The 282,773-nt window shown below is 41.2% G+C and overlaps 2 protein-coding genes, 2 long non-coding RNA genes, 1 other non-coding gene and 1 pseudogene across 7 annotated transcripts; 3 read left to right on the top strand and 3 right to left on the bottom strand.

Moving 5' to 3' along the window:
• Nucleotides 1-15,938: 15,938 nt before the first annotated feature.
• Nucleotides 15,939-18,761, bottom strand: LOC138443270 (uncharacterized). Its single transcript, XR_011258052.1, has 2 exons — nt 17,923-18,761; nt 15,939-17,533 (listed from the first exon to the last, which is right to left on the bottom strand). It is a non-coding gene; the product is annotated as an uncharacterized lncRNA (long non-coding RNA).
• A 27,191-nt stretch (nt 18,762-45,952) lies between these two features.
• Nucleotides 45,953-47,628, bottom strand: LOC138443269 (uncharacterized). The gene is made up of 2 exons (XR_011258051.1): nt 46,948-47,628; nt 45,953-46,413 (listed from the first exon to the last, which is right to left on the bottom strand). It is a non-coding gene; the product is annotated as an uncharacterized lncRNA (long non-coding RNA).
• A 128-nt stretch (nt 47,629-47,756) lies between these two features.
• ANKRD31 (ankyrin repeat domain 31) lies at nt 47,757-181,938 on the top strand. Its single transcript, XM_069595327.1, has 26 exons — nt 47,757-48,110; nt 61,442-61,500; nt 63,321-63,430; nt 71,042-71,082; nt 74,383-74,453; nt 76,525-76,568; nt 79,447-80,073; nt 82,567-82,835; nt 85,303-85,403; nt 101,640-101,795; nt 105,709-105,851; nt 113,416-113,560; nt 117,032-117,084; nt 118,058-119,564; nt 120,082-120,243; nt 122,386-122,523; nt 131,315-131,451; nt 138,359-138,521; nt 140,879-140,994; nt 144,856-144,943; nt 150,977-151,073; nt 152,088-153,087; nt 155,858-155,998; nt 164,198-164,300; nt 178,301-178,363; nt 180,034-181,938. Exons 1-26 carry the CDS (start codon nt 47,956-47,958, stop codon nt 180,177-180,179), a joined length of 5,835 nt encoding a protein of 1,944 aa, XP_069451428.1. The 5' UTR covers nt 47,757-47,955; the 3' UTR covers nt 180,180-181,938.
• On the bottom strand, nt 77,247-77,339 carry LOC138444469 (small nucleolar RNA SNORA31). The gene has a single exon (XR_011258494.1). It is a non-coding gene; the product is annotated as a small nucleolar RNA SNORA31 (small nucleolar RNA).
• Nucleotides 181,939-190,329: 8,391 nt separating the features above from the next.
• On the top strand, nt 190,330-220,010 carry GCNT4 (glucosaminyl (N-acetyl) transferase 4). 3 transcript variants are annotated; one of them, XM_069595330.1, is made up of 2 exons: nt 190,330-190,478; nt 215,709-220,010. In XM_069595330.1, exon 2 carries the CDS (start codon nt 215,710-215,712, stop codon nt 217,072-217,074), a length of 1,365 nt encoding a protein of 454 aa, XP_069451431.1. In that variant the 5' UTR covers nt 190,330-190,478; nt 215,709; the 3' UTR covers nt 217,075-220,010. The 3 variants fall into 3 exon arrangements, with proteins under 3 accessions (XP_069451431.1, XP_069451430.1, XP_069451429.1); XM_069595329.1 differs by lacking the exon at nt 190,330-190,478 and adding an exon at nt 190,596-190,694; XM_069595328.1 differs by lacking the exon at nt 190,330-190,478 and adding an exon at nt 190,596-191,353.
• Nucleotides 220,011-257,136: 37,126 nt separating this feature from the next.
• Nucleotides 257,137-257,233, top strand: LOC138444449 (U6 spliceosomal RNA; annotated as a pseudogene).
• The last annotated feature ends 25,540 nt before the right edge of the window (nt 257,234-282,773 follow it).

Here is a 282,773-nt window from a genome sequence, read left to right as displayed (position 1 = left end):
GTAGCTGAAGTTTCTCTATTCTTTGGGGGTATTGTTTATCTTCATTTTACTACTGTATCTTTTCAAATCCCCATTAATCTGCACTTAACTAACATCTTGGTTTTGAAATTGCTATTGTTTAAACTTGTGCAGCTAAAAGGAAATCTTGAGTTACCCAACCATCTGTTATCAGTTGAGTAATAAAAGCTATCAAACGGAGTCTTGCTTACAAGCCTGGGCACACAGTGTTCCCTCTCTTCTGTTATGAAAACTATACATATTGATATTTAATATAAAATAAACAGCTTCATCCGTTGCTCAACAGTATAGAATCTGCCTGCCAATGCAGGAGATGAAAGAGATGCAAGTTCAACCCCTGAGTCTGGAAGATCCACTGGAGGAGGAATGGCAACCCACACGTAGCAGTATTGACGGGAAAGTCCCATGGACAGAGGGGCCTCACTGGCTGCCGTCCATGCGGTTGCAAAAAGTCAAACACAACTATCTGAGTACTCACTCAAACAAAGATGGGACACACAGCAGTTCTCCTCTTGGTCTGAGTTCCCAGGTCTTTGTCCCTGTCTGAGTTGGGCAACAGACAAGTGAAACAATTATTGCAATGCAGTGTGTTCACCGGGAGGCATTTAACTCAGACCGGTTAACTCACCTCTGGGGCATGAGGTGGCAACTATTAAGAAATACTTTCATATTTATGGTTTGGAATAGATTAGATAAATAAATGACATCAAAATCTTAAACAACTAATATTTTTTTCTCAATATCTAACCCTTGCTCCCCAATTGTTCCTCGAATAATCCATTTCTTCCCAATTAAATTATATAAAATAGCTGTTATATTATGATGTTTATACAAATCTATGGGAATTTCCTTTTCTGTTTCATTCAGTTTTGTATTCTTTTGCTGTATCTAAACCTTTACTTATTGTGGCTTTATAGTGTTTTGATAGCTGGGGAGCCTAGTCCTCCTAAATGTTCTTCTCTGTAAAATTTTCCTGCCGTTCTTACAAGTTCTTTCACGTGAATTTTAAGATTAGTTCCTCAAGCGCTCTTCTCCCTCAACAATTCCTGGTGGCAATTTGATAAATCCACAGATTAATGTGGGCTGAACTGACACGTTCATACTCTTCGGTCCTCTCCTACCAAGGACATCGACAGGATGTGTCTACAAGGAACAAAAATTTATACACATTTTCTTACAAAATTAGGAGTTTATCATGAGAAAAAATAATGAAGACCTTTATTTGCATTTATATATTTCTGAGGTTTGCTATTTTTCTCTTCATGGCGTATTTCTTTTTTTTTTTTTTTAGCTTGCCTATGATAGTTTAGGTATTTTGTTTGCCACCATGAACAGATTACTTTTCCCTTCTATTTACTTATAAAGGAAAGCTATTTTTAAAAATGTTTTATTATATTCAACCACTTTACCAAGTCCTGCTATTTTTAACAGTTTTTCTGTAGATTCTCTTAGGACATCTATGTAAACAAATCATTTTCAGGCAATGAGTATTTAGGCTCCTTTCATAAACTTGCTTATTAAACCAATCACTTGGAGGTAGAATGAAAAATGAGAGAGTGGAACTGAAGATCTGGAAATTGGATGAGAAATTATGGTGTTTAAGAACCAAAGCAGAGTAATAAGGGTTGAATGACAAGGACGTGTTAAGAGACAATTCAAAAGCTAGAAGAATGTGAAGGACTCAGTGATTTGGGAAAAGGGATTAGGAGAAAGAAAGGATGATTTATTTTTAATTAATTAATTTTTTATTAAAGTATAGTTGATTTACAATGTTGTGTTAGGGTTAGATTCTGGTGTATAGCAAAGTACATTTCTATATTAATATACATATATTCTCTTTTTCACATTCTTTTTCCATTATAGTTTATTGCAAGATACTGAATATCTTGTGCTATACAGTAGGACTTTATTTTTTAATCTCTTTTATATGTAGTAGTTTGTATCTGCTAATCTTGATCTCCTAGTTTATCCCCTCTGCCACCCCCTTTTACCTGTAAGTTTGTTTTCTGTGTTTGCGAGTCTGTTTCTGTTTTGTAGGTGAGTCCCTTTGTATAGGATGACATTTAAACATAGCTTCACTTGTTTACTTCCTGCTGTGGGTCTTCATGCTGTGGGCTCCAGTGGCCTCTCGTTGCAGGGCTCTAGAGCAGCCGGGTTTCCGTAGCTGCGGCTTGTCGGTCCAGCAGCTGCAGCTCCCCGGCTCTAGAGCGCAAGCTCAATACTTGTGGCTCAGGGTCTTAGCTGTTCCTCAGCATGTGGGACCTTCCCAGATCTCTTGCACTGGCAGGCAGATTCTTTACCACTGAGCCACCAGGGAAGTGCAGGATGACTTTTAGGCTTTAGTTTTGGGTGACTTTGTAGAAAGAGAATTCAGTAGACAATATTTCTGATAAAGAATAGAGTTATTCAGTTTACGGTTAAGAGATACACAGTTTGTGTGTTCATGAGTAAAAATAAGGGTTTTTCTTCCTTTTTTTTTTTTTTAAACTGATTCTTTGGGACTTTCTAGTATAAGATCATATTATGAGCAAGCAATGACAATTTTATTTCTTCCTTTCTGTTTTGGGTGCCTTTTACTTCTTTATCTTGCCTAATTGTTCTGGCTAGGACTTCCAGTACTGCAGTGAATGGGAGTGGTGAGAGTGGGTATCCTCTCGTTGTTTCTGATCTTAGAGCAAACACTGAAAATTTCTGTCCATTGAGTGTCATGTTGGCTATGAGTTTGTCCTGCTGCTGCTGCTGCTGCTAAGTCACTTCAGTCGTGTCCGACTCTGTGCGACCCCATAGACGGCAGCCCACCAGGCTCCACAGTCCCTGGGATTCTCCAGGCAAGAACGCTGGACTGGGTTGCCATTTCCTTCTCCAATGCATGAAAGTGAAAAGTGAAAGTGAAGTTGCTCAGTCGTGTCTGACTCTTGACGACCCCATGGACTGCAGCCCACCAGGCTCCTCTGTCCATGGGATTTTCCAGGCAAGAGTACTGGAGTGGGGTGCCATTGCCTTCTCCGTGAGTTTGTCCTACACACCTTTTATTACACTGAGGTATATTCCTGCTATACCCAGTCTGTTAAGTGTTTCTACCATGAAAAGATGTTATATTTTGTCAAATACTTTTTCTGTGTCTATTGAAATGATTATGTGATTTTTATTTTTCATTTTATTGATATGATGATGGTGGTGGTGGTGCTGGTTTAGTTGCTTCAGTCATGTCCGACTCTTTCCAACACTATAGACTGTAGCCCGCCAGGCTCCTCCATCCTTGGGATTCTCCAGGCAAGAATACTGGTGTAGGCTGCCATGCCCTCCTCCAAGGAATCTTCCCAATCTGATGGAATCCAAGTCTCTTATATCTCCTGCATTAGCAGGCGAATTCTTTACCACTAGTGCCACCTGGAAAGCCCATTGCTGTGATATGTTATACTTATTGATTTGCATATATTGAATCATCCTTACGTCATCCCAGGGATAAATTCCACTTGGTCATGGTGTATAATCCTCATGTGTTCTTAAATTCAGGTTGCTAATATTTTGTTGAGAATTTTGGCATCTATATTAATCAAGGGTATTAGTCTACAGTTTTCTTTTCTTGTGATGCCCTTATCTGATTTGGGTATCAAAGTAATGCTAACTTTGTTCAGGATGAATTTCTAAGAGTTCCCTCCCTCTCAATATTTTGGAAGAGTTTGAGGAAATGGCAACCCACTCCAGTACTCTTGCCTGGAAAATCCCACAGACAGACCAGAGGAGCCTGGTAGGCTACAGTCCATGGGGTCGCAAAGAGTCGGACATGACTGAGCAACTCCACTGAGGAAGATTGGTGTTAATCCTTTAAACGTTTGATAGGATTCTCTGGTGAAGTCATCTAGCTTTGGAGATTTCTGGAGATTTTGAGGGTGTTTTGATTGCTGATTCAATCTCTGTTTTTACTGTTATGTTCAGATTTTCTGTTTCTTCCTTATTCTGTCTTCCTGGATTGTGTGTTTCTACAAATGTATCCTTTCGTTCTGTATAATTTGTTTTCATATGACTATTCATAGTAGTCTCTTACGATTCTCTGTATTTCTGTAATATCTTTTCTATTTTTATTTAGTTGAATCTTCTCTCCTTTTGTCTTAGTTTAGCTGAAAGTTTGTCAATTTTTAAAAAATCTTTTTGAAGAACCAGCTTTTAGTTTTATCGACCTTTTCTATTGTTTTTCTGGTCTCCATTTCAATTCTTTCTGTTCTGGTTCTTATTATTTCCTTTCTTTTGCTAACTTGAGGCTGAGTGTGTTCTTTGTCTAGTTCCTTGTATAAAGTAAGGTTGTTTATTTGAGACCTTTCTGATTTCTTAACATGAGCATTTATTACTAGGTTGGTGCAAAAGTAATTATAGTTTCAGACCCTGAATTTTAAATCATAACTAGGCTCAGGCACATCTTTATTAATGAAAATAGGGACCATTACAATCAACACATTTTTGCCAATGATAAATAAGTTTGTTTATTCCTGTAGCATAAATATTCCTGCTTTGGGATTGGATGAACTCTTGGAAAGCATTTTCTGCCTCCTGCTGGCTGTGGAAGCATTCCTGCAAAAAGTTGTCAAAATGCTTGAAGAAGTGGCTGTCAGTCAGCAAGAGGTCAGGGGGATATGGCGGATGAGGTAAAACCTTGTAGCCCAATTTGTTCAACTTTTGAAGCTTTGGTTGTGCGATGCACAGTCAGGCATTGCCTGGGAGAAGAATCGGGCCCTTTCTGTTGACCAGTGCTGGCTGCAGGCATGGCAGTTTTCGGTGCATTGTATCAATTTCCTGAGCACACTTCTCGATGCAGTGGTTTCACTGGGATTCAGAAAGCTGTGGTGGATCAGACAGCCAGCAGACCATCCAGTAGTGACCGTGACCTTTATAGGTGCAAGTTAGCTTTTGGGAAGTGCTTTGGAACTTCTTCTCGTCCAGCCACTGAGTTGGTCTTTGCCGGTTGGCTTATAATATCCATTTTTCGTCTCACATCACAATCCAGTTGAGCAATGGTTCCTTGTTGCTGTGTAGAATAAGAGAAGATAACACTTCAAAATGACGATTTTTTTGATCTGCGGTCAGCTCATGAGGCAGCCACTTACTGAGCTTTTTCACCTTTCCAATTTGCTTCAAATGCCAAGTGACTGCAGAATGGTTGACATTGAGTTCTTGGGCAGCTTCTTGTAAGAGGATCGGCTTCGATGACGCTCTCAGTTGGTCATTGTCAACTTCCACTGGTGGGCCACTGCACTCCTCATCTTCAAGGTTCTAGTACTGAAGTTTCACACAATTATTGTATTGTTGTCTATTTGTCCCTTAATATCTGTTATTAATTGCTGAATATATTGCACTGCTTCACACACACAATTGTTATATCTGCTAAGAAATCTGCTGATAGCCTAATGGGGGTGACTTTATAGGCTACTGTCTTTTTCCCTGGCTGCCTTTAAAATCCGTTCTTTATGGCTGTCTCTTGACAGTTTTGATACAGTATGTCTTGGAGAAGGTCTTTTTGGTTGAGATAATAAGGTGTTCTATTAGCGTTGTGGACTCAAATTTCTAGTTCCTTCTCCAGGTTTGAGAAGTTCTCAACTGTTATTTCTTTAAGTACACTCTTCTCCTTCTCACTCTGCAGCTGCTGGGACAGTCATTACACTCATTATTCTTATGTTGGCTTTTTTTTTTTGGCCATACCACTTGGCTTGGATCTTAGTTCCCTGACCAGGGATCGAACCTTAGCCCCAGGATTGAAAGCATGGAGTCCTAACCACTGGCCCACCAGGGAATTCCTTTCTGTTGGCTCTTCTAATGGAGTCAGGTTTTCTTCACTTTCTAAAAATCTTAGTGCTCTCTCCTTTTCCACCCCAATCATTTCTACATTCCTACCTTCAAGCTCACTCACTCTCTCTTCCACAAGAGCTGTTCTATTTCCATTGCATTGTCATTCACTCTTCATCTTATCTATTGGGTTCTTCACCTGCAGAATTTGTATTTGCTTATTTTTTTAGAATTTCCATCTCTTTGGTAAAGTACTCCTGTTCCCTAATTTTATTTTGGGATTCATTGAATTGCCTTTCTGAGCTTTCTTGTATCTCATGGATTTTCTTCGAAACAGCTATTTAAATTCTTTATGATTTACATCTCAATATTCCATGTCTTTGGGTTTGGCTGTTGAAGAACTGTCATTTTACTTTTATGATACCATATCACCGTGACTTTTTATGATGTTTGATGAAAACTGCCTCTGCTGCTGCATTGGAAATAATGCACGCCCTTTTTTTCAGGCAAGGCTTTGTTTACCTAACAGGTGGGTAGTTAGGAACTTTCCTTTTGTTTCCAGAAAGTGGTGCTACAGCACAAGTTTTAGGGTTCTTGCTCTGGGCCTGACCCATAGTGCATTTAAAAAAAAAAGCAAACGTGGTGGCAGCAGAAGCACCTATTTCAGGAAGTAGGGAACGTGTGTGCTCAGCACTTGAATATGCCTATGGCCCAGTAGAGGGGCTTCCCTAGTGGCTCAAAGAATCTGCCTGCAGTGGAAGAGACCTGGGTTCAATCCCTGGGTTGGGAAGATCCCCTGGAGAAGGGAATGGCTACCCACTCCAGTATTCTTGCCTGGAGAAGTCCATAGACAGAGGAGCCTGGCAGGCTATAATCTATGGGGTCGCAAAGAGTCAGACACGACTGAGCGACTCACACACAGCGCAGTAGGGGGATCCTCAAGCCTGGGGTGGTGTCAGAGGTCCATGAGCCATCTCCTTGCCTCCCAAGACAGGCAGCAAGAGATGTGAAAGCGTCTCTTTCCTTTCTGTCCCTGCTAGTCACTGTGGGCTCTCCTTAGAGAGAGCAACTGTCCCTGCAGCTGCCGCGTGCGTGGCTTTCACCCCCGCTTCCCGCCCTCACCCTCCACCTCCTCGAGCTGGCTTGCTGCTGGACCAGCCACGGCCCTGGGTGCCTTTGGCTGTACCACCACGTCTCTCACTCTGCCGTCTTCTCTGTGGTCCAGTCCACCCAGTTTCCTATGCATAGACGGATAGATCTTTCAGCTGTCCTGGTGTGCTCTGCAGAGGCACTTTTTTTGTTGTTGTTTGTTTGTTTTAATTATGAATGTTCACTTAACTGAAATCAAAGGGGAGAGAAAAGTAATGACTTACACCACTATAATGCAGACATCCAGCATCCTGTCTCTAGATTTACCCTTATCAGATTGTTCCTTTAAGATGGATGCTTTTCACTATATTTACATTTGTCTCAATAACAAAAATTTTGGTTTTGAAAAATTGATTTCAAAAGTTTGGTAAAGCTGAGTTCTTTTTAATGAAAATGAAGACATATTAAATCCTTCCTCAAGGGGTTGAAAAAAATATATGCTGAATACTAGGAAAATTAGCATATAAGCAGAAGAAAATGCAGTCTAAAAAAGGAAGCCAGAAGACAGAGTTATAATAATAAAAGGAAAGCTTAAAATTTGGGGGTAGTGTATCCATTTTTATCAGAGAATCCTTTTAAGATAGAGGATATATATATATATATATATATATATATATATGTGGCGAGAAAGACAAAATGTATTAAACTATAAAAATAAGACATGATCTCTTCCCTCAAGGCACTTACATAGTAATAAATGTACCTGTCTTTGAAGTTCCTGCTTCAAAACATGTTTACATATGTATTCTCATATATTGGCTACCCTGGTGGCTCAGACAGTAAAGAATCTGCCTGCAATGCAGGAGACCTGGGTTAGGCCCCTGAGTTGGGAAAATCCCTGGAGAAGGGAGTGGCTACCCACTCTTGCTTGGAGAACCCCATGGACAGAGGAGCCTGGTGGGGTCCTAAAGGGGTCATAACGAGTTGGACATGACTGAGTGACTAACACTTCTCATGTATTGAGACCATTATTTTAGCTAAGAAAGTATTTTCATTTTCACATTTTACTCAAGAAATACTAAGGCAAAATCTAAAATATGATGCTACTTCATAAATGAAACACTATGACCTTAGCCTCTGACTTGATGTGACCTTCAGCTGATAATGTGATCCTTTGAAATAACGGACCTTGACATATGTCAAAAAGAAAAATACCAACAACCCAGAAAAAATGGGCAAAAGATATGAGTAAAGAGATCATGGGAAAGGAAATGCAAATGGTTCTTAACTATCCTAAAAGAGTCTCAATATCACTCACAGCAAGATAATGCATATTAAAACTATCAATTAGACACCATCTCACCCATCAGCCTGGCAAAGGTAAACACATTTTGATAATGTTCTGTCTTGTGGCTGGCACATGAAGACATAGGCCTGACATGTTGCTGCCAGTTGGAGTACAAATCGGTACCACTGGCGTGAAAATAATTCGGGGAGGATTTATCAAAATTAGAAATGCATATACAGGTACTTCCTTAGTGTCCCAGTGGTTAAGAATTCACCTGGCAATGCAGAGGATGTGGGTTCAATCCTGGTTGGGAAACTAAGGTCCCACATGCCACGCAACTAAGCCCTTGAGCCATAGCTAGAGAGTTCATGCACTGCAAGGAAAGATCTCACCTGATGCAACAAAGATCCGAACCAGCCCAATAATAATTTTTTTTTTTATGTGTATACAGAGATTCCCATTTTTGGCCAAAAAGGAGTAACTCATACCAAATTTACCTTCATATTAATATTTAACAACTGTAAATTAATACCAAATATATGAAATCATGACTTTCAAAATATTGGCCACCAGGCAGTCAAGAAGAGTGATCGGAGAGAGTGGGGACACAAGCAAGGTGAATGCTTTCAGTGTCCAAGATCACTGCCTGCAGAGAGGTTCCAAGCTGGACAAGGCAAGGCAGGCTCAGGGGGCCTCTGGTGTGGGGAATAGAGTTTAGACCAGGGGGAGGCCAGGGCTTGTGATGGAAGTAAAGTCCATTGCTGTAAAGAGCAGTATTGCATAGGAACCTGGAATGTCAGGTCCATGAATCAAGGTAAATTGGAAGTAGTCAAACAGGAGATGGCAAGAGTGAACATCGACATTTTAGGAATCAGTGAACTAAAATGGATCGGAATGGGTGACTTTAACTCAGATGACCATTATATCTACTGCTGTGGGCAAGATCCCTTAGAAGAAATGGAGTAAACATCATAGTCAACAAAAGAGGCTGAAATGCAGTTCTTGGGTGCAATCTCAAAAATGACAGAATGATCTCTGTTCATTTCCAAGGAAAACCATTCAATATCACAGTAATCCAAGTCTATACCCCAACCAGTAATGCTGAAGAAGCTGAAGTTGAACGGTTTTATGAAGACCAACAAGACTTTATAGAGCTAACACTCCCAAAAGTTGTCCTTTTCATAATAGGGGCCTGGAATGCAAAAGTAGGAAGTCAAGAGATACCTGGAGTAACAGGTAAATTTGGCCTTGGAGTACAAACTGAAGCAGGGCAAAGGCTAACAGAGTTTTGCCAAGAGAACGCACTGGTCATAGCAAACACCCTCCTCCAACAACACAGGAGAAGAGTCTATGCATGGACTTCACCAGATGGTCAACACCGAAATCAGATTGATTATATTCTTTTCAGCCAAAGATGGAGAAGCTGTATACAGTCAGCAAAAACAAGACTGGGAGCTGACTATGGCTCAGATCATGAACTCCTTATTGCCAAATTCAGACTTAAATTGAAGAAAGTAGGGAAAACCACTAGACCATTCAGGTTTGACCTAAATCAAATCCCTTACAATTATACAGTGGAAGTGAGAAATAGATTCAAGGGATTAGATCTGATAGACAGAGTGCCTGATGAACTATGGATGGAGGTTCATGACATTGTACAGGAGACAGGGATCAAGACCATCCCCAAGAAAAAGAAATGCAAAAAGGCAAAATGGTTGCCTGAGGAGGCCTTACAAATAGCTATGAAAGAAGAGAAGCAAAAGGCAAAGGAGAAAAGGAAGAATATACCCATCTGGATGCAGAGTTCCAAAGAATAGCAAGGAGAGATAAAAAAAAGCCTTCCTCAGCAATCAGTGCAAAGAAATAGAGGAAAACAATAGAATGGGAAAGTCTAGAGGTCTCTTCAAGAAAATTAGAGATACCAAGGGAACATTTCATGCAAAGATGGGCTCAATAAAGGACAGAAATGGTATGGACCTAATAGAAGCAGAAGATATTAAGAAGAGGTGGCAAGAATACACAGAAGAAGTATACAAAAAAGATCTTCATGACCCAGATAACCATGATGGTGTGATCACTCACCTAGAGCCAGACATCTGGAATGCAAAGTCAAGTAGGCTTTAGGAAGCATCACTACAAACAAAGATAGTGGAGGTGGTGGAATTCCAGTTGAGCTCTTTCAAATCCCGGAAGATGATGCTGTGAAAGTGCTGCACTCCATATGCCAGCAAATTTGGAAAACTCAACAGTGGCCACAGGACTGGAAAAGGTCAGTTTTCATTCCAATCCTAATGAAGGGCAATGCCAAAGAATGTTCAAACTATTGCACAATTGCACTCATCTCACATCCTAGCAAAGTAATGCTGAAAATTCTCCAAACCAGGCTTCAACAGTACATGAACTGTGAACTCCCTGATGCTCAAGCTGAATTTAGAAAAGGCAGAGGAACCAGAGATCAAATTGCCAACATCTGTTGGATCATAGAAAAAGAAAGAGAGTTTCAGAATAACATCTACTGCTGCTTCATTGACTACGCCAAAGCCTTTGACTGTGTGGATCATAAAAACTGCGGAAAGTTCTTCAAGAGGTGGGAATACCAGACCATCTGACCTGCCTCCTGAGATATCTGTATATAGGTCAAGAACCGACAGTTAGAATTGGACATGGAACAACGGACTGGTTCCAATTTGGGAAAGGAGTATGTCATGTCTGTATATTGTCACCCTGCTTCTTTAACTTATATGCAGAGTACATCATGTGAAATGCCAGGCTGGATAAAGCACAAGCTGGAATCAAGATTGCTGGCTGAAATATCAATAACCTCAGATACGTAGATGACACCACCCTTATGGCAGAAAGCGAAGAAGAACTAAAGAACCTCTTGTTGAAAGTGAAAGGGAGTCAAAAAATTGGCTTAAAACTCAACATTCAGAAAAGTAAGATCATGGAATCCAGTCCCATCATTTAATGGGAAATAGATTAGGGAACAATGGAAACAGTGACAGACTTTCTTTTCTTGGGCTCCAAATTCACAGTGAAATTAAACGATGCTTGCTCTTTGGAAGAAAAGCTATGAACAACCTAGACAGTATATTCAAAAGCAGAGACATTACTGTGCCAACAAAGGTCTGTCTAGTCAAAGCTATGGTTTTTCCAGTAGCCATGTATGGATGTGAGAGTTGGACTATGAAGAAAGCTGAGCACTGAAGAATTGATGCTTTTGAACTGTGGTGTTAGAGAAGACTCTTGAGAGTCCCTTGGACTGCAAGGAGATCCAACCAGTCCATCCTAAAGGAAATCAGTCATGAATATTCATTGGAAGGACTGATGCTGAAGCTGAAACTCCAATACTTTGGCCACCTGGTGCGAAGAACTGATTCATTGGAAAAGACCCTGGTGCTGGGAAAGATTGAAGGCAGGAGGAGAAGGGGACGACAGAGGATGAGATAGTTGGATGACATCACTGACTTGATGGACATGAGCCGGCTCCAGGAGTTGGTGATGGACAGAGAAGCCTGGCGTGCTGCAGTCCATGGGGTTGCAAAGAGTTGGACACGAGTGAGCGACTGAACTGAACTGAGGCCAGGGCGGATGGCATTTATGAATAGAGCTTCAGAGAGGAGCACGCACAGGGAGGGTGCCCAGAGATCTGCAGACACGTAAGGAATCCACGGAACTGGGGAAAGAACCACTGGATACCTCTGGGCTACTTTGAGAAAATGACTCTCCCGATACAGACATCCTGGGGCGTGCGATATGGTCGTACAAGTTGTTACTGCTTGAATGCCTTTGGCCAAAGGGCTGAAATTCAGTCTATTTTCTTTTCTAGTTGTGCACGCTGGCCCTGGAGCAGGGATGAGAAAAGCCTAGAGAAAGAAGTCTTTTTCAAATTAACACAGAGATGCTATCTACTCACCAAGCAAGGAGAATGCAGAATTGGCTCTGCTTAGATAGAGCGCCTTTTTCTTCTGAATTTCACAAAGGCAAATATAACTGATGTTTCTATAATCCCACCACATACCTCAGCCAGCTTGCTGTGGACAGTTTTATGGTTTCTCAGACTCATCTCAGCTGACAGTAAGTAACCTTTAGTGAGCTTCTCGTAGGGGAAATACGGCTTGGCCCTGAGGGAGAACTAACGCAAGCTTTGTCTAGTAGGCCATGGGAGGCTTCGGATAAATGCTCCAGCCTTTTGTCTCCATGTAAACAATTCTGGGATGCTCTGTACATGTCTCGGGGGTCCTGGCAACTTCTAAGACACACTTTAATATTGGCATTTCCTTCACTTACTTTCTTTCCTCCCCCTCACCTCCCTCTCCCTACTCCCTTTCTGCCATTTCCTGGAATTACATTTCAATAAACTAACTGCACCAGAGCCCTTTTCTCAGCCTCTGTGGAGTGGAGAGTGAGGTGGGGATTGACTGAGAAAGCAGTCGTGGAGAGCAGGGGCTATGTTCTCATGGGCAAAACGATACGCTGTAGCATCATTCACGGTAGTAAAAGATGTCTATCACCTTCTAATTAATTAAATAAATTTGGTGCATCTGTACAATGGAATGCCATGCAACTTGAAAAAAATGCATAGGCTATGTATGTGCTAGTAGAAAAAAAAATCCAAGATATATGTGAAAAAAGAAAATTGCAGGAAGCTCTGTATAGTCCACTATATTTTGTGTGAAAAGAACCCAACAGGCACCCGGCACCCTTCGGCACCCTGGAGCCCGTCGTCCGTCTCCACCGTCAGCCTCATCTTTCGCCGCCTGAACACTGTCAACAGTGTGCCGCAGTCCCACTGTTTTGTTCCTTCTTCCGCTCTTCCTTATCTTCAAATATTCGATTATTTTCACCTAAAACAGTGTTCCCACACCTCCTAGCCCCACCATCTCTTTATCATATGGCAAAGTCTAACATCCTTCAATTCAGATCAGTTCAGTTGCTCAGTCGTATCCGACTCTTTGCGACCCCGTGAACTACAGCACGCCAGGCCTCCCTGTCCCTCACCAACTCCTGGAGTCTACCTAAACTCATGTCCAGTGAGTCGGTGATGCCATCCAACCATCTCATCCTCTGTCGTCCCCTTCTCCTCCTACCCTCAGTCTTTCCCAGCATCAGGGTTTTTTCGAAGAAGTCACTTCTTTGAATTAGGTGGCCAAAGTACTAGAGTTTCAGCTTCAACATCAGTCCTTCCAATGATCTCCTTTAGGATCGACTGGTTGGATCTCCTTGCAGTCCAAGGGACTCTCAAGAGTCTTCTCCAACACCACAGTTCAAAAGCATCAATTCTTCAGCGCTCAGCTTTCTTCACAGTCCAACTCTCACATCCATGCACGACTACTGGAAAAACCACAGCTTTGACTAGACGGACCTTTGTTGACAAAGTAACGTCTCTGCTTTTTAATATGCTGTCTAGGTTGGCCGTAACTTTCCTTCCAAGGAATGTCTTTTAATTTCATGGCTGCAATCACCATCTGCAGTGATTTTGGAACCCACCAAAATAAAGGAAGCCACTGTTTCCACTGTTCCCCCATCTATTTCCCATGAAGTGATGGGACCAGATGCCATGATCTTAGTTTTCTGAATGTTGAGATTTACGCCAACTTTTTCACTCTCCTCTTTCACTTTCATCAAGAGTCTCTTTAGTTCCTCTTCACTCTCTGCCATAAGGGTGGTGTCATCTGCATATCTGAGGTTATTGATATTTCTCCTGGCAATCTTGATTCCAGCTTGTGCTTCCTCCAGCCCAGTGTTTCTCATGATGTACTCTGCATAGAAGTTAAATAAGCAGGGTGACAATATACAGCCTTGGCGTACTCCTTTTCCTATTTGGAACCAGTCTGTTGTTCCATGTCCAGTTCTAACTGTTGCTTCCTGACCTGCAAACATCCTTCAGATGTCTATTTTTTTAATAGACATTTTAAAAAAATTAACCATTTTATTTGTTTACTTATTTATTTTTTGACTGCATCACATGGCTCCTGGGACCTTAGTTCCCTGACCACGGATTGAACCTGGGCCTTTGGCAATAAGAGTGTGGAGTCCTCACCACTACACCACCAGGGAATTCCCCAGATGTCCATTTAGATGTCTCCTCTTCTGGGTTTCCTTCCTTCCCCTGAATTAACTCCTGTATCCTTGGACCTCCTTTGTTATAGCTTTTCACACAGTAGCACAATTGCTTGTCTGATTTCCTGCTACTAAAGTCCACATTCCTTGAGGAAAGAGACCTCATCTGCTCTGTCTACCATTCACATTCCTCTTCACTCCAGAAGACTTAGTAGTTTTCCCCACAGTCTAAGATTTCCAAAACCGTGTGTTGGATGAATGAGTGAGCCAAGCATATCTCACTCTAGAATTTCCCAAAGATTTTGGTAAAGTCAGATAGGTGATACAGAGTACTGAACAGCTCATAAAGTGGTACCTCCACAGAGGCCCAGAGACAGTCTTATGGCCTTGAGACATGTCCTCTCATTCTTATGATTTCTCATTTAAGAAGAATTTCACTAGACATAAAATCCCATGGTATAGCTGACAAATGTGGTGGAAGACCCCATGATGTCTAAGATCTCCTGATGTCAATTTGTCCTTTTACTGTCTCCTGAGGAGGAAATGGATCAACACTGTCTGTTGTTCTTTAGCAAAACATGTCAAAGCCTATGTTGATTTTCACGAGTAATAATGCCCACAAATCCCCTGCTCTAACCCGCTTTGTTGAAAAGTCATACCTTGCGCTTTCTTTCTTGCTATAGAGATTAGGGAGGTTGACTCTCAGGGTCCTGAATAATGTAAAAGAGAATGGCATTTGGGTGTCACCTGGGCCCACAGTTTAGGCCCAGAGTGAAATTTTGTAAATGGGTATTTGTTGCATGGGGTTACCTGATTATGCTCACAAAATGGCATCACCACTAGCTTTGAGGCCTAGGGTCAAAAGTAAAGGAATTATGCCTTCAGTCAAACGCAAGAACAATTTAATATCTGGATATTGCTTAGCACTGTACTTGGTTGGGCTAGAAGAATGAAACCCTATTACAGATGTCTGTTTTTTGGTTGTATAATTTCTGTTTCATTGTGATCAAAGGACTCGGAATATGACTTTGCCCACAGACGAGAGGCATGCTCTGTTTGGGTGGGTTCTAAAGCAGATGCCATGAGAAAGCACCGAGCAAGAGAGGATCACAGGCATGGGCACACAGATGCTCTGATTCTAATGTAACTTAGACTCCCTGGCATTGGGTTTGGCAGGGGAAAGCTACTATGATACTCGTGCACGTGCTCATTTGCTCAGTCATGTCCAACTGTTTGTGACCCCGTGGACTGTAGCCTGCCAGGCTCCTCTGTCTCTGGCTTTATCCAGGCAAGAATACTGAAATGGGGGTACTGTTTCCTTCTTCAGAGGATCTTCCTGACCCAGGGATCGAACTCACATCTCTGGCATTCTTACATTGGCAGGCAGATTTTTACCACGGAATCACCCAAGAAGCCCTGCTATGATACTCACTGATTGCCAAGTCAGCACATCATAGGCTGCTGGGGTCCAGCCCCGGTGGATCCAGGGTGATCCGAAGGTGGGGGGACGGAGTCGGCGTCTTTGGAAAAATACATATTTAATCTCAGATATAGAGAGATTAGAAACGGATAGTGTAGTAGGAAGATTAGTGGAGAAAAAGAGGCTGAATAACTTGGATTACGTGGAATAGCATCCATGCTCCAGATGGGAATTCAGCCAGAAAAATGGGAGCAAGAAAGAAGCGACATGGGGGAATCAGTCTTTCCAGAAACTGATCCGATTTCTTTATTTTGGGGTTTGCTTATATACCTTTTGTTACACATAGGGATGAATACAGTGTCACGCGGGGGTCAGCAGTCCTGACCTTTATCAAAATCAGGTGCTTCACATAAATGTATAAAAAAGGTACATCATCTTCTGGCCATGAGTGAGACCTGCTGACATTTTATGATCCTTTCTTTCTGATAACCAAAAAACTTATTTCTTCCAAGGGTGTTTTTTCTTAAACCAGGCACCACCCTCCAAATAAAGTTACATTCCTATAGGGTGAGGGTGTAGTGAGTTACAATCAAGAAAGGAATTTATTTAACCCCAGGTTAACATGATTAATCTTAAAGGTTAATACTTATTTCTCCTATATGCTTACACAGTGATTTATAACAAAGTACAGTGATCTATTATGAAAGAGAAAATCCATTAACTCAAAAAGTCTAGTACTGCTAACATCAAAAACTACTGTATTTATTAATATATTCCCAGGTGCCTAAGGATATGGAGGCCTGGTGGCAATCATTGACTCAACAAGAAGAAAAAGCCCTATGCTAATTAAGACTCTCAAAATACCCCAAAACTCTCTGTGCTGTTTATGGTTGAGAGGTAGTAAACAATCATGTGGCAGGTGTATGGATAATCCTGTCACACAAGCTAGTCTGTCAGCAGAGAGGTTTGACCTGAGACACCCTTGTCCCACCCAGAGCAGGGAATTAGCAGCAATTATTGACACAACAAATGAAAAACCCTTCACCAATATAATTCCTAACCAACCCACTATACTAATAATTTCTAACTCCCCAAAAGAATTTGCCTTTAGTAAGTCTAAAACATCTCGTGCCTCTCAGATTTGGAGGCTGTAAACAATCACATGTGGCCGGACGAACCTATACAGGTGGGCTAGATAACCTTCAGAGGAGTCTGTAAGCTGAAACACTCTTGTCACGCCCAGGAATTTTTATTGCCTTGGAGCTGCACGTTTACTCCTTCTCCGAGAGAATTGGTTATGGGGGAGAGCCCCCCGTAAAGTCAGAGGTGTACGTGAGAGCATAAAACAGACTGGTTTTGGGGTTAGATGCTTGGGAACAGGGGGTTTCCTGAGGCTTGATCACGCCTTTGTGTATGCTAAGCCTCTTTCCTCATGACCTTTGCCATGGGCGGAGTTCCTCACGCTGGCTCCCAGCAGTAGGTAAGTGTTATACCTCAAGGGTGGGGATGTAGCTATCAAATCCTACAGACATTTAATGCAGTATCCATTCTGTGTGAGGCATTCTGCAGGGTGGTGTGGGGATATCAAGAAACAGTGACTTCATGTTAGTTAATTTACCATTTAGTGGGAAGACTAGGCATAGATTAGATCAAGATAAGTCCCATAATTGAAGTTATTGTTCTTTAGTCAATCAGTTGTGTCTGACTCTTTTGCAACCCCATGGAGTGTAGCCTCCCAGGCCCCTCTGTCTATGGGATTTTCCAGACAAAATTCCTGTACTGGGTTGCCATTTCCTCCTCCAGGGGATCTTCCCGACCCAGGAATCAAGCTCATGTCATTGCAGGCAGATTCTTGATCGCTGAGCCCCTGGGGGACCCTGCAATAATAACAACAACCAGTGCTATAATTGAAGTCTTGTGTGTTTATTACTGAAGCCAATAGAGTGTGCTGGCTAATTCAAATGACATGGGTTCATGTTGGCTCTACTGCCTCCCACCTGTCCGTCTTTAGACAAGTTACTTAACTTCAGATTAATATTGTTTGAAAAAGAGATGATAATAAATTGCTTCCAAATCTTAAAGGTATCTGCTCTAAATTGCCTATTGGTGCTTACAGAAGTCTCTAGATAGACGTGCACCAGATCTGCGGTTCCCAACCTTTTTGCCACCAGAGACCTATTTTGTGAAAGACAGATTTTCCATGGATGGGGAGACGGGATGTTTCAGGGGGTAATGCAAGTGATGGGGAGACTCAGAGGAAGCTCACCTCCTGCCATGCACTGGGTTCCTACTGCTCCTGGCATGGGGCAGTACTGGTCCACGGCCTGGGGGTTGGGAGCCCCTGCCCTAGACCCTTTGAGTATTATTGGTTATTGGTATTTCGGTCATAGGGCTTCAGAGCAGCTTGTACTGCAGCCTGAACTTTCTATCCACTCAGAATTGTAAGCTAAAGTTAAAAAAAAAAAAAAGAAAAACTAGATGAGCTTGGGAACACAAGAGTAGAGGCTACACATGCCTTGCTTTTCATGTCTGTTTCTACAAGAGATCGCATCCAGTTGAAACTAGGAAAGCTTGAGTTAGGAAGATTTATGTTTTCTACTTTCAGTGGAACTGGGGGCTTGAGAGTGAAGTCAATCTAAGTTCCAGAGAAATAAAGAAAAAAAAAAGTCTGGAAATCTGTCCAGTTACTCAGTGACTAGCTCTGTATCATGACTCCAGTGCGGTGCACGTTCCCCCCAGGCATTCTGCCTTTTTTAAAGGTAGGCCATCTAGGGGCAGTAACTTGCGCTTCACCTTTGAGGAAATACCTTGGCATGGTCCAGACCATCGGATGCCCAGAAGCTTTACTGAGGTGACAGGCCCCTAAATATTCATGGGGTTCAAATAGCCCTTATTCCCAGGAAGTGCTAGTGGTAAAGAACCTGCCTGCCAAAGCAGAAGACAAGAGATGCGGGCTCAATCCCTGGGTCAGGAAGATCCCCTGGAGTAGGAAATGGAAACCCACTCCAGTATTCTTGCGTGGAGAATCCCATGGACAGAGGAGCCTGGCAGGCTACAGTCCATGGGGTCACAAAGAGTCAGATACGACTGAAGTGACTTAGCATAGCACAGCAGGAGGAATCTAAAAAACCTGCAAATTTCTTGCTCATTAGGCCAATAGGCGTAATTAGTAACGGACCAGTGTGATGCTTAATAGAATCGAAGACAGTCAAGATCTCTGCTAATTTTGGCAGACAGCAGGTAAATTGACATATCCCTCGGGCAAGACTGTGACAGTGGGCGGCAGGCCCTGCTGGATAAAAACAAAGGTGCACCACTGCTAACTCGTTAAATCCAGAATCACCGGCAAGCACACCCGCAGCAATAACGTTTGATCCATCAAGAGTTACATGTTGTCCTCCTTGGCCAAACCCGTGCATTCACATATTCACCAGCTTTCTGCCAATAGAAAGTAGCACAATTTTGCCATTATTTTAGAGAGTAAGCTATTTCCTTCCGTGTCAGACTTTGTACTTATCTCCCCGAAGCAATGTGCAGTCTCACCCTGGTTATGGATCTTGTGACAGGATAGAGTGCAGGGGCAAATCTCAAGGAGCATGAAAGTGAAGTGAAAGTTGCTCAGTCGTGTCCAGCTCTTGGCAACCCCATGGACTGAATTCTCCAGGCCAGAATACTGGAGTGGGCAGCCTTTCCATTCTCCAGGGGATCTTCCCAACCCAGGTCTCCCGCATTCTTTACCAGCTGAGCCACAAAGTCATCCTCTTATGGGCACCCACTTCAGGTACAATCATTACAGTTTTTTCCAGCAAGTTAAGGCTTGCCGACTCAAACCAAAAGAGTGTAAGCTCCCCACACTGAAAGCAAGGGGTGTCTCGAGAATCAAGAATCTCAGCTTCACTTAATCCAAACAGAGGGACTCATTCTAAGTTTCAGGCTCCCACTTCTTCCCAATCAATGCCCTAACTTTCATAGGAGAAATTTAATGGCCACAAAACATTGAAAACCTTAGGGCTGCCATAGAAACCCTCGGGTTCTATGATGATGACTTAAGCTGAGAGTTTGAAAGCCTGAGTTCCTTTTCTTCTGTAACTGCTACAATGTACTCAGGAAAATCTGTTCATCACCACATCCTTACAGTCATCATTATTGTGGTAACAGTACCAACCATAGGTGATAATGCATGAACTGTCTGTAGTGCCATTGCACACCACGTGTGGTAGACACACTGTAAGGCAATCCCTGCCTCCCATGGGTTACACCATTGTATAATCTCTTGCCCCGTGTAAGAGTGACACCTGCTGTTTGCTTTTAACCAGTAGAATGTGCCAAAAATGAGGCGATGTTATCGCCGTGATTATGTTACATTAAACTGTTGTAGCAAACTAGAGAAAGGGATTCTCTCACTAGCTTTTGTGTGTGTGGTTTCATTTTCATTTTTTCTAAAATAATTTTTATTGGCGTATAGTTGATTTACAACGTTGTTAGCTAACTAACATTGTTAGTTTCAGGAAAGTGATTCAGTTCTTTTCCATCTGATTTATCACAGGACATTGAATATAGTTCCCTGTGGTATAGAGTAGGGCCTTGTTGTTTACCCGTTATGTGTAACAGTTTGCATCTACTACTCCCAGACTCCCAATTCATCCCTACCCCCCACCCTTCTCCTTAGAAACCAATCTGCTCTCTGTGAGCCTGTTTCTGTTTTGAACGCAAGTTCCGTTGTGCCATATTTTAGATTCTACGTATAAGTGATACCATACGATACTCGTCTTTCTCTTTCTGACTTACTTCGCTTAGCGTGATAATCTCCAGGTCCATCCATGGTGCTGCAAATGGCATGATTCCATTCTTTTTATGGCTGAGTGATATTCCGTTGTATATATATATACCACGTCTTTATCCATTAGTGTGTCAGTGAACATTTAGACTGTTTTCATGTCTTGGCTATTGTGGACAATGCTGCTCTGGACATAAGGGTGCATGTATCTTTTTGAGTTACAGTTTGTCTGGATTTGTGCCCAGAAGTGGGATTGCTAGATCATATGGCAACTCTCCTTTTAGTTTTTAAAGGAACCTTCATACTTTTTTTCCACAGTGGTTGCATCAACTTCTATTTCCTACCAACAGTGTAGGAGGGTTCACTTTGTCCCAGCATTTGCTAGAGACATGAAGTACTACATTTAAAGTGCGGCTTTTGAATACAAGTGTAAAGCGTGTTTGTGGTGTGACAAGATCTGTTTCTTGGGAAAGTGAAGGCAATTTCTTTTTTCATATTTCTGAAATGCCCTTCCATATGGAGATGGCTTTACTTGTATGATGTCCCTCATTCTTTCTGTCCTTTTTTCATTTTTTTTTTTTTGCATTTCCCCAGAAAAGAGATGACATAATAGATTGGTAGGGTTGGAAGTGTAAACTAGCCATGTTCAGCTCAGTAACACTGTCTTCCTCTTGGAAGCAAGCTACCCAGCAGAATCATAAATTCTCCCCTTTCCCTACATTCCAGGTGTTTACTGGGAAGGGAGGAAGGAGGTGGTGAGGGGCACTTGAGTATTCCCATGCTGGGTGAGTAAGTCCTTTTAATTCTTCAGTTCTATATTTGGAATTCTATGTCCTTACAGATATAAGCCATTTTTCAAATTAGCTTTATCACTAAGAAAAGTGGTATTATAGTTCTCCATCTGAGATATCCTTTTGTCTTACTCCTCAATTATTCAGAACATGACTATGGAAAACAGGAATGCCTTTAATTGGACCTTCTCAATGCCAACATTGAGTTTATCTCTTTTCAAGTCTCACAATCATTGTGTGAGGTAGTTAGAGATGCATTTAATGCTCAGTTTATAGATGAAGAAACTGAGACCCAAAGATGTAAAGCCTGTGGTCTAGTGGAATACTTTTCCCCTTAGAACCAGTGGAAGCTGGTAGTCAGGCAGGCAAGTACAGGCCTAAATAGCAGAGAACCTCACTCTGGAGACCGAGGACAGGAAGTGTCCTATTTGACAGCACAATGAGTTGCGCTACACTTTCTCTGTTCATCTTGTGTATTGCTTACTCTCCCGATTAAAACAGTGGAAAGAAGGCAACAGGAAAACACCAGGACTGAACAGATTCCTGAAGCGACTTTTGGTCCTACCAAATCAGTCCATCTTGCAGGCTTTGATGCCATGCTGTACCACTCAGTATCTCTCAGGTCTGAAAACAAGGTCATGATTGGGGAAAATTGAGGGGAGGCTCGGGAATGAAGTATCAGAGCTTTATTTACCGCAAAAACAGCCTTACCAAGGGGAGCTTTCAAAATAATAGGTGGGCTGAGCAGAAGTAAACAGTGAGTTGTGCTCTCACCCGCTGCCAGATGCCATTTCCAGCAGGGACAAAGGCTCAGGCGGCCCTACATTCTTCTAAGCGTTTGCCTCTGGGTCTTCTCAGGGTCCCCTCTGGTTTCAGGTGGGAGATAATTGACCTCAAAAACTCTGTTAGCCCTTTGTGTCTCATAATCGTGTTGATCTGAGTTTGGGGCAAAGGAGTGGCTAATTGAATTTTAGCAATTTCAACTGCATGCTTTTTTGGGTTATGACTTTCTTTTGCTTCTTGTTGTTTTTCTTTAATTAGAACAAAAAGATTCAAGCCCAGGTCTTGACATATTCTCCTCTTTTCTGAGACATTTCAGCCAAATGCATGATTTTTCCTCCCAAGACTGTGCCGTTGCTGAGGTTTCCTGCCTCCTTGCTAACCCTGTTGCCTTGTGTTGGTCAATCTGGAGGAAATAGGATGGCCTAGACCTTTGCCTCCTTCCCTTGATTGTACTGTCAGCCACAAGCACCCAGACCCCTGCGTCCGCTCCGCTGACATTTATCCTAATCATTTAAACTCCATTAGCCATATTATTATGGTTTCAGTGTGTCCGCCCTCTGATGTCCTTTTGCAACACCTACCGTCTTACTTGGGTTTCTCTTACCTTGGACGTGGGGTATCTCTTCACGGCTGCTCCAGCAAAGCGCAGCCGCTGCTCCTTACCTTGGATGAGGGGTATCTCCTCACCACCGCCCCTCCTGACCTTGAATGTGGAATAGCTCCTCTAGGCCCTCCTGACCATTCAGGTATGACCTAGATCAAATCCATGATTACACAGTGGAAGTGAGAAATAGATTTAAGGGACTAGATCTGATAGAGTGCTGATGAATTATGGATGGAGGTTCGTGATATTGTCAAGGAGACAGGGAGCAACACCATTGCCATGGAAAACAAATGCAAGAAAGCAAAATGGCTGTCTGAGGAGGCCTTACAAATAGCTGTGAAAAGAAGACAAGTGAAAAGCAAAGGAGAAAAGGAAAGATATAAGCATCTGAATGCAGAGTTCCAAAGAATAAGCAAGGAGAGACAAGAAAACCTTCCTCAGCGATCAATGCAAAGAAATAGAAGCAAACAACAGAATGAGAAAGACTAGAGATCTCTTCAAGAAAATTAGAGATACCATGGGAACATTTCATGCAAAGATGGGCACAATAAAGGACAGAAATGGTATGGACCTAACAGAAGCAGAAGAGATTAAGAAGAGGTGGCAGGAATACACAAAAGAAATGTAGAAAAAAGATCTTCATGACCAAGATGATCACGATGGTGTGATCACTCACCTAGAGCCAGACATCTTGGAATGTGAAGTCAAGTGGGCCTTAGAAAGCATCACTACGAACAAAGCTAGTGGAGGTGATGGAATTCCAGTTGAGCTCTTTCAAATCCTGAAAGATGATGCTGTGAAAGTGCTGCACTCAATATGCCAGCAAGTTTGGAAAACTCAGCAGTGGCCACAGGACTAGAAAATGTCAGTTTTCATTCCAGTCCCAAAGAAAGGCAATCAATGCCAAAGAATGCTTAAACTACCGCACAACTGCACTCATCTCACATGCTAGTAAAGTAATGTTCAAAATTCTCCAAGCCAGGCTTTAGCAATATTTGAACTGTGAACTTCCAGATGATCAAGCTGGTTTTAGAAAAGGCAGAGGAACCAGAGATCAAGTCGCCAACATCCGCTGGTTCATGGAAAAAGCGAGAGTTCCAGAAAAACATATACTTCTGCTTTATTGCCTATGCCAAAGCCTTTGACTGTGTGGATCACAATATACTGTGGAAAATTCTGAAAGAGATGGGCATACCAGACCACCTGACCTGCCTCTTGAGAAACCTACATGCAGGTCAGGAAGCAACAGTTAGAACTGAACATAGAACAACAGACTGGTTCCAAATAGGAAAAGAAGTATGTCAAGGCTGTATATTGTCACCCTGCTTATTTAACTTCTATGCAGAGTACATCATGAGAAATGCTGGGCTGAAAGAAGCACAAGCTGGAATCAAGATTGCCGGGAGAAATATCAATAACCTCACATATGCAGATGACACCACCCTTATGGCAGAAAGTGAAGAGGAACTAAAAAGCCTCTTGATGAAAGTGAAAGAGGAGAGTGAAAAAGTTGGCTTAAAGCTCAACATTCAGAAAACAAAGATCATGGCACCTGGTCCCATCACTTCATGGGAAATAGATGGGGAAACAGAGGAAACAGTGTCAGACTTTATTTTTTGGGCTCCAAAATCACTGCAGATGGTGACTGCAGCCATGAAATTAAAAGACGCTTACTCCTTGGAAGAAAACTTATAACCAACCTAGATAGTATATTCAAAAGCAGAGATATTACTTTGCTGACTAAGGTCCATCTAGTCACGGCTATGGTTTTTCCTGTGGTCATGTATGGATGTGAGAGTTGGACTGTGAAGAAGGCTGAGCACTGAAGAATTGATGCTTTTGAACTGTGGTGTTGGCGAAGACTCTTGAGAGTCCCTTGGACTGCAAGGAGATCCAACCAGTCCATTCTGAAGGAGATCAGCCCTGGGATTTCTTTGGAAGGCCTGATGCTAAAGCTGAAGCTCCAGTACTTTGGCCACCTCATGCAAAGAGTTGACTCATTGGAAAAGACTCTGATGCTGGGAGAGATTTGTGGGCAGGAGGAGAAGGCGACGACAGAGGATGAGATGGCTGGATGGCATCACAGACTCGATGGACGTGAGTCTGAGTGAACTCTGGGAGTTGGTGATGGACAGGGAGGCCTGGAGTGCTGTGATTTATGGGGTCGCAAAGAGTCGGACATGACTGAGCGACTGATCTAAACTGAACTGTGTACACATGGAAGGAGAGGGAAGGAAAGAATATCTTTTATCTCTTTTTGTCCCAGGATGGGATTGTTCACTGTTGTCCACATCTTTTCTTGGCCAACATATTGAAAAAGTAGTTGGCATTTCTGCATCGGTCCCATAAACCGCTATTCATCCCAGTTCTGGGGCTCTCGATTGTCATAGGTGTTGGTGGTGGTGTTTAGTCACTCAGTCGTGTCCGACTCTTTTGCCACCTCATGGACTGTAGCCCACCAGGCTCCTCTGTCTTTGGGATTTCCAGGCAAGAATACTGGAGTGGGTTGCCATTTCCCCCTCTGAGGGATCTTCCTGACCCCAGGGATCAAACTCTAGTCTCCTGCATTGACAAGTGGGTCCTTCACTGATCCACCAGGGAAGGCCTTCTGACAGAGACCAGTAGTAAAAAGTACCCTTTCCATCATAGTATGCATACATACAAAAATGGAAACAGTACACTTTCCAAAACAGTATTTTTTCATTAGGAGACACATATTCCATCTCTACTCTTTTCAAGCCTATTTTCAGCACTTGCTCCTCAGTATGGGATTTTTAACTTGAAAGGCAGCTTTGCCTGGTTGTCTTTACAAGTTTGTGCATTCCAGTCTGCTTGTGGCCTTTTAGACTTTACTCTGAAAGTGGAGGACCCTTGTACTCACCCTCTGTTGCACTGGACAAATACCCTTGTCAGTTTCAGCAGCTGTTCTGAAATGAGTGAATCGTGCTTTCCAGAGACTGTCTCCTGGCTATTTGGGGCTTTCTTGTTCTCAGGCTGTCAGACACGGCCCTGTTCCCCTCTGGTTCCCCCTGCACAGCCCCCGGTACCATAGACCTCTTGGGGCCATGCGTGGTTAAACCCGTTTGTATTTTCAGGTTCATGGAGAGACTTTGGCAAATGGTTGTGTTAAAAATGTTGCCCGCAAATTTTTGGTTTTACCATCTAGTTTCTCTGTGTGTATCTGGGAATTTGAGGAGATTCAAAAACTGTACTACAGAAAACCACAAAATTCTGTAAAGCATCCATCCTTCAATTAAAAAAAAAATAAGTTAATAGCTAAACTGGAAAAAAAAACAAAAAACCTGTGCTACTGTCACTGCCACGTTCAGCTTGAGTTTCTTTATAATGTTACACAATCTGTGTATGTTTAAGCAGTATATTTTGAACAGTTTTGCTTTTTCCTTTGAAAATTATGTGAATATGTATGTTTTTTCATACCTTCCTTTTGGCCAGACTATATGTTTTTGAGTCATTCATGTTGACGCTTGTAACTATATTCATTCAGATTTGCTGCTGTATTTATCATATTACGTGAATATATGTCTCACTCTTTTATGACCCCATGAACTGTAGGCTGCCAGGCTCCTTCTGTCCACAGGATTTCTCTAGAATACTAGAGTAGATTGCCATTTCCTCCTCCATGGGATCTTCCCAACCCAGGGACTGAACCTGTGTTTCCTACATTGGCAGGCAGACTCTTTACCACTGAGCCACCAGGGAAGCCCATGAATATATATCACAGTTTATTAATCCATTTGCCTTAATATTTTTTCCAGATTTTGCTAATAATTAACAAGGCGTTAGTGAAGATTCTGTGCTTGTATTCTAATGCACATTTGTAAGACCTTCTAAGAAAATATATCTAGGTAAATGTGAAATGGTACTACTTTTAATTTCAGTTTGCATTTCCCTGATTTTACAAACAAAGTTGAGCATCTTATCATGTGTTCAAGTTTCCTCTTAAATGAAATGCTTGTTCATGACTTTTGAACATTTTTCTATGGGATTGTTTGATATTTTTCTTATTGATTTAGAAAAGTTTTTTTTAATATACTCTGGATACTAATAATTTCCTGGTTATATGTTCTACAAATATGTTCCCATGGTTTCTGTTTTGTGACCCCATGGACCGAAGCGCACCAGGCTTCCCTGTCCATCACCAACCCCTGGAGCTTGCTCAAACTCATGTCCATGGAGTCAGTGATGCCATCCAACCATCTCATCCTCTGTCGTCTCCTTCTCCTCCTGCCCTCAATCTTTCCCAGCATCAGGGTCTTTTCCAGTGAATCAATTCTTCTTCTTGGGTGGCCAAAGTATCGGAGCTTTAGCTTCAGCATCAGTCCTTCCAATGAATATTCAGGACCGATTTCCTTTTCATTCATAGAGCTTTTAAAATACATTTTACTATCTGATAGGGCAAGGCTTCCATTTCCCCAACATTGTACTTTTTGCCTCCCCACCATACTACTTCAAGAATTCCTCATAATGCTTCTATTTCCCTTTCCAATAAGCCAAATTAGGGGAAAAAGTGGTCCCAGTTTGCAGGAGATTTCCTAACTCATGTGGAACTTGGCCCAGCCCCACATGTTGACATCCAGGAGTAGGTATTTGCTTCTTAGTTGTGTACAGGAGTGCTAACATTACCATCTAAACTTTATGGATTTTTCCTAACAGTAAAAGCATTTTCAGAAAGAATAGTTGATGATCATGGAGAAATGTCTATGAAAAGAAACAGGGACCAAATTAATCTCTAATTTGCAGCTAGAGCAGGTAAGGCACAGAAAGATCAAAGAGTTTCTAAGGTAACTTTCCCCCCATGCCTTATCAGCTACCCCCTATCACCTACCAAGGTCCTCAGCTTTTAGTGAAAGGATGATGGGAGAGGCAATGCATCAAGTCAGAGGGAAATATGGCAAAGATCTTCAGGGGACTGTGTACCTAACACAGGCTCAGGGCTAAGAGACACCGACCTTTTGGTTGACAACAGTGACGGGACTGCAGTTTTGTTAGGGTAAATGTGAATTCTGTAAACTTGCCAGTTACTTTGATTCTGCTTCAGTTTGCTCTTCTTCCTTGGCTTCCTCCCTATGCCTTCCCTCCTGCTGCCTTCTCTCTTACTCTGTGCTTTTATACCTCGGCACTTCTGTTCCTTATACGTGCATTCTATGCAAGCTCTTCCTTTTTGCTTCTGAAGGATTTTACATTGCTCTGGTGCTCTTGCTTAGGGACCTCTCATATGGTTCTACATGGTAATGCCCATTATATAATATAGTAACAAATGTTGTTTAAATTCCAGCAGGTTAGATGAGGAAACGTCAGCTACATTTTATCTTAAATGTTTACCTACACACCCATATGTGTAAAGTTATTTAATCACAGGAGAGATTCCATTTGTCTTGAGGATTTAAGACTTTTTTTTTTTTTTTTGCTAAGTCACATTTGCTATCAAAACAGTTGCTCTTTAAATTATGTGGGAAACTGTCTTGTCCTGTTTTTAAATACCCACTAGATGTTGCTAAAGGGCTGTGGGAAAAGCAGTCTTCAGGTTTATCCAAAGCTTCTGAATTATTGAAGGAAATAGCTATGGGAAATAGAAAGGATAAAAGCCTAAACATAGAACCAGGAAGCATATCTTCAAAAGACAGGAAGAAAGTAAAACTAAGGGCTGAATATTTAAAGACAGTATTGGCGTAGTTGAAACGTGTTCATTAGCATTTTGACATCTGTCAGCTAAACACAATGTTAAATCTTTAGAGATTATCCCTCCTAGGGCATGTGAAAAGAAATTTGACTGAAGTTTCTAATCTGGTTTCAAAAAACAGTACAAATGTTCTGGACATTCTAAAAATTATATTGTAAAAATTGCCATTTTCTGATTATAAAAGTTTTACACTACTATTTAAGCAATTGGGAAAGTAATAGAAAACTATAGTGGAGAAAATAAATACCCAGAACTCAGAGATAATCACTCAGGGTGATAATCACTTTAGCACATTTCTTCCCTTCCGGGTTTTTTTCCTGTACTTTTTAAACTATAAAATATTGTATAGATATTCTATATGTGTACACATATGCTTTTTGTTTAATTATATATGTTGTATATGTAGACTTTACCGACTAAGGTCCATCTAGTCAAGGCTATCGTTTTTCCTGTGGTCATGTATGGATGTGAGAGTTGGACTGTGAAGAAAGCTGAGTGCCGAAGAATTGATGCTTTTGAACTGTGGTGTTGGAGAAGACTCTTGAGAGTCCCTTGGACTGCAAGGAGATCCAATCAGTCCATCCTAAAGGAGATCAGTCCTGGGTGTTCATTGTAAGGACTGATGCTGAAGCTGAAACTCCAATACTCTGGCCTCCTGAGGCAGAGAGCTGACTCATTTGAAAAGACCCTGACGCTGGGAAAGATTGAGGGAAAGAAGAGAAGGGGACGACAGAGGATGAGATGGCAGGATGGCATCACTGACTCAATGGACATGAGTTTAGGTAGACTCCGGGAGTTGGTGATGGACAGGGAGGCCTGGCGTGCTGCGATTCATGGGGTCGCAAAGAATTGGACATGACTGAGCAACTGAATTGAACTGAACTGAATATGTAGACATACATATAAACTTTTTTATTTGATGATAAAGTATTCACATATATGGTACATGATGTGTGTATACATACATACAATATACACACATACATGTGTGTATGTATTCATGTGGAAGCTATGACACATAATAACAAAATAGATACTGTGATGAAATGCGCATGTCAAGACATAGGATGTTGCCAGTTGTTTTCAGTTATGAACTCTTTCCCGTGCTGCCCATCTCCCTCTCCCAGAGAGGTGGTCATTACCCTGAATTTTTTTTGGAACTATCCCTTTATTTTGAGTTTCACCGCATATGAATGGACCCTAACATACTGTTTAGTTTTGCTTGTTTCTAAACTTTGTAAGAATGGTTTCTAAAGGTCATCCGCGCTGCTAAGGTCATTCCTTGTCTCAACCATAAGATAGCCCATCTTACGGTATACCGTGATTTGTCCATTCTCCTCCTCGTGAGCATTTAGCTCTGTTCTCCTGAGAAGGGTAAGTGGGCTGGTTATATTTTGAGGCTGTTATGAGTAACGTCGTATGTGTGTCGGATGGGTGAAGATTTCTCCAGGGATAGGATTACTGGATTACAGGATGCTTGTCCCATGATTGACCTCAAATTATTTCCTGTGTATGTATTGAGACAAAGGACAAGGTTTACTTTTTTTCCATATGGTTGTCCAGTTGTGCCAGCAGCACCTTGTGTTAAAAGTTAACCTTTCTTCATTTTATGACTCGGCACCTCCACTTACTTTTATCACAACCATGATATGTTCCCTGATATCTGATGACTGCCAGAGTTAAATATTGATAAAGTATGCATGCGTAGTTGCTCAGTCGTGTCCAGTTCTTTGTGACCCCATGGACTATGGCCTGCCAGGGTCTTCTGTCCACGGAATTTTCCAGGCAAGAATACTGGAGTGGGTTGCCATTTCCTACTCCAGGGGATTTTGCTGACCCAAGAATCAAACCCAGGTCTCCTGTGTCTCCTGCATTGCAGGCTGATTCTTTACCCACTGAGCCACCAGGAAAACCCTGATAAAGTATAATGAGACTATAAGGTAGGTGTTGGTCTCTTCTCCCATCATATATAGTATGAAAAAAAGTAAATATGTTTGCTTTAGTTTAAAATATCACACTGAGAACTTCCCTGGAAGTCCAGTGGTTGACTCCATGCTTCCAATGCAGGGAGCGCGGGTTCGATCCCCTGTTGGGGAAATGAAATCCTGCATGTTACGTGGTGCAGCCAAAAATAATAAAATAAAACAAAATATCACACTGTGGACAATGATTATGAAAGAGGTGGCTCAGCAGAGGAAAGCATTTACTGAGATGAAGAAGGGTTGAAAGAAGAACAGTTCTCCAGAGAAAGACTGGTATCTGATTCACACCCAGGGAAACTAATGAGTAGGAATCTCTTTGGCTCTGATGGTAGAGCAAAGGGGGTAATCCACGTGCACAACCAGAATCTGCTTCTCTGAGCTAGATAGGGGACATGCTCATTATATCCTGCCCAAAGGGTAGTCTAGAGGGAGAACAGTTCTCTGCAGAAAAGATGGAGATGGACTTCTGTATTCCATATCCAAGGCTGGAATAAGGGATCATTAAAACAGGGAAATACTCCCAGATCAAGATAACTGAAGTGGCGGGTCAGGTCTCCAAAAATATTACAAAGTCCCTTAGGACAGAGTTGTGCTTTACTAAGTCTCACGACTGTACTTCAGTTGTGTCTGACTCTTGGCGACTCTGCACTCTGCCAGGCTCCTCTGTCCTTGGGATTCTCTAGGCAAGAATACTAGAGTGGGTTGCCATGCCTTCCTCCAGGGGATCTTCCTGACCCAGTCATCAAACCCATGTCTTGCATTGGCAGGTGGGTTCTTTACCACTAGAGCTACCTGGAAGCCCAAGAGTTGGCCTGATACAAATCTCAGACCCAGAGAGTACAAAACTACCTTAGAAAAATATCACTAGCACTGTGCTGGCAAATGTTTAATAGCTAGCCCTATGATATGTGGGAGCAGGGTAGGTAGAGGGGAGAAGGGGATTCTGTAGAATTTATAGATTTCTGTGGTATAAATACTGCAAAACTTATTCTATACATTATTAGTTCTTCTTTCTTGGTTCTCTTCCTCTGCTCAACAAAGCGCAAAATTTGTCCCCATAGTAAAATATAACAGAAGAATTGGGAAGTGATGAGTTTTGGGGATTTATTGCCTTTATTTTTAATATAATTTGTTCAATCATGCTCATATACTTTAATTTTTAACAGTGACTATATTTCCCATGTTTCCTGTGTAGCTCAGTCAGGAAAGCGTCTGCCGACAATGCAGGAGACCTGGGTTCAATTCCTGGGTTGGGAAGTTCCCTGGAGAAGGAAATGGCAACCCACTTATTCTTGCCTGGAGAACCCCATGTAGCCTGGAAGGCTACAGTTCATGGGATTGCAAGAGTCAGACATGACTTAGTGCTATCTTTCCTTTTCCTTAGAGACTATATTTAATAACTGACTTGCAAATTCCTGAAAATTTAACAATCAGATCTCACAAACTAGTTGAAGCTGGATCCAACTCACCTTTGACACCACTCTAGAAAGGACTTCCCTGCCTCCCTCCCCTATCGCTCTGTCTTCCCCATAGTCCAGTCCTGAAAGGATCAGCTTTTGAATTTAGTTAAGGGGAGGAAGAGAAACAAAAAAGAAAAAGCAATAATAGTGTAGAATAAGTTTGGGAAGTCTCAATTCTCTGAATCCTACTTGGCGGGGAAAGTGAGTTAATTCTTCAACAGTATAGACATTATAGTAGGAAAACCAAGTACGAGGTGGAAGACTAGAGGTGGACAGTAAAGAGGAAAATCAGTGAACCAGTGAAGTTGCTCAGTCGTGTCCGACTCTGCGATCCCATGGACTGTAGCCTACCAGTCTCCTCCATCCATGGAATTTTCCAGGCAAGAGTAGTGGGGTGGGTTGCCATTTCCTTCCCCAGGGAATCTTCCTGACTCTTTGTGACCCTGTGGACTACACAGTCCATGGAATTCTCCAGGACACAATACTGGAGTGGGTAGCCTTTCCCTTCTCTAAGGGATCTTTCCAACCCAGGGATTGAACCCAGGTCTCCCGCATTGCAGGTGGATTCTTTACCAGCTGAGCCGCCAAGGAAGCCCAAAGAAAGAAAAGCAAAAGGTAAAATGATTGTTGAAGGAGAATGGTGACAGAAAGAAATAACGACCGCTCGCCTGGGGCTGGTTAGCTGTGGTCCCTTTGCCTGTATATAATCTTCCTCAACTGAGGCTCACCAACAGCGACTATTTCTTTCAGTATATGGCTTGTAAAATGATTAACTGGAACTCAACTTTGAACTGCCACAAAGAAATCATGTTATAAAGAGCCAGTTCTAGATGTAGGGCCTTCTGCCCCTGAGTCATGAGGTTTGGTCTTTCTACCTGGAATGTCCTTTCTTCCTTCTGTGTCTGGAAAACAGTTCAACCTCCCATCATCTCATTTAATGCTTTCCTCTACCGAACCTCTCCTTTCATAATCATTGCCCACAATGTGAAAATTTAAGCTAAAGGACACACAATCATATTTTTTTTTTCACTATACGGATGATGCAAGAAGAAACCAATATTCACCTATGGTCTAATTATGCTTTATCAATATTTAACTCTGGTAATTATCATATAGGAAAGATGTCATAACTGTAATAAAAATAAGTGGAAGTGCCAAGCCATAAAATGAAAAAAGGCTAACCTTATAACACAAGGTGCTGGAACAACAGGACATGCATATGGAAAAAAAAAAAAAAGAATCTTGTCCCCAACCTCAATACATACACAAAAAATAATCTGAGATAAAACACAGAATGAAATGTAGGGTTAGAACCATACTGTTTCCAGAAGAAAACAAGGGAAAATATCTTCTTGACTTTGGCTTACGCCAAGATTTTTAGCATAAGACAAAAAGAGCACTGTATTGGGCTGTTTAGTATCCTCTCCCACAAACTCATATCCTTCTAGGAACCTCAGAATGTGACCTTATCAGGAAATAGGGTTGTTTTGTTGTAATTATATAACTTAAGCTGAGGTCCAGTGGAATAGGGTAGGCTCTACTCTGACTACTGTTCTTACAAGAAGAGGAGAAGAAACACAGAGAATTTCCAACCCAGGGATTGGGAGAACACCAATGGATAATGGAGTAGAGATTGTACAGGGAGAACACCAATGGATGATGGAGTAGAGATTGGAATCAAGGCAATGAATGACCAGAACTGTCAGGAAAAGCAGAAGCTAAGAGAAAGACATGGAACAGATTCTCACCTGGAAGCTTTGGAGAGAACCTGTCCTGGCCAACACCTTGATTTTAGACTTCTGGCTTCAGAATTGTGAGATAATGAATTTCTGTTATTTTAAGCCATACTGTATGTGGTAATTTATTATGGCAGCCTTAGGAAACTAATGCAAGCATTAACCATATCAAAAAAAATGTATACACCAGACATCATCCAAATTCAAACCTCTTGCCTGATAAAAAGACATTAGTAATAAAATGAATAGGCAAGCCAAAGACACATTAAAAAGTATTTATTATACATGTATCTGACAAAGGCCTCACCTTCAGAATGAGTGAAGGACTCCTACAAACAAACAATTAAAATACGCATAGCCCAACTGGCAAGTGGGCAAAAAGTTTGAACAGACACTTCAAAAAAATTACAGCCAAAAAGCATACAGAAGGTGCTTAGTATCCTTAGCCATGAGGGAAATGCAAATTAAAACCACAGTGAGGACTTCCCTCGTGGTGCAGCAGGTTAAGCATTCGTCTGCCAATACAGGGGACACATGAGTTTGATCCCTGGTCTGGAAAGATCCCACATGCTGCAGAGCAACTAAGCCTGTGCACCACAGCTACTGAGCCCATTTCTGGAGCCTGTGGCTGCAACTGCCAAGTCCATGAAGTAGTCCACAAGCAATCACTTCAGCCTGTGCATCAGCAGCCCGTGCTCTGCAACAAGCAAAACCATACCACGAGAAGACTGCGCATTGCAACATAGAGTAGCCACCACCTTCCATAACAGAGAAAGCCTGCACAAAGCACTGAAGACCCAGCGCGGCCAAAAATAAATACATAAATACAATTGTTTTTTAAAAAGCACAATAAGATACTGTTTCATGCCCACCAGAATGGGTAATACATGAAGACTGACAATATCAACTGTTGGTGAAGAAACGGAGCAAACGGAGCTTTCATACATGGCTGGTAGGAGTACAGAAAGGCAATTGCTTATGAACATATATCCACCATATGCCTCAGCAGTTGTACTCTAGGTATTTACCTAAGAGAAATGAAAACATACATCCACAAAAAGACTTCAATGAGAGTACGACTAGCAGTCTATCTATAATAGCCTCCAAAGTGGAAATAAATATTTGTTCACAATGAAAGGACTAAATAAATTTGGTATATTCATACAATGTAGTAGTACTCAGCAAAAAAAGGAATTAATATAAACCACATCAGTGAATCTTAAAAGCATCAAACTTACTAAAAGAAGCCAATTAAAAAAAGATACATATTATATGATTCCATTTGTATGAAAGACTACTCTGTGGTGATAGAGAAACTACTTTACATGATGGAAATCAGAAAATCTTTGTCTGGGGATAGGTATCAAGGAAAGGACAGAAGCAATGGAAATATTCTTTATCCTGTTTTAAGCAGTGATTTCCTGAGTGTAAATATATTGTCAAAATTATTGAATTGCATCATTAACTACATCAAAATTCTGGTTAACCTTTTGTGGCTAGGATTTTTGTCTTTCAAAAAAGCTGCCTTAAAACTCAACTTTCAAAAAACTAAGATCATGGCACCCAGTCCCATTACTTCATGGCAAATAGATGGGGAAACAAAACTTTATTTTCTTGGTTTCCAAAATCACTGCAGATGGTGACTGCAGCCATGAAATTAAAAGACACTTGCTCTTTGGAAGAAAAGCTATGACAAACCTAGACAGCATATCAAAAAAGCAGAGACATTACTTTGCCAACAAAGGTCCATCTAGTCAAAGCTATGGTTTTTCCAGTGATCATGTATAGGTGTGAGAGTTGGACTATAAAGAAAGTTGAGTGCTGAAGAATTGATGCTTTAGAACTGTGGTGTTGGAGAAGACTCTTGAGAGTCCCTTGACCTGCAAGGAGATCAAGCTAGTCAATCCTAGAGGAAATCAGTCCTGAATATTCAACAGAAGGACTGATGCTGAAGCTGAAGCTCCAATACTTTGGCCACCTGATGTGAAGAACTGACTCATTGGAAAAGACCCTGATGCTGGGAGGGATTGGGGGCAGGAGGAGAAGGGGACGACAGAGGATGAGATGGTTGGATGGCATCACTGGCTCGATGGACATGAATTTGAGCAAGCTCTGGGAGATGGTGATGGACAGAGAAGCCTGGTGTGCTGCAGTCCATGGGGTCAAAAAAAGGCAGACATAACTGAGCAACTGAACTGAAACTTGTTTACGTGACTGTTTCAATTATACACAAAAAAGACCCATTACCATGTGTAAATTTGCAATTTCATGAGTCCAAAAATCAATTAAAATCTGTATTTTTATTATGTATCAACTATGTAAATTATACTTTTAGGATTTGCATTATTACCATTTTTATACCTACCACTCCCATTTTCCTCCTATAGGTTGTGTATGCTTTTTAAGAAATATAGAAATTTACAATAGTTCCACCACATACTGAGCTGAACTCTAAGTTATGTAATGTCATTATATGTAAATTATCCCTTAATGAAGGAAAGATATTAAAAAAATTATACAGTTCTTCAGTAGCAAGGTCAGGCGGTGGCTTGATATAATTGATACCCTCTTATTTCCTCAGTCCCCCTCAGTTCAGTTCAGTACCTCAGCCATGTCCAACTCTTTGTGACCCCATGAACCACAGCATGCCAGGCTTCCCTGTCTATCAACAACTCCCGGAGCTTGCTCAAACTCATGTCCATCGAGTCGGTGATGCCATCCAACCATCTCATCCTCTGTCATTCCCTTCTCCTCCTGCCCTCAATCTTTCCCAGCATCAGGGTCTTTCCTAATGAGCCGGTTCTTCACATCAGGTGGCTAAAGTATTGCAGCTTCAGCTTCAGCATCAGTCATCCCGTTGAATATTCATGACTGATTTCCTTTAGGATGGACTGGTTGGATCTCCTTGCAGTCCAAGGGACTCTCAAGAGTCTTCTCCAACACCACAGTTCAAAAGCATCAATTCTTTGGCGCTCAGCTTTCTTTATGGTCCCACTCTCAGATCTGTACATGATTACTGGAAAACCATAGCTTTGACTAGACAAACCTTTGTTGGCAAAGTAATGTCTCTGCTTTTTTCTAAGTTTGTCTGGGTTTGTAAGCTAGGGCTGCCCAGGTAACACTAGTGGTAAAGAACCTTCCTGCAAATGCATGAGATGTAAGAGATGTGGGTTTGATACCTGGGTTAGGACGATCCCCTGGAGGAGGAAATGGCAACCCACTCCAGTATTCTTGCCTGGAAAATCCTATGGACAGAGGAGCCTGGCAGGCTGCAGTCCGTGGGATCAAAAAGAATGAGTGACTAACACTACTACTATGAGGAGGTTTGTTATAGCTTTTCTTCCAAGGAGCAAGCATCTTTTAATTTCATGGCTGCAATCACCATCTGCAGTGATTTTAGAGCCTAAGAAAATAAAGTCTGTCACTGTTTCCATTGTTCCCCCATCTATTTGCCATGAAGTGGTGGGACCAGATGCCACGATCTTCGTTTTTTGAAAGCTAAGTTTTAAGCCAGGTTTTCACTCTCCTGTTTCACTTTCATCAAAAGGCTCTTTAGTTCCTCTTTGCTTTCTGTCATAAGGATGGTGTCATCTGCATATCTGAGGTTATTGATATTTCTCCTGGCAATCTTGATTCTAGCTTGTGCTTCTTCCAGCCCAGCGTTTCTCATGATGTACTCTGCATATAACTTAAATAAGCAGGGTGACAATATACAGCCTTGACGTACTCCTTTTCCTATTTGGAACCAGTCTGTTGTTCCATGTCCAGTTCTAACTGTTGCTTCCTGACCTGCATACAGATTTCTCAGGAAGCAGGTAAGGTGGTCTGGTATTCCCATCTGCCAAGAGACAGCACGGGAGATCCCACCCATGGCAAAAGTCATGAGGAAGAGACCTGATGGGCAAAGGTGAGATCAGGCCTCAAGGGACCCCCATGAACCCTCTTGAGCATCTACCCCAAAACCAGAATCTGTTTTACTATATCATGCTTCTCACCAACACCTCTGATGTTAACGGGGGGCTATCCCTGACCACCTTTCTCTAAAGCTTGTGAACAATGTCCTTTGATTTAACCACATTAGACCTTGAAATAATAAATTCCTCCCATGCTATAGCCCACTTCACCTTTACCCTATAGGAATGCAACCTTATCTAGTGCTTTCGGAGGGTGGTGCCTGACTTTAGAAAAATCACCTTTGGAGAAAATGAGTTTTCTGGCTGACTAATCATTATCAGAAAGGGTCATGTTAGCAGGCCCTCTGGCCAGAAGATGATGTAAATCACCCAAGATCTTTGTATATCAGAAGGAATGCAGGGAGAACGCCTGGTCCCGATAAGGGTCAGGACTGCTGACCCTGCATGACTATGCGTCTTCCATTATTTTCAATGTACAACTCAAGGTATATAAGCTTCCCTGGAAAATAAAGTTTGGGCCTCACTTACTGAAGCTTGGTCTCCCCGTGTCTTTCTTTGTTTCTTTCTTTATCTTCTTTTCAGGCTGACTCCTTGGGGCGTAGAGGCCCTCTGAGTTCACTTTCCTGCCCGGGCTTCTAAGATCCATGCAAGAGGGAGCCCAAGTTGGGGCACCCTCTGCTATTCAAGTGGGCACCTGTGGCCTACGTGAACAGAGCAAGTCTCTTGTCTGAGACTTTATTGGCTTTCTGTGTAAACCAAGGAGTATCAGTCTCTTTCTCTCCTATATTTTCCTAACTGCTATATTCCTTTTTTATCTCTTTCTATATCTCTAAATAATTCATCTAGGTCGCTGATGCCATCCTCCTGAGGATACTCTGAATCCAACCAGGGCTGGACCCTGGTACCCATCTCTTGAAGAATTATCCACAGTTTGTTGTGATCCACATAGTCAAAGACTTTGGCGTAGTCAATGAAGCAGAAGTAGATGTTTTTCTGGAACTCTCTCACTTTTTCGATGATCCAATGTATGTTGGCGATTTGACTTATGGTTCCTCTGTCTTTTCTAAAACCAGCTCGAACACCTGGAAGTTCTTGTTTCATGGACTCTTGAAGCGTGGCTTGGAGAATTTTGAGCATTACTTTGCTAGTGTGTGTGATGAGTGCAATTGTGCAGGAGTTTGAGCATTCTTTGGCATTGTCTTTCTTTGAGATTGGAATGAAAACTGACCTTTCTCGGTCCTCTGGAAAAGGAGTTTTCCAAATTCACTGGCATACTGAGTGCAGCACTTTCACAGCATCATGTTTTAGGATTTGAAGTAGCTCAACTGGAATTCCATCACCTCCACTAGCTTTGTTTGTAGTGATGCTTCCTAAGGCCCACTTGACTTCACACTTCAGGATGTCTGGCTCTAGATGAGTGGTCACACCATTGTGATTATCTGGGTCGTGAAGCTCTTTTTTGTACAGCTCTTCTGTGTACTCTTGCCACCTCTTCTTAATATCTTCTGCTTCTGTTAGGTCCAGACCATTTCTGTCCTTTATCAAGCCCATCTTGGCATGAAATGTTCCCTTGGTATCTATAATTTTCTTGAAGAGATCTCTAGTCTTTCCCATTCTGTTGTTTTCCTCTATTTCTTTGCACTGATCACTGAGGAAGGCTTTCTTATCTCTCCTTGCTCTTCTTTGGAACTCTGCATTCAGATGCTTATATCTTTCCTTTTCTCCTTTGCTTTTCACTTCTATTCTTTTCACAGCTATTTGTAAGGCCTCCCCAGACAGTCATTTTGCTTTTTTGCATTTCTTTTCCACGGGGATGGTCTTGATCCCTGTCTTCTGTACAATGTCATGAACTTCTGTCCATAGTCCATCAGGCACTCTGTCTATCAGATCTAGTCCCTTAAATCTATTTCTCACTTCCACTGTATAATCATAAGGGATTTGATTTAGGTCATACCTGAATGGTCTAGTGGTTTTACCTACTTTCTTTAAGTCTGAATTTGGCAATAAGGAGTTCATGATGTGAGCCACAGGCAGCTCCCAGTCTTGCTTTTGCTGACTGTATAGAGCTTCTCTATCTTTGGCTGCAAAGAATATAATCAATCTGATTTTGGTATTGACCATATGATGATTATATTATAGGGGAAAAATAATCTTAAGAATCCTTACAAAACCTTCATAATCATGTTACAGTAATGTTGCTTTTTCATGTCATCATAAATGATAAAATGTTGTAGTTCTCTTTCTGAAACAGATGATCAGTGTATCACTGTTGCCCCTAACTGGGACATTTTGCATTTTCCCTTCTAAAAAAAATGTATTATTCATGGTCCAGTAGAGCTAAACAATGAATAACTATAATGGTAAAGATCACACACAATAGCAACACCTTGCAGGCATCCTGGGGCAGTGGGTCAAGGAGGGTTGTTATAATTTACTACTAGGCATGTCTAACCCTCTGTTTCTCATTTTTGAAATGCTGGATGTTTTTGCAGTCATCTTTTGCTGATTTTATGGACTTCCTTCTATTTTTTTTGTCTGTTATCAGAATAACGGATTCTATTAGTTATTTTTCAGATTTTTAAAAAATGAAATATTAATTGCATCTTAGCCTACTATCTTAATGACTTCCCAGGTGGTGCTAGTGGTAAAGAGCCTGCTTGCCAATGCAGGAGACGTAAGAAATGCAGGTTCGATCCCTGGGTTGGGAAGATCTCCTGGGGAAGGAAACGGCAACTCACTCCAGTATTCTTGCCTAGAACATCCCATGGATGGAGGAGCATGGCAGGCTACAATCTGTATGGTGGCAAAGAGTCAGAAAGGATTGATTTACTTAGCATGCACACGTGCAGGCTACTATCTTAAATTTCATAGTGCTTTTAACTTTCTGAAGTATTTTCATATCTATTCTATGTATGCTATTTTAAAGTAAAGTTGAACTTCTGTATTAAATTCTGTGCTAAGAAGGACATAGCCTGTAGGAGTTGTGCTTGGCGAAGTTCTACAGTGAATCAGCTATAATGTGACTGCAGAACAAATTTAGGTACTGAACCAACATCTAATCCTGTGCAAACTAGTCTCTTTGTTTTCCCACATTTTGCAGCTTTTGAGAAAGGGTTTCACGTATCCCAATTTTTCTGATTGCATAGTATTCTCATTCAATTTTCAGTTCACAAAACAGTTCTGATTTGTGCTAAACACCATATGAATTGTTTGGGTTGATGAACAACAACATTCTTTTTTTTAATCCAAATCATTGAGAAAATGAATGTTCTTTTAGGAAAGTGTATTTTAAAATATTTACCATGAAGTAGTCAGTGAAATACTTTATCTATCTTTATTGTGGGAGGTGGTAAATAAAGTAATAAAGTGAAATGTGGGTTTACTCTCTTAGATATTCAAGTTGTATTCTATTTATTATTAATCAAACCTTCCATAAAAGACTCAAATCTTATAGTTCTGGGATCCAAAGTAACCAGGATAGTTAGGGAGTTTGGGATGGACATGTGCACCCTGCCATATTTAAAATGGATGACTAACGTGACCTACTGTATAACTTACAGAACTCTGATCAATATTATGTGGCAGCCTGGATGGGGGAGGAGTTTTGGGGGAGAATGGATACATGTAAATATATGGTTGGGTCTCTTCACTGTTCACCTGAAACTATCACAACATTGTTAATCAGCTATACCTCAGTACAAAATAAAAGGTTAAAAAAAATGAAAAGTACCCTGGATAGAATGGAGACGATATGAAGCTATAGGCAGGAAAGAATTTTCATTATAAATCACGTATATTGTGTAGCTATAAATCCTGAGACTTCTTTTTCAAAATCCATACTTCCAAGCAATTCTCGTTACATTACAGATTGTACATACTGCACTTCCTGCTTAGTGCCTGAGCATTGTTCCACATTGCTCTCCCCTGACTCCACAGCTCCAGGCGCAGAAGCCTCCTGGGATGTCTCAGAGTCTTTGCACTTGTGTTCATGTTGTAGGTCTTAGGTCAAATGTCACCTCCTCAGAGAGGTGGTCTCTGATCACGGTGTCTAATCAGCACCCTCTTTCAGGCACAGATCACTCTCTGAGTTATCTGATTTATTCATGTACTTGTTTATGGTCTGCCTCATCCATTAAGACGAGAGGGCAGTAAAGGAAGGGCCCTAATTCCCAATCTTCCTCCAGGGCATTGATCCTCATGAACATTTGTGGCATAGCATATAAGCTATTAGTCAGCTGCTGGTGGCTCAGACAGTAAAGCATCTGCCTGCAATGCAGGAAACCGGGGTTCGATCCCTGGGTCAGGAAGATCCCCTGGAGAAGGAAATGGTGACTTGCCTGGAAAATTCCATGGATGGAGGAGCCTGGTGGGCTACAGTCCATGGGGTCGCAAAGAGTCGGATATGACTGAGCGACTTCACTTTCACTTTCATATATGCTATTGGATATTCAAAACAAATTTAGGTCCTGAAATTTGAAATTATCAGTGCCTAATGGAAATCTGAGGTGGCCAAGCTGGCACTCTACTTTTAATTCACCTTAGAGGTCAAGGCGATGGCAGAGAGGTGCCCACGCCTGAGGTCAAGGGAGGCGGCCGAGACGAGCTATCCCACGTGTAAGGAGCAGTGGCTGCTCAGGTGCAGGAGGGACGAGAGGGGCTACTCCACATTCAAGGTCAGGAGGGGCGGTGATGAGGAGATACTCCTCCTCCAAGGTAAGGAGCAGCAGCTGTGTTTTGCCGGAGCAGCCGTGAAGAGATACCCCATGACCAAGGTAAGAGAAACCCAAATAAGACAGTGGGTGTTGCGAGAGAGCATCAGAGGGCAGACACACTGAAACCATAATCACAGAAAACTAGCCAATCTGATCACATGGACCACAGCCTTGTTTAACTCAATGAAACTAAGCCATGCCCTGAGGGGCCACCCAAGATGGACAGGTCATGGTGGAGAGGTCTGACAGAATGTGGTCCACTGGAGAAGGGAATGGCAAACCACTTCAGTATTCTTGCCTTGAGAACCCCATGAACAGTATGGAAAGGCAAAATGATAGGATACTGAAAGAGGAACTCTCCAGGTTGGTAGGTGCCCAATATGCTATTGGAGATCAGTGGAGAGATAGCTCCAGGAAGAATGAAGGGATGGAGCCAAAGCAAAAACAATACCTAGTTTTGGATGTGACTGGTGATAGAAGCAAGGTCTGATGCTGTAAAGAGCAATATTGTATAGGAACCTGGAATGTTATGTCCATGAATCAAGGCAAATTGGAAGTGGTCAAACAGGAGATGGCAAGAGTGAATGTTGACATTCTAGGAATCAGCAAACTAAAATGGACTGGAATGGGTGAATTTAACTCAGATGACCATTATATCTACTACTGTGGGCAGGAATCCCATAGAAGAAATGGAGTAGCCATCGTGGTCAACAAGAGAGTCTGAAATGCAGTACTTGGATGCAGTCTCAAAAAAGACAGAATGATCTCTGTTCGTCTCCAAGGCAAACCATTCAATATCATGGTGATCCAAGCCTATGCCCCAACCAGTAACACTGAAGAAGCTGAAATAGAATGGTTCTATGAAGACCTACAAGACCTTTTAGAACTAACACCCAAAAAAGATGTCCTTCTTATTATAGGGGACTGGAATGCAAAAGTAAGAAGTCAAGAAACACCTGGAGTAACAGGCAAATTTGGCCTTGGAGTATGGAATGAAGCAGGGCAAAGGCTAATAGAGTTTTGCCAAGAGAACGCACTGGTCATAGCAAACACCCTCTTCCAACAACACAAGAGAAGACTCTACACATGAACATCACCAGATGGTCAACACTGAAATCAGATTGATTATATTCTTTGCAGCCAAAGATGGAGAAACTCTATACAGTCAGCAAAAGCAAGACTGGGAGCTGCCTGTGGCTCACATCATGAACTCCTTATTGCCAAATTCAGACTTAAAGAAAGTAGGTAAAACCACTAGACCATTCAGGTATGACCTAAATCAAATCCCTTATGATTATACAGTGGAAGTGAGAGATAGATTTAAGGGACTAGATCTGATAGACAGAGTGCCTGATGAACTATGGACAGAGGTTCATGACATTGTACAGAAGACAGGGATCAAGACCATCCCTGTGGAAAAGAAATGCAAAAAGCAAAATGGCTGTCTGGGGAGGCCTTACAAATAGCTGTGAAAAGAATAGAAGTGAAAAGCAAAGGAGAAAAGGAACGATATAAGCATCTGAATGCAGAGTTCCAAAGAAGAGCAAGGAGAGATGAGAAAGCCTTCCTCAGTGATCAATGCAAAGAAATAGAGGAAAACAACAGAATGGGAAAGACTAGAGATCTCTTCAAGAAAATTAGAGATACCAAGGGAACATTTCATGCCAAGATGGGCTTGATAAAGGACAGAAATGGTCTGGACCTAACAGAAGCAGAAGATATTAAGAAGAGGTGGCAAGAATACACAGAAGAACTGTACAGAAAAGAGCTTCATGACCCAGATAATCACAATGGTGTGACCATTCACCTAGAGCCAGACATCCTGGAATGTGAAGTCAAGTGGGCCTTAGGAAGTATCACTTTGAACAAAGCTGGTGGAGGTGATGGAATTCCAGTTGAGCTATTTCAAATCCTAAAAGATGATGCTGTGAAAGTGCTGCACTCAATATGCCAGCAAACTTGGAAAACTCAGCAGTGGCCACAGGACTGGAAAAGGTCAGTTTTCATTCCAATCCCAAAGAAAGGCAATGCCAAAGAATGCTCAAACTACTGCACAATCGCACTCATCTCACATGCTAGTAAAGTAATGCTTAAAATTCTCCAAGCCAGGCTTCAGCAATATGCGAACCATGTACTTCCAGATGTTCAAGTTGGTTTTAGAAAAGGCAGAGGAACCAGAGATCAAATACCAACATCCGCTGGATCATTGAAAAAGCAAGAGAGTTCCAGAAAAATATCTATTTCTGCTTTATTGCCTATGCCAAAGCCTTTGACTGTGTGGATCACAGTAAACTGTGGAAAATTCTGAAAGAGATAGGAATACCAGACCACCTTACCTGCCTCGTAGGAAGCAACAGTTAGAACTGGAAATGTAACAACAGACTGGAAAAGGAGTACGTCAAGGCTGTACATTGTCACCCTGCTTATTTAACTTCTATGCAGAGTACATCATGAAAAACGCTGGACTGGAAGAAACACAAGTTGGAATCAAGATTGCTGGGAGAAACATCAATAACCTCAGATATGCAGATGATACCACCCTTATGGCAGAAAGTGAAGAGGAACTGAAAAGCCTCTTGATGAAAGTGAAAGAGGAGAGTGAAAAAGTTGGCTTAAAGCTCAACATTCAGAAAACGAAGATCATGGTATTTGGTCTCATATCTTCATGTGAAATAGATGGGGAAACAGAGGAAACAGTGTCAGACCTTATTTTCTGGGGCTCTAAAATCACTGCAGATGGTGACTGCAGCCATGAAATTAAAAAACACTGACTCCTTGGAAGGAAAGTTATGACCAACCTAGATAGCATATTCAAAAGCAGAGATATTACTTCGCCAACAAAGGTCTATCTAGTCAAGACTATGGTTTTTCCAGTGGTCGTGTATGGATGTGAGTTGGACTGTGAAGAAAGCTGAGTGCCAAAGAATTGATGCGTTTGAACTGTGGTGTTGGAGAAGACTCTTGAGAGTCCTTTGGACTGCAAGGAGATCCAACCAGTCCATTCTAAAGGAGATCAGTCCTGGGTGTTTATTGGAAGGACTGATGCTGAGGCTGAAACTCGAATCCTTTGGCCACCTCATGCGAAGGGTTGACTCATTGGAAAAGTCTCTGATGCTGGGAGGGATTGGGGGCAGGAGGAGAAGGGGACGACAGAGGATGAGATGGCTGGATGGCATCACTGACTCAATGCACATGAGTTTGGCTGAAGTCTGGGAGTTGGTGATGAACAGGGAGGCCTGGCGTGCTGCGATTCATGGGGTCGCAAAGAGTTGAACACAACTGAGCGACTGAACTGAACTGAACAATGGAGGATGTAGGTGAAGAGGTGTTAAAAACACAAAGAAGTCTAGTTCTTTGCATATTTATTACTATTCTGCCTGGCTTATGGGGTTGAGGTGAGGAATATTCAAGTAAGTTTTTTTTTGTATATTAACTGTAGGTAATTTTGTTTTTATTGAAGTACAGTTGATGTTGATTTACAATATTGTATTTCAGGTGTACAGCAAAGTAATTCAGATCTTAGATTCCTTTCCATTATAGGTTTTTGTAAGATATTGAATATAGTTCCTTGTGCTATACAATAAATCTTTGTTGCTTTTTATATATCAGTATCTGTTAATCTCATACTCTTAACTTATCCCTCCCCACCTCCCACTTTCCCCTCTAGTAACCATAAGTTTGTTTGTATGTCTGTGAGTCTGTCTCTGCTTTGTAAATAAATTAATTTGCATTATTTCCCCACATATAAGTGATATCATATTTCTCTTTCTCTGCTTTACTTCACTTAGTATTTTTTTATGCCCTTCCATGTTGCTGCAAATGACAATATTTCATTCTTTAAGACTGAGTAATGTTCCAGTGTGTGTGTGTTTGTGCGTGTGTGTGTATGTCTTTCTTATCCATTCATCTCTCTGTGCACATCTGGGTTGCTTCCATGTCTTGGCTACTGTAAATAGTGCTGCTTTTAACATTGGGGTCAATGTATCTTTTTGAATTAGAGTTTTTGTCTTTTCCAGATATATGCCTACAAGCCTGATTACTAGCTTTAGTTTTTTAAGGAATCTCTATACTGTGTAGGTGGAGAAGGCAATGGCAACCCACGCCAGTACTCTTACCTGGAAAATCCCATGGACGAAGGAGCCTGGAGGGCTGCAGTCCATGGGGTTGCTGAGTCGGCCACGACTGAGCGACTTCACTTTCACTTTTCACTTTCATGCATTGGAGAAGGAAATGGCAACCCAGTCCAGTGTTCTTGCCTGGAGAATCCCAGGGACAGAGGAGCCTAGTGGGCTGCTGTCTATGGGGTCGCAGAGAGTTGGACACGACTGAAGCGACTTAGCAGCGGCAGCAGACTGCATATGATTCCCCTTTCTCCACACTTTCTCCAGCATCAAATAAGTTTAAAAGACAACCACTGTTTTAGATAGCAGTGGCTGAAATAAGATCTAAACAGTAAAATAACAGTATGACAAAGCCACTCCATCTACTGAAAAGCGAAGTACATTGAGGAGTCAGAAAATCCTATTTCCTGACATTTACATGATAAACCTTTCAAGACCCAATATGTGCCTAGACTCTGAAGATTCCAGGGTGGGTACTAAACGCTTGCTGTGCAGAAGCAGCCTGTCATATTGGAGTCTTCCTCTCACTTGGCAGGTGGAGCTCACTTGGCCTTGTTTTAAATGAGTTTGAATTTAAAACTTTTTAACAGGCTGAAATCAAATTATAAAAATCTAGCCACTTCATTTAAAAATAATAATTGGTAATTTTTGGATGTTGCTAGGCACCCATATTTGGAGAAGGAAATGGCAACCCACTCTAGTATTCTTACCTGAAGAATTCCATGGACAGAGGAGCCTGGTGGGCTGCAGTCAGTCCACAGGGTCGCAGTCGGACACGGCTAAGCAATTATCACTGACTCACTCACTCAGGCACCCATATTATTACAAAAATTAATAAAGGGGAAAAAAAATAAAGCATTTAGCCTGCTTTTCCTACACAATCTGTATTCCAGGGTAACCAAAGAGTTGATGAGGGGGTAAAAAAGAAATACAAGATACATCAGTTATTAATAAATCAGCTGATGATTTAAAAACTCTTGATTAATATTTTTGTTTTTGCCTACTTAAGGCGACTTTGGGGGAAAGGGGGTGTGAAAAAGGCAGCAGTTGGTGGACTCAAAAGCACTCTTCGGGGCTAAGATCACATTCTGGCTTCAGAAAAGTCTGTCAGAGGCGACAGTTCCTTCCGGGGTCTGCGTCTCACAAGCCCGGAGATGGCGCTGCACGGGGACCCGACCCAGCTCTCGCTCTCTGCCGGCAGCGTTGGGCGGGCTCGGCCTGCGGTCTGTCTGCGGCAACGCTTCCTGTCTGATACCGGAGGCCGCAGCTCCAGTCCCTTGACCGCCCGGCCCCAAAGCAAAGGTGCGGAAAGCGGGTGCGGTAGCAAGCCACGCCCTAGCTCATCGAGAAACCCCGGGCCCTCTCGCGCTAGCTCGGCTCCTTCCGCCACTGCCGGGGCGAGGCGGGGCCGGAGGGGCGGGGCCGACGTGCGGCGCGCGGCTCCCCCTGTAGGCGGCGCGCGGCTCCCCCTGCAGGCGGCGCGCGGCTCCCCTGCCGGCCGCGTGAGGCTCCCCCTGCCGGCCGCGTGCGATCACAGCGCGGCGCTGGCCCGCTTCCCTCACAACGCACTCGCGGCCTAGGGCGCTGCACGCGCAGAACAGGCCGGTCTCGCGCCAAGAATGTTCTTATTAACTCATAATTTCTCCTGGCCCTCAGAGCAATCTTTGTTTTGTGATTTTTACTTTTTTTAATTAACATTTTTGTTTTGTTTTGCGGAAATGGAGGAGTTGGAGAAGGAGCATAAGAAAGACTCCGAGTGCGACGTGGAGATGGAAGAAGGCTCCCAGGCCGCAGACTGGGACAGCGATGAAACGGTGGTAGAGGGGTCCGTGACGGAGAGCGACCCCGAGGAAGAGGCGCTGCCCTGGAGAAGGTGACCGCCCTTGGGCTGGGGCCCTGGCGGCGGGTGGCCCTCGGAGATCTGAGGGGGAGGTGTGCCCAGCCAGACTGCGTGCAGGCGGGAGTAGGGCCTGTGGGGCGCCCAGGCCTGAGCTAAGAACTTTGTAGGTAAAGACCCCAAAACCCTCCCCATACCCCCTCACCTAGGACCGAATGAGCTTTATAGTTAAGTGGCACTGGAAGAAAAGAAAAGAAAGTGAAGTCACTCAGTCGTGTCTCTTTGCGACCCCGTGGACTGTAGCCTACCAGGTACCTTTGTCCATGGGATTCTCCAGGCAAGAGTACTGGAGTGGGTTACCATTTCCTTCTCCAGGGGATCTTCCCAACCCAGGGATCGAACCCGGATCTCCTGCTTTGGAGGCAGACGCTTTAACCTCTGAGCCACCATTATAACATTTTTAAAAAGCCCGCTTTCTTAGCCTGGGGCTTTTTTGCACAGGTACAAAAGTATTGGGTCTAAACCCTTCATGCCTTACGCTTCAAGCGACTCCTAACTCAGGTGTAAGGGGCAGTTCCTATACTTTCCAGAAACGATCGTGTGATGGGGGAACTGGTTACTGCCAAACTGGAGACGGATAGCTTTACAAGAATCAAGAGAAGATGGTAGTTCTTTCAACAAAACATAGCTAGTTCTCTGTGCTGGGCACGGGGAGAAGATAAGAGAGAAGAGGCCACTGCCTTTGAGAAACCTACAGGCCAGGAAAGCCATAAACAGATCATTTCAATATTGTGTGGCAAGTTCAGGGTTGGAGGTAGGTGCAGGCTGGTTTAGGAGCTCAGAGGGGGTTGACTTCTGTAATTTATTTATTTATGTTTGGTTCCCTTGAGTTGCTGCACATATGCTTTCTCCAGTTGCAGTCACTGGGGAGCTACTGTTGTTGGGGTGCACGGGCTTCCTCATCGTGGTGGCTTCTCTTGTTGAGCATAGGCAGTTGGCACACTGGCACCGGCTCAGTAGTTGTGGCAGGGGGCTAGCTGGCCCTTGGCATGTGAAATCTTCTTAGACCAGGGATCAAACCCGTGTCTCCTGCACTGACAGGGGGATTCCCATCTGCTATACAGGGTTGGCTTCTGAATAGAGGCGTGAAGGTGGATAGGAGTTAAGTCAGATGGAGAGGTTTTCAGGCCAAGGGAACTGCCTGGCTAAAGGTGTCGTGGTGGGACATAGCAATGTGTTATGTGTGCTGGAACGTGCAAACAGTTAAGTATTACTGACGTGTTAAATGTTGTGATAGGTGTGGTGAAAGATGAGGTTGGAGAGAAAGGCAGGATAAGGTCATGTAAGGCTTCTTATAGCTTGTATGTGTCTGTGAGATCTTAAGTGGAGGAGTAGCATAATCAGATTTTCATTCACTCATGCATGCCCTGGATTGGGGCTTTGTAAATTCCAACGAAAAGTCTTTTATTTCTTTAAATCACTTCAGAATCCTGTTAAAAGGTGGATTCCAATTTCAGGAGTTCTATGGGGTTTGAGATTCTGCATTTCTCACAAGTGTCTGGGTTAAAGTTGGTACTGTTAGAGCATGGGTTACCTTTTGCAAAGCGCGGCTATTCAGGTTAGCTTTTAGGATCAAAGTGGTAACAGACTGGGATGATGAGAACTCGGCTAGGCAGAAACAGTGGGAACAGAGGGAAAAGGACAAATCTGAGAAATCTTTAGAAAGTAAATTTGGTAGGAAATGGTGATTGACGTGATATGGAGGATGAGAGCTGGGCAGCAGTATAGGAGGGTATTCAGATTTCTGGTTCTTTTATATATACAGACAGTAACATTTGCTCTTAATGGTATGTGGGGACCATTTTGACTAGTACATGACGTCATAATAATTACTACACTCAAGATCCAGAACAGTTCTGTTACTTAAAAAAAAACCAAATCCTCCTTTGTGCTCCCTGTCCCTTGTAGTCAAGCACCTCCTTCCCCATTTAAATCACATTTTCCATCTGTGTAATAAATCATCTTTTAAAATCTGTCTGCTTCCATTCCTTCCATCTTTGGTTTTTAGCAGTTTGATTATGACATGTCTGGTAATGATTTTCTCTGTGTTCTTCCTGTTTGGGGTTCACTGAGTTTCTTGAATCTGTAAACTTATATCTTTCACCAAACTTGGGAAGTTTTCTGTCATGATTTCTTCACATATTTTTTATGTACCAGTCTTTTTCTTCTCTCTTTCTGGGATTTAAATGATGTGGATGCTAGACCTTCTGATAGTTTCCCAGATCCTTGAGGCTGTATTAACTTTTTTCATTTTTTTTCTCTCAGTTTTTCAGACTATATAATTTCTATTGCTTTGTGTTCAGATTCACTTAGCCTTTCCTATGTCATATCCATTCTGTTGTTGAGACCATCCAGTGAATTTTTAATTTCAGGTATTATATAATCAGTTCGGTTCAGTCGCTCAGTTGTGTCTGACTCTGCGACCCCATGGACCACAGCCAGCTGGGCTTCCCTGTCTGTCACCAGCTCCCGGAGCCTGCTCAAACTCATGTCCATTGAGTTGGTGATGCCATCCAACCATCTCATCCTCTGTTGACCCCTTTTCCTCCTACTTTCAGTCTTTCTCAGCATCAGGGTCTTTTCCAATGAGTCAGTTCTTTGCATCAGGTGGCCAAAGTATTGGAACTTCAGCTTCAGCATTGGTCCTTCCAGTGAATATTTAGGATTGACTGGTTGGATCTCCTTGCAGTCCAAGGGACTGTCAAGAGTCTTCCCCAACACTGCAGTTCAAAAGCATCAATTCTTTGGCACTCAGCTTTCTTCATCATCCAGCTCTCACTTTCATATATGACTACTGGGAAAACCATAGCTTTGATTAGATGGACCTTTGTCAGCAATTATATCTCCTAAAATTTCCATTGGATTCTCTTTTATAGTTTTTATTTCTATGCTGAGAACTTTATTGTCATCCATTGGATAAATGTTTACCTTTATCTCTTAGAGAATTATTTAAATAGCTGTTTTAAAATCTTTGTCTTATAATTCCAGCATCTGGACTGGACAGGCTGGGACATTCAAATCTGTTATCTTTTCTTTTTTTTAATTACAAAAGGAAATTTATTTCAAAAGCATAGGGGAACATTCACATTTGAACAAAGTGATAAACAGGTGTCTTGCAAAAGAAAAAAATCCATGGCATGAAGTTTTTCGTTCAAATTTTTTAAGCAAAAATAATCTAAGTTGTACACTATTGCTTTAAGAAAGGGAAGGGGAACAATGAGGCGGTAAGGGAAGGAACACAGTCAACTTAATATCAAACTTTAGAAAGTGAAGTCACTGTTCTTTCAAGAATTAGTCAGATTTTCCTTTTCTTTGCAAGTTGAGTAATTCTGCATAATATTCTGTATATTTTGAATGTTATATTTTGTACTCTTGTTCCTGTTAAAATCTGCTAGAGGGTGTTGATTTTTGTTTGTTGTAAGAGACAGTCTGATTAGATCTGACTGCCCATTCTGTTGCCTTCTGTGGGTGGTGGTTACATCAGTTCAATTTTCAAAGCCTTTATTATGCTGTTTGAGTCTGTCTGACTCATGTACCATTCAGGGGTTAATCTGGAATTTGGGAAGTAGTTAATATCATAGTTCAATTCTCTAAGCCTTTATTATGCTTTTTTAAATCTGTTCTGCATGTGGACAGCTCAGAGTTGAGCCTAAGACTTGTTCAGTCGCTAAGTCATGTCTTGACTCTTTGAAGCCCTATGGACTGTAGCATACCAGGCTCCAAACTATCTTCCAGAGTTTGCTCAACTTCATGTCCATTAAGTCAGTGATGCCATCTAGCCATCTCATCCTCTTTTGTCCCCTTCTCCTTCCCTCAATCTTTCCCAGCATCAGGGTCTTTTCTAATGAGTCGGCTCTTCGCATCAGGTAGCCAAACTGTTTGAGCTTCAGTTTCAGCATCAGTCCTTCTGATGGATATTCATAGTTGATTTCCTTTAGGACTGACTGGTTTGATCTCCTTGCAGTCTAAGGGAATCTTCTCCAGCACCACAATTCAAAAGCATTAATTCTTCAGCATTCAGCCATCTTTAGGGTCTAACTCTCACATCTGTGCATGACTATTGGAAAAATCATAGCTTTGAATATATGGACCTTTGTTGGCAAAGTGATATTTCTGCTTTTTAATATACTGTCTAGGTGTGTCTTAGCTTTCCTTCCAGGAGCAAGTATCTTTTAGTTTCATGGTTGCAGTCACCATCTGCAATGATTTTAGAGCCCAAGAAAATAAAATCTGTCACTGCTTCTACTTTTCCCCTTCTATTTGCCATAAAATGATAGGCCTGGATGCCATGATCTTCATTTTCTTAATGTTGAGGTTCAAGCCAGCTTTTTCATGCTCCTTTTTCACCCTCTTCAAGAGGCTGTTTAGTCCCTCTTCGCTTTCTGCCATTAGAGTGGAATCTTTTGCCTATCTAGGGCTGTTGGTATTTCTCCTGGCCATCTTGATTCCAGCTTGTGCTTCATCCAGCCTGGCATTTCTTATGATGTACTCTGCATATAAGATAAATAAGCAGGGTGGCAATATACAGCCTTATTGTACTCCTTTCCCAATTTTGAACCAGCCCACTGTTCCATGTAAACTTTAACTTTTGCTGCTTGATCCTCATACAGATTTCTCTTGAGAAAAGTAAGGTACCATGGTCTGGTACTCCCATCTCTTTATGGATTTTCCACAGTTTATTGAGATCCACAGAGTCAAAGCCTAAGCGTAGTCAATGAAGCAGAAGTAGATATTTTTCTTGACTTCCCTTGCTTTCTCTGTGATCCAGTGAATGATGACGATTTGATCTCTGGTTCCTCTGCCTTTTCTAAACCCAGCTTGTACATCTGGAAGTTCTTGGTTCATGTATTGTTGAAGCCTGCCTTGAAGGATTTTGAGAATTATCTTGCTAGCATGTGAAATGAGCGCAGTTGTTTGGTAGTTTGAACATTCTTTGGCGTTGCCCATCTTTGGGATAGGAATGAAAACTGACCCTTTCCAGTCCTTTGGCCACTGCTGAGTTTTCCAAATTTGCTGGCATATTGAGTACAGTACTTTTAACAGCAGCGTCATCTTTTAGGATTTTAAATAACTCAGCTGGAATTCCGTCATTCCACTAGCTTTGTTCATAATAATGCTTCCTGAGGCCTACTTGACGTCACATGCCAGAGTGTCCAGCTCTAGGTGCGTGACCACACCTTCATGATAACCCAGATCTTTAAGGCCTTTCTTTTATCATTCTGTGTATTCTTGCCACCTCTTCTTAATCTCTGCTGCTTCTGTTAGGTTCTTACCATTTTTGTACATTATTGTGCCCATTTTTGTATGAAATGTTCCCTTGATATCTTCAATTGTCTTGAAGAGATCTCTAGTCTTTCCCATTGTATTGTTTTCCTCTATCTCTTTGCCTCGTTCCTTTAAGAACGCCTCAGACTTACGTAGGATCACATACAGAATTAGATGGTCCCCCTCCCTGCTCTCTTTTCTCCAGGATTTTCATGCACCCTCTCCTCCCTCTACCCCCACATGTGGGTTTATATGACCAGAAAGATGGATTTCTTTCAGTGTCAGCCTTTCATTGTAGTTTCCTGCAGCTGGGGCCATCTTCAGGGCAAAGTGTTAAAAAAAAACAAGAGAGAAGAAAATAAAAGAGATTCTTTTCATACTCTTGGGATTATGGTTCCTCTAGGAGGAGAGAAACAGGTTTTCTCTTGAGTTTTAAGTGTCCAAGCTACCATAGTTGGTAGCAGTATAGCTCTGTAGCTAAAAAGAGAAAACAGCAAAACTCAAGGATTTCCCCCACACCTTCTGGTGTTCAGGGGGCCCTTTCTCTAATTTTCTCGATAAAGCTAGGAAGGATTTCTCCTGAAGTTTTTGGTATCTGTGCCCACTGTGCAGTTCTAGGTTTAGGCTTAGGGTCAAAGCTGGAAACAAAAATAAGAGCAAAAAACTGAACCAAAAAACCCAAGCAAACCAGGAGACTCACTTCCTACAAGGTTGTTATTTAGATTTTAGTTTCAGTCCCCAGTTTACCTGCTATTGTTTACTTTTCAGATTACTCAGGTAGCTTTAAAAAATATTCTACTAGAGTTTTTAGTTGTAGTCACTGGAGAACTAGGCTATAGATGGCTCACTGTGTCATGGCTAACCAATCTTTTTTTCCCCCTCTAATTCATTTTGAAATGATTCTCTGCAGTGCCATATAAACATCATTCTTTCAGACCTCATAGCTCAGGGTTAAAAATTAGTGTTCTTTTTATTGGTATGGAAATACAGTAAAGTCTAAGCATTGCTGGAGCTGAATGCCACTGCATTTTTTCCTCCTGCATCTTCTTTGCTTACTTGTATGCAGTTTATTCTGTTTTTCACGCCCAAGCTTCCAACTTTGACCGACAAGAGAAAAATAGGTCTCAGAAGACCTGAGAAGAGGCAAAACATACAGTTTCACATAGTTAAATAATCCTTAAATGTTGCAGCGATTAAGGTGCTTTTGCTAAAATCTGAGAAAGGATTTGACGACCAGTGGAATTATATAAAGCAAGGCCTGCAAAGAATGAGGGTGCCATAACTGTGTCTGAAAAGTACTCTGAGAGCCTGGACTTGGTCCTAACTTTATGAAACTGGAAAATGCATCCAGTTTCTTTTATGGCTTGGAAGGTGTTGCTACTAATCTGTAAGAATTTAAATTGCTGACTAAAAAGATTTTGTTTGCTTGTGTTTTATTTACCAAGAGGCAGGATTCATTCTCTATCTCGTCCTCTGTTCTCTGTTCTTGACAGAGGATGAGATGGTTGGAGGGGATCACTGATTCAATGGACGAGGATTTGAGCAAGCTCTGGGAGATGGTGAAGGACAGGGATGCCTGGCGTGCTGCTCCAGGGGGTTGCAAAGAGTTGGACACGACTGAGTGACTGAACAACAACAAGGATTCATTTTTCTTATATGTGCCCTGAGAACCCTTTATCAATCCTTAATTTCTGTCTCACCCTCTGGTAAATATTTACTGCTCAACAACATTTAAAGAATACATCTCAAACTAATCCTGTTCAATAAATTTAAACAGAACCACTTTCTAAGCTAGTTCATTATTGCATAGATTTAGGTATATGTTCAGGTCAAATCATATTCTCTGAACATTATAAGTGCATTTAAAGGCTAATTGAATAAAATACCCTGCAAAGTGAGTGTTCATTTTTTCCTTTAAGATAGACTAGCACTGTCCTCATGAATTGTCTAGATAGGAAATACCTGTTATAAAGGATACAATTGCAGAAGGGAAAAATATAAAGCAAGATACAGTGAGACAAAATAACTGGACTAAAATAGCTAAAGAAAGCAACATTTTGGGTCAGGATCTATATCCAAATAATGACTCCTCCAATGATTAAAACAGAATGGTGCCGAGTACCATTCTGAAAGCTGTTTACTCTGAGAGAAGAGATGGAGCAAGATTAGCTGCGGTAGTGGGCATCAGTCCCACATGGCCAGCAGTCACTCTTCAGCTGATGCCCGGTCAATGGCCTGCACACTCCCCTCTGGTGCCACCGGTCGAAGGACTTCATCCTCTCTCCACAGAGGACACATAGAGCAGTGGACACACACTTTTCACCAGAACAGAGGAGTACACCCTCAGGCCAAACAGGGAAGTGTATTCCCACACAAGGTGGTAAGTCCAGTACAGGCTGGGAGGACTCTGTCTTTTAGTGGGAAAGTGTTCCAGACCCAAGGCCTAGGAGGAGTGAAAGATGGTATGCGCATGACTGCCTTTCTCAACACATTCTTTGCTATCTCCTGTAGAAAGTACACATATTGCCTCCTCAGTTGAATCAGATCAAACTTCTCGATCTAATAACTGGTTTACAGGAAATACACAGGACAGAGGAACACGTGAAATGACATGCAGTCTTCAAACCCCAAATGTGGGAAACTATATGGGAAAAACAACCCAGTTTCTTCAACAAATAAATTGTAAGGGGCAGGGAAAGATATAACTTACAGATTTTAAAAGAGACTTAAGAGACATACAACCAAATGCAATGTGTATATCTTGTTTGGATCCCGATATGAACAAAACCATTGTAAAAAGAGGGAAATCTGACCGCAATCTGTTAGTTTACATTGCTGTATGACAGCTTACTCCAAAACGTATTAACTTCTTAAAGCAGTAAACATATTGTGTAGTTTCTGTGGTTCAGGAGTCGAGGAGTGGCTTAACTAATGATCAGGCTCAGGGACTCAGAAGGCTGCATTTGCCTCACGGTTTCATGAGAAGGAGCCACTAGCCGAACGGAGGTTGTGAGATTCAGCTCCTTCTCTGGCTGTTGACTTCAGTCCTTGGCTCCTCTCTGTTGACGGGGGCCTCCCGTTAGTTTCCTGCTGTGTAGGCTTCTGCAAAGGGCATTGCAACATGGCAGGCTGGCTTCCACAAGAGGGAAGCAGCAAGAGAATGAGGATAGGACGGAAGCCAGTGAGGTCACATCCCAACCTATTTGCTGTGTTTTGTTTATGAGAAGAGTTGCCGGATCCAGTCCATACTCAAGGATAAATACCATATACAAGGGTATAAATACTGAGAGCCATTAAAGAGGTTGCTTGCTATAGACTATATAGTAGTGAAGTCGCTCAGTCGTGTCCAGCTCTTTGTGACCCCATGGACTGTAGCCTACCGGGCTCGTCCGTCCATGGGATTTTCCAGGCAAGAGTACTGGAGTGGGTTGCCATTTCCTTTTCCAGAGGAACTTCCTGACCCAGGGCTCGAATTCGGGTCTCCTGCAGTGTAGACAGACGCTTTACCGTCTGAGCCATGACGTTTATTAATGTTAAGTAATCATTAGCTTTTTTAAGTATGTAGTTTTGGCTGTTTTTAAAGGTGTGATTATTATGGTTATGTTAAAAGAGTCCTTATCCTTTAGAGTTGAATACTGAAATATTTCCAGATGAAATGGAATAAGATGTTCAGGATTTGCTGTAAAAATAATCTAGTAAGAGACTCACACTGGGTGCAGAGGATGGCAAGGGTTATAGAAGAAGCAATAATGGCTGGGTACTGATAATTATTGCACTCGGATGGTGAGTGTACTATTGTCTTTTATTTGTTGTTATTTGTAATTTTCCATAAAAAGGTTAAATGAGTAAAAAAAAACCCCAATCATTCCAAATCATATATTTATGCCTTAGTACATTGTTACATTCTTGGATTCTGGGAAGATTTTAAAACTTTTTTTTAAAATTGTGGTTATATATATATATATGTACATATATATATAATATATAATAGCATTTTAACCATTTTCAAGTGTATAATTCAGTGACATTAAATACATTCATGTTGTACAGCCATCACTACTAGTTATCTCTAGAATTTTTTCATCTTCTCAAATTGACACTCTGTATAACTTCCCATTCTTCCCTGCCTTCAGCCCTTGGCAACCACCATTCTACTTTCTGTTTCTATGAGTCTGATTACTCTGTACGTCATGTAAGTGGAGTTATACCATTTTTGTTCTTTTATGTCTGACTTTTTTCACTTAATATGATGTCTTTAAGGTCTGTCCATGATGTAGCATGTATTAGTATTTCCTTCCTTTTTAAGGCTGAAAAATATTCCACTGTATGTAGGTTCCACATTGTTTATCTACTCATCTGTCAGTGGACACTTGTCAATGTCCACCCTTTAGCTGTTGTGAATAGTGTTTCTGTGAACATAAGTGTACAAATTCAGATCTCTGCTTTCAGTTGCTTTGTGTACATACATAGAAATGGAATTATTAGATCAAATTGTAAATCAGATCAAATTCTAAGTAGCATACTTAGAATGTTCTTTTTGAGGATGCACCATACTGTTTTCCACAGTGGCTGTATCAGTTCACATTCCCACTAGCAATGTATAAGAGTTCCAGTTTCTCCATATACTTGCCACACTTGTTATTTTTATTTTTTGTTTGTTTGTTTGTTTTTGGTTGGTGTGAAGTGGTATCTCATTATGGTTTCCCTAATGCTTAGTATTGTTGAGCATTTTTCATGTTGCCAAGAGAAATATCAGTAACCTCAGATAGGCAGATGACACCACCCTTATGGCAGAAAGCAAAGAGGAACTAAGGAGCCTCTTGATAAAAGTGAAAGAGGAAAGTGAAAAAGCTGGCTTAAAACTCAACATTCAGAAAACGAAGATCATGGCATCCAGTCCCATCACTTCATGACAAATAGATGGGGAAACAGTGGGAATAGTGATAGACTTTCTTTTCTTGGGCTCCAAAATCACTGCAGATGGTGACTGCAGCCATGAAATTAAAAGACGCTTGCTCCTTGGAAGAAAAACTATGACAGACTTAGGCAGCATATTAAAAAGCAGACACATTACTTTGCCAACAAAGTTCCGTCTAGTCAAAGTTATGGTTTTTCCAGTAGTCAAGTGTGGATGTGAGAGTTGGATCATAAAGCTGAGTGCCGAAGAATTGATACTTTTAAACTGTGTTTTTGAGAAGACTCTTGAGTCCTCTTGACTGCAAGGAGAGCAAACAAGTCAATCCTAAAGGAAATCAGTCCTGAATGCTCATTGGAAGGCCTGACGCTGAAGCTGCAGCTCCAATACTCTGGCCACCTGTTGCAAAGGGGTGAGTCATTGGAAAAGACCCTGATGCTGGGAAAGATTGAAGGCAGGAGGAGAAGGGGACAACAGAGGGTGAGATGGTTGGATGGTATCGCTGACTTGATGGACATGAGTTTGAGCAAGCTCTGGGAGTTGGTGATGCACAGGGAAGCCTGGTATGCTTCAGTTCAGGGGGTTGCAAAGAGTCGTACATGACTGAGTGACTGAACTGAACTGATTTGTATATCCTCTTTGGAGAACTGTCTATTCAAATCCTTTGCCCATTTTTTTTCATTCTTTAAAGATTTTTTAAACAGGAGAAATTCTTAGTAGCATACTTAGAATGATATATAGTAGCATACTTAGAATGCTCTGCTTAGTCGCATACTTGCCATGATATATCTTTGCTGTTTTTATCCCTCACCGGATCTGAAGCTTCTTGAGAACAAGGACTATCTTTTCTCTTTACCTTGGTGCTGCCTAGAACATAGTAAGATGTGAATCCAAAACTTAAATTTCTATAATTTATGTTCTGAAAATATACACTTGAATTTAACCCTGGGATCTTAAATTCTCTGTGATGTAGAGAAAGGTGAATGAAAAAAACCCACCAGCACTGGTTCCTTCACATCATCTCCTCATTTCACTTCTGTTCAAAAACTATATTGATGTTTGCCCCTTACTCCAAAATATCCAAAAATAGCAGAGTATTTATTTAAAAAGAACAGAGCACATGAATAAGTCTTAATTTTCATCTTAGGTAAGTTTTTTAAATTTATTTTTTAATTGAAGGATAATTGCTTTACAGAATTTTGTTGTTTCCTGTCAAACATCAACAAGAATCAGCCATAGGTACACCCATGTCCCCTCCCTCCCAAAGCTTCCTCCCGTCTCCCTTCCCATCCCACCTGTCTAGACTGTCACAGAGCCCCTGTTTGAGTTCCCCGAGTCAAACAGCAAATTCTTGTGGGCTGTCTGTTTTACATATGGTAATGTAAGTTTCCATGTTACTCTCTCCATACATCTCACTCTCTCCCTCCTCACATCCCCCATGCCCATCTGTTCTCTATGTCCGTTTCTCCATTGCTGCCCTGCAAGTAAATTCATCAGTGCCATCTTTCTAGATTCCATATATATATGCATTAGTATATGATATTTATATTTCTCCTTCTGATTTATTTCACTCTGTATAATAGCCTCATTAGAAACTGACTCAAATTCCCTCCTTTCTATGGCTGAGTAATATTCCATTGTGTATATGTACCACAGCTTCTTTATCCACTCATCTGTTGATGGGCATCGAGGTTGCTTCCATGTTCTAGCTGTTGTAAATAGTGCAGCAGTGAACAATGGGATACATGTGTCTTTTTCAGTTTTGGTTTCCTCAGGGTATACACCTAGGATTGGGATTGCTGGGTCATATAATGGTTTTATTCCTAGCTTTTTACGGAATCACCATACTGTCTTCCATAGTGGCTGTATCAGTTTACATTCCAACTGGCAAGATGGTTCCCTTTGCTCCACACCCTCTCCAGCATTTATTGTTTGTAGAATTTTTGATGATGGCCATTCTGACTGGTGTGAAATGGTGGTATCTCGTTGTAGTTTTGATTTACATTTCTTTAATAATGAGCAATGTTGAGCCTCTTCATGTGTTTTGTTAGTCATCTGTATGTCTTCTTTGGAGAAATGTCTGTTTAGGTCTTTTTCCCAGTTTTTGATTGGGTTTTTAGTTTTTCTGATATTGAGTTGTATGAGCTGCTTGTATATTTTGGAAATTAATTCTTTGTCAGTTGTTTCCTTTGCTATTATTTTCTCTCATTCTGAGGGTTGTCTTTTCACCTTGTTTATAGTTTCCTTTGCTGTGCAAAAGCTTTTAAGTTTCATTAGGTCCCACTTATTTATTTTTTGCTTTTATTTCCATTACTCTAGGAGGTGGGTCATAGAGAATCTTGCTTTGATTTATATCATGAAGTGTTCTGCCTATATTTTCCTCTAAGAGTTTTATAGTTTCTGGTCTTACATTTAGGTCTTTAATTCATTTTGAGTTTATCTTTGTGTGGCATTAGGAGGGCTTGCATGGTGGCTCAGATGGTGAAGAATCCGTCTGCAGTGTGGAAGACCTGGGTTCGATCCCTGGGTTGGGAAGATCCCCTGGAGGAAGAAATGGCAACCCACTGCAGTATTCTTGCCTGGAGAATTCCCATGGACAGAGGAGCCTGGCGGGCTACAGTCCAGGTGGTCGCAGAGTCAGACACGACTGAGTGACTGAGCACATGGCGTTAGGAAGTGGTCTGATTTCACTCTTTCACACGTAGCTGCCAGTTTTCCCAGCACCACTTATTGAAGAGGCTGTCTTTGCCCCAATGTATACTCCTGCCTCCTTTGTCAAAAATAAGGTACCCATAGGTGCATGAGTCATCTTGGATAAGTTTTAATTTAAAGACTATACTTCTGAAAAAATGCACTGATATAGAATATTAATAGTGGTATAACTAAGAATTTTAGCAAATTTAGTTATAATTTTATGAGTAGTTTACATTGAACTATATTAAAAGTTTATTCACTTAATCATTTTGCAATGCATGCTGTGTATCATCACATTGTATAACTTAAACTTATACAATATTATATGTCAGTTACATCTCAGTAAAACTGGAAAAAAAACTTAAATGCCAGCTGAATTGTTAGTCTTTAAGAAACATCATAACATCTATACCATCTTTTTTGTTTCTGAAAGGTTGCTTTTTAATCAAGACACGTCTCTTAGATCTGAGTTCAGTCTCCATCCCAGTAAAGGTGAGAAATAATTCTTTTCACTAAGTAGTCCCTTTAATTTTCCAAGTATTATTATTCTATTAACTTCTTTTGTATTTAGTCTTATTCTTTAACTTTACACAGAATAAATTTCTTACAGGCATCTGTGACAGATCTTAAGATCTGTTGTTATAAGGATAGCAGTGGGGTTTGTAACTTCTAGAAGGTGTTTATGACTCCTAAAGAGGGCTACTGATAATGTGGAAGGAGCGCTGGGATAGCAGTTCTCCCCTCAGAGATCTCCCACGTAACCCTCGAACTTTCCTATTTGCAAAGTGAATAATACTTTTTAGTAATCAGTCTGATTCTGTCAGACTAAAATTGAGGTACAAGTATCCTTGGCACATATTTTTTAAAAAGAGCCTTTCGCTTACAGATTCTCCAAGCCTCCTGAGTCCACTTCTTGGTCAATATCCACACTTCCAGAAAAGTCTGTCACTGATTGTTGCAGTCCAGAAGGATCAGTTTTGCAGAAAGCCATTCAGATAGGGGGCTATTTCCTTTTATGATTCTTCTTGTGAGCCACTTTTTATTGGAGAATACCTGGAAATAGGTGTAGGATGGAAGGAGAATGTCCTAACCATCGTGGAGCTCTTGCGTGTATGCACTTGTGCCTAGGTTTCCATGGGGGACTGTTTGTAGGAGCCCCTGTACACACCGAAATCCCCAAGTCCCATAGTGGGCCCTCCACATCTGTGTACTGCACATTCACAGACTCCACCAGCTGTGAACTGTAAACACAGTACACGGTTTCATGTAGCGTTGGTGGAATCTGTGGATGCCAAACTCACAGATCTGGAGGGCCGAGTGTATGTCCATTAAAAAACATCCTTGTTTAAGTGGACCGTGTTTAAGGTAGTCCAAACCCCCTGTTACTCAAGGGTCAACTGTAGTTCACAAAGTCCTCGCTGTACATCATCTCACCTGATACCCCAATGGCAAATTACAGTTTGATCTTGGAACAGTTTTTCCTACATGTAATTGGAAAGGATTTTGTGTAATATTGGCCTCCAAAATGTATTCTTAGGATGTATAAAATGCCACTAGGAAGAAGTTAGATTTCTGTTTTCAATATTCCAACAGTTTTTTCCCTTTGCTTCCCCTTCCCTTTTCTTCCCTTCCCTTTTCCAAATGGTGGATAGACCTTAATTATTTTGCTAATTATTAAAAGTATAACATTTTTAAAGTGTAATATTATATAATGTAGAAAGTGAAAGATCCCATCGCGTAATTTTCTCTGTTAATTTAGTGCCTAACATTTGCCAGTGTTTAGTATTTGTGTTTTTTTCTAGACATTTGTGTACCAATATAAATATGTTTTTTAATAATTAGTATTGTCCTACATATATTTTTTCTTTGTTATATTGATCTACCTCAGCCTGTTAAATTGCTGCCTTTATTCCATTATATGAATGTACCTTTACATAATGATTTGATAGTGTTTGATGTTTCTCAGTGTGTTTGCCTACCTTTCTGATTATTTCCTTAGAATAAGCAGTTAAAATTAATTTCATTTTAAAGGATGAACACATGTCAGATTTTGACATATATTGCCTCCTATAAAAGATGACTTTTTCTCTCTAGATCCAACACAGGATATATGCAATCTTTGCCAAACTGGTAAGTAAAATGTATCTGTTTATTTTAATTTGCATTTTTGAAGAGTACCAAAGTTAGGCATATTTTAATATTAACCATTTACAGTTTTGTGTATGTGTATGTGTGAGTGAATTGCCTTAGGTCATTGTTAAAGCAGAGCAATAACACTATTGCAAATGACCTGTGATTGTATTTCATTTTAGGTGCATCTTCTCCAGAGATTCAGGTTAGATTCAGATTCAGAGAGGATCCACAGGAGCAAATGAGTATAAATCAAACGATGCTTATTCTTATTGAGGATACAGTCTTACAGGTATGTAGCATACTGATTAAATGCATGCTTTTTAAAAATTAGTAATGCTATTTGAAATAGGGGCAAATTACTCATGATTAATTCTTTTTGCTACTGTTTTGCTTTTCTTTCTTACTCAGTTTTTTCCCATTTCTTAGCCAGTCACACTGTTTCTTACGTAAAAGTCAAATGTTTTAGGCTCTTTTTCCTTTATTTATTTCTCTTTCTGATAGAAATGTGGGATTGAGAAAGTTAAAATAGGCTAAAATAAGATATAATAATTAATAGTTTTCATCTCCACTGTATTTTAGTTCAGTTCAGTTCAGTTCAATTCAGTCGCTCTGTCGTGTCTGACTCTTTGCGATCCCATGAATTGCAGCACCCTAGGCCTCCCTGTCCATCACCGTCTCCCACAGTTTACTCAGACTCACGTCCATTGAGTCGGTGATGCCATCCAGACAGAGGTCACCTTAAATTTGTGAATAAGATACTAATCTGTGTGGTGTAATTTGAGATACAGGCCACTGAAAGGCCCCTCTATTGTCGTGTGTGTGTGTGTGTGTGTGTGTGTGTGTGTGAAAGAGTACATGTGTGCAGGCATACACTTATATACACAAATTTTCACTTGTTTCTTTTTAATGCAGTCACCATGGGGAAAAGTAAGGGATGATTCATTTAGCACCTTGCCACAAATAAGTTAGCTAACCAAAGATAACTACAGAGTTTAAGGAATGGAAGAGAGAATACTTGTATTTTAATAGCAGAAATTGACAACAGTTTCAAAGAGTGATTGTGAAAGTCTGTGATATTGTACCTAGGAAGGTGTATAACTTGTATAACTAGTCAAAAGAAAAAAATACAACACCAAATATTTTTTTAAAAGCTGGAGATGCCTATATTTAGTTTCTAACAGTTTGCTTAAATATCAGTTTTATAACTTCTGAATTAAGAAGAAAAAAACTTTCCCCCCTTTAGCTTTAGTAACTGTGAAATGGGAAATAAAAATTAAATTTTTTCTCTTTATCTCAGAAACATTTATTATGTGAATATTGTACTTGGCTCTAGATTGTACCTCAGAATGGTAATTTTGAAAGCTTGATTACCAAACCTTTCTGGTAATCAAAGCTATTTAAAAATATAGACTCAAACTCATATTTGAGTAGAACCTAGGACTCTCCATTTTTCAAAAGCCTCCCAAGAAATTTCTAATTATAAGCTAGATTGAAACAGTTGCCTTAGAGGACTGACTATCTTTCAAAGATTCTTTCATCAGATTGTAAATCAGCTATCTGCTGGCCATGGGCTTCTTCAGATAAGAAGGTTGAATGAAGTATTTGGTATTTGTCCTTCTCTTTTTGCCTTCATTGAATTTCATTGGTAGTAAAATAGATACCTCCTCTAACTTTCCCCTGCCTCTCCCTCATTTTTTTAAACAGTAAGTTAGGCCATGTTATCAAAGTGTTAAACATCTGTAGCAAATTTTAATTAATGTTTTTTTTTTAATTGACAGATACTGCTGCTTTCACAGTTTAAAATTTTTTTTAATTTTATTTTTTAATTTTATTCTTTGAAAATAAACCTTTAGAAATTTAACTATGTGAGAGATACTGATTTTATCAAATAAATAGACCAGGAAAGGCACTGGTCTCTTTAAATAACTTCCCAAAGTTAATTTAAATAAAAAACATAATGTATTGTTCCACAGCTTGAATATGTATTGCTTCAAAATCTGATGTTAAGTAAATTCTAAATAATTCAGTTGCTAAACAGATTTCTGAACGAAATTTTTGTTAAAACTCAGATATAATAACGACATTTCAACTTCAAAACAATTTTAGAAATGATGAGAGTGGGAACGACATATACACACCACTATGTATAAAGTAGATAACTAATGAGAACCTGCTGTCTAGCACAGGGAACTCTATTCAGTGATCTGTGGTGACCTAAAAGGAAAGCACATCTAAAAAAGAGGGGATACATGTATACATATAAGTGATTCACTTTACTGTACAGCAGAGACTAACACAGCATTAAAGTTATAGTAAACATATAGTAAGGCAACTATACTCCAATAAAAATTTTTTAAAAAAGAAATAGTGGAACATTTTAAGTAAGGGCAAACTATGAAGATGATAATGAGGATCTTTGGTTTGACAAGTACCATGCTAATTTTTAAAAACGTAAGAAGTGTTTTAAAATATCTCATACTCATCATTTTTGGGTCTTGCAGTACCTTTTCTTGTTCTTTATAGGTGCTATATGGCAAGCAGTTTTTAAATTTTACATAGAAATTTTTAAATTAAATTTTATTTATTTTTTTACTTTAGAAGATTTTAAAATTTTGTTTAGAGAGCCTAGTATGTCTGGAGAGATAATTAGAGACATTATTATCAAAATTAGAAAGTATAATAGTTAATTTTACATGTTGACTGGGCCATTGGGTACCCAAATAGTTAGTCAGACATTCTGGGAGTTTCTTTGAGGATGTTTTTGAATGAGATTAACATTTAAGTCAGTGGATTTGGGTAAATCAGATTGCCCTCAGTAATCGAATGGGCCCATTATGGATGAAGGTGGGCTTCATCCATCCAGTTGAAGGCCTGTATAGAAGAAAAAAACCAGCCCCCCTGAGCAAGAGAGAATTCTCCAGCAGAGAGCCTTTGGACTGTATCTCTGCTGTCAGCTTTCTTGGGTCTTGAGCCTGACAGTCCACATTGCAGATCTGGGCTTGCCAGTTTCCATAATTACATGAGCCAGTTAGGACACATCTCTCACTCTGTATATGCATATCCTATTAGTCCTGCCTCTCTGGAGAAGCCTGACTAATACAGTAGGCACCATTGTCCTCACTGTTAATGTAATTAGCTTTTGATCATCTGGAAGATGCTTATTTGACAGGGAATAATGATTAATCCTGTGATTATCACCGTCAGGCTGCCTCTTCCATCTTCTGCTCTCCGAAACGCTGTCTAAGAGTTCTGAATCAGGTTGAATTTCACTTTTCCTTTCCATTATGCAGTTCCCACTTTCCACCCATATCCATATGTAAAAGTGAAATCAGTTCAAACAAACATTAGAGAGAACCTTTAAAGAGAAATGAACAACCAAAGGCTTGTTTGACAGTTGTGTAATGGAAGAAGGACCATTGTTGGTAAAGCCAGAGGGTACAGAGATTATGTGTATATTGATAGGTACTGTAAGGGCTTTTAAAAAATTTTATTAAAGTGTAGTTGATTTACAATGTTGTTAATTTCTGCTGTATAACAAAGTGATTCAGTTATGCATATATATACATTTTCTTTTTCATATTCATGGTTTATCACAGGATATTGAATATAGTTCCCTGTGCTATATAGTAAGACTTTGTTGTTTATTCTGTGTATAGTAGGTTGCATCCTGCAGGGTCTTTTTAAGCCCCAGGAGAAGGTAGCATTCTCTCTTACTAGCTACCTCTCTTGAGGTATGAATAGCTGGACCAGTCAAATTCAAGGTGACTGAGCAAAACTTAGGAAACTCCTTGACTCTACTGTGCTGATTATTAATGTCTCTGGTATCTTTTTCCTGACTCTAACCCATCCTGACCTTCTTTAATTCTTAGGGTCCTAGAATTGCTGTCTCTGCCCAGAGTTGCAATTGCTTAGGATTATTTTGGAAAGAAATAGGATGAAACCAGGGCCTTGGCTCCTAACTCAGCCAGAGTAAAGACAATTGTCATTCAGTGTTTAAATTACTTTGTGTTTAAGTTGTATTTAGATACTACTCAGTGGAGTTTAGAGCTTCCCAGGTGGCGCTAGTGGTAAAGAACGTGCCTGTGCAGGAGACAGAAGAGATGCGGGTTCTGTCCCTGGGTCAGGAAGATCCCCTGGAGGAGGGCATGGCAACCCGCTCCAGTATTCTTGCCTGGAGAATCCCATGGACAGAGGAGCCTGGCGGGCTGTAATCCATGGGGTCGCAAAGAGTCTGATACAACTGAAGTGACTTAGCGTGCACACATAGTGCAGTTTAAAATGACCATTCTGTCATTTTATAACTCAGAAGCAATGTAAAGATGGTACCCAAAATCCCGATCAAGCCGTCTAAAAGACAGTCATGCGGGTATTTTAAAATAATAAAAAAATCTGTATAGATAACCAAATTTCACTGCCTCAGTGTGAGAGAAAAGTATTTTAAGCAAATGTTATCAGTAACTCATCAAGATCTCTGAAGCACTGCAGAAATGTGTATTCCGTTCTGTGGAATGTGAGGCCAGTGTGAGGACAGACATCCCATGCCTTATGGAGCCAGGGTTGATCCAGCTGACCTGGTCGGCCAGGCTCCCATTTCTCTCCCAGTAATCCATTATTCAGGTGTAGAAGAGCTCAGATAGTAGAATATGGTTTTTTGGTTAAGGATATATAAACAGACTTCTTCCTTTTTCAAGTACTCTTAGTTAATACAAATTAAACCTTCTTTGACCTCTCATACCCAACCCCCAACAGGTTTTTTTTTTTTTTTTTTTTAAATGTCTGCACTTGAATTACCTGGAAGGGGCAGGGGGAAAATGTCACATGTATCAACAGCACAGATAGCAATTTGTACCCCTTAAGAAAGAGTGGATTGAGTGTATCCTTATATTTTGATAATCAAAAATGAACAGCTCCAGCACCCATTATATTCTGAGGCATTATCTCTTGAGGAGTATTTCTGCCTATGGAAGAGGGGAAAAATCAGCAGTCAGGAGTAAACTTCCTTCTTACTTGCTCTCTTATCTTTTGCATTTTCCTTATGTGGGTAGGAGCAAAGGAATAATTAGGCCTCAATAGGAAAATTCACTGGTCCTCTAGTAAGATAAGTGGGTGTTTTAGATACTTGAATGAATTGCTTTGTGAAGACTCAGAAATTACCTAGTGAATGTGTGTGTGTGTGTGTGTCTGTGTGTGCACATGTGCCTACTCAGTCTTGTCTGACTCTTTGTGATCCCATGGACTATAGCCCACCAGGCTCCTCTGTTCATGGGATTCTTTAGGCAAGAATACTGGAATGAGTTGCCATTTCCTCCTCCAGGGAATCTTCCCAAACCAGGGATCAAACCCATGTCTCCTGCATTGGTAGGTAGTTTTTTTTACCAGTGAGCCACCTAGGAAGCCAAGGTTTAATTACCCTGTTTAATTAGACCCTGTTTAATGAAACCCTGGTGCTGGGAAAGATTGACGGCAGGAGAAGGGGATGACAGAGGATGAGATGGTTAGATGTCATCACTGACTCAACGGACGTGAGTTTGAACAAGCTCTGGGATTTGGTGATGGACAGGGAAACCTGGCATGCTGCAGTCCATGGGGTCACAAAGAGTTAGACATGACTGAGTGACTGAACTGAACTGTTTAATTACTCCTTGGGACTTTCTAAGTTTACTTCTTAAAATTCCTTCTTCACTGTGGGTCTCTGAGCTTTTTGTAAAGTCTGCTTAGGAAGTATGTATGTGTGGAACCAATGTAATAACCTTGAGCAGTGTAAAGATGCACTATCAATAAATAACAGTGAACAGTGAGTTGGAGATGGTTTCCCTGGTAGCTCAGCTGGTAAAGAATCTGCCTGCAATGCAGGAGAACCCGGTTTGATCTCCCTTTGGAGAAGGGAAAGGCCACTCACCCCAGTATTCTGGCCTGGAGAATTCCATGGACTGTATGGTCCAGGGGGTCACAAAGAGTCAGACACGACTGAGTAACTTTCACATTGACTGACTGGAGAACATTGAAGTTCTCACATTACTTTGTGTTTTCTTGTTATTATGACTGTCAGTGATCAAAAATATTTTGGAAGTTCAGGCTAATGGTTTTATTTTCAGAAAGCTTTATTATTGATCATAGAAACAAATGTAGAGGGCCCCCCAAAGAGAGATCTTTTTCTAAAGATTTTCTTTGATTCTAATAAGATATTTAAGGTAAGGATTTCTTTTAAAGCGATGAAAGCCAGTGTGCTGTGAAATCTTAAAATGGAAGCATTTTATTCAGAGCATTTTAGCTTTTTTGAAAGGGACACAACAACTTCAGCTTTTGGGGCCTGACCTGAGGGTTGAGTAGAATTCATTAAGCGTTTAACACTGTGACGCAGAGACTGTATGATTTTTGGCCCTCAGGAGAAATATAGAACTCAGAACCTGACAAGAATGTCTCATCAGAACCGTTATGGATTAATGAACTAAGGAGAAAACTAGGCATTAAAAAGAAGGAACACTCCCTTTCTCTTTACCTAAGCTCCACAAATTCTTTTATAAAAAGAAATTAAGACAAAAACTAAACATAAGGGCCAAACCCGTAAAACTCTTAGAAGAAAACACAGGGAGAAAGTATCACGACATTCTCTTTGGCAGTGATTTCATGCATATGAAAGCATAAGCAACCAAATAAAAAATAGGTAAGCTAGGCTTCATGAAAATTAAAAACCTATCTGCATCAAATGGCACTGTGAACAGAGTGAAAAAGTAACTTGAAGAAAGGGAGAACATGTTGATATCTGTGAATCATAAATCTGATTAGAGATCGATGCACAGAATATATGGAAACTCATAGCAGCAACTAACTACCTGACTAAAAATATGGGCAACGGACATAAATAGACATTTCAGTAAAGAAGATAAAGGGAATTCCCTGGTGGTCTAGTGGTTACAGCTTGGGGCTCTCATTGCTGGGCTTGCATTCTACCCTTGGTCTGGGAACTAAGGTTCCACAAGCTGTGTAGTGCAGCTTAAAAAGAGAGAGAGAGAGATGTACAAATGGCTTATAAACACATGAGAAGATATTAAATATCTTTAACCATTAGGGAAATGCAGATCAAAACCATGATGAGATTCCATCTCTCATGCTATTTAAATAACAAGTATTGATGAGAATGTGGAAAAATTGGAATTCTTGCCCCTTGCTGGTGGGAAATGTAGAATGGTGCAGCAGCTATGAAATATGGTATGGTGATTCCTCAAAAAATTAAACATGGAATTACCATATGATTTAAAAACTCCTCTTCTGGGTATATACCCAAAATAAGTGAAAGCAGGGACATGAAAATATATTTGTCCATCCACACTCATAGAAGCATTGCTCACAGTAGCCAAAACATGGAAGCAACCCAAGTGTCCACTGATAGATGAGTAGATAAATAGAATGTGGTCCATACGAACAATGGAGTATTATTTGGCCTGAGAAAGGAACAAAATACTGATACTTGCTACAACATGGATAAACCTTGAAGACTAATAATATGACTTATTATGAGCCAGTCACAAGAGGCCAGGTATTACATGATTCCTTTCATATGAGGCACTTAGTCACATTCATAAAGACAGAAAGTAGAAGCATGGATGCCAGGGGTTGGGAGAAGGGTAAACGGAAAATTATTTAGGTATGGAGTTCCAGTTGGGGAAGATCAAAAAGTTCTTGAAATGGAGGTGATGATTATGCATCAGTGGGGATGTACGTAATGTCAAAGGACTGTACCTTTTTAAATGGTCGAAATGGTAAACCTCATGTATATTTTGCTACAATAAAAAAGAACCTAACAAATAATGACATAAGAATTATATTAAATGTTAAGTTTTTTAGTTGTTGCATTAGCTTAGCATTCCTCAGTTGAAAATAAACATTTTTTTCTTTCTAGCAACCTCAGAATGAAATGGAACAAAATGGAGCTTTGTTACAGTAAGTATAATGATTTTTGGATTATTGTAGATTTTTAAAAATCATTTTAAAATAAGTCTTTTTCTTAAGAATTTTAGGGTTCTTGTATGTTCTTGAATGATTGTCCCTGTAGCAGCATGCTGCTGCTGCTAAGTCGCTTCAGTCGTGTCTGACTCTGTGTGACCCCATAGACGGCAGCCCACCAGGCTCCCCCGTCCCTGGTGGAGTGGGTTGCCATTTCCTTCTCCAATGCATGAAAGTGAAAAGTGAAAGTGAAGTCGCTCAGTCGTGTCCTACCCTCAGCGACCCCATGGACTGCAGCCTTCCAGGCTCTTCCATCCGTGGGATTTTCCAGGCAAGCGTGCTGGAGTGGGGTGCCATTGCCTTCTCCACTGTAGCAGCATAAATATGTTATTTTATGAACATTCTAGATAAGTTTTATTTCATGAGCAAAATTGAATCAGGTTAAGTTGATTCTCTGACTTAAGATTATTTAAAAAGCAAATTTGTAGCATAGCATGAAGGAAGAATTTTTAGAGCTTATTAAAATTAGATTTCATAGAACTGTTATATTTAAAGAGACCTTGTCCTTTAAATTTTTTTGAAAAAACCAGGCATGGCCTGTGGACCCCCGGGAGTCCCTATACTTCCCAGAGAGTCTGTGAGGTCAAAACTATTTTCATAATAATGCCAGCACACCATCTGCTTATGTCACGGTACTGACATTCGCACTTACGGTGCTGAAGCAAATGGTGGGTAAAATGATGGCGCCTTAGTAGGAATCAGGGCAGGGGCACCAAATAGTGCTAGTAGTCCTGTGTTTTTCCCAGCCATGTACTTGCAGTTAAAAAAGAAAGAAAGAAAGAAAGAAAAAAAGGCCAGTTTTACTTAGTGCATTTGATGAAGCAGAAACGTTAGTTTTATTAAATTTCTACCTTGAATATGTATCTTTTTATACTTCTGTTTAAAGTGTGATAGTTAAGAGCACTTGTTTGAGTTACAAGATTTGTTAAAAAAAAACCAAAAAGCATGGTTTGCTTTTTTTAACTTGAAAGAATGACAAACTGACTATTTACGCAAGTAGATGGCAGATATTTTCTTGAACTTTCTGGTAAGATTGGTGGAAATATTTATGAAGGTGACCTTTTTGAAATTTTTATGATAAAATATATCAATATAGGGAAGATCTGCATAACTTAACACACGAGTATTTTCTGAAAGACCAACGCATGATATTACAACAGCATCCACAGACAAGTGAAAGATCCGGTCAAAGTGCAAGACAGACCAATGCAAAAGTTGATTGGTTTTGCTTCAGTTTTCGCATTTCCAGTAACCTTTAAGGAAATGATTGCTTCTGGAGTCTTGGTATGTTATCTAAAAAGAATATGCACAGTTATCCTAAAAGTCTACTAAAGTACTCCTTCCTCTTCCAACTGCATGTCTGTGTGAGGCCAGACTTTGTAATATACTTCAAATAAAAAAATACATGGCAAAAGATTGAATGTGTTGTAGCAGTTCAGATGGCAGCTGTCTTCCATTAAGCCGAATATTAAAGAGATTTTTTAAAGTGTGAAACTTTCTCACTAACTTTTTTTCATTTTGGAAAATACAATAATTTTAATAAAATATTAATTTATTAGATTATTGTTTCTAAGTTAATGATTAGTTAACATTTTTTCTCCATCTTAATTTTTAACATGTAAATACAAGTAAATATAAGCCACATAAATAAAAACTCCTTGAGTTCATCACTAACTTTTAAGATTATAAAGGAGTCCAAGGGCCAAAAGTTTGAGAATCACCCTTTTACTGACTGTATCAGCAATGAAAGTTCATCTTCAGAATTGGAAAAAGACAAGACTGATACAACATCTATAATCTCACTGCCTGGAGAGAACCATTGTTAACATTTTGGAACATTTTATTTCAGGCTTTCTATATATTTTAGTTTTGTTTGTATTTTCAACCAAGTTGAGATTTGTCTGCAGAGTTTTGTTTCCTGTTTTTCTTTCTTTCTTTCTTTGGCCTCACCATGCAGCTTGCGGAGTCTTAGTTCCCAAACCAGATATCGAGCCCCTGCCCCCTGCAGTGGAAGCCTGGATTCCTGATCACTGGGCCATCAGGGAATTCCTCTTGTTTTAAAGTTTTTAAGTAGTAGTTTCTCATAATTACTATTTCACATCTTTAATATTTTTAAAAAACATGCATTAATGACCTCATATTATTTCATTGTATAACTTATTATACTATAATTCATATAATCATTTTTCTCTTATTGGACATGTGTGTTTGCAGTCTTATCTAATATAAATAACTGTCTAATATAAATAAGTTTTTTAATAACTTAGGTGAAAGTTTGCTGTAATTTCAAAATTCTCTTTTATAATTAAAAAAAATCCTGGTGTTGATTCAGACTATGATTTTGTTTTATTTTAGATCAGCTTGTACTCATATTTTAGGAAAATATTGGCATTTTTTCTGTTTGCCTCATGGAAATTATTCTGTATGAGCAGTTTCATTTTCAAGATAGCTTATATTGACTGCTTCTATTTTTTAGGCAGGAGAGAATGTTCAATTTATTATTCTTGCTTAGGATTCCAATAGTTATGCCTGGTGCATGAAAACTGTTCTTAAAACAATTGGAACAAGCAATTTTTTTTTTTAAGGAAGATATCTTGATTGCATTTGTATAGTAAATTAGATTGAGAAAAAATTAGTTTACTGATTGCTTTTCTTCAATCAACTTTTAATTATCCCAGGGTAGATGATCAAAATTGTAGATTAAGCATGACCTTTATTTTGCTTGTAATCTCTTCCCTTCAGCATTTCCTACCCTTTTTCCCTTGCTGTGAAATACTAGTAAGGTGAATAATGTCTGAGAATTTTCTCATTACTGATTTTCACTTACATCTTAAACTCTAATGACAAACTTTAAGTGTATTTGAGGATTTAAATAGCCATGCTACATGAATTAAGACAAATTTTTCTCTCTCACCCCACCCCTGTATTTGGTAGACAGTCATCTCAAAGGTACTTTGAGATCTAAGTGTACTTTAGCTTGTTTACACTACTGAAGTTCATTCCTTAATATTCTGGCTCTCTCCAGTTTTGAAGCCATTTGAGATTTATATGTTAATAAATTGGTAGTAATTGTAAAAGGTTAACTAGAATGATGGAGCAAAGACAAAGCCTATTTGAAACTCCTTTAAATTAAAAAGAAATTTAAATTTATCTGAATGAGAAATAGTAGAGGTTTTTTCTACTTAAAATTTTGTATTTATTTATTAATTGATTGATTTTTTTTTTCCTGGGGTTTAGAAAAAGTCATCCAGTGTTCACGGTATCATTTCCCCAGGCTGAACTTTCACTGAACCACCGAAGTAGTCTAGGTATGCTCTTACGGGTAGAGTCATATAAAATGAATTTGTCTTTGCCTAAAAATAAAAGCCTTAGTTAGGTATGGATTTATTTACAACTAGGCTGGTCTACTGTAATTGCTGCCATACACTTTCACCTATGAAATCAGTGTTGCTGTTGACCTTGGATCATGCTGCTTGAAGCTGTTCCTGTGAGAAGCAGCTCAGGTGCAGTTAGTACTTGCTCCCCATATGTCTGCTCTTTTACTTGCAACTCTGGGGCTCAAATTTAAAACCAGTGTTTGTTTTCTCTGTTCATAGCAGGCCGTTTGCTTGATTTCAGCTGTATTAGAGGATGGCTGTCTTTCTCTTTGGAGTGTCTCCTAAGTGTGCTGTATGACAGTGTAGTAAATATTCTTAATGGTCATTGAAACCTTGTATTATAAGAAAAGGTACAAGGACAGGATAGTTGAAATTGAAAAGTTAAGTTTTAAAAGTTCTTCCCTCTCTTGTTTTGTTGCCACTATAACAATAGAATTACCACTTAAGCCCAGCACCAAGCTCTCAACTAGGTACCCCTAGTGCCTGGATTTTGGTCTGTAATATTATTTATTCATTATTTTAACAAATATGTATTGAGCCTGCTGAGTGCCGGGCATATGGATGCTGCTGCTGCTACTGCTGCTAAGTTGCTTCAGTCATGTCTGACTCTGTGCGACCCCATAGACGGCAGCCCACCAGACTTCCCCACCCCTGGGATTCTCCAGCAAGAACACTGGGGTGGGTTGCCATTTCCTTCTCCAATGCATGAAAGTGAAAAGTGAAAGTGAAGTCTCTCAGTTGTGCCCAACTCTTAGCGACCCCATGGACTGCATCCTACCAGACTCCTCTGTCCATGGATTTCCCAGGCAAGAGTACTGGAGTGGGGTGCCATTGCCTTCTCCGGTATGGATGCTATCGGTGTACAAATGCCAAGTAAACCAGGGATCCTAAAAGGATAGCTGATCTGGAGCTTGAAGATAGGATGGATCTGAACCATCTTACCATTGGTAGCAAACAAAAATGTTTTTAAGGGTGACTGGGGCCAGTGCTAAAAGGATAAAGAGCTAGATCAGTTGTGCTCCCACTGTCCAACCTGTGGCAAATTAGTTGAGGAGAGAAACAAACAATGATTTTGGTTTATGGAAATAAGTTTTTGAAAAAAACCATGAGTTCACGTACTCAAAAAATGTTAGCAGTATAGTCTCTCTCTCAGTATATATAAAAACTATAGCAAAATGTGTAAAAAATTTTAATAACTTTAAGAAGTAAAGATTTTTAATACATATACATTTAGGACATTTCCTGATTCATTTTGGCCCTTACACAAATGTTCCTTTTATGCTCAACGACATTAATTCATTTAAATTCTATTACACGTAATGGAGAAGATGATGACACTGAGAAAGCAGATAAGATTTTTCCTCATGTAGCTGCAGATACTGAGAAGGACTCAGCCAGAGTAGAGAGGTTTTTGTTTTTTTGCTGTTTTTAGGAATTTTATTTATTTCTGTTTCTGGCTGCCCTAGGTCTTTGGAGCTGTACGTGGGCTTTTTGTGGTTGCTTGGGGGCTACTTGTTGACGTGCTTGGGCTTCTCATTGCAGTGGCTTCTCTTTTACTGAGGAAGGTGGCCTCTAGGGCTTGCAGGCTTCAGTAGCTGTGGCATATGGGCTCAGTAGTTGTGGCACGGGGACTTAGTTGCTCCACCGCACATGGGCTCTTCCCGAACCAGGGATCAAACCCGTATCTCATGCATGGGCAGGCAGTCTTTATCACTGAGCCACCAGGGAAGCCAGAGAGGTTGGTTTTTAATTTGACTAATTCCAAAAAATTATCATTTTACCTTGCTTTATGTGAAATATTTCTTAAGGAATGGAAGAATTTCACAACTTTATTGCTAACATGATACTTTTAATAAATTGGTATAACATTTATAAAATATTAGATATATCTCATGCATGTCTGAGGAAATTTCAAGTTATGTGATTAAGAAATTCTGAGTGAGACAGTATGTTTTATTGCTTTAAGGAAACTGGAATGAAAACGTATAATGTTATCTTCTAGGACCTGAGGCTGAAAATCCTGAAGTGTTAACACACCCAGAAAAGGTTTGTCTGTATAATGGAAATTAGCTATTCAGATCTTGGGTTTAGATTTTTTAAAATTATATTAATAAGTATCAAGCCCATTTAAGTTTTCCCCTAAAAGCAGAAATATGACTAGACCATTTCAATAGAATTGTGTAACAACCCATTTCAGTGTCGTTGTCTTTTTTTAAGGGGAATCATTTTCCAATATTTTTCATGAAAACTCATATAAATCCTTCTTTGGAATAAGCCAGGCTTTTACCATTCACAAGGTTTTTTGTGAATTGCAAACATTTTTATCCCCTACATTCCCCATTCAATCTGGGCTGCCTCAGACAGAAAGCATGAGAACACTTTTCTTACATCTGTAGTGAAACCCATTTCAGTATTTATTCTTGTTTCTAATTAAATAGAATTTTCTTGATCTGTGCTTCTTTTCTGGCATTCTGAGTCTTTTATTCATTATCTAGAGGAGGAGAATATAATATCAGATTAATTGCTGAGGTAATGTAGCAAAAATGCATTCTGTTGCTTTGTCTATTACCCTGAAAAGAATGTGTCTAACAACCATTTCAGTCTTTTTGTTAAAGGGGAATAGTTTTCCAATACTTTCCTTATAAACTCTTATAAATCCTTCTTTGGAATAAAGCAGGCTTTTACTGTTCACAAGGTTTTTTGTGAATTGCAAATATTTTTTCCCTCTGCATTCCCCCATTCAATCTGGGCTGCCAAAGACAGACAGAAAGCATGAGGACACTTTTCTTACATCTATTACACTCTTTCTTTTGATATTTCCTATTGGATACTGCTTTCTCATCTTCCAGTTGCTAATTGATAAACACGTACTGAGTGCTTGTTTTGGCTTTGCTTTCTGCTTGGTGCTATGGGAAATCAGAGGACAATAAGACTGGCTCCATCCATAACAGACTCCAACAGCCAAGGACCTCCCCAGGCCAACCCTATCATAGCTGTACCTTCATCTCAGGTATACCTTAGCATTCCCACCTCTATGCCTTTGTTCAAGTCAGGAGCCAGAAAGCAAGAGAAGGCATAACATTTGGAACTACATAGGTTGCATTCCAAGGGAAGTATGTCGTTTACATGTGTGATATATGGAAAATGATACTCACTTCATAGACTTACAATGAGGGCTGTGAGCAACGATAGCTAATGATGTTTGGTACTAGTTGGTACTTAAGAAATGTATGTTTCTCTTCTTTTATTCCTTCACAAATCATTAATTTCTGGCTTAAGTACCATCTCGTTGGATCTGTCTCAGACGACTTTAGTGATCTTGACCAAAGTAACTGCTCCCTCTTTATCTAGCATTCATTATTTACTATGTCAGTATTTACCTATCACTTGCCTCCTATGACATTAATATATTTGAGAAAAAGGATTTTTTGAGCAAAGAAGTTGAGAGAGCACTGTATGCCAAACTCTCCTCAGAGATTGGTAATGCGCGTTCTGAAAAGTCTTGAGGTAAAGAAACCTATTTAACCAATTTTAGGCTATCTTGAAAACTCTTCACTGCCTCCTCTTTTTTCTGCTCCAGAAAACTTATTCTTGTAACACTAGGGCTATGGTTTACACTATTAATTTGAGTAATTTGAGTTAGTGCAGTTTTTGATGTTGTCTCTAGTTTATTTAATGTCATGTGTTAATGCCTTCAATTTTAATTTCGGAGTTAAGTTCCTTTAGGGCAGAGTTCAATTCAATATATATGTAAGTTTTATTTGATTTAGGGCCTTGAGTTTAGTAGATATAAGGACTTCAGATAGGAAGGAAAGCTTGAACATATTTAAATAATGGGTAGGGTCCAGTTCTTCAGTTCCTTCTAAATTTCTTTTATCTTTTGGAGCAACTTATAGGTTGAGTTGCTAACAAGTATATCTTCTTAAGCTCTGCATGCTATGTACAGAGAATATAAATGGTGGCAGGTGGAAAAGGAGGAGAGGGAGAATAAAATGTTCTTCACTTCTCTTACTCAAGTCAAATCAGAGTATTAGAGGACTTACAAATTACAGTGTAGTGGTGTGTCAGTGAAGGTGGACTCGATTTTTAGAAACAGGCAAAAGTCACTGAAACCCATTCTGTTATTTAAGGTTATGCAAATTAACAATCTGAAATGTTGAAAAATAGCTTAGTGCCTTTAAGCTATTGAAACTGATTTTCTTGAATGGCTTATAAATGATTTTAAAAGCACTTTCAACAGAGGTCTAATAATATTTTGATCACTGGAAATACTTTGAGAACAAATCTGTTCTCAAAATAGTTTTGTAGTTTCGTGCTTTTTGTCTAAAATAACCACAGGTCAGAACCATTGACTTATAGCAGAGCTTATAATATTTACATAGATCTGTGTTTTCATTTCTCCTTTTCTCCCCACTGACCTCCTGTCCTTTGGCCTTTTTACTTCACATTTACATATTCATACAGAGGTGGGGAACAAAAAGAAGGTGAAACTACACCAATTTTGTTCCTGGTTAATAGTTTTAATAAAATTCAATAGGGATTTTTAGCAAGGGGGAATTTTTCATCCATTAAGTGCAGTGAAGTTTTTAGGTTATCTGTTAGTTTAACTATCCATGTTATCTCTGCCTCTTCCCTTAGCCCAGATAATTTAAACTTAAATGAGTAGATAATTTGTCATCTGTAATTATGGTCCAGCCAGTTTTACCCTTGATCCACTATTAAATGTTTAACCATGGGTTCACTGTCATTAGTAATTTGGTATAAGGAAGTAATAAAGAATATGTATATTTATGGAAGGGAGGAAAGTTGATAAAGCTCTTTAGTGGAACTTAGCAACATGGTGAACTAGAAAACTGTAACATTTTCATTTTAACCACTTTTGGGTATATGTACTAATAATGTAACTTCTATTTGGAATATATAGGAACTTAGTAGAGACAGAGACTCTCCTGAAATAAGCCTTCTCTCGAATACTTCTATTAAAGAATTTGATACGTTTCCTGTAAAGGAGAAGTCATTAATAGAGCCAGAGAAGGAGCCTTGTGAGGAAGGCGCGTTGACCATGACTTCGGAAGAAAACAAAGATGAAGAAAGCTCTCTTGAAACTTTTGTGTCTGCCTTAGAAAGGATACTCACATCACCAGAAATCAGCCAGGAGGAAAGACTGCTTAGAATAATGAATGATTTTGAACCTAGAGAGCTGGTGAACCCATTGAGCAACTCTTCAGGCTCCATATCAATACCTTTGACATGTCACAGAGATTTTCTAGAAGACCCAAAGGATGATGCATTGCCAGTTGAGGTATCAACAGCCTTAGACACATTGTCAGAGGCCAAGGTGGAACCCATGTGTCACAGGACAGAGGGAGGCATCAGGCTCAGTGCTGGAAATGAATGTTCAGGAGTGGAGCCCAGTGTGTCTCAGACTGGTGAAGACTGTACGCAGATAGCAGAGGTGGATTTTGAGACTCTTTGTTCTACTCCACCATTTGAACAAGATTCCAAGTTAGCTGAGCTGCAGGACAAGCATCTTCCAGTGCAGCAAATAAGTGTAAGTATGAACCGACAATTTTACCTTTTATAGTGATGAGTCTTCATTACCCATACACTTTATTTTAAATTCAAACCTTTTACCTAAACAACAACACTCAGAAGATACTTTTTGGCTTTGAAGCATATAGTGATCCTTTTGAAAGTTCCCAGGGTAGAGTTTTCAAGGAGTTGAAAGTTAAAATAGTCAAGTTTCTCCTCTGAAAACCTGAGAAGATATATCATTATCACATTGCTTATATAGACGAAAGAAAAGAATTCTTCCTCCGACTGTTTCCCTGTTAGCTCAGAAAATCACTGTGTCTACCTGAGTGCAAAGTAGAGGTAAGACACCCCATGGTAATTTCTAGTTGAACATAAACGCAATCGGTCTTCCAGGAGAGGGAAATGTAGCTGGTCTGCCTGGCTTCAGTACAGCTTTGCTTTTCGTGGCTGAGGATACTGTCCGGTGACACAGTTTGGTTTAGAGTTCCTGGACTTTTGTGCTGGGAGACCCTCCAGTGCCTATCACTTAACCAACTTACCAACTTTTCATGTTGGCAATTTTTTCCTGATTATAATAGTAATACAACCTCATTATTTAAAAAAAAAAAACCATCAAACATTACAGTAAGAGGAAGTCTCCGATCCACTTACCAGAGATAATTGTTAACCATTTACTGTATGTCTCCATTTTTTCTATGCACAGTCTCTGTGAGTTTATTTTATATAAATAGGATTATATTATACATAATGCTTTGTAACTTATTTTTAAATTTTAATAATACATCTTGGTTATCTTTCTACGTGAATGAACGTAGCACTACTTGTTGTTGTTGTTTAGTCACTAAGTCGTGTCAGACTCTTTGTGACCCTATGGACTGTGTAGCCCTCCAGGTTCCTCTGTCCAAGGGATTTTCCAAGCAAGAATGCTGGAGTGGATTGCCATTTCCGTCTCCAGGTAGCACTACTTAAATCTTATTATTTGTTGGGTGGTATTCCACTCTGTGGCCATATATATATATTGTGTGTATAAAATAGTATATATAATTTATTTAACCAGTTCACTAGGTCATTTGGATTTTTTTCTTTTTTCCTTCTGGCTCTTACCAAAATGCTCTTTTGAACATTTCTTGAAAGGTTTAAATAATGTGATGCTAAGCTCATGTTATTCACATAACATACGTATTCTGATCAAAAAATTTCAATGCAGACATTTTTTAATGATATTTTTTAAAATCCAGAAAAAGAGAAACTAATCATGGGGATAGGACATGAGGATTAAATTAACATTCCAAGATTCTCATCTAAAAAGAGGTGGTATTAGTAAAGTGTAGGAAATTATGACTGATATTGATAGAGTAAGCTTTAACTTCAGTTCAGTTCAGTTGCTCAGTCGTGTCCGACTCTTTGCAACCCCATGAATTGCAGCACGCCAGGCCTCCCTGTCCATCACCAACTCCTGGAGTTCACTCACACTCATGTCCATCGAGTCGGTGATGCCATCTAGCCATCTCATCCTCTGTCGTCGGAAATTATGACTGATATTGATAGAGTAAGCTTTAAGCTTTAACTTAGGCAGTCTTAAAAAAAAAGTCTACATTAAAGTAGAAAGGAGATTGATTTAGAACAGATCAAATTAAATCCTCTTTTACTTAGCTGTAATGAAAATATGAAAGTTGTTACCTTGTGAAGCTTCACATGCTGGATATATAAATAAGCTCAAGAAAGGTTTACATGGTATGTATAAAAACATATATCCCTGTGAAAGTTAAATCCATAATGGATTATTAAGGGGACATTAGAGCCATTCATGATATACTGGCTAACCTTTTAAATCAGTATAATGGAAGTTATATGCTAATACTATCTTGTCCCACAAATACCACTTACCATTGCTGTCAAATAGCAAAATTCTAGACTGTATAGAACATTGATCTGGCCTGGCATGATATTTCCGCTGTTTTTATGTGCTGATAATCATTTTGTACTACTCATTTCCTGTAAAATGAAAGCACGAGAGTGACCTTAGGTTTGACCTTGAGGGTTTTTTTTTTTTTAGATTTTTGTTTTTTTTTAATGTGGATCATTTTTTAAAAGTCTTTATTGAATTTGCTACAGTATTGTTTCTGTTCTATGTTTTGCTTATTTTGACCTTGAGACATGTGAAATCTTAGCTCCCCAACCAGGGATCAAACACACACCCCCTGAATTGGAAGGCAATTTTAACCACTGGACTGCCAGGGAATTCCCTACCTTTGAGTTTTAAGGATGAATATTACTTATGTGATACAAGTAATATATTTTTGTGTTAAGCTTTTAAATCTATATTGTCATTTATTATATTAATATGAAATTTTCATTCTGTTCACATATGTCATGGATTTTTATATTTTCATCTTATGAAGCATTTTTGTGTAATCAAAGGACAAAATAAAACTTAATTTCTTCTAATTTTATTTTAATTTTTTGAATTGTTATAATCATTTTTATGTGTATTTACATCTTATTACAGAGTCTAGAAGACCCAAATCCATTTGAATTGCAAATTTTGGTTCATCAACATGTCACTTCTTGTGATCCAATAAATAATAAGAGAAACTCATATCTGGAAAATAACTCTGACCAGGACCCTCCACATGTGTTAAGGAGATCGTCCAGACTAAAAGTAGTCAGAGAGGTAAAGCCCACAGATGACATGAATAAGATGCCAGAGAAAATTTTACCCAAAATACTTGGCTGTGAGGATCAAACAAATAATAGCTCTTCAACTGAGAATTTCAGGTATGCTATAGACTTATGCTTGGGACATTAGAGTAAGTTTACAGTTCAGTTCAGTTCAGTCACTCAGTCATGTCTGACTCTTTGTGACCCCATGGACTGCAGCATGCCAGGCCTCCTTGTCCATCACCAACTCCTGGAGTTTACTCAGATTCAGTGTCCATTGAGTCAGTGATACCGTCCAATCATCTCATCCTCTTTTGTCCCCTTCTTCTCTTGTCTTCAATCTTTCCCAGCATCAGGGTGTTTTCCAATGAGTCAGCTCTTCGCATCAGGTGGCAAAAGAATTGGAGTTTCAGCTTCAACATCAGTCCTTCCAGTGAACACCCAGGACTGATCTCCTTTAGGATGGACTGGTTGGATCTCCTTGTAGTCCAAGGGACTCTCAAGAGTCTTCTCCAACACCACAGTTCAAAGCATCAGTTCTTCGGTGCTCAGCTTTCTTTATAGTCTAACTCTCACATCCATACATGACTACTGGAAAAACCACAGCTTTGACTAGATGGACCTTGTTGGCAAAGTAATGTCTCTGCTTTTTTACAGTTATGTCTAAGTAAAGAACTTTATTTTTCAGTGTTGTTACATTTATTTTGCAATTAAAAAAAACCCAGAAAACACCTTTACTTTCTCTTTTTAGGCTAAAGTAATGGGAAATTGTATTTTAGCTTAATGCTAATTTTCTTTCTTTGTTTAAAATCCATCACCACACATAGTTACAAATTTTTGGGGGGGGGGGTGGATGAGAACTTTTAAGGTTTACTCTCTTAGCAGCTTTTCAAACATGTAATATGGTATTATTCACTATAGCCACCATGCTATACGTTACTACCTTTTGACCACCTTTACTCTTTTCACTTACCCACCCTGTCTCTAACCTACAGAACCAGTCTATGCTCTGTATCCATTAGTTTGTTTTTTAGATTCCACATATAAGTGAGGTCATACATTGTTTGTCTTTCTCTGTCTGGCTTACTTCTTTTAGCATAATGCCCTCAAGGCCCATTTGTATTGTCACAGGTGGCAGGATTTTCTTCTTTTCTATGGTTAAACGCTTTTCCATTGTGTGTGTGTGTGTGTGACATTTTCTTTATCCATTCATCCGTTGATGGATACTTAGGTTACTTCCATGTCTTGACTGTTATAAATAAAGCTGTAGTGAAAATGGGACTGCAGATATTGTTTTGAGACAGTGATTTTGTTTCCTTTGAGTAGATACCCAGTAGTGGAGTTGCTGGATCCTATGGTAGTCCTGTTTTTAACTTTTTGAGGAATCGCTATGCTGTTTTCTATGGTGGTGGCACTAATTTACATTCCTAGCAACAGTGCGTGAAGGCTCCCTTTTCTCTGCACCCTCTCCAGCATTTATTATTTGTAGACTGTTTGATAATGACTGTTCTGACTGGTATGGGCTGATATGTTATTGTGGTTTTAATCTGCATTTCCCTGATGACTAGTGATACTGAGCACCTTTTCATGTACCATTTGGATGGTGGGCCATTTGGATGCTTTCTTTGGAAATGTCTCGTTAGCGCCTCTCACATTTTTTAATCGGATTTATTTTCTGTTTTGTTGTTATGTTGTATGAGTTATTTATATGTTTTGGATACTAGCTCCTTTTCAGATATATGATTTGCAAATATTTTCTCCCTTTGGTAGTTTTTTAAAAATTTTTTTTCATTTTGTTGATAGTTTCATTGTCTATACAAAAACTTTTTAGTTTGATGTAGTTTCACTTGTTTATTTTTGCTTTTGGTGTGAAATCCAAAAAATCATTTCCATGACTGATGTCAAGGTACTTACTTACATTTCTTCCTAGGAGTTTTATGGTTTCATGTCTTGTGTTTAAGTCTTTACTCCATTTTGAGTTGATTTTTGTATGTGGTTTAAGATTGTTGTCCAGTTTTTTTCTTTTACATATGACTGTCCAATTTTCCTAACACCATTTATTGTAGAGACTATCCTTTCCCCATGGTATATTCTTGGCTCCTTTGTCATAGATTAATTGACCATATATAAGTAGGTTTATTTTGGAGTTCTCTATTGTGTTTCATGGATCTATATGTCTGTTCTTATCTCAGTTTTTTAAAGTTTTTGATCAGTGCCATACTACATGGCAAGCCCTTTCTTTCTTGCAGAGAGCCTGCCTCTTTTCCCCTAGAAGTTGGAAATAGAGTAGATAGTGGCATGCCTAGGTGGGGAGTGAAGGACAAGAGACTCAAAATACTCACACTTGTGACTGACTGTCCCTAAAGGAGAGATACGATAGATGAGAAAAAGATAAGCCTAGAAACCATAATAACTGGCATATGTGTCACTGAATTATCTGCAGCTTACTCAGGAGCAATCTCCTTGTATAAAACTGCCATCATGCCTTTGAGTTTTGAAAAGTATTAGTCAAAAATTTGGTATGATTCTCTGTGAATGTTTGTAGAGAACACGATAGTAATTTTAAAAACGTTTGATTTTCAAGAATGCAGAATCCTGCTTTAAAGATTGAAGGTAAAGGGAAGACTGTTCCTTCATCCAGGCTCAAGAATGGAGAACAGATCAAGAAAAACAGAAAACCTGCAGGTAGGCCTGTTTTCTTTATTTCTTTAATAAGTCACTTACGGAAACAGAATTCTGGTACTAAAAAGGATTTAGAGATTATTGTGTCTCAACTTCCTCATTTTACTGATGAGGAAGTTCAGAAAGGATTTTCCCCAGCGCCGTGCAGCTCATCAGCAGTGTAACTAGGACTTGATCCTTAACTTCTACCTCCTAAGCTTCCCTGGTGGCTCAGTCAGTGTCCTAACTTCTACCTCACAGGGTCATGTATTTCCTAAACTTGTACTTTTAAGACAGTAATTTCAGAACCCTTTTTGGATTCAGATGTCTGACCTCTTTGTGGTGTGGCTAGCCAACATAGGCTTTGGGAAATTAAACCCAGAAGAATAAATAGAGGAAAGAAGGCAAACGTATTATGTTTGTAGATGTTATTTCTTTGTTCCTATATGTAAAACCTCAAAGAATGAACTTAAAACTGTCAGAAATAATAAGAACCTAGAAAGACGGGTTACAAAAAATAGATGGTGAGACAGTTGGTAGAATTGAGATATGGATTGTAGATTAAAGAATAATATTTTATCAGTGTTGAATTTTCTTAATTTAATCACTATGTAAGGTAGTGTCCTTGTTTTTAGAGAATATATCCTTAAATATTAGTGAGTAAAGGAGCATGGTATATACAAATTATTATTTCTGTGTATATACATGTCTGTGTGCATGTATATATAAAGAGAGAGAGAGAATGATTTAAGTGGTGGCAAAATGTTAACAATAGGTGGAGCCTTTGTTTTATTTTTACAACTGTTTTATAAATCTGAAATTATTTCCAGCTAAAAAGCTTTAAAAACATGTAACCTTTGTTTTGTAATAAAACAAAAGATGACAAATATCTTTCATATATATATTACACATTTTCAAAATATAAAAGAAGAACCCATTTACAATAGTTACAAAAGTGAGAAAATACCTACTTACGTGCTGCTGCTGCTGCTAAGTCACTTCAGTCGTGTCCGACTCTGTGCGACCCCATAGATGGCAGCCCACCAGGCTCCCCTATCCCTGGGATTCTCCAGGCAAGAACACTGGAGTGGGTTGCCATTTCCTTCTCCAATGTATGAAAGTGAAAACTGAAAGTGAAGTCGCTCAGTCATGTCCAACCCTTAGCGCCCCATGGACTGCAGCCCACCAGGCTCCTCTGTCTATGGGATTTTCCAGGCAAGAGTACTGGAGTGGGTTGTCATTGTACCATGCCTTCATGAAGACAGTGTAAAAATTATGCTGAAGAATATAAAAAAGATGAATAAATGGAAAGAAGAACTGTATTCTTGACAATAAAGATTCAGTATTGTAAGAAACTTCTCCCTAAATTATTCTGTAAATGCATGGCAGTGCAGTCAGAAACAGATTTCGTGTATTTGTTAATTGTGTTTTTTTTGTTCTTTGTTTTTTTGCTTTATAGGACTGGAGGCTAGCTTGAGAATAATATAAAATTTCAATTGGAAAAGTAAATATAAAAACTAGCCAAGAAAATTCTGAAAAAAAATAAAAGCAAAGGAAGAATAGAGAGGAACAAACCAGCTCTACATAATATGAAAGCAATTAGAAAAGCAGTAAAAATTAAAATAATTTGATACTGGCACAAGAATCGACAGATAAATCAATGAAGCAGAATAAAGTGTTTAGATGTAGAAGCCAGATACAATGGGAATATGGGGTCAGGTCTGTGATAAATATGGCATCTAAAATTGGTGGCAGAGAGAACTAAGCAATAAGTCATGAAAAACACAAAACTGGATCCCTATATTATTCCTTATACCAAATTTAATTCCTGTTTGGCCAAAAAGTTAAAAAAAAATGCCCTAGAAGAAAAGACAAGTGAATCTTTTTCCAACCTTGGAAAAACCTTTGTGTAGAACAACTCAAACCCAGAAGCCAAGAGGGAAAAGGATGATAAAATGACTACATTCATTAAAAAAAAATTGTATGGAAAAATATCCTAAAGAAAATCAGTCATCAAACACAGAAGAAATATTAATAACAATGACAAGGAGTTAATTATAATTGTATGCAAAAACCTCTTACAAACAGTTAACTATAAAGAACATAGGTAAGGGATATGAACAAGGAATTCACAGAAAAAAAATACATAAATACTTGAAAAGATTAGCATCTCATTCACATTTAACGAAATGCAAATTAAGAGGTGTAATTTTCACCTAAGAGAATGCCAGTAAACATTTGAGAATTCTCAGTGACAGGACTGCAGCAAAATATGGTTTTGATAATAGTGTGTGTTCAGTCTTTTTACAGGGTTGTTTACTTATCCTCATCAGAAGTTTAAATCACAATTCTTTTGGATCAGCAATTCTACTTAGAGGGATTTATTCTATGGTTATGTTTACTCAAATACGTAGGTATATTTTATAAGGATGTTCATCGCAGCATTGTTTACTATAATAGAATGACTTAGAAACAACCTAAATTGAATAGTTAACAAACTACAATATAACCAATTAAATAATACTCAGTCATTTATGAAATCAGAAGACTATAAATATGTGGATAAGGAAAAAAAGCTATTTTTTTTTCATGTAATAAGACTCGCTCAAATTTCTTGTTGGAAACAATGCAAGCAGCAGTTTTAAAGTACTAAAAAAAAATTCTGTACCTAGAATTCTATACCTAGAACCTAGAATTCCATACCCAACATAATATCTTTCAGAAATGAAGGTGAAATAGTTTTAGACACACAAAAGCTAAAAGGACTCATCATCAGCAGACCCGTATTATAGGAAATTTTAAAGGACATTCTTCAGGCAGTAGAAAGATGACACTCAATGGAAATCTACATTTACACCTTGAAGATCGTTGGACTTGTTAACTATATGTATAAAAATTATTCCATCAAACTGTGGAGAATTCTTAAAGAGATGGGGATACCAGACCACCTTGCCTGTCTCCTGAGAAACCTGTGTGCAGCTCAAGAGGCAGTAGTTAGAACTGGAACAACAGACTCTTTCAAAATTGGGAAAGGAGTACATCAAGGCTGTATATTGTCACCCTGCTTATTTAAGTTCTGTGCAGAGTACATCATGTGGAATGAGGCACAAGCTGAAATCGAGATTGCAGGGAGAAATATCAATAACCTCATATCTGCAGATGACACCACCCTTATGGCAGAAAGCGAAGAGGTACTAAGGAGCCTCTTGATGAAAGTGAAACAGGAAAGAGAAAAGGCTGGCTTAAAACTCAACATTCAGAAAACTAAGATCATGGTATCCCGGCCTATCGCTTCATGGCAAATAGATGCGAAACAATGGAAACAGTGACAGACTTTCTTTTTCTGGGCTTCAAAGTCACTGCAGATGGTGACTGCAGCCATGAAATTAAAAGACGCTTGCTCCTTGGAAGAAAAGCTGTGACCAACCTAGACAGCATATTAAAAAGCAGAGAGATTACTTTGCCAACAAAGGTCTGTCTAGTCAAGGCAATGTTTTTTCCAGTAGTCATGTATGGATGTGAGAATTGGGCTATAAAGAAAGCTGAGCACCAAATAATTGATGCTTTTAAACTGTGGTGTTTGTGAAGACTCTTGAGAGTCCCTTGGACTGCAAGGAGATCCAACCAGTCCATCCTAAAGGAAATCAGTCCTAAGTATTCATTGGAAGGACTGATGTTGAAGCTGAAACTCCAATACTTTGGCCACCTGGTGTGAAGAACTGACTCACTGGAAAAGACTGTGATGCTGGGAAAGATTGAAGGCAGGAGGACAAGGGGATGACAGAGGATGAAATGGTTGGATGGCATCACTGACTCAATGGACATGAGTTTGCTCAAGCTCTAGGAGTTGGTGATGGACAGGGAAGCCTGGTGTGCTGCAGTCTGTGGGGTTGCAAAGAGTCGGACATGACTGAGCGACTAAACTGATGGATAAAAATGCAGATTTTTTTCTTATTAATCAATTTTAAAGAATAATTGACCATTTAAACAAAAATAACAATTGATTATGAGATTTTAAATGTACATAAAAGTAAAATGCCTGGTAATAATAACATAAAAAGACTTTTAGGGGAGAAATGGAAGTATACCACTGTAAAATTTATGTAAGGAGATATCATTTGGAGGTAGACTGTGATAAGTTGATGAAGAAGGGAATGGCAACCCACTCCAGTATTCTTGCCTGGAGAATCCCATGGACAGAGGAGAGCCTGGTGGGCTGCAGTCCATGGCATCGCAGAGAATCGGACACAACTAAGTGACTTTCCCTTACTCGCTCACTCATGATAAGTTGAAGATACACTATAAACCCTGAAAAAAACATTTTAACAAATAACTAATCACAGTGAAAAGTCAACACAGATGATATAATGGATTAACAAAAATATTCATTTTTAATCCAAAAGGAGGTAGAAGAGGGAAAAGAAAATAAAGAACGGATGAGAAAAACTGAAAAAAAATAATAAGATGATACTCTCAAACCCAACCATATGTTAACAATCACACTGAATATAAATGATTAAGACACTCTCAGTTAAAAGGCAGAGTTGTTATATTGGGTAAAAAGCAAGATTAAACTATATGCTTCCTTTCAGAAACATATTTGAAATATAAATGCATAAATAGGTTAAAATGAAAAGAATAGAGGGAAAATATACTTTGCTAGCATCAGTTGTATTAGTTTCCTGTGGTGATAACAATTTACAACAAAGTTTGTGACTTAACACAAATTCATTCTCTTACAGTCCTGAAGTCAGAAGTCCAAATGAGTGCTGGGAGTTAAAACCAAGGTCTCAGCAGGGCTGGTTCCTTCTCTGTGCTCAGCGAAAAATGTGTTCCTTTCCCTTCCAGCTGCTGGAGGCTATGGTATTCCTTTGCTGCTGGCTGCTGCTGCTGTTGCTGCTGGCTACATCTGTCCAATCTGTGCTTCTCTTGTCACTTTGCCTTCCCCTCTTTTAATCTTTTTGCTTTCCTCTGTGTTTAATTTTAATACAAAATTTAAAGGTTATACTCCATCTGCAGTTATTACAAAATGCTGGCTATATTCCCCATATTGTACAGCATATCCTTGTAACCTGTCATACACCCAATAGTTTGTACTTCCCACTCCCCCGCTCCTATATTGCCCCTCCCCACCCCACTGATAACTAGTTTGTTCTCTGTATCTGTGAGTCTTTTTGTTATAGTCATTAGTTTTTTGTACTTTTTAGACTTCACCTAAGAAGGATACCATGCAGTATTTATCTTTCTCTTTCTGACTTATTTCACTTAGCATAATGGTCTCTAAGTCCATCCATATTCCTGCAAATGGTAAAATTTAGTTCCTTTTAATGGCTGAGTTCCCAGTGGCTCAGGGGTAAAGAATCCACCTGCAATGTAGGAGAAGTAGGTTTGATCCATCTCCTTGAGAAGGAAATGGTAACCTACTTCAGTATTCTTGCCTGGGAAGTCCCATGGACAGAGAAGCCTGGTGGGCTACACTCCATGGGATCGCAAAGAGTCTCATACAACTGAGCAACTAAACAACAATGGCTGAGTAATATTCCATTGTATATGCATACCACATGTCCTTTATCCATTCATCTGCTGATGGACACTTAGGTGGCTGCCATATCTTGGCAATTATAAATAATGCTACTATGATCATTGGGGTGCATGTATCTTTTTAAATATTGTTGTTTTTTCATGTGTATACCCAGGGTTGGAGTTACTGGGTCATGTGGTAGTTCTATTTTTATTTTTCTGAGAAACCTCCATACTCTTTTGTGCAGTGGCCACACCAGTTTACATTCCCACCAACCCTTTCATCTTTAAAGAATTCTTGTGATTGTGTAGATACCCAGATAATCCATGGTAAGATTCTCTTCCCTAGATCCTTAATCACATCTGCAAAGTCTCTTTTGCTATCTATAAGAGAACATTCTCAGGGTTTGGGGGATTAAGATATGAAGGAAGCTGTAAGCAAAACAACAGATTGGGAGGAAATATTTGCAAATGATGTGGCCAACAAGGGATTAGTCTCCAGAATTTGCAGATAGCTCATGTGGCATAATATCATCGAAACAAACCAACCAACCAAAAAGTGGGCTGAAGCGCTAAATAGACATTTCTCCAAAGGAGGCATACAGATGGCCAAGAGGCACATGAAAAAATGTTCAACATCACTAACTATTAAGAGAAATGCAAATCAAAACTACAGTGAGATATCATTTCACACCAGTCAAAATGGCTATCTTCCAAAAATCTACAAACAGTAAGTGCTAGAGGGAGTGTGTAGAGAAGAGAACCCTCCAACACTATTGGTGGAAATGCAAATTGGTATAGCCACTATGGCAGAAAGCGAAGAAGAACTAAAGAGCCTCTTGATGAAAGTGAAAGAGAAGAGTGAAAAAGTTGACTTAAAACACAACATTCAGAAAACTAAGATCATGGCATCCGGTCCCATCACTTCATGGCAAATAGATGGGGAAACAGTTGAAACAGTGACAGACTTTATTTTGGGGACCTCCAGAATCACTGCAGCCATGGAATTAAAAGATGCTCGCTCCTTGGAAGAAAAGCTCTGACTAACCTAGACAGCATATTAAAAAGCAGAGACATTACTTTGCCGATGAAGGTTCGTCTAGTCAAAGCTATGGTTTTTCCAGTGGTCATGTATGTATGTAAGAGTTGGACTATAAAGAAAGCTGAGCACCAAATAATTGATGCTTTTGAACTGTGGTGTTTGTGAAGACTCTTGAGAGTCTCTTGGACTGCAAGGAGATCCAACCAGTCCATCCTAAAGGAAATCAGTCCTAAGTATTCATTGGAAGGACTGATGTTGAAGCTGAAACTCCAATACTTTGGCCACCTGGTGTGAAGAACTGACTCACTGGAAAAGACCATGATGCTGGGAAAGATTGAAGGTGGGAGGGGAAGGGGATGACAGAGGATGAGATGGTTGGATATCATCACTGACTCAGTGGACATGAGTTTGAGCAAGCTCCAGGAGTTGGTGATGGACAGGGAAGCCTGGTGTTCTGCAGTCCATGAGGTTGCAAAGAGTTGTACATGACTGAGATACCAAAGTGAACTGAACTATGGAGAACAGTATGGAGGTTGCTTTCAAAACTAAAAACAGAGCTACCATATGACCCTGCAATCCTACTCCTGGACGCACATTGGGGGAAAAACATGGTCTGAAAGGATTCATGCACCCCAGTGTTCATTGCAGCACTGTTTACAATAGCTAAGCCATGGAAACAACTTAATACTCATTAACAAAAGAATGGATAAGGACGACATGGTACATATATACAATGGAATATTACTTAACCATTAAAACAAATGAAGTAATGCCATTTGCAGCAACATGGATAGACCTAGAAATTGTCACCCTGAGTGAAGTAAGTCAGAGAAAGAGAAATATTGTATGATATCTCATATATGGAATCTAAAAAAGAAATGATAAAAATGAACTCATTTATAAAACAGAAACAGACTCACAGACTTAGAGAACAAACCTAAAGTTACCAGGGAAAAGAGTGGGGGGATGGGGTAGTTAGGGAGTTTGGGATGGAACTGTACACATTAGTATATTTAAAATGGATAACCAACAAAGTCCCACTGTATAGCACAGGGAACTTTGCTAAACATAATATACCAACCTAAATGGGAAAAGAATTTGAAAAAGAATAGATACATGTTTATATAAAATAAAATATTGCAACTCTCAAAAAAAAGATATGGACATCTTTGGAGGACCATTATTTATCTTACCGCACAAATTAGAAGATGACTGAAGTCACTATATACTGTTATATAGAACAGCATATATTATGAACTGTATACATTATATAATACATCATTAGTACCAGACAGAGTAGATTTTAGAACAAAGAATCTTAGCAGGGATAAAGTTATTTCATAATGATGCAGGGGTTATTTCTCTAAGTGTGTGTGTGTGTGTGTGTGTGTGTGTGTGTGTGTGTGTGTGTGAGTCACTCTTCTGCTGCTAAGTCGCTTCAGTCGTGTCTGACTCTGTGCGACCCTAGAGACGGCAGCCCACCAGGTTCGCCCATCCCTGGGATTCTCCAGGCAAGAATGCTGGAGTGGGCTGCCATTTCCTTCTCCAATGCATGGGAGTGAAAAGTGAAAGTGAAGTCACTCAGTCGTGTCTGACTCTGTGACCCCATGGACTGCAGCCTACCAGGCTCATCCGTCCATGGGATTTTCCAGGCAAGAGTGCTGGAGTGGGTTGCCATTCCCTTTTCCAGGGGATCTTCCTGACCCAGGGATCAAACCCTGATCTCCTGCATCACAGGTAGAGTTTTTACCGTTTGAGCTACAGGGAGAACTCTTCCCCAAGTGTACGTAATAATTCTAAATAATTTTTCTCTCTTTTTCTTCCAGTTTTGTTGAGATATAATTGACATACAGCTTGGTATAAATTTAAGGTGTACAACATAATGATTTGACATTATGTATATCATGAAATGATTACCACAGTAAGTTTAGTGGACATCCATCATCTTATATAGATACAAAATTAAAGAAATAGAAAAAATTTTTTTTCTTGTGTTGAGAAGTCTTAGGATTTACTCTTAACCACTTTCACACATAATATGCAGCAGTGTTAATTATATTTATCATAGTGTACATTATATCCGTAGTACTTACTTATAACGGGGAGTTTGTACCTTTTGACTTCCTTGATGCAATTCCCCCAACCCCTTCCCCTTACTCCCAGTAACCACAAATGTGGTCTCTTTTCTAATGAGTTTGTTTATTTGCTTATTTTTGAAGTGTAATGACCTCAACTTTGCATTGGCTTCATAGTGATTCAGTGGTTCTATACTTTTTAAATTGATCATTATGGTAAGTCTAGATACCATCTTTTACCATACAAAGATATTACATATTATTGTATTCTCACACTGTACACTTATACTTGCTGCTGCTAAGTCACCTCAGTCATGTCTGACTCTGTGCGACCCCAGAGACGGCAGCCCACCAGGCTCCTCCGTCCCTGGGATTCTCCAGCAAGAACGCTGGAGCGGGTTGCCATTTCCTTCTCCCATGCATGAAAGTGAAAAGTGAAAATGAAGTCGCTCAGTCGCGTCTGACTCCCAGCGACCCCATGGACTGCAGCCCACCAGGCTCCTCCGTCCCTGGGATTTCCCAGGCAGGAGTGCTGGAGTGGGTGCTGTTGCCTTCTCCAACATACCTGGGCCTCCTTTATTTTGCAGCTCAAGTTTTGTACCTCTTAGGACCCCTTACCTGTGTCTCTCATCCCCTCACTCCCTGCACTCTGGCAACCACCTGTTGGTTTTCTGAATCTGTGACTCTGTTTCTGTTTTGTTACGTTTGTTCATTTGTTTTGTCTTTTAGATTCCATATATAAGGGAAATTGTGCAGTGTTTGTCTTTCTCTGTCTGACTTATTTCACTTAATACCCTTTATGTCCACCCATGTTGTTGCATATGGGAAGATTTCACTTTTCATGGCTGAGTAATACTCCATTTTTGCCTTTTCATATTGTTCATGGGGTTCTCAAGGCAAGAATGCTGAAGTGGTTTGTCATTCCCTTCTCCAATGGACCATGTTTTGTCAGAACTCTCCCCCATGACCTTTCCATCTTGGGTGGCCCTACATGACATAGCTCATAGTTTCATTGAGGTACACAAGGCTGTGATCCATGTGATCATAAAAAGCAGAGACATCACTTTGCCGACAAAGGTCCGTATGGTCAAAGCTACGGTTTTTCCAGTAGTCATGTGTGGATATGAGAGTTGGACCATAAAGAAGACTGAGTGCTGAAGAACTGATGCTTTTGAACTGTGGTGCTAGAGAAGACTCTAGAGAGTCCCTTGGACAGCAAGGAGATCAAACCAGTCAGTCCTAAAGGAAATAAACCCTGAGTGTTCATCAGAGGGACTGATGCTGAAGCTGAAGCTCCAATACTTTGGCCACTTGATGTGAAGAACCGTCTCACTGGAAAAGACCCTGAGCCTGGGAAAGATTGAGGGCAGGAGGAGAAGGAGGTGACAGAGGGTGAGATGGTTGGATGGCATCATTGACTCAATGGACATGAGTTTGAGCAAACTGTGGGAGATAGAGGACAGGGAAGCCTGGTATGTTGCAGTCCATGGGGTCGCAAAGAGTAGGACATGATTGAGCAGCGAGCAACAGCAATATTCCATCGTATACACATGTCACAGCTTTACCCATTTTTCTACTAATGGACAGTTAGGTTGCTTCTATATCTCTAAAGATGCTGCAGTGAACGTAAGGGTGCATACATCTTTTCTAGTTAGTGTTTTCACAGAGGATCTGAATAGACGTTATTCCAGAGAAGACATAGATGGCCACAGACACATGGAAAGGTGCTCCACGTCACAAATCATCAGGGAAGTGCAAGTCAAAACCGCAATGAGATATCATCTCACACCTGTTAAAATGGCTGTTATCAAAAAGACAGTAAATGACAAGTGGTAGGGAGGTTGTTGAGAAAAGGAAACACTGCACTGTTGGGAAATTTAATTGGTACAGTCACTATGGAAAACAGTATGGAGAGTCCTCAAAAAGTTAGAGCTACAGTATCATCCAGCAATTCCACTCCTGGTTATCTATCTGAAGTAAACAATTATTCTGTTAATAACAGAGTTTCAAAATGCATGAAGTGGAAACTGATAAAAGTGCAAGAAGAAATAGACAAATCCACAATTATAGTCAGTGATTTTAATGCCAGTCTTCAGTGATCATTAACTCATTATAGTGACCCAAGTGGACAGTAAGGATAGAGGGGATTCAAACAGTGCTGTCAGACAGCTTGGTCTGTTTAACATCTGTGTAACTTTCCACTCAAGGTCAGAAGATAACACATTCTTTTCAAGTGCATGCAGAATATTTATCAAGATAGTTTATATGCTGAACCATAAAAGAAGTATCAATAAATATAAAAGGATTAATATCATAAAGTTTTTTATGATTGCAAATAGAATTAACAGAAGATGAGTAACAGAAAGATCTCTATAAAATCTTGAGATATTTGGAAAGTAAGTAGCACACTTTAAAATAACCCATGGGTCAAAGAAATTTAAAGGAAATTTGAGAATATGTTTAACTAAAATAGAGTGAAAATACAATGTAGCACACACAAAAAAGTCACTGCAGGAAGGCACTGTCTGAAAGCCAGGAAGAGGTCTCAGCAGAAACAGAATTTTGTAGCACCTTAATGTGGACTTTCAGCCTCTAGAACTATGAGAAAGTAAGTTTCTGTTTAAGCCACCCAGTTTGTGGTACTCAGTTATGTTAGCCTTAGTCAACTAATACTAATAGTCAATAATAGTCAGCTAATTTCATGAAGATGTCATGAAAAGAGTGATGGGGGAATTGTAGTACTAAATGCCTATGTTAGAAATAAAGAACCCTCTCAAATCAGTGATACCAGCTTCTAACTTAAGGAACTAGGGAAAAAAAAAAAGAGTGAATGAAATCCAGAGTAAACAGAGGAAAGGAAATAGTAAAGGAGAAAACAATGGTAAAGCAAAAATCAATGAAATTGAAAACAGAATAATAATAAGGAAAATCAATAAAACTAATCTTGGAGAAGATCAGTAAAATTGATAAACCTTTCTCAAACTGACCAGGAAAAAAAATAGAAGCACAGATTACCAACGTCAGAAGTAAGAGAGGTGACATCATGACCTAGTCTACAGATATGCAAAAGGATAATAAGGGAATATTATGAACAACTTTTTGCCAATGCATCAGATGAAATGGACAAATTCCTTGACAGACATAAGTATTATAAACCAATGGGCAACCTGAGTAATAACAAATCTACTAAGTAAATTGCATCTTTATTTCAAAACTTCCCCACCAAAAAGCAAATCAACAAACAACAACAAACCAAAAAAACTTCTAGGCCAAGATGCCTCCTGTTCAGTTCAGTTCAGTCACTCAGTCGTGTCTGACTCTTTGCGACCCCAAGAATCGCAGCACGCCAGGCCTCCCCGTCCATCACCATCTCCTGGAGTTCACTCAAACTCACATCCATCGAGCTGGTGATGCCATCCAGCCATCTCATCCTCTGTTGTCCCCTTTTCCTCCTGCCCCCAATCCCTCCCAGCATCAGTCTTTTCCAATGAGTCAACTCTTGGCATGAAGTGGCGAAGAACTGGAGTTTCAGCTTTAGCATCATTCCTTGCAAAGAACACCCAGGGTTGATCTCCTTTAGAATGAACTGGTTGGATCTCCTTGCAGTCCAAGGGTCTCTCAAGAGTTCTCCAAAACCACGGTTCAAAAGCATCAATTCTTTGGCGCTCAGCTTTCTTCACAGTCCAACTCTTGTGTCCATACATGACCACTGGAAAAACCATAGCCTTGACTAGACGGACCTTTGTTGGCAAAGTAATGTCTCTGCTTTTCAATATGCTGTCTAGGTTGGTCATAACTTTTCTTCCAAGGAGTAAGCATCTTTTAATTTCATGGCTGCAGTCACCATCTGTGGTGATTTTGGAGCCCAAAATGATAAAGTCTGACACTGTTTCCCCATCTATTTCCCATGAAGTGATGGGACCAGATGCTATGATCTTAGTTTTCTGAATGTTGAGCTTTAAGCCAACTTTTCTCTCCCCTCTTTCACTTTCATCAAGAGGCTTTAGTTGACTAAGGCTAACATAGCTGAGTACTACGAACTGGGTGGCTTAAACAACAGAAACTTATTTTCAAATAGTTCTAGAGGCTGAAAATCCACAATTAAGGTGCTACAATATTCTGTTTCTGCTGAGACCTCTCTTCCTGGCTTTCAGACAGTGCCTTCCTGCAGTGACTTTTTTGTGTGTGCAGAGAGCGTTAGTGTGTCTTCCATTTTTATAAAGATGCCAACCCTATTATATTAGGGCTTCAACACATGAATTTTGTGAGAATATACTTCAATCCATTATACCTTCAATAGTGAATTCTGCCAAACAACTAAGGAAGAAATAATACCAGTTCTTCACAAAATGAGTGAAATGAAATTGCTCAGTTGTGTCTGACTCTTTGTGACCCTGTGGACTGTAGCCTACCAGGCTCCTCCATCCATGGGATTCTCTAGGCAAGAACACTGGAGTGGGTTGCCATTTTCTTCTCCAGGGGGTCTTCCCCACCCAGGGTTCAAACCCGGGTCTCCCGCATTGGAGGCAGATGCTTTACCCTCTGAGCCACCAGGGAAGCCAGGAAAGAGTTCTTCACAAACTCTCCCAAAAACCTGACGATGAGGAACTGTTTCCAGCTCCTCTTATGAGGTCACCATTAAACTGATAGAAAAATCAGACATTGCAAGAACAGAAAACTGCAGTTCAGTATCCTTCATAAGCAGAGGTGTAAAAATCTAAACAATTTTAGCAAATCATATGCAACATATGTGCATATGTACATTGTAACCAAGTGAGATTTATCATAGGAATGTTGGGTTGACTTTACATTCGAAAGTCAAACACTATAATTTGTTATATTAATATATTAATTTGTTATATTCTATTAATATATTAATTATAATATATAAGTTAAAAGAGAAAAATCGTATGATCACCTCAGTAGATGATGCGGAGAAAGATTTTGGTAATACCTAATATCCATTACTGGTTAAAAACTCAGCAAATTTATAATAGAGGGGAACTGGGTCAGCCTGATAAAGGGCATCTACAAGAAGATACACAGCTCTCATACATAATGGTGAAAGACTTAGTGCTTTCCCCCAAGATCAGAAATGAGATAGGAAAGTCTGTTCTCACTACTACTTTTGCTCATTGAAAGAAAACAGTCTTTAGTTACAAGTCACATGATCGTCTGTAGAAAATCTGATGGAAACTACAATAAAAGCTATAATAAAAGCTAGTAAACTCACTATAAGTGAGTTTAGCAAAGTTGCAACATAAAAGATCAATATACTAATATTAATTACACTTCTTTATTCTAGCAACAAACAATTAGAAAGTTAAATTTGAAAGCCAAACAATTAGGAAGTGAGATTTATGCGGAAATTTCAAAAAATGTGAAATACAGATAAAATTTAACAAATGATGTAAAAGGTACGCTGAAATCTAGAAGATGTTACACACAGCAAAATTTGATGGAGAGAAATGGAAACATACCTTGTTCATTGAGTCAGAAGACTCGATATGGTTAAGATTTTTTTCTGCTGAGATACATTTATGGAATCTATATAATCTTAATCAAAATCCCTGTAGGATTTTTTTTTTTTGTAGAAATTCAAAAGCTGGTTCTAAAATTCATATGGAATGCAAAGGATTTAAATAGACAACTCTGATAAAGAACAAAGTTTTGAGAGTTAACACTGCCTTATTTCAAGAGTTATTATTGTTATTTTGTGGCTGTGGTGATCAAAACAGCATGGTACTGTCATCAAGATAGGGAGATATTAGTAGATCAGCGGAAGAGAGGGGAGTTCAGAAGCAAACCCTGAGTTTTGACAAAGGCACAGGCCTTTATAGCTGAGAACAGTTGAAAATCTGTATGCTGCAGAATATTATTGAGTGTTTTTCTCTGTATTTTAAGAGTGTTTATTTTTGTTTTGGCCAACAAGTTACTTAAAGATCAGCTTGGTCCTTTCAATACATTTAAAAAATCCTGGTTAAGTAGGTCTAGTGTAGGCCTTACTCTGTCCCTAAGATATGACCCACTAAAGGTCTCTCTAAATGCCCCAGTTGCTCAACAAAGTCTCTCTCCCCAGATGGGCAGGACTGTAAATGTTCCCCAGCCTGCATGATCTCCGATGGTGGTTATTAATAATTTATAGTTCCTGGGTACTTCTTGCCCAGTCTCGTATGACTATTTACCCGTGAATGGTTTAGTATTCGGATAATGACTCAAAGAGCCCCTTTCATAGATTTCTGGTGCCTTTTCTCTACACCCTCATCTCCGGTGCCCTGCCCTGTAAATTTTTTTACCCCAGCCTCCCCAGACACTGACCTGTCTCCTCCGCCCAGCAAGAGCACCTCATAGGCTGGTGTTATCCTCGGGAAACCCCAGACAAGAAGCTGGGGTGACCTCAGGTCTCACTGCATCGTGTGCCTTCACTCAGGGAGCCATAGATCTAACTACCCGGTTTTCTAATTTCTGGATAAAGCGTCCCCCCCACCCCGTATATTTTATTTAGTTTTCTAGTTGTTTACAACGGGACACTAAGTCGTAGCAGTTATTTAGTCCTGATTGGAAGTGAATATCTTTCACAACTTAGTTTTCATTGAAAATTTTTATTTTCTTAATTTGTTTTTAATAAATTTCATATTTATAATAGCAAGTACAACTGGCAAAGACAGATATGGAATAAAGACTATTGGTCTTTACATATAGCTTGTCTGGTGGGAGCAGAATGCTTTGCAGTCTGGGGTAGGGGAAGGTAGGCTCAAGTGTTCAGCAGTTGGTTTGTTTTAGTTCACAGTGGGACTGAATGGAGAGAATCACATAAAAACAAAGCAGTTGAATTGTGATCCATTGAGAAACTCTGCTGCAGTACTCAGTTACCTTTTAGGATGGAGCAGGGTATTTACATGAGAACTAGAAAAGCTGTCATCAAAGCTTTTCTGAAATTTGGGGAAACCAAAAGAGTATTATCTGTAGAAGTGGACAGGATTTGGGTTATCTAAATGAAGACTTTCAGTATTTTGGGAGGCACCGTGGAGAAATGATACTTGGTATGCAAACCTGGAAAACTATTTCAACTGTGTATCTCCTGGCTTAGGAAGTCAGAACTATTATACAGCTCAAGATCATGGTCCTTTATTTAATTTCATGGCAATTATTTTTAGCAAAGAAAGAAAATTTAGTAACATTCTTTTTTCTGGTTTTCCTGGAGGTGATTTTTTGTATCTTTCTGATACAGTTCTGAGATTTTCTCTTCATCGTTTTATAAGACATTTCAGTATTGTAACATTTTGTTAGGTGTAATAACATCTAAATAGTCTGTTTCATTAGAACTTCTAAGAAAATAATCAATTAGTCTTACATATGCAGCTTTCCTAGAGTTTCAATCAACATAAATGCTTACATGATCTATAGTTTACTCAAATATTTCAAACTAATGACATTCGCCTCTTTCACCTTTTTGCATGTAGATACTGTTATAGTTGGGTCAATGAATGAAATACTCCATAATATGATATATTTCTATTCTAGAATGTTAACTGAAATCATTCTGTTACTGATGTTCTTCTTGATTTTCAAATAAGAATTATTCATGTTTTTGGTTTTCTTTTGTTCATGCCTTCATTTCAGAAAAAATGAAGATGAATAAAGTAACTCGTGCTAACATTAACCGGAGAAACATTTTTGGAGAGAACTTACTGTATAAAGCTGCTGTGCACAATGATACCGGTCTTGTTCATCATTATATCAAAAAAGGTGGAAATGTTAATCAGCCAAGTTATGCCGGTAGGTTGTGGTTATCACCTACAGTTATCTTGAGAGTGCTTTTTGTTTCAGCTGAATTACTGCTATGAAATTATGGCAAAGTAGGCTTAAGGCAAGCCTCAAACAGAAAGCTTCCAAGTATTTTTCATTCTTAGGTGATGCTTCACCGTCCTCTCCAGGAAGTGGTAAGATAAGTGGAGAGGCATTTCCCCCTCAAAGGCTGTGCCTGCCTGGCCACGTGCAATGGCTGCCACAGGGGGACGGGGCTCCTGGGGCCAGCTTGCTGGCTTTGTGTGAGCATTGTTGCTGTGAGACTCCGCTTTTGATGGAAGAGGAATGAGGTTCAGAGCTGAAAGAAGCTGGTGATACATTGAGCTTCTGGGAAAATTAATGGTAGAGGGACAGCAAAACAGTTGCCAGGGAAATGAAGAGAACAGACTGAGTTGGAGAGGGTGGAGCAGGAAGCTCAGAAAGAGCAATCTTTCTGCCAGGTTGGATTTCTGGTACAGTCTTCCTGTGGGGAGAACCTGGCACGTTCTCTTGGAGAGGAATGATTCCTCAATGGCGTTTACGTACTTAAAGCACTGAGCAGCACTGGGCCAGCACCTTTTATGTGTCCTCGCTTTTACTGTTGTTTCTAGACTCTCTTGATGTATGAAACAGTGTGCAAAGTCTTTTGATACACAGAGATCAGCAGCACAATCCTCAGATAAGCAGGTGATACAAGTGCTCCCTCAGAACTTACTTTAGCAGGACCTGGGTTATACTGTAATCAATCAGAGCTTTAAAGACTGTTATTCTAAGTCTCGTAACCAGTTCATCTATCATGGTCTTATAACCCTAAACCAGGGATCCTTACTTGCTAGCCAGAGCTCTTGCTTCTTTGATTTTGAGAAATCCATGGTTCTTTCTGTTAAGTCTCTGTGTGCTTCTTAGGTTCAGGAGTAGTTCTGCATGCCTCTAACTGGAATTTGTGGATTTCCCAAACATCAGTCTTAACAGGTTTCTGTTCATTAACCTTTTTAAAATTCTTTCCTGTGCCATTATTAGCATCCTTGGTTGCTATTCCCTACCTGTCTTTTGCTTGGCAGCATACACCTTCTCCTCACTGCCCCATGTACTTCTGTGACTTTCATGAATTCTTTACCTGTCCGTATTTTCCAGACTTTTGCACTCCCTTGTTTTCTGCTTTTTCTTCTCAGTTGGCATCTTACTCTGACCCTACTACTTCTGACTACCATATCTTACAGAATTGCAGAGGGCAGTGTTTGCAAAAGGTTGTCCATAAGCCATTTTCCTGTCACCTACAATATTTGTTTAAAATGTAACCTTTACTGAAGCACACACACAAAATCACTGAAAATCACAGTCAAAGTCTTTAGGTTAAAATCTAGAGATCGAGCTTCCCTAGATGGTTTTAAAAATATCCATTCATTTATTTGGATGCACAGGGTTTTTGTTGTGGCCCATGGGGTCTTTGATCTTCATTGTGGCATGAGGATCTTCAGTTGCACATGCAGCGTCTTCAGTTGCAATGTGCGGGATCTAGTTCCCTGACCAGGCTCAAACCCAGAACCCCTGTGTCGGGAGTGCAGAGTCTTAGCCACTACACCACCAGGGAAGTCCCTCCCTAGGTGATTTTTATTCCCATTAAAGTTCAAGAACTACTGACAAGAGGTGTGTGGCCTCCTTATAACATATTGGTTCAATGTAGTGAGCTTTTACTATATGCCTCCTCTGCGCCAAATACTGTGGAAACAAAAAAGTAAACAATATCTACTAGAAAGGTTAAAATATATTTATTTTTTGATACAATCCAATAAAGACTTCAGTTCAGTTCAGTCGCTCAGTCGTGTCTGACTCTTTGCGACCCCATGAACTGCAGCACGCCAGGCCTCCCTGTCCATCACCAACTCCCGGAGTTCACTCAGACTCACGTCCATCGAGTCCATGATGCCATCCAGCCATCTCATCCTCGGTCGTCCCCTTCTCCTCCTGCCCCCAATCCCTCCCAGCATCAGAGTCTTTTCCAATGAGTCAACTCTTCACATGAGGTGGCCAAAGTACTGGAGTTTCAGCTTTAGCATCATTCCTTCCAAAGAAATCCCAGGGCTGATCTCCTTCAGAATGGACTGGTTGGATCTCCTTGCAGTCCAAGGGACTCTCAAGAGTCTTCTCCAACATCACAGTTCAAAAGCATCAATTCTTCGGTGCTCTGGCTTCTTCACAGTCCAACTCTCACATCCATACATGACCACTGGAAAAACCATAGCCTTGACTAGACGGACCTTAGTCAGGAAAGTAATGTCTCTGCTTTTGAATATGCTATCTAGGTTGGTCATAACTTTTCTTCCAAGGAGTAAGCGTCTTTTAATTTCATGGCTACAGTCACCATCTGCAGCGATTTTGGAGCCCAAAAAAACAAAGTCTGACACTGTTTCCACTGTTTCCCCATCTATTTCCCATGGAGTGATGGGACCGGATGCCATGATCTTCGTTTGTACACAAAATGTAATATACCCAATTATTTTTTCATAGGTAACATTTGCATTTTATAAGTCCTCATTTATATTTTGTGATATCTTTGTCTTTGATTTAAAAAAAACTATCTCAATAATTCTTTACGTATCAAAACCAATGGTGACAACCATGAAATAGCCTGAAAATAAGCTCTGAATACCCAGAATAGATCTAATAAAGCTTCTTTGCTAAAACCCTGTCAGATCAATGAATTGAGGATTATTTTACACAGATTCCTAAGCTTATGACACATTAGAACTGAAAAGAAAGATTGGCTCAGGCCAGGATGTTGATAATAGCAAGAAGTTTAAGCCAACAACAAGGTAAGAGACACATGAAAACATTAAAAGTGAGGAGCAAAATTGTTGAGGACCGTAATACGGAAGAAGGTACACTGCACATCTCTGTGGGTGTTATCAGTTGCTGCGTTAGATCATGCAGCTAGTATCATTATGATGTTGAATTTTTTTAAACAGTGGGTTCAATTGTATTGCCTTTATAGGAAACCTATCTTCTCAGAAAGCTTTGAGGAAATTTCCTCCAAGACAGTTACATTTTTAAAAAGGAAAAAAAGATTTTGCTTGAGGATCTCCCAACTTGCAGTTTGGGGAGATAATAAAAGATTTGTTATTTTGGAGTTTAATAGATATCTTTGACTTATATCATTGTGTCTGACTAACAAAAAGATTTATCTGGCTGACTGGTATCCTTGGAGCACTTTGTAGTATGTTAATTGAATTATTGTAACTAACTTTTTGCAAATTGGGAGAAAAAATTATACAGTTGACCCTTGAATAGCATGGGAGTTAGGGTCCTGACTCTCACTGTGGTCAAAAATCTGAGTATAAATTATAGTTAGCTTTCCCTATCCATGGTTTCTCCTTCAATGACCTCAGATTGTGTGATACCATAGTATTTACTGTTGGAAAGAAATCTGTGTATAAGATAGACCTGCGAAGTTCAAACCCACGTTGGTCAAGAATCAACTTTTAAACTGACTTCTGTGAGGTCCTGCTGGCTGGTTACTTTAACAAAAGTAACTTGAGCTACGAATAAGGCTTTTTTCCCTCTTCTCTGCAGAAAAGTAACCTGCAACCAGCAGTCTCTATGAGCTAATAATGACCCCCTCTCCTTGCAGCCTTTTTATTTGAGGGGGGCAGGAGTGTTTTCAAATTTTTTACTATTTTCATATTTTTCCATATTAATACCAATACCAATTAAGGGTAGGAGTTTTAATAAAAATTTGAATTGAATCCGCAGATAATACAGATTGCCTCATGGTGAGATTACCTTGTTTCATAGCCAAAGTATTTTTATAGCAGCAACTTAGAATTAGAGTTCTTATTTTAAGGGCAAGCACAGACATTATTAAGATGCCAAATATAACAAACACCATTACTTTTTTGTGTCATAGGTTGGACAGCACTTCATGAAGCTAGTTTAGGAGGGTTTTATCAGACAGTAAGTGAACTGTTAAAAGGTGGAGCAGATGTGAATATCAGCGGAATGTACCAGATCACTCCCCTACATGATGCTGTGATTAATGGACATTATCAGGTACTGTAATTATTTCGTTTGCAGAGCAAACACTACACTCTTCAACTATTAAAAACTTCTGTGACCAACAGTAGAAAAACAGATAGGGATTCAGTTTCAGTTCATTCTGCTAATCAGTACTCAGAATTTATAAAAAAATATTACTGTGATGGATTGGTTGTGCCTAATATGGCAGACCCCGTTTTATATGTTACTTTTAATGACTACATGATGTGTATTTTGGTTGTACATAGTATTTTTTCAACTTCCTTAGGACTTTTTTTGTATAGTACTTTATAGGCTCTGTGTGCATGTGCTGAGTCGCTTTAGCCGTGTCCAGCTCTTTGCGACCCGGTGGACTATAGCCCTTCAGGCTCCTTTGTCCATGGGGTTCTCCAGGCAAGAACACTGGAGTGGGTTGCCATTTCCTCCTCCAGGGGATCTTCCCCACCCAGGGATCAAACCCAGGTCTCCTTCACCACAGGCAGATTCTTTACCGCTTGAGTCATGAGGGACACCCTTACAGGCTCTAGGAGAACACTTCCTTCTTAGTAGGTTATGCAATGATAGGGTCGCAGCAGGCTCACAGCTTTTTGTAGTCTAGTGTTACTTTCAGAATCAGACTAAGTAAGACATGAGACCCTCTCAGGCTTAATGACCAACCAGTACACACCAGCACAGAGGTACCAATGGTTATAATACCAAATGCTATAATTCCATATATGTTGGTTAATAGTAACTAAAGTAATGGTATGTGAATGCTAGGTTGCTTCAGTTATGTCTTGACTCTGCAACCCTATGGACTGTAGTCCACCAGGCTCCTCTGCCCATAGGATTCTCTAGGCAAGAAAACTGGAGTGGGTTGCCATGCCCTCCTCTAGGGATTTTCCCAACCCAGGGATCAAAGCCAGGTCTCTTACGTCCCCTGCATTGGCAGCTGGGTTCTTTACCACTAGTGCCACCTGGGAAGCCCACAATTATGAAACTGTTAATTAAGACTGGCACAGTGCTTTATCATGTGTACTCTGAGCTTCCTAGACATTTTTTTCTGGTCCAGGGACTGCATCGGGCTGAGGCATTTCCTGAAAATAGTTTATTGTTTATTTAAAGTGGTGGAAGTTGCTTCTGGGCTTAAAACCTCTAGAGTAGGAAAGAGGGCTAAGGAAGATCTGTTCTGTTTCTCCAGAAGAAATACCTGCCACAGGTAGAGCTGGGGAAGGCTATAGGCAAGAATCTCTTAGAAAGGATGCAGTTGAGCTCATTTCATGTGCTAGGAAGGTTATACTCAAAATCCTATAAGCTAGGCTTCAGTAGTATGTGAACTGAGAACTTCCGAGTGTATAGGCTGTGTTTTCAAAGAGGCAGAGGAACCAGAGATCAAATTGTCAACAGTTGTTGGGTCATGGGGAAAGCAAGGGAATTCCAGAAAAACATCTGCTTCATTGACTACACTGAATGAAGCCTTTGACTGTGTGGATCACAGCGAACTGGAAAATTCTTAAAGAGATGGAAATACCAGAGCACCTTACCGTCTACTGAGAAAACTGTATGCAGGTCAAGAAGCAACAGTTAAAACCAGACGTGGAACAACTGACTGGTTCAAAATTGGGAAAGGGATACATCAAGGCTGCATATTGTCACCCCGTTTATTCAACTTCTATGCAGAGTACATCATGTGAAATACTGAGCTGGATAAATCACAAGCTAGATCACGATTGCTGGGAGAAATGTCAACAACTTCAGATATGCAGATGATACCACTCTAATGGCAGAAAGTGAAGAGGAACTAAAGAGCCTCTTAATGAGGGTGAAAGAGGAGAGTGAAAAAGCTGGCTTAAAACTCAACATTCAAAAAACTAAGATCATGGCGTCCAGTCCCATCAGTTCATGGCAAATAGATGGGGGGAAAAGTAGAATCAGTGACAGATTTTTTTTTTTCCTTCGGCTCTGAAATCACTGTGGACTGTGACTACAGCCATGAAGTTAAATGCTTGTCCTTGGAAGGAAAGCTGTGACAGACCTAGATAGCATATTAAAAAAGCAGAAAGATCCCTTTGCCGACAAAGGTCCATAGAGTCAAAGCTATGGTTTTCCCAGTAATCAAGTACCATAAAGAAGGCTGAGCTTCAAAGAATTGATGTTTTTGAATTCTGATGCTGGAGAAGACTCTTGAGAGTCCCTTGGACTGCAAGGAGATCAAACCAGTCAATCCTAAAGGAAATCAACCTGATTATTCATTGGACTGATGCTGAAGCTCCAATACTGGCGCCTGATTCAAAGAGCTGACCCATCGGAAAAGACCCTGATGTTGGGAAGGAGTGAAGGCAAAAGAAGGGGGCAGCAGAGGATGAGATGGTTAGATCGCATCACCAACTCAGTGGACATGAATCTGAGCAAACTTCAGAAGACAGTGGAGGACAGAGGAGCCTGGCATGCTGCAGTCCATGAGGTTGCAAAGAATTGGGCATGACTTACTAACTAGACAACAACAACAACACTTAAATACATTCTTTCAAGTGTGGAGAAAGTAGAATTTGTGAATTTCAGATGATCAGCTCACTGTGGTTGCTTAGAAAATTCTGGGACAAATTATTAAACATACAGTGGGAGACATTTAGGCAGGCATAATGATCTTTGAGCATAAGCAGACATCGCTAAGAACACATCATGTCAGACTGACCTTGATCCTCCTTTATTAGGGTTAATTTGTGAAGGAAATGGCATGGCAAGTTGATATAAGTTATCTCAGTTTTAGCAAGCTTTTCTCCAGTGTTCTTGCCTGGGGAATCCCAGGGACAGAGGAGCCTGGTGGGCTGCCACCTATGGGGTCTCACAGAGTCGGACATGACTGACACAACTTAGCAGCAACACAGCAGCAAGCTTTAATTTGATGGAGCATGCTTGTGATATGTGAGTATTTGAGATGTTGGATTAGAAGTTCATTGACTATGTTATTGGGATTCACAGATACTAAAAAGATATCCCCAGACATGTTGATTATCCATTCCATTTGTGTCTGGAGTGAGCTGTCTTATAAAGTTTGATTGTCTATTCTATTGCACTATAAAAAGTCATACTGCATAGTAGGCGGGACCATGGATAGTGTTTTGTCATTGTTGGGAGTATTTTTTTTTAAATTCCAGACATCATACCATTTTACCGATAAATACTTGTACCTGCATCTCTAATAGATAAGGACTTTTTTCTCACACCCACATTTTTTTAATCATCTTACCTAATAAAACTTATTTGTTAATACCATTTAATAATACCCAGTCCATATTCAAGTTTTCCCAAATTATCTAAAAGTGGTTTCTATTAAAAATTTTGTTTGAATGAGGACCTGTGAGGGTCTATGTACTACATGTGTTTTTTATGTCTCTTAAGTATGTTTTGATCTATAATGTTTCTTCCTGTGTTTTCTCTCTTCTGGAGCCTGGGTAATTTGTTGGTTGGGGTTTCCGAAATTCTGGATTTGACTGATTTTTATGGTTTCTTTTCGTATTTTCTGTAAGTGGCTGTTTTAATGGAAAATCTATTTAGAGACCATAGTTTGGGTGTGAGGTGTGCTCATTGCTATTGGACGTCATTGTTTTTAGGCATTTTCCGTGAAATCATACTTTTAGAAAGAAAAATCATGAGTTCTTACTGATATTTCCATTTCAAACTTAATATTATAGATTCATAATAACTTTACTTTTTACTTGTGTCTCTTTTCCTTTTATGCTAAGCATTTGTGTCTTAATACATTAACTTATTTCTTTATTGTACATTTTATTTACAGTATTACTATTAGTGATATTTCTGTTATTAACAATAGTAATAACAATGGAACTACTAATGAATTGCTTTTTGTTTGTTTATACCCATTAGGAATGTATAGTCAAAATATTGGCTTTTCAAGTCTTGAAAGAATTTTATTCTCTGTCTTATTGGCTTCTTACACAAGGGATTTATTGGAAGGAAGAGATTTGAAATAATATCCTCCAAACTGAGAAGGAACTTTGAGTCTGTAAAACAAAGCTCTATTAACAAAGCAGCTGCATACAGTGCAGTCATGACGCTTATTGTGGATAGCTTATATACTGGCGAGATTGGGCAGCGAGCAATCCAGAGGCATGCACAGCTGCGCTCCACACCACAGAAAGGAGTCCAGGGGGATTTAAGGGGGCCAGAGCTAAAATTAGAATCTGACCACCAAGTGAGAAGCACATCCACACTGACTGGAGCGGGGGAGCTTTCCTCCTCCTGGGGTCTCATGACCATTAACCATCTGCGTCAGCAAAAGGCATTCTTTCAGCTTTCACATCTGATGAAGGCAAAGTTGGTAGTGAATTTATCTGCCTTGAGCACATTCCTTATGAGTAGGCTGAAGTGCAGTCATGCAGAAAGGAGAGGGGAAGGACTGGAGTAGAGCTGACAAGGTGGAGTCAGAGTGGTTCAGCAGCACAGAAGTCAGCTGATTCTAGAAGGAGGAAAAAAAGCACTAGAGTCAATAATGTTGTTGAAGGTGAAAAGCTACGGGCAAGCTCTCAGTAGAAGTATTTCCTTCAGGGGTCTACTGTTTGATGAACTAAACAAGTGGAGATTGTGAGGCCAGCCACTTACTGAAATGGCTCTGCTTGTTCCAGTTAAGAATACGTGGTGGCCTTAAAATAGCCACAGATTCTTTAACACTCTTCTGTCCGAAAGGTGGAACCTGAGTCTTCTCCTCAGGAGTGTGGGCTGCAGTTTCAGTGAGTTGCTTCTAACAAATAGGATGTGGCAGAAGCAACACATTATATGACTTCTGAGACCTGGTTGAAAGCTATCGTGGCTTCTTCCTTGTTCTGTCCGTCACTCGTTCAACAACTGAAGGAAGCCAGATGTCATATCGAGCAGCCACTCAAGCAGCTCCATGGAGAGGTGCACTGGCAGTGCACTGAGCCTTTTCCTGCCCACAGCCACGTGAGTGAGCCATCTTAGAAACGGGTCCTCCAGGTGCTGTCGAGCTTCGAGATGATTGTATCTCCAGCCAGCCTCTTGACTACAACCTCCTGAGAGGCCCCGAGGCAAAACTAACCACCTCCACCACTCCCAAATTCCTGACCCACAGAACTATGAGATTGTAAATATTTATTATTAAGCTACTGAGTTTTGCGGTAACTTGTCAGGTAGCAACAGATAACTAATACAGAATCAAATACAGGTTTAAAATACAGGGTTAAAAACTCCATGGAAATAAATTATTTACTGCCATTTGATGAGAAGAGAGAGTTTTTTAAGTTAAAGAGTGTATAATATAAGTAGGCTTCAGAAGTCCTGATAGCAGGCTATAGAGGAAATTGGTGAATGTGGATAGTTGGTGTCGATAGAGTATATGGATAGAGAGTATCCACTGGACAGTGGATAAGACAGAGACTGCCAGAGTAATGTATTCCCTCCCTTAGCGTAACCATCCCGGATTTCCAGAGAAGTGAGGCTCTCTTCCCTTCCTCCTGTCTTCTTTTTCATGTTCCTTGATCCTCAGATACTCTCATACGGCATGCTTCATTATTTGACATAAAACCTCCAGAGATAAACAAACTTATGGAATTACTTTTCCTGAAAGAAAGCAATATGCTTTCCATTTGTATTGCTGAACAGTATGTGAAGATCCAGGCATATGAATTATAGATTTAATTATACCTACTATTACTTTCAATCCTCTTACCTAGCTTTAAACTCCCATAATAAAGTCATTTGAAAAGCAGAATCATCAAGTTTCTGAATCTTAATTTTTAAAGGATTTAGCTTATATTATCCCTGTGTGTGATGGGGCACTTCTCTCTCATAGAATGCTTTTTCTGTAAAAGGGAATATATATATGTAAAAGGAAATATATATTAAATATATATAGATATAAATATATATGTATATAATTTTTAGATGCTTAAAATTTATAGAAATTCTGACCTTTTCTCTCATTCCAGACATTTACATGGAAATCTAGGCTTCTTTTAGTATAACGTTCTTGAAAGCCTGTTTCACACATCCTCCTAGACCAACATTCATTCTTTTATTAAACATACAGTCTGTGCCAGATACTGAAATAGACACTGGGAATATAAAGATGATTAAGACATATATCTGTTGCGAAAACTTGGAAGCAACTTAAATATCCGTTAGTAGGGTTGTTTTTCAGTTGCTTAGTCATGTCTGACTCCTTTTCACCCCATGAACTGTAGCACGCCAGGCTCCCCTGTCCTCCACCATCTCCCAGACTTTGCTCAAACTCATGTCCATTGAGAGTCAGTGATGCCATCCAACCATCTCGTCCTCTGTCATCCACTTCTCCTCCTGCATCCAGTCTTTCCCAGCATCAGGATCTTTTCCAGTGAGTCAGCTCTTCGTATCAGGTGGCCAAAGCTTTGGAGCTTCAGCTTCAGCATCAGTCCCTCCAGTGAATATTGAGGACTGATTTCCTTTAGGATTTACTGGTTTGAGATCCTTGCTGTCCAAGGGACTCTCAAGAGTCTTCTAAATTGTAGCATTAATACATTCATATAGGTATATTAAAAAGTAAATTATTACTCAGCTGCTAGAAAGAATGAGGAAGTTCAATCTATCTGATTTGAAACAGTTTTCAGAGTCTGATGCAGGGTAGGGTAGGGTAAGCAGGAAAGAAGCTAAAGCACAGAAAAATGTATATATTATAGGCCGACTTGTGTAAGAAACAACATATATACACATTTATGATATACACATATATACCTGTTGGACTAGACCTATTGGGAAAATTCAGGGGAAACTGTAACTAGGGCTAACTTAGGAGAAATAATTAGATGACTGAAGTACAAGGGTAGAGAAGGGAAACTTAGTTTTCATTGTCTGTTTCTCTGAGCCTTCTGTATTCTGAGCCATATTTATTGATTTCCTATCCAAAAATATTAATTTTAAAAGATAATCAGAGTCCCATCCTCAAAAAACTTGAAATATAGGGGAGAGATAGGTATAAGAGCTGAGTATAATATAACATAGCATATATTGGACATAAAATATGTACATAAAAGAAGGAAGAGGTCATTTTTCTCTAGGGCATCAGTGGGTGAGGAGGTCGGGGAGCGCTTCATAGAGGAGGCTACTTGAGGAGTAGTAACAGATTAAGAGTTTACTGGTTTCTCTCTGACGCTGAGGAGGAGGAGCAGCAGCAAAGGAATACGGAGAAGACACTATCTCCTGGAACCTGTTAAAATCGCATTTACTAGTGCAGAATGTAATTCAAGTTCCCCATATGTATGCTAGCTCCATTTCATCATCAGTTAAACCACAGACATTCTGTCCTCCCTCCCTCCCTCCCCGCTTTCTTCCCTCTTCCTTGCTTCCTCTCTCTTTTTTTGGTAAGAGAAGTCATATGTACATCAACAGATTATGATTCAGTAGCAGTTACATTGAATTTTGTTGTTGGGCAATGATGTTACAGGTAAACCCAAACTCTGTATGGTTGGTAAATTCCAAATATTTGGAAAGAAATATTTGATGTTGCTTAGAGTTGTATGCTAGCATACGTTTATAATAATAATATACTTTTTGTCTGGGCTCCTCACATAAAACAATCTTCCTCTAGGTGGCAGAGTTACTTCTTTTGAATGGAGCCGATCCTTTATTTAGAAATGACAATGGAAAGTGTGCTTTAGATGAGGCCAAAGACTCACGTATGATGCGTCTCCTTGAGAGATTTGTTCCTAAACATCAAAACCATCTTACATCAGGTAAACTTAAACTGCTATGTTACATCTGTTCATCATGTCAGCAGTTGCAGTTGAGTCGCTCAGTCGTGTGCGGCTCCTTGTGACCCCATGAACTGCAGCACACCAGGCTGACCTGTCACTGGCTCCTGGAATTTGCTCAGACTCAGGTCCATTGAATCAGTGATGTCATCCAACCATGTCATCCTTAGTAGAGAGTCTTAGTAGAGAGTTATAGAAATCAAGCTTAGAATTATAGAAATTAAATTGATTTTCCTCAAAAATTTTGAGAAAACCCATCCAGTGACGTTCTGGCTTCATTTGCAAATGCACCAAATGGAAGAACTCTAAAGGAACTAAGATAATACTAAATGTCCTTTTCCCCAGGATATGCATTGCAAACAGGAAACTTTTATACAGTTCTGGGTTTTCCCTCCATAATCCATTGACTGAACAACACGAGTTATAAATTGTAACTTATGTTTGGCTGCATCTTTTTCAATGAATATGGTCAGGATTGTTTACTTTCATTCCTGAAGAATATTTTCTTACGGCTATACTTTTGCCTTGTCATTCATCATTACACTGTTAAGTTAAACAGCAAAGGAGCAATTAAACTTCAGTTTCAAAGAGATTATATAAGAATCGTTTATATTTTATTGAAGTATAATTGATTTACAATGTTATGTTAGTTTCTGGTATACAATGTAGTGATTCAGTATTTTTATATGTTATACTCCATTTAAAGTTATTGCAAAGTAATGGCTATATCCCTGTGCTTATTCATTTTATACACAGTATTTTGTATCTCTCAATTCCCAAACCTTTTTTTGCCCCTCTCTCTTCCCTTTCCCCACTGGTAACTATTACTTTGTTTTCTGTATCTGTGAGTCTGTTTCTGTTTATACATTGATTTGTTTTATTTTTTTACATTCCACATATAAGTGGTAATATAGAGTATTTTTCCTTCTCTTATTTCACCAAGAATAGTACCTTCTGGGTTGTTGCAAATGGCAGAATTTCATTCTTTTTTATGGTTGAGTAGTATCCCATTGCATGAATATATACTCCATCTTCTTTATCCATTCATCTGCTATGGACAGTTAGGTTGTTTCCATATCTTTGGTATTATATATAATGCTACTATGAACATGGGGGTGCTAGTATCTTTTTGAATTCATGTTTTTGTTTTCTTTGGGTGTATATCCAGCAGTTTAATTGCTGGATCATATCATGGTTTCTTTTTTTTAATTAATTAATTTTACTTCTGGCTGCGGCGGGTCTTCATCTGCCTTCTGTGCGGGCTTTCTCTAGCTGTGGAGAGCAGGGGCTGCTCTTCCTTGCGGTGCACGAGCTTCTCGTTGTGGTGGAGTCTCCGGTTGCGGAGTGCTGGCTTTCGGTGCTCGGGCCTCAGCGGTTGCAGCACGCTGGCCCAGTAGCTGTAGCGCGTGGGCTCTCGGGCGTGTGGGCTTCACCCGTTGTGGTACACAGACTCAGTAGTTGCAGCTCACAGTCCCCAGAGCATGGACGCAGTCGTTGCGGCCCTCGGGCTTAGCTGTTCCACAGCATGTGGAATCGTCCCAGACCAGGGATCGAACCTGTGTCCCTTGCATTGGCAGGTGGATTCTTATCCACTGTGCCACCAAGGAAGTGCAGTCATATCTTAGCCCTACTTTTCTTTTTAGGAGCAGTCTCCATATCTCCATACTGTTTTCCATTGTTGCTGTTGTTGTTCAGTCATTAAGTCATGTCCGACTAGTTCTTTGCGACCCCGTTAACTACAGCACGCCAGGCTTCTCTGTCCTTCACTGTTTCCCAGTTCAAACTCGTGTCCACTGAGTCGGCGCACAGTGGCTGCAGTTTACATTCCCACCGACAGTGTACAAGGGATCCCTTTTCTACAAATCCTTAACAGCTTTTGTTGTTTGTAGACTTTTTGATGACATATTTTGACAGGTGTGAGGTAACATCTCACCACGGTTTTGATTTGTATTTCTCTGGTGATTATTAGTGTTGAACATGTTTTCATGTGCCTGTTAGCTATCTGTATATCTTCTTTGGAAAAATGTCTATTCACGTCTTCTGTCCATTTTTTTAGTTTTTTTTTTTATATTGCATTGTATGAATTGCTTATGTATTTTGGACATTAACCTCTATTGGCCATATCATTTTCAAATATTTTCTTTCATTTAGTAGGTCATCTTTTTGTCTTGTCAGTGATTTCCTTTGCTATGCAAAGCTTTTCAGTTTCATTAGGTCCCATTTGTTTATCTTTTATTTCATTTCCTTTGTTTCCTTAGGAAACAGATATAATAATGTAACAAAATAATATTAAATATTACAATGATTTATTTCAAAGAACATCCTGCCCATGTTCTCTGTTGGAAGTTTTGTGGTTTCTGTTCTTACGATTATGTCTTTAATCCATTTTGAGTTTATTTTTGTATGTGGTGTGAGAAAATGTTCTAATTTCATTCTTTTACACATAGCTGTCCAGTTTCACTGCTTATCATAGGTACCATTTATTGAAGAGACTTTCTTTTATCCATTGTATTTTCCCTCCTCTGTCACAAGTTTGTTGAAAATAACTGCATTGGTTTATTTCTGAACTTTCTAGTCTGTCCCATCAGTCTGTGTCTGGTTTTGTGCCATCACCATAGTTTTGTGTAGTCTGAAGTCAGGGAGCATGATTCCTCCAGCTCTGTTCATCTTTCTCTAGATTGCTTTGGCAGTTCAGGGTCTTTTGTGGTCTTGCATAAATTATAGGATTACTTGTAGTTCTGTGAAAAATGCTGTGACTGTTTTGATAGGGATTGCATTAGATCTGTGGATTACTTTGGGTAGCGTGGAAATTTTGATAGTATTCTTTCAGTCCAAGAACACAGTATATCTTCTCTTTTCCATGTATCATCTTCAGTTTCCTTCACTGATGTTTATAGTTTTCAAAGTATAAGTTGGTTAAGATTATTCCTTGGTATTTTATTCTTTTTGGTGAGATTGTAAATGTAGGTAATTGTTTTTTTCTTACTTTCTCTTTCTGATAGTTCCCTATTAGTACATAGAAAAGCAGTGGATTTCTGTATATTAATCATGTATCCTTCAACTTTAGTAAGCAGATGTATTAGGAAGTGATAATGATACAATTCATTATGAAAGACTTTTTGCCTTATAAAAGCTTGTACACTTGCATATCTGAGTATAACTGTTGGGAATATAAAAATACCGAGTTCAGTGCCCATCTTCAGCATTATGTTGTTGGGTCTGTTTTGCTTTTCCTACAGAAGTGTTTTCAGCTCTCTCAAGATAGTATTTGGTTTATAATAAATATGGAAATCATAAATTATGTAATGTTATATGTGCCAATTTTAACAAAATGTGTTTTTGTAATTTTATTTTTTCCACTTGGTTTGCTCATGGCAAGGGCCTTGTGGTTTTAGAAGCCTAGAGTCTGACCTCTGGAGGCTGTTTTCTTTGATTTTCTCTTTTTGTTTACAGCTCAGAAGAATAGCCTTGACCCTTCAGATGGAGAGGAGGCACACCAGCACAAGGTAGCTCTCTGTTCAGCAGTGAACATGTTTATGGAGCATACCTGTGGGTTATTTTATTGATCATTGGAGGGGAAAGACTGTTAAACATTCATCAGGAACAGTGACTTCGCCTTTGCTTTTTAGACACTTTGGAATAATTACATGAGACTAGAAGGTTCTGGGCTGTTAGTGTGGGAAGCAGTTGAGTAAATGTAGTGTATGTGGGCACACTAATGTATTGGTAACCATTTCTACTTCTTTCTCCTCTTTATAAAGCCATGAGGTTTATCAGCCATGTTGACTTTCCTCTGGCCTGAGCACAGTATGAGAGTCAAAGGTGCTAATCCAGCCCGTTGAACTTTACGTGGTGGGCAGTTATTTCCCATCTGATGCTTCCGTTGTGATGTGTGAGAGGAAGCCCTGTTCCTGTCTCAGTCTTGTCAGCCCACAGTAATCTTTCCATACACGCCTACTTGGCTGCATTATGTCTTTTTGTTTTTAAATCCCTTCTTCCACTACCCTATGTGGAAGCATACTATGATGCTCACAGATACCAGAGGAAGAAACTCTTAATTCTATCTCTGTAACAAATGGGAGAGGAGAGTGGTTTTAAAGCATATTTACAAAGATTCCTTATGAAGGAATTATCTGATTGTTTTAAAAGCCTATACAGATTAGCTTGATTAAAATTTTTTATTATGTTTGGTAATAAGATTGATAGTGCTAAAATACTGGCAAGTACAAAGTAAAATGTACAGGAAAAAATAACAATTAGCGCATATATGGAATTTGAATCTATTACATTTGTCTTTCTGCTTTTCGTCTATTTTTTTCTGAAATATACATCAGGTTGTATATATCCTAGCAGGCCCTGTGGTTAGATCAAATTATAAGGTTGAATGGAATAATAGTTTTCTTTTTCTCCAGTCCAGAATGAATTGAATGCAGAATTACAGCTGACAGTTAAAGCTAACTATGTATTTTGTTTCTATAGAAACCAAAATTCAGTTCTAAAAATCACAGTGGGTTTGTTTGTGATGAAAATTCCAACAGACAGAAGCCAGAACATGTAGAAGTCAATAAAGAAAGCAGAAAGAGTTTATTTATAAATACAGATATATATGAACGTTATCAAAAAGATTCCCCAAACATGAGAATTGGTAAATCCAAGCAGAAACAATCAGTTCTCAACCAGGCACACTCTATAGGATTCAGAAAGGACAATCTCCATAGTGCTGAGGATCCCAGCACAAGTGTGTCTAAAGATAAAGGAAGAAGAAATGCACAGCATAAAAGGACTCAAGTGGATGATACAAGCCAAGAAAGCAGTCCAAGAAAGACAGTGGCTGTCTCTTCTTCTAGAAGGAGAAGCAGATCAGTTACTCGTCAGCAACAAGCTCTCCAAATCCTTGATGACCTTCCAGAAAAGTCTTGTAAACCTTTCAGCCAAGCTCTATCAGGCCTGAAAAATGGTTTGTGTAATGATGTTGAAACTTGTTCAATTCTCAGAGAGACACATACTCAAAGCCTGGATTTATCAGACAGTCAAGAAATACAATGTATGGAAGTAGAATCCACTGACCAAGCTGAAGCTGTTTCTCTCTTAGGACTTTCTCTACACGAAAAAACCAAGTTACTACCTGTTACTACAGATCAGCAGCCTCATACTCTCCACGACCAGGAGCACGTCAGCCCGTATAAATCTCATGAAAACAGTAACTCAAGTCAAAAAGATGAGAGCCTCAAGTGGGAAAACATTTCCCCATCCTTTATAAAGGAAAACTTTAATAATGATGATCATGGTGATTCCTGTGCCTCTGAGGAGACTGTAATATCTAAAAAGGTGATAAGTTCTTCAGGTGGCAAAAACCATGATAATTATAAAGAAAATAAAACAAATAGAGAAGAAATGGATTTTCAACAATTTTTACCTTCTCAAGACCATTTTCCACAGGAAAATGAGTTAAAAGCAGATAGCCTAACGATACTTCCACAACAGGAAGCTGTTCGTTTTTCTAATTCAGATGATATAATAGTTTCTGAACATGTTCCAGATTATGAGCAATGTTTATATGGAACTTCTTTTGATCACTCACATGGCAGTCCTGAACATACTCCTCTGGCTTGTATAGGAACACTCTCGACACAGGAAGCTTCAGAGTTGACCAGTCATGAGAAGCTGATCAAGAATCCTCAGGATTATAGCCCCAGCACACTAACTCCTTTAATGAATCAAACAGATAGACATATTGTGGAAAAGGTGAATAGGGAAGGAGACACTAAAAGGAATTATACTGACACAGGCCGAGAAACAAGTCCTTCAAATAGGCCTTCATCCAGAGGTGTTCCTTCTCAAGTAATGGAAACAACTGAAGTTGAAAAAAGGAGACAAGAGAGCAAAGCCATACAAAATACAGGTTTTCATTCTACTGACAATGAAGAATTGACCAACATCTCACAACTTAGTCAAAGAGAAGAGAGGGAGATTTCTCACAAACCAGGTATTACTAGTATTGTTCAATTTGTACACATTTCCTATAGATTTAGTTATTTCATAGAAATTTCCAACTGAATTTTACTTAACCTCTGCCCAAACTGATCAGAATGAGGACGTGTGGATCACAATTTGGAGATACTATTAGTTAGTTAAGTAATGGTATTTTCTTTGAAAGAAGGTACTAAATTAATATTGACAGAAGTTAAAAAAGTATTTCTATGAGTTTTTAGCTTTCTTTTTAATATAGCACCTACTTGATGTCAAGAAACCTAACAACATTTTCATAGCAGGAAAATGTTAGCTCCATTGATTTTAGTGATTCACTGTTGAAATTGCATCCAGGAAACTAATTTACGTTTGTTGTATGAAAACATTTTTAAAGGCTTCCATTCCTTTAAATAAAAAAGCAGTCTAGAAAGGAACAGAAACGTGGAACAATTATATGACTAGACTCTTGCTTAGTCCTATAACCAGTAAGGAGAAAGACAACACTGATACTTCAAAAAAAATTTTTTTTTCAGGTGAGGAATTTGTCAATGGAGATGAAAATGGTATAAGAAATTGTAAAGAGAAAAAAGAAAAACCAGATTCAGAAATTCATATGCCTACTAATATCCAATCACACAAAAAAATTCAGAATTTCAGAAAAAGAAAAACTGTCTCCAAAGCTACCTGCAGCCAAGGTTTGTATTTCTGTACTATATAAGGACAAGGTTTTTGCATGACCACTCCTAGCAATCCACTCTCCTTCAAAGAATTATATACACTTTCATATTTACTGTTTTATTTTTTTAGTCATTCACTAATTTATAAGATTATTTCGGCTATATTTGTTAGGTGGTTTTACTACAATACACCACTTGAGAATCTCTTAGTCTTCCAATATACTGCCATATTTCTGTCTGCTTGTTATGTTAGAGGGGATACGATGAACAGTAGAGACAGCAAGGAGGTTGAGTCGGGGCAGCAGGTCTGGGTTGTGTCAGATCCCTGAGAACTTTCACTGAGCCCTTTTAGCATAAGGGGAATTAAAGAAGCATGGCCACTAGTTTCTCTGTCAGATACATGAACTCTGTGTGTTTGACAATGTGGATAAATGGCTATTCTTTGGTAATTCTTGGAGCTAGTTCTGTGGTGAACCATAGGCTGGACTACTTCAGGTCAAGTGTTAAGCCCTGCTAAGTTGATTAGTAAGAAAAAGTTGATAGAGTAAGAGGTAGGAATACTAGGCATCCTTTTGGAACTTTTCCCCATTGTCTCCCTCTCATGTAAACTAACGCGCTTCTTATACATACCTCCAAGGGAATGGCAACCTACTCCAGCATTCTTGCCTAGAGAATGCCATGGACAGAGGAGCCTGGTGGGCTACAGTCCATGGGGTCACAAAGAGTCGGGTATGACTTTGCCTATGTGTACTGAACTGTAACTTCCTCCAATTTTAAAGGAAAACTGGAGAAGAAAATGGCAACCCACTCCAGTGTTCTTGCCTGGAGAATCCCAGGGACGGGGGAGCCTGGTGGGCTGCCGTCTATGGGGTCGCACAGAGTTGGACACGACTGACGCGACTTAGCACCAGTAGTAGTAGTATAGTGGATTGAATAGTGGCCCCCCAAAAACCCATGTCCATGTCCTAATCCCTGGAATCTATGATACTGTTGCATTTAAAGAGTGAATATTACCTTATTTACAAGAAGAATCTTTGCAGATATAGTTAAGGACCTTGAAATGAGGAAATTGTATTGGATTTTCCAAATGGGACCCAAATCTAACAACAAGTATCCTTTTAAAAGAAAAATGGAGACAGCTTTGAGGCACGCAAGGAAAGAGAAGATAATGTGAAGAGCCAGGCAAAAGAACAATGTGGCCAAAAGCTAAAGAAGCTAAGTTGGAGGAAGCAAGGAAGGATTCTTCCTTATAGCTTCCAGAGAAATTGTAGCCCTGCTGACACCTTGGTGTTGGATTTCTGGTCTCTAGAACCACAAGAAACTAATATGTTTCTCTCGTAGCACTTAATCAGATTTTCATGTAGTTTTTTACATGTCTCTCATTCCCCAAGGCTGCAGGCCACTCAAAAGAAGAGATAGTGTCATCTGTTTTCTTTATATAATGTTAGCATAGTTTAGGGAAAAATTTTATTGTTTTTAGTATTTCTAATTTGTGATGTAAGGAAAAGAAATAAAAATATTTAGATAATAATATTGTACTGAATTTTCTGTGAAAGAAAAATGAAATGCTCAATAGGCCATAGTTTGGTTCTTGACATCTTTTGTCATCAGAGACACACTCGTTGAGATATGAGAATAAATGTAGAAAGCGGATTATGAACTACTGAGTGAAATGAGCATAGAAATGAAGCAAGTCTTATTTGTCTCAGTCAAGCTTAGGACAGAGTGAACAACAGTTAGAATGCGTTAACGTGCTCAGATGCTCTACCGTTTCTTCACGAATTGTGTTTTAAAATAGCAACAGCAATTATAATATTAATTGAGGTATGTTTCTGTGTGGGACTTCCCTGGTGGCTCAGATGGTAAAGAATCTGCGTGCAATGCAGGAGACCTGGATTCGATGCCTCGCTTGGGAAGATCCCCTGGAGAAGGGATTGGCACCCCACTCCAGTATTCTGGCCTGGAGAATTCCATGGATAGAGGAGCCTGGCAGGCTACAGTCCATGGGTTGCAAACAGCTGGACATGACGGAACGACTTTCACTTTGTGTATAGTGCATGCTTTTTAGGATGTTTTTAGGAGGTTGCTTTGTGTTTTCTAAGATCCTTCATAATAATCAGCACTTGGCAGAAAACTCAGTTTTGCTTGGCAAATTTACAGAAAGGAAGACATCTGGAATCGATGAGAGGAATGCCACAGGGGAAAGCCGGCTTCATTTGGCTGCCAGAAGAGGACATTTGTCTCTGGTGAAAGCTTTGATAGAATCTGGAGCAGACGTGAATCTAAAAGATAATGCAGGTTTGGATTTTTAAATTGTAAATGTCTTTATAATTTGAACTCACTGATATATATATTTCACCCACCCTCCCCCATTTTGATCCTGACTGTTATATAGAAGCTCACTTTGAAAATTCTTTTATAATATTTTATGGTTTATCTTAGTTCCCACCAATTGCAAAAATAACCATGGAAACAGCTTTTAATATATCTTTGGGAGCATTCATTTATTTTCATTCATTTTTCAATAAAGAAGCTTTATTAAGGCATTTTCCTTGGAGGCTTTAATATCATTGCTTAACGTTATAGGGAATGCCAAATTTTCCTCTTTCCTTGTCCCTTCTTTTCTTATTTCTTGATAATATTCCTTTTTTTCTTCCAGGTCATGTTTTTATCTTAAAGCTCCATTTTTAAATTGATCTTCTAACATTTTTCTCAAGCACACACACACACAAAACTTGTGTAAGAAATGCCAGAGGGAAAAAACTCAGATTGATTATTCACATGTCTTTCCAAAGAGAAATGTGACAATACAAGATATAAATAGGAAGGTCAGATGATCTTCAGTTCAGTTCAGTTACTCAGTCATGTCCAACTCTTTGCGACCCCATGAATCGCAGCACGCCAGGCCTCCCTGTCCATCACCAACTCTCAGAGTTCACTCAGATTGACATCCATCGAGGCAGTGATGCCATCCAGCCATCTTATCATCGGTCGTCCCCTTCTCCTCGTGCCCCCAATCCCTCCCAGCATCAGGGTCTTTTCCAATGAGTCAACTCTTCGCATGAGGTAGCCAAAGTACCGGAGCTTCAGCTTTAGCATCATTCCTTCCAAAGAAATCCCAGGGCTGATCTCCTTCAGAATGGACTGGTTGGATCTCCTTGCAGTCCAAGGGACTCTCAAGAGTCTTCTCCAACACCACAGTTCAAAAGCATCAGTTCTTCAGTGCTCAGCCTTCTTCACAGTCCAACTCTCACATCCATACATGACCACAGGAAGAACCATAGCCTTGACTAGACGGACCTTAGTCGGCAAAGTAATGTCTCTGCTTTTGAATATGCTATCTAGGTTGGTCATAACTTTCCTTCCAAGGAGTAAGCGTCTTTTAATTTCATGGCTGCAATCACCATCTGCAGCGATTTTGGAGCCCCCCAAAATAAAGTCTGACACTGTTTCCACTGTTTCCCCATCTATTTCCCATGAAGTGATGGGACTGGATGCCATGATCTTCGTTTTCTGAATGTTGAGCTTTAAGCCAACTTTTTCCCTCTCCTCTTTCACTTTCATCAAGAGGCTTTTCAGTTCCTCTTCACTTTCTGCCATAAGGGTGATGTCATCTGCATATCTGAGGTCATTGATATTTCTCCTGGCAATCTTGATTCCAGCTTGTGTTTCATCCACTCCAGCGTTTCTCATGATGTACTCTGCATATAAGTTAAATAAGCAGGGTGACAATATACAGCCTTGACGTACTCCTTTTCCTATTTGGAACCAGTCTGTTGTTCCATGTCCAGTTCTAACTGTTGCTTCCTGACCTGCATACAGATATCTCAAGAGGCAGGTCAAGTGGTCTGGTATTCCCATCTCTCTCTGAATTTTCCACAGTTTATTGTGATCCACACAGTCAAAGGCTTTGGCGTAGTCAATAAAGCAGAAATAGATGTTTTTCTGGAACTCTCTTGCTTTTTCCATGATCCAGCAGATGTTGGCAATTTGATCTCTGGTTCCTCTGCCTTTTCTAAAACCAGCTTGAACATCTGGAAGTTCACTTTACTAGTATGTGAGATGAGTGCAATTGTGCGGTAGTTTGACCATTCTTTGGCATTGTCTTTCTTTGGGATTGAAATGAAAACAGACCTTTTCCAATACTGTGGCCACTGCTGAGTTTTCTAAATTTGCTGGCACATTGAGTGCAGCACTTTCACAGCATCATCTTTCAGGATTTGAAATAGCTCAACTGGAATTTCATCACCTTCACTAGCTTTGTTCATAGTGATGCTTCCTAAGGCCCACTTGACTTCACATTCCAGGATGTCTGGCTCTAGGTGAGTGATCACACCATCGTAGTTATCTGGGTCATTAAGATCTTTTTTGTGTAGTTCTTCTGTGTATTCTTGCCACCTCTTCTTAATATCTTCTTCTTCTGTTAGGTCCATACCATTTCTGTCCTTTATCGAGCCATTTTTGCATGAAATGTTCCCATGATTTTAGTCTAATTTAATATCTGACTTGAAACAATTTGGCATGATTGGTGCTTACTTGGTCCCATGATAGCTTGTGTTCTGTTAGTCATTTGTCACGTGTATCAATAAGTATTTTGATGAGATTAATTTGTTTTAAAAAATGAAGATTATGTTTTTATTGAGATATACTTGATTTATAATATATTAGTTTCGAGTATACAACATAGTGATTCAAAATTGATAGACTATATTCCACTTAGTTATTATAAAATATTGACTGTATTCCCTGTACTGTACAGTATATCCTTGCGCTTATTTATTTTATATATAGTAGTTTATACCTTTTAATTCCTTACCCTATCTTGCCCCTCTCTTCATCCCTTTGGCTGCTGGTAACCACTAGTTAATTGTCTGTATCCAGGAATCTGTTTTTGTTTTGTTGTGTTTACTTGTTTCTTTTATTTTTTAGATTCTACGTATAAGTGATAACAGAGTATTTATCTTTCTCTGTCTGACTTATTTCACTAAGCATGATACCCTCCAGGTTCATCCATGTTTTTGCAGAAGGCAAAATTTCATTCTTTTTATGGCCAAGTAGTACTCATTCGGAGAAGGCAATGGCACCCCACTCCAGTACTCTTGCCTGGAAAATCCCATGGATGGAGGAGCCTGGTGGGCTGCAGTCCATGGGGTCGCTAAGAGTCGGACACAACTGAGCGACTTCACTTTCACTTTTCACTTTCATGCATTGGAGAAGGAAATGGCAACCCGCTCCAGTGTTCTTGCCTGGAGAATCCCAGGGACGGGGGAGCCTGGTGGGCTGCCGTCTATGGGGTTGCACAGAGTCAGACACGATTGAAGTGACTTAGCAGCAGCAGCAGCAGCAGCAGTACTCATTTGCTTATTGTAAATAATGTTGCTGTGAACATGGGGGTGCGTGTATCTTTTTGAATTAGTGTTTTTGTTTTCTTCAGATATATACCCAACAGTAGAACTGCTGAATCATGTGGAGTTCTTTTTTTTTAAGAAAATTCCATACTGTTTTTCTGCAGTGGCTGCACCAATTTGCACGCCCACCAACAGAGTGTAAGGGCTCTCTTTCTTACGTATCCTCACCAACATTTGTTATTTGTTGATATTCTTTTTGTGAACACTATTTGTGTTCTTTTTGATGATAGTCATTCTGACCTAAGTGGGATAATATCTCATTGTGGCTTTGACTTGCATTGTTTTGATGATTATGAGTGTTGAGCATCTTTTCATGTGCCTGTTGTCCATCTGTATATCTTCTTTGGAAAAACATCTGTGCAGGTCTTTTGCCCACTTTTTGATTGGCCTGTTTGTTTTTTGATGTTGAGTTGTATAAGCTGTTTATCTATTTTGGATATTAACCCCTTACCAGTCATATCATTTGCAGATATTTTCTGCCATTCAGTAGATTTTCTTTTCTTTTTGTTAATGATTTCCTTTGCTGTGAAAAAGCTTTTAAGTTCAACTAGATTCCATTTTTTAATTTTTTAATTTTGTTTCCTTTGTCTTAGGAGACAGATCCAAAACAGTGTTGCTATAATTTACTTAAAAAGCATTTGTCTATGTTTTCTTCTATGACTTTTATGGTTTCCAGTCATACATTGGGTTCTTTGGTTCATTTTGAGTTTATGTTTATATATAGTGTGAGAACTATTCTGATTTCATTTTTTTAAACATATAACTGTTCAGTTTTTCCCGGTACCACTATTGAAGAAACCATCTTCTCTCCATTGTTTATTCTTGCCTCCTTTGTCATAGATTAACTGACATAAGTGTATGGATTTATTTCTGGGCTGTCTGTTCGGTTTCATTGATCTGTGTCTCTTTTTCTGCCCATATGAGACTGTTTCAATTACTGTAGCTTTGTAGTCTAATCTGAAGTCAAGGAATGTGACTCCTCCAGTCTGTTCCTTTTTCTCAAGTTTATTTTGCCTAGTTAAGATCTTCTGTGCTATCATACAAGTTTTAAAATTACTCTATCTCTGTGAAAAATTCCTTGGTATTTTGATAGGACTTACACTGAATCTTAGATCACCATGGATAGTATAGTCATTTTAACTATTAACTTTTCTAATACAGTATATCTTATCTTTTCAACTGTTTGTATCATCTTCAGTTTTTTCATCACTATTTTATAATTTCCTGAGTATAGGTTTTTTACCTTGTTAGGTAGGTTTACTCCAAGGTATTTATTCTTTTTGTTGCAGTTGAAGATGAGAAAGTTCCTTAATTTTGCTTTCTGATCATTTGCTGTTAGTGTGTAGAAATGCAACAGATTTCTGTATATTAATCTTGTATCCTGCGGCTTAACTGAATTTATTGACAAGCCCTAGTAGTTTTTCGGTGGTATCTTTAGGGTCTTTCTAGTGTAGTATCGTGTCATCTGCAGAGTGCCAGCGTTACTTCTTCCTTTGTAGTTTGGATTCCTTTATTTCTTTTTCTTCTCTCATTGCTGTGGCTAGACCTTCTAATAATAGGTTGAATAAACGTGAGAGTGGGCATCCTTGTCTTGTTCCTAATCTTAGAGGAAATGCTTTTAGCTTTTCACTGTTGAGTAGGATGTTAGCTGTAGTTTGTCATATATGGCCTTTATTATTTTGTTAAGATACGTTCCCCCTATGCCCACTTTTTGGAGAGTTGATCATAAATGGGTGTCGAATTTTATCACAAGCTTTTTCTGCATCTGTGTGGTCATACGATTTTTATTCTTCATTTTGTTAATGTGGTATGTCACATTAATTGATCTGCAGACATTGAAAACTCCTTGCATTCCTAGGATAATCCCACTTGATCATGGTGTATGATACTTTTAATGTATTGTTGGATTCGATTTGCTAAAATTTTTGCAAATTTTATTTTTGCACCTATGTTCATCAGTGACATTGACCTGTAATTTTCCTTTGTGTGTGTGATATCTTTTTCTGATTGTGGTGTCAAGGAGATGCTGAGCATGTACAGTGAATTTGGAAGTGTTTCTTCCTCTGCAGTTTTTGGGAATAATTTGAGAAGGACAGGTATTAATTCTTCCCTAAATGTTTGGTAGAATTCATCTGTGAAGCCATATGGACTTTGTTGGGAGTTTTAATTACTGATTCAATTTAATTACTGGTAACTGATCTGTTTATATTTTGTATTTCTTCCTGGTTAGGTCTTAGGAGATTGCATATTTTTAGGAATTTTTCCTTTTCTTGTAGGTTGTTCTTTTTATTGGCATGTAGTTGTTTGTAGTAATCTGTTATGATCCTTTGCATTTCTGTGCTGTTAATTGTAACATTTTTATTTATATTTTATTTTATTTTATTTTATTTGGGCCTTTTCTTTTTTCTTTGGTATATCTGGCCACAGTGTATTCAATTTTGTCTTTTCAAAGAATCAGCTCTTAGTTTCACTGATTTTTTTTCTGTTTATTTGGCCTCTGTTTAATTTATTTTTGCTCTGAACTTTATGATTTCTTTCCTTCTCCTTTCACATTTTTTGTTGTTCTTTCTCCTGTTCCTTTAGGGATAAGTTTAGGTTTATTTGAGACTTTTCTTCTGTAGAGGTTTAGAACTTGCTCTTGCTGTATCCCATAGATTTTGGATCATTATGTCCTCATTTTCATTTGTCTCTACGTGTTTGTTGTTTTTTTCTTTGATTTCTTCAGTGATCCATTGATTGTTGAGTAGTATATTGTTTAGCTGCCATATGTTTGTGTTTTTTTTAGTTTTATTTCTGTAGTTGATCTCTAGTCTCATAGTGATTTCAATATGAATGAAAAGATACTCAATATGGTTTCAGTGTTCTTATATTTACCGATACTTGTTTAGTCGCCTAGCATGTGACCTCTCCTGGAGAATGTTCCATGTGCACTTGAAAAGAATGTGTATTCTGCTGCTTTGGGATGGAATGTTCTATATATATCAGTTTAAGCCCATCTAATATAATGTGTCATTTATGAGTTTTTCCTTATTGGTTTTCTTTCTGGATGATCTATCCATTGATGAAAGTGGGGTGTCAGAATCCCCTACTAGTATTGTGTTACTGTCGATTTTTCCCTTTATGTCTGTTAATATTTGCTTTATATATTTAGGTGATCCTGTATTGGATACAGATATATTTTAAATTGTTATACCTTCTTGGATTGATTCCTTGGTCATTATGTGATGTGCTTATTTGTTTCTTATAACAATTTTTGTTTTAAAGTATTTTATCTGATACAGATATTGCTACTCCAGGTTGCTTTTTGTTTCCATTTGTGTGGAATACCTTTTCCTATTCCCTACCTTTCAATCTGTGTGTGTCTTTAGATCTGAAGTGAGTCTCTTGTAGGCAGTATATATATATATATGGGTCTTGTTCTTGTATCCATTCAGTCACTCTTTGTCTTTTGATTGGAGCATTTAGTCCATTTACTTTTAAAGTAATTGTTGATATATGTGATCTTCTTTCCATTGTGTTCATGGTTTGGGAGTTATTTTTGTAATTCTCTTTTTATTCATGTTTTTCTTTTGTTTTCTTGTTATTTTATGATTATCTTTAATGTTATATTTAGTTTCCATTTTCTTTTTTGCATATCTATCTATTGTAGATTTTTCACTTATACACACATTCATGGTAACCATGAGTGAAAAATCTGTAAACTTAAAATCTTTAAATTTCCGATTAATTTTGTACCCAGTTGACTTACTATCTTTACTGTATATTTGCCTTTACCAATTAACTTTTTCTTTTCATAATAATATTCATGTTTCTAGTTGTGGCCTTTTCTTTTTTGCTTAGAGGAGTCCCTTTCACATTTCTCATAAAGCTGGTTTGGTGGTGCTGAGTTCTTTTAGCTCTTCCTTGTCTATACAGCTTTTGATATCTTCATCATATTTGATAAAAACCTTGCTGGGTACAATATTTTTGGTTGTACATTTTTCCCTTTCATCACTTTAAATATATGGTACCACTGCTTTCTGACCTGCAGAGTTCTGTTGTAAAGTTAGCCAGGAGTCTTATGGAAGTTCCCTAGTATGTTATTTGTTGCTTTTCTCTTGCTGCTTTTTATATTCTCTGTCTTTAAATTTTTACATTTAAATCACAATGTGTCTTAATGTGGTCCTCTTTAAGTTGATCCTGTTTGGGACTGTCTTGATCTTGTTTCCTGGGCCTGGATGTCTCTTTCTTTTCCCAGGCTAGGGGACCTTTCAGCTATTATGTTTTCAAATATGTTTTCAGTCCCTTTCTTTCTTTTCTTCATCTGGGACTCCTATAATGAAAATATTGGCACACTTGATACTGTTCCAGAGAGCTCTTAAACTGTCCCTACTTTTTGAATTCCACTCCTGTGTCATCCAGCTTGCTGATACATTCTTATATATCATTTAGTGTCTAATTTCTCTGTTTATCCATTCTTCTCCCAAGTTCTTTGTCTGTCCTTATAGTCATTACCTTGAACTCTTTCTTAGATAGTTTTCCTATCTCCACTTCACTTAGTTCTTCTCCTGGGGCTTTATCTTGTTTCTTTCTTTTAAACTCTGTTGCCTCATTTTGCCTAACTAACTAGTTTATTTCTGTGTATCTGATAGGTTTGCTATGTTTCCCAACCTTGGAGAAGTAGCCTCTTATAGGAAATGTCTTATGCTTCTAGGAGCTCACTTCCCTCTGATTACCAGCGCTGTATGTTCTAGGTGTCCCCACTATGTGGGCTACACGCATCCTTCTTTTGTGTCAGTCTGACTGCTGTGGGTGGTCTGGTAGGCTTGGCTTGTCCCCAGTTGGGTTGGTTGCCCTGCTTTGTGTGGAGGCTGCTGGCCTGGTTGGTGGAGCTATGTCACAAGGCAGTTGGCTGTTGAACCCCAGGAGACCCCAGGACTAGTGCTTGTTTACTGATTGGCAGAGACTGGATATAGGAGATCCCAAGGCTGTTTCCTGCCTTCCAGTGGATGAAGCTAGTTCTTGGGACTACTGCCAGCCCACTGGTGAGCAGAGCCAGGTCTTGGGGACTGGAGGCAGGGCCCACAGGTTCTAGAGCTCGTGTTGGACTGCTGATGAGTGGGACCAGTTCTTGATACAGGTGGCTGTGGGGTTCAGTGGACCTAAAGTTTATGTTGGCCTACTGCTGAGCAGAACTTGGGCCCAGCTGGTCCTAGGGCTGGTGCTGGCCTGCTTGTTGGTAGACTGCCTTCTGTCACAGCAGGCTGTGGAGCTGTAGTCCAGGGGCTGGTGTCCACCTGCTAGTGGCTGAGTCTATTCCCAAGGCTAGAGCAGGCTTGCTGATGGACAAGGCTTAGGCCCAGGGATTTCTGGGGCTGGTCCCCACCCATTGGTGGGTAGAACTGGGCTCCAGGGTCTCTGGCTGCAGGGCCCTGGGTGTCCTGGGTCTACTGTGTGTGCACTGTGGGAAGAGCTGGGTCCTGGGCCTTCTGGTGGACAGGGCCATGTTCAAGGGCAGCTGTGGACTCAGAGAATGTTAAAATAGCCTGTTTTCAATATTATTTCCTGTCCAGTACTTAGTATATACATTTGAATCACTATATATATTCATTCCATTAGTGCAAATGAACTTAATAATGAGGATACTACTTGAGTATTGATTTGTAAGTAGCTTCTTTGTTTTCTCTTTTTTCCTTTTTTAGGTTGGACACCACTTCATAAGGCAGCTAGTAACGAATGGAGTGATGTAGAGTTGTTAAAAGCTAGTGCTAATGTTAATTGTGAAAATGTAGATGGAATTCTACCCTTACATGATGCTGTTGCAAACAACCATTTAAAGGTATAGTGCATCATATTAGGTTCCTATTTATTTTTCTTTAAAAAGTGAATGAAGACAGTGAAGGTATTTTAAATTGCTAATTAAGGTGATTCCTTAAGACAAAGAATTTTTAAAACTTCTTAGAGGCACGAGTGTATATGATATTACATATAGTTTAGAAAAGCAATATATTTCCTAATGAATCCTGTTTCCATTGTCTCTTCATTGTGTAATTCATGTAAATCAGAATAAAATGAAATGGCTAAGAGTAAACACAGCCTATCAGTATAATACACTATAATTTTAATTGTCTTAAATGATTTGCTTTGTACATAAAAGAGTATATATAGTGATGATATATTTGATAACCAGACAACTTTAAACTCAGAAATTTCTTAGTGAGTTTGAAGTTTCAAAGAAATGAGTAAAAGCTTAAGTTGCTTGTTTCTTTGGGGGTTGTTGTATTTTTTTTCTCATTTTTTTAATAAACTACTATGGTGAAAATAACAGGGGAAACTTACTAGGTTAATTATTAGAGTAACACTAAATTTCAAATCTAGATGTTAAAATTCTTCAGATTTTTAAACTTATCTTTTTTTTTGACAAACCTTAGGAGAAAATTTGTCTGTAGATAGTATAGATTTCAGGAATAATTTTTCGCTTTGAAAAGTCGTTAAGGAAATTACCAGCAACAACAACAGTATAAAACCAAGATTCATGTAAAAAAATATTTTGGATCTCTCACTAATACCACTTTATCTGTCTCTAGGTATTTTTTAATAGTCTGGTAGTTGTTATTTAATTTTGTGAAAATGTATCTCTACTGTTTTCAGCCTGAACATAGTCATGTGAAAGAAAAATATTGAATTTGTGACTCGCAGAAATAAAAGGTATAAACTAATAATAAAAGAATAGTACCAGGTGGGTAGGCTAATGTCCAGGGAGGCTTCTTTTGATCAAAGAAGCTCTTTGATTTTAAAGATGTTTAAATTAAAAAGGAATTGACAAAACCTTGAGGTTATGTGATCGTGCTGTGGAAGAAAACAAACAGGAAGAGTCACTGAAGTGATGAACCTGCTGGTTATTTGCACAGGAAAAAGGTCATTTAAAGTGAAAGCACTTAAATAAGGGCAAAAAATTCATAGTAGGAAAATTAGGATTTTAGACTATCCTGAAAAATGCAATATAGAATATTGCATATATGTTATATAGAATATAAGGACCCCACCCCCAACATCACCCCTATACCTAGAAATTTGTTAGAAGGTGTTACAGAGCTCCAAGTATGGTATTCATGGGTAAGATTTATTCCAGCAATATAGTAAGGATACATGGTTGGATTATCAGAGGGAAAGGTGGAGTCTGGAGATATCCGTGCGCAGTCTCTACTACGTACTCTTCTTCACGAGAGGCCACGTATGGTTTGCTTTTCCCTCAGCAGTGAAAGTGTAGTGACATAAGTACAAAGCTTTTGTCCGGGAAAGCTGATTAGAAACTTAATGCTCATGATTTATATTGAGGGCTGGTCATGTGGGCACCCTCTACCTAGCACTTACCAAGATTCCAGACTCCCAGAAGCAGACACCACATTGTGTGTGCCGACAGTTTAAGCACAGAGAGTCACAGCAATTAGGGAAAGGTTTATATCAGCGCTGGACACTGACTGCCAGCCCGGTTCTCACATGCCAGCTGCAGGCCAACCACATAAGCGGCCTCTCTAGAGAGCAGTCTTAGGCCCGCTGTGTTAACTCCTCCAAGTAGTATTGTATTTAGTTTCTAACTGAAGTATATACTGATTGATTTCTGGTTCAGCAGAGACACAATAAAGTATGTTTTCTTGGCCTAGCTTTTCTGGCAAAAGAGTGTGACAGCACATAGGACATCCTTTATCTCACGGTTGACTTTTTGCCTCATGGTCTCAGGGAAGTTCTTTTTTTCAAAAATTTTGAAAGGTGCCACAGTTTCGGCCCTAGGTCCTGTATTAATACACTTATATTAAAATCCTGATTTTTCTTTTTTTATGTTTATTGCTATCAGCTTGTCACTCCTTCTAGGCCCTTTCAGAGGGTAAAGACAGAGAAATATGTGAGTATACTAATACATGTACACTCATTTCTATATCTATGAATTAATCTATCTGTATATATTAAAATAAACATGAATTAAAACTGTCTTCTCAGACTGTAATCCAGCTTCACAGAGTTCATTCTAGCTTTTATCCATCTTGTTTCTTTATAACTTCTTTTTCTGACAATGATAAACCTGGTTGTTTTTATCCACAATTTATTTACTTATTTGTCCAACTCTCATATAAATGTAAAGCATTTTCAGAATTGTTAATCCATATCACTGTGTAAAACACATTTCTCTTCTAGAGCAAGGGCTGGCAAACAGCTCCCAGGGCAGTTCTGGCCCTTTGCCTGTTTTGGAGCAGCTGATAGCTGAAAGTAGTTTTTATAGTCTTAAGTGACTAGGTGGGGGAAGACAGAATATTTCATGAAAATTTCATGGAATTCACATTTTCGTGCACATGGATGAAGCTTTTCTGGAACACAGTCACGCTCATTTGTTTGCCTGTTGTCTGTGACTGCTTTTGTGCTCTCTCAGTAGAGCTGAGTAGTTGTGACAGGGAAACCACGGCATACACACACAAAATCATTACTATCTGGCTCTTTCCAGAAAGCTTGGTGATTTATAAGTAAGAATATAGTGATCATGTAGTTCTTCTTGGCTTTAGCTCTACAGTATCCAGCTGAAAACACCATATTCCAAAGGAATTTAGATAAGCTAATTTAAAGACAAGTCTTGTATTTTTAATACTGCTAGTTCATTATAATCTACATTAAATCTTCAAAAGAGTCAACATCACACTTTAAATTTTTATATAATAAATTTAACTCTTTCTAATTGTAGCTCAGTTGGTAGAGAATCTGCCTGCAATGCAGGAGACCCAGGTTCAATTCCTGGGTTGGGAAGATCCCCTGGAGAAGGAAATGGCAACCCACTCCAGCATTCTTGCCTGGAGAATCCTATGGACAGAGAAGCCTGGCAGGCTACAGTCCATGGGGTTGCAAGAATCAGACATAACTTAGCGACTAAACCACCACCACCACCATATTAAAATCCTGATTTTTCTTTTTTTTAGGTTAACAGTTTTACCTTTTAGTTTATCCCTTATCAGTTTTGCTTCACAGGTGCTTTAAGCATTTCTACGTTATTTTAATATATGACTTCAGGAAATCCTGGGCTTCCCTGATAGCTCAGTTGGTAAGGAATCCGCCTGCAATGCAGGAGACCCTGATTCGATTCCTGGGTCAGGAAGATCCCCTGGAGAAGGTATAGGCCCCCCACTCCAGTATTCTTGGGCTTCCCTTGTGGCTTAGCTGGTAAAGAATCCACTTGCAATGTAGGAGACCTGGTTTCGATCCCTGGGTTGGGAAGATCCCCTGGAGAAGGGAACAGCTACCCACTCTGGTATTCTGGCCGGGAGAATTCCATGGACTATATAGTCTGTGGGGTCACAAAGAATCGGGCATGACTGAGTAACTTTCACCTTCTTTTTAGGCAATCCTACATCTTTACATTTTGACTTTGTTATAAATTTGTAGCATATTTTCCTGGCCAGTATTTCTGGCCAGTATTCTGGCCTGGATAATTCCATGGACAGAGGAGCCAGCAGGCTACATTCCATGGGGTTGCAAAGATTCGGACATGACTGAGTGACTTTCTCTTCATAAGTGAGAATTTTCCTGTTTTGAAGACTCTAGCTTCTCTCATAGCAATTTGGTAACTTCAAGGGGTAGAGAAGATGATTACTCAGACGTTGAGGGTCTTCTGTAAAGATAATTGTCAAGAACTGAAAATTAACCACAGGAAACAGCAGAAAGGAACTTGGTTTAGCAGACAAGACACAGAACTGGAGAACTTGAAGTCTAGGCCTAGTTCTGCTGCTTGAAAAAGATAAAGATAACTTTACCCTTGAAATAAGGAGTTTGATCTAGAGCTGCACTGTCTGTACTATAGCCACTAACCACATAATGACTATTTAAATTTAAATTACCTAAAATCAATTAAATTTAAAAATTCAGTTCTTCAGTTGCATTAGCCACATTTGAAGTACTCAGTAGCTACATGTGGCAAGTGGCTTCCGTAGTAGACAATGCAGATTCGAACATTTCCATCATCACAGAGACCTCTGTTGGACAGCTCTGGTCTAGAGCAAGGATTGGTAAATATTTCCTGCAAAGGGCTAGATAATCAGTAGTTTGGGTTTTCTGGGCCACACGGACTCTATTGCAACCACTCACCTGCTATTCTGTTATAAAAGCAACCTTAGACAGTTTGTAAATGAGCGGGTTTTGACTGTGCGCCACTAAAACTTCATTTACAAAATCAGGCAGCAGACAGGATTTGGCCCATGGACCATAGTGTGCCATTATTGCTTGTTCTAGAGAATCACTGATGTTCTTGATACCTAGGTGGTGATACAGGTAAAGTTTGCTTTTGGATTAACCTTCCATGTCTCTATTGCCTTCACTTTAAAGAGAAATATTCTATTTGAAATGGAGGTAGTGTTTTTAATGATATTTTAATTACTTTGACACTTATATTGGCCAGCATCTTTCCTTATATCTTCATTAACTTTCCCTCCATGCAACAGTTTGTCATTTGTTCTTTTTATTTCTGATTCACTTTCTCCCTTTTGTCCCTTTTTTTTTTTTTTTTTGAGGTAGGATATTGATAGATAATCTAGAAAGATAAGTTAGGGAGCAAGATATATAAATATATGGTATTGTAGACCTGTGTGTGTGCTAAGTCATTTCAGTCGTGTCCAACTCTTTGTGACCCTATGGACTGTAGCCTGTCCTGCTCCCCTGTCCATGGGGTTCTCCAGACAAGAATACTGGAGTGGGTTGCCATTTCCTTCTCCAGGGGATCTTCTCGTCCCAGGTCTCCTACATTGCAGGCAAATTCTTTACCACTTGTGCCACCTGGGAAGCCCAATTGTAGAACTAATAAGTATCAATTCTATAATATCCTGTGATTTTTCTCTCTTGCATGACTATAGACAAAGTTGAGTTCATCATCTTATTTTCTTTTTCAACTTGCATATTTAAAAAAAAATCTTAGTTTCTGTTGTAAATTATCTTCCAAGGTGGTTTTGTATTCTACCTTATAAACTGTGGAGTATTAAAAGATAAGGAAAAGGAGGATGAGAGGAAAAGATTTGTTTTTTAAAGCTAAAATATGGATGGGAATGGATACTCACTTTTGTGCAAGATAGGGTAACGGGGATGAGATATCCCCTCCCACCTTAAAAGCTAGAAAAGTGAGCAAAATATGTAAAATAAACAGTTTTGAGATATCAGACAACGTGCAGGAGAGAACAGAAGCAAACGGGATGAGCCTTGTGGATTGCCCCACCTTCTGGGCAGAGGAGTTTCCAGGCAGTCGTGTAGGGAGGAGGAAAGCAAATAGCCTTATGATCTCAGAGAGCTGAGAAGACAGAATTTGGAGTTTCAAAGGCTCCAACAGCTGAAATTCTGAGAGCAAGATACCAGACAGAATGTATCTGCGTAGAGAGACCTCTCCAGCGATGTAAAGGGGGAGCTTCCTCAGTTCTTTGGCGGATCTACAAATGTGTGTAAGGAAAGCACGTAAATGCTGCACGGAGGACTGGCAGAACCGTTGCTGGGGCTTACACACAGCTGATTAGGCGACTGTTTTCCCTTAAGCCCCACCATGTGCCAAATACTTTAGACATGGGTTCACATTTAAGCCTCATGGGTGAGAAGAATGAGATTCAAATGGTAAGTAACTTGCCTGAGGACATAGCTAGTAAGTAGCAGGAGTGAGTTTTGTATGCTTGACCTTAAAACAAATACATTTTCCTTCATGCTGGGCTAATTCTCAGCTGCCAGAGCAAATAAGGAACTGTCATAATTTCTGCTGGTGCATTTGCTTCTAAATTTTTATGCTTCTCCATACCTGAACACAAGTGGAAAGAGAAAAGCTACTAGAACATAGCATATCTTTAACAAAATACTGACCATCTTTTCCTGATCAAAAGGTTTTTTAGTGATTTGAGTTGCTTGTATTATGCAGATGGAATCATTGACTGTTTTTTACTATCTTGACTTTTACTATCAATAATAAGTGACAGTCTTTAACTTTGATGAGTCACAAATTTAATTCTAATACCCAAGTTTGAGTTATTCAGGAAAGCATGATTTATATCAGAAACTTTTGCCCCCAGAATGTCACAACATTTATCTTTGACCTCAGTTTTCTCCTCTGTGAAGATGGGGTTGGGGTAGATTATTTCTGTTTCTTTTTATCTTGTTAAGATTTTGTGAATACAGGTCATCTATTTAGGAAACATATTTGCATAGAGAGTATTAGAATGGACATTAGGTTCCCAAGCTAACTTATTAAAACTCCTAAACAAGTAACATATCTGAAGTATTATAGTTCAAGTAAAACTTTATTCAGCTTTGTCTAATGGTGGTTTATAATACAGGGTATTGTATAGTATAGTATAATATAATACAATATAATATAATCCTGAAATGATCTTTCCTCCCTTCTGTGCCCCATCTTCCAGCAGCTTAGGGGAGGGCAAAAGGCTGTGTAACAGAGAGAGAGTAAATCCTTTTGCACATCAGTCTATCTAAGTCTGCTCTTAGACAGTGAAAGCAGCATATCTGGTACTTTCCTACCACTGTATTTGATTCTCCTGTGAAGACAGATCAGGCCAAACAGTGAATCAGTTTAAAATTGTCATATCAAATTTAATCGAAATTTTCTTGGTCAGAGTTTGAGTAATTTTTTGATAACTTTTAATATTTGATAGTGTTATCCTATAATGAAAGCAGAAATGATTGATTTTAGGTGTCTGTAGAGATAACTTTGGAAAAATGCCTTCTAGGCAGCTGAGATGCTACTACAACATGGAGCAAACCCTAATCAAAAGGATGAAAAGCAGAAGACTGCTTTGGATGAAGCAGATGATGAAAATATGAAAGAGCTGCTGAAATCTTATGGTGCCGTTGAGACTGACAGCAGAGATGAGAGTGATGCTGTAGTCACTGGTATGAATAGCAATGTTTTTTGCTATTTTATACAGGTGTATAACTCTGCTTAGAAAAACAAAGTCTTCAGATTTGTGTAAATTGTTTCGTAACTAGGGATAACTTTTTGTCTGTTTATTAAACTCTTGAAAAGCATAATTTATTTTTAGAAACAGCATTTTAAAACTTGGTTTAATTTATAGATTATATGGTTCTATTGTATTAGAATTATATGTTGAAACAAAACACGTTCATTAAACAAACATTCATCTCTCATAACACTGGATCAGTGTTACTGAAACTATGCAGATTAGTTTACTTTATAGTGGGGCTGGAAAAGAATGACATTATACTAAAGTCTTTGCGACTAAGATTCCATTACTTCAAAATTTATAATGATTCATGCAGAAGTTGGACTCATGCCAACTTTTCAAGACTGATATTCTAATGCTAGAATATGGATTTGTTAAGCAAATATACTATACTTATATATGTGTGTGAGTATATGTGTAATATATATTAAAGTGGAAAGAATATTTCAAGGAAATATATAGTCAGGGAAATTTTTATGAACCATTTTTAGCAGTACTTTGCACTTAACTAATATAATGAGTTGTCTATAAGAAATAAGCATTTAGTCCTGCCATTTGTAGCAACGTAGGTGAACCTAGAGAATGTCACGTTAAATGAAGTAAGCACAGAAAGATACAGAAAGGCAAACTCTTTGTGGTGTCACTTATATGTGGAACCTTAAAAAGTCAAGCTGAAAGAACCAGATAGATGGTTGAGTGGTGGTTGCCAAGGGCTTGGGGGAGGAAGTGGTGGAGGAGATGGAGAAATGTTGATCAAATGTTCGCTTAAAAGATGAATTGGTTCCATGGGTCTTCTAATGTATAAGACAATGATTATAGTTGTTAATAATAAATTATATACTTGCAGTTTGCCAAGAAGTAACTTTCAAATGTTCTCACCAACACACACACACACAAACACACAAGGTAACAATGTGAGGTGACGGGTGTGTTTGTGTTTTTTTAAAGAAGCATTTAGTGAGCACTGACTTAGAAAACGTACATTTGTTGAGCACATGCTATACAGATCAGCCCTGGAGGAGCTTCCGGGCTTTGGAGAGATGAACCAGAAAACAGGCAGTTAAGGACAATTTCGGAAGTGTTGAGGAGAGGGACTTGATCTTCTTTTTCCTTCATGTGTGAGCCTTGACTCATGGAAGAAGAAAGCCAGGAGCTTATCTGTGTTGTCTATGAGGGAGATTATTGGGAAGAGAACCCCTGTGACGTGCCTTTCCACTGGCCTGCCACTCCCCTTACCAACTGATAGGATTGGTGAGAGGCAAGGACAGTCATTGTGTCCTGTTTTACTGGTGCGCGAGATCACATGTAGGTCACAGTCAGGGGACTGATGCACAGATCCTCATTTCTTCGTCTGCTCCCATCTGCTAAGCCCATAAGGTGTGAGGCTTTTCTTACAGCCCCAGGCATGACTTTCTCTCTCTTCACAGCCATGTTTGGAGCTATTGCGCACTCTGTTATAAAGTCCTAGATCTCGATCATTGGAGAAGGCAGTGGCACCCCACTCCAGCACTCTTGCCTGGAGAATCCCAGGGACGGGGGAGCCTGGTGGGCTGCAGTCCATGGGGTCACAAGGAGGCGGACACGACTGAGCGACTTCACTTTCACTTTTCACTTGCATGCATTGGAGAAGGAAATGGCACCCCACTCCAGTGTTCTTGCCTGGAGAATCCCAGGGACGGGGGAGCCTGGTGGACTGCCATCTCTGGGGTCGCACAGAGTTAGACACGACTGAAGCGACTCAGCAGCAGCAGCAGATCTATTCCCACTCTTCTGTTGTTCCTTGTATATACCTTTCCTTTCAGGTAACCCGATAGAATGAGGGACATAGGGTAACCGTATGTGGAGAAAGGGAATCCAGAATGGGAGAAGGTTCAGAGAGAATCTTATAGAGACGGTGAATTACGGTCATAGTAGAGCTTGGACTGGAAGTCAGATCTGGTTTCAGTACTAGCTGTGCAACACATCAGGCAACTTCTTGAATGCCTCTAGGCTTCATGTTCCTCTTCTGTAAAATAGATGTGATTAACTACCTACCCCTCAGGGCTCGTATGAAGATTAAATAAGATGATTCACGGAAAGAGTTGGATATCCAGCATGTGATACGTATTCAGTGGATTTGCTAAAATTAGTCAATTGATAATAAATAATGAGGTGCTAATCAACATTAAGATGTCATGGTAATTATAGACTTAATTTATCCTTCCTATTCTTGTCACCATTACAATTGATAAAAATAGGCAAATTTTTGCACATTCTTAATATATTTTCTGATTCTATGTTTTAAAGTAAGAATTCCTGACGTCCGGGCAAGAAGACGTAAACAGTGCATTTGTGATGATTCCAAAACTGTTGATAGACCTTCTATCTCACACCAAGACAAAACAGAAGAAAACCTTTCCATGGTGAGTGAAGTTGAAATGCTTTTGTTCTTTAGCCTAGAAAATGCCATTCTTTGCGCCAGCTAGCCGTTGGCTAGTGGCAGCATTCTTTCCATTTTTAAGGACATGCAGGTTAAAAAAAATTTTTTTTTTTGTCATAAGATAATAATACAGCATAATTGACCAGAATGAATGTTTTGCCAAAAGTTTTACTTCTGTTTTAGGTTTGAAGGACTCGTCAGCCAAAGAAACCACTCGTTACACACATAGACAGTTTCAGTCTTTTATAGAAGATTATTTGACTTAATTTCAATATACAAGCATTAAAAGAAAAGAAATAGAAGCAATAGTATAGTATAGTGAAGTCGCTCAGTCGTGTCCGACTTTTTGTGACCCCATGGACTGTAGCCTACCAGGCTTGGTCCATGGGATTCTCCAGGCAAGAATACTGGAGTGGGTTACCATTTCCTTCTCCAGGGGATCTTCCCGACCCAGGTCTCCCGCATTGGAGGCAGACGCTTTAACCTCTGAGCCACCAGGGAAAGAGAGAGATAACAGCATGTGTCTGCATCACAGATTGGGCCAGCCTACATCCAGCCTTGAACAGCACTGGGAAGTCCCTCATTAACAGCAATTTGGAGTCGCAATCGGGACAGGTTCTGGGCAGTGCATCTGCCCTGTGGGCGACTTCAGATCCTAGTTTCAGGGACTCCTGCTTATAATCCAGGCCACAAACTAACGTGAACATCAGTGTGCATGCAGAAATGCAGCACTGGTTTTACTTTATACCTTCTTCCAGTGCTGTTTCACCTTAGATCCTAGGGTTGATGAGACCTCCAGGGGCCCAAGAATTCCAAAACCCACTCCCTTTCTTATGTAAAGTGACTCCTGACTTGCTGTGCTTGAGGGCAGGCACCGAATTCAGAATCTAGGCAGTGCCCAGACAGGTGGTCAGAGAGGCCTGCTGTCCTGTTTCTGAATCCAGAATAAGACTTCTATTTTAATTTCCCTAACAAGGAACCAAGAAACTGCCTGCACTGAACAGAGAATTAGAGTTTAGCTGCTATCCTTTACTCCTGGATTGGATTCTTTGGCGCTTACCTATCCCACAAACAGTGTTCTAGTGTGTCTGCATCCATCCAACTTCCAAAAAGTATCTCGGATACGTAGTAGGAAGAAAGACCTTGGAACCTAGACGGAGAAGAGGAAAGCAGCCTGGTTTAACCAACCCGGACCCTGTGTGGTTTATAGTGGTAGTTTGCTCTATGTGAAATCCCTTATGTGAAGGTATATTTTTAAAGAAAATAACTTAGTTGCCCATATATTAATTTATGAGATGGATATTCTGATATCCATCTAGTTTGATTAAAACTAGTTTGATTAAAACACATAGCATCCTAGACACTAACTTCTTAAGCAAAGTAGACCCCTCAAAGAAATATTTTGAATAAGACTGTGTGTCTGGATTAGACTTCCCTTACATACTTTTTGTTAGTGTAGAGAGGAAAATACTATTCATTAAACATAAACTATGATTGATCAACTATTTTATACCTAAAATATTTTAAATGCTGTTTAAAATGAATTGTGTTTGCCTCAACATTTCAAAAATATTTTACATTGTTCCTGGTATCTCTTGTAATGAATGAAAAGTTAATTGTCTTTCTAATATATCTTTCAGGCTTACAATTTTAAAGATTTTTTTTTGTTCATATTCTGCTGTTTCACTAGGTTATGTCTAAATGTAGGTGTGTTTTTAATTCATTTTACTCTAAAAGGACTAGACATGTTCGTTTAGTCTGAAGACAGATTTCTCCTTGTATGCTGGGAACTGTGAGCCCTTAGATTGTTGACTATTACCCGTCTCCCATTGGCAGTATTCTCCTTTTATGAAACTCGTATTTTTTGAGATGGTTGTTAGACCAGTCTCCCTGTATCTTTTTTGTATTTTCCATCTCTTTAATTCTCTACACTATATTCTGGGTGATAGATACCCTTTGACCTCTGATTTTCTACCGAAAGGCTGAGTGGGTGACAAGTAGAGTTTTTCCTAATCCTTATTTAAGCTAAAGGACACCCACTCATGGTCACTAGTTTTATGTTGGGCTCCATTCTAACTCCAACTCAATGGACATGAGTTTTAGTAAACTCTGGGAGTTGGTGATAGACAGGGAGGCCTGGCATGCTGCAATCCATGGGGTCGCAAAGAGTCAGATACAACTGAACCAAACTGACTGATTCTAACCCCTTCCTTATGTAGCCCTGAGGCCTTATCTCCTGTTCCTTTGTAGGTATTAAAAACCCAGACCCTGATTCCTAATAACCTATGTTTGCTCCACATCCCTCATGGGTTGCTACCAGCTTCATTTCCTTTCCCTTTATTTTTCCAATTTTAGCTGGGTGTGGGTGGTTAAAATTTATTGTATTTTGTCTAGTGTATTTTTCCAGGTGTTTGGAGTAGACAGAGGTCCTTTTGTATCAGCTCAGCTCACTGTATTGACCATTAGTATCTTTAAGGTATCTTTTCATGTAAAGATTCAAACATTATGGAAAAATCATCCTAACCCTATGGTTATTAACTGTATGAGTATTTGTTTCAGGAATAATGTGTATCACTTTAGATGCCAAGCCTCAGGGAAATAAAATGAAGATATAAAAGTTGAATGAAAACCAACTTTAAGAAAAAACTTAAAATATGCAGACTTTAAAGTCATTAAAGGTTTATCCTTTGTAAATGTAAATTTGTTTTTGAGTGCTGAAAATTTCAAACCAAATTGAGGATGGGGGGTGACTTTATGGCCAGATGCAAAGGAAATGAGATGATTTTAGTTTGATGCTACCTTCTAACACCTTTAGATCACAGCATCTAGGCAGCCTCCTTCTCTCCCTCCATATAGAGTGAGTACAAAAGTGATTATCATAATGATAATAGCTGGCATTCACAGAGTGTTTATGCCATGGTGAGCTCTCCTCTAAGTGCTTTATGTTAATCGATTTAGCCTCCATAATAATGAAAGTAGTTTCTGTTAATATCATTACCTTCCTCATTACAGCTAAGGAAGCTGAAGTAGGAAAGGGTAGGTAACAATCCAAAATTACATTTCTATTACATAGCAGTGGCCGAATTAAAATCCAGGTAATCTGACTCCAGAGCCTCTGCTCTCAACCAGTATGTTTTAATATACAAATTTATGAAAGATGTGTCAGAAGCAAAAATGATCCTAAGACGTTATGGAAAAACCCAAACGAATTTGTTGGCCAAACCAATATGTTGAAGGCATTTCAGTATTAATATTCCTCTATTTTAATTCCTCTAACGATGAACCAAGAAACTATCTGCATTGAATTGTTTAATATTAATATTAAGCTATTAATATTAATAGTTTAATTAATATGATTAATTAATACTGACAAGTATATAAAGAGGTTGTTTTAAATCCTCTTTGTGGGTTTTTGAGAGTGTTTTGTATTTCTAAGACTGTATGTGAAATCTTAATAGTGTACAATGGTAATCATAAAGCCTTAAAGTGAACTTCTTGCATATAGGTAATCTTTCAATATTATTTGCTGAGTTCTTTTTTTTCCTCCTACACCTATAAAAGGAGTCATTGAGAAATTGTGATTGGTTGCCACTCAACATTCTGTTTTCCAGGAGCAGATCTGCTACATAAATCAAGATGTCTTTAAGTTTAGTTTTTTCCCAAATACATATATATATATATATGTAGTTAAGTTTAAATGAGGCCTGAATACATGTGGAACATAAAGGGAGATCACATTTTCTGTGGTGCTTTATGTAGCACTTTTACTATGCATTTGTCAGTTGCCTGTTAGAGAAAAACATCTACCTTCTTGTAATGAAGTTTTTAATATTTTACCTGATAGCATCAGACCATCAGCGCCATTCTACAAGACATAGAAGAAAAACAAGAAAATTTATTAGAGTTTGAGATAAGAACCCCTGAAGATGCAGGTAAATATGCACTCATGTTTAAGTCTGACTATTTCAGTCATCCAAGGCATTGCTGCCTCATTTTCTTTTGGGGATGGGGTGGGTATAGTATGATTCCATTTTTAAAAAGTTCAAGAACAGGCAAAACTAAATTTTTGATAGAATTCAAAATAGGAGTGCTGTGAGGTTGAAGGTGTCCTCCCCACAAAAAATGTCCACATTATAAGCCCTGATGAATGATAAAGATGTGGTCCGTACATACAGTAGAATATTACTCAGCCATCGAAAAGAACGAAGTAATGTCATTTGCAGCAACGTGGGTGGACCTAGAGATTGTCATACTGAGGGAAGTAAGTCAGAGAAAGGTAAGGATCATATGATATCACTTATATGTGGAATCTAAGTAAATGGTACAAATGAGCTTATTTACAAGACAGAAACAGAGTCATAGATGTAGACAGTAAACGTATAGTTACCAAGGGAGAAGGGGTGTAGGAGGGACAAATCGGGAGATTAGGATTGACACACACATGCTGCTATTTAGAAAACAGACAACTGACAAGGACCTGCTGCAGAGTACAGGGAACTCTACTCAGTGCTCCAGAATGACCTCTCTGGGAAAATAATCTAACAAAAGTGGGTATTTGTAGATGTGTAACTGATTCACTTCGCTGTAAAGCAGAAACTAATGTGACATTGTGAATAAACTGTACTCTAATAAAAATCAATTTAAAAATCAAAATCGTACCTCATCAGTCTTTTTTGTAGCAGGATATGACTGTTAATTAGTCTGTTAGCTTAATTTCATGTTGTGGTGGTGATTTAGACACTAAGTTGTGTCTGACTCTTGCGGCCCCATGGAGGCCAGGCTCCTCTGTCCTCTGTCCATGGGATTCTCCAGGCAAGAATACTGGAGTGGGTTGCCATTTCCTTCTCCAGGGAATCTTCCCGACCCAGGAATCAAACCCAGGTCGCCTGCATTGCAGGCAGGTTCTTTACCCACTTAGCTATGAGGGAAGCCCTAATTCATGTTGTATACCTTTTAAAAAAATTACTTCTTTTTAAACTATACCCATTCTACTTTTCATCCTGGCCTAACACATGATACAGGTGGTATTTTGAGGAAAATAATCCAAATGAGTTTATATCCCCAAACAGTATGTATAGTTCATATATTTTATTTAGTATTTATAGTACCTTATACATCTAAGATGAATTTTACAAGAATATACTTTTTTCATTATAAAAGGTATATAGATACACTTCAAAAACAATAATGAGGAAAAACATGCTAAAAATCACCTGCTGCTCTACTGTAATATTTTGGTGTTTAGTTTTCCTTTTTTTCTAAGAGAATGCTTATGCAATTATACCTCAATAAAATTGTGAAAAAGTGTAGATGGGATCGTGTGAGATGTGCCGTGTTTTCTTTTTGTCACGGTCATCATTCTTAGTGGTTACATCGTATCCTGTTCAATAAATGTCCCATGATTTACTTAATTTTTCCTTTTTTGTTGAGCATGTATATTTTTCCATTTTTTTTGCTATTATACCACCATACATAGTTTTTTCTGGATTTAGGATTATCCTCTTAGGAAAAATTAACATAATTGAAATTATTGGGTCAAAATATATAAACATTGTAAAATCTATTGGTTCATATTGATAAGTTGATTTCCTATAGTGTTACATAATAATTTGTACTTCCACCAACACACATTTGTGTTTGCTTTTACACTGCTAATAGCGTCAGTATTTTCATTTAAAATAATTTTACTGAAAAAATTTTTACTATTTTAGTAAAAAATATGTATATTACTTTCACTTATTGCTTATTAATGGTACTTTTCCACTAATTTTATCTTCTTTTTCATAAATTGACTATTCCTGTTTGTTAGGAAATTGAAGCCATTTTGTATAATCAAGTTATTGACCCCTTTTCTCCCATAACTGCTGCAAATACTTTTTTTGTCCCTTAACGGTGTTTTTATTTATAACATATTAGTGTGTGTTAAATACAGAGATTCTCAAATTCTGTATAGTAGAATGTATCAGCCTCTTTGCTGTTGCTTTTAATGCTTCTAAGATTAGAAACTCTTTTCCCCTCCCCACTCCCAGGCTTTGTAACTTAATTTTATTCTGTTGTGATCATGTTATCACTGGGATTATTCTAATCATGATCCTTTTTTTGAGTCTCTTTGCCCGTTTAGGGAAGGAGAGGTAACGCAGTAGAACACTAGAGTTCTTGGCTCGTGATCAGTTCCTGACTGCTGTTGGTTGGTGACATTGTACAGGAGACAGAGATCAAGACCATCCCCATGGAAAATAAATGTGGAAAAGCAAAATGTCTGTCTGGGGAGATCTTACAAATAGCTGTGAAAAGAAGAGAAGCAAAAAGCAACAGAGAAAAGGAAAGATATAAGCATCTGAATGCAGAGTTCCAAAGAAGAGCAAGAAGAGATAAGAAAGCCTTCTTCAGCAATCAATGCAAAGAAATAGAGGAAAACAACAGAATGGGAAAGACTAGAGATCTCTTCAAGAAAATTAGAGATACCAAGGGAACATTTCATGCAAAGATGGGCTCGATAAAGGACAGAAATGGTATGGACCTAATAGAAGCAGAAGATATTAAGAAGAGGTGGCAAGAATACAAAAAAGAACTGTACAAAAAAGATCTTCACGACCTGGATAATCACAATGGTGTGATCACTCACCTAGAGCCAGACATCCTGGAATGTGAAGTCAAGTGGACCTTAGAAAGCATCACTACGAACAAAGCTAGTGGAGGTGATGGAATTCCACTTGAACTGTTTCAAATCCTGAAAGATGATGCTGTGAAAGTGCTGCACTCAGTGTGCCAGCAAATTTGGAAAACTCAGCAGTGGCCACAGAACTGGAAAAGGTCAGGTTTTACTCCAGTCCCAAAGAAAAGCAATGCCAAAGAATGCTCGAACTGCCACACAGTTGCACTCATCTCACACGCTAGTAAAGTAATGCTCAAAATTCTCCAAGCCAGACTTCATTAATATGTGAACTGTGAACTTCCTGATGTTCAAGCTGGTTTTAGAAAAGGCAGAGGAACCAGAGATCAAATTGCCAACATCCACTGGATCACGGAAAAAGCAAGAGAGTTCCAGAAAAACATCTATTTCTGCTTTATTGATTATGCCAAAGCCTTTGACTGTGTGGATCACAATAAACTGGAAAATTCAGAGAGAGATGGGAATACCAGACCACTTGACCTGCCTCTTGAGAAATCTGTATGCAGGTCAGGAAGCAACAGTTAGAACTGGACGTGGAACAACAGACTGGTTCCAAATAGGAAAAGGAGTACGTCAAGACTGTATATTGTCACCCTGCTTATTTAACTTCTATGCAGAGTACATCATGAGAAACGCTGGGCTGGAAGAAGCACAAGGTAGAATCACGATTCCCGGGAGGAATATCCATAACCTCAGATATGCAGATGACACCACCCTTATGCCAGAAAGTGAAGAGGAACTAAAAAGCTTCTTGATGAAAGTAAAAGAGGAGAGTGAAAAAGTTGGCTTAAAGCTCATCATTCAGAAAACGAAGATCATGGCATCTGGTCCCACCACTTTATGGGAAATAGATGGGGAAACAGTGGAAACAGTGTCAGACTGTATATTTGGGGGCTCCAAAATCACTGCAGATGGTGACTGCAGCCATGAAATTAAAAGACGCTTATTCCTTGGAAGAAAAGTTATGACCAACCTAGATAGCATATTCAAAAGCAGAGACATTACTTTGCCAACAAAGGTCCGTTTAGTCAAGGGTATGGTTTTTCCTGTGGTCATGTATGGATGTGAGAGTTGGACTGTGAAGAAAGCTGAGCGCCCAAGAATTGATGCTTTTGAACTGTGGTGTTGGAGAAGACTCTTGAGAGTCCCTTGGACTGCAAGGAGATCCAAACATTCCTGTATGTGAGACAGCAAAAGAGACACAGATGTAAACAGTCTTTTGGACTCTGTGGGAGAGGGCGAGTGTGGGATGATTTGAGAGAATGGCATTGAAACATGTATATTATCATATGTGAAACGAATCGCCAGTCTAGGTTCGATGCAGGATACAGGATGCTTGGGGCTGGTGCCCTGGGATGACCCAGAGGGACGGTATGGGGAGGGAGGTAGGATGGGGGTTCAGGATTGGGAACGCAAGTACACCCATGGCGGATTCATGTTGATGTATGGCAAAACCAATACAATATTGTAAAGTAATTAGCCTCCAATTAAAATAAATAAATTTAAATTAAAAAAAAAAAAACAAAAAAAATTAAGGAGATCAGCCCTGGATGCTCTTTGGAAGGAATGATGCTAAAGCTGAAACTCCAGTACTTCGCCACACCTCATGGGAAGAGTTGACTCATTGGAAAAGACCCTGATGCTGGGAGGGATTGGGGGCAGGAGAAGGGGACAACAGAGGATGAGATGGCTGGATGGCATCACCGACTCGATGGACGTGATTTTGAGTGAACTCCAGGAGTTGGTGATGGACAGGGAGGCCTGGGGTGCTGCGATTCATGGGGTCGCAAAGAGTCAGACACGACTGAGCGACTGAACTGAACTAAACTGATGGCTTTCTTGGTAGCTCAGCTGGTAAAGAATCCACCTGCAATGCAGGACACCCTGGTTTGATTCCTGGGTTGGGAAGTTCCTCTGAAGAAGGGATAGGCTACCCACTCCAGTATTCTTGGGCTTCCCTGGTGACTCAGCTGGTAAAGAATCCACCTGCAGTGGGGGAGACCTGGGTTCAATCCCTGAGTTGGGAAGATCCCCTGGGGAAGGGAACAGCTATCCACTTTAGTATTCTGGCCTAGGGAATTCCATGAACAGAGGAGCCTGGTAGGCTACAGTCCATGGGGTCACAAAGAGTCAGATATGACTGAGCGACCTTCACTTCACTTCATAAGTGACTTTATATATCATATAATCCTAAATGTTAAGTGTAAAGAACAAGAGGAGAGGGCAATGGCACCCCACTCTAATACTCTTGCCTTGAAAATCCCATGGATGGAGGAGCCTGGTAGGCTGCAGTCCATGGGGTTGCGAAGAGTCGGACATGACTGAGCGACTTCACTTTCACTTTTCACTTTCATGCATTGGAGAGGGAAATGGCAACCCACTCCAGCGTTCTTGCCTGGAGAATCCCAGGGACGGTGGAGCCTGGTGGGCTGCCGTCTATGGGGTCACGACTGAAGCGACTTAGCAGCAAAGAACAAGAACTGATAGCATGATTCTTATTTTTAAGTACATATAATAAATAGTTATATATAGTATAAATATGTAGGCTATATATAAAGTAAACATGTTTTAAACACACACACACTTACCGAAGTATTAAAATCAGTCTCTTTCATGGAGTGAAATATTGAGAAGGAGTGGGTGAGTGGGAATACCCTGACTTCTCTCCCCTGTTGTGTTCAAGTCGTGTCCAGCTCTTTGCAGCCCCATGGACTGCAGCGCGCCAGGCTTCCCTGACCCACGCAACCTCCCTGAGTTTGCTCAGGTTCATTTCCATTGAATTGATGATGCCATCCAAGCGTCTTATCCTCTATCACCCTCTTCTCCTCCTGCCTTTGATCTTTCTGAGCATTCTTCTCTGTAAACATTCATATTATTTCAAAATTTCCTTTACATTGACAGTGTCTTCCTTTTGTATTTTAAAAAGTAAATAATTGTAACAGACAAAATTATCTTACTATTTATCTTCTTTTAGTACCCTAATGTCACAGTTAAGGCAGCAACCAGAGAGGTCAATGACTTGTCCAGGATCACCAAGCTTAGTCAGTGGGATAACAGGGTTAGAACTCAGGCTTGCCTGCTCCTTCTTTGGTGTGGTCTCACACACCTCAGGATACTTCTCTAGAGTGACATAAGTCCATTAGCTTTGATATCTGGACCATTGATATGGTGGAAGAGGGTAGGAAAATAATGACTTTTTAAATTTAACAATAAGGCTAAGTCCTTTGTGACCAAATTTAACATTTGCTATCTCTCAGTTAACCGACTTTTTATTTTATTACCTTGCTTCTAGAACAATATGCTGGTGAGATGTTAGAGATAAAGGAAGTTATGGACAACGTGCTTGCTAAACAGAAGGCAGAAAGGGATGATCTAGCTAAAAAATACAGGTGAGTTAAAAAAAGGTAAGAATGCTTTGGAGTTTTCAGAATTCATCTATTAGTAATCTATAATAGGTCTAGAATTTCTTTTTTAACTTTATTTATTTTTGACTATGCTGGGTCTTCATTTCTGCACACCGGCTCTCTCTAGCTGCAGCAAGCAGGGGCTACTCTCTAGTTGCAACGCATGGGCCCTCATTGCAGTGGCAGAGCACGTTTCTTGTTGCAGAGCACAGACGCTAGAGCATGGGCTTCAGTAGCTGTGGTGCACGATTTAGTTGCCCCTGTGGCATGTAGAATCTTCCCAGGCCAGGGATCAAATCTGTGACCCTGCACTGGCCGGCAGACTCTAAATCCCTGGACCACCAGGGAAATCCTGGCCTCAAATTTCTTGTGATTACAGATGTTTTATGGAACTGGAAAAGGACTTTATGAGGTCATCTAATCTATTATGTCCATGAGGAATTATATTTACTTCCTAAGTCCATGAGGAATTATATTTACTTCCTAAGTCACTGCTAAGTCGCTTCAGTCGTGTCCGACTCTGTGCGACCCCATAGACGGCAGCCTACCAGGTTCCTCTGTCCCTGGGATTCTCTAGGCAAGAACACTGGAGTGGGTTGCCATGTCCTTCTCCAACGCATGAAAGTGAAGAGTGAAAGTGAAGTCGCTCAGTCATGTCCGACTCTTACTGACCCCATGGACTGCAGCCTACCAGGCTCCTCTACCCGTGGGATTTTCCAGGCAAGAGTACTGGAGTGGGTCGCCATTGCCTTCTCCGGGATAAGCACACTGTCGCGTCCTAAAAGCACACTGTCAGCTCCTAAAAAAGGCATACTTATTTGCCTCATGTAGCGCAACAGTTTGCTCTTGAAGAATACACAGGGCAAAGATAGACTCTTGTGTACTTTGAGCTGATTAAATTTAAATTGACACAGAGTATCTATAAAATCTAAATGACTGCTTAAAAAAAAATGTTTTCCACTGTTTTTGTATTTTTCCCTTTTCTGTTTCTTTCTACAGGGTGTCCATAGAGTCATTTAAGCATGGAGTCCTGAGGGAGCAATTGGCTAACTTGGCGGCAAGGCAGAAGAGCCTCCTACTCGTAGCAAAAAAACAGAAAAAAATAAGCCAGAAATTTCACACCTATAAGAATGCTACATCTTTGTCTGGTCTTAGTTTTAGGAAGCTGCCATCAAGCTCAGAAACCTCTAATGAAAAGGACAGGCAAGAGTGTATCAGTATGGAAAATTCCATGCAGCCCCAGTCAGGTTCACTTTCTCCTGTCAGCCTTGTGTGCAAAGGCACGCAGGAAACACAGCTGTCTCAGGAAGTCTGGCACGACAACCAAAGAACGCACACTTGTCTAAATTCAAAGACAGTGAGAAGGGAAGAATTTTCTGGAAGTGAATTGAATTCTAAGCAAAATACCAATGACTGTACCTTAGATAGATTATCAAATTCCAGACATTCAGATGGCACTAATCAGATTAAATTACAATCCCAATCTGTTACTTTTATTGCTGAAGCAGAGTATTCACCAAAAGAGAATGATCTTACAGGTAGTACAGCCGAGGGGCACGTGTCCTTTAGTCCTTCAGCAGTAACTGGCACATTAAAGATTTCAGCAACCACGAGTGTGTCTGCCCACCATGATGCCCATCCATCAAGTGTTATTTGTGATCAGGGTCCTTCTGATTGTGATCCAAAAGAAGGAAACAGGAAAACAGCTCCCCACCGAGCACCCGGGGGAACATCAGAATCCCTGGCACAGCAAGGGGTTGATGTCTTTGGCAGTGACATGGGGCAACAGCTGAAACCTTACTTGAAAAAATCAGCTCTCACTGTTCCTCATGCAAATGATACTCAGAGCTCCTCCTCCTCTGGGTCTGGCTACCAACATACTGTGAAAAAACCTTCAAACTACAACACAACTGCCAAAAAGAAATGTTTGCAGATAAAGGATCTGATATTGCTAGGAAGACTTAATCCAGGAAATAACATTCTGGAATTCAAAACACAGGTATCCTATTGTTTTTTTTTTTCTCTCTAAAATTATGTAAAATTTATAAATAAGTGACCAAAATGCTGCTGTCACATAGTGTCAGTGTATAGCTCTTTTAGAGGGAAAGGGTTTGGTTGGGCTGTTTAAATGGAGAAACCTGACCATTATATTCTTAGCAAGTGAAAGTGAAAGTCATTCAGTCATGTCCAACTCTTTGCGACCCCATGGACTATACAGTCCACAGAGTTCTCCAGGCCAGAATACTGGAGTGGGCTGCCTTTCCCTTCTCCAGGGTGTCTTCCCAACCCAGGGATCAAACCCAGGTCTCCTATATCGCAGGTGGATTCTTCACCAGCTGAGCTTAGAGGAAAGCCCAAGAATACTGCAGTGGGTAGACTATTCCTTCTCCAGCGGATCTTGCCAACCCAGGAATCAAACTGGGGTCTCCTGCATTGCAGGAAGATTCTTCACCAGCTGAGCTACCAGGGTAGCCTAAAATTGCCCTATTCCTTTTAGTCACGAGCACCTTTGGGCTCTCAGACCAGAATTAGTTATACTCAGCAGGAAGGGTTTTGTGTGTGCTAAGTCGCTCAGTTGTGCCCAGCTCTGCAACCCCGTGAACTGTAGCATGCCAGGCTCCTCTGTCCTCCACTGTCTCCTGGAGTTTGCTTACATTCATGTCCATTGAGTTGGTGATGCTTCTAACCATCTCATCCTCCGCCATTTCCTTTTCCTTTTGCCTTCAGTCTTTCCCAGCATCAGGGTCTTTTCCCAAGTTGACTCTTCACATCAGGTGGCCAAAATATTGGAGCTTCAGCTTCGCATCAGTCCTTCCGATGAATATTTAGGGTTGATTTCCTTTAGGATTGACTGGTTTGATCTCCTTGTAGTCCAAAGAATTCTCAAGTCTTCAGCACCATGATTCAAAACCGTCAGTTCTTTGGCGCTCAGCCTTCCTTATGGTCCAACTCTCACATCCATACACGACTAGAAAAACCACAGGTTTGAGTACACAGATCTTTGTCAGCAAAGTGATGTCTTTGCTTTTTAATACGTTGTCTAGGTTTGTCATAGCTTTCCTTGTAAGGAGCAAGCGTCTTTTACTTGGATGGCTGCAGTCATTGTCCACAGTGATTTTGGAGTCCAAGAAAATAAAATCTGTCACTGCGTCCACTTTTTCCCCTTCTGTTTGCCATGAAGTGATGGGGCTGGATGCCATGATCTTAGTTTTGAGTGTTGAGTTTTAAGCCAGCTTTTTCACTCTGCTCTTTTACCCTCATCAAGAGGCCCTTTAGTTCCTCTTCGCTTTCTGCATAAGGGTGGTGTCATCTGCACATCTGAGGTAGTTGACATTTCTCTCAGCAGTCTTGATTTCAGCTTGTGCTTCATCCACCCCAGCATTTCACATGATGTGCTCTACATATAAGTTAAATAAGCAGGGTGACAGTATACAGCCTTCTACTTCTTTCCATGTTTGAACCAGTTAGTTGTTCAGTGTAAGGTTCTAACTGTTGCTTCTTGACCTGCATACAGGTTTCTCAGGAGACAAGTAAGATGGTCTGGTATTCCATCTCTTTAAGAATTTTCCACAGTTTGTTGTAATCCCCACAGTCAAAGGCTTTAGCATAATCAATGACGCAGAAGTAGATGTTTTTCTGGAATTCCCTTGCTTTCTCTGTGATCCAGAACTTGAAAGTGAAAGTCGCTGCTCAGTCGCGTCAAACTCTTTGTGACCCATGGACTATACAGTTCATGGAGTTCTCCAGGCCAGAATACTGGAGTGGGTAGCCTATCCCTTCTCCAGTGGATCTTCCCAAACCAGGAATCGAACCAGGATCTCCTGAATTGCAGGTGGATTCTTTACCAGCTGAGCTACCAGGAAAGCCCCCAGAAAATGTTGGCCATTGATCTCTGTGTTCCTCTGCCTTTTCTAAACCCAGCTTGTACATCTGAAGTTCTTGGTTTATGTTCTGCTGAAGCTTAACTTGAATGATTTTGCGCATAGCCTTACTAGCTTGTGAAATGAGAGTGATTGTATGATAGTTTGAACATTCTTAGGCCCTGCCCTTCTTTGGGATTGGAATGAAAACTGATTTTTTCCAGTCCTTTTGGGTCTTCCTTTTACAGTTTGTTAGGATTGGAGCAGTGTTCAGTCTAAGGCTAATTATATCCCACTGCAAAGGCAAGACTTCTGTGTATCTACCAATGCCCCATCAGTTTGTTTTTCTAATCTTACTATTGGGAACAGGTGTTGTTTCTGCCTTTTGAGAATGCCAGAGAATGCTATTACATCTAATTCTTTCAGATGGTTCTTTTCCCAGGCTTGGCTAATTTCCTCTTACACATGGCCAATCACAACTCAGCAGAATACTTAAAGAGGACCCTCTGAAGCTCTGTAGAGTTCTCTGTGTATTTCTTCTTCAGTACTCTGTCCTGCAAACTCTAGCCATCATGCCTCCCTGGAGCCTACTCTGTCTACTCAATTGAGAGAATCCACAGGTTTTGTCTGGATTTCCTATCCCTGTACGAAGACCTGGAAGCTCTCTCAGGGCAGTGAGCTGGGACAGTTGTAGGGCTCACCTCAGTAGTTCCTCAGTTCTCAGTAAAACTAATCATTTCCCCCTGATGTCTGGTATCTTGGAAACCATTGTTTCATATATTTAGTTTGTCTTTTTTTTGCTTGTGTCAGATGTTAACATAATTCTGGTCCCCATTTACTTTATCATGGACAGAAGCAGAAGTTCAGGTATTTTCTCAATCCTAATTTTTGTTTTATTTTCCACTTCAGGAGGCTACCCACAAAGCCAGTGTTTTATTGAGTGGCAAAATTAAGGTAGAAAATGGTCAGATTTATCAAAACCCAGTCACCTGGCTCAAGGATCTTCTAGGAGGTGACAGTTACGTGACCTGGAATTATGCTTGGAGTAAGGTGGGTCATTCCTAAATTAATCTTTAACTTCATATTCGGTTGGAGATAACATCATATTTTTTTGCTGATAAAACTGTTTCCTTTATTAAAAAGGATGCTGAAAGTTCTCCAGACTAGTTCTGTGCCCGTGTGTCCCTGCTGCAGCACGCCACGAGCTCTCCCACAGTCCGCATTTGCCAGAACGCCGCGCAGCAGGGCCGCACAGCTGACCGAGCCTCTCCTTCCTCGTGCCTTACCTGTCTCAGAAAACTGAATGCCCCGATCTTCCTCTCTCGTTCCTGCCACCCCACCCCCACAGTGATATCAGGTCCTTGTGATTCCTCGTGGAAGATGCGGGACCACTGATGTATGGAATTCAGTTAATAATATGTTACTAGTTCTGATAGGATAAAGCAGAATCTTCCCCCAAAGGTGAAAGGCATGATGAAGGAGCCTGAGATTCGCATGTTTGAACATAGTCTTACCCACGAACTGCTAGCCTCCCAGAAGGAAAAATTTCTGAATTTTTATTCAGACTTCCCAGACTTACTAGTCTCCCCCTTCAGCTCTGTCTTCTGATTTACAAGCCCAGTTTAACGACCTGTATGAAGAGTATGATGACTAACACCCTTGAGGTCCGATGATCAGCCATCTCCAGATGTCCATGGCACCATTTCAGGGAACAGTGTTGCAATGTTTTACCCAGGAAAGTGTGAATCATCAGACAGTCACCATTACTGTTTTAAAGAGCTGCAAATACCTTCAGCCTCCACTAGCCATTATAGGAAGCCTTAGTGCACCAGGAGTAGAAGGCGCTTTCCTCTCCCCGTTTTTGTCCAGCTTGGCGCTGCACACCCTCTTTGCTGGCTTCTGTCTCAGTTTTTGTCCCTAAACTATGAACTCTGGTCTCCCGGACCTCTGCTGCAGGTGTTTCCACAACAGTTTTCAGTTCCTTCACTTACATGAGCACATTTAAAATTTTCTCTACTCTATATTCTCTCTGTCTTCCTCTTTTCCTGTAATTTTTTTTTCTTTTGACCTGCTTTCAATTCAGCCTGCTTCAATGGCTTTCCTTGGTTTCATCAATTATATTTGCGTGTTGGTAATTAACATTCTACCCATGGAAATCCCTTTTTATTGCAAAGCTTCTTAGAGTTATGATGGATGACACTGTTTTGCTGAAACTGAATCTCTGCTCACGGAGCGAACGTGGTGCTAGTTGCTGTAGCGAGGTTCTTTGGAGTCTGACATGCCTGTGCCTAGTGATGGCTCAGTCTTCCCACTCTCTCTCTCTGTTGGAGTTACCGCATTTTCTGGTTTTGCACATCTGGGTGTGATATCATTTGGCCCTCACTCTGTACGTATATGCCTCGTTTACATATCACATTGCCTCTGGTCTTCCCTTATTAGCCATGTAAATTAGAGTCATACTGTTTCACATCTACGTGATGGTGAAGCCAAATACAAATGTGGGCACTAAAATTAGGGCAATTCTTGGATATGAGACATTCATACAGGTTATCTAAGCAAGCTTAGATCTTTAAAATTATCCTAGAAATAGAAATAGTTTCAAAAATTACGAGAGGGCACTCATGTACTTCTCATAAATAACACAGGCTGAGAAACTGAGTTTGTTTACAATTTTTTTTAAAGCCTCCTTCAAAATTTACCACAGTAACCTTTACCTCTTCTTGTCTTGGGGTAACTCCTGAATTCACAGTCACTTCTTGATGAGGACAGGTTTCTACTGTCTTGGTAAATGGGGACATTTTCACTGACTAGGTGGTGTGGGGATGTAGAGCCAGGTTGTCAGGCGAGAAACGCCAGAAAACTAGGTCTCGACCTACGTCTACATTCACGTCGACAGAATGACAGAGTCATGAGCCCCAGAACTGACTCGGGCCTACCCAGGCAGCTGAGCTGATGCACGGCCTCGCCCGGGGAGTCCTCCTGCTCACCCCGCCAGGGAGCACACGCTCCTCTCGCTGCTGCAGTCTCCTGGAGTGACCTAGTGCTGGTTCCGTCTGAGGCCTGTTCCTTGTTATCTCTGTCCATTAAATCACTCCTGCCTTTTAACTCAATGTATTTTCTTAAAAGCTGTGTTCTTTGAATGTGTGAATTATCCCTAGTGATATGTCTGGGGCTTACAGGGGACTCAGGACCCCTAAGTCTACCCACCACTAACTGATTAAAAATATACTTTAAATTTTGAGATACAGGTGAAAACATACTGAGCCTACACGTTGATAAGGGCATAGCGTGTGTTGGATATCATCAGGACGATAATGTGAACGAACCCCAGTCCTTCTTCTTTTTACATACTTGGCAGATAAACATTGATATTTTTGAGGCATAGTCAGTTGCAGCGGCACAACATAGCGGTTCACCGTGTTTATGTTATACTTAATGCAGATTTATTGTGGAATATTTGCTGTGTTCCCTGCGCTGCAGAATGTATCCCCAGAGCTTATTTATCTCATATGTGGTCACCTGTACCTCTTAGTCTCCTGCCCCTCTCTTGCCCCTCTGGTCTTCCCTCTCCACGCTGGTTGCCACTAGTCTGTTCTCTTTATCTATGTCTGTTTCTATTTTGTTATATTCATTTATTTTATTTTTTGATTCCCCATGTAATAACAGAATATTTGTCTTTTTCTGTGTTTTTTATTTCACATACCATAAACCCTCCAGGTCCATCCATGTTGTTGCAAATGGCAAGATTTCATACATTTTTATGGCTGAGTAGTATTCCATTGTACATTTACACCACATCTTCTATATCTGTTCATTTATTGATGGACACTTAAAGTGAAAGTGAACATTGCTCAGTCATGTCCGACTCTTTATGACCCCAAGGACTATACAGTCCATGGAATTCTCGAGGCCAGAATACTGGAGTGGGTAACCTTTCCTTTCTCCAGGGGATCTTCCCAACCCAGGGATCGAACCCAGGTCTCCTGCATTGCAGGTGGATTCTTTACCAGCTGAGGCACAAAGGAAGCCCAAGAATACTGGAGTGGGTAGCCTATCCCTTCTCCAGCGGATCTTCCCGTCCCAGGAATCGAACTGGGGTCTCTTGCACTGCAGGCGGACTCTTCACCAGCTGAGCCACCAGGGAATCCCTGATGAACACTTAGGTTGTTTCTATGCCTTGGCAACTGTGAACAGTGTTTCTTTGATCACTGAAGTGCACGTTCACCTTTTTTGAATTAGTGTTTTTGTTTTTGGATGTATACCCAGGAGCAGAATTGCTGGATCATATGGTAGTTTTAAGTTTTTGAGAAACCTCCATACTGTTTTCCATTGTGGTTACACCAGTTTTTGTTCCCACCAACAGTGTAGAAAAGTTCCCCTTTCTCCACAGCCTTGGCAACATTTGTTATTTGTGTTCTTTTTGATGATGGCCATTCTGACATCATCAGGTGTGAGGTAATACCTCAGTGTGGCTTTGATTTGCATTTTTCTTATGATTAGCAGTGTTGAGCATCTTTTCATATGACTGTTGGCCATCTGTATGTCTCTTTTTTGGGAAATTTTCTATTCAGGTCTTCTGCCCATTTTTTGACCAGGCTGTTTTTTGATACTGAGTTGTATGAGCTATTTATACATTTTGTATATTAACCCCTTATGGGTCATATCATTTGCAAGTATTTTCTCCCCTTCAGTGTTTTCATTTTGTCAGTGGTTTCCTTTGCTGTATAAAAGCTTTTAAGTTTAATTAGATCCTGTTTATTTTTTATTTTGTTTCCTTTGCCTTAGGAAACAGATCCAAAACAATATTGCTCTAATTTATGTCAGAGAGTGTTCTGCCTGTGTTTTCTTCTGGGAATTTTGATTTCCAGTCTTACATTAGGTCTTTAATTCATTTAGAGTGTACTTTTTGTATATGGTGTGAGAAATGCTGTAATTTCATTTTTTTTACATGTTGCTGTCCAGTTTTCCCAGCACCACTTAGTAAAGAGACTGTCTTTTCTTCATTGTATATTCTTGGCTCCTTTGTCAGAGATTAACTGACTGTAAGTGCATGGGTTTACTGCTGGGCTCTGTATTCTGTTCTGTTGATATGTGTGTCTGTTTCTGTGCCTGTTCAAGACTGTTTTGATTACAGCAGCTTTGTAGTACAATCTGAAGTCAGAGAGTATGATTCCTTGAGCTCTATTCTTCTTTCTCAGTTCAGTTCAGTTCAGTTCAGTCGCTCAGTCGTGTCTGACTCTTTGCGACCCCATGAATCGCAGCACGCCAGGCCTCCCTGTCCATCACCAACTCCCGGAGTTCACTCAGACTCAGGCCATCGAGTCCGTGATGCCATCCAACCATCTCATCCTCGGTCGTCCCCTTCTCCTCCTGCCCCAATCCCTCCCAGCATCAGAGTCTTTTCTCAAGATTGCTGTAACTATTCAGGGTTTTTTGTGTTTCCATACACATTTTAAAACTATTTATTCTAGTTCCATGCCATTGGTATCTTGATAGGGACTGCAGTGAATCTGTAGATTGCCTTGGCTAGTGTAGTATTTTACCAATATTAATTATCCCAGCCCGAGAACACAGTATATCTCTCTATTTATTTGTGTCGTTTTCAGTTTCTTTTCAATCAGTGTCTTACGGTTTTCCATGTACAGGACTTTTGCCTCCTTAGGTAGATTTATTCCTAGGTATTTTATTCTTTCTGATGCAGTGGTAAACAGGATTATTTCCTTAGCTCTCTCTGATAGTTCATTGTTAACATACAAAAATACAACAGGTTTCTGTATATTAATTTTGTATCCAGCAACTTTTCTGAATTCACTGATGAGCTCTGGTAGTTTTCTGGTGGTATTTTTAGTGTTTTCTATATATAGTATCATGTCTTCTGTGAACAGTGGCAGTTTTACTTATATCTCTACAATTGGGATGCCCTTTATTTCTTTTTCTTGCCTGATTATTGTGGCTAGAAATTCCAATACTACGTGAATAAAAGTGGCAAGAGTGGTCATCCTTGTCTTGTTTGTGATCTTAGAGGAAATGCTTTCAGCTTTTCACCATGACTGTGATGTTAACTATAGGTTTGTCATAAATGGCCTTTGTTATGTTGAGGCATATTCTCTCTTTGCCCCCTTTCTGGAGTATTTTTTTTTAATCATAAATGGATATTGAATTTTGTCAAAATCTTTGTCTCATCTATTGAGATGACTGTATGATTTTTATTCTTCAGTTTGTTAATGTGGTGTATCACAGTGATCAGTTTGCAGACACTGAAATATCCTTGCAACTCCAGGATAAATCCCACTTGATCATGATTTATGATCCTCTTAATATGTTGCTGGATCCTGTTTGCTAATGTTTTGTTTAGGATCTGTGTGTCTGTGTTCATCAGTGATACTGGCCTGTAATTTATGGGACTTTTTTTGTGATATCCTGTCTGGTTTTGGTATCAGGGTGATGCTGGCCTTCTAGAATGAGTTCGAAAGTGTTCCTTCCTCTGCAGTTTTTTGGAATAGTTGGAGAAGGATAGGGGCTCACTCTTCTCTAAATGTTTGGTAAGATTCACCTGCAAAGCTCTCTGGTTCTGTACTTCTGTTTGTTGGGAGTTTGTTTGTTTGTTGTTTTAACATTTACATATTTGGCTGCACCAGGGCTTAGTTATGACTCGCAGGATCTTTGCCCTTTAGCTGCTGCCTGTGGGGTCTTTAGTTGTGGCCTGTGAATTCTTAGTTGTGGCATGTAGGATCTAGTGTCCAGGCTAGTTGATATTAACATGGGCCCCCTGCATTGGGAGCATGGACCCTTACCCACTAGACCACCAGGGAAATCCTTGTTGGGAGTTTCGTGGGGTTTTTAAATGTTTGTTTACTTATTTGCCCACGTCGGGTCTTAATTGTGGCACGCAGTGCCTTACTCGTGGCACGTGGACTCCAGTTCCCCGGCCCGGGATCACGCCCAAGCCCGCTGCATTGGGAGCATGGAGTCCCAGCCACTGGACAACCGGTAAAGTCCCCCTGCTGGGAATTCTTAAATTACTGATTCTGTCTCATCACTGGTAATTGGCCTATTCAGATTTTGTATTTATTTCCAGTTCAGTTTGGGGAGACTGTACATTTGTAAGAACTTGTCCATTTCTTCTAGGTTGTACATTTTCTTGGCATGTAGTTGTCTGTAGTAGTCTCTTAAGATCCTTGGTATTTCTGTGGTATTGGTGACAACTTCTCTTTCATTTCTAATTTGATTGACTTGGGCCCTCTCCCTGTTTTTCTTTGTGAGTCTGACTAAAGGTTTATCAATTTTGTGTATCTTTTCAAAGAACCAGGTTTTAGTTTTGTTGATCTTTTCTGGTTTTTTTTTTTTTTTTGCCTCTATTTATTTCGTCGGCTCTAATCTTTTTGATAGGTTTTTTTGTTCTTTGTTCTCTAGTTCCTTTAGGTGTAAGGTAGGTTGTTTGAGTTTTTTCTTTTTCCTGAGGTAAGCTTGTATCACTATAAACTTGCCTCTTAGAAATGCTTTTTCTGTATCCCATAGATTTTGGATCATTGTGATTTTATTTTCTTTTGTCTCTAGGTATTTTTTATTCCTCTTTCATTTCTTCAGTGAACTGTTGGTTGGTTAGTAGCATGTTGTTTAGCTTCCAGTTGTTTGTGTGTTTTGCACTTGTTCTTTTTCTTCTTTTTAGTAGCTGATTTCTAGTCACTTAATATTGTGGTTAGAAAAGATGCTTGATATGATTTCACGTGCACTTTAAAGGTACATTCTTCTTTTTTTGGATAAATGGTCAAAATCCATTGTTTTCACCTGTTTATTATTTGGAGCAATGACAGAAGGCATTTAGTGGCCTCAGCGCATCTTCTTCCATTGCAGGTAAGGAGGGTTTAACATGCTGAGTAGGCCAGATCTGTTCCATTAACACGTGAGGCTCTGTTTGGTCATAGGATTGAGCTCTAAGTCTGCCTAACCATTCCATGCTCCTTAGGCCGCCCTTGCTCCCTTCAGTAACAAGCACATATTGAGCACCGAGGGTGTGCTCGACAGTATGCCAAAGGGATATTTCTCATAAGTACTATCCCTTTTACTCCCCACAACTTAAAAATCTGGAGGTACTCAAAGAATTTAAGAATCCTGATTAAGATCTGGGACTTCAGAGCTTTTCCCCTATATTGTCAGGCACTATGTGAAGTGCTAGAAAATAAAACTTAGTATGATACAGATCCTTAGTGAAAACAGACACATTAATACATAATTTCATTTAAGTGGGTTTAGTGCTTGACAGAAATATAAGCACAGAGGTTATGGGGTCCTGTAGGAAGGTCATTACTTGAGCATCTCTGGGTGAGCATCCTGGAGGAAGGGGTGTTCAAGCCAAGGCTTGCTGGGTTAACCATAGTGAACCTAGCTTCTGGGATTATGTTATCAGACTGCTTTCAATCCCTGGGTCGGGAAGATACCCTGGAGAAGGAAATGGCAATCGACTCCAGTACTATTGCCTGGAAAATCCCATGGACAGAGGAGCCTGGTAGGTAACAGTCCATGGGGTCGCAAAGAGTCGGACACGACTGAGCGACTTTACCTTACCTTACCTGCTTTAGAACTCAGTCTGGAGAAAGCAAAGACTCTTGGGCTCAAACAGTTCTGGCAGGTATTTGCCAGTCTGCCTCAGTCCAGCCCATTTTTATGTATGTATTTCTAAGCTCTGAACTTTGGGGCTGATAAACAATAGCTAAGTTTACAAGCAAACCAAGGGTGGAGAGGAAACGTTGATGTTTAGACCTGACATGCTGTTAATCTAATCAGTTGCCTGTCTGCTTTCTTGAAAAGTACCATTTTACTTTTATGGCTTAATTTTATTAATGCAACACTACTTTTTTTATGTTGTAAAGTAGCAGGTACTGAATTAATATTTGTTGAGTAAATGAATGTATGAGAGAATTAATGATATACATCAGAGATCAACAGTTTTCTCCATAAAGAGACAGATAAGAAACATTTCAGGCTTTGTGAGCATAGATCTCTGTCAAAACTACTTGATCCTTTTGTAGCATAAAAACAGCCATAGATGTTAAGTAAATGAATGGTATCAGTGTGTTCTAATAAAACTTCAGTCACAGAAAAGACGGCAGCCCACATTTGGCTGTGAGTTTGCCAATACACAGTATACAACAGTGAGTACTCTACTGAAGTTACAATTTGCAAGAGATAGGTGCATTTTCTTCATGTGATTTTGTATGATTTTGAAATTCTGTGTTTACTTATGTACAGATAACATACCAGGGAAAGGAACTTTTAAAGTATGTTTCTGAGGAATTACCCATGCCTCCAGAACCAAACTTGGTACCTCAACAACATCAACCTCATCTTCCAGGTATGTGCAGACCAAAACCTATTTCTTAGTTGTGGAAAATGACACCCTAATCCACTGAGAAGGCATTTCACTTGTCTTTTTTTTTTTTTTTCATTCAGGTTAAATTCACCTACTGTTCAGATAACCATTTTAAAGTGAACAATTCAGTGGCGTTCAGTACGTTCATAATGTTGTACAGTCACCACCTCTGTTCCAAAAGAGTTCCATCCCCTCAAAAAGAAACCCATACCCATTCAGCAGTGACTTCCCGTTCTCCACTCCCTCCTATCTGTGGGAACTCCCGGTCTGCTTCCTGTCTGGTGGATCTGCCTATTCTGAATATGTTACATAAATGGAATCCTAGTATCTGTGACCTTTTGTGTCTGACATCTTCCACTTAGCACAGTGCTCTCAAGGATCGTCTGCACTGTAACATCTGTCAGCACTTCATCCCTTTTCATGGCTTCCATTATATATATAATGGAATTTGTTTATTTATTTGTTTATTCATTCTTTGATTGACATTTGGGGTTCCACTTTCTGGCTATTGGACAGTGCTACTATTAACAGGTATATACATATATTTGTATGTACCTGTTTTCAGTTCTTTTGGATATATACCAAGGAGTGAATTGCTATATTACTAATATATATTATTTATTTACTTTTTTTGAGGAACAGCCATATGTTTTCCACAACAACTGAATCATTTTACATTCCTACCAGCTGTGTACAAGGGTTCCAGTTTTCCTACATTCCCACCAAAAATTATTTTCTGCTTGTTCACAGCACTCCATTTAAACTCCATTTAACTTAATTTCTAAAAGAATAACCCTTTCCTCACAGCTCCTTTCTCTGTGAATCTATGATGTACTTATTTTAGGTAGATTTCTTTTTGTTGGAATAAATTTATTTCACCTGTATGTAAACAAGGTATTTAATAGTCATGGCATTTTAAAAAATGCATATTAAATCAGATAAGTTTGACTACATCCCAGATATAAAAAAGTGCAGGGAAAGAAATGGACATATCAGCAATAAGATTTGTTTTTAAATCTGTACGTTATCCACGAGGCCCAAACAATAGCAGCGAATGCTTGAATGTCCCTAAAGTAGTGCCATCTGAAAGAAACCTATAATAGATCAGTTAAAACCCATCTCACAGTAGCAGCAGTTCATCTTAACAATAGTATGGCAGAGAATACATATGAAAAATTCATCACAAGACAGCCAAGTCTTCAATAATGCGACTTCATGTAAAAACTCAACCTGCAAATAAAAATTGGTAAGGTAGATTTTTTTCAAGTGTCATAAAAGGGAAATGGCTTCCCAAGTAGCGCTAGTGGTAAAAGACTTACCTGCCACCGCAGGAGATGTAAGAATCACCGGTTCCATCCCTGGGTTGGGAAGATCCCCTGGAGGAGGAAATGGTGACCTACTCAAATATTCTTGCCTGGGAAATCCCATGGACAGAGAAGCCTGGTGGGCTATGGTCCATAGGGTCGCAAAGAGTCGGACATGGCTGAAGCAACTTAGCACACAAGGGAGAATGATATTTTTCCTTTCTTTTCAGGCATGATTTGATTAGTTTCCCATACTTTCTAAAAATAAATAACTAGATACTAGAATAAAGCTTTATTAATGGAGACTGATACACTTCATTTGATGGAATAAACCTTCAGAAAACTGAGGAGAATGCAGTCTTCAGTCAGCAGTCGATTGCAGAGTTGTTGGAAAGGCCAGCACACATTTATGAAAAGTGGACGTAACTAATGCTGTTACCCTCCTCTACTGCAGCCTTCCCTCATTTTCCCCCAGTGTCCCTGTCTTAGACCAGCTGGGGACAATATATGAGGAAAAGAGGTACAAAACAGAAATGATAATTCTGTAATAACCAGTCAAAAATCAAACAGGATTACTGTCACCAGGCCCCTAACCAGGGCTTCCCAGGGTCACTCGCTCCCTTACAACAAATCCAATAATTCAGCACGTTCCTAACTTTACACAGAGCCCTTTGTCTCAAAAACTGGCTTCAGAATAAGATGCATTTCCCCCAGTTTTCTAAGGATAGCCTCAAAAATGTTTCTCATCATTTTGGGAAGCTCGTAAAATAAACCAGTTGTGAAGAAGTTAAAGGGTTTAAGGAACTGGAAGGAGTTGTGATTCATGGCCTTGGGTTCCTAACCCTGACTGCAGTTCTACCTAATCCTGGAGATGAGCCCAGGACTCAGAATTTTTAGAAGTGATTCTTAGGCAGCCAGCCTGACTGCTGACTCTGAATGACTAGTAGTATCTGATTTCTTATGCAGGTAATAATTTGAAAATTCTTTATATTCAGGCCTTCACTTTGATTCCAAAGCATCCCCACCCCAGGGCTCGCATACTCACATTCTCTGTCCCTTCCCCTCTCCCTTTTTCTGTCTCTCTCTGTCTCTCTCTCTCTCCCTCTCTCACACACACACACACACACACACACACACGACACATACTTCTTGAAGGAAGATAAGCAAACCTTTCTCCTAGTTTTATCCTTGAGAGTCAAAGCGGAAATACAGGTCCTTCCTCATACTAGCAAGGTGGTCTGCTCCTCAGAGTCTCTAGCTCCAGGCGTGTATCCCCAGCCACACATCTCCTTTCTCAGAGGGCTCATAGATCACCTGCTAAGTGAGCATGAAACTTGAAAAACGGATTCTGCTTCTGTTGCTGGCAGTATAAACCGTTTCCTGTTACTAATTTCTCTCCAGAAATCCTGAATTTTCTTTCCTTTAGAAATTTCAGCTGTTAGCACTAATTTGAGAACTGTGGAGGCACCAGTATGCCAACTAGCATCTTGCTACCTTGATCTGGACCTAAGAATCTATAAAACAGGTCTGTAGGCTGCCGTTGAAATTTTATTTAAACATTCCTTGATTTAGGATTCTTTTGTACCTGGTTTTGTGGTACCTAAAAGAAATCAAAAGACCTGGCAAGTCAGAAAAATGTAAAGTCTCTAATGTTATTACAAGCAAGGTTGCTGTCTTATTTCTCCAGAGATATACAGATGACCAACAGGAACACGAAAATATACTCATCATTGCTTATTGTTAGAGAAATGCAAATCAAAACTACAGTGAGGTACCACTTCATTGTTAGAGGTGGTCATCATTAACAGGTTTACAAATAAATGCTGGGGAGAGTGTGGAGAAAAGGGAACCCTCCTACACTGTTGGTGGAAATGTAAATTGGTGCAGCCACTGTGGAAAACAGCGTGGAGGTTCCTTTAAAAATCAAAAGCAGAGCTGTCCCATGACCCAGCAATCCTACTCCTAGGCATGTTGCTGCTGCCGCCAAGTCGCTTCAGTCCTGTCCGACTCTGTGCAGCCCCGTAGACAGCAGCCTACCAGGCTCCCCCGTCCCTGGGATACTCCAGGCAAGAACACTGGAGTGGGTACTCCTAGGCATACATCTGGACAAAACTATAATTCAAAAAGATACAGGCACCCCTGTGTTCATAGCAGCACTATTTACAATAGCCCAGACATGGAAGCAACCTAAATGTCTCCTGACAGCTGAATGGATAAAGAAGATGTAGTAGGGGCTTCCCTGGTGGCCCAGTGGTTAAGAATCCATCCTGCAATGTGTGGGATGTGGATTTGATCCCTGGTAGGGGAACTAAGATCCCACATGGCGCAGGGCACCTAAGCCCTCATGCCGCAACTAAGACCTGATGCGGTTAAATAAATACATTTTTTTAAATAAAGAAGGAATGGTATATATGCATAATGGAATACTACTCAGCCATAAAAAAGAATGAAATAATGCCATTTGCCGCAACGTGAATGGACCTAGAGATTATCATGCTAACTGAAGTAAGTTAAACAGAGAAAGACACATACCACATGATACCACTTGTATGTAGGATCTAAAATATGACACAAGTAAACTTATTTATGAAACAGAAACAGATTAACAGACATAGGAAATAAGCTTCCGATTACCAAAGGGGGAAGAGGTTTGGGGGGAGGGACAAACGAGGAGTTTGGGATCAGCAGATACAAACTGCTAAACGTAAAATAGATCAACAGCAAGGTCCTAGTGTATAGCGCAGAGAACTACATTCAGTATCTTTTAATAAACCACAATGAAAACCATACAATGTGTAACTGAATCACTTTGCTGTACATTAGAAACTAATACATTATAAATCAACTATACTTAAAAAAAAAGAAGTGATGGCCCTTCACATTTTCTCATCCAGAAATTTAAGAGAACTATTTCTCTTTACCCCTCATCCAGTTTACTTCTGTTAATACATATTTTGGATTCACGGTATCAAGAAAATCCTGAGTCTTGAAGATAAGAGATAATATGACTTTGTTCAATAAGTCAGAGATAATGGAAGAACTTTTTATTTTTTCGAGTTCTACACAAAAACTAGTTAACTTGGCAACACGAGGCAACATATTGATAGACTACAGGGTGTTAAAATGTGGTATATTAACACATTTTAGGGTATATGTTAAGTCTAATAAAAGATTTTAAACATACCAAAGATAACCTTTAAAAATGAAATTTTGTTGATGAAATATTGATTGAATCCCTGAAGTATTTATCTCTAAAGTCCTTTTAAGCTTTAAAATGGAGTGAGTCTGTGGTGCATTTTCCCTTAAAATTTCACAGCTTCCTCCCAAGCCTCTCTCTCCACTGTGTACTTGGCTATAGATCCCTTTTGTGTTATTGAGGGACTCTGCATTGATATTTCAGTATATATTGGAGTAGGAAAAAAGGAACATTCCCTAAACTTCTACATCATTTGTGAACACTGTGTATAAACATATTTATATACTTTTCATAAAGTTCTCTGAAAAAGCATTATGTTAATATAGATCACATTTCATCATTTACCTGGAAAGTCAATTTTATATGTTTATGTCCCCTCTCACCATAGTACCAAGACACTCAGAACACCTGAAGCTCAGTGTATTTATCTAAGCAAAACAAAAAGGTGTCTCCTGAGGCCTTCTCTTTTCCCAAGCTATCATGTAATGCACACTGATTATATAATTTATAATTTTCTTTCATGAGGATCTAACATTACTAGTTCATTTGGAAATAGAACACAATTTTTCTGTTCTAAAAAGTAGACATTTTTGTTTTGAAAAGTCTTTGACATGTGTGCAAGCTGTTGTAAATACATGACTTTAAAGAAAGAGTTTTATTCATTTTAGTGCTGTTATTGTGCTTCATTTCTCTGTGAAAGAATATGTAATAGACAAACATTCACAGGTGCTTCTGTTTGATGTGGTTAAAGTTAAACACCCAAGGAAGACGGGTGTCTGATAACAGAGCAGTGGGTGTTTCTTTCAGCTCCTACTTAAACTCTTTTGATTCTTCTTCACTATTTTAACAGGTCATTTTTTTTTTCCACCCTGGTAGTTTACATCTACTGATAGAGGAAGAAAGAGAAGAAAACAAATGATCTGTTGAGCACTTGCCATGCGCCATCCCGCTGCTGGATTATGTTACATACATTAGGGTAGATAGGAGCTTCTTTTCAGGATGTGAACTCCAAAGTTCATATCTGTATGACAGATACACAGAAAACCCGAACACCTTACATGTACAATCAAGTCCTTTAAACCCGGTTCAGCTTAAGGAGCTGCCTGTTAGTTTCCGTTTTCCCCTGAACAATGAAGGCCTAAATAGTTTTAAACTTCTAAATATTATGATCAAGTCTGTTTCTTGATTCCAGTCCAGTTTTCACAGATGGCTTTTGATTTTATCAGTGTAGTGAAAGTCGCTCAGTCGTGTCCAACTCTTTGCGACCCCATGAACTATACAGCCCATGGAATTCTCCAGGCCAGAATACTGGAGTGGGTAGCTGGGCCCTTTTCCAGGAGGTTGTCGTAACCCAGGTTTCCTGCATTGCAGGCGGATTCTTTACCAGCTGAGCCACCAGGAAAGCCCTTCAGTGTAAATATATGCCAAATTATTAATTTAGTTTTAGATATCCAATCATATAATACTCTATCACCATATGTATCCTTTCACTTCACTTCAGTTGCTCTCCATGTCCGACTCTTTGTGACCCCATGAATTGCAGCACACCAGGCCTCCCTGTCCATCACCAATTCCCAGAGTTCACTCAAACTCCTGTCCATTGAGTCGGTGATGCCATCCAGCCATCTCATCCTCTGTCGTCCCCTTCTCCTCCTGCCCTCAATCCTTCCCAGCATCAGAGTCTTTTCCAATGAGTCAACTCTTTGCATAAGGTGGCCAAAGTACTGGAGTTTCAGCTTTAGCATCATTCCTTCCAAAGAACACCCAGGACTGATCTCCTTTAGAATGGACTGGTTGGATCTCCTTGCAGTCCAAGGGACTCTCAAGAGTCTTCTCCAACACCACAGCTCAAAAGCATCAATTCTTTGGCACTCAGCTTTCTTCACAGTCCAACTCTCACATCCATGCATGACTACTGGAAAAACCATAGCCTTGACTAGACGGACCTTTGTTGGCAAAGTAATGTCTCTGCTTTTGAATTAGGATCCTTCATTTATCAGAAGGCGTTGAACTTTGCATTTAAATAGCCATTATAGAATTTTTCCCCATCATAACTAGAGCAGATGTATTTTTACAGTCTATTAAAATTATTCTTAATCATTTCCCTTTGATTGGAATTATATTTCTGATTCAGAATGAGAATGTATACATAAGTATATTCATTTTCATTTTTAACTAGAGTAAGTGATGTTTCATCCCATAATCTTAATGAAGTGTAGAATGCTTCATTTGTAAGCACAAGTTCTCGAAGTCTCAGTTCAATAATTTTAAAGTTAGAAGTGAACTTTTAATACATCAACTGGTCTTGTACCTGTTTTACAGGTAATGAAGCTTGAGAGCAAGAGAAGTAAAATGGGTTAGGGGTGTGTCTGAAGTGAACTATCAGTTAAAATAATGAATCTGATTATTTTTTGGTTTTGACATATCAAGAGAACTAAAAAAAAAAAACCAGGAAAAAGAACAGTAAAAGTTAAAATTATTTTTAAACTAACTAGTTTATCATTTTTGAAGTGCCAGTTTCGGCAACTAGGTAACATGAATAGTTGCATGAGCCCATTCCTTTGCCTACTAGTGAATCTAGAATTCAGTCTGAGCAGACTTGTGCAGAGTAGCTAACATGGAGTGATACTACTTGAAGGAGGTTTATTTCTCCCTACCCTGTCCATGGGCAGAATGTCTCCTTAGCTGTGCCTTTCCTGTTGGAGATTAGGGTCAAGATGAGCCAAAGACCCAATTAAATGGCTTTCTTCCTGACTGTACTGGGTGGCTAAATGTGCTACTGTTCAGAAATTTCATTTGCTGGTCTCAGAGGGCACTGACTTTGTCTAGGGAATCTACCTCAAGTAAAAGTGAAAATTAAAGGGAGAAGGGCTGCTACCTACCAGTGGGGTGATTCGGTAGTTTTCACAGTGCTGATGGAATAAATTTTTTGTCACAAGGCTACAAATAGATGTCCTTGGTTATCATTGCAAAGAAGACAATTTCTTGACCAAATAACGAATTAAGTTTCTCAAGGTTCTGATTTCTCCTTTCCTCACTCACAAGAATTCTTTCAGTGATAGAACTTATAAGATCCTCGTATTCCTCTTAGTTTCTTGGAGGCTTCAGGACCAGGAGGTGTTGGGCCCCTTAAGCAGAACAGAACTTCTGAGCACTAGTCCACACATTAATCCTCCGCACAATGAAGCCTGGGAAGATGAATAGTAGATCCCGCCAGACGGCTTAGGCTGCACGTGTGGGTTTGCTGCTGGTGTTACAGCATCCTGCCTGTGAGTTCACGTCACCGCAGATCACAGCAGCCACGGCACAGGAACAATTGCTACTGGACCCAGAGTAGACTCATTCCCTATAAAGTATATTATGTTTAAGCATTTCACATGCAGTATCTGAATCTTGCTGCTTCATTCCCTCTCAGCTACCACCTCCAACGTGACTGCCCGGGTTAGAGTGGAAGCAAAACTCCAGTGTCCGGGAGCTTCCAGTTTGGAAGCAGGTCTTTTAAGTACGCCCTTCGTGCTTTATGTGTTCCCATCCTTCCAAACTGGCCCAGAGCTTGATGGGACTAGTAAGGCTCGCAGTAAGAGTATAGACTCCACGGGTGAGGCCAGACTTGTTTTCTTTTCTATCTAAGTGCCTGTATTTTGTGCAACCTATTAAGTACCTACTAAGTAACAATGAATGTATTGCATACTATAAATGAGTTATTAAATTTTAAAAATCTCAATCCCAGTTTCCCAACTACTTGGATTCTTTCCTTTTCTTGTCTCAAATGGTTGTGCAAAGAGTACAGTATTGAAAATTGATGGAAAAATGTGCGCTATACTGTCAACACAGAACCAACTACAGAAGGCGGTAATATACCTTGGGTTGTTATGGTTAGTTGCCAGGGTAGGCCGGGAGGTGGAACAGGGAGAGGGTTTCAGGAAAACCATGCCTACAGGCCTAATTCAAAGTATAGATAACAGTAAATAAATACAGAAAGAATGAAGGGATGGAGCCAAAGCAAAAACAATACCCAGTTGTGGATGTGACTGGTGATAGAAGCAAGATCCGATGCTGTAAAGAGCAATATTGCATAGGAACCTGGAATGTCAGGTCCATGAATCAAGGTAAATTGGAAGTGGTCAAACAAGAGATGGCAAGGGTGAACATCGACATTCTAGGAATCAGCGAACTAAAATGGATTGGAATGGGTGAATTTAACTCAGATGACCATTATATCTACTACTGCGGGCAGGAATCCCTCAGAAGAAATGGAGTAGCCATCATGGTCAACAAAAGAGTCCAAAATGCAGTACTTGGATGCAGTCTCAAAAACGACAGAATGATCTCTGTTCGTCTCCAAGGCAAAGCATTCAATATCACAGTTATCCAAGTTTATGCCCCAACCAGTAATGCTGAAGAAGCTGAAGTTGAACGGTTTTATGAAGACCTACAAGACATTTTAGTACTAACACCCAAAAAAGATGTCCTTTTCATTCTAGGGGACTGGAATGCAAAAGTAGGAAGTCAAGAAACACCTGGAGTAACAGGCAAATTTGGCCTTGGAATGCGGTATGAAGCAGGGCAAAGGCTAATAGAGTTTTGCCAAGAAAATGCACTGGTCATAGCAAACGCCCTCTTCCAACAACACAAGAGAAGACTTTACACACGGACATCACCAGATGGTCAACACTGAAATCAGATTGATTATATTCTTTGCAGCCAAAGGTGGAGAAGCTCTATACAGTCAACAAAAACAAGACCAGGAGCTGACTGTGGCTCAGATCATGAACTCCTTATTGCCAAATTCAGACTTAAATTGAAGAAAGTAGGGAAAACCACTAGACCATTCAGGTATGACCTAAATCAAATCCCTTATGATTACACAGTGGAAGTGAGAAATAGATTTAAGGGCCTAGATCTGATAGATAGAGTGCCTGATGAACTATGGAATGAAATTCGTGACATTGTACAGGAGACAGGGATCAAGACCATCCCCATGGAAAAGAAATGCAAAAAAGCAAAAATGGCCATCTGGGGAGGCCTTACAAATAGCTGTGAAAAGAAGAGAGGCGAAAAGCAAAGGAGAAAAGGAAAGATATAGGCATCTAAATGCAGAGCTCCAAAGAATAGCAAGAAGAGATAAGAAAGCCTTCTTCAGCGATCAGTGCAAAGAAATAGAGGAAAAGAACAGATTGGGAAAGACTAGAGATCTCTTCAAGAAAATTAGGTACCAAGGGAACATTTCATGCCAAGATGGGCTCGATAAAGGACAGAAATGGTCTGGACCTAACAGAAGCAGAAGATATTAAGAAGAGGTGGCAAGAATACACAGAAGAACTGTACAAAAAAGATCTTCATGACCCAGATAGTAATGATGATGTGATCACTAATCTAGAACCAGACATCTTGGAATGTGAAGTCAAGTGGGCCTTAGAACGCATCACTATGAACAAAGCTAGTGGAGGTGATGGAATTCCAGTTGAGCTGTTTCAAATCCTGAAAGATGATGCTGTGAAAGTGCTGCACTCAATATGCCAGCAAATTTGGAAAACTCAGCAGTGGCCACAGGACTGGAAAAGGTCAGTTTTCATTCCAATTCCAAAGAAAGGCAATGCCAAAGAATGCTCAAACTACCACACAATTGCACTCGTCTCACATGCTAGGAAAGTAATGCTCAAAATTCTCCAAGCCAGGCTTCAGGAATACGTGAACCATGAACTTCCAGATGTTCAAGCTGGTTTTAGAAAAGGCAGAGGAACCAGAGATCAAATTGCCAACATCTGCTGGATCATGGAAAAAGCAAGAAAGTTCCAGAAAAACATCTATTTCTGCTTTATTGACTATGCCAAAGCCTTTGACTGTGTGGATCACAATAAACTGTGGAAAATTCAGAGAGAGATGGGAATACCAGACCACTTGACCTGCCTCTTGAGAAATCTGTATGCAGGTCAGGAAGCAACAGTTAGAACTGGACATGGAACAACAGACTGGTTCCAAATAGGAAAAGGAGTACGTCAAGGCTGTATATTGTTGCCCTGCTTATTTAACTTCTATGCAGAGTACATCATGAGAAACGCTGGAGTGGATGAAACACAAGCTGGAATCAAGATTGCCAGGAGAAATATCAATAACCTCAGATATGCAGATGACATCACCCTTATGGCAGAAAGTGAAGAGGAACTAAAAAGCCTCTTGATGAAAGTGAAAAAGGAGAGCGAAAAAGTTGGCCTAAAGCTCACATTCAGAAAATGAAGATCATGGCATCCGGTCCCATCACTTCATGGGAAATTGATGGGGAAACAGTGTCAGACTTTATTTTTTTGGGCTCCAAAATCACTGCAGATGGTGACTGCAGCCATGAAATTAAAAGACGCTTACTCCTTGGAAGAAAAGTTATGACCAACCCAGATAGCATATTCAAAAGCAGACATTACTTTGCTGACTAAGGTCCGTCTAGTCAAGGCTATGGTTTTTCCTGTGGTCATGTATGGATGTGAGAGTTGGACTGTGAAGAAGGCTGAGTGCTGAAGAATTGATGCTTTTCAACTGTGATGTTGGAGAAGACTCTTGAGAGTCCCTTGGACTGCAAGGAGATCCAACCAGTCCATTCTGAAGCACATCAACCCTGGGATTTCTTTGGAAGGAATGATGCTAAAGCTGAAACTTCAGTACTTTGGCCACCTCATGCAAAGAGTTGACTCATTGGAAAAGACTCTGATGCTGGGAGGTATTGGGGGCAGGAGGAGAAGGGGACGACAGAGGATGAGATGGCTGGATGGCATCACGGACTCGATGGACATGAGTCTGAGTGAACTCCGGGAGATGGTGATGGACAGGGAGGCCTGGCGTGCTACGATTCATGGGGTTGCAAAGAGTCAGACACGACTGAGCGACTGAACTGAACTGAAAACATAAGAGCTCAGCTCTAAAAGCCCTGAAGCCAGGAGGCTTGCAGAGTAAGCCCAGACGCGGACCCACTGAGGAGACTCGTAATTCTGTCTGTAGCTGTGTCCTCAGCTGCTGTTAATAACAGATTATTATTATTTCTCAGAAGACCGATAATACATCTCATGATATATTTTTACTCATTTTATGCACATATACTCTACTAGATATATATTTAATTTTTTATGAAAAGAAAAAGTGAAAAGTTATTAGAATATTATATACTGGCATTGAGGCTTTCAGATATGCTTTCATATGTGGCATGGAGAAAAGGTTTGTTCAGCTTCAAAAAAGGAAGGAAAGTTAGTGAAGCTGTTTGTCTTTAACTTTGCTGAATGTGACTTGTCTAGAATGATTCAAATGTTTTTGAAGCTTGTACTGTTATGTACTAGGATAATGTAGCAATTGTATAGTTACTTAACACAATTCAAACCAGGATCGTACATTTGAAATTAATCTGCTGCATTCTTACATTTCCTTATATGCAGCTTACTCTGTTTAGCTCAGTTTTCTGTATATATGTGTGTGTTTTGTTTGTTTGCTTGTTTGTTTTGTTGCTCGCCTGGTCCCAACGTATCGAGAAGTAGATAACAACAAAGAAACTTGGAAGCGTTAGAAGTTGTGGTCAGCCAAAGTTCCGGCTCCTGGCAGCACTGGCTGGAACGAAATGGGTGGGAGTGAGTGGTGGACGGAGCTCAGAGATCCCCGGTGCAGAAGAGGAGGCAGGGGAGAAGGGAGAGGCAGCAGAGGGCGAGAGGCAAAGGAGATGAGGGCAGGGGTTTTGCAGAGTGACCTCTGATTTTTCCAGTCTGGTTATTGTGGAAAAGAGGCTGTACTGTGAGAAACGAGGAGATGTCCTTAATACTGCATTCTGTGGTGTGATAGTGTGTTCCCAGGACTTCTGTCCATGGGTTTACCAAGGAAGTGGCACCGCCCGTTACCACGGAGCCCCTTGCAGTTTTCCTAAAGTCCTGTGATTACAGGAAATTCAGAAGCAATTCTAATTACTAACAGTATGCTAACAGTGAGAAGTGGATCTGGGAGTGGGATTTTGGCTGCCATGACCTCTGTCCCTTTGAAAGAGAAGCCATGTGAACAGCTACTAGCTAGACTATCAACCAAATAACCCTTGTGGATACTGTCACAGCTAACCTGTTGAGAAAGTGGTACATCAAAACCAGCACACGCAGCTAACCTGTTGAGAAAGTGATACATCAAAACCATCACACCCTACTGACTTTAGTGATAAAATCAGCACTGCTTAAAACAAACAAACAAAAAACAACAACAAAAAGAGGAGATGGACCTAAAATGGTCCCTTCCTCTCAATTTATTACAGCCCATGAGGGAGAGAGAAACCCAAATTGTCTCTAAGCAAAGCTCGTTTAGAGTGCAAAGCAATGTTGAATAACACTTTACAGTTTTACAGAAAGCTTTCACATTTCTTACTTCCTCATTTGACAAAGGTGATGAATGATGGGAATGGTAAAGCAAAAGGAAAAGAATGTTTAACACTCAGTTCAGTTCAGTCGCTCAGTCGTGTCCGACTCTTTGCGACCCCATGAATTGCAGCACGCCAGGCCTCCCTCTCCATCACCAACTCCGGGAGTTCACTCAGACTCACGACCACCGAGTCGGTGATGCCATCCAGCCATCTCATCCTGTGTCATCCCCTTCTCCTCCTGCCCCCAATCCCTCCCAGCATCAGAGTGTTTAGCACTAGCATTACTTGGTTGAAAAACCCACTTCTAGGGCTTAATAGATTAACAGACTTCCATCTGAAAACACTGTCTTTCAAACAGTTCAGGTGTGTCATCTCCGCTCCCCAGATTTGGGCCCCTCTGTTTCGAGTATGTCAGCTGGGAAAATGGGCAGGTCACTCCCCTTGAAGCTACTGCTGCTTATCACCCTGCAGGTCTGTTGGTGACCTTTGCTGTGTGAGCACTGTGCTGATCCTTTCTGGTTACGCCCATTACAGATAAGATAAAGCTCAGCAGGTGCTCCCAGCCATCTTTCACAAGTGCCCCTGTATGGGTCTGTGACTTTCAAGGCAAGGCCCACTCAGTGGACAGAGGAAATAGGTCTTTTGTGTATACAAGCCCATCCTTGCTCTTATGAAACTAAGATAATATTAGCAAAATGAACCTAAGTACATATTTAAACTTATTTCCATGAGTTTTTCTTGAAAGAATGCTCTCCACTTCCAGCTTTGGTGGGATACCTTGCCTCAGATAGACAGCTTTGTCTACAACAAAGCTGCTAATAAAGGAATTATTTTGTTTACGTATGGACCATGTGTAAAAAGGTTTAAATTCTTTGAGTCATATGTAACAGATTAAAACCCAAGTCAGACTGCCTTAAAACCCCCTAAAAAGAGATTTTGTTGGTTCGTGTACCAGGAATAGGTTTTCATAAGCCCGGGTTCAGACAGCAGACTGTCTGTGGGTTTGCCAAGGAAGTGGCAGCGCCTGTTTCTCACTTTCTCACCACTAGTGTTTCTCACTCTCCATTTCTTAGCTCCCTTGTAACAGCCTCTCCTCTCCTCATTCCAGAGCTCCATGCTTTCAGGTCCAAGTCCAGAGGGGAAGAACCTGGAGGTGACTCTCTTCTAGAAGGTGAAGCAAAGATCTCATTGCATGTAACCTACTCTGAATGGGTCATGTTCTTACCATGAATCAATACCTGTTCACTAATTGGGTTACATCTAGACCAATCAGATTGATGTTGGAAAGCAGAGACATTGAATAATGTCCCCTGAACAGAGAAGAAACTTGAAGATCAAAACACTAAGCAGGCAACTCCTTAAAGTACAGTTGTGAAGTGTTTATTGTGGGTAACTTACGTACAGGTGGGAGGGATCAGGAGATGATCCAGAAGCGTTCACAGCGGTACTGCGTGCCTCTGCAGAGGGTAAGGAGGACTTGAAGGGGCCAAAGCTAAGAACAGAACCTGACTACTAGGGAGAAGCCTGGTTGGGCCGCGCTGATGGAACTCCCCGCCCTTCCCTGGGGGTCTCACGACCATTTACCATACCTCAGCAAAAGGCATTCTTCCAGCTTTCACATCAGTTGAAAGCAAGGGTAAGGCAAGATGTTAGGGAGTTTATCTGGCTTGGGCACATTCCTTGAGTGAGTGAGTGGTAGTTGCTCAGTCCTGACTCTCTGCAACCCCCTGAAGCCTGCCAGACTCTTCTGTCCATGGAATTCTCCAGGCAAGAATACTGGAGTGGGTTGATGGGCACATTCCTCAGGAGCAGACTAAGGTGTGGTCGTGCAGAAAGGGGAGGGGATGGACTGCAGACCTAAGATGGAGCTGACAAGAGGCAGGCAGTGTGATTCAGCGACACAGTTGAGAGCAATTTCACCAGAAGCACCTGGGCCAAGTGTGACAGGAAAGGATCGTCCTCCAGGGGCAAATTAGTGTGGGATCACCACTAGAAAGATAAATGAGTCCTAGTTATTAGAAACCCCAGATATCTATGCAAATGGGTAACTGTGTAAACATTTGTACTGCTTAGAATTATGAGCAGAGCTCTCGGACTTACAGCGTGTCTATCTGAAACTGCCTGGCCGAGGTCACACAGACGCATATTGGTGCTATCCCTGGAATAAGATTTAATTAGCTGAGTGACTTACAGGTCATATAGCCAGTCTCCAAGAAAGGACTCTCTGAGACTGGCAGGGAGCTTAAAGAAGCCAGTTTTAGAATCATTGATTCAGATGGGCAGAGCCGAAAGGGACCCCGTGGGTCATCTCCTCTCACCTCTCAGAGGAGATGGAAGTCTAGAGAAGCCATATAACTTGTTTGAGGTCACAACCAAGTTTGTGTGACCTAGAAAACTGATCACCCATCTTCCAGCCTAACAATGTCTTCAGTAATAAATATGACAATAACAGCAGCTAGTATTATTGTTTGCTGTGTATTAGGCAGTAGCCACGCATTTCACATGCGATGTCTCATTTAATCTTCACAACTACTTTACCCTCAGTTTATTGGAAATGGAGGCACAGAGGGACTTTGTTTAACTACCTTCAGAACCGTCAGTTATCCTTTTTTTGCCTTGGTACTTTAGACTGCAAACAGGCTTCTTTCTTCCCAGATGGGTCAGAGCTGATTTACAGCTTTCTCTTGGGTATAGAAAATGGAGTGAGTGAAGAATGACCTGGCAAGAAAACCCGTTATGTGTGCTAATACACTTGACCAGGGTCTAAGGTTTGTAATAAGTAAATTTAAATCTTATTGTTTCAAAAGGCAGTTTCTAATTTGTTGACACTTCTTTAAACAGGAACTTCCAAAGAATCAATGCAAAGCATCCCACATTATCTTCAAATAAAAGAAATACTGTTAAGCAGCGATCAAGAATTCCTCCCATGCGATATAATGGATGAGCATTGGAAGTTCTATGCGGAGTGTGAGGAGCTAACATTCTAAAGCCTTGCTTTTAAATAACTTATTTGGTATTTGTTCATGTTATTAGTCAGTGTTCATATTTCATCTTGTTTGGACTGGTGAACCTATTTAACACACACTTTATGAGCTGCTGCTTAAGATGTGTAAGTATAATGTCTATATAAGAAAACATGTAACTCTTCAGCTATTATAGTAAGATTAATACTTTTTGCAATTAAAGACATTTTTGACAGAAACAATATTGACTCTCTGGCTTTCTTTTTACTATCACAGACTTTTAATCTTTAAATCAACACCTCACTTTTGCATAAATAACAGTTGTTCTTTATGGGAAGTAAGGATACAACTAGGAGTGATAATTGGTCTTAAAAAATCCCTGGTAAAGTGAATCTACTTCAAAAAAGAACTTAAAACCTTACTACCTACCCCCCATTTACTTTGGAATTTATATTGAAATCAAAATGTAGAATTATGAAAGAGGTTTATCATAAGTTTCATAAAATTTAGTGTCGATGGAATTATAGCTGTGCTGTCTTACAATAAACAATGATTTGGGGGCTGATTATTTTAAGTAGGGTGTATATTTTACCTGTAAAGTTTGCTACATTGCCATGAAGTTATTTTTAAAGGATTATATTCAAGAGTTTTATAAGTTTTCTAAAAAACAAGTGTCCTAATAGCTGTCTTTGATAGCCATCTTATTCTTATCTGTAATTACCCCAGATTCCCAAATATGCTTTTTAACTCTGTGGCCTAATTCTATCCTTTCTCATTTTTTGGGTAGCGATGTCAAACTGCAATAAAGATTACTCTAGGGACAGGGGAGCCTGGGGGCTGCCGTCTGTGGGGTCGCACAGAGTTGGACATGACTGCGGCGAGTTAGCAGCAGCAGCAGCAGCAGCAGCAGCAAGTGCTAGGATTTGGTGGGGATGCAGGGGAGCCATAATGTGTTGCTTCCTGATATTTTCTTATTTTAAATGTACAGCATCTTAAATATCTTTAGAACACACAGTGACCTGGTCAGCAGTTGCCCGTGGAGAGAATTATGGGATTGGAGAGCTACAGGGAAAGAAGGACTTCTAACTACATGCACCCTTTGGCAACTTTGGTACTGTGTTGATTCTTTCTATTCAGATAAAAATTTGAAATATCTGAAAAGAAAGCAGCTGAAAAGTTTTACCTATTAATAAAAGTGTAAAGACAGATCATTTTACTTTTCCTTCCTTTGAGAGTCAATTGAAAATGTTCAGGATAAAGTGACCCTAACATGTTGTAATGTGTGAGACCTGACAAGAATTATTCCATTATCATTTTCTTAGACTACCCTATTTTTCTAATTTTTGAATAGCCTACCTTATTTGGTGATGTGATTGGCTTTCATTCCTTAAGGAGATATTTAAAACATGGGCCATCTGGGAATATATGTACTTACATGGGAAATTGTATATATAAGTAACTAAAAAAAATGCAGATTGTTAGACAGTATTTAGTATAACTCCTGATTATGTTAAATAAAAATTATATGCCTTGAGTGCATGTGTAATATGTAAAGCCATATATTTATATTTATCTGTATTTTATATATGGTATATATACTTTATAAGCTGTGAAATGTGTATTTGTATGCATAAGTATGTGTATGATGTTAGAAATGTCCAGTAAAAGGTCTGGAATGTTACAAATAAAACTGTAGTGCCTATCCCTGAGGAAACTGGACTGGGGAAGGTAGAAAGATGTTTTGCAGCTTATATTCAACATTTTAAAAATAAAAAAGCCAAAAAAAAAATTTAAAAAGCCAAACATTTCTTTTGTAATTTAAAAATAGTTTTAAAAAAATAACTTAAAAGCAGGTCTTTTGTTTATTAGTGATTACAGTTTATAAAAGTCATATGTTCTCAGTTCAGTTCAGTCGCTCAGTCGTGTCCGACTCTCTATGAGCCCATGGACTGCAGCACAGCAGGCTTCCTTGTCCGTCACCAACTAACTCCCGGAGCTTACTCAAACTCATGTCCATCGAGTTGGTGATGCCATCCAACCATTTCATCCTCTGTCATCCCCTTCTCCTCCTGCCTTCAATCTTTCCCAGCATTAGGGTGTTTTCCAATGAGTCAGCTCTTCGCATCAGGTGGCCAAAGTATTGGAGTTTCAGCTTCAGCATCAGTCCTTCCAATGAACACCCAGGACTGATCTCCTTCAGAATGGACTGGTTGGATCTCCTTGCAGTCCACGGGACTCTCAAGAGGCTTCTCCAACACCACAGTTCAAAAGCATCAATTCTTCCAATCTTGCAATTCTGAGTTTTCATTTTAGTAATCAAATTCTTAAACTTAATTTTCTAAGCCCATTTAACATTAAATATACCAACTGGTAACTGACATAACACCTGGTAGAGGCATATGAGTATTGCCCAAACTAAACCCAAGGGTCTACTTCAAGCCAGACTCGGGTCCAGAGAGCTACCTTACCCCAGATCTTCCCTCTGAGATGACTGGGCAGTTTGGAGTGATGGCAAGACATTTTGTCTATTCTGGGTTCTAAATGAAAGGCTTTTAGACCCTAAAAAGTTAGTTTAACTTCTAGACATTGAACTATTATAAGAGACCTCCAAGAATATCCAATTATACAATCCCTGATATTTATATCCTTTCAATAAAATTAACTTCCTGAACACTTCCAGGATACTTCATACCCAACAAGGAAGCCGTTCAGACAGGTACTCCTAAGTATTAGAGAGCTGGAACCCCAATCACCCGAATTGGACTCAGAATCCTGTTATGACAAAATAACACTTTCTTTTAAGACTTGAATTACAGATTAGCTTCCACTGGCCTGATAGCTGGCAGTGTCCAAGTATACATCTTGTCCTTTTCTCTTACACTTCTCTTTCATTCAGTCCCTTCAAGTTCCCTTCCTGAGTTCAGTCCTTTATCAGGACTAGACTACGTGCAACCTCATCCCATTTCTCTCACCCCAGTTCTTTGCCTTATAAAAACCTGCAGCACACTGTGCCAAATTCTTCCTAAAGGTCTGTTTTTACTTCCTTGCTGCTGCTGCAGGAGTAAACCTCAGCCCAAGGTTTGAGGCTCCTACTCTCTGGTCCTGACATAACTTTCCAGCTTAATCTCCCAATCATCTGTAACCTTTGACTCACTCTTAAACTCCTGTTTCATCCCTTTTATGGGCTGAAATTGTGTCCTCTCAAAATTCATATGTTGAATTCCTAGCTTTCAGTCGCTCAGAATGTGACTGTATTTGGAGATAGGATCGTTAAAAGAGATGTTTAAAATAAGGCAGTTGAAGTAGGTCCTCATACAGTCTGACTGGTGTCCTTTATGAAAAATTTTTGGCTGTACTAATGGATCCCGGGGTGCATGTGAACAGGTAAAAGATCCTATAAGGACAGAGCTAAAAGGCAGCCATCTGTAAACAAAGGAGAGAGGCCTCTGAATGAATGAAAACCCCGCTGACCCTTCGATCTTAGACTTCTCCCCTCCAGAGAAATAATCTTCTGTTGTTTAGGCCGTCCGGTTTGGCAGCCCTGGCAAACTAACACAATCCCTAACTCTACCCAATATTTTGTTTACTATCAAGAATGTTCCCTCTCTCATCTGTCCATTTATGTTTTCCTTATTCTTTGAGCCCTCTCCTTATACATATCCTCCTGGGTTGCTTTCTCAGGCCAAGCACTGAATATTTGCTGCTTGGTATTAGTGTTCTTTTCATGGCTTATTTCCCTCAAGTAGCTGGAAAAACTTGTCTTCAAGTAGCTGGAAAACTTGTCGAGGTCAGCTTTATAGTTTTATACTTCATGTTTCCAATAAAATATCTCAGACACACTAGATACTCAAGAAATAAAGAGTATATTCAAGTCATAACAGAAAACCATATTCAAAATGGAAAATTTATTCTTTCATATAACAAGTCCAGAGGTAGGAATCTGGGGGTTGGTTAGCTCTTTAACTCAACAGTGTTATGACTGTTTCCATCTTTCTTCCAGCTCCCTTCAGGGTGCCAAGATGACTCTGCTGTTTCAGGCAGATGTAGATGCAGAAACAGCATCATTAGAAGAAGAAAGAAACATTCCCTCCAACACACGTCATTTGGGAAGAAACCTTCCTTGAACGCCACCACCACCACCCCAGGAAAGTTTATTTCATTAGGCAAAATTTTACCTTCTGCTGTTCCTACATCAGTCACTAGGCAGGGAAGCCGGCCACTCTTGATTGGCTGAGAAAAGTTTAAGTACATGCCCACGTGCAGAAGAGTAGTCAGGCGTACACACTCCGACTCAGCTAGTAAAAAAAAAAGGCATGTGAGTAAGGCTGGGGTGGGGTAAGAGCTAGTATTTATTGCACCTAACATATACCAAGTCATTGTTATAAGCACTTCCAATGTATTATCTCATTTAATCTTAACCACACCCTATGAGGTAGAACTATTGTCCCCATTTTACAGATGAGGAAATCAAGGTATAGGATGAAGTAAACTGGCCCAAAGTCACACTTGTACCACCAAGTGGTAGAGCTGGGATTCAAACCTGGTAATCTGGTTTCAGAACTCACGCTGTTAGGTATCATATGTTTCCTCTCTCTAAATCAAAGCTATCTGCCTAAAAAATAGACATTATGATTAAAAGTGTTGACATCTTTCTGAGTGACGGCGGCCCTACTGACTCCTGCCACCTACACATTCTGAGGAGTCAGTGTTGACTCACTTTGGTGAATGACAGGCAGGGCAGACAGATGCTCGCTGGTGGAAAATGGAATGCAAAATTCCTGCTGGAAGAGCTTCAGTACAAATCCGTTGATCCCTGCTCTTGGGCTTTCTCTTTTTCAATCTAGGAGCCCCAGGCATAAAGAAAGTAAAGTTGATTCATCCGAGATACTGCCCAAACTCAGTTTTCATGGAAAACTACCCTGTTAATTGACTGCATGTGCCCGTAAGACTTGGATTTGAAGTCTCATTGGGTTCTCAAAGACTGTGAGGGATAATAGCGCATAACCGCCACATGTGTTTTCTTTGGACGCTCTCATTTTCTATTTATTCTCATTTCATTTTTGTTGAAGCCTGCTTTGCAAAAGGAAACCAGGGATACATCTCTCTCAAACACATAAAAGCCAAGAAATGTGGAAAGTTTCTGCTTAAATGTTAATTGTAATGTTTTCATGTCCTGAATTCTTTTACCAGTTAAATAAGAAGAATGGAATTTGAAGCCATGCCAGATCAAGGATGAGATAGATAAGCATCGCTGACTCAATGGATATGAATTCGCGCAAACTCCAGGAGACAGTGAAGGACGGGGAAACCTGGTGTGCTGCAGTCCATGGGGTTGCAAAGTGTTGGGCACGACTTGGTGACTGAACAATAGATCAAGCTGCCTGTATCTTAAAGTCCCTCATATAGGCCGCATGCTGCTGCTGCTGAGAAGTCGCTTCAGTCGTGTCCGACTCTGTGCGACCCAATGGACGGCAGCCCACCAGGCTCCCCTGTCCCTGGGATTCTCCAGGCAAGAACACTGGAGTGGGTTGCCATCTCCTTCTCCAATGCATGAAAGTGAAAAGTGAAAGTGAAGTCGCTCAGTCGTGTCTGACTCTTCGCGACCCCATGGACTGCAGCCCACCAGGCTCCTCTGTCCATGGGATTCTCCAGGCAAGAGTACTGGAGTGGGGTGCCATTGCCTTCTCCGATAGGCTGCATAGTTAACTTCTAAATTCGTTGGCCATATTTGTAAGTTCATATTCTTTCATTTAGGCTTCTTTAAAGTAGGAACAGTAGGTGCAAACATTTGAAGCTGTAATGTAAGTAGTGGTACTTCTAAAGGTAAAAGCAGTTAACATTTCTGTTTTCAGCTGTTCACGACACACCTTAAAGTTCGATGATGTCTGGCCTTGTGGCTGAGATGCGAAGTTGGTTCATGTCCTTCAAAGCTGGAGGCAAGGAAATGGTGAGGCAAGTTACCCAGCTAGTGGGTGAGCCTTGCCAATCTCCTAGCATCTTCAGTTCAGCACAGCTTTTTTGGTTCTGTTCATTATTGCCTACTCATTAACTGTCGTGAAATGATTAGACAAAACAGAGACTATGTCTCTGTGTACAAATGTCCCCCAAAGAAATACTGGTGATGGAAATGAAGAGGTTTAAAACAATGTTGGTTTGCAATATCCTGTGATAACCTATAATGGAAAAGAATCTGAAAAAGACCATATATGTGTGTATAACTGAATCACTTTGCTGCACACATGAAACCAATACATTATAAATCAACTGTACTTCAATTTTTTTGAAAAGGGGGAAAAAAAGAAAATGGTGATTTTGACCCAAATAAAAAACCAGGATTAAAAAAAAAAGGAGTGAACAGTTAAATTTGGAAGAGCTTAGCTCTGTGCCTCAAATGACTTTCTGTATAGTAATGTGAGCCCTAGAGCCCTGTCTCTGTAGTGGTGGGTCTCCTTTTCCTTTAGAAGCCAAGCCAAATGACATGAGTCCCTCAGTCGACATACAGGGAAAAGTCTACTGCCTCCGCACCCTATTTCTCTATTTTCCCAAGAGCAAGCTCTTCCCTTGTAGCGCTTTTCTGTGAAACTCCATCAGCCGGCCAGCTGGCTCGGGGCCTGGACAGTGCTCTCAGCCACTACCCCCACCACCCACACATCCCTCTGTCCCACTCGCCTCACCCCTCCTGGTCCTTTCTCCAAAGCAGGACATGGCTTTAAAAAGGGGAGCTGGGAGGGCCTCGTCGTAAGAAGTTGTATCTAAACATGAGAAACTGCTTACAAATTTCACTTAGTCTCACTTATATCATGTACACTTTATATGTCTCATGTCTCCTAAATTAAATGGGATTTTCTCCAAGGTCAAGGGCTGCTGTATTTTTGTATTCTTCCATAGCAACCAGTGCAGCATTTTGCACAAGCAAGAGTTCAGTGAATCACATTAGTCTCCAAAGCATTTCATCCTTAAATATACCTTTAAACACTCAGCCAGCAGAGAATCTGGCAAGCAACGTGCTTGCTAAGTAAAGGAAAATTCAGGGAAACACGGTAAGTATCAGAGAGCCAACCCAAGGCTAGACTTCCTGCTTGCTTCCCGTTGGTAGCCTGTGACAAATTCTTATTAGAAAGTCTCCAAAACATGCCAAGATCTGGTCATCTGTGCTTGACTCCACGCTGGTGAGCCCAGACCTAGAGCTTGAATTATCAGTTTCTGCTGACCTGTGGTGTAATTGTCTTTTGTATTCAACTTCCCCTCAACTTTTTATCAGTGTCTCTGCATGCCTTCAAGTTCCATTCAGCCCCTATTTCCTTAAGATAACCAGCTAAGTTAGTTCTGCAGAAAGACACTGGATCCTATGATGTCTCTGAAGGCCTAAGAAGACTTTTTAAATACATTAGAAATTCCTCATAAGGTTTCGTGAAAGTAATTCAGATGGCTGGGAAGGGCTTACCACAATTCCAATTTGGGATTTACATGACTTTTAGAAGACATTTCCATTTCTTGCAGGATTACTGTCTTCTTCAAATGGTTTCCTTGGGCCAAGAACAACACAATCAGGACTGGAAGGGTAACCCAGGAGGCACATTATTTTGTGGCGGAATTCCTAAACGAAGAATAGCAAGACCAATGTGTTTCCTGCTAGTTCTACAACTGATTTGATGATTTACCTGGACACGTTAGTATTTCTTTGAGCCCCAGGATCCTTGGCTGTATAACAGCACTCAGGATTGCCATAAAGACCAAATAACATGAATGAATTAGGGACCACTTCACAGCATGCTCACTGCTGCAGTATTAACAGCATAGTATTATCATAGAGTAATTCACTGAGTTCTTCCACTCTGTATGGCACTTATCTACATCCTTTTCAGCCTCCCATTTCTACAGCAAAACTTCAGAAGTAAGATTCTTTCAGGCACACCTTCCCCTTTGGAGCTGTGCTTTTGACATGCCCTCCTTACTTAGCTTCGCCTTTCCTGCTTTTCCTTCAAGGACCTGCTCGGAACTCCCTGTACTCTGAGTGAATCCTCAGTGAATTCCCCTGGCATGGCTGCCTTTGGTCCCAGGCAGCTGATTCTAAGCATCTCCTGTCTTGTTGGTGATGCATGTTCTGCGTACAGGACATGTGGAGTTACTGTGGAGTTACGACCTCTGTAACTACAGTGTCTTTTCTTTGAGGGCAAGGTCTGTGATTTATGCATGCCTCTTTGTATTCTTAGCTCAAACAATGTGTTTTTATTAACAGTGACTTTGGGGTGTTGTACTGGGTTGACAAGTGTCCCCTCAAAGTTCATGTCTTTGCATATGTAATCACGTTATGAATAGGTCATACTGGACTTCGTTGTTGTTTTATCTCTAAGTCATGTCTAACTCCTTTGCAACCCCATGGACTGTAGCCCACCACTGTAGCTCCTCTCTGTCCATGGGATTTCCTGGGCAAGAATACTGGAGTGGGTTACCATTTCCTCCTCCAGGGGATCTTTCTTGACCCAAGATCGAACCCGAGTCTCCTGCATTGGCAGGCAGATTCTTTACCACTGAGCCACCAGGGAAGCCCCTACTGAACTTAAGATCCTTCAAAGAGAGCACAGTCTGGCCAATGCCTTGATGTCACACTTCTAGGCTCTAAATTGTGAAAGAATAAATTTATACTGTCTGAAGTCACCCAGTCTGTAGAGACTTGTTATGGCAGTCCCGGGAAACTAATATCCTAGGAGTGCTAAGCACACTGTAGGGTGTAGTGGGGGCCTTAGGGGGCCACCATGCAGCCTAGGGGCTTCCCTGGTGGCTCAGCAGTAAGGAATCCACCTGCCAACACAGGAGAGGCAGGTTTGATTCCTGAGTTGGGAAGATCCCCTGGAGAAGGAAATGGCAACCCACTCTAGTATTCTTGCCAGGCAAATCCCATGGACAGAGGAGCTTGGTGGGCTACAATCCATGGGGTCACAAGAATTGGACATGACTGAGTGACTAAGCATAAACCCATACATGTGCAGCTGAGAGGCATCCTTTCTGAAGACCTGGGATGCTGATCAGAGCAAGGCTTTAAGGGAAGAGGGTAACTGAAGAGGACAGGGAATGAACTGAATATAGTCTGGGTAGAAAAGAAAGAAAGGGTATTCAAGCATTACGGTAAAGGTACTTTTTAATAGGTATTGATTTAATGGTTTTGGCTGTGTTGGGTCTTAGTGGCAGTGCTCGGGATCTTCAGCTCTCGGGCTCAGTTGTCCCACAGCATGTGGGATCTTTAGTTCCTGAGCCCGGGATCTAATGGGTGTCCTCCGTACTGGAAGGCAGATTCTTAACTGCTGGGCCACCAGGGAAGTTCATACAGGTATTTTTTAAGGTCTTATCATAGAAACAGTTTACTTCGTGACAAAAGGTTGATCCTGGAGTTGGAAACAGGGCTGCAAGTAAGTGAATGGACAACTACTTTATGATACGATATATCCACATTTTTAAACTGACCAATTTGGGAGAAACTATATGTGTTTGGATTTCATAGCAGCCCTTGCTTAGATAACTGGGGCCTATGGTGGGAGCCGGGCTGATGGTGGCTGGTGGACCCCTGAGCCCTGGAAGTCACAGTTTCCTCAGCTGTTATCTCATGGACACTGGGGCAGATCACGCTGGTCTGAGTTCCGGTTCTGCCATTTACTGGCAAGTTATCTCCCCTCACTTGCCTCCCTCTCCTCTGGAAAATCAGAATAGAAAAAATAGCATCTCCCTCATAAAGCTGTGAGGGTTGAAAGATTAATCTGCCCAAATGGCTTAGAACAGTCCTCACAGCAGGTAGCAGAAGGCTTAGTTGTTCTTATCATTATCATGAGCGAGACCAGAAGGGTGAAAAATGTGACCTTTAATGATTCTTCCAGAAACAGGGGGCCCCACTGGAGAGATTAATGCAAAGTTGGCCATTTGCTTGAAAATAAGTCTGCAAAGTATTAATTTATGAAAATACTTCTTTTTCCAAACACTGGGGATTTTTTTTTTTTTTTAAGGCAGGCTGGTCTCAGAGTCTCTACTACTGTGGGCAGATTTCAGAGCCTAGGAGTAAAGGATATGGGGTCCTATGCAGCTCCCTCTTTCAGGATTCCTGGGTCATAAGGCCTAACCGGTTTTACCTGGTCCGATCTGGCTCCTCACCAACACACCTGGCATACAGCAGGCGCTCAGTCTACGTGGGTTAACTGAAGACGGAAGGAAGAAACCGGGTGGGACTGACTTCCCTGGTGCATCGCCGGTCAGTAAGGCAGGCCCCCAGGAGCCTCGCTGGCCACCAAGGACTGGAGCGCAGCGAGATAAGTCTGGAAGGTGGGGAATTAGAAGGTACGGAAGGTAGGGCATCCACTTCTCAGAGTTGGTCTATTCACAAGAACCCGCCACCAAGGCTGAGGCGGAGATATTGCCCAGTTGGTTAAGTAGGCGTGTTTCCGGCAATAGGGTGAACAGAAATGGGACCGGATACCATGCCGGCACGGCCCGCCACCCTCACCCCCGCTTGAGGGTAAAGAGGAAGCCTTAGAGTGTCTATTTGACCTGCAGGTACAGACGGGAAAACAACTTTGTAGTCTATTTATGGGGCATAAAACTCCACCTTCCCTCGCCGCTCCTAGATATTTCTCCAGGCTGCCTGGGACACTGACCTGTGGGTCTTAACCAGCGAGAGCGAGGCGATTCCTGCAGGACCTCGCAAAGGAAAAAGCAAGGAGTCGCAGATGTGTTTGCTCCGTCACCGCCCTCTGATCATCTCTGGGCAAGTCACTTGGCTCTCCAGACCTCCGCTTTCGTGCTGTTGAACGCGGGGAGGGAACCGAAGCTGGCGGACGCTCCGAGCGCCGGCGGAGAGCGCAGCGCTCCGCGCACCTGGGAACTTAGTCCGGGGCGCGGCGCCGGGGCCCCGGAGCGCGGGGCCGGAGCTCCCTCTGCGGGAGCGCGGCGGCGACGCTCCTCCTTTCCCTCCACGTCACGGGGGCCGCTCAGCGCGCTCCCAGCCCCCGGCCGGGGTTGAGCGACTCCCCAGCCGGGCGCGCCGAGGAGGTGGCGGCGCAGGACGAGGAGGAGGCGAGAGCCCGGAGCCAGCGGCCGCCGCCGCCGCCGCCGCCGCCGAGGGGCCGGGAGCCCGAAGCGCAGCTCGCGGCCGGGCCGGAGCGACTCGTCCATCCGCGGGGACTCCGCGCCCGGGGCGCCCCCGCTCCCTTTTCGTAAGTCCACTCGGCCACGCAGGCCGGCGGACTGCTCGGGGCCAGCGCGCGGGGCTCCCGGCGCGGCCGCGGATGCCCGGGACCCCCTGCTCACGACTTTCACTTCCCCGCCGGGGAGAACCTGGGCGCCGCGTCCCTCGCTCGGCGGGGGAGGGAGAGGTAGCAAGGAAGGGGTCGGCCCGGGGCAGCCGCCGCGCGAGCCCAGCTGAGCCCTGGCCCGGCTGCGCGCGCTCGTTGACTCGGGCCCCTGCGGCGGCCGGACGCTGGAAAGTTCTCCGAGGCCGGCCGGCTGCGGGGCGGCCAGCGCGCGTGTGCCTGAGGCTGCCCTGCAGAGACGCGGCCGTGGGGCCCGCATCCCGGGCTCCCGGGGCCGGGCAGGGCCGGTCTGGGAGGCCGGGAGCAGCCGGGCGCACCGGTACCTGGGTTTCGTCCCGGGCTCTCCCCGAGCGGTGAGGACGCGGCTCCCCGACGCGCCCCTTCCCGGGCTGGGGGTCCTGCGGTCTCGCTCCTCCCGGCCCCCGAGAGCCGCCCAGGTGAGGGGCGAGGGGCGGGTCCGCGAGGGACCTGCGGAGCCGGGGGTCGGACGCGCGCCGCGCCGCGCCATCGCCAGCCCCTCCGCAGCCTGGAGCCGCGGCGCCGAGCCGCGCTGCCCGGGGGCGGCGGAGGCGAGGGGCGGGCGCGGGGCGCGGCGCGGCAATGGGCTGCTGGCGCGGCTTCTCCTTTAGGACCAGGGGGGAGTGCGCGTCTTCCAGTAGGTCGCGGATTAGAAGCTGCGGAGCGGTCCTCCCCGCCGCGCCTGCCGCTGGGACGAGCTTCTGCGCTTTTTACGGTCAAGTTTTCGTACCGCAGAGCTGGCCCGGATCGTCCCCTTGTGAGGTGGCGGCACCTCCTCCATCGAGCTGGGAGCCTCCGAGGATCTGAGCCCAGAGATCTGGACTCTCGAGTCAGTTAAGCATCTTCACGTAGGCTAACAGTGCGAGCGGATGGATACTGTATGTGCATTTCAGGACTGAGCTGTCCTGCCTTGGTGAGGTTTTCCTTGTGGTTGTAGTGGGAACCGTGTTTTCCTCTCGCTGGAAAAAGGGAGAGGTGACGTTCGCCCTTAGGCGCTTGTCGTTCCCTCTTCTCAGAAGTCCTTTAAACTGAAAAGAGGCAAACCAGATTAAGGGAGTTGGGAATGACATTCAGTGATATTAAATGTTCATGTGGTTTGGTAGATAGAAGTCACCTCTTCTGGTTTTACAGAAGCATGCCTTTAGTGAACCACCTATCAGTTTAAGACAATCTAGACCCTAGCCGTCAGCTTTAACAGGTTTTGTTGATGGCGTCTTGAGGAAGTAAAATCTTTAGAAGTCAGGAGGTTACTGCAGGGAGCAGTTCCTCTGTTGCACTTTCTAAGAATCAATTCTCTGTGAGAAATGATCGATTAAGCTGCTGTTGAATCGTATCATGCTTGTATTGCAGAGAAACAGTATCCAAAGAATCAGGTTGTGTGGCCCTGAGCGAAAGGAGGATTTCCTTTGGGGGCGGGAAGTGGGGACAACTGTTAATTTGTCTCCTTTGAGAGGCACATTGACTGAATGCCACAAGGTCTGCCCAGAGGGAGGTAAGAGGGAATGGCGCATTTTGGGCAGTAAGTCAAGGTGGGCGCTTGGCATCACACTAAGTTCCCTCAGGATAGGTGGGCAGTCAGTAGTTATGGAACTGACTTTGCATGAGCTCACGTGGGCGGGCGGGGGCAGGTGGGGCTGTAGTGACGTCCAGTTCCGGGTCCTCTGAGAAGAACGACAGAAGGCAGGGAAGCCACTGTTCACCATCTACTGAAACAGTGTTTTGAAGCCCACGTGACCGTGAAGTTTAAGTTTTACTTTGTAGGTCATGGGAATTTAATGGTAAGGAGAAATGCAGATGGAAACCCTGAAAGAGAGCTGCACTGTAGCTCAGAGCGGCCCCTGGAATGTGACTGCTCAGTATGGTTTGGTGCCCTGGGCCTCATCGTAGCCCCACATACTGGAAGTAAAACTGTGATGGCTAAAACTATGATTATGAAGTAAAACTGTGATTTCCTTTTTTGGTTTAGATGCAGGAAAAAGGCAATAAGATAGTAAGGTTGTGTGATGTGAGGTTGAAAAGCCAATCCATCCAAATTTAGTGAGCCCTTACTGTGTGCCAGGCCCATATTGGGGTGCAGTGGGGCAGATGTAGCTCACTGATCTGGGGGAGGCAGGAAGCCTTCTTGGGGAGATTTAAGGTGGACCTGATGGATGAGTGGGATTCCCAGGTGGCTCAGTGGTAAAGAACCCACCTGCCAAGGCAGGCAGCGCAGGAGACCTGGGTTCAATCCGTGGGTTGGGAAGATCCTCTGAAGGAGGAAATGGTAACCCACTCCAGTATTCTTGCCTAGAAAATGCCATGGGCAGAGCCTGGCAGGCCACAGTCCCTGGGGTCGCAAAGAGTTGGATACAATTGAGTGACTAAGCACACAATCACTGTGATCTGATGGATGAGTAGAAGCCACAAAACTAAGCAGAAGCCACATAACTAAGCTGCAATAGGTTAAAAACAGTCTGATTATGCTGCCATTCTACTATCAAACTCATAAAGCATAAACCATCACCATCTACTGAAATGATGTTTTGAAGCCCACATGACCGTGAAATTTGAAGTTTTACTTTGTAGATCGTGGAAATTTAATGATGATGAGGAATATGGATGGAAACCATGAAAGAGAGCTGCACTGTAGCTCAGAGCGGCCCCTGGAATGTGGCTGCTGAGCGTCCCTGGCTCTGACCCTTCCACTGCCTGCCTTATGACCTTGCACACATTTCCTTACCTTTCTGCCCTGGTTTCCTGGGCTCTGAAATGGCCCCACGTCGGAGGGGTGTGTGTGTTCTGTCGCTGCTCAGGGGCTGTGGGGAGGATTGCCTGTGTGCATGAGGTGTGCACAAGGTAGGCATGTGTGCACGGTGTGTGCACAACACTTGTGAGTGCCTCATCTTTGTTCAGTGTGTGCCTGTGTGCATTATACCTGGTGCATAATGAGTGCTCGGTCAGCCTTAGAGCGGGTGGTTTTATGATGATGATCTCATTCCCATCATTTCCAGACGTGGAATCGGAGACTCAGAATTTTGAGATCCTGTCCAAGTCCAGAGAGCCCAACACCAGTGGAAGTTAAGGCCAGGATCCCATTTGCCTGACTCACAGGCAGGGTCACTTCCCCCTTAGCATGTCAACAAGTGTCACGTACTGAATGCTCCATGAAATTCATAAAAGGATCTGGTCACTGCTTGTCAGAACCCAAGAAAACAATGTCAAGGCGTACAAACTTTTCCCAAGCAAATGAGAGATATATATGTTTTGTATTCATTTGCATTGCTTTGCATGCCATTTTATATGCATTTTCACATGCTGGTTATTTACCAAGTGGGATCTACAGGCTGAAGCTTCACATATATAAGATCAAATTATATTACTCAGGAGTTGAATGCAGCTGCTTCAAAACCTAATGGGCCCCCAGGCATGGTGTGCTCAGTGTGGATTTTAAGGGAAAGGATTGGGTCAATATTTACTATTTTAGAAGATATGGGAAACCAGATACCATTTGGTAAAAGCAGGTCACATCTTAATATGTAATGAAGCTTGATTTACTGAACACAATAGAAAATTAAGGAAAAGTAGAAGGCCAGAGGGAAACTGCCTATTATATAAAAATGCCAGAAATGGAAGCAGAAGTCTGCTTTGTGAAGCTGAACTAATAAGAAACACTAAGGGTCAGAAAGCAAAGGTGAAACTTCTGCTAAACAATGAGGTTTTAAAAGGAGCATATTCTTAAATATAAATGTGTAGCATTTCAAAACCAGTAAATTCTCCCTAATTTGGACTTAGCAGAAAACAGGCCATTATGTCTTAGTAAAATCTTAGAAATATATATATTGTGAAAACAATGATGTTATTCCTTAGAGCACTGGTTCTCAAAGTGTAATCTGTGGACAAGCTGCACCAGCGTCACCTGGGAACTTGTTAGAAATGAAGGTTCTTCAGCCATCAGACCGGTGAATCAGAACCTCTGCCAATGGGGCCCAGTAAACCTATGATTTAATATTTGGAGCCAGCTTTCAGGCCTCTTTGTTTTTTCCCTTCTTTGGTCTTAGCCTTCCGTTTCCCTCTTGTGGTCGCTAGCTCACTGTATTGCTTACTTTTCCATCAGTGTCCTGGTAGAGGGTGGTACTCAGACACAGACCCATTCATTCCTCTGTCCCACAGTCTACGCTGATGCAAAATGGTAAGATCCCTTTAGGCTCTAACGTTCTACAGCTTGTGGTTTTCATGTTGCCCAGGATTGTACTGGTTTGGTTTCTGGTTTGGTTTTTCTGCCTTTTAAAAATCTTTTGGCAGTCTTGTACCAAACAAACTGTGATTCCTCCTGAATATACAGTCAGCCAGAACCCTGAACCATTCTCTCCAGATGCTCCTGTGAAATCACGTTTCTCCATCTGGTACGATGCAGTTAATTTCGTGGACCTGACTGTTAGCCTTTGTATTTATCTCTGTTCAGTTTCATCTTACTAGACCCAAGTCTGCCCAGATCTGTTTGGGTCCTTCTGTCCTTTTTCACGTGAACCTTTGAGCCCTCTGCTGATCTCTCTGCTGGTGTCCTGGCCCGAGGTAGTAACAACAACAGGAGCATCTTGGTTAGCAGCCTTTGTCACAGTTAATGAGGCTTAAAAACTTGGCATCTTCGTGGACCCTGGGGGAGCCTAAAATCAGAAGAATGCTTGTCATCAGCCCCATTGGTGTTTGCATTTAAATTACTGCTGGCGTGGTTTCTCCACGTGAGGCATGTTTGCCAGATCCTTCCTGAGTGCCCTCCCCCCCTACACAGTTCAGTCTCCCTAGTACATTGGGCTGGAGCAGTTGGTCTCTGACAATTGCTTTTCCCTCCCTGTTATGTTTATATCATCAGCGAATTGGTTTTTTGTGTAGGTGACCCAAGGTAAGTTTCAGCTTGTTAATGGTCAGATTAAGGTGAATTCAGAAATTTTCAACTAATGGGAAGCAAAAAAATGTGCCTTGTCACTTCTCTCTGCTTCAGGACCCTAGCCATCCAGGCTGTAGAATTCAGATATTTTGTGGTCAAGTCTGTATTTTGCTGGGAAATTAGGGTTATTTAATTTCTTTTTAATGTGAAATTTTACTCATATATGATTCTTAAAGGAGTACACTTAAATAATATAATCATACACACAAAAAAAGTTTTAAAAGTCAGAAAGCAAAGCAGAACAATTTTATGGCGAGAATGCTTTTGAGCCATGGTTGCTAGAGCGTGAAAGCATGCCTGGACTCCTGCACTCCCACATTCATGGTCCTTCGTGATCATTCCTGATCTTTATCCAGTCCCGGTGGCTCGGATGGTAAGGAATCCACCTGCAATGCAGGAGACTCGGGTTCCATCCCTGGTTGGAGAAGATCCCCTGGAGAAGGAAATGGCAACCCACTCCAGTATTCTTGCCTGGGAAATCCCATGGATAGAGGAGCCTGGCAGGCTTGAATCCATGGGGTTGCGAAGACTTGGACACCACTAAGCGACTAGCACTTTATGCAGTCCTACTCCAGCCCTCTCCCACCTCCATCATGCTGCTTTGAAAGACCAGCTTTAAACCAAACTGCAAAAAATCCCAATAAAATCCAAGCCTACTTTCCTCCTCCAGGATGCTACCAAACCTTTTTTGATGTGACATTCGAGATTAGCATGGCAAGAAAAAAAAAAAAAGTGCTGGGTGATAAGGGAACTATTTGTAATCTCTAGGAAATCTCCATGATGTCCTGTCCATCTGCCTCTTTGATTGCTTTTCCTTCTTCCTGCCCCCCTTGTTGTTTTTCCAGTGTAGTTCAGGGGGAAATAGATGAGGTTGTCACTTTGAAGGAAGGCTTCCTGGCTGCTCTCAGACTCAGGTCTATCAGCCGGTCTGCTCTTGGATAAAGGTTCTGCAGAACCTTGGAAACCCTGTTTTTCAATCCTGTTTCTGTAGACCTTGGTATTGCTCCTACCAGGATAGCCTATGGCAGAACTCGTTCAGATGGCAGCAGAGGGCAAGCCCAGGATCAGCAAGAACAAGGCATAGCACAGCCCCTGTGTTCCCTTTCTCTTCCTCCTTCTCTGCATCACTGCAGCGTGGCTGGAATATTTGCACTGTGGCATCCTTGCCCCATGCCCCCCACGTATCTTCTGGGGGCAGCAAGGAGGGCTTTCTCTGCCAGCCATCGTCTTCCCCAGGTTCTCCCTTCCTTCAGCCCTTCCAGCCACAGCCTGCCCTACTCTCAGGCAGAAGCAGAGAGATGTCAAAGCTGATGGGTTGGGAGAGAGAGGCGGAGTGACACACGAGGTAGGCACAAAATAAGTCACAAAGGCTGGATCGCGGAAAAATACTGCCAGAGTGATGTGGAGATTGTGGAGCTGGAGGAAGGGATGTGAAACCAGAGGGGGGATGTGAAGGAAAAGCAAAAATGTGAAAGTCACTCAGTCATGTCCGACTCTGTGACCCCGTGGAATGTATGTAGCCCACCAGGTTCCTCTGTCCATGGAATTCTCCAGGCAAGAATACTAGAGTGGGTAGCCATTCATTTCTCCTGGGGGATCTTCCCAACCCAGGGCTCAAACCTGGGTCTGCCGCACCGCAGGCAGATTCTTTACTGTCTGAGCCTCCAGGGAAGCCCTGACGTAAGATGAACGCCACAGCAAAAGAATCTCTAAAGAAAAGAGACTTTTCTAAATGCTAGCTAGTGACTTACCTTTCCTGGGAGTTTATCTCTAAACAACAAAATTTCAGTGTAACAAAGCCGCTGGGATTCCTCAAATGGTGTTGCCAAGTCTCCCAGAACCTCATTGCTCTTTCTCTGTGTATTTATTCCGCCAGACAGCATAGTCTCTAGTTGCATCTCTCCAGTCTCTAACACCATGCCTGCCTGGGACTTAGTAGACACACAGTGAGTGAGTGCTGGATGGATGGGCAGCCAGTGAAGGGGGGTAGAAATAGGATATATAAAAATAAAGGCATGTAAAATGTGGACACAAGTGAAAGCAAAGCCGTGAACTAGTATCTGTTCACTCATGTCCACAGCAGCAGCATTCACGGTTACCCAAAGGTAGAAGCAATGCAAGCGTCCATAAACAGACACTTTCCACAAATGGAGAAACAAAATGTGGTTTTGTACATCCAAGGAAATACTGTGCAGCCTTAAAAGGAAGGAAATTTTCACATGCTCTGTAACATGAGTGAACCTTGGAGGCTTGCTGTTAAGTGAGATAAACCAGCTATGAAGTGACGTATTGCATGATTCTTCTAAAACAAGGTCCTTAGAGTAGTCGAATTCATAGGAAGATGAGCTAGAATGGCGGCTGCCGGGGGCCATGGAGAGGGGAGTGTTTAGTGTTTGATGGACACAGAGTTTCACTTGGGGAAGATGGTGAGTTTTGCAGATGAGTGATGGTGATGGTTGTGCATCAGTGTGGATGTGGTTAGTGCCACTGAACCATAGCAAATGAAGCAACTGACAAAGAATTACTCTCAAAAATATGCAAGCAGCTCATGCAGCTCAACACCAGAAAAATAAACGACCCAATCAAAAAATGGGCCAAAGAACTAAACAGACATTTCTCCCAGAAGACATACAGATAGCTAACAAACACATGAAAAGATGCTCAACACCACTCATTATCAGAGAAATGCAAATCAAAACCACAATGAGGTACCATCTCACACCGGTCAGAATGGCTGCTGCCAAAAAGTCTACAAACAATTAATGCTGGAGAGAGTGTGGAGAAAAGGGAACCCTCTTATCCTGTTGGTGGGAATGCAGGCTAGTACAGCCACTATGGAGAACAGTGTGGAGATTCCTTAAAAAACTGGAAATAGAACTGCCTTATGACCCAGCAATTCCACTGCTGGGCATACACACCATGTAAACCAGAATTGAAAGAGACACGTGCACCCCAATGTTCATTGCAGCACTGTTTATAATAGCCAGGACATGGAAGCAACCTAGATGTCCATCAGCAGATGAATGGATAAGAAAGCTGTGGTTCATATACACAATGGAGTATTACTCAGCCATTAAAAAGAATACATTTGAATCAGTTCTAATGAAGTGGATGAAACTGGAGCCTATTATACAGAGTGAAGTAAGCCAGAAAGAAAAACACTTATACAGTATATTAACGCATGTATGTGAAATTTAGAAAGATGGTAATGACAATCTTATATGCGAGACAGCAAAAGAGACACAGATGTATAGAACAGATTTTTTGGATCCTGTGGGAGAAGGTGAGGGTGGGATGATTTAAGAGAATAGCACTGAAACATGTATATTATCATATGTGAAATAGATCACCAGTCCAGGTTCAATGCATGGAACAGGGTGCTCAGGGCTGGTGCACTGGGACAGCTCTGAGGGATCGGATGGGGAGGGATGTGAGAGGGGGGTTCAGGATGGGGAACACATGTCCACCCATGGTGGATTCATGTCAATGTATGGCAGAAACCCCCACAATATTGTAAAGTAATTAGCCTCCAATTAAAATTAATTAAAAAAAAAAGAAACGTGGATAGAGAACAGACTTATGGACATGGGGAGACAGGAGGAGAGGGTGAGATGTATGGAGAGAGTAACATGGAAACTGACATTACCATATGTAAAATAGACAGCCCTCAGGAATGTGCTGTATGGCTCAGGAAGCTCAAACAGGGGCTCTGCATCAACCTAGAGGGGTGGGGTGGGGAGGGAGGTGGGAAGGAGGTTCAGGAGGGAGGGGACATATGTATACCTATGGCTGATTCATGTTGAGGTTTGGCAGAAAACAGCAAAATTCTGTAGAACAATTACCCTTCAACTTAAAAAAAAAATTTTTTTAAGAAAAAAAATGGTTGAAATTTTAACCATGAATCCATCCGTGTCCATCTGCCTCTCCAGCCAGCCAGCCACCCATCTTTCCATCCATCTATCCAGCCACTCACCCACCCATGACCTCGCCAACATTTATGGAACAGCTTTGCTAGGATAGGCTAAGGAACAAGACTTTTTAACACTACTGATTTTTTTTAATGGTTTTCTCAAATGGCACCCATTGGCTTTTCCTGCCAAAATATACCCAGTGCATGAGTTGAGTTAGTCATCACTGTATTCATGGGAGTGAGCGCCCCTGACCCTGTTTCACAGATGAGGAGGCAAAGTTCTAACGAGATTAGTGACCTCTTGTCAGTGCAGTTTAGGACTTCAATTCAGAAACCTTGGCTTTAAATTCCAAACCTTAATGCTATACACAGATAAAGCAGGAGGGTGAGATGGAGGCAGCTGAGGGTATGGCAGGGAGGAGAGAAAGGGGAGCATGCAAGAGGAGGAGGGAAGAACGGGAAGAACCGCTGGACACTTCACCCTCCATGGTGCTGAAACTGTTTCTTGACATACAACAAGTTTGTTGCAAAACATGCTCTCACAAAGGCAGCCAACCTGCAAGGTGACTTTCAGAGATCCAAGAGAGGGTATGCTGTAAGCTGAAGAGAGCTTACCTGAGGCCTGGTGAGCAGACTGCTCAGTTCATGCCAATATCAGAGTTAAATTGATAACTCCCAGAGTTTGCTTTTCTTCAGAGGTTTATCTAAAGCCACCATTTGCCTCTAAATCCAAACAGATGAGAATTTCAGCCTCATGTGAGACACATTTGTGCTTGCCTGTATATAGGATTATACTATTGTTCAAGTGGACACGTTAACCTGGTTTCAATTTAAGCTTGATTTGTGTGTGTGTTAAGCATTACCATTTTCATATGTTCTTTCAAAGTTGCACCTTTGCAAATTTGCTTACACATATAAAGGCTTATTTTTCTAACATAATAAAACTGTAGAGTGGGTGGTTGCTGCTGGTTGCATGGTTTGAGGATTTGGGGGCCACAGTTGTTAGTGTACTCTTGGCCTGTTCACGGTCCCAAGGTGGTTGCTACTGTACGAACCATCATGTCAGAATTCCAAGCGGAAAAGTGGATGAACTGGGACGGAAAGCCACACTGGCATGCCACCTGCCCTGAATCAGGTTCATCTAAGAGCTTTGGCAGACACCCCACACTGTATTTCATTGACTGCTCCTCTACAGTGGAGGCTGGGGAAAAGTCTTTTAGAGGGGTGTGGTTCTGCTGTCAACAGTATAGAGATTCTCTTATAAAGGGAGGGTGGATGTTGCGAGGCAATTGCCATCTTTACCAGAGCCGTACCTGTTAATACAGTCCTTCCCTACCAGATCTGTTTCTGAAGTTCATACCACTGAACTCTGTCTATTCTGGCCACACTGTTTCGGTGATTGTAACATTATAATCCACTTGGAGACTGGAAGAGTCTGATTTCTACTTTTGCATTCTATTGAGTTGGCATATAAGTTTGCTGAGATACTTAGTTTTTAACTAAATAATCTTTAAAATTTTTATTAGCCCAAAATAAAACCTCCATGTTGAGACCTGTTATCTTAGTTAAAACCATTACTAAAGAATATAACCAAAAAGAAACATTCACAGATATAAAGAACAGACTATGGGTTACCAGTGGAGAGAGGGAAGGGGGAGGGGCCAGATTTGGATAGAGGATTAAGAGGTACAAGCTACTATGTATAAAATAAATATGCTACATGAGTATATTGTACAACACAGGGAATATAGCCAATATTTTATAATAAGTATAAATAGACTATAACCTTTGAAAGTTGTGAATCATTGTTTTGTACACCTGAAACTTAACATTATAAACCAACTACACCTCAGTAAAAATAAAAATAGTAATAAGAACCATTGCTCCAGTGCCTCCTTTAGGAGATACCAGCTGGAGAATTTTCTGAAGTCATTTCTAGATTTGACTTTGGGTAAGACATTTTACACAAAACCTCTGCTTTTGAAGTTACTGTTTTGGCAGAATTTTCCTGAGCCCTGCCGATTTTCTTTGTTCCATCCCTTTAAGTTCCTGGGTCTTAACTTTATTGTGTCTCTGTGCACACAAGTTCTCAGGACAATACAGATCTTGACTCGGTCGTGGCAGCCTGACAGTGTTGCCAGCCTAGAATCTTTTAGTGAAAGTGCAGAAGCATATTGAAAGCATATTGAATCTCCGGCTCGGCTCCCCACCACAGAAGACAAACAAAAGAGCCTTTCTGATGATTTAAAACTGTGTGTGTCTAATCCGTTCAAGAAGAGTGTGGCCTGGCCTTAAGCCATTTCTGCTGTCCATAGCCTTGACTCACATCTGTGGGCCCCTGTGCTGTCTCTGGGATGTAGTGATTTATGAGCATTGGAGATTCTACTTTAAATGCACATGTGGAAATCAGAGTTATGGTACCTCTTCAGTAGCTGCGTAACCTTTGAGGAATTAATTTTGGCCAGTGTGAAATAGAGAGTTAGCCATATAGAAGTTTCTGGAGTGGGATGGACCCCAGGTACACGCTGGACAGAGAAAGTTCTTTTTTCTTTCTAGCACACTAAACATGCATTTGTTTGTTCATTTGTTTGTTTAAAGGAGTTAAATGTTTTCCAGTTAAGGTTTTCCTCTTTATAGAAAAAGAAGCCAAAATAAAGCCACGTTTTTAAATTAGAACATAAAGCATAAACTATGTATTGGTTTGTACTGGGCCAGCTAAGTATGGAAGGCAGAGATGAGAAGAACTAGAGAAAGGAATGTAACTTTGCTGTTTATAAACTTGGGAGGTAAAGATTAAGTACAGCAATAAACATCTTGTTTGTAACCTTTTATATCTACAGAGAAGGAAATATTTGATTTAAGCTGTTGCCATCAGAGCTAAAATATGAGAGCATAGGTATTTTTGAACCAACCCTCAACCCGGTCCCCAGCCCCAATCTTTTTTTTTTCTCTTTCTTTCTTCCTATGGAAAAACCCAATGTTTTGCAACATAATGAGGGGCACAAATGGTTACAAAATAAAAACTTCACCCAGTAGGATCATTTCTGGTCCTTTCAACTTCCTACTGCTGCTGCTAAGTTGCTTCAATAGTGTCCAACTCCATGGGACCCCATAGACGGCAGTCTGCCGTCCCTGGGATTCTCTAGGCAAGAACACTGGAGTGGGTTGCCATTTCCTTCTCCAACGCTTGAAAGTGAAAAGTGAAAGTGAAGTTGCTAAGTCGTGTCCAACTCTTAGCGACCCCATGGACTGCAGCAAAGACTTCTTAAGTCATATAGCTTTGCCCAGCAGGATACACAAGCAGCTTTTGAGGTTTGCCCTGTGGAGCAGATGAAACAAAGCCCAGAATCCTTGGCTGTCTCCTAATTGGTGTGACTATAAAAAGCTGGCTGAGTTGGGCACTTTTTTGCTCCATTGCTGCAAGCCCAGATTTCTGATGACCTTGAGGGTCGGACGTGAGGTAAATACATCCTGATTCGGGTTGCTCGTTTCCCATGTGACCTTAAATGACCCTATAAATCTCTCCCAAGCTTCAGAGGAGCCAGCCAAGTTGCTATTTGGAAGAATTGTAATGTAAAGAGGTATTTGATAGACTGAGATTCCCATCCAGCATTTTTATTCAGACTTCTGTTCTCACATCTTGTGGGTTAAGTAAACCTTTGTTTAAGAAAAGTTGTGAGCATAGTCCTTGTACTTGTCAACAGAAGCCTGCTGCCTGTAGAGGAAACTCTCAGTTGTGACATGTTTCCCAGGGACCATAATCAGATCCCCTTTGGATAAAGGGCATCTCGTTGCCCCAGAGAGACGGTTTTAACTGAACGGACAATCTGAGCAACTGAGCCAGGGGAGGCCCTGTTCAAGGGTGTGTTTTGTGTACTCAAATTGCTGCAGCTTTCTCAGGACTGCTTTGTTAGTGGTTCCTGGAGATGGCTTTGCTTGCCAGGGATCCTAGAGGGAGTCACTGCAACTTTGTACTATCTAGCGAATCGCCCTAAAGATAATGAACTCGGGGAAATTTTATAGCCACTGCAATGCAGGGAGTTACAGGAACAGTTCAGCTGGTTGTAACCGCACAGAAGTGGTTCTGTTGGCTCTCCTTGGGTGTCTTTTAAAGGAATTCTTTGGCTCTTGATCTTTCAAAAGATATAGAGCAGACATAGGGAAAAAATTCTAAATTTTAAAATTTTAAATTTAACTAGAGTAAATTTTTCTGCCTTTGAAAATCCAAGATAGGTGTATGTCTTCAAGAACAATATGCGTCAGGCATTAACAAAAAAACAATGTTTTCAGGAAGTGAAAAACAAATAATAATTGAATGTCAGAATGAAGAGAATAATGAATGTACTCTTTTAGAAATATAATGAATGTACTATTTTATAAAACTGGGAAACAGTCAATACGTTGGTTTCCCGAGAAATCATCCATCTTGTAAAGGTCCTAGTACCTGACTTCTGCATACCACAGTTCTCTTTGCATAGTTATTTCACATGCATGGTGGTATAAGACATTCATAACAGCACTGTTGGGTGTTATCCTGCTCAACACTTGGGAAATAAAAGCTTACCCAAGATTAGCTGAGGGCTTTCCCAGGTGGCACTGCCTGCCGATGCAGGAGACGCAAGAGATGCAGGTTCGACCCCTGGGTCGGGAAGAGCCCTTGGAGAAGGAAATGGCAACCCACTCCAGTATTCTTGCCTGGAAAATTCCATGGACGGAAGAACCTGGTGGACTACAATCCATGGGATCGCAAAGAGTCAGACACACCTGAGCACGCATGCGTGTGCAGATAAGATTAAATGGCTTAACCAGGGTCACTTGAGGCATTTTGGTGGCAGAGCCCAGATGGAACATGAGTCTTCTGACTTTGTCCTGCTGAGCAGCACTCTGGGCCAGGTAGGTGTGTACTTGGGGCAGGCGGTGGAGTATAAATAAGGCTTGTCCCAGAGACAGACATAAATAAGTTAACTGCTGCTGTGATGAGGGTGGGATTCCCTGGTGGCTCAGAGGGCAAAGAGTCTGCCTCCAATGATGGATGAGTGTTGAGAAGCAAACAGGGGTACGCCATTCAGGAAAGAGATTCGAGAAGGGTGATTAGAAAGGACCAGAGGGAAGAATATTTCTCTTACACCCTGAGGGATATGGAAGGGCCGGTCAGGCCAGGATTCAGGAAAAATGATCACAGCGTGAGAATAGCAAGTGCAGAGGTCCTGAGGCAGGAAAGTGCAGAGGTCCCGAGGTGGTGTCTAGGAACTTGTAGAAAGGCTGGAATTGCTTAGAGCTTAATGAGTGATTAAAAAAAAAAAGACTGAAGTTAGTTGGAGAGGAAGGCACGGGCAGGAGCTGGCTAGGCCTTCTGGCCATGGAAAGGACTTCTGATTTTAGTTCTGTGTGCAGTGAAACCCAAATGAAGGTGGTGTAGGTGTTGGGAGTAGGGCCAGGCCAGGTGTGTGATCTGACTGATGGTTTCCAAAGATCCCTTTGTCTACAGTACAGAGAGTGGGTTAGAGGGAAACAAGGTGGGTGAGTAAGGAGGTTACTTCATATACAAGCAAAAGGTGGTGCTGGCCTGGATTAGGGTGGCTCCTGCAGCGTGAAAACGGATGCGTGGATTCCCCGACCTTTTAGTTGTAGAACCAACAGGGTTCTTCTACTGCCAGGAGACTGCATGGTGGGCTTGCTTTACAGTTACTAGTGTAGGCTCTGAAATCAGCCACTGTTGAAAATCCTGGCTCTTCCACATCCTAGCTCTTTATCCTCTGAAACTCAGTTCCCGATTCTGAAACAGGGAGACGTTAGTACCTCCCCCACAGGTTTATTGGCTGAAATTCCCAAGAGTGTAAATGGTACTGGCGCCCAGCATGGACCATTAGACAGATGGGCCTGTGTGCGCCGACGCTGGCAGAACAGCCTCAGCTAAGGGGGCAGGGGAGCCAGATGGACCCAGTGCCTTCTGAGGGACCTGGTGGGGGGTTGGGGGGCAGCAGACAGCCCCCTCTGCCCAGTCCCTTGAAGAGAAGCAGCTGGAAATACAAAGGCGCATGTGGTGGGGGAAGGTGAGGAGTGAGACAGCATCTATTGATAACTAGGCCTCTGCTTCCTCACTTTGAGAAGGAGGAGTTTGGACGCAGATCACCACTGAGGTCCCTGGCAACTTTAGCTTTTGCTTCTAAGCTTCTTCAGGAATTATGGGATAATTAAATCAGCTTTTGTGGGAAAGGCCCCACAAAATGTTTCAATGTTTCTTCCTGTAGAAAAGTATGCTGACCTCAGTTAGAAATCCTTTGTTTTCTAACAGTTCACAGACCTAGTTTAGAATAGGACTCAGTTCAGTTCAGTTCAGTTCAGTCGCTCAGTCGTGTTTGACTCTCTGCGACCCCATGAATCACAGCACGCCGGCCTCCCTGTCCATCACCAACTCCCGGAGTTCACTCAGACTCACGTCCATCGAGTCAGTGATGCCATCCAGCCATCTCATCCTCTGTCGTCCCCTTCTCCTCCTGCCCCCAATCCCTCCCAGCATCAGAGTCTTTTCCAATGAGTCAACTCTTCGCATGAGGTGGCCAAAGTACTGGAGTTTCAGCTTCAGCATCATTCCCTCCAAATAAATCCCAGGGCTGATCTCCTTCAGAATGGACTGGTTGGATCTCCTTGCAGTCCAAGGGACTCTCAAGAGTCTTCTCCAACAACACAGTTCAAAAGCATCAATTCTTCAGCGCCCAGCTTTCTTCACAGTCCAACTCTCACATACATACATGACCACAGGAAAAACCATAGCCTTGACTAGACCGACCTTTGTTGGCAAAGTAATGTCTCTGCCTTTCAATATGCTATCTAGGTTGGTCATAACTTTCCTTCCAAGGAGTAAGTGTCTTTTAATTTCATGGCTGCAGTCACCATCTGCAGTGATTTTGGAGCCCAAAAAATAGAGTCTGATACTGTTCCACTGTTTCCCCATCTATTTGCCATGAAGTGATGGGACCAAATGCCATCATTTTAGTTTTCTGAGTATTGAGCTTTAAGCCAACTTTTTCACTCTCCTCTTTCACTTTCATCAAGAGGCTCCTTAGTTCTTCTTCACTTTCTGCTGTAAGGGTGGTGTCATCTGCATATCTGAGGTTATTGATATTTCTCCCAGCAATCTTGATTCCAGCTTGTGTTTATTCCAGTCCAGTGTTTCTCATGATGTACTCTGCATATAAGTTAAATAAGCATGGTGACAGTATACAGCCTTGACGTACTCATTTTCCTGTTGGGAACCAGTCTGTTGTTCCATGTCCAGTTCTAACTATTGCTTCCTTACCTGCATATAGGTTTCTCAAGAGGCAGATCAGGTTCTCTGGTATGCTCATCTCTTTCAGAATTTTCCACAGTTTATTGTGATCCACACAGTCAAAGGCTTTGGCATAGTCAATAAAGCAGAAGTAGATGTTTTTCTGGAACTCTCTTGCTTTTTCCATGATCCAGCAGATATTGGCAATTTGATCTCTGGTTCCTCTGCCTTTTCTAAAACCAGCTTGAACATCAGGAAGTTTACGGTTCATGTATTGCTGAAGCCTGGCTTGGAGAATTTTGAGCATTACTTTCCTAGCATGTGAGATGAGTGCAATTGTGCAGTAGTTTGAGCATTCTTTTGCATTGCCTTTCTTCGGGATTGGAATGAAAACTGACCTTTTCCACTCCTGTGGCCACTGCTGAGTTTTCCAAATTTACTGGCATATTGAGTGCAGCACTTTCACAGCATCATCTTTCAGGATTTGAAAGAGCTCAACGGGAATTCCATCACCTCCACTAGCTTTGCTCGTAGTGATGCTTTCTAAGGCCCACTTGGCTTCACATTCCAGGATGTCTGGCTCTAGATTAGTGATCACACCATCATGATTATCTGGGTCATGAAAATCTTTTTTGTACAGTTCTTCTTTGTATTCTTGCCATCTCTTCTTAATATCTTCTGCTTCTGTTAGGTCCATACCATTTCTGTCCTTTATTGAGCCCATTTTCACATGAAATGTTCCCTTGGTATCTCTAATTTTCTTGAAGAGATCTCTAGTCTTTCCCATTGTGTTGTTTTCCTCTATTTCTTTGCATTGATTGCTGAGGAAGGCTTTCTTATCTCTCCTTACTCTTCTTTGGAACTCTGCATTCAGATGCTTATATCTTTCCTTTTCTCCTTTGCTTTTTGCTTCTCTTTACCTGCTCACAGCCTGGTAATTACTTGCCTTTTGCAATCATCCTTTTGACTACAAGGAGATTAAACCAGTCAGTCCTAAAGGAAATCAGTCCTGAATATTTATTGGAAGGACTGAAGCTGAAACTCCAATACTTTGGCCCCTGACGCGAAGAACTGACTCATTGGAAAACAGCCTGATGCTGGGAAAGATTGAAGGCAGGAGGAGAAGGGGATGACAGAGGATGAGATGGTTGGATGGCATCAGTGACTGATTGGACGTGAGTTTGAGCAAGCTCCGGGAGTTGGTTACGGACAGGTAAGCCTGCTGTGCTGCAGTCCATGGGATCACAAAGAGTCAGGCATGACTGAGCGACTGAACTGAACTGACTGCGATCGTCCTTCTAGAACAATGATGTAAGGTCATCAGAGCAAAAAACTGGCCTTCCTGCTCCTTTGCTGACTTCAGGTGCTCTGGGGGCTCTGAAGAAATGCATCTAGGCTGTGCCATCCCTCCTCTCATGGTCTTACTCCATAACTTTCCTTGGGTTTGATGAAGAGTATGTCATCAAGGGGAGAATGAGTGGCTTTGTTGAAATCAAGGCTCTGCGGTAGGACAGGATTTCTTTTTTAGTGAGCTCATCTTTATATTAGTGTTTTTAAGTAATTCCTCTCTGTAAGAAAGAAACAAAATTCTGATATTTTTGTATCAATAGACTCTTCAAATCTTATTTTTTACACTGACATATAGTGATTCAAACTTAAAAAATTTATAGGAGGCCTTCCCAAGTGGCGCTAGTGGTAAAGAATCCACCTGCCAGTGCAGGAGATGCAGGAGATAAAGGTTTGATCCCTGGGTCAGGAAGATGCCCTGGAGTAGGAAATGGCAACTTGCTCTGGTATGCTCGCCTAGAAAATCCCATGGTCAGAGGAGCCTTGTGGGCTACAGTCCATGGGGTCACAAAGAGTCAGACACGACTGAGTGACTGAGCACACACACACACACACACACACACAGGGTATATTCACTATGTAGACAGAAATTGCACCCAGAAATTTTTCTAAAATAATTAGGGATTCTCAGAGAACCCACTTTTTAGCACTGGTCACTGCAAGAACAAGTGAATCAGTGAATAGTCAGTGACAGGACACAAGAGTAGCTGATGGCAGAATTTCGTAGGGTGAGCTCACTTTCTTCTTTCTTAGATTCCATTGACGGAACGATGGACTAATCTCTTCATCAGCATGTGGACTGACTCCAGCTCCTGGCTGCAGGAACAGAACTTGTTCATCAGCCAGCATTCCTCCAGGCGAATTCTCCATTTAAACAAGCCCTTAAACTACCGAGTGGAAGGTCTCTGGACCTCAAACATGGTTTGATGTTCACTTCTGCTCCAACTTTAAGACAGTTAGATAAGACATAGTAATGAGAAATTTTAACTGAGGAGTAAAACTGTTGTGAAAATATTTTTTATTTATATTCCCCAAACCAGCATTGCCTATAGGGCTTGTCCCTGCAGCAAAACTGCCTTGGGTTCAAGTTCCAGCTGAAGCACTTTCTGGCTCTTTATGTCGTTGTTCAGTTGCTCAGTCGTGTCTGACTCTTTGCGACCCCATGGACCACAGCACGCCAGGCCTCTCTGTCCATCACCTACTCCCTGAGTTCACCCAAACTCATGTCCGTTGAGTCGGTGATGCCATCCAACCATCTCATCCTCTGCCACCTGCTTCTCCTCCCGCCTTCAATCTTTCCCAGCATTAGGGTCTTTGCCAATGAGTGGCTCTTCACATCAGGTGGCCAAAGTATTGGAGCTTCAGCTTCAGCATCAGTCCTTCCAAAGAATATTCAGCACTGATTTCCTTTAGGATGGACTGGTTGGTTCTCCTTGCAGTCCAAGGGACTCTCAAGAGTCTTCCCCAACACCACAGTTCAAAGTCATCACTTCTTCAGTACTAGCTCTTTATAACCTTGGGCAATCTCTTAATCTCCGTGTGCCTCCGTTTCCTGTCGTGTTAGAGGGATACAGGTAGCATCTACCTGGTTGATCCATGGAGGAAACTGCTGCTACATGTGGAGTACCTAGAATCATGTAACAGCTCTTTCCTGAGTGGTTCTACATTAATAATCATAGAATTGCTAAATTAATAAAGAGCATTACATGAAAGCATTCAGGCATTGACTCTAAAATATTGAATTGATGTCAACACTTTGGGGTAAAATGGGAGACAGATTGAAAAGTAGCCCAATAAGCCCTGGGTCTGGGCAGGATCTTTAAAGAAGTCAGTAAGTAGTGGTAGAAACAGGAGGAGGAAGGAGGCTGGGGGGCCGAGGAGGAGATGATGAGGCCGAGGGGGAAGCCACACCAGCGTTACCCAGGGAGCCAGGGTCTGGACTGTGCCCAAGCTCCATGCATTACCTCATTTGGCCTTCAAATCCCTTTAGGTAGTTACTGTTAGTTACATCCTTCTCCTGTTGGGGCAGAGGGGTGGCGGGTAAGGGGCTCGCCCAGGGACCCACCCGGGGCCTCCCACCAGCTGAAGCCTGGCTGTGCGGCCAGGACCACGTGTGACCGCCTCTTCTCCCGCTCAGCCTGGAGCAGGAAGGTAACTCTCAGCCGCTCTGTTCTGCCTTCTGCCTTCCCACCTCCTCATGTGGCCAGAAAAGTGCAGATCCTTTCCTTCACATTGTCTGCCTATAATTACCTAGTGGATTCTTTTCTTTAAAAAAAAAAAAACAATTGGTGTACATCCTCTGTAATACTGGGGAAAAAACCAAGATTCAGTCTTCCCAGACAAGCTGGGCACTGGGAAAAAAAGACCTGGGACGTGTTCCGAGGGCGTCTGTGGGCACTCCTTTAACCCAGGCTCCCAAACCCTCCCAGCGCAGGGAGCGGGGAGCCTTTCCAGTCCCCGGTTTGAGACTCAAGAGGGTCTCAAGAGGGTCGCTTTTCCAGTCTTAAAGCTACTGCCACTCTGAGGACTCCAGCCTGTGTCTGGAGGCCCTGAGCCCTCCCATCTGCTTTCTCTCCCCGGCCTCCCGCCCTGTGCGCTCCTGGGAAGGTGTGCGGGTGTGCAGGGAGGGAGCAGGCAGGGGAGGGAGGTGCGGGGAGGAGGCCAGCTCGCCTGCAACATGGACAGTGGGCCCCGCATTCTCGGTGCCCAAGCTAGACCGCATTCACCATTTTCCTTCCCTGGTTATTCCCCGTTGCCCTTCCTGCCCCTGTGAGGAGACAGGCACTGCAGTGACAGCCCCGGGTTTTAAATTGCCGATGAAGGAGAGGTCGCTGAAGAGCTGCTAATGGCTGTGGCCATTTAACCCTGAAGGCAGTTATACCCACTTAGCTGGGGTGTGCTTTGGTGTGCCTGCTGTTTCCTTTAAGACTGTGAACGATGCCTGGGAGGGCAGGGGGAGAGAAGATGGTTTGGGAAGAATGCTTTATTCCTCGTCCCTGTTGGGGTTTTATTGAATTATCCAGATAGAACTCATTTGATGAGTCAACCTTTGTTGCCATTTCCTTCTGCGTCATCACGAGGCGCTTGCACCCATGTAGTGATAACTCCCCAGCACGTCAGCTTCCTCTCCTGCCTGGCTGGGTAGGAAGGAAATACCCCTTCTCCCAGGAGCGGGGAATTATTTGTAATGTAATTATAAGACTACTTCAAGGAAGAGACACACCTACCTGCTCTCTGCCCATGAGCCATTCAGAGGGAAAGAGCAGATGGGGTGCTTGTCGAGGGGGCATGGCTGTGCTGGTTCCCAGGACAGTTTGAGCTGAGCCAGGAGGCCGTGGCTGCCCAGGGGAGGGTCGCAGGGTACCTGGGGCAGGAGAGGTGGCAGGCTACTGAGAGAAGTCCTATGGGAAGCTTCTGGGCCCTGGGTCTGAGCTTTGCCAACCAGGGAGGAGAGTTAATTCTAAAGGAAGACAGGGAGGGAATCGGGCCGGCCCAGAAGCTTGCTTTCTGACTCCTCACATGCCAGGCATTTTTAAGAAGGAGAACTTACCTGTCTCCAGGGTAGCCTTTAACATCAGGGAAGCCAGCAGCCTTCCAGTTCTGTCCTGTCCTAAGTCCTCGTGAAGCATCTTAACCTGCTCACTATGGCCAAAAATGCTTTTGAAAGCACTCCCTTTCCCAAGTTAGAAGGAACAAGGGGTGGAGGTACAAGCCTTTGGATCAGAAAGAGCTTTTATCAAATCCTGAAAGGGGCTTTCAGCCTCTTCCCAGCTCTGGGGAGAGTCAGCAGGTTATCCCCCCGGGCGCTGAAGCCTTTTCTTTTAATAAGTGTGAGGGTGATGGTCAGCAAAGATGTTGTCTGGGGCTGGTAACTGGGAAGGAGAAGAAAGGATGCATTTGAGGGGTATTTGTGAGATGACCATATGGGTGTACAGGAAATGGAAGAGTCAAGTGGCTCTTGCATTTCAAGCTTGAGTCATTGAGTGGATAAATTGAGATGGAAAACACAGGAGAGGTGAAGATGTCATGTTCACTTATGGACTCATTGAAGTGGAGTGCCCAAGGGCTGTCTAAGTGGGGATGTCTATCAAGCAACTGGATGTTCATGTCAGAAGCTTAGGCAAGAGGTGGAGGGTGAAGATAAAGATGCTGGCAGTGTATACATGGAAGGTGAAATCCTGAAAGCAAGGGATAGTGTTCATGAGAAGAGCAGTAAGCTGAGAATAGGACCCTGGGGAAACCAGAGGAGAGTCTGAGGTGTGGCAGGAGAACACAGACTCTGCAGGGCACTTCACTGTTGATAAATAAGGTGTCATTCTTTAAATGGAATAATTCAGGTGAAGGTGGATCCGAGTATGTCATTCCTGCAGGAGCTTTTTCAATTAATCTATATAAAATAAATCTACAAAAGTAAATCAGGTTCAAATGTCTTGCTATTTCTAAGGAAACTGGGTTCAATGATTATGTCCTTGTTTAAGATTTATTGAGATGTATAAGGAAATTCTATGTGGGCTCCTCAGACCTCCCCAGTTCTCAGTATTTGAACCTGCTGGAAGCATTGCTAGGAGCTTGGCCAGCCTTGCTGTCCTCAAGCCTCGGGGTAATACTTTGTGGATTTGCCTATTTCCTGCTGCTCCCCAAATAAGTACATGTAATGCCTGTCCACTCGGTAGCCCATTTTTATCTGATAAAGTAATATAATCATTTTTTAAACATGTTCGTCTATTTGGCTGCAGTAATATAATCATTTTTAACATTCAAATAGTCCAAAAGGCTATCTGATGAAAAATAAATCCCCTCTCCCCCAGGCCCCAGATTCTTAGTCCTTATGAAAATGTTGGTGTTCAGCTGCCTGTTTTTGTCAATAAAGTTTTATTGGCACACAGGTATTTGCACACAGTCACATCCAGTCAATTTACCCACTATCTGTGGCTGCTTTCCCATTACAGTGGCAGAGTTGAGCAGCTGTGACAGAGAAAGAAAAAGCTTACTGACGTGTGCTCTTTGTGTGTAGGCTGCTGGGTATATATAGTCTTTTTTTGGACACAAATGTGAGCTCATTCCACACTGTTTTCTGCATGGTCCTGTTTCTATTTCACAGTCTGTGGTGTGGGCTGTCCCACAGAGGCACGTGCACATTCTTCTCAGGTTGGGTGTAATTAATCACTGCCCTGTAGGACGTCTTAGTGGTTTTCAGGTTTTAGCCTGACCTGCAGGGAACCTTCACACACACATGAACTGTTCTGGATAAGTGCATAAAGCTGACAGATTCAGCCAAACTGGCCCCCTACCACATACCCTCAATGAGTCAGATTCTTTTCCTCCTAAGGGCTAAATTGCTAATCCCCGTGAGGAAAAGGGAGCTTTAACAAAATGAGGGAAATGTGCAAGTTTACCACATTTGTGCAATCTGAATGAAATTTTACAATGTCTAATATTTACTGTAGCCTCCTTTAGGGTCTGCCCAATGCTCTTATTTCTGAAGGCGACTGTCTTAGTCTACACAGGCAGCTATAATAAGATATCACAGACTGGGTGGCTTATAAACAACAGAAATATATTGCTCACAGTTCTAGTGGCTGGGATGTCCAGGATCAAGACTCCAGCAGATTCCATGCCTGATGAACGCTTGCTTCTTAGCTCACAGATAGCAGTCTTGCCACGGTTTCCCTCACGTGATGGAAGGGGCAAGGGAGCTAGCCGGCAGGTCTTTTTTTATAAGAGCACCTATCCTATGTATTTGGAATTCACCCTCAAGACCTAAAAACTTCCCCCAAAGCCCCACCTCCTGATCAACTTAAATTGGTGATCAGGTTTCAACTTTAATTTGGGGGGAGGATGCAGACATTCAGTTTATAGCAGTGGAGTTGAGTGCGCTTTCACCATTTGACTTCAGATCTAGGTCTAATCAGAATCTGAAGGTGAAAATCAAGGTGGGTGTTCCTTTTAGCCTCAGTTGGGTCGTTTACATTTTCAGTGACCTCTTTGTTGTTGTTATCCGGTCACTCAGTTGTGCCCAAGTCTTTGCGACCCTGTGAACTGTGTGCAGCACTCCAGGCTTCCCTGGTCTTCACCATCTCCCAGAGTTTGCTCAAACGTATCTCCATTAGGTCGGTGATGCCATCCAACCATCTCATCCTGTGTCACCCCCTTCTCCTCCTGCCTTCAATCTTGCCCAGCATCAGGGTCTTTTCCAATGAGTCAGCTCTCTGCATCAGGTGGCTAAAGTTTTGGAGCTTCAGCTTCAGCATCAGTCCTTCCAACGAATATTCAGGGCTGATCTCCTTTAGGATGGACTGGTTGGATCTCCTTGCTGTCCAAGGGATTCTCAAGAGTCTTCTCCAGCACCACAGCTCAAAAGCATCAATTCTTTGGTGCTCAGATTTCTTTATGGTCAAACTCTCACATCTGTATATGACTGCTGGAAAATCCAGTCTTCTAGACCTCTGTGCAAACCACAGAAATCCTTCTGCAAATATGCTAAGCATAAAATCAGAATTAAGATACTTAGTACCTATATTTAAGGAGTTAACATTATTTTTCATTCTAATATTTGGTAACCAATATCTCTCAAAATTAGGTATCTAACAGAGAATGCGACAAAATACAACCCTTGAACATATTTCCATTTCCTTATTTCTGGATTCTTTAAAGGGCAAGAACCCTTATTTAAATCATTTCTGGGCCCAGCATTCTGCCTAGTGTGTGGTAGGCACCTAGTGGATGTTGGTTGAACTGAGCTAATTTTCTCTTCCTATTTCAACTGAATTGTTCATTTGTTCTCTTACAGAATGAAGACATTCAAATGTTGTTTTAAATATCACCTACAACAGAAAGTTTTCATCCTGTTTCTAACCCTATGGCTGTTCTCCTTGTTGAAGCTCCTAAATGTTAAACGATTCCTCTTCCCTGAACGGGGCATTTACTTGGTTGAGTACTCTCTGAGTACCTCGCCTTTTGTAAGGAACAGATACACCCATGTCAAGAATGAAATCGGATATGAGGTTAACTGTTCGGGTGTCTATGAACAGGAGCCTTTGGAAATTGGCAAGAGTCTGGAAATAAGAAGAAGAACCATCATCGACTTGGATGATGACGATGTTGTGGCAATCACCAGTGATTGTGAGATTTATCAGGCGCTACGAAGCTACGATGAAAAGCTTGTTTCAGAGGAGGAGAAAAGCTTCCCAATAGCCTATTCTTTGGTTGTTCACAAAGATGCAATTATGGTTGAAAGGCTAATCCTTGCTATATATAACCAGCACAATATTTATTGCATCCATTATGACCAAAAATCATCAGATACCTTCAAAGTTGCCATGAACAATTTAGCTAAGTGCTTCTCCAATATTTTCATTGCTTCCAAATTAGAGACTGTGCAGTACGCACACATTTCCAGACTCCAGGCTGATTTAAATTGCTTGTCAGACCTCCTCAAGTCTTCAGTTCAGTGGAAATATGTTATCAACCTGTGTGGGCAGGATTTTCCTTTGAAGTCAAACTTCGAATTAGTGTCCGAGTTGAAGAAACTCAATGGATCAAATATGTTAGAGACAGTGAAACCCCCTAGCACTAAGACGGAAAGATTCACTTTTCACCATGAACTCAAACAGGTACCTTATGAATATGTGAAACTACCGATGAGGACGAACATTTCCAAGGAGGCCCCCCCTCATAACATCGAGATATTTGTTGGCAGTGCTTATTTTGTGTTAAGTCGAGCATTCATTAAATATATTTTCAACAACTCCTTTGTTAAAGACTTTTTCGCCTGGTCTAAAGATACCTACTCACCTGATGAGCACTTCTGGGCTACCTTAATTCGGGTACCAGGAATCCCTGGGGAGATTTCTAAGACAGCCCAGGATGTGTCTGACCTGCAGAGTAAGACCCGCCTGGTCAAATGGAATTATCTAGAAGGCCTTTTCTATCCCAGTTGTACTGGCTCTCACCTCCGAAGTGTGTGTATCTATGGAGCAGCGGAACTAAGGTGGCTTATGAAGTACGGACATTGGTTTGCTAATAAATTTGATTCTAAGGTGGACCCCGTCTTGATTAAATGCTTGGCAGAAAAGCTTGAGGAACAGCAGAGAAAGTGGATCACACTGTCTTCAGCAAAGTTATTTCTGGTTAAACCTTCCATAACCACCTCGTGATAAAATTGTAATGGATAAAAGGTGAAGATGGGATTGCATGCTATACCATGGCCAGTACCGTTGGAAAGGTGTCTGCAATTCCATGAGCAAGGGAAAGTGACCTGGCCTTTGGTGACAGCTAGTCTGCAATTGGCTGGGTGTTTTTATGTGTTTTCACTTGTAATCTCACTGAGCTAAGTGGGAGATTTTAAACAGTCAGTAATCTGATCTGTATTGAGTTTCTGCTGTATACCAGGCACTTTTTAAAAAAACATACAGGAATTAAATCCAAGTTGTCATGAGCACAGTTACCCCAGTCACACAGCAATCTTTATATCTTAGGTCCTCCGCATAACAATTGGGTGCCATTGAAGAGTAGTGGAGTGATCACATAACCGTGTTCACCACCAGTTTCAGAGCAGTGTTTAAGCACAGTGACCACACTCCACTTGCCGGTTCATTCAGCTCCTTAGACTCTCCTCAACCATTAGAATATTAGAAAGACTGTACTACCTCAGAAGAACTCAAAGAATTGGTCAATTTCCTACTTGCCAAAGTGTAACTTACCTTGTGGAACCTTGTTTGTTGAGTGCAGGGCCCGGGACTTTGACGGCCTGCGTTTCTACTGTGTGAGTGTCAGGAAGGTGGTGGGGTGCCTGGAGGAGGGCGGGTGCTGCTGAGGGGCAATGAAGGGATCTGTATGACTTTTCCATCACATTTCGCAACGGTGTCCTGAATGGCCTCCTATTTTAATTCAGCTGTTTCTTTAAAACATATTTTCTGGTTAAAGTTAAAAACTGCTCAACAGCTGTGTCACTCTCCAGAGCATCGAACCTAAGTCTTTCGGTTCACAGATTATCAGTATATGTAAGTTGCTGTTGTTGTTTTTTTACAGCGCAATAGGTATAATTTTGTTTCGTGAAACTGTCAAGCTAAGAATCACTGAATTTTCTTCAAAAGATGGTATGAAATAAGACAGCTTTCTAAATTAACTATTAGTCATTTAAAACATGTTCTTCTTCGACAGCTATCAAGTAGAGTTCAAACGTAAAGTTATCAAAGCTCTAAGTTTATTGCAGTGTTCTCAGCTTTGATCCAAGAGAGAAAAAGCTGGTTTTCCTAAGGACATAGCAAGGAAATTCACTAATAATATTTTGTGAAAACTACACCTTAGAAAACTACCAAAATGAGTCAAAATATACATGTGTTTTCCTGTAATTACCGTGCTGGAGGTGAAATGAGACAGGAGTGAGGGTCCTCAGAAGAGGTTATAATATTTTTATGTCTACTGGTAAATCATGAAACTCATGTCAGAATTTCTTGGTGATCTTATGTTTCAATGTTAGCCTCAGTAACTACATAAAGATATGATAATCCAGGCTAGTTTGAGACAGTTGGGAAGATTGAAGTATTTAAATGTGTTTTTGAATGTCTGTGTTCTACATGGGAGATGCCTTTTGCTTGTTTTGAAGTTTATGATACAGTCTGCCAAGTGGCACCGCTTCCGTCTCCCTTTCCTTTTCTTATGAACTTATCCTTATCCTCTCTTTTTTTCTGCCTCCTTCAAATTACCAGTTTGTCCGTGTGTGTGACTGTGACAAGCTTGTTGCTTTCATCTCCAGGAGCCTCAGTTTTCTTCGTCTATAAAGGGAACACGTGGGTGTGTCCTAGCTGCCTCACAGATTTCTGTATGAGGGTATCAAATGCAGTCATGTATGAAGTGGCTTGAAGATGGGGACAAATTACTGAAATACCAGCAAGCAGTCTTACTGTGAGGGAAACGGAGATCCCAACCCCATTGTGATACTTAACCATTCACCTTTTCTGAAAAACCTTCCAAATATACAAAGAAGGCACAATCTTCAAGGCAACTTCTGTAACTGAGTCCAGTTATGAAGAAACCCCTGTCCCGACACCTGGGGTCCTTTTTAAGCCAGTAGGATTAGGAATTTGGCCCAGTGGCTTAAATCAGGAGTAGGGGTAGAAATACTTTTCCTACCACCCAGGCTTAAAAACACAAAGCTCAGCTGAAATATTTTTTATGCCTTTGGTCATCAGTGTAATGTAAATGATGAGAGATAAATACCGACCTTCTGGTCCAATGTCTTGTCTCCTGGTGAGAAATGATCCTAGCCTTTGTTTAGTGGGAAATTTTCCAGATGTTAGTGACTTTAATGCCATATTCAAGTGAAGCGTGGCACCATGAAGAGGTGACAGTGCCTTGTCCCCATGGACACACTTCTCAGGATTCAGTTCCTGACAGTTTGCCTGTCATTTTGGGGAGCTTGTCAGATCATTCTCTCTTGCCTTGGGAATCCCACAGATTCCTGCATGCCTTCAAACCTCCTTCAAACCTGATTCTCCCCTAAAATGTTTTAGTATGGTTCTTTCTAGTCTGGAGAATGTTTTGGCAATCTGTGTTTTATAATAATTCTTTGCATAGTATTTATTGACACTAGATTCTATGTTATTTGACGATGAGACCATTACCTTGGAGTTTGTAAATTAGATAAAAGAGCCACCCAAGTATGTCTACATTATATGAATAATCTACTGTAATTTAAAGACCAGTGTTGCTGCTATTTTAAATGTGTGGGTCATTTTAATTGAAATATGTGTAATGTTTAAATTTAGGGAATTAAATTTGAAGATTTCTCTTGCCTTCCAGAATGTGAATATTATGCATAAGTATATATATTTTTGACATATTGTGAAGAAAACAAAATGACAATCTTTTCATGAGAATGTAAAGTGAGTGATGATGATGGAATGAGGTTTGATTTTTGTTAACATTTTTATCAACATGCCTCGAAATCTCGAACTTTTTTTCCCATGTTTCTTGAAAGACGTGTTCCCATTGTATCAGTTTTAAATAGATTGGGGTTGCATTTTTGTATTATGCTGTTACTAGATGTTAATCTCTAGTACTGTCAAATAAAATGTGCCTCTAAAACCAAGACCTTGGAATCTCTGATGTTTCATTTTTCTGGTTGTACTGGTTCCCCACATTCTTTCAGTTGATGACACTTGCCCAGTATTCAAAGAGGACAGTTAATTTCACCTCAGAGTCAAAACTAAAAAAATCAGTGTGTGTATTATGCGCAGAATATAGGTGTACAAACTTGAATTTAATTTGGCAAAGTCTCAAAGGATGTTCTAGAATTTCTCTTAATTTTCCTTCAGGTTAGTTTCTCCTCTCAGGTTAACTATATAGAGAAGTATTCTTGCTTGCTTGATTACTTTATGGAAGTTTGTTCTTAATAGAGTAGGTTGAGCTCTTTCTCTTTCATTCCTCAGTCCCTGGAAAAGCAACACTTCCTCTCTACACCAGGATGCCTGCCCTGGCTGTGAGCCCCGTGGGTATGAGGAGGCTGCACCAGGATCCTCAGACTCGATGGGTGGGTGATTCTGGATGAGTTTCTCTCTGTCCTGGGTAACACCGTCTTTGCAGCTCTACTAAACTGAGGGGTATTTGGCATCACTGTCGCCCCCACCTCCACCCCTGCTCTGAAGATCCTCCTGGCCAGTTAGTTTTCTTCTAGCACCCTTCTAAAGCGGCAACAGTCACCATCCTCCCTAACTAACAAGGAGTATGCATGTCACACTCATAATTCACAATCCATCTTGAGGAATAAGGCTATTTTAGGAAAACTCAATATAAAAAATGAACATCTCCTTTAACCTAAGGTTAATTCTAGGTCTTACCAAGCTGGACAACTTTGCAAATCCACAGTAATCCCATGGAAGAATCTGGACTGCTTTAGGTAGTGGCAGTGGTAGGGTGGGTATACAGCATGGCATTGACAACCCATTAGGCTTGATTTCCAGATTCTGTTCAGTTCAGTCACTCAGTCGTGTCTGACTCTGCAACCCCATGGACTGCAGCACACCAGGCCTCTCTGTCCATCACCAGCTCCCTGAGTTTACTCAACCTCATGTCCATTGAGTCAATGATGCCACCTAGCCATCTCATCCTCTGTCACCCCCTTCTTGTCCTGCCTTCAATCTTTCCCAGCATCAGGGTCTTTCCCAAGGAGTCAGTTCTTCACATCAGGTGGCCAAAGTATTGGAGTTTCATCTTCAGCATCAGTCCTTCCAATGAATATTCAGAACTGATTTCCTTTAGGATGGACTGGTTGCATCTCCTTGCAGTCCAAGGGACTCTCAAGAGTCTCCTCCAACACCACAGCTCAAAAGCATCAATTCTTTGGTGCTCAGCTTTCTTTATAGTCCAACTCTCACATCCATACATGACCACTGGAAAAACCTTCGTTGGTAAAGTAATGTTTCTGCTTTTTAATATGCTGTCTAGGTTGGTCATAACTCTTCTTCCAAGGAGCAAGTGTCTTTTAATTTCATGGCTGCAGTCACCATCTGCAGTGATTCTGGAGCCCCCAAAAATGAAGTCTCTCACCATTTTCACTCTTTCCCCACTATTTGCCATGAAGTGATGGGACTGCATGCCATGATCTTAGTTTTCTGAATGTTAAGGTTTAAGTCAACTTTTTCACTCTCCTCTTTCACTTTCAAGAGGCTCTTTAGTTCTTCTTTACTTCCTGCCATAAGGGTGATGTCATCTGCATATCTGAGCTTATTGATATTTCTCCCAGGAATCTTGATTCCTGCTTGTGCTTCATCCAGCCTGGCATTTTGCATGATGAACTCTGCATATAAGTTAAATAAGCAGGGTGACAATATACAGCCTTGACATACTCCTTTCCCGATTTGGAACCAGTCTATTGTTCTATGTCTGGTTCTAACTGTTGCTTCTTGACCTACATACAGATTTCTCAGGAGGCAGGTCAGATGGTCTGGTATTCCCATCTCTTTAAGAATTTTCCAGTTTGTTGTGATTCACACAGTCAAAGGCTTTGGCGTAGTCAGTAAAGCAGAAGTAGATGTTTTCTGGAACTCTCTTGCTTTTTCAGTGATCCAATGGATGTTGGCAATTTGATCTCTGCCTTTTCTGGTTCCTCTGCCTTTTCTAAATCCACCTTGAACATCTGGAAGTTCATGGTCCACGTACTGCTGAAGCCTGGCTTGGACAATTTTGAGCATTACATTGCTAGCGTGTACAGTGAGATGAGTGCAGTTGTGTGGTATTTTGAGCATTCTTTGGCATCGCCTTTCTTTGGGATTGGAATGAAAACTGACCTTTTCCAGTCCTGTGGCCACTGCTGAGTTTTCCAAATTTGCTGTCATATTGGGTGCAGCACTTTGACAGCATCATCTTTTAGGATTTGAAATAACTCAACTGGAATTCCATCACCTCTACTAGCTGTGTTCATAGTGATGCTTCCTAAGGCCCATTTGACTTCACATTCCAGGATGTCTGGCTCTAGGTGAGTGATCAGAGCATAGTGATTATCTGGGTCATGAAGATCTTTTTTGTACAGCTCTTCTGTGTACTCTTGCCACCTCTTCTTAATATCTTTTTCTTCTGTTAAGTCCATATCATTGCTGTCCTTTATCATGCCCATCTTTGCAGGAAAAGTTCCCTTAGTATCTCTAGTTTTCTTGAAGAGATCTCTAGTCTTTCCCGTACTATTGTTTTCCTCTATTTCTTTGCACTGATCACTGAGGAAGGCTTTCTTACCTCTCCTTGCTATTCTTTGGAACTCTGCATTCAAATGGGTATATCTTTATTTTTCTCCCTTGTCTTTCACTTCTCTTCATTGGTTCCCAGATTAGCAATTCCATATTTTAACAATCCCATTTGGTGCCTATAAATCTATATCTAAACTAGGACAACTGGCTTCTAGTTTCATGAAACTGATTATGAGGAAAGCTTGGCAAGAGAAAGTAGATGATTGCAAATTTATTCCTACTACTGGGAAAAAATTCCTATGATGATGCATAGTAAACAGCTTGAGCTTTGTCTCACAGACAGATGATCAGTGTGTCAGCCCACAAGGACGCATAAAAGCCCCAGAAAGACTATTCACCTGCCCTCAAGTATGGCATTCATGTAGGGACCTTCCTGGGAGCAGCTTGGACCAAGTCATGCAGAGGACAAATAGCCAGGAAAGAATCTGAGAAAAAAAGCATGCTCAATGACGTGGGTAAATTTATTTCACCTGTTTTGTTGTTAATGTTGCTGTTTTCTACAGAGCAGTAAAGGAAAGTTAAACAGAAATCATTTGTATTCATAATTCTAACATCCTGACAAAACCATTAGAGTTATCTTGAATGCCCTTCTAATCTTATCCATTTCCATATACATCCTCTATCTCTTCCCGCTCCCAATATACTTTCAATCACTTCCCGTATTGCTTGCTGCCTAATCTTTATGGCTACCTAATGGTCATACCATAATTCCCTCAGTCCTTCCTTGATTGTAGGACATTTGGATTGTAAACTGCTTTTTCCCTTCTGTCATAAATAACAGTGTTATAAACAGGTTTATACATAAATCTTCTCCTTTCCTTGAGTCGCTTCCTTATTTCTGAGAGAGAAGTACCAATCCTGAAGATGATGGATTTTTAAAAATTCATTGTTTTTTAATGTATGTTGCAAAACTCCCTCTCAAGAGACTGTATAAGACATCCAGTTGGTATATATCAACTACAGCCTCAACCTATTTGAAATAAATTGTATTTATTTATTCCAAAAAAGGCTAGTCTGATTCTCAAAGGTAAGCAAAGACTTTGGCCTAAAGCAAGGACACAACCAGTCTTCTAACAAATCAAAGACGGCATTTGCTGTGTGGTTAGTGAAAGCCCATTCAGAATAGTATTATTCTCAAGGTTTGCATTTTGATGACTGACTCCATTAGCAAGGATCTAAAGGCTGCTGATTCCTTCTTGTATCCATTCTCCCTGGCTTCTGTGACTTAATTCTGGGCAACTATTAATTCCCAGCCTTTTGTTAACCAGAATTTCAGAAACAGAGACCTGACTGAGGTAAGGAGACAGTTACTGGGGAGTTGTTAGGACTGCGGGCAGGGAGACACAGATTCAAGAAGCAAGTGCTTATATTGCCCTGGACTGCAAATGGGGGAGGATTATCAAGGCAAAACCCTACAAGGTTAAATAAATTGTCATGAATTAGGATTGAAGCTGGCAAGAAGGTGAGTGTTTGTTAAGCAAGGTTTAGTTAGGGTCTGAAATGATTACGTAGTTGCAAAGACGGAGGGAACTTTGTAGCTACAAGTTTGCAGCTTGCAGCTGCTAGCAGATACTGATTTAAAAATGGTTGGCTGTGTGCTGAGTTTGATATAATTCAGAGATGATTCAAATTCTCAGTGGTTTAGGAAAGTGTCTGAAATTATATCCACAGTGGCCACCCTGCTCCACTTTAGTTGCCTGAACCATAGTTAACTCTTTTTTTTTTTGGTCTTTCAGTTCAGTTCAGTTCCGTTCAGTCGCTCAGTCGTGTCCGACACTTTGCGACCCCATGAATCACAGCACACCAGGCCTCCCTGTCCATCACCAACTCCCAGAGTTCACTCAAACTCACGTCCATCGAGTTGGTGATGCCATCCAGCCATCTCATCCTCTGTCGTCCCCTTCTTCTCCTGCCCCCAATCCGTCCCAGCATCACAGTCTTTTCCAATAAGTCAACTCTTCGCATGAGGTGGCCAAAGTACTGGAGTTTCAGCTTTAGCATCATTCCTTCCAAAGAACACCCAGGACTGATCTCCTTCAGAATGGACTGTTTGGATCTCCTTGCAGTCCAAGGGACTCCCAAGGGTCTTCTCCAACACCACAGTTCGAAAGCATCAGTTCTTCAGCACTCAGCTTTCTTTACAGTCCAACTCTTACATCCATACCTGACCAATGGAAAAACCATAGCCTTGACTAGATGGACCTTTGTTGGCAAAGTAATGTCTCTGCTTTTGAATATGCTGTCTAGGTTGGTCATAACTTTCCTTCCAAGGAGTAAGTGTCTTTTAATTTCATGGCAGCAAATGATCTTAAATATCAATAACCTCAGATAAGCAGATGACACCACACTTGCGGCAGAAAGTGAAGAAGAATTAAAGAGCCTCTTGATGAAATTGAAAGAGGAGAGTGAAAAAGTTGGCTTAAAACTCAACATTCAGAAAACTAAGATCCTGGCATCTGGTCCCATCACTTCATGTCAAATAGATGGGCAAACAGTGGAAACAGTGGCTGACTTTATTTTTCTGGGCTCCAAGATTGCTGCAAATGGTGACTGCAGCCATGAAATTAAAAGATGCTTACTCCTTGGAAGGAAAGTTATGACCACCCTAGACAGCATATTTAAAAGTAGAAACATTACTTTGCCAACAAAGGTCCGTCTAGTCAAGGCTATGGTTTTTCCAGTGGTCATGTATGGATGTGAGAGTTGGACTATAAAGAAAGCCGAGCACTGAAGAATTGGTACTTTTGAACTATAGTGTTGGAGAAGACTCTTGAGAGTCCCTTGGACTGCAAGGAGATCCAACCAGTCCAACCTAAAGGAGATCAGTCCTGGTTGTTCATTGGAAGGACTGATGTTCAAGCTGAAACTTTAATACTTTGGCTACCTGATGTGAAGAGCTGACTCATTTGAAAAGACCGTGATGCTGGGGAAGATCGAGGGCAGGAAAAGAAGGGGACGACAGAGGATGAGATGGTTAGATGGCATCACTGTCTCGATTGACATGGGTTTGGGTAGACTCCGGGAGTTTGGTGATGGACAGGGAGGCCTGGTGTGTTGTGGTTCATGGGGTCACTAAGAGTTGGACAAGACTGAGCAACTGACCTGAACTGAACTGAAATATATAGTCACTTTTGATCAGTGGTGGCAAAGGAGAAAAAGCAGAGACTTCTGCCCCATTGTATGGGGCATCTGAGAATGCAATTGAAAGGTGGCTGACTTAGCTTGCTTTCCTCCCACCTCCCTTACTTTTTCTTACTGTCTGGAATGTGTTTGTAATAGCTGGAATTTTAGCAGCCATTTTAAAACCAGGAGTATATAAGTTATAAGCAAAGACAATGAAAATATGACACTTGAATCAGCCAATACTACCTACCTTCAGTATTTTTTTATGGGAGGAAAAAAAGTATATTTAAACTATTGTTATTTTAGTTCTCTATTACTAACCGCAGAACAACATGAGCCCTAACGTATACAGTGTTTTTCTAAGACAATGCTTTTCAAACTTTGCCCTAGAAGGCTTGTTAAAACGCAGATCTCTCCTCCTTCCCTGAACTTTTCATTAAATGGGGTGGATGTGGGGAGAGAATTTGCACCTCTAATAAATTCCCAGGTGAGGCTGTTCTGGACCACACTTTGAGAACTACTATTAGGGTATCTTTCCCCCAAATTACTTCTTCAATGTTGTAAACATTAGGCCAAATACATCTAGAAAACACCAGTAAACATACATGGCAATAAAAATACGTACCTTCAGATCCTAAAACACTGTGGTCAAAAGTCCAGAAATCTTTCATATGCTTTGCTTTATGTGCTTTCTTTACGCCATTGAAGAAATAGCTATCTGTTATTTTCTGAATAATGACTACGGTTGATTCACATGTCCATATCTACATGTCCTCCTAAAGTTACTTTCAACCACATTGCTACCTTATTTGGAACTATTTTATAAAATGTATAAAAATAAATGAATTTAACCTGAAGTTGGGGTGGTAAAGTCTCCAGCTGAGACTGATGTGTTAATCCTGTTAAACAAAGGTATTTGCTGGTGAGGCAGACTCTACCCAGAAGGAATTTTTCAGGAACATTTGTGACAGTCCTGAAAAATTATTGAAAGAGTGAAACAGCCCTATCATTCTAACTCTTCACTAGTTCAAGCCATCACAGGAATGCCAGTGCAAAAGAGATACAGAGTCAAGTGCCATCTCATAAATGCCTTCAAGTTTTACTTCAAGGCTGAGTGGATACTGGAAAAAAAAAAGGCGGAGGGGAGGGACCAAGAAAACTCAGCAAAATGTATGTGCCTAATAATAGGAAATTGCTTCCTATTTTTAGAGTCTTTTTCACTGCTTTGTTTTAAATTCCAACAAGGAATAGATAAGTTTCACCATTGCTTAATTTAGTCTTGCTGCTGCTGCTGCTGCTAAGTCGCTTCAGTCATGTCCGACTCTGTGCGACGCCATAAAGGACAAACCACCAGGCTCCCCCGTCCCTGGGATTCTCCAGGCAAGAACACTGGAGTGGGTTGCCATTTCCTTCTCCAACGCATGAAAGTGAAAAGTCAAAGTGAAGTCACTCAGTCGTGTCCGACTAGTAGCGACCCCATGGACTACAGCCTGCCAGGCTCCTCCATCCATGGGATTTTCCAGGCAAGAGTACTGGAGTGGGGTTCCATTGCCTTCTCCGAATTTAGTCTTAACAGCTACTAATTTTTTTTTTCAAGATTATTATTAATCCAGTTTTATAGGTAGTTTTTTTCACTGTTGTTGAGAAGAGCACTGTGCAGGAAAAAGGGACTCCAAGGCAGGAAGAGGTGAAAGGGATCCCAAGGGTAATGCTGAATGGACACTCCAGGATGAGAAATACATAATAAATCTGAGTGTATTTGTGGTGGCTTAGTCGATAAGTCGTGTCCGACTGTTGCGACCCCATGGACTGTAGCCTGCCAGGCTCCCTTCTCCATGGGATTCTCCAAGCAAGACTACTGGAGTGGGTTGCCATTTCCTTCTCCAGGGGATCTTCCCATCCCAGGGATCAAACCTGAGTCTCCTGCATTGCAGGCAGATTCTTTACCGACTGAGCTATAAGGGGAGCATTTATTTAGAGGCAAATTAGATCATCAGAGAACTGAGGACTGAGTGAAAGTCTATGAGAAAAAGTTATTATTTAAGGAGAACAAAGAGTAGTACAGTTATGGCCTAACTAGGTACTGTTTTCATAGGCATAATCATATAATGTTAATCATGTAATATTTAAACGTTGATCTAATCAACAGGATGCTGATATAATTTATTGGGAACCTGGGGAGATTAAAAGGATTGAACCCATGGGGGTGGGGAGTGTAGGTGTATGTGAGAGATATCAAAATCATCTCTCAAGGTGGTAATCAATGACAATGCCTAAGACTGAAACATCAAGTGTAGGAGTATAAGGATGTTATTCAGATATGTGAAAGTAAAGCCAAAGAGCCAGTCGAGAGAGCTGAAACTAGTTTCCTCTGAAGACGGGAAATGGAGGAAGAGGTGGAAACTGCTAATTTTTTTGTTTTCAACAAGGCTTGCAAGCAGCTCCATAAACCTTAAAATAAAAACTGGGGGTGGGGGGAACAGACACTGGAAAGGAAAAAGACGTGCTCTGTGATCAAAGGCTGACTGTAATCTAACAGCTAGTGCAAATAACAAGAAACCTTGTGAGTGCAGCTGTTTCTGTCGGCTCAGCCCTTGTCCCTCCCCTCATCCCTCCCAAGTCTTCGGAAAACTACCGTCCTCGCTACAGAGGTGGTCAGGTGACCCAGGGTAGTAGGCCAATTATAGATCCTCACAGCCACAGTGATTGGCCTAAGAAGTGGGCACATGACTTAAACTAAGCCAATCAGCTCTGATACGGAGTTACGTGCCATCAAATTCCTGCCCACGGGTGAGAACCTCTGGTTCTTCTCTGATTACAAAACCAAGGATATGCTTGTAAGGGCAGTCCTCTACCTCACTATCTGGACAAGTTCCTTCCAGCCAACAGAATGAATGTACCAAAGCAAACAGAGAAGAAATAGAGAAAGACAAAGAGGGTCCTCAAAGTATTCAAGGGAGTAAATCCAATCTTCCTGCAGACCAGCTCTATGCTGCCCACTGGTCAGTTAAATCCCTCCTTTTGCTTAAGCAAGATTGACTTGGGTTTCTTTCCATTGTAGTCATAGGTACACAGTCAAAAAGCATCAAACAAAACTTTAAAATAACATTATTACAGGAAGTTGCAAACAAACACAGAAGTAGAAAGAGGAGCATAATTTCCACTTTCCATCACCCAGCTTCACAACTGTTAATATTTTTACTATCTTGTTTCATCTATCTCTCTACCCTTTCTGTTCCTTAGAAATATGTTAAAAGAAAATCCCAGACGTTTGACTCAGCCCCTACAATCTACCTGTGCTTTATGCTCTGGTCCTGGTGAAAAGTAAGGTGCCAGACAAAGGCCAGTTTTGTTCATATTTAAACTTTATGGTTAAATATTGGCAATATTATATGGCTTGATCTAATACCTCAAAATGAATCAAAAGTGAAGGTGTTAGTTGCTCAGTCCTGTCCAACTCTTTGGGACCCCATGGCCTGTAACTGGCCAGGCTCCTCTGTCTGTGGGATTTCCCAGGCAAGGATACTGGAACGTGTAGCCATTCCCTTCTCCAGGGGATCTTCCCAACCCAGGGACTGAACCCTGGTCTCCTGCACTGTAGGTGGGTTCTTTACCATCTGAGCCACCAGGGAAGCCCTATGTGAATCTAATCCCACCTCTAAGGACTTTTTTTTTTTATATGCTATTATCACACCTAACACAATTAAGATTAATTCCTTGAGATCTAACACCAAGTCCATTTTCACATATTCCCACTTGTATCAAATATGTCTCCATATCCACTATTTGTTCAAACAGAATCTGAATAAGGTCTCCACAGTGATTTGGTTAAAATATCATTTTAAGTGTTCTCACTTTCATTTAGCACTCTTGAAGGAATCTAGAAAGGTGATATGAGATGGTGGGCAATCCTCAGACAGAAGTCAGAAGAATCAGGTGCCAGCTTCTTGTTTTATGTTGTTTTCTACACCCACATACTACACTGAATAATATGCCATATATGTGTGTTGCGTGTGGGTATGCACCCCTGCCAGGCAGGGCGCTCTTTGCTTCACATCCATTCTGCGTTTACCCTCATGAAGGGGTTACCAGTATTGTCCGTGTTTTGTGAACAAGGAAGCACCCCCAAGGAGGTCGGCTGACTCACCCAACATCATCAGGTAGTAAGTAGCAGAGTTGAGGGTGGAATCAAGCCATGTGGCTCCAAAGTCCAACCTCTTAGCCCTTCCCCATCTGTGCCTAGTATTCCCCAGTCCCTCTGAGCAATAAAGTGCCAAACACACGCCTGTTGTTATTTTATTTCACAAAGTGCTGAGATCTTGTAGGGAAGAAGGGCATGAGAGCTTATGGAGGCAAGCAGGGTTGAAGGGCTGCATCCATGTGGCCCCCGGGGGAGTCAGGATTTGGGATGGTCTGTTGCACTTCTTTTCTTTAGTCAGCCACCCCCAGGCATTCCTGTTTGAGTCCACCAGCCTCGCTGCCACACTCCTCACCACCCCCACCCCCACCAAACTGGACGACCTCTAGTCTTCCTTCCCTCCCCTCCTCACCCCAGTGGTCATTCCTTTTTAACTCTTGATTTATTTTCTTTTTTGCTCAGTCTCTTTAGCCTCCTTCCAACCCCAGCCTCCAAGCTAACCCCAGCTCTTCAACTAGAACATATTCAATAACAGTGATTTGCCTGGTGGGCCCAGAAGTTAGTGAACCCAGCATTGCACCTCCCTCAGCTGGAAGATCTAATTCTGTCCGTTTCAAATATATTAGCCTTGGGGAATTACAGCAGGCACACCATTTATCCCAGCTGCTTTGGGCTTCTCCAGTGCTCTGATGCGGTCAGTAGGATGCCCAGTTCACATGGCACTTCCCAGGGAGCTGGCTGCTTCATGAGGACAACTAGAAGTGGAAGTGTAGGAGGATTACCTCATCATTTCTTCTCAAACTTTGATATGCATGCAAATCCCACCAGGATCTTGTTAAAATGCAAATTCTGATTCAGTAGCTTTAGGGTGGGGCTTCCCAGCTGGCTCTGTGGTAAAAATTCCACCTGCCAGCGCAGGAGATGCAGGAGACGTGGGTTCAGTCCCTGGGTTGGGAAGATCCCTTGGAGGAGGGCATGGCAACTCACTCCAGTGTTCTTCCCTAGAGAATCTCATGGACGGAGGAGCCTGTGAGCTGCAGTCCCTGGGGTTGCTGGGAGTTGGACAGGCCACTGAGCACCCGCGCACACCCGTCTAGGGCAGCTCCCGAGATGCTGCGTCTCTAACAAGCTAACAGGCGATACCCGCACCGCTGGTCTGTGGACCACTCGTCGAGTAACAAGAATCCAGAGCACTGAGTCTCAGCACCAACTGCGTGTTAGAGCCACCTAAAGTGAAAGCGTTAGTCACCCAGTTGTGTCCTATCTTTCCAAAACCGTGGACTACTTGTGCATGGAATTCTCTAGACAAGAACACTGGAGTGGGCTGCAGTTCCCTTCCCCAGGGGATCTTCCCAACCCAGGGATCGAACCTAACTCCGCTAACCTCCTAGAAACACGTTAGAGCCACCTGCTGCTGCTAAGTCGCTTCAGTTGTGTCTGACTCTGTGCCACCCCATCAGGTTCCCCCATCCCTGGGGTTCTCCAGGCAAGAACACTGGAGTGGGTGGCCATTCCCATCTCCAGGGGATCTTCCCAACCCAGGGATCGAACCTAACTCCCCTAACCTCCTAGAAGCACCTTAAAGCCACCTAATGTGCTTCTAATTAGGGAGGACCTAGGTGCAGGGAGTTATACAAGCTCCCCAGCTGATTCTAATGAACAGTCAGAGTTGAAAAACACTGCTTTGGAGACTGAAGCAGCAGCAGATATTGGGTGGTCAGTTGGATGAATCCCTGGCCAGATAGAAGTGCGATGGTTACAGGATGGTGGGGCTCCTGGCTTTCAAGCCTCTTCATTGTCTGTGCTTTTTGCCTCTCCTCGATGTCACTCTCTCTTCATTTCTCCTTACTAATCAATCCACTTCTCAAATCCTCATCTCAAAAAGAGAAAAGGTGACCTGAAAATCAACACCTCTTCCTAGATCCCTCAGAAAACTGAGGTCACAAGGCAACCATCACCCTGAAAATTGGAGGGATGAGAAAATACACAGTCTACCAGAAGCGTGAGTCCACAGCTGGAGCCAGTGAGAACATTGCAAACGTAAGTGACAAATTGTTGGAGGCTCAGAGTGGGCTAATTTGAGAGTTGAAAATTCCAAAGGCAATGGGGAGGGGAGGGATGGGGGTGCTTATAGGTGAGGATGTCTATTCTTTTGTTTATTTCCTGAAGCATCATCAGATTCTCAAGAAGAAGAATAGAGAAACATCCCCTCATACTTCCAACAAGTAGAGGGGAAATGACAGTGTGGCTTCAAGAAAATAAATCTTTCTGAAAAAGATGCAGGAATTAGGAAACAACCTTAAAATCAAGCAGGCAGGGTTGTTACTGTACTTTGCCGCACCTGCCTTGTGAGGAGGGCTGGGAAATACATGACCACACTCACTTTGCAAGGGAGGCTAGGAAATAGAATCCTTCTTCTGGGGAGCATGTGCTCAGCTAAAGGAGAGTTCTGTTACTATGGAAGAAGCGGAGATAAGATGTGAATGGGCAGCAACTATCGGTCCGTGGCATCGTTGTGAAGCAGGAGGGAAATGGGCAGGACACCACGTTTTAAAGAATGACAGGCTGGTTACATGGGTACCCACCGATGGGTTGTTACATGCTTAATGCTGGGGATTCCCTCTCCCCAGGGAGCTCAGAGTCTAGGGGGAAATGCATGTGTGCCTATAACTGAAACTGTACAGCCCGGAGTGGAACTCGAGCCCACTGTCTGAATCGAGATGGCACATCTGGCCTCGGGACTTAATGAAGTTCAAGTTCTGTATGTCTCCTCGTAGAAAGAGTTTGGTGAGAAGCAAAGTGATAAGTAAGAAGTGGATTTATTTAGAGAGGTACACATTCTACAGATAGAACACAGTCCATCTCAATAGGCAAGAAGGGCCTTGAGAGACACACAGTCTATGGACAGAGTCTGGGTCAGCTCAGAAGGCACAGGTCCTTAAATATAGGGTGGCTAGTTTTTATGGGCTGGGTAATTTCAAAGTCTAATGAGGAAATGTCCAGGAACTGAGCCACTGCCCGATTTGGGGCTTTTAATGCTCACAGCCTCAGAATTGTCATGACCATATGGGTGTGCCACTTAGCATGCTAATGCATTAAATGAGTGTACAATGAGGCTTAGGGTCTACTGGAAGTCAGATCTTCCACCGTCTTGGACCTAGTCAGTTCTAACCAGCCTTTGTCATTCTTTTAAACATTGTGTCCTGCCCACTTCCCTCCTGTTTCACGATGCCAGGGACCGATAGTTGCTGCCCGTTCACATGTTATCTCTGCTTCTTGCATAGTAACAGAACTCTCCTTTAGCTGAGTACATGCTCCCCAGAAGAAAGATTCTATTTCCTAGCCTCCCTTGCAAAGTGAGTGTGGTCATGTATTTCCCAGCCCTCCTCAGAAGGCAGGTGTGGTCATATGACAAAGTATTGGCCAATGGGATGTACATCAAGCAGGTGTCCAAGCCCTCAGCCCCGTAACTGTGAATGACCTCATTGGGAAAAGGGTTTTTGCAAACATAATGAAGTTATAGATTTGGCCGTGAGCTTTCCCTGGATATGAGGGGCAACAGCTCTCCATCTTCCCTTTTCTGTTGTATGTGGCTGGGAAGCTTATGAATTAATCTACCAGGAAAGGCTTTCTCTCAGGGAGTCGGTTGCACCACACTTTTTTTTTAATCCTTTTTTGATCCTTAATGTTCCGTCATGGCCACTGGTGCCGCTATATCTCCCCAGGGTCCTCTGTCTGTGGGATTCCCCAGGCAAGAATACTGGAGTGGGTTGCCATTTCCTCCTCCAGAGGATCTTCCCAACCCAGGGATCAAACCGGCACCTCTTGCATCTCCTGCCTTGGCAGCCAGATTCTTCACCACTGCGCCACCTGGTCACACTGGTAGGTATGTCATTTAATATGCTAATATAGTAAAATCAAGGTATAATGAGACTTAGGTCTGTTGGAGGTCAGATTCATTGCCATCTTGGTCCCAGCTGGTTCCATGTGGTTTTTTGTCTGTAGCTTCTTTTCTTATCTATGGACACTTTAACTTAAAGATTTAGGTGAACCCCTGCCAAAGGTGGGGGTTGGAGAGCTGTGAGCAAAGACCTGGAGCATCTCTGCTAACAACAGCAGCCAGCATTTGCATAAACTAAGAAACAGACTTCTAACTTCCTGAAGCCTTTGTGATAGTTTGGGTTTCTGCCTCGTAGCAGGACATTTTACTGACAAATGTATCAACTAACCACAAATCTGCTTCTTTTTGGACGTCTCATAAGTATTCACAATGCAAAATAAGTTATAGGCAAGTTCCGTTTCACTTCGAATGAAATATAAACTCTTTTAGAGGGGTCAGAAAGGCCCTGTGTGATCTGACCCCTATCAGCTTGTCTAGTCTCATCTAATACCACTGTCCTGTGGCAGGACACATGGAATATTGCAGGCTTATGCTGTTTGTAACACAAATACCTTGTGAGGACGTGCATGAGCTACGTGTCCAGTGGGCACATGGCGGCAGACCCTACCCTTACAGCCAGCTTTTTATCTATTTGGCTTATAAGCTCATTTATTTTCCAACTCAGAGCCTTGCCCCATGCTGTCTCTTCAGTCTAAGGCAGGGCTGCCCAGTAGGACTCCTCCGGGGATAGAGATATTCTTAATCTGTGTTGTCCAACATGGTAGACACTAGCTGTATGTAACCATTGAGTATTTGAAATGTGGCTGGTATGGCTGAGAAACTAAGATTAGATTAATTTATATTTAGATTAAATTGGATTAATTGATATTTAGACAATCACACGTGACTAGCAGCTAGCTGCCCGGATGGACAGTACAGATCCCAACTACTCTGGGGCACACAGCTTCTTACACCTTCAGGTGGTTTTAGAAAGTAGTCAGAAATTCTCTGACACGCCTCTAATTGAGAGATGGGTCTATACCCCCTCTCTTTGAATCTAGTTGGGCTTGTGCCTAGTGACAGAAGTGATTAGGGGTGGGCAGCACACCCACAGCCAAAGTGGCTCAGATGGTAAAGAATGTTCCTGCAGTGCAGGAGACCCAAGAGATGTGGGTTTGATCCCTGGGTCAGGAAGATCCCCTGGAGAAAGAAACAGCTACCCACTCCAGCATTCTTGTCTGGAAAATACTATGGACAGAGGAGCCTGTCAGGCTACAGTCCAGGGGGTTGCATAGAGTTGGACATGATTGAGCCACTAACACTACACACTACAACCAAAGTGGTCCTGGTTTCCTGGCCGGGGATCAAACTCACACGCCCTGCGTCAGGAGCTCGGAGTCTTAAACATCGTGCTACCTGAAGTCCCAGAAGTGATTCCAACAGGACTTTCGAGGCTGGGAAAGAAGAATCCTTGCAGTTTCTGCCCTGGTCTCTTCAAGGTTGTAGGCCTGGGACACTTGCTCTCAGGAAGCTCCATCACAGAAAGTAGTCACCACCCTATGAGGAGCCACAGCCATGCGAAGAGGCCACGTGCAGCTGCTCCATCCTTTGGGGCATCCCGCCCAGGCACCTATATTAGTTTCCTGTGGCCGCCATGATGAATTACCGCCCACCTGGAGGCTTAAAACAACAGAAATCCATTTCCTTCCAGTTCTGAATCCTGCCAGAAGTCGGAAATCAAGATGTCAGCGGGTGTCATGGCGTTAACAGGTGCTGCTGCCTTCTGCGTCTTTAAGAGGGCGTCTATTCCATTCCTCTATCCTAGTTTCTAATGGTATCTGGCAATCCCTGACGTTCCCTGACTTGTCGACACATCACCCCAACCTCTGTCCCACCTTCGTATTCCTTCCCCCTGTGCTCCTCCTCTCAATTCTCTCCTTTCTCATATAAGGACACCAGTTATTGGCTTCAGGGCTCACCCTAAACCCAGGATGCGAGCATCTCAAGAGCCTTAACTGTGATCGTGTCTACAAAGACCCTTTTCCCAAATAAGGCAAAAGTTCACAGGTAAGGGGGACTAGGACTTGGCCCACCTCTTTGGAGCCACTGTTCAGCCCCAGCCATGTGTGTGAGGTGGCCTGGAGATGACTCCTGCCCACCAGGTGTTTGAGCTACTCTCAGACACTCACATTTCCCTGGCTCAGACCCTAAACATCATGGGGCAGACATAAGTCATGATCACCATGTCTTATTTGAAATCCTGACCTGTAGAACTTTTGAGTATAATAACATGGCATTCTATGTCATATAGTTTGGGATGGGTTATCAGAGAGTATCCCATGGACGGAGGAGTGTAGTATGCTACAGTCCATGGGGTCGCAAAGAGTCGGACACGACTGAGCAACTACACTTCACTTCATCAGGGAGTGATAGATAACTAGAAATTCCTATTCACTTTTTTAAGCCCCAGATCAAATAACATTTCTTCAAAGAGTCCTCCTTGGACACCACCTCCAAGTCTAAGTTACCTTCCCCTCTTTTCCTTTCTGGCACATATCACAGTTTATAGTTGCATATGTACTTAGGCATTTTTCGTTTTTAAATGTCTTGCCCGCTAGACCTGAGTTGCATGAAGCCAGAGACCACACGTCCTCTGTGTGTGCCCGGCACACAATAAGTGCCCCATCAATGTTTGCCAAATGAATGAAATTTGGAGCTTTCTGTGACTGAACCTACAACTGACGTTTCTCTTTCATATGAACTCAGGCAGCTCTACAAAGACATTGTTTATTTGGCCTTTTTGCTTTCAGCAGATTGAGTAAGCCAGAATGCAGCATATGGGAAGCAAAATGTGCATTTCCAAGGTTTAGACAATGACAAGGTTCTTGCCCTTTCGGTTCTTGGCATTTGAATAATTGCTGTGGTTTTTAATTGTGGTGAAAACAAATGAACAAAATGAACAAAAGCCAGAGCTGGTCAGACAGCCAGGCTGTGAGAGACATCTTTAATTTTTTAAGAAGCATCTTAAAGTTCACAAAATGAACCTTTAAATTGTCCTAATATGAGTGTGAATCTCATGATACATTCTTCCATGAAATGAAAGCTTAATGACAAATGACAAAGAACAGGCTCTTGCTGGCATCTTTGTCATCATCGGTCTTGTTCTAGAAAGTCCCTGACTACAAGAGCTGCTGTTACTTGTCTTGGAAGAGAAACAAAATAGGACTTGGAACAGGGCAAAAAATAGGAAAAACAAAACATGCTAAATGATACCAAGAATGGTCAGATAAAACTTGTAACCAGCTGTACGAATGTGCATAGAGATAGAGTCTAAAATCAGAGCGGAGGCAGGAGGAATCTTCAGAACTGAGTACAAGCAGTCAGGGCTCATCTTTGTTCCTGTCACACAGGTGCTGGTGACTGGAAGGATTCCTGACTCTCCAGAGGTTCGTCCAGCTTTCCCACTGTAGGAATTTAAACATGATCTTATGCTGTCATGACCCTACGAGATTGTGTTCTGAGTTTCCTTAGATTCTTTCTGAAAATTTTTGTCCTTATTGTATTTCTGGCTGCTCTGGGTCTTTGTCACCATGGACGGGCTTCTCCAGTTGTGGTGAGCAGGCTTCTCATTGCGGGGCTTCTCATGCGGGCTTCGGCAGCTGTGGCTCACAGGCTTAGTTGCTCTGCGGCTTGTGGGTCTTCCTGGACCAGGGATCAAATCCATGTCCCTTGCATCGGCAGGTGGATTCTTAATCACTGGACCACAGGGAAGCCCTTCTGAGATTCTCTGTCTGTTTGGCATCCATTCATCACAGCACCAAACTAAAGCTCAAAGTTGTTTACACTTTGCTGTGATCCAGAGCCCACACTGAACCACTTCTTAGTCTAATCCTCACACACCGAGCCATATTTCCACGGCCCTAAATCACCCCAGGGCCAGTGACCAAACAGGTAGGGACCACCTCTATAGCCAACGCCCAGCTACATTATTCAGACTAGCCTCTCCTCCGCTGTTTCTTCTGCCGGGTCCTGCCCTTTCTGTGGAAGCCCCATCCAAGGCTCTGGCGGGGAGGCTCTCCCCTCACTCCTCTCTGCCCCCACCTCATTCTTCCCTGAGTGGCCCTGTGTGGTGTGGCATGCCCCATCCCCCCAGCACGTCAGGCAATGAAATCTTCTGTCAATGGCATCACTGTTTCCATGTCTTCGCTTGGTCACCTTCATGAACTGAAATCCCATGAGTACAGCGGAGACTGATCAGCCCTTGGGGACTTTGCAGTCGCTGTTTCCTCTGCCAGGAGCCCTCATCCCCTTGTATCCACATGGTTCCTCTGTCACTGCAGTGAAGTCTCTGCTCTGACATCACCATATCCAAGCAAGGCCCCCCTGCGCACCCATCTATCTAGGCTGCCGACCCCTCCCAACTCTAGATGCCTGTCCTTTTGTTGAGCTTTATTTCTCTTAATAGCTCTCACATCTGACTCAGATGTGTTTATTCTCTATGTTCCCTCACTCTGCACTGCCTAGGACCACACTCCCACTACAGGAAGGCACAGCAACATTTCCACCACTTAGAACAATGCCTGGCACACAGTGGGTGTAAAATGTTTCCTAAAGGATGAACTTTTTATCTTTTCCAGAGCACCTGGCCTGGTAACGAGTACATGAATGGCCAAAATCCCCTTCAAGTTTATAACTCTTGTTGGACCTGGTGATCTGCTGAGAAGCCAGATCTCTGGATCAATAAGACGTGAATTTCTAAAAGGGAGTATAAGTGGTTCAGAATCATATCAATGGGTAATCCCAGGATAAAATCCCAGACAAGCAGATTTGTGGAATCAAACCTGGGGATTAAGACAAGTAAGCAATTACTTTGCCAGAATTATCCAGCCCTCTGCCTTTGTTCTGAAAATGTGCCTGGCCTTGGGTTTGGGGCTCTGTGACTCTGAGAAGGTGAGGGAAATCCTTTCCTTTATCATATAGGAATAGCATCATGCCCTCACAGGAGGCCAAAGCAGGGTCTAGGAAGCATCTTAGCAAGAGTTGACCCGACACCCCTTAGTGTGTGCTGGGTGCTTTCCTTACAGATGGAGCCTGGATCACTGCAAAAGCAGCTCACCAGCTGTACAACCCAGCTCAACCCTAGTTCACACCTGATATAGGCAGCCTTTTCTCCCAATGAGTGCAAACACTGCAAACACATCTCAGAGGGCACTTTAATGATATATCTCAAAAAGATTTTTATGCCATATCACAGGGGGCTTCTCACATGGTGCAGGAAGATCCCCTGGAGTAGGAAATGGCAACCCACTCCAGTATTCTTGCCAGAATTATTCTACGGACAGAGGGGCTTGGTGGGCTACAGTCCATGAGGTCACAAAGAGACGCTACTCAGTGACTGGGCATGCACGCCATATCACAGGTTGCTTATAATGATGTATCTCAGAAAGATGTTTATGCCATGTAGATTAAGAAAAAACGTCTAACAAAAATGGTGATGAAAACTACAGAGGCTTAAAAGGGAGGGAAGGGAGAAGAAAAAGGAGGAGAAGAGGAATGTGGAAGGAGGGGAGGGAGTGAGGGCAAGAGGAAGCAAGGAACTTCCCCTCTGAAAGACAGAACCCACGTTCCTCTGTCCCATCACCTCTGTGGAAAAAATCTCCCAAGTAATTTTGAGGCAGGCTGATTTGGAGGCTGATCCATCACCGACCTTATGATGATTCCTTAATCTAACCCAGATGCTGTCATTTAGAACTAAAATTAGGTCACCGTTTCTCTGTTTTTGCTGTTTAGTTGCGAAGTCGTGGCCACCTCTTTGGTGACCCCATGGACAGTAGCCAGCCTGACTCCTCTGTTCCTTGGGATTTCTCAGGCAAGGATACTGGATTGGGTTGCCATTTCCTTCTCCGAAGTTTAAAGATACTCTGAGATTATTGGAATGAAGACAGTTAGAGAAATGAGGAGTCAGAGAATAGGAATCTGTGAGTCTCTCAGCCTGTCAGGGGACAGAGCTCTGGCAGGCAGGCCAGCTGGCATCTGCATGGATTCAGGTAAAGTTCTGTTGGGCCGTGGGCACCGCCACGCCATTTACGTACCATCTGTGGCTGCTCTGTAACCCTCAAGTTGACTGGTTGCAGCGGAGATGGTCTGCAAAGCTGAAAACTTTGAATACGTGACCCTTTATAGAAAAGTTTGCTGAACTTCAGTAGCTATTAAAGGAGCAGCTTCCCTTCAGCATTGTTTGGGGGCTTCCTGCAGTCTCTGTTTGAGATCCCCATCTCCTAGACCCTGGAGAAACTAGCTAACCATACAGAAACTGTCTTCTGTAGCTCCAGCTTGCTATTACCCTGAGTGTAGAGCCCTGTGTGGCCCTGTTCTGCTCTCCTTTGGACCTAAAAGTAACAGAGTTCTGCCTTTCCGCTGTCTGAGGGTCATCGTGTTGTGTCATGCCATCAAAAGAATCTTTAAACTTATAAAACAACCCATCTATAGGCTGTAAGAAACCTGCTTACAATATAAAAACAAATAGGTTAAAAGTAAATAACAAAGGTAGGCCATACAATTACTAACCATGAGAAAGCTGGAGTGGCTGTATTGGATCATATTCAAATAAAATAATGTCCTTCGAACGAAGAATATTCTCACAGACAAAAAGATATTTCAGAGTGATAAAGTCAATTTGTCAAGCAAACATAACAATTCCAAGTGTGTAGGCCCACAATAACATAGCTTCCAAACACATGAAATAAAAACTTTTGGAACTTCAAGGAGCAGACAAAGTTAAAATTATTGTTGAAGAGTTTAATACTTCTTTCTCAATAATGAACAGATGAAGTAGAAAATGAATCAGCGTATAGACAGTTTCGTAATACTCTCAACCGATTTGACCTCGTTGACATTTACGGAGCATTCCACCCAACAGTAGGGTACACATTCTTTTCAAATGAACATAGAATATTCAAGTAGTACATATTCTGGGCATTAAAACAAGTCTCACTGAATTTAAAAGGATCAAGATGACGCAAAGCATAGTCTCTGCTCAGTAGAATTAAACTTAAAATCAGTAACAGAAAGATATGTGACCATTTGTAGGTGTGTTATTTTGAACTGTGTCTCAAAAAAATATGGTAAGGTCTTGACTCCCAGTTCTTCTGTATGTGATCTTATGGGGAAATAGGGTCTCTGCAGATGCAATTAGTGAAGAGTAGGTCATTACTGGAGTAAGGTGGGCCCTTAATCCAATATGACTGATGTCCTTATAAGAAAACAGTGAAAAAATAGGAGAACACTACATGGAAACAGGCAGAGGCTGGATGTATGAAGTTGGAAACCACGTTAGAAAAACCAGTACACAGGGGTTGTATGCCTGTGCAGAGAGCCAGGTGCAAATTGCCCTTGGCCATCACGGGCTCTCTTTTAATGAAAAAGGCATCAAAGAAATGCTTTAGCCTTTTTTTTTTTCTTTTTTAAATTTTAAAATCTTTAATTCTTACATGCGTTCCCAAACATGAACCCCCCTCCCACCTCCCTCCCCACAACATCTCTCTGGGTCATCCCCATGCACCAGCCCCAAGCATGCTGCACCCTGCGTCAGACATAGACTGGTGATTCAATTCTTACATGATAGTATACATGTTAGAATTCCCATTCTCCCAAATCATCCCACCCTCTCCCTCTCCCTCTGAGTCCAAAAGTCCGTTATACACATCTGTGTCTTTTTTCCTGTCTTGCATACAGGGTCGTCATTGCCATCTTCCTTATACTAACACATATATGTGGAATTTAGGAAGATGGCAATGCTTTAGCCTTTTGAATGTAATTGACTTTTCATCAGTATTTAAATCCTCAGGACAGGCCAGTCAGTGAAATGGAACATTTCATACTTTTATAGGTGAATCCCTGCCATCAATTCATCTATGTTTAAAATATTAAACTTTGCTTCTTGGGCCTTGTTGACAATCTGTTGACAAAGTTATTTAGTTATTTACCATGTGTCAAGAAGTATGCTAAGTACTATGGGTACGGAGATCAAAGGGGAACACTATGGACCTTGGTTCTTCCCTCACAGAGTTCACACTCTTGTGAGAAACACAGGGGTGAAATGCAATATTTATTATGAATAAAAAACTAAACGAGTGTGAGCATGGAAAGAAAAACCACAGACAAGTTCAGAGTGCCATGTCAGCATGTAATGGGAAATCTGACTGGTGATGGTATGCTGGTAAATGTTAACACTTGCTCTCTAAAAAACCAAGCAGGGTTTGTAGCCTTTGGCTAAATACTCCCACCATGATGGATTTCAAGCCTATCCCTGTCACCAGGGAAAAGGTGGGACGGGATGCACAATAGCAGACCATTACATTCTATTTCTATGTAGAGAATGCCTCAAGAAGGTAATAGTAAATGTGATGTGAGATTAGGATGTCAAGAGTTCCAAGTGTTTATTGTATGGAATTGTGTTTGCTGCTGCTGCTAAGTCACTTCAGTCGTGTCTGACTCTGTGCGACCCCAGAGACGGCAGCCCACCAGGCTCCCCCGTCCCTGGGATTCTCCAGGCAAGAACACTGGAGTGGGTTGCCATTTCCTTCTCCAATGCATGAAAGTGAAAAGTGAAAGTGAAGTCGCTAAATCATGTCCGACTCTTCACGTCCCCATGGACTGCAGCCTACCAGGCTCCTCCGCCCATGGGATTTTCCAGGCAAGAGCGCTGGAGTGAGGTGCCATTGCCTTCTCCGAATTGTGTTTACATAATTCAATTTTTAATCGTGGCTGTTTAATATCCAGCTTGCAAAAGTCCATCTCTCACAAGTGGGAACACGTTTGGAGCCAGGGGTTAAGGAAGGCTTTCCTGGGGAGGTGACACTGACCTTGGAAGATGAACTGGAATTAGCGAAATGAGCCATACAGAAGGGGTGAGGACACCCTCCCCAGGCAGGAGCCTTAGCAGGTAAGTGAGTCCTAGGACTAAAGAGGGCCTGGCATGCTTGAGAAATGACAGCAAAGACAGTGAGGGAAAATGTGGAAAAGTGAGATGAAAGAGAAAGACAGGGACCTAATTACGCAGAACCTTGTGGCCCATGGAGAGGATTTTGGACTTTATCCTGAGCACACTGGGAAACTATTGAAGGTTTGAGCAGGAAAGTGACAATCAGATTTAAGTATTTAAAATATTATTATTCTCTGAAAATGAAAGTCGCTCAGTTGTGTCCGACTGTTTGTGACCCCATGGACTGTAGTCCGTGGACTTCTCCAGGCCAGAATACTGGAGTGGGTAGCCTTTCCCTTCTCCAGGGGATCTTCCCAATCTAGTGACTGAACCCAGGTCTCCCGCATTGCAGGAGGATTCTTTACCAGCTGAGCCATGTATGAGGTAAAGGATTTAAAAGTGGGCGAAAGACAAGAAAAGCACAAGCAACAAAAGAAAATCATAAATGAATTGGTCTTTATAAAAATTAACAACTTTTGTAGATCAAAGGAGGCTGCCCAGAGAGTAAAAAGACAACCCACAGAATGGAGAAAATACTCAACAGTCATCCTAGTGGTGAAGAATCTGCCTGCAATACAGGAGATGGGGGTTCCATTCCTGGGTGGATAAGATCCCTTGGAGGAAGAAATGGCAACACACTCCTGTATTCTTGCCTGGAGAATCCATGGATGGAGGAGTCTGGTGGACTATAGTCCATGGGCAAACAAAAGAGTCAGACAGGACTTGGTGACTAAGCAGCAACATAGACCTGATAAGTGCCTCTGATCTAGAATATATAAAGGACTCTCAGCTCAACAACAAGAAACCAAACAGGCCAAGGAAAAATGGGAAATAACTTGAATAGACATTTCCCCAAAGAAGACATACCAGTGGCCACAAGACATGATGAGATGCGGAGTGCCATTCATCACTAGGGAAATATAAATCGAAGCTGAAGTGAGATACCACTTCACAATCCTTAGAATGGCTATACTTAAAACAAAATAGAAAAGAACATGTGTGATGAAGATGTGGAGTAATTGGAACCCTTCAATTTCTGGTGGGAATGTAAAATTGTTGCAGCCACTATCAAAAAATTTTGGCAGTACCCCAGTAAGCTTAAACGTAGATTACCATATGACCAAGCAAATCCACTCAGCAATACATATCCTCCCCCCAGATTGAAAACAGATGTTATAACACACACTTGTACTAAGTGTTCATAGCAATACTATTCACGAGAGTCAAATGTAGAAACAATCCAAACGTCCCTCAACGAATGAATGGTTAAACAGAATGCAGTATATGCAGACACTTGAATTTATTTGGCCGTGAAAGGGAGCACAGTACTGATGTGTGCTGCAATACAGATGGGCCTTGAAAACATCACACTGAATGAGGGAAGCCAGATGCAAAAAGCCACATACTGTATGATTTCATTTATATGAAATATCCAGAATAGACAAATTCATAGGCAGTTGACTAGTGCTTGCCAGGAGCCAAAGGTAGGGGAGAATAAGAACTGTTGCTTAATGAGACTGGGGTTTCTTTAGGGGTGAAGGTGATGAAAACATGTTTTCATCATGAAACGTATGAAGGCACTTGGAAACCCTTAAAAATGTAGAACAAGTAATGATGATGCTTGCACAGCTTTATGAATGTGTTAAATGCCGCCAAGCTTACACTTTGGTTTAAAGACTAAATTTTATATTGATGTGCACTTTACCACCATGAGAAACAAATGGGAAGCAAGACCCCTGTTAGAAAATGTTTGGTTAGAAGATTCCCCGGGGGTCCAGGGTTAGGACTCAGGGGTTCCGCTGCTGTGGGGCTGGGTTTGATCTCTGGTTGGGGGACTAACACCCAACAAAAAAAAAGGGAAATTTTGATTGGTAGAATTAGGGGGACTTGGGCGTGAGGGGAGTGGGTCAACACAATGTCCTGGTTTTTGATCAGTCTTAACTGCAGAAGTGGTGATGCCATTTAGCAAAATAGGAAATCTCGAAGGGTGAAATGGAAAGATCCTGAATTCCCTTTGGGGCATGTTGAGACTGAAATGCCAGAGAGAATCTTAGCAGAATTTCGGGAAGGTAGCTGGGCCCTGGGATGCCTTCCTTCGGCTAGTCCCCTGCATCTCCAGCTGTCTGTTGCGCCTCCAGGCTTCCTGTCCGTGTGTTAGAAAAGAAGGCGTGGAGCAGCGGGTGCTGGAAGATAGGGGAGAAAGCGTTCCCCGAAACTCCCGGCTCGTCTCGCGTTGATCAGATGAGGGGCACGTGGGCACCCTTGCTGCAAGGGGATGTAGAGAGTAATTGTGCTGGGCACATTGCCATGCCTTAACGAAACCGTAATTCTGTTTTTGAGGAAGAAACTGGAATGGATATCAAGTGGGCAAATATCAGAGTCCACCATGCGGTGTAACTAACGTCATGAGCAATTCCAGCAGGAGCTGGACAGGAAGGCTGGGAAATAATACTGGCTGGAGATTCAGTATCCTCTGAACTTGTCGTTGAGGCTCAGTGATTGCCATTCCTTTCATCTTTCCTCAGAGCTCATTTATATTTTTCAAAGCTTATTCTAGTAACTTTTCTGCGAGTCACTGTGACTTTCCAGCATCTCCTATGAGCCCAGATTTGAAGTCACCCTTCTGGTAAAGGAAGAAGCGTGAGTAGAAAGCAGCCTCCCTCCCAGCACGTGGAGCCAGGAAGGTTTCTCAGGCTCCCGTGGTTTGGAGAAAACATTCATGCTCCCCTCATACCTCAGTTAGAATTTTCATTGCTTGGCCTTTGCTCAAAGAGGGGAACATTTAACGAATGAAACTTTCTGCTCTTCATGAGTAAGCCTAATCTAAAACAAATTTAAAGTTACAAAAAAACCCAAAAAAAACAAAAAAAAAACTCCATGCCATTTAAAAAACGTCAACCCACACAGCAGGACTGCATTGTTGCATTCACTTTTAACATGTGAATACCCTTGGAAACCTCAGGACTGAAATGTCTGATAGTATTCCAGCTGTGCGAACTCAGAGGGGCAGTGAAGGGAAGCAGACACTGGCTCCTGGAAGTGAGCCTACGCTTGAGAATTACTGTTGGGGTGAGTGATGTCATTTTCCTTTACTTGCTTCAAGAGCCCAGCGAGTTTCATGTTTGCTGAGACTCTCAGAGAAAATATCACCTTTCTTTCCTGTACCACAAGGCTCTGTTGCCTCATTTATAGAACATTCCTTTAGGTAATTCCACTTGTAAGCATGAAATTCCACTCTGTGTTATTTCTTTTTTCTCTTTGCTGTTTTAAGGAAATAAAATTGAGAATGGAAAAAATTAAAATGGCAGACTGTGGTATGGCATCCTGGAAATAGCTCTGCTTTGGGAAGGAGAACACTGTGGTTCTTGTCATGGATCTCCTGAAAGATCTGGGCAATGTCCACTTTTCTGGGTTTCTATTTCCCTCATTTGGGAAAAAAAAATGGGGGTGGGAGGTTTGTTGGGAAGCGTTTAATGGCTAATCCCCAAGGTCTCTTCAAGCTTTAATATGCTGTGATTTTTATTATGTAAGCCAAGATGTTGGGTAGATATAGTATTAAATTTTGCTTCCAGCTGCAAATATGGGAAACTTAACTTATTTTGGATTATTTAGATTTTTTTCATAATCAATGATTTGGAAATAAGCAGCCATTGGTTAAATGGCTTAACAACATCAGGGATAGCATCTTTTTCCAGCCAGTTTTCTAGAGGCATAATTGACATGGAGGAGACTCAGCATAATTTAAATATACGATAAATTCTGACATTTGTATATATCCATGAAACCATCACTGTTCTCACAATAGTACACATGACTGTCACCCCCAAAAGTTTACTCCTTTCTTTGTTTCATCCCTTCTTCCTGTCCCCCCGCTTCTGTTCTGTTCTATTCAGTCCCTCAGTCACGTCCAACTCTTTACGACTCCATAGACTGCAGCACTCCAGGCTTCCCTGTCCATCACCAAATCCCGGATCACGCTCAAACTCATGTCCATCAAGTCGGTGATGCCATCCAACCATCTCATCCTCTGTTGTCCCCTTCTCCTCCCCCAGCATCAGGGCCTTTTCCAGTGAGTCAACTCTTTGTATCAGATGGCCAAAATATTGGAGCTTCAGCTTCAGCATCAGTCCTTCCAATGAATTATCAGGGTTGATTTCCTTTAGGATGGACTGGTTTGATCTCCTTGCTATCCAGGGGACTGTCAAAAGTCTTCTCCAACACCACAGTTCAAAAGCATCAATTCTGCTGCACTCAGCTCTCACATCTGTACATGACTTCTAGAAAAACAGTAGCTTTGAGTAGATGGACCTTTGTTGGCAAAGTAATGTCTCTGCTTTTTGATATGCTGTGTAGGTTTGTCATCGCTTTTCTTCCAAGGAGCGAGTGTCTTTTAGTTTCATGGCTGCAGTCACCATCTGCAGTGATTTTGGAGCCCCCCAAAATAGAGTCTCTCACTCTTTCCATTGTTTCTTCATCTATTTGCCATGAAGTGATGGGACCAGATGCGATGATCTTAGTTTTCCGAATGTTGAGTTTTAAGCCAGCCTTTTCACTCTCTTCTTTCACCTTCATCAAGAGGCTCTTTAATTCTTCTTTGCTTTCTGCCATGAGGGTGATGTCATCTGCATATCTGAGGTTATTGATATTTCTGCCAGCAATCTTGATTCCAGCTTGTGCTTCATTCAGTCTGGCATTTCACATGATGTACTTTGCATATAAGTTAAGTAAGCAGGGTGACAATATACAGCCTTGAGGTACTCCTTTCCCGATTTTGAACCAGCCTGTTGTTCCATGTCCTCACACTCCTCACGCAACCATTAATCTGCTTTCTGTCACTATAGATTAGTTTGTATTTTCTTGAATTTTATGTAAATAGAATCAACAGTATGGGCTCCTTCCTCTGCCTTCTTTCACTCAGCATAATTATTTTAAGGTCCATTCATGTTGTAACATCAAGTCAATAGTTGATTCTTTTTATTTCTTGTAGTATTCCGTTGTATGGCTGTATCACAGATTGTTTATCCATTCACTTATTGAGGGGTATTTGGTATGTTGTCAGTTTTTTGCTATTACAAATAAAGTTTCTATGAATCTTTGTGTAAAAATCTCCCTGTAGACATTTATTTCTTTTCCTCTTGGATAAATACCTGGAAATAGAGTGGCAGGATCATATGGTAAACAACTGTTTGTTTTTTTTTTAAGTGAAAATGAAGTCACTCAGTTGTGTCAGACTCTTTGTGACCCCATGGACTGCAGCCCACCAGGCTCCTCCATCCATGGAATTTTCTAGGCAAGTGTACTGAAGTGGGGTGCCATGTCCTTCTCTAGGGGATCTTCTGTTTCCAACATGGTTCCACTATTTTAACTTCTCACCAGTACAGTATGAGACTTCCCATTCTTCATCCTTCAGCCAACACTTGGTATGGTAATTTTTTAAAAAAATCTTCACCATTCTAATGGGTTTACAGTGGTATCACATTGTGTTTTCAATTTGTGTTTCCCTAACATGTTTCTCTTTCTGTGTTTGTTTCCTTGTGTTTTCCTAGTGAAGCATCTGTCCAAAATGTTGCCCACCATTGGTTGGACTGTTGTTTCCTTTCTATCAGGTTTTAAAAGTTCTTTGTGTATTCTGGAAACAAATCTTTTATAAGATATGTTATTTGCAAATGTTTTCTCCCAGTTTTTGGCTTGCCTATTCATTCTCTTTGTGTTGTTAAAAAAGCAGACGTTTTTCATTTTTAAAAGTATTTGTTTATTCATTCATTCTGGCTGTGCCAGTTCTCAGTTGCAGCACTCTGGAGCTTATAGGATCTTTGTTGCGGCATGCAAACTCTTATTTGTGGCATTTGGGATCCAGTTCCCTGATCAGGGAATGAACCTTGGCCCCCCTGCATTGGAAGCATGGAGTCTTAGCCATTGGACCAAGAGGGAAGTCCCCAGATGTTTTCTTTTTTTCCCATAAGATTCAATTTATAAATTATTTCTTTTATGAATTATGCTTTTACTGTAGTATCTAGAAACCTTTGTGTAACCCAAGGTCACCACGAGTTTCTATACTCTTCTAGAAGTTTTTTTTTTAATGTAGTTTTAGGTTTTACATTTAAGTCTATGATCTATTTTGAGTTAATTGTGTGTATAGTATAAGGTAGGGTTCAGGGGTAAAGAATTCGCCTGCAGTGCTGGAGACACAAAAGACGTGGCTTCGATCTCTAGGTTAGGAAGATCCCCTGGAGGAGAAACTGGCAACCCACTCCAGTAGTCTTGCCTAAAGAATCTCATGGGCAGTGAAAACTGGTGGGCTATAACCCAAAGGGTTGCGAACAGTCAGACATGACTGAGCGCATGCACACACAAGGCTCAGAATCCACTTTTTCTTCTTGCATATGGATATTTAGTTATTCTGGCGTTATCTTTCTATACTGAACTGCTTCTGGAATTTTGTGAAAACTATGTTATTGGCATAGCAAGGGCTTATTTTTGGTCTCTCCATTCAGTTTCATTCATCTGTTTACCTAACTGGTGTCATTATCATCCTGTCTCAATTACGGTAGGTTTGTAACATCTTCAAAGCGGATAATTTAATTTCAACAATTTTTTTCAAAGATGGTTGTCTAGTTTTGGTCTTATGTATTACAGTATGAATTTTAGAATCAGTTTGTCAATTTCTAAAAAAAGCTTCCTAGGATTTTGGTTGAGATTCATCAAATCTACAGTTTGGGAAGGAATGGCATTATAGTAATAACTGAGTTTTCAGACCCATAAACACAACTGATTTGTCCATTTATTTGTAACTTATGAATTTTCTTATTGATAGTATACAGATGTTGAACACTTCCATTAGATTTATCTTTAAATATTTTAAATATATTGTGCTATAGTAATTGGTATTGTTTTTTATACTTTCAATATTTGATTGTCCATTGCTAATATATAGAAATAAAATACATTTTTATAGATTATGCATGTATCTTGCAACCTTGCCAAATTCACCTTTTTATTTCAGTAGCTTTCTTATAGATTACACAGAGTTTTCTGTGTATGTATGTAAATAGTTTTCTTTCTTTCTTTTCAATCTAAACGTTTTTTCTTTGTTTTCCATTTCATTTGTTTATTTTTGCCTGATTGCACTGCCCTCAATGGCAGTGTTGAATAGAACTGTTGAGAGTGGCCATCTTTGTCCTGTTTCTGATCTTAGGAAGACACTAGTCAGTCTTCCATCAAGTATGATGTTCAGTTCAGTTCAGTTGCTCAGTCGTGCCTGACTCTTTGTGACCCCATGAATTGCATCCAGGCCTCCCTGTCCATCACCAACTCCTGGAATTCACTCAAACTCACGTCTATCGAGTCCGTGATGCCATCCAGCCATCTCATCCTCTGTCATCCCCTTCTCCTCCTGCCCCCAATCCCTCCCAGCATCAGGATCTTTTCCAATGAGTCAACTCTTTGCATGAGGTGGCCAAAGTATTGGAGTTTCAGCTTTAGCATTAGTCCTTCCAATGAACACCCAGGACTTATCTCCTTTAGAATGGACTGGTTGGATCTCCTTGCAGTCCAAGGGACTCTCAAGAGTCTATTCCAACACCACAGTTCAAAAGCATCAATTCTTCAGCACTCAGCTTTCTTCACAGTCCAACTCTCATATCCATACATGACTACTGGAAAAACCATAGCCTTGACTAGACGGACCTTAGTTGGCAAAGTAATGTCTCTGGTTTTGAATATGCTATCTAGGTTGGTCATAACTTTCCTTCCAAGGAGTAAGTGTCTTTTAATTTCATGGCTGCAATCACCATCTGCAGTGATTTTGGAGCCCCCAAATATATAGTCTGACACTGTTTCCACTGTTTTCCCATCTATTTGCCATGAAGTGATGGGACCAGATGCCATGATCTTTGTTTTCTGAATGTTGAGCTTTAAGCCAACTTTTTCACTCTCCTCTTTCACTTTCATCAAGAGGCTTTTTAGTTCCTCTTCACTTTCTGCCATAAGGGTGGTGTCATCTGCATATCTGAGGTTATTGATATTTCTTCCAGCAATCTTGATTCCAGCTTGTGCTTCTTCCAGCCCAGCGTTTCTCTTGATGAACTCTGCATATAAGTTAAATAAGCAGGGTGACAATATACAGCCTTGACGTACTCCTTTTCCTATTTGGAACCAGTGTGCTGTTCCATGTCCAGTTCTAACTGCTGCTTCCTGACCTGCATACAGGTTTCTCAAGAGGCAGGTCAGGTGGTCTGGTATTCCCATCTCTCTCAGAATTTTCCACAGTTTATTGTGATCCACACAGTCAAAGGCTTTAGCATAGTCAATAAAGCAGAAATAGATGTTTTTCTGGAACTCTCTTGCTTTTTCCATGATCCAGCGGGTGTTGGCAATTTGATCTCCAGTTCCTCTGCCTTTTCTAAAACCAGCTTGAACATCTGGAAGTTCACGGTTTACGTATTGCTGATGCCTGGCTTGGAGAATTTTGAGCATTACTTTACTAGCGTGTGAGATGAGTGCAATTGTGTGGTAATTCGAGTATTCTTTGGCACTGTCTTTCTTTGGGATTGGAATGAAAACTGATCTTTTCCAGTCCGGTGGCCAGTGCTGAGTTTTCCAAATTTGCTGACATTGAGTGCAACTTTCATAGCATCATCTTTCAGGATTTGAAATAGCTCGACTGGAATTCCATCACCTCCACTAGCTTTGTTCGTAGTGATGCTTTCTAAGGCCCACTTGACTTCACATTCCAGGATGTCTGGCTCTAGGTGAGTGATCACACCATCATGATTATCTTGGTCGTGAAGATCTTCTTTGTACAGTTCTTCTGTATATTCTTGCCACCTCTTCTTAATATCTTCTGCTTCTGTTAGGTCCAGACCATTTCTGTCCTTTATCGAGCCCATCTTTACATAAAATGTTCCCTTGGTATCTCTAATTTTCTTGAAGAGATCTCTAGTCTTTCTCATTCTGTTTTCCTCTATTTCTTTGCACTGATTGCTGAGGAAGGCTTTCTTATCTCTCCTTGCTATGCTTTGGAACTCTGTATTCAGATGCTTATATCTTTCCTTTTCTCCTTTGCTTTTTGCTTCTCTTCTTTTCACAGCTATTTATTTGTAAGGCCTCCCCAGACAGCCATTTTGCTTTTTTGCATTTCTTTTCCATGGGGATGGTCTTGATCCCTGTCTCCTGTACAATGTACAGCATGATGTTAACTGTACATTTTTGTAAATGTCTTTTATCAGGTTAAGGAAAATTCCTTTCATTCCTAGTTTGCAGAGAATTTATATAAGGAATGGATGCTGAGTTTTTTAAAAAATGTTTTCTTCATTTACTGAGATGATCATATAAAGTTGTTTGGTTTTTAGTTTGTTTATTTGGTGAATTACATTGATAGAATTTTCAAATATTAGACCAATCTTGCATTTCTAATGTCTGTTTAAAATTTTTGTATGCATATTCATGAGGTATATTACACTGTAGTTTTCTTTTCTTGTAATGACTTTATCTGGTTTTAATCTCAGGGTTATGTGGCCATATAAACTGAATTATGATATGTTTTCCTCATCTTCAATTTTTGGGGGAGATTTTCCATGGGGTCAGTTGTCTTAGAGTTAAAATAGAGTTCTCTAGGATTAATATTCCTTAAGTGTTTGGTAGAGTTTATGAGCAAAGTCATGTGGACCAAGTTTAACTATAAATTCAATTTCTTTAACAGATATAGTGCTATTCAGATTATCTATTTCTTTTTATGTGTGTTTTTTTTTTGGGGGGGTCTTTCAAAGGATTTTTCCCTTCCGTCTATCACACTTATTGACATAAACTTATTCATAATACTCCACTGTTACCCTTTTAAGATTTGTAGAATCTGTGGTAATTTTACTTCTACTATTCCTGGCATTGCTAATTTTTGTCTTTCTTTTTTCACTAATAAGGATTGTTAATTACATATATTAATCTTCCCAGAGGACTGGCTTTTGATTTCTTCAGTCTTTTTTTTCCCCTATGTCACTGATTTCTATGCTGAAGTTTATTATTTCCTTTCTTCTGTGTGTCTTGGTTCTCACTGGCTCTTTTCTAGTTGTTTTTCCTTTTTTTTCAAGATAGAAGGTTAGATCACTAATTTGAAAGTATTTAAAAATCTTTCTTGCTAAAATAGTGCTAGAACTTTCTGCCAAGTACTGTTTTAGTGGCATCCCATCAAACTTGATATATATATTTTTTCAGTTCCAACTAATTTCTAATTTTCCTTTTTATTTCCTTTATTAGTTATTTTGAAAAGTGTTTAATTTCCAAATATTAGGGATTTTTCAGAGATCTTTCTGTTATTAATTTCTAATTTGATTCCATGTGGTCAGGCAACATGCCATAATCCACTTGGTTTTTTTCCCTGGCCTTACATTATTTTCTTACATGCCATGTTAATCAATATTTGGCTGAAATTCAAGGAAAACTCTCTGCAGATTGCTGGGTTTCTGTCTTGGTAGCTCCCTCTTCTCCGCTGCCCCATCCTGCAAACCTAGCTGCCCTTGTCCTCTCAGATTCTTCCTCTGTCTTTTCAACTCAGGAAGGCCGCTAGTCTCTGCCTGGGTCCGTGCTTCCTGTCCCACAGCCTGGAAACCCTTGTCAAGGCAGAAATCTGGAGCAATCACAGAGCTCATGTGTTTTCCTCTCAGCTTCTTATATGTCACGGTTGTTCATTGCCTTGAAATCTGTCGTTTCGTATATTTTGTCCTCCTTCATGTCCATTTCAGGTAGAAGGGTGAACCTGATCCCTGTCACTCCATCTTAGCCAGAAGCAGAGGTTTTGAGGGGAGAGCTAGCCAGCATCTCAAGCTTTTTCTTGAAACGTCTCCCTCTTGCTTGGTCTAATGATTACAAAATGATTCCTCTATCACTAAGCATTATCTTTACATTTAAGGCAGGATTTAGTGCTAGCCGTGCCTGTTCATTTCATTACAAATACGAGTATTTTCCCAGAAGTTCCCTAGCAAAGTTACCCTTCTATCTCAGTGGCCATAATGAGGTCATCTTTATCTGTGAATCTGAGAAAGCAGGACATGGTACTGTCGTGACTGGCTTAAGCTGGGTATGACTTATCAGTAGACGTATTGCTACCCTGAAAGAACTGGAGAAGCAAAGAGAGAAATACTGGATGTTGGATAGATAAGCAGCAGATTCTAGCACTGAGGCAACTACCAGTGTCTTCTGCAGAAAGTAAGATCAGCATGACTGCCCTGCACATGTCCCACAGAGACTTTTCCTGACAATTGGCTGCTTTCCAGCCTTTCTATAGCGGATTTTAAAAAAAGTTTCTGTGTCCTGGGGACGAGGGATAACATTCCAGTGCTCTCTGAAGGATGCCTCTTACCTTCAAGAGGACTTTGAAGCTCTAAAATATTAAACCAAGGAGAAATCATCAATTGAATGCTAATTGTCCAAACCTCTGTGTTGAGACTTTCTGTTACTTGCTTCTAAATAAGTTAGAGTTGCAAGTGGACATACCATCCAAGTGATGCTTACTTCACTAACTTCAAAGGTGACCTTGAAAGATTTCTTACAGCCCATCTGTGGAGACATTGCTTTGTTTATCCGGTAGGCTTGGCTCAGAGGTGATCAGTGAGAAAGGAGACCCAGTTAGTTCCTTCCCAGCGGTCATGGCAAGTTCCAGACAAATCGACGGAGCAGTGCACAAGCCTGCAAGCCTGACTTTTAGAGCAAGGAGACATTTTATTTGGTCAAGGGGGCATCCTTCTGTGGAAATGCTTGGGTTTTCATGTTTGGTCATTGACAGAGCCTCCAGGCACTTACGTGTTAACTTCATAGACACAGAAAAGCAATTATTTTTACACCAACATTCCAAGTCCTAAGATTGACTTATAGGTGTCAGGAAAAAGGGAAAGTAGTCTAGTCAAGGCTATGGTTTTGCCAGTGGTCATGTATGGACGTGAGAGTTGGACTGTGAAGACAGCTGAGTGCCGAAGAATTGATGCTTTTGAACTGTGGTGTTGGAAAAGACTCTTGAGAGTCCCTTGGACTGCAAGGAGATCCAACCAGTCCATTCTGAAGATCAGCCCTGGGATTTCTTTGGAGGGAATGATGCTAAAGCTGAACCTCCAGTACTTTGGCCACCTCATGTGAAGAGCTGACTCATTGGAAAAGACTCTAATGCTGGGAGGGATTGGGGGCAGGAGGAGAAGGGGACGACAGAGGATGAGATGGCTGGATGGCATCACTGACTCGATAGACATGAGTCTGAGTGAACTCTGAGAGTTGGTGTTGGACAGGGAGGCCTGGCGTGCTGCAATTTGTGGGGTCGCAAAGAGTCAGACACGACTGAGCGACTGAACTGAACTGAACTGAGTCTTATCTTTACCTAGTGAAGACATACTTGACCTGCTTCACAACTGAGTCAGGTAAAGATACTTATTGAGTGAAGACAGTCAAATAGTCTCTCTTCCCTGGATACTCAAACTAATTCCCCATGGGGCTTAACATTTTTTGGTTCATGAAACAAATGGATAAGTTTTCAACAGAATTCCTGCTTTGGCCAGTGTGGCTGAGAAAGATTCTTGAGTCTGTAGCACCCTAAGATTTGAGTGGTTAAGCATAACCTCCACAACTGAGCAGGCTCTGTGGAAGAAAGGCCTGGAAGGGGCATCTGGCTTGGGAGGAGATTGGAAGAGAGAGGTCTGGTTCAGAGGATAATACTCAGCTGAAGGAAGGAAACGTGGCATCTGAGGAGAATTAATAGGCTGATTCATGTTGATGTATAGCAGAAGCCAACACACTGTAAAGCAAGTATCCTCCAATTAAACAAAAAAAGTCAAATCAAATAAAATATAGCATATATGGGGGAAAAAATAGGCACTCCGTTGAATAGTACTTCTTATATTAATTAGTAGGGATTGGCTAAATTATGCTGTAATGACAGACAAGCCCCAAATCTCAAAGGCTTTATACAACAAAAGTTTATTTCTCTCTCATGCCAAGCCCTTTACGGGCCCAGGCATTTCTCTAGGATAGTTGTCCTCTGCACGGGGACTGAGCGTCCAGGCTGCGGCTCTCTTTTGGACCTTCCATCTCACGATTGCCTCAGTAGGGCAAGAAAAAGCCTGGAGAATCACACACGGGCGATTCCCTGTCTCAGCCTGGAAATGGTGTGTGCCGTTACAGTGGCCATCACAACCAGTCACGTGGCCCTCCTCAACCTCAGGGAGCACGAAAGCTGAGAAGCGCAGCTGTCCACAGGCCTGGATTACAAAAGGAATCCGATACTGGTAGACAGGGTGAGGTCCGCCCTAATTTGTAGAACTTCTCTTAGGGAACTCTTCTGTGCCAAGCTGTCCCTCAGTTTAGAATTTCTTCCCAGAAGGGGCTTGGGGCAGCTTTATGGTTGGAAGAGCTGTCAGGGACTTATTTTGAAACTGCATTTACATAGCCAGAAACAATTATATGGATCTAATATTTATTTTGGGGAACTTTGGAGGATGCTGGTGAGAGCTGTGGGTGAGCAAAATCCCCCAGTCCCACCTCTTTCCCTCTCCTGTGTCTTGTCACTCACAGTGCCCAAGCTGAGGCAGTGAGCATGTACACACTGGGTACCATTCAAACCCCCTCAAAGGGCAGGTCCCCCGTGGGCCCTCCTGGGCAGGGAGGCCCGCGGAAGTTGTGCAGGCCGCCCGTGAGACCCTGGCTCTCACTGCAAGGCACCTCAGTCTATGCTGCTTCCTCCTTTCAGCTTCTGTTTTTCAAACATCAGTTCCACACATTGCAGTCCCAGTAAGCGCAGCTTCTCAGGAAAGGCCACCGGAAAGGGACAATCAATAGATTAGATGACTGCTGCGACTCTTGGCGCTCATCTCCTGCTGGGAGTGGGTCTGTGCGTGTGTGTCGGAAAGAGCAGGAGAGCAGAGAGCCGCACTTGGGCAGTTTTCTCAGCAGGAAGAGACGGCAGAGCACTCAGCCCAATCAATGAGCTGGGAGGAGGGCAGACAGGAAGACGCGCAGCCGGGTGATTCGTGGCCCCTCCACCCTGGGAAGCTCTTTTCAGTCTAGGGGCCCGGAACAGCCTCACTGGCCCCTGGGGTGGTGTCTTGGCCAGTTTCTGACCCTGCCAGATTTGGTCCCCAGATGGTGGAGCTTTGCTTTGTCCTCCCCTGGCTTAGTCTGCCTTGCACAGAGAACTGTGATATTTTATGGGTCTACCTAAGGGAAATGAAGACCAAATAAACGTGTCGTTTGTGTTCCTTCTGTGCTAGTCCCCACATCAGCAGATCTTCCTTCCGCTATGTTCACTTACCCAGGGCAAGCCTCTCTGGTTACCATGCCCAGTCTTGGAAATTTCTCCGTGAATGTTCCTGTCTTCGTGCTTACTTCGGCAGCTAAAATTGGAAGGATCCAGAGAACGTTAGCATGGCCTCTGGGCAAGGATGACATACAAATTCGTGAAGTCCCCCGTATGTTTTCAGTTAAAGGATACACAAAACAATTAAATGTTAAAATATGGTATCAAAAGCAGTTATCACGAGGGGAAAAGAGTACAAATCAGATTATTTTTAATGCTTTTGAAATTAGGAGTTCAGGAACTTAAAAACAATCATATATATGTGTGTTATATATAGAGAGAGGGAGATAGAGAGACTGCTATACAAAAAACCTCATGGTAACTGCAACCTAAAAATCTATAATAAATACACACACACACACACACACAAAGAAATCTAAATATAACACTAAAAATAGTCATCAAATCACAGGAAAAGAGAATAAATGTTCCTGCCTCAGTTTCATTCCCTGAGTGAAATCTCTGTTATTCTGAAACCTATTCTGGCATATGGATAATAATTAACAAGTTTTCTCCCTTATCAGTTAATGAATTATTCGACACAGTTAATTTTAAGTCTACAAGTATATTCGTCCACCCATTTATCTACATTCCCCCTTTATTCAATAACATTTTTTAAGTAAAATATTTTATGTAAAATATTCTGTTGGTGCCCTAGGGGGCTTGGGGGAAAAGAAAGTGATTAAACAGAGCTAGTAAAAAGTATCCAAGGGTTTCTGAGCAGGATGCCAACAGTGACCCTCCTAGGAAGTGACTTGTAAACTGCCATTGTGTTAGCCAGACTACCCCAAGCTGTCTACAGACACAGTGTGACCCTATTAACCTTCTTCTCTGAAGCTCAGGGGAAGACACAGCTCCATTTTTTCTGAAACTTTTTGTCCATTATGAGGAGTTGCATTTTAAAGCCGGATTCTGGAATTTCATTAACTTTCAAAACAATAATCAGGCCTAAAGATGAATTCTATTGGGAAAAAATAGAGAAAAGGATGAAAAGAACTTTATCTAAAGACAATTAAATAGGAGCATGTAGTATTAACCATCCACAGTATTAGTAACACAGATGCAAATTGACCCCAAAACACGAGAACTTGTTCGATAAAGCAGAGACTCAGTGTATTGTGAAACAAAAGGAATTCAAAAGAATCCTCAGATTAGATGTGGAAAAGATGAAAAAAAATAATATATATATATATATATATATATATATATAATGTATATATGGGCTTCCCTGGTGGCTCAGAGGTTAAAGCATTTGCCTGGAATGTGGGAGACCAGGGTTCGATCCCTGGGTCGGGAAGATCCTCTGGAGAAGGAAATGGCAACCCACTCCAGTACTCTTGCCTGGAGAATCCCATGGAGGGAGGAGCCTAGTAGGCTACAGTCCACGGGGTCTCAAAGAGTCGGACACGACTGAGCGACTTCACTCACTCACTCATACTATGTATACACACATTATATATATATATATATATATATATATATATATATATATATATATATCTCGCTATTAACATTTACTAAGGAAAAAAAAAGGCGATTTAATATATTTTTCTTAAAAGCTGTTATGAAGCCAGTGATGTATCTTCTATTGACAGCATCTCAGAACCGAGGGAACAAGGTACTTCTGTCATTAATATGTGTTAACACACTGGTCCTGGCTCTAAAACTGCAACCATTTCCAAGTTAGACAAGGGAAAATAAATCAATATGGCCTGAGGAAATTTTGCAGGCAGAAATATTTACTCTGACCACTAAGCTGAATTACTGATTTTAATAGGATTATCTCAGGGCAAGGCGTACACTTTATGATTTAAGGAAAAAAAAAACAGTAAATGTAGCACTGTGGAATCTTTGAGTTTAAAAGACCTGAGAAGGGTTCTCTTCCTAGTTCCAGTATTGCTTCTATTAAGCCCCTACGTGTTGTAATAATGTCTACATAAATATTGGTTGCCAGAATATTCAGGTCAAGTTGTAATTCAGTTCAGAAAAAATAATAAGACCCAAACTCTTTTTATCATTTTAATGAAGCTTGACTGTGAATCACAGAGAGCTAAAATAATAGTAATTTAAGGAAGACAGACATAAAATTTCTGTGTTATTCTGACAGCTGGGGCACATAAAGTCCTCAGAGGACCAGGATTCCTCTACATTTTCCTTATTACTCAAGTTGGTGGCTAGAGCTCCAGCCATCACATATGCATTCCAGGTAGCAGGATGGAAGGCAGACAAAGAAGAGAGGAGCAAAGAGCACATTATAGCTGTTGCTTAAAGAACATTCCCAGGAGTTGCCAAAAGATATTTCAGTATATGTCTATGTGTTCACCAGGCTTTAGTCACATGGTTATGCTGAACTTCAAGGGACTAAGAGAAGTATTCTTATGTGGGGTGGAGAGGTGGCTAGAGCACAGCTAAAAATGAGAACTCTCTTAATGTGGAAGAAGGGAAGAGTGAACAGTGAGGGGGAGATAACATTTTCTGCAAACCTCTTTGCCAGCTCTTAAAATTGGTGGCTTGTTTGGTAATTGAAAAAGTCAGTTAAAGCAGGAAATCACAAAAAAGAGACTTTGTCCTGTACATCTCCTCCATCTGACCATTTCTGAGTTATATCCTTTTATTAAAAACCTGCAATCAAGTCTTTTACGACTGATTCATGTAGCTCAAAAAACACCATAAACATCGTCAGTACCTCTGGTTGCAGAAGAGCCGAAGGTGATACCACAAATAAGACTGAAGCGTTTATGTCTCATTTCATTTGTCTGATTGGAAAACTGTGCTGTAAGAACAAAAATTACCAGGACAAGGTAAATAGCTGGACAGCAGTTTCTTTATCCTGAACAGCTGCAGCGTCAATGACAGTCACGCCTTTCTGACCCCATGGGTGGCACATGCCATCAGAAAACTTACAGAAGACAATAGCCAAAAGCAAGATTTGATTGTGAAGATAGAGAAACAGGGGCTGGCAAATGCATCCCTACTTTTAATAAAATGAGTTTTGAGGTTGAAAAAAGGGAAAGAAGCGGATTCTGAAATTTCCTAGTGACATACCTTAGCTGTGAATGACCCTTCCATCCAAATATCTGCATTTTGGGAATCTGTTGCATGGAGTTTTTCCATCTGTAATATGTGAAATTACCCACTCCAGTATTCTGGCCTGGAGAATTCCATGGCAGTCCATGGAGTTGCAAAGAATCAGACACGACTTTCACTTTCACAAGTGTTTGAAGATTGATAAATACAGATGAAGAAATATATGAATCTTTTATATAATAGAATTAGATGTAATCTAAAAAGTGAAAGCAGATTAGCATTCTCTTGTTTCTTTGTTTTAAAACTGTAACTGTCTGGTTTGCCTTCATTTCCATGGATACAAAGTATGTTGAAGTAATATGTTGTACTCATGATGGCAGAAATAACAAAGTCTTCTCTTTGAGGGGAAAAAAGAGAGAAGCAGGAACTTAAAGACCTTAACCCTCTGAAGATATGATCCTTTAGTTGTTATTGTTCAGTTGCTAAGTCATGTCCAACTCTGCGACCCCATGCACTGCAGCATACCAGGCTTCCCTGTCCTTCACTCTCTCCTGGAGTTTGCTCAAATTCATGTCCCTTGAGTAGGTGATGCCATCGAACCATCTCATCTTCTGTTGCCCTCTTCTTCTTTTGCCTTCAATCTTTCCCAGCATCAGGGTCTCTTCTAATGAGTCAGCTCTTCGCATCAGGTGGCCAAAGTATTGGAGCTTCACTTTCAGCATCAGTCCTTCCAATGAATATTCAGGGTCGATTTCCTTTAGGATTGACAGGTTTGATCTCCTTGCCGTCCAAGGGCCTCTCAAGGGTCTTCTCCAGCACCACAGTTCGAAAGCATTAATTCTTTGGTGCTCAGCATTCTTTACGGTCCAACTCTCACATCCATTCATGACTACTGGAAAAACCATAGCTTTGACTATATGGACCTTTGTTGGCAAAGTAATGTCTCTGCTTTTTAATACACTGTCTAGGCTTGTCATAGCTTTTCCTCCAAGGAGCAAGCATCTTTTAATTTTATAGCTGCAGTCACTGTCCACAGTGATTTTGGAGTCCAAGAAAATAAAGTCTGTCACTGTTTCCAATTTTTCTCCATCTATTTGCCATGAGGTAATGGGATCAGATGCCATGATCTTAGTATTTTGAATGTTGAATTTTAAGCCAGCTTTTTCACTCTCCTCTTTCACCTTCATAAGAGGCTCTTTCATTCCTCTTCACTGTCTGCCATTAGGGTGGTGTCATCTGCATATGTGAGGTTATTGATATTTCTCCTGACAATCTTGATTTCTGTTTGTCATTCATCCAGCCTGGCATTTTGCATGATATATTCTGCATAGAAGTTAAATAAGTGGGGTGACAATATACAGCCTGGACGTACTCCTTTCTGAATTTGAACCAGTCCATTGTTCCATGTCTGGTATGGCTGAGTAGTGTGTGTATATATATATACACACACATACATATATATTCAGATATATGGATAAAAAGATGTGATATATATATGTAATCAAATCTCCTTTATCCATTCATCTATTGACAGACACTTAAGTTGCTTCCATAACTTGCCTCTTGTAAATAATGTTGCTATGAACATTGGGGTACAGGTATCTTTTCGAATTAGTGGTGTTTTTTTTTTTTTCCAGATATACCCAGGAGTAAAATTGCTGGGCCATATGTTAGTTATACTTTAAGCTTTTTGGAGAAACCCCCATAGTGTTTCCACAATGGTTATACCAATTTACATTCCTACCAACAATGTATAAGGGTTCTCTTTTCTTTGCATCTTCACCAACATTTGATATTTGTGGGGTTTTTTTTTTTTTTTTTTGGTAGTAACAATTCTGACAGGGAACAGTGACTTTTTTGAGGCAAGCCTACTCAGCGGCAATACATGAAAGAAAAGTCAAACTTAAAGTATGGTCAGTTCAGTTCAGTTCAGTCGCTCAGTCGTGTCTGATTCTTTGCGACCCCATCCCATGAATTGCAGCATGCCAGGCCTCCCTGTCCATCACCAACTCCTGGAATTCACTCAAACTCATGTCCATTGAGTTGGTGATGCCATCCAGCCATCTCATCCTCTGTCGTCCCCTTCTCCTCCTGCCCCCAACCCCTCCCAGCATCAGAGTCTTTTCCAATGAGTTAACACTTCACATCAGGTGGCCAAAGTATTGGAGTTTCAGCTTCAGCTTCAGTCCTTCCAATGAACACCCAGGGCTGATCTCCTTCAGAATGGACTGGTTGGATCTCCTTGCAGTCCAAGAGTCTTCTCCAACACCACAGTTCAAAAGCATCAATTCTTCGGCGCTCAGCTTTCTTCACAGTCATACATTAACTAAGCACAATTTAATTGTTTAAGATTAGAAAGTATAGACAAAAGATATATAGAAGGTGAAGAGTGAAGCAAAGGGTTATAATAAAATAATGAAAAAGTGTTATACTTTCTTATATAGTTTATAGCAACTTCAACATATTTTGAATGAGTCAAATAAATATTAGAAAGACATACTAATCTAGAGATTTATCATTATTTATACTTCTTTATTTCTTACTTTCTTGTTTACAGTCTGTCTTGCTTGCTAAATTTTCAGCTCCATTAGGATGGGGACCATAGTTGTTTTTTCCAGTGGAATATCATCTGTCACTTTATTTATATAATACCTGCGGCACAATCAAAGTTCAGTAAATATTGGGTGGTACCCTATGAAACTGCAGCTTTCATAGATAAAGAACAGTTCAGTATTAGCATTTTCATCCGGTTCAGTCTAATACTTGTTGAACAGATGAGATTTCTCCCATAAGGTATTGATTTCTAAAGAAGTCACAGAAACACACTCCCAGTATTGTAAAATTATTTCTGCCAATGTTATAAAACTTCTTTTTTTAACACTTCTGACTTGTTTCACCCAGAATTTTCATAGACTGTAAGAGACCTCCAAGAATTGCTTCTTGTTTATCATTTACACCAGTGTCTCATATTGCTGGAGTTTTAGAAGTTTATCCTAACACAAATTCCACTGTTTCTAATGGCACCATAAGTCTATTTTCTCTTATTTTATCATGCCTGAGATTGGAAGGCTGGCTGCCATTCTATAGTTGCTATTGAATTCATCAAGAAGTATTTAACATCTATTACAAGCCAGTACTGTGATAGGAGCTATCAGGCATATAAAAATGAATAGGGCACAATGTTTACTATCCAGGAACTCACAGTTACATAGAAAATTAATATTTGACACAAATTCATCTTTCCAGGAAGAAGGAGAAAGAAGGTGATAAGTTCCATGAATGAGGCATTAAGTGTTACAGGATATCTCTATGGGAGAAAATACGATGTAGGACCCTACATCACAGACAATATGAAATCTATATATGATAAAGATAGGTGTGTGTTTAAATATGTCCTTACACACCTTGAGAGAAAACAGAATGCTTTTATAATTTAGGATCAGAGTGGGTCTTCCCAAGGAAGGCAAAACAAAACCCAAAAGTATTAAATAGAAAAAAAATAGCATAAAAACTTAAAAATTTCTTTACAATGAAAGACATCATAAAGTTCAGAGACAAGTGACAATTCTTTGACACAGCAGTTTCATTTCTAGGAATCTATCCTATAAATATACTTCACAGATATATGGAAAACATTATTCATTTAAGTGTTGCTTATAATTGTAAAATACCTGGAAACCACTCAAGTATTCAGCATAAACTGTGGAGCATCCACACTGTAGACTATTGGGCGATTGGCAGGATGAAGAAGACGCCTATGTATGGACATGGAGTGGTCACCTGCAGATCTACAGTGTAAATTAAGAGAAAGACTAAGGGCAGAACATTTTGTTGTTGTTGTTTGCTATGATTTATGTAAGAAAAGGAATGAAAGGACTATAGATACAATTTTGTTTATGTTTACAAAATGAAGACCAGGGAAGAAGTTTCCTACAGGGGATGGGGAGGAACAAACTGGAGGATAGAGGTGGAGATGAGACTTTTCTCTGTTTACCTTTTGGAATAGTTTTTGACTTCTGAATCTTATAAAATATAGTATCTATTAGATCTTAAAATTAAATTAGAAAGATAAATGCCATTCTAGGGAAACTACATAAAGGATTAACAGCCATGGGATGGACTGAGTGCTTGTATCATGAAATGTTGAGAATGGAATGTTTTTGTCCCCCCACGATTCACGGTTGAGATCTTAACCCTTAATGTGATGGGTATTAGGGAGTAGGGACTTTGGGAGGTAGGTCATGAAGTTGGAGTTCTCATGATGGCAATGTTGCTGTTCAGTCACTAAGTCATGTTCGATCTCTGCAACCCCATAAACTGCAGCACGCCAGGCTTCCCTGTCCTTCACTATCTCCCAGAGTTTGCTCAAACTCATGTCCACTGATTAGATGATGCCATCCAACCATCTCATCCTCTGTTGGCCCTTCTCTTCCTGCCCTCAATCTTTCTCAGCATCAGGGTCTTTTCCAGTGAGTCGGCTCTTTGCATCAGGTGGCCAAAGTATTGGAGCTTCAGCTTCAGCGTCAGTCTTTCCAGTGAATATTCAGAGTTGATTTCCTTTAAGATTGACTGGTTTGATCTTCTTGCTGTTCAAGGGTCTCTCAAGAGTCTTCTCCAGTGCCACAGTTCAAAAGCATCAATTCTTCAGTGGTCAGCCTTCTTTATGGTCCAACTGTACATGACTTCCTTGGTGGCTGAGTGGTAAAGAATCTGCCTGCAATGCAGGAGACCAGGACTCAATCTCTGGTGTTGGGAAGATTCCCCTGGAGAAGGGAATGGCTACCTGCTCCAGTATGCGTGCCTGGAGAATTCCATGGACAGAGGCACTTGGAGGGCTACAGTCCATCGGGCCACAGAGAGGTGGGCACGGCTGAGTGACTAACACGATGGCATTGGTGCCCTTACAGGGAGAGACACTGGAGCTTGTGCAGGCGCTCCCCTCCCCGCACCCCTCTCTCTGTGTCATGTGAGGACCCAATGAGAAGTCAGCCATTCGCAAACCAGGAAGCGGATCTCATCAGACCCCAGACCTGCCAGTGCCTAGATCCTGAACTTCCAAGACTGGAAGAAGTAAATACCTGTTGTTTAAGCCACTTCATCTTATAGCAGCTTGAACTGACTGAGAGAAGCCACGGCAAATAGTATTAAGTATTAGTCACTCTGTGTGACCCATGGACTATAGTCCTCCAGGCTCCTCTGTTCATGGGATTCTCCAGTCAAGAATACTGGAGTGGGTTGCCATTCCCTTCTCCAAAATAGTATAAAAAGTTCACAAAAATAAATAAGAAATTTTGATCTGGTAGAAAAGCTAGCAAAGGGGACTCACAGAAAAATCTGTCCTCTGTTGTTTATCTCCTCTACTCCCGGCATGCTACTCCCGGTATTTCTGATCACCAACGTGTGGTAATTTTTTCTACACCAAGCAATCCTACAATACCAGCTGGGTGTCATACAACATAACTCAGTCCTGACACTGTCTAGCTAAAGTCAGCATCAGATCCCATAGGGTAAGTGTTCAGTTCCACAATACTCCCCCCCGCCACATTCACACACACTTCAGATACCATTCACAAGTCCAAGTTGGTGATTAAATCAATCTCCAGCCCTCTAATCATAAGATTGGTTCCCCTGGCAACCAGCCCCCATCCTTAAGGGCTTTCTAAATTCACTTCATTAACGTAAACTCAGGTGTGGCTGAAAGGCGCTTGTCATGAAAATCCAAAGGTTTTAGGAGTTCTGTGCCAGAAATGGACAAATACCACATTTCTTATTGTAAGTCACAATATCAGAGGCAAGAACAGGTAATTTATAGAAGAAAAACAAATAGCAATAGACATAAATATGTAATGATACTATTCTCTGCAGGTACAAACAAACTCAAACCCAAATTGAAACAAAAGATATTTTTCATGAACCTGATTACCTTAAATTTAAAAGATTGATGATACCAGTCAAAAATGAGAGGATGGGAAGTAGGAACTTTTTAATACAACTGTTGGTATAAGTTTAAATTGGTAGAGCCTTATAGGAATATCTTCAAAATTCCAAATCTAGGAATTTATGCCAAATACACGTACAAGGAAAACCAGGAAATATACTGCAATGGTGTTTATTGCAGCAATATTTGTAACAGTAAAAACTGAAAACCAATGTCCACTATATTACAACATGGCTATACAATGGAAAGACCTTGAAGATATATCAAGTAGATAAGGCAAATTGCAGTAAATTATGGCCAATTTTTATCAACCAAAGGTTAATGATTTTATCATATGTGTGTATGCGCATCTAGGTATGTGTATGCTGCTGCTGCCGCTAAGTCGCTTCAGTCCTGTCAGACTCTGTGCGAACCCATAGACGGCAGCCCACCAGGCTCCCCCATCCCTGGGATTCTCCAGGCAAGAACACTGGAGTGGGTTGCCATTGTATACACACATATATATGGAAAAATCTGGTATAATAGTAAATATTAATATGGTTATTTTTGAGGGTGTATAGCCTGTAGTTCTATATCATTCAAGTTTTTTCATAACAAACGTGTATTCCTTTAAAACCATAAGAAGATGTTTAAAACTCCAGTTGAAAGTTTAGAGCTGACGTCATAGAAGAGCTGACATTTCATGCCGTCAAAAAGTCCAAGCTGAAGAAAACCTTAAAAGTCATCTAATTTTGTGGTTTCCAAATGCAATCTGTATTCTAATTGCATCAGAAGCACCAGGGAAACTTTTTTCCTTTGTCATTGGATCATATCTCTAGGTTGTGTAGGAAATTTTTAAAATTTGTTATTTATTTATTTATTTTCAGCTCCGCTGGGTCTTCACTGCTGTTCAGGCTTTTCTCTGTTTGCAGCAAACGGGGGCTACTCTCTAGTTGCAGTGCAAGGGCTTCTCTGCAGGAGAAGGCTTCCCTTTTTGCGGAGCAAGGGCTGCAGGGTGTGGGGGCTCCCATAGATGCAGCACGTGGGCTCAGCATTTATGGCCTCCGGTTCCTAGAGCGCAGGCGCAGCGGTCGTTTCTCCCGGGCCCTGGGGCGCAGGTGCGGCACTCGTGGCTCCGGGGCCCTGGGGTGCAGGCGCGGTGGTCGTGGCTCCCCGGCCCTAGAGCGCAGGCGCTGCAGTCGTGGCTCCTGCGCTTAGTTGCTCTGTAGCATGTGGGATCCTCCTGGATCAGGGATCAAACCCACGTCTCTTGCATTGGCAGGTATATTCTTTACCACTGAGCCACCAGGGAAACCCAGAAACTTTTTTTTTAATGGGGACAGATTCCTGGTCTCCATTTTCCAGATTATGATTCAGAATTTTGGAGGTGAGGCTGAGAAACCTATTTTTAAAACAATCTCCAGGTGACTCTGGTACTATGTCAGACTTAAAAACTATTTATTTCAACCTCCTACGCAATGCAGTAGCACTCCTCTGGAAGCCTTGATGTAGATTATTTCAGAGATGAACGTTTCATACACATGTGAGAACCCTGTAGAGAGATTTCGTGATCAAGTGTATGTAAGACTTCCTCGCTTCTGCAAAATCTGGGTAAAATTGGTTTCAACCCTAACAGTTTCAGAGCATGTTCAAGTTTGAAGTCTTCCCCAAGATATTTGCAAGTTTCAAAGAGGGAGCACGTGCTTTACGTTGTGAGGGGTTTTGGCCTCTATCTCAGGCTCTAGGCTCCTGTGAGTTCTTATACTGCCTCAGACCTGTACAGCCTTGCCTTATCACTCTCTTCACCCAACTGCTTTCCTTGGCTTTGTCTTTCCTCGTGGCACTTCCCAGGGGCTGAGGTACTGAATGTTTACGTGTTGGTGTATTGACATCTCCCCGCTAGAATGTGAGCCTGCTTGGGAGCAGGCACTCTGTCTGTAGTATTAACCCCCTAGCACAGAGGTCTGAGCACTCAAAAATACCTACTGATACTTGTCTTTCTCTGTCTGGCTTACTTAGTGTGGTCATCTCTAAGTCCATACTTGTTGCTGTAAATGGCCTTATTTCATTCTTTTCTGTGGCTGAGTAACATTCCATTATATACATGTATCATATCTTCTTTATCCATTCATCTGTTGACAGACATTTAGGTTGCTTCCATGTCTTGGTTATTTTAAATAGCACTGCTGTGAACATTGGGATACATGTATCTTTTCAGATTAGAGTTTTCTCTGGATTGCTTTGGTGTACACCTGAAACTTACATGTTATTGTAAATCAAAGGATGAAAAAAGAAAGAAAGTGAAGTCACTCAGTCCTGTCTGACTCTTTGCGACCCCGCAGACTGTTTAGCTGGCTAGGCTCCTCCATCCATGGGATTTTCCAGGCAAGAGTACTGAAGTGGCTTGCCATTTCCTTCTCCAGGGGATCTTCCTGACCCAGGGAGAGAACCTGGGTCTCCCACATTGCAGGCAGACTCTTTACCATCTGAGCCACAAGGGAAGCCACAGGAAACCAACTATACTTCAATTAAACATTTAAAATATTTCTAGATCTAGATACAGATGGATGATGGAAGGAAGGAGCAGAGATGTTCTGACTCCCAAATCCATTCTGTCCTCCCTGGGTCTGCCTCTTGCCATTCTCCTACCTGCTCACTTCTTGCTGGCTTCACTCTTCACCCATCTCCCTTTTCTACTCACTCCTCTCTCTCAGGAACAAACAGATTCCTCTTCTTGCTTCTCTCTGTTTTTTTAAGTAGACTTTATTCCTTACAGTGGTTTTAGCCTCACAACAAAACTGAGCTAAAGTTTCAGAGATTCCCCCTCCACCCCCTCTCTCTACAAGTGTAGTCTCGCCCGTTATCAACACCCCCAGTCCTTAACTCTTTTTTCTAAATGTATTTTTAAATTTTTTAAAATTGGGGGATAATTACTTTATAATATTGTCTTGGTTTCTGCCATATATCAACATGAATCTCCTTGCCTTTTGATAGGAGTTTCCCTCACCCCCTTTAATTCTTTCACATCTGACATTTCTGCTGCAGAAATCTCTCCAACATGAATTAGATGCATCACAGCATCTCCTCCAATCACAGACAATCTTCTCCATGATAGAGATTCTTCGTCAGAAATAAATATATTTATATTCATTGAAAATCCCTTTCTCCATCATCACCACCACTTGAGGATCTCAGTTTGCCCCTCAGGAGCAGGAGAAAACATGTCTGTAGACTGCCTTGTCTGCTTGGCCACCCTGGCTGAAGAGGCAGCTTCTGCCTAAATTCCACAGTTCCCATTTCCTGGTTCTACATCATATGGTTCTTTGTGTAATCCAACATACAGAACTTCTCTTCATTTTTCTGGTGCTCTTTACCTGGAATCCTCTGACTTCCAGCGCCCTGCTCAGAAGGTAGCCCACATACCTGACACACCCCAGGTGTAGCTCAAGCTAATTCAAACAACAGTGGGGTTATTCCTTTTGAAGACGTGGCCACGATACTTCTTTAATGCATAAAAGGGCTGGGCGCCAAGAATGTGCTTGTCCTTTTCCTGACCTGAGTTCCAGATCGTTGGGGTTTTATCAAAGCAGCAGTCCAGATAAAGGTGTGGAAATTCTTCTTTATTTTCTCCCTCAGATTACCATAGCCCTGTCCTGGCGTCCAGATATGGCTGTCTGGGAAATTCAGCCAAATGGCTGAATTCAGCCAAAAATGGCTCTATTTTTTCAGATTCAGCAGCCATTGGTGGTGACAATGGTGCTTTCAGAGGAAGCTACAATCCCCAAAGAACCCTTTGTCTGATTAAACTCCCCCCAGAAAATCTCTACGAACATACACCAAACGTGCTAGCAGTTTCCAATGATTTGATCAGGGAAATACACTACTATTCTCCCAAAATAATTCTTTCTGAGTCAGGCTCCCTTCATGATTTCTTCCTTGAGGCAAGGTTTAAGAGGCCTCACATTGCATTAGCTTTGTCTAAAATTGTCAATGCGTATAGCTCATTTAAATGGACATCTGTGAAGGCTGCTTGGAGCAAAAATCTGGACTCCTCTATCTTCCTGGGAGATGGTCTCTGTGGTGGAGACAAACTGGGGTGGCTCCTGGCTCAGCACCTTCCCAGCTGCCCCCTCAACCTGGGCAGGGCCAACTGATCCAAGAGAAGAAGGCGCTGCTGCAGGCTGTGCCAGTCAGAGAGTGTGCCTTGAGCACGCAGACAAGTGGTGTTGAGGCACCTAGCGCCAGTGCCGTGGCAGAGTCCAGGAGCTCCTACTACAGCCCTGGCCCTGCCTCCCCCTAGTTCTGCTCTTTCTATTATTCAGAATCCCTCCTATAAGTCTGACTTTCATTATGTTGGCCAGAGCGGAACATTATGCAGGCTTAAATTGCAAAGGGGCCTCTAGGGCCCTATTGTAGAATTCTACCACTAGCCTTGTGTGCTTCATCGTCTTGGCCAGAGCCTTCTGCCAAAACTCAAGGTGTGTACACTTTGCCTGGAACCTGAACTCTGCATTTCGAACCAGTTCAAGGGATAATCCTAACAATCCATGGGTGTTATTATTATCTCTATTTTAGAAATGAGTCAAGTAAGGCCTTATGTGGGTGCTCAGGGTCAAACAGCTACTAAGAGGTGGAGACCAGGAAGAACCCAAGGCATCAGATTTCAGAGCTTTGCTCTTAACCAGCAGCAGCGTTGTCTCTATGAGGGTGTTCAGGCCTAAACCAGAGGACTGCATGCTTAGGCATGCCCAGCACCTTGTGGAAAGCCCTTCTGCCTTGAGTAGGAGGTAGGATAAGAAGACCTCCTGTCTTCCACCTCCCTCCCACCTAACCAAGAGTCTGGACTTTCTAAGCCAAAACCTCTGTTTCTCTTACTTTGTCTCCTGCCCCATCCTTTGATACTGAGATGCAGAAAATGATGAACCCTCACAGAGAAAGAGAGATATAAATAAGTAAATAACACTGCCTACACCAAAGAAGGGCTTCCCTGGTAACCCAGCTAGTAAAGAGTCTGCCTGCAATGCAGAAGACCCCAGTTCAATTCCTGGGTCGGGAAGACCCATCAGAGAAGGGATAGGCTACCCACTCCAGTATTCTGGGGCTTCCCTGGTGGCTAAGATGGTAAAGAATCTGCCTGCAATGTGGGAGACCTGGGTTTGATCCCTGGGTTAGGAAGATCCCCTGGAGGAGGGCATAGCAACCTACTCCAATATTCTTGCCTGGAGAATTCCCATGGCAGAGGAGCCTGGCGGGCTGTGGTCCATGGGGACACAAAGAGTTGGACATGACTGAGTGACTAGGCACAGCACAGCAAGCCTGAAGAAACCTTTCCAAAAAGTGAGTTTTCTTAGACGGCATTAGAAATGGCATCTGAATGCAAAGGGAAAATTGTATCTGGTGAGGCAGAGAAGTCGTTTGATAGTAGCTCTTTATTCTTTGTGAAGTTTAATGAATAATATTCAAGTAACAGGAGTAGTAAGCTTCCCAGTTGGCACTAGCGGTAAAGAACCCGCCTACCCATGCAGGAGACACAGGAGATGTGAGTTTTATCCCTGGGTCAAGAAGATCCCCTAGAGGAGAGCATGGCAACACACTCTAGTACTCTTGCCTGGAGAACCCCATGGACAGAGGAATCTGGTGGGTTACAGTCCACCGGGTTGGATACGACGGGAGTGACTTAGCACAACAAGTGTAATAAACGAGTTACCATAATCAATACTCTTTTATGCTCATGGAATGCCAGCAGAGAGCTTTGTGTCAGAAAACGACATGTAATCACATTTCTCAAGGAAAGAATGTTTAGCATTGTTTGGCGGAAAAGGCAGAGATAGCGAATATCATCTGTGAAATCCTGTTCACAGTGCACGAAAACGACTCCTTACTGTGGGCCAATTTGCTTGCAAAGAAGTATGGGTAATCTTTGTTCTGGGCAAATTCCATAGTTACTATCTATCTTGTGACCCTTCATTTTCTTGGAATTGTCATTCGCTACCAGGCCAAAGGCATGTGTTTACAGGCAGAGCAGGAAGCTGCCAGGGCCCGTTCTCCCTGTTCCCAAGCTGGCCATCGCCATGACTTAAGTTGAATCCTAGGGATGCTGGTGCTGCAGAGACTGCCTCCTTGATGCTCCAGACATCAAGGCACCAGGCAGACATGGGCTGACTCTAGAGGCACTGCTGGCTCTCACCGGCTTTTTAAGAATGGAGTCAAAATTGGGATTCAAAGGCCTCTCACTGCCCTTGTGATCAAGACCAAGTCCTTAGCGTAGCAGGGCGCTCTCCAGCCACAGGTCAGTTTTCAGTCCCAGGAGTGCAACAGCCCTTCATGTTGCAGGGCCTCCTCCCATGCTGTGCTTCCCACTGGGGGACTTTCCCCTCTCCTCTTTCTTTAGCTATCACTTCTCTTGCCACTGAGTCAGGGAAAGCTTCCCTGACCTCCCAAACTAGTGCACTTTACCCAGATTCACAGCATCTCATTCCTGTGCCTTGTAGCTCTTATCCCAGCTGCCATTTCACGTGTGTGTTTAATTACTTCACGTGTGTCGACATCCGATGTAAACTGTAGGCTCCATAAGAACAGGGCTGCATTAATTATTGATCACCTCTGTATCCCCAGGGCTTGTTCTCCGTGTGACATGTTGTCAATGCCCAGTTTCAGATATTCATTGAATGATACTTACAGGATGAATGGTAAGTGCGGAGAAGGTTGTGACCTCAGGGAACTAGGGTATGATCACCATGAGCTTCCAACCCTGTGATATTGCCCTGTGCATATAGACTGTCTTGGTCTGTTCAGGCTGCTCTAACAAAATACCATCGGCTGGGTGGTTTACAAACAGCAGAAACATATTGCTCACAGCTCTGGAGGCTGGAGGTCTGGATCAGGGTTATAGCACAGTCAGGTTCCAGTGCGGCCCACTTCTTGGTTCAGACTGCGGACTTCTCATTGTGCCCTCGCATGGTGGAAAGAACTAGAGAGCTCTTTTGGGGGTTCTGTTTTATAAAGCCACAATTCCAGTCATGAGGGCCCCACCTTCATGTTCTAATCACTTCTCAAATGCCCAACCTTCTAATTCCATCACCTTGGGAGTTAGAATTTCAGCATATGAATTTAGGGGCATATGTATTTAGCATATACAGACAGTCTCCAAATTATGATGGCTTGACTTATGATTGTTCAGCTTTTTGATCATGTAAAGGTGTAATGCTTTCAGTAGGAACTGTACTTTGATTTTGAATTTTGATCTTTTCTTGGGCTAGTGGCATGTGTTATGATACTGTCTCATGACTAGTAAGCAATTGATAAAATTATTCTGTGTACATACAACCATTCTGTTTTTCCCTTTAGTATGGTATTCAATAAATTATATGGGTTATTCAGTACTTTATTATAAAACAGAATTTATGATAGATGACTGCCCAACTGTAGGCTAATATTCACTTTTCACTTTCATGCATTGGAGAAAGAAATGGCAACTCACTCCAATGTTCTTGCCTGGAGAATCCCAGGGTTGGGGGAGCCTGGTGGGCTGCCATCTGTTGGGTCGCACAGAGTCAGACACAACTGAAGTGACTTAGCAGCAGCAGCAGCAGGCTAAGATTAAGTGTTTTGAGAATGCTATGATGTTCAATAGGTTGGGGTATTAAAAGCATTTTTTACTTGCAATATTTTCACCTTATGGTAAATTCATCTGGATATAATCCCACCTTAAGTCAAAGAAGATCTGTAGTTATATGGAAGTGGTGGGAAAAGAGGAGAGGTATAGGGACTTCTCTGGTGCTCAGCAGTAAAGAATCTACCTGCAATGCAGGAGATGTGAGTTAGATCCCTGGGTTAGGAAGACCCCCTGTAGGAGGGAATGGCAACCTACTCCAGTATTATTGCCTGGAAAATCCCATGGACAGAGGAACCTGGCGAGCTATAGTCCATAGGGTCACGAAGGGTCGGACACCACTGAAGCTGCTGAACATGACTACCATCCGTTCACTACACTTAGAAGTTCAGCTCCCAGGTCAGACACTCCTGCTCTGAAATGTAGCTTGGTCACTTACTAGCTGGACAACCCTGGGAAAGTTACTTCAATTCTGCTTCTTTGGTTTTCTGATATGTAAAATGGGGTGGATGTTGGTACGTAATCCTGTCACCTATGAGGTTGCATGAGATAATGAAGGAACATTTTTGGCGCATAGGAAGTGCTCAATAAATGTTATCTGCTGTTATTATTATAAGAAAGACCCCAGAGTCTTAAAATCATCTTCCTCCTTGATCCCTACAAATTATATAGATACATAGAACTTCATTTGGCAGCCTGAAGATATTTTAGAATGGTCTGATAGCTTATCATAAGAATTTTTTGATCTCCATAATCTATGAGCATTAGTGAGGAGTGAGATTTAAGAAAGAAGGCTCTTTTTCTCTGTGATGGCCCATATGGGAAAATAATCTTTTAAAAAGAATGAATATATGTATAACTGATTCACTTTGCTGTATACCATAAACTAACCAACGTTGTAAATCAACTATACTCCAGTCAAAATTGGGCTTCCCAGCTGGCGCAGTGATAAAGAATCTCCCTGCCAATGCAAGAGATGCAAGGGACGTGGTTCGATCCCTGGGTCAGGAAGATCCCCTGGGATAGGAAATTGCAACCCACTCCAGTATTCTTACCTGGAAAATTCCATGGACAGAGAAGCCTGGCTGGCTACAGTCCATGGAGTCACAAAGGGTCAAACACAGTTCAGCAATTGAGTATGCATGTCCAGTAAAATTTTTTTTTCAAAGAATAAAGAAATATATTTTTAACCTGTAGTCACAAGATAAGGACATTTGAACTTGGGTTGTAAAACAAAGAAGCTATGTTCACAACATCCCCAGATAAACTTTCAGGAAAAATATGGTGTATGTAGGATACAAAAGTCATTATGAGGTGACCTCCAGTCAATTTCTTCCGGTGTCCATTTCCCTGGGCTGTTAGCCTGTGAGGATGCTGGGATCCAAGCCGCTGTCCGCCATCCTGCTTGCTAACTGGGTCTTGTTCTTCATTAAGGAATACTGACCAGAGGGATGGTCAGTTCAGCTCAAACCTAGTGCTGAATTGGAGTCATGCCTGGATTCCAATTTAATCTCCAATGGGGCCTGTTTTTAGCCCAAGATGCCCTAGCCATTAGGTCATAGATCTTTGGGAATTCCTACCCAATCCTGACTGATAGGTAGACTGCTAAAGAACCATGTTTGGCCTGAGTTCCCTGGATTGGTTCCATCTTTAGACCTGAATGGTCTGGTTGCTCTTTTTTATAATTTACCTTTGAATTCGTGGGAGGGGCTGCACTGAACACAGCCAATGACAGACATACATGTCATTCATTCTAGTGAACAGACAGGATTCCAGCTACCTTATTTGTGTAAGTATAAGCAGACTTTAGAATGAAAAAAATAACCAAAGAGGATGGATTATTGGGATAGGTCCAAAATACTAATTTGCCCCAGCATAGGTTCCCTATTTAGTTCATGCAAAAATGCAAATATCCTCAAGAAGGAAAATAAATAATAATATTAACTTACGTCTACTGAGCAGTTCCCATGTGCAGGCACTGTGCTAGGAGGTTTACACAAATGATCTCTGATCTCACACAACCACCACAACAGACCCACAACTATTATCATTTTACAGACAAGGAGAACAGAGGCACCAAGGGCTTAAGTCTTTATGCTGAAGGGCATATAGTGGTCAGTGGGGAAGCTGGGATGGAAACCCAGGAAGCCTGGCCTCAAAGCCCATCCTCTTTACGGCCACCCTGAACAATCTCCCTGGTTGCTTTCATTCATTTCATTTCATTCCTGCCACCGTTTATGCCACATGCTATGGAGTAAATACAACTCAGTCAGATATAAATTATGCATTTGAAGAACCAACCGTCAAGTAGAGATGTTAAGACCTATGCAGAAATGTTAATAACAAGCATTTAAATAGAACTTCCTATTACTATGTTCCAGGCACCGCTCTAAGCTCATTATATATATTAACTGACTCCTCAAAAGAAGCTTTCTCGTGGATTCTATCATCGTCTCCAGTTTATAAATGATGAAACTGGTAAGAGGGACTTCCCTGGTGGTCCAGTTGTTAAGAATCCACTTTCCAAAGCAGGGGTGTGGGTTTGATCGCTGGTCAGGGAACTAAGATCCCACATGTGGAGGGGTGGAGCGGGCAGCTGAGCTCATGTGTCACAACTAGAGAAAGCCTGAGAGCGGCAATGAAGGCCCAGCATAGCCTTTAAAAGCAAGAAAAGAAACGGATAAGTGCCTAAGACCACACAGCTGTAAAGAGGTGTCATTTGTATTTGAAGCCAAGTTCTTAAAGGGATGAAACCATTGAGCAGACAGAAATAAGTTCAAAGCCAGGGGTGTTCCAGTGCAGACGTGGTCAGATAGCACTTAGCTCATCTTCCGAGTGTGCCTATTCAGCCGATGGCAGGTTCACCCAGCGCTTTCTTCACTCTTCCTCCTGGGCTTCATTTTCAGTTAATTCATTCAACAATTATTTCCTGAGTGCCTGCAACATGCCAGGCCCAGGAAAGTCTGCTGGGACAGTGTGATGATATGACTGGTGAGGAAACAGAAACGGGAGAGGAGATTTCAAGTCAGACCGGGGAGGTCAGCGTGGCCTGGCACCAGGAGTCTCAGGGATGGTTGGGAAACTGCCAGGCTACACAGGGGGATAATTGCCTCAAGACCCCGAGCTGTGAAGATGCATAGCATCCGGAGAGCAACATGGAGCTGGATGTGGTTAGAGGATTGGGAGAAGGCATGGCCTACGGAAGACAGATGAAAAGGAAGCTGGGGAGCATCCTTGACTGACAATTAAAGAGTTATACATTTTCCAGCAGACCGTGGAAAGCCACTGGAAAAGTCTAACCAGTGCAGATAGGGAGATGGTTTGATTTGTACTTGAGAGTCTGGCAGCTGGGGTGTGGAGGATGGCTTGGAGATGGCATTCTGGGCAGGGAGGCTGTTCTGACTGTTGTAGTGAGCAAGGAGCCCTCAATAGGCTGAAGGAGTATAGGGACCTTGGCTCACGTTTGGCTGAAATTGGTTTCTCTGTGTCTGGCGTTTCTGTAGTGGACTCAAACCAGAGAATGCCTTAGGGTTTTGCAAAGAATTAACTGAACCAATATTAAAATTGTCACATCCTCCCTAATTTTATGAGAAAGGTGTCATCAAAAGGAGTCACAAAACTCATTCATATGGGTTGTACTATCACCAAAGTATAGAAGGCCAAGAAGGCCTGGGTCGAGTCCTTCTGTCTGCAAATCTTGACACACAAGTACGCCTTCTCTTGACTGATCTAGACCCTGTACTTATCATCTGCCTAAGTGAATTCTCCCAATTGTTTCCTCCTATTTAATTTTGTTTTCACATTTCTAAGTCCATGACTCAATCGTAGCATCACTAAAAGCTGCAGGAGCAAACGTTCTGTGATGTAGTAGGAAGTCCATGGCATCACCCAGGAAGGTTCTTATCTGACTCCCTCTCTAGATGTAACCACCAGCTTATGGAAAATATGGGGACCAGAGGTACAAGTAACCATAAGAAAATATTTGGCCAAATCTATACTGTAAGACACTCTATAGGACAAATTATCAGCTTCTTCATTAAATTGGTGGCATAAAAGAGACAAAAAGAAAAGATAATTATTGTGGAATTAAAGAGACTTAGAAGGCTAACAACCCAATGCCATGTTTGAACCATGATTCAAAGAAACAAACTGTAAAAGACATCTTTCCCAATTGGGAATGAATTTGAGGAATTATTACTTTGGTTGCATATGATTAGTGGTATGTTTTTATTTTTTTAATATCTTATGTATTACATTGGAGTGTTTCAAGTAAAATAACATGGTCTTCTGAGATAAATGAAATGCAAGAAATTTCATTTTATTACAGTGAAAGAAGATTGGCAAAATGTTGACAGTTGTTGGTTAATGTGTCAATTATGCTATTGCTACGCATATTTGAAATTTTCCATTATGTAAAGGCTGTGTGTGTCTTTTAGTTAACTCTGCTTGCTTTTTTTCAGATATTTTAAAAATGGAAACATAGTTGATTTATAATATTACATTGATTTTAGGTATACCATATAGTGATTCAAAATTTTTATAAATTATACTACATTTGTAGTTATTATAAAATATTGCTGATATTGTAGCTCATTTATTTTGTATATAGTAGTTTATACCTCTTGGTCCCCTACCCCATCTTGCCCCTTTGGCCATCCCTCTCCCCATTGTAAACACTGATTTATTCTCTCTATCTATGAGTCTGTTTATTTTTGTTTTATCGACTAGTTTATTTTTTAGATTCCACTTATAAGTGATAGCATACAATGTATTATCTTTCTCTGACATATTGGATTAAATATGACATCCTCCAGGTCCCTCCATGTTGGGACAAATGACAAAATTGCATTCCATTTTATGACTGAGTAGTACTCACTGTGTATACGTATATCACAGCTTCTTTATCTGTTCCTCTGCTGGTGGACACTTAGGTTGCTCCCTCATCCCGGCACTTATAAATCATGCTTCTTTGAAATTGAGGTACGTGCATCTCTTTGAACTAGTGTTGTTGTTTTCTTTGGGTATATACCCGGTTATGGAATTGCTCATAGATCGTATGGTAGTTCTATTTTCACTTTCTTGAGGACCTTCCATGTTGTTCTCCACAGCGGCTGCACCGATTTAGATTCCCCCAACAGTGTACGTGTGTTCCCATTTTTCCACATCCTCACCAATATTTGTTATTTGTGTTTTTTTTTGTTGTTGTTGATAGACATTCTGATAGGTATAAGGTAAAATCTCATTGTGGTTGTGATTTGTATTTCTCTGACGATTAACATCGTTGGACACCTTTTCATTTGCCTGTTGACCATCTGTATGTCTTCCCTGAAAAATGACCCTTTTGCATCGTCTGCCCACTTTTCAGTTGGGTTGTTTGTGTTTTTGACATTGAGTTGTATGAGCTGTTTATATACTTTGGATATTAGCCCCTCATCAGTTATACTTTTGCAAGTGGTTTCCTTTGCTGTGAAAACCCGTTTCAGTTTAATTAGGTCTCATTTATTTAGTTTTGCTTTTGTTTCCTTCGCTTTAGAAGACAGAGCCAAAAAAGTATTGCTAGGATTTGTATCAAAGAGTGTTCCGCCTATGTTTTCTTCTATGAGTTTTATGCTTTCTGATCTCAAATTTAGTTTTTTTTAAATCCATTTCAAGTTGAATTTTGATATAGTGTAAGAAATGTTCGAATTCATTTTTCTACATGTAGCTGTCCAGTTTTCCCAGCACGATTTATTAAACAGGCTGTATCTTCTGCACTGTGCGTTCTTGCCTCCTTGGCCATAGATTGACCACAGTGCGTGTGCTGTCTCCTGAGCTCTCTGTTCTGTTCCATTTATCTGTGTGCCTGTTTTGGTGCCAATACCACTACAATTTGATAATTGTAGTTTTGTGGAGAGCCTGGGGCTACTGGCTTACTGCCTGATAAAGCCAGGTCCTGGGGCTCTTGCCAGCCCACTGCAGGCAGAGGCAGGTCCTAGGATGTAGCTGCAGGGCCCAGAGCTGGTGTTGGGCCACTGGTGAATGTGGCTGCTTCCTGACATGGCTGGCTAGGGTCTGCAGTGTCCTAAAGGTTGTGTTGGCCTGCTAGGTGGGTGGCCCAGCTGGTGGGTGACCCAGTTGGTGGGTGGGCTGGGTCCATAGGCTGCGGGGCTGAGGTTCTCCTGGGGCAGTGAACTCCCACTGGTAGGTAAGACCAGTCCTGAGGCTGGAGCAGGCTCCCTGGTGCCTGGAGCCAGGGCCCAGCTGCTCACAGGCTGGGACTGGCCTGCTGATACAGAGACTGTGTCTGCAGGCTGTGGGGTGGAGGTTTTCCTGAGTCTACTGTCTACCCACTGGTGGGCGAGACTGATCCCCAGGCTAGACCAGGCTTGCTGGTGGGTGGGACTGTGGATTTCTGGGCTGGTGCCTTCCCACTGTTGAGTGGGGCTGGGTCCTGGGGACTCCAGCTGGATCCCAGAATTGGGGTCAGCAGACTGGTAGGCAGAGCTGGGTCCTGAGGCTGATAAGGTAGATGGAGGATTCCAAACTGGCATTTACCACTCCTTTTATAAGTGTGGTGGAAGTTCAGTTCAGTCGCTCAGTCGTGTCCAACTCTTTGTGACTCCATGAAGTGCAGCACGCCAGGCCTCCTTGTCCATCACCAACTCCCGGAGTTTACTCATGTCCATTGAGTCAATGATGCCATCCAACCATCTCATCCTGTCGTCCCCTTCTCCTCCCACCTTCAGTCTTTCCCAGCATCAGGGTCTTTTCAGATGAGTCAGTTCTTTGCATCAGTGGCCAAAGTATTGGAGCTTCAGCTTCAGCATCAGTCCTTCCAATGAATATTCAGAACTGATTTCCTTTAGGATTGATTGGTTGGAACTCCTTGCAGTCCAAGGGACTCTCAAGAGTCTTCTCCAACACCACAGTTCAAAAGCATCAATTCTTTGGCGCTCAGCTTTCTTTATAGTCCAACTTTCACATCCATACAAGACTACTGGAAAAACACTAGACAGACCTTTGTTGGCAAAGTAATGTCTCTGCTTTTTAATATGCTGTCTAGGTTGGTCATAACTTTTCTTCCAAGGAGGAAGTGTCTTTTAATTTTATTGCTGCAATCACCATCTGCAGTGATTTTGGAGCCCAAGAAATAGTCTCTCACTGTTTTCATTGTTTCCCCATCTATTTGCCATGAAGTGATGGGACCGGATGCCATGATCTTAGTTTTCTGAATGTTGAGCTTTAAGTCAACTTTTTCACTCTCCTCTTTCACTTTCAAGAGAATCTTTAGTTTCTCTTCACTTTCTGCCATAAGGGTGGTATCATCTGCATACCTGAGGTTATTGATATTTCTCCCAGGAATCTTGATATCAGCTTGTGTTTCATCCAGCCCAGCATTTTGCATGATGTACTCTGCATATAAGTTAAATAAGCAGGGGTGACAATCTACAGCCTTGATGTACTCCTTTCCCGATTTGGAACCAGTCTGTTGTTCTATGTCTGATTCTAACTGTTGCTCCCTGACCTGCATACAGATTTCTCAGGAGGCAGGTAAGGTGGTCTGGTATTCCCATTTCTTGAAGAATTTTCCACAGTTTGTTGTGATCCACATAGGCAAAGGTTTTGGCGTAGTCAATAAAGCAGAAGTAGACATTTTTCTGGAACCTTCTTGCTTTTTTGATGATCCAGCAGACGTTGGCAATTTGATCTCTGGTTCCTCTGTCTTTTCTAAATCCAGCTTGAACATCTGGAAGTTCTCTGTTCACATACTGTTGAAGCCTGGCTTGGAGAATTTTGAGCATTACTTTCCAAGGGTGTGAGATGAGTGAAGTCGTGCGGTAGTTTGAACATTCTTTGGCATTGAATGTTGCCATGTGGTGGAAAGAGCTCCCCAAAAGCCTACTGCCCATGTAACTGTGTCCCCAGGGTAAGTTCCAGTTGCCTTCCACCTCACCAGCAGGCTTTCCAGGACCAAGGGCTGGGTCGGACCCAGGATCCTTTCAAGTTACTGCTTGTGTACAGGGTCCCAAAGCATGTGAGATTTTGTGTGTGCTGTTTAAGAATGGCGTCTCTGTTTTCCACAGCTCTCTGGCTCTCTGCAAAGTAAGCCCCTCTGGCCCTCTGGGAGCTCATCTCCCTGGCACAGGACTCCCAGGCTGGGAGTGATGTGGGACTCAGACCCCCTTGTTCTTTGGGGAGAACCTCTGCAATCGTAATTATTCTCTTGTTTGTGGGTGGCCCAACATATGGATCTTGACTCTACTGCGACTCCAGCCCTCCTACTGGTCTCATTGTGGTTTCTTCCGTATATCTTTAGTTGTAGAAGATCTTTTCTGGTAGGTTCTGGTCTTTTTAATTGGTAGGTATTCAATAAATCATTGTAATTTTTGTGTACCCATGAGAGGAGGTGAGCTCAGAGTCTTTCTACACCACTGTCTTAGCTGATGTCCCTAGAACTCTGCTTGCTTTTCCACTCTAAAATTAACATAGGCACTTTAAGGAAAACAAAAATAAATACCCAGAAGAGTTAACTACATGCCCACCACTCTTATTCTTGGTCCGTGTTCTGTATATTTCTTTGCATTTTTTTTCCTTTGAACACACACATAGATTTTTACATAGTTGATAATGATTTTGTATTTCATATTTATTCTTATTTTTCCACATAATATACCATAGCATCTTTCACTTTACTACTTGGGCTTTGTAACTAGTGGCATACCAGCCCTTGAAAGCTAACCAAGAGTACTTCTTCCAAAGTCTGTGTTGTTGAAATCATTCATGATGGAAATATCCAAACTGTGGAAATCAGCACACATTACAAATCAGAGCTTTCCCCCAGAGAACAGGTGGTCAAAGATTTGCCAGCACATCACAGTTTATAACCATCATTTGTGTGTGTGTGCACCCTCAGTCGTATCTGACTCTTTGCGACCCTAGGGGCTGTAGCCCACCAGGCTCCTCTGTCCGTGGAATTTTCCAGGCAAGAATACCAGAGTGGTTAGCCATTTCCTCCTCCAGGAGATCACCCTGATGCAGAGATGGAACCCCCATCTCTTGCATCTCTTGCACTGGCAGGTGGATTCTTCACCACTGGCACCACCTGGGAGACCCGACTATCATTT

This window comes from Ovis canadensis, chromosome 7 (assembly GCF_042477335.2).
Source record: "Ovis canadensis isolate MfBH-ARS-UI-01 breed Bighorn chromosome 7, ARS-UI_OviCan_v2, whole genome shotgun sequence".
NCBI lineage: Eukaryota > Metazoa > Chordata > Mammalia > Artiodactyla > Bovidae > Ovis > Ovis canadensis.
Note: the sequence above shows the minus strand (reverse complement) of the source record. Positions and strands in the feature narration are given on the sequence as shown.

Bases quoted from the DNA above. Each gene is read 5' to 3' on its own strand.
- GCNT4 (XM_069595330.1), top strand. From the start codon at position 215,710: ATGAAGACATTCAAATGTTGTTTTAAATATCACCTACAACAGAAAGTT.
- ANKRD31 (XM_069595327.1), top strand. From the start codon at position 47,956: ATGGAGGAGTTGGAGAAGGAGCATAAGAAAGACTCCGAGTGCGACGTG. The intron at 80,074-82,566 runs GTAAGTATGAAC...ATCTTATTACAG, and splicing joins TTCCAGTGCAGCAAATAAGT to AGTCTAGAAGACCCAAATCC. The intron at 85,404-101,639 runs GTAGGCCTGTTT...CCTTCATTTCAG, and splicing joins GAAAAACAGAAAACCTGCAG to AAAAAATGAAGATGAATAAA.